Raw genomic sequence first — 284,189 nt, forward strand, 5'->3', positions numbered from 1 at the left:
TGCGAGTCCGGATCGGCCGTAAGACAGGCGGAAGGCCGCGAGGTTGGCGATCGTGAAAAGTTTTGCTCTAACGAAGACAACGCCACGGTGCAGCCGCGGAAGTAGCACTTGGTCAATGGGTGAGCCGACGAGCGCGTACGTCGTTCGCAAGACAGCGGCCGTTCGCGCGCCGAACAATAGACCAGCACGGGCAGCCCCACACTGATTTCACTTGGAGCTCTCTCGCTCTCTCGAACGAGAACATTTCACCGATGTATCGCAACGATCGAACTATCGTGCAGCGCCTCGCGGAGCCGTGCCGTTTCACCTAGCAATTTGATCATCGCGAGCTGCGCACGTAAAGCGCGGCGTACCAGTCGCTCTCTCGTTGAGCGATTCTCGAATGGAAGAAAACGTTGCTGCGCGAGTTGGTGGGAGCGCTTCACGCTCGGAGGCTCCTTCGCTAATTAAAGTGTCGGCCTTGGATGATGCTGCCGCTGCATCCGATTAATTGCGAAATGCGTTTCACTTGTCGGGTCGAGCTGTCCGCTCCTCGACGAGAGCGAGAGTGAGCTCGCACGAGGGGCGACGCTTTTTTGTTTTTTTTTCTTTCGGAGTTATTACACGACGCGCGCTTCACTTTTCCACTGCCTCGGCCAATGTAATTTTCGCCCGCTCAAGGTTGCGATACACCTGCCGTCAAGGACGGACGTTGCACGCGCGTTTTTCCCCGTTTCCTTGGGCCGCAGTGTCTCTCCCCGACCGATCGATCGCGAATGGACTACAATTTCAAAGTTTCGTTTGTAATCATTGCCCGGCTAATGAACGCTCAAAACATCGCGCGCGCAAAACATCACGAACAAAGTATTACAACGCAGGAGATAATTAGTCTCTGAAAATTGCAACTTACCGTTGCTTTTACGATGGACCCGAGCTACATTATACACATAGCTGAACACTTTACGTAAGTTTGATTTTTCGCGTCGCGATCGGCACGAGCACCATTACCGCCACGGAAAGTTCCGAAATTGTAAAATGGTCTCCAGTCGTGATATTATATAGAGAGCATCGGGCGCGAATTACATAAGGCACGGTGCACATTGAGTGCCCAAAAGCGGTATACGGCCTGTATGTACACTCGTAGCGACAGGTGGGCTGGAAGCTGCAACAACTTTGCGAGGCGGAGCAGCGCTTGCCTATTAAATATTATTTCTCGCGACGGCACAATGCCTGAGCGGCAATTTGTCATGATTAATGACGCGGTCTACGTACCAATGCTTGTAGCTGTCAATGCGTCAGCGAATTTTTCTGTATAGAACCTTAACTGGGACTATTGGCTTTTGCACATCCGAGTCGACAGTCTTCCGCATATTTTAATAGATTCTATTTTCGAAACTGAAATCTTCGGCATCGCTGGAAACTATATCATCTTCATCTTCTGTATAGCATTGGCACGATTGTGGATAATGAGCCATAATAACCGAACTTACAAAGACATTGAAATGTAATCAATGAATCATACATCGTCTGGCCAACAACCTCAATTTGCCCATGATCTGCGATCGCAGCGAGCGCAAAAATAAATCAACGGCCTTTCAGCAAGAACAGATCAAAGAGCTCGACTAGCGCATTCCAAACAGATATCACGAGAAAAAGAAACCAATGCTGCTTAGCATATAAGAGTTGAAACGCCTACGTTATTTCGACTGGCGGTGAACGATTCCATAAATACATAGCTTCGACCGCGCACTATTACGCAACGACTATCCGCTATCTCGCGCGCGACTATATTTTGCAGCGATGCGATGGAAATTGGCGGAAAAAATATGGAGCCACCGTTACGCAACGCAGAGTGCAGAGTTCACACGGGACTGAAGTTTTAAAGAGGAAATCATCTTGTCAAGTCGATATGCTGAACTCCCGCGAGATTACCATTGCTATGTGCATGTTTGGCATGTTTAAGAGAGAAAGAGAGAGACTAAGCACATCTTGTGTAATGAGCATGCATCCCGATCGCCAAGTCATGTAAGAGAGCAGCGAACTTCGTGTGTCTCCGTTCTGAAATGAAATCGTCATACACAAGTATCACTCTCTCTCTCTCTCTCTCTAATTACTTTAAGCTCGCAACGATTCGATAAAATGAAATAAAAAAGAATCGCGCAGCGCCATACTTCGTTGCAGAGAAAGTTCTCTTGTTAGCGCGAGATCGGATCTACCTTGTTCAAAATCCGCGTGCACGAGCAGGCAGATAGCAGTCGCGGGATACGTTCATCGCACGCGCGGAGAAAATATTCATAATAGGAGATGCGTTACAAGGCCGTTAAAGCGCAGAGCTGGCTTAAATTGGTCAACGTGAGGATTTCACTTTTTATGATTATCCAGTTGCTATCGCAGGCCACTTTGTAATTACGCGCGCGCGAGCGCAGCCTTATAGATCTGCATCGCAGTGGGTACCTTTTGCACCACTGTAAAAAGCTCAAGTGATTTTCATTTAACGACGATCGCTAATGTATTATCGGCTGTTGACTTGTGCTTAATGACTTAGCCGCCATGTAAAGAGACTTGTACCGATCGAAAGTATTGACATGTGTTTTAATTTTATTGGTTGTCGCTTGTAACTACTACTAACTGCAATTACCGAGGATTATTACTCACGTCGCGTTTGACTTGGACATTAACTACTTAAGCTTGGATTAATTTTTTTTGCTTGTGAATATGCCAAAGTTTGTGTAACTGTCGTCTTAGAAATATTTATTATTCGTTTTAATTAATTCAATCAGGAGTTTTATAAATTTTTGAATGCCGTAGACAGCAGGCAATAGCATAATTATATGCGCCGAGGAAGATTCTCTCGATTGTTTTGTGTACGCACGTTGAGAGGCATCTCGCTGCGTAGGAAGCGACAGTGGGTGGAGGTAAAAAAAAAGAATTTTTTTTTTCTAATGTAACGGGGTCGCCCACTTTTCTGTACCTCTCGCGCGTACACGCGAGTTCGCGTTCGCTTAATTAAACCTAATTATAACCGTGCGGCAGCGGCGGCGGCACAAATGACAAAGGTCAATGCGCACCGAATAACGTGCTGCATTCTTTTTGTTTGCTTTTCTTGTTTTTTGTTTTTTTGTTTTTTTTTTTTATTTCACAAGTATCGAGTTATACGTGATGCGGAAACCCCCGCAAACGAGACTTAGTTGACAAAAAATGTACATCTCGCGCTTGTTCCGTATTTTTTCCCTTGCATTTGCATTACGAGCTGCGGTATATGTGTATATAGATACCGAAACCGGCTTGAGTTGCTAATACAGATCCGCTATGCCAGCTTGTTGCATTATATCGTCACTCGGTCACTGAGAGTAACAGTATTATTACTTTTTTGTTTCTCATTTTCACTATCGAGTTTCTTTGCTCTTCGTTGTGGCGAGAATAAAAGTATTTTAAGCAGTTCAGTGAGTAAACACGTTTTTTATTGCTTTGTTAAATCGGGCTTAGGTATGTTAACCTTGAGAGCCACGGGCGATCAACATGTATGAAGAAAGTATATACGTAATTGAAAAAGGCAAATAGCGAAGATAAACAGTAGATGAAAGTGACATAGCGGCTAAGTAAAGTTTATTGGGAGCAGTCGCTCATGACGTACATTGACCGAGAGCAGAAAGAAAAGATGACGACGAGCTCTCGTTGTCATTTCTACTCAATGTCTCGCACGCGCGAGTCGCAATTAATCAAACGATCTCTCGATCCACGCGGAGCGACGGCGAGTATAAGGTTTGCAGGGCATCCTCGCTCGCAGGAATATCGTTAACGGCCAGATAGACAGGCGTGTAACCAGAGACGAGAAATAGCGCGCACGGAAACCCGTTTTTCCCGCTCGCGCGCGCGACCTGAGAAAGAGATGATGCGCGTACGCGGCCCGTTATACTGCTCGATCACGCGACTGTCTCTAATGAGCGGAGAAAATCGAAACGACTTTGACAATGGCTCATGAATTAAAGAACGAGGAAAAGATGAGAGTGCAGCGGATTATAACGTATAGCCGAGGGCTTCGTTTGAGTATGCGGCACGCGAGCGAATTTTCGGACGTTGCGTCGTTGCGATTTGTGGGCCGCGCGCGCGTTATGGATTTTCGAAACGCGAACAGGAAGTGCGGCCCTTTTCTTCTTCCACCGCGTTGCCAGATGATATGTCAACTCGTTCAGAATGTACGTGTCTCATCGTCGAGCCGTTTGACGCTTGATGCGCTCTTAATTGAGCGTCTGTAAGGATATAAAGCAATAAACTCTTGTTGACCTAATTTTGATTTCTTTCGTTATGTTATTCTGACATAGTTACTCATAAACTTGTCTTACAGACGATTTACAACGCTTTATATTCACGATGGAATCTTTATGAGAGTTTCATGAATCTTTTGTCGCAAAATGGACGAGCCTATTATGAAATTAAAGTGAACTTCAAGTTTTATTTTTCATTTAATTAGGTTATCGTAATTTTGTATACCTTCATTGAGAGTTGAGATGACAAAATCACATATATAGTATAAATTATGCACTTGCGTTTTTTAAATAATGGAAGAGTTCATCGTTTCAAGTTGGCATTTGCTTCAAAATAAATTTCTTCAGTAATTACAGGCTAATACAATTCATCTTCTTGAATATTGAAATTCTTTTTAATATTTATTGTGTATTAAAATACTCGTGTCAGTCTGTTCACAATATTGTACAATCTATACTACCATACTACTAAGTTCTATACCGAATGTTTATCTCAATTTAATATTAACATTTATCATATATATAGTTCATTTTTCCAAATACATTCGATTTTAATACGTAGCAATGTTTACTATTTTTAGTCTTGCTTTCTAACAAATTTTTTAAAGAATATTTGCTAATATAGCAGAGAAATTCATAATTTTGAAACGTAAACATATTCAACAGAAAGTATACATGTATCCTTCACTTTCTAACTGAAGATATGTATGAATGTACGTTTATTCAGAAAAATAAAAGCTGTCGAAAGCTCTAAGAAATTCCGCATCCAGAAAGGAAAGGTGATTTACCTTAGTATATCCTTATAAAATAATGCCTTATAAAATAAATATGCATTTTCACCAATAGAGTTGAAATTGGCAACTTGTATCTTTAAATCAAATGTATGTATACAACCGACTACGTACACATATTAATCCAAAAAAATTGTACCAAACACAGGTATGAATGAAAACTCACATTTAATAGAAACTATGGATCTAACGAAAAATGTTGGATTTCCTTACTCATTAATGAACTTTCTATGAACACTTTGGCAATTCAATAGAAAAATTAAAATAACATATTTCGTGATTATGTAAATACTTACAAACAACTGTCACAAGCGTGGCGAAAACACTACCAATCAAAGTAGCAGCCAATAGTAACTAATAGACAGAAGTCGAGACATTTCCACGTAAAAGGTGCTCCTGCCAGTGTAATCATCGACGAAAACGCGCATTGAAGCACAAAGCCCGCCTATTCTACACACACACGCACGTATACACACACGCGCGCGCGCAAAACCTATGGGAATAGTCTTATAGGGTTCATAATTCACCATTAGCAGCGTCGTCGTCGCGCACATTCACTATCTTCCGATCTATCGCAGATTTATTTATGCGCGAACTTGCGGATTCTCACGCGTCCGTAGAAATCTTTTTTCCGATTATGCAATTTATATATTCTTCTTTCATCCGAGCATATTAATTGCTTTATGTATCTCGAACACGGTGACGGCTTATGATTACATGCGTTTACTGCTTGGCAAAACGTAATTTCACTTACGTAATGGCTGTGTGTGCATGTGTCTGTATGGCGAAAGCTTTCGGCGGTGGTGCCTATAATACATTTTTCGTGTTTCATATCTTTCGAACTTCTTTGAATTTAATCGCACGTGAGTGATTGCGAACCTCGCTGCTGCCGTAAATACTGGGATCGTTTAATTAATGTTATCTTGCTGCCTAGGGACTTCGTGATTTCTCACCGCGGCTAATGTACATACTATACAAAGTTCATTCGCGTTTTATCGTGCTGGCTGATGTAATTTTTGAATGTACATTATAATATATATAAATGTATATTTAACGTAGATTTATAATTCGAGAGCAGAGTCGTAAAATTCAAGTGCGTTATGCATGTATTTGCGGCTAGTTTTTTAAATTGAAATCGAATGAACTTTTAAGTAGACCTATCGAGAGAATTCGTGTCGTAACAAGGAAAAAAAGCGATTATGCAGCGTGTACCTTCATTTCAGCCACGGCCGATATTTTCCATTCTACCTCGTGTCACTGATCTTACCATTTTTCTTACCGATCGCACAGCTATTAGAGATAAATAATAGTTTGGACATAGGTACAGAAACTGATATTTCTCTTGGGACCACGAACTTCACTTGCGAAAGAACCTATAAAAACAGCGTGGAAATCGCGCGAATATATCGATAATCATCGACGTTACGTACGTATCGCATCGTCGTGATTTTTAAATTGCCTAGCAGGGACAATGTGAAATATATCATGTATTCCGTAGAAAACACTTTTAATGGGTTTAGCTGCTATTATCGTCGATTGCTAATGAACTTCCCTCAGTTTTCGCAACATATTGAGTTTCGCATAATACACGAGCAATTTCTCGTGGAAAGTTGAGGAGAAGAGAGGCGGTTTTTTTTCCTTTGCGTGCCAAATTGATACGTTAGCCGGTTAACACGACAATATCGCGTCTGGAAAATTAATTCCCACTCTGAATAGGAAGAAAGTAGTAGATCACGGGAGCGCGCGTGACTCACAATGTAGAATGCAAATGCTGAATTTATCCGAGTCTCGGTGCAGTAGAAAGCTTCGAGAGGCGACAGCGGAGCTATGCGCGGAGAGCGCAGGTGCAGGCGATCGGTCATATACGGCGAAAGGTGTGAGAATTCGCGAGCAACAGGGCAGCGCGAGCTGGGAAACGTCGTTGCCCTTCGATTCTTCTCTGCATCGACAATCCACGGACGCCCGCAGGGGTGAAAGTTGGCGGCGCTCACGCATCTCATTATTCGTGGCCCCGCTCCCATGTTGCGCTCTCGTCGATGCGATTCTTTATATATATATACGTATAATTTTTTTTTTTTTGGCCGCTTAATGACCGGCAATGCGCGCGCCCGCGATTGTGTGTTTGCCCTTGTTTTTCTTCGATATACCGCGGCGCTGCAATTAGTAAGCCAGGCTGGGAATATCTCGCGTGGTGGCATTCGTGCAGACGTCCAACTTTCACGCAGGCGCGCGCCAGCGCTTTTAGTTATTCGAGGGAGCGCTGCGCTGCATCTGGGTTTATTGGGTCGACGCCGCGCGTTGTTGTTTACTTTAATCATGCGTGCGCGCCGATCGCTGATTTATTGTATCCTTGCCAGCTTTATCCTGACGTGCCGATGGCGCGCTTTCGCTTTATAGCAGTGGCACGCAGATATTCGTTAACTATTTCATTAACATTTCCGTTGCGGCGCTGCCGTGTCAATTTCTTGTACGCGTGGTTGTTGGAAATGCCAGCTAAAAATATCTTTCTACTCTTTGCCAATGTAAGAGTGCGGATCGAAGAGGTACTGTACTACCGTTGTTTTTCAAACAAAAAGGGCTGTAACTGTACCAATAATCTTTGTTTGAGAAGAAATTATCACGGGACTGTCGATGGGCGGATGGAACCGCAGCGATGTAGCTCTGTATTCCGAATGAGAAAAAAGAATGTTTGAAAATCCAGGTCGAACTTATTTCAGTTAAAATGAAACAGTAGCGCACTCCGCGCGCATATAGCGTACGATGTGACGGCATGATGTAAAGCATGAGGCTAGAGCAATTCACGGGGGTCTATTAAACGGCGCAAGGCCGCCACCGGAAATAGTACGCATGCAATTGCAACTACGCCTCGCTAAACTCTCTCTCAGCCGTGAACGATGAACTTTCTATGTGACGACTTGTTTTTTCAACGAAGCAAAGCTTCTTTTTTTCGTATCTTCTCGCCACACTCTCGATTTTAATGGCCTCTCTGACAACGATCCTTTGTTTTGTGGCTTAATTACCGTTAGCGTATTGCTTTTCATCTGTCGTTTACGTATCGCCGCGGGTACACCGAAGACGGTTTTTTCTCTTTTAACTCATTACGGATCTCTGTGGGTTGGGTGGACTGATGATTGTAGATTTCGATTCGAGGCGATTTTTATAATTGCGTCTATTGTTTTAGGGTGTATCTGTGTCTGCAAGTGGTTAATCAACCTTCATAATAGTTTATCTTTTTTATTTACGAAAAATAATTTTTTTTCAAGACGACGTATTGTATTTACGCTAATGTGAATGCTAGTAATTTTATTGACCTACGGTGTAGCTTTAATAAAAGTCACTATTCATTAATTTAATAAAACTAATGAAACGTTTTGGGCTTAGTTCTTTAAACCCTGATTCTAATTACCAGTTCATTGCTCGATTCAATAATTCTAAATTATTTATCTCAAAATTACTGATTCGATCTGACAACTGACGTTACTAAAATTTAATCTCTTGATCTACAGAATCTGTGAGTTAACGAAATTCAGATTTGAAGATTATAGCCTCCTACATCAAAAAATTCGTGGATTAATGAAATTAGGGGTCACAGGTTTACGGTTATAAATCTGCTATGTTAAAGAATTCATGGGGTAAAAAAATCATAGGATTTAAAGATCTAGCCTTGCAGATTACAGGGTTCGTAAGCTAAAGATATTTGGGTATAGAGATCCTTTGAAGATAAGAGTCTGCGAGGCTTACGTGAATGCTTTTGTATAGAAAATTTCTTGTAGGACTCAAGAATATTGCATTTGATTCCATAATTGTGATTTCAAAATTTGCTCTTTTTTAAAAGTTTCCAATGAAACATCGTAAAATACTAAATAATAATAAACATCGTATAAACTTCAAATAATGTCATCTCCGTAGCAAAAAAGATTACATATATAAATTCGGAAAATTGATCTTGAAGAGTATAAATGCTAATTTGAAATATTGATGCCTTTTTTTGAAAATAAAAAATTAATTCACGATGTAATTGATCTCGTAATAACTCAGAAAAATACGTATTTTTTGTACTTTAATATTAGGATTACTCAAAATCCTGATGCGATAGAGCGATTCTGAGGCCACATTTGTATTTTATGCAAAAAATTACTTCTTGGATAACTTTCTACTGCTCTAGAACAAAACTTTGCAAGCCTGTGTTATTAATTACTATGAAATTGTTGTCGTCCTTCCCAACAAAGCAGAAAAAAAACAGCTGCTATGATTCACGTCCATTTCATAATTAATTGTACAGTAATTGCAAAACCTAACGTAATACATTTTCTATGTATTGATTTTCAAGTATTTGATACATAATAATTTTATTAGACTTAAGACGCGAAAATTGTTATATATGTGAATACAATTGTCTTTCGGTAGCGTATCACTAACTTTTACGATGTTTGAAATTTTGCTATCACCACTTGAGAATTCAACCCGACGTAACATATCCGAAAGAGATTGGTGAGCTTTTATTTTAAGATATAAATGCGACAAATGAAAATGAATATTCATCGATCTCGAATAAAGGGCCAAATCAAAGGGAAAAAGTATTATGTATATTATCAATGAAGAGAAAGTCATTAAAGCGTTGCTACGAGATCTACAGTTACGGGTTTATTCGCTCATAAAATTCAAAAACGCATGCGGCGATATATATGTGTGTGTGTGTATGTGTACATATATATAACAATAAATAAAAATAGTGCACGACGCATTCTACAGAGATCAATCTCATCTTTGATTGTGGCGCGTCAATCACACGTACACACTCTTGTAACAGATATATATGTAAGCAACTGGAACAAGGCTGTTATACGACGTGCAGGAGGGAGAGAGATCCCGTTTTATACTGTACGTAGAGTCGGGAAAAACGTTTAACAGAAGAGAGATAGATAGGCCATCAAATGGGCGTGTTGCTCTCTTTCTGTCCCGCGCTAATAAGAAACAAGAGCTTCCGTCTGCATGTATGTACACACCGAGAGAATTGATTTTATACAATTTGCCAGAATTCGTGTAAAAATTATTACAACAAGTAATAATCCTAGGATATACTGTGATTGTAATAAATATTGCTATATCTAACATAGTAACATTAATATGTTGGGAATTTTATTACGCAACATATGTGGCAAAATTGACTAGAACCTATTGTAATTCATACAATAAACATAAGGTAGGAGATTAGCTTGGTTTTTAATCTTGAAAATTTTTTTTTAAATGAGCCTATACGATTCAACAATACATTACCGTTATTACCTATTCACACGTATATTGTTTTTCTTATCTATTTATTAGTTCGAAGATTAACCTGTTATACGTAGCTCTCTTGTTATCTGCTTAATCGTATGCATTTTTACAGACTGGCATGTTTTTATAGTAATTAATATATTTATTCTGCTCGTTGCAAGAGCTGAACCGCCATCTACACGTGGCCCCTGCAAGTTTGCACTTATCAATTGTTTCACCAGTTGCTTCCGCAAAATTGCAGTTATTATTGTGCATGCGCTAGGGACATTAACCTGACCTCAGTAATTTTGGCTATGTTCATTGTAAAAATTATTTAAATTGTATTAAATTTTACTAGCTATGCTAACATATATCATTGCATGTAATGATTATAAGATAATATTTTTTATTATTTATTACGATAAACTCTTCGATATCGTCATATAAAAATTATTATGACTATATTTTAAATAAATAAAAGCGTAATAAATTTGATAATGATTCTGGTACGCTATATTTTATAGTAAATTTTAGTGCAACTATAGCTTATTTCATTATAGCGATTTCCTCGGTGTATAATAAAATTGGCTTCCTATGTCGGCAAATAGGCAAAGCACTGTGATTTTATCTCATTTTACACTAACGGATAATTCGATAATACCGGGAGACTGCGTACGTGCAACTTTCCTTCGTTTGTGTGGCGCTTGGCCGTGAAACAATGATAAATTAGATGCAGGTCGTATTATGGCAATGAGACGAAATGACTTTCTCTTGCGCAGCGGTAACTCAGGGGAGAGGGTTTTAAGATTGACCCGAAATATATAAATCGTTGTACATTTTCGCGAAGAACGCGTCCTAGTAAGTTATCTGCTGCGAGATCAAGTTTATCCAATGCACGTCGATTCTCATAATGATAATGAACGAAGTTATATAAATCACTAATCGGAAACTGTAATGGCGCGTCCATTAGAAATCTGTTAGGCGCGCGATAGCACGACTTGCATCGCGCATAAATCCTGCGCGATCGAGCAACTTAATTCGCCCGGGAGGAGAAAAAAATAAAGAGCGGGCTATAGGCGGTGCAACGCGCGCGGAGCGAAAAGGAAAGAGGAGCGGTGCCCAGCGTGCGGGAAAGCAGCGAGTACCCGCCGATAGCGCTCGATCGGCCGGCGACGCCACGGAATCCCGAAACAAGGTTAATGTCCCGCGCGCAAAGCTGCGTTGTTCTGTGCGGGTGCGCGCTAGCGGCGTCGTTACCTGCCATTTTTCACGACCGACCGCGCGTAGCGGCCCCGACGCTGCTTTCCTCGTTCGCGCGCTCAGCACGCGTGCTTTCACGTTGCGCTGCTGGCTTTACGCGAGCGATTCCCGATCGGAATAATGCGCCGATAACGTGCCAATATGTGCAGCGGTGTAGCGCGCGATCGGATTTCTTCTCCTCTTTCTCGCTTGTTTGCCCAATTAATTTATAAGCTCGATACAAATGCCGGCTTTCATGTATCAATGCATTCGTTAACGAGCTATTGTATAAATCATTCATTGTAAAAAGGAGCGCGATCGTGTGGATGGGGTGTTCGATGTGTGTTTTGCATGAAATATTGCGAACCAGTTATTAAATTATTAGCTAACGCGAGAGAGAGAGAGAGAGAGAGAGAGAGAGAGAGAGAGAGCGGACTTGCTTCAAAGCTACTCAATCTTATCGACGACTTTGCCGTTTTTCAAAGTTATTTATGTTGATTTGAATTTCCTCGTGTGGAATAATCTGTAATGTCCGCTGTAAATCCACATTCAAGCAACCAACTATTTACACTGACTTTATATCTACCGTTAATCGTCATTTTTTTTACCGAACTGATTTTCCGTTTCATTTATTTTCATTTTTCATTACTTCGCATATTATTTCTATTTCAATAACTGCCGAAAACAACCAAGAAAGGCGTAAGGAGTGATATTTCTTAGACGATGAGCATATCATTAAATAAACATACGCGAGATTCTTTTCAATGAGATCAACGAAGAGAAATTATTCGTCTTCTTATTAGCTGAAACGAAAGAAGAATCACTTCAGAAATTGAGAATATAGAAGTATCAACTGAACTTTATATTGAAATCGTTCATATAGTTACATTACGTACTTCTCCAAACATAAAAATACACACACATATCGTTTAATGTCAATGTTTGAAACGGTTGCCTACGCTCAACTGGAACACTCACGACGTTCAATGGTATTTCTAATGTAAAATTATATATATTTTTGATAATTTTGTATATTGCGATCAATATAATGACGCTTGTATTTCTACAAAATTGGCTAAACATTTATTATTCTTTGTCTTTCTGGTGCAGGTAAGATTTTTTCTCAAGTTCCCTTTACCGCAACGTAAGTCATGCTCCGAGCATTTCATGAAAGGAAAAAAACGATAGCATCAATTAATTATCATCACTTTCACCGCACGGATTAATGCACTCGGGAAGAAAGACAAAGCTGCAACAAACAGACATAATTAATCCTCGATCGTCTGACTAAACGCGTCACGTGTCTACTTAAAACCAATACACCGCGCATTTTCACTTTTCCCACGGCAAGCGACGGGGAAAAACAACTCTTCGTTTGCGACACTTAAATTTGGTAAAGGCATTGCAACAAAGCAAGCGGAAGGAGCTTTTGACAGCTCTGCAACAAAACAAACATTTATCCGTTATCAGCGAGAGTCGAAGAACGGAAAAAGAAGAAAAAAAAAAAAACAAAAAATACGCAGCGTCATTTGGTCGAGCAGCCGTGAAGCAAGAAGCAAGAAAGGGCAAGGAAGGCGCGTCCGATTATTACGCGCGAGTCGATGGCGACGTCACGGGAGTGCGCGCGCGGAAGCGCAGAGCGATTCCGCGACCAAGAAGCGTCGATCGCTTTATTTAGCCGTCTAACGACGCTGTCTTCCCTGCCGCGATTCACACAGCTCACGCGCGGTGAAAGTGCGCGCCAGTTGTGTAAGGTGGCGTTAATGCCTCTCTTTGCGCGGATCGAAATTCTTTCTTTCTCTAATTCTTCTTTATGTCGCCTTATTTAACGCGTGCGATAACTCCAGCGATCGAGCGATGCACGCGCCGTTTGATTTTGCATTGCGAGAGCGAGGGAGAGAGCCAGATGTTGCTTCGGTGACGGCGTATTTCTCCCCATAAGGTTTCGATCTTCCATCGCATGTATATCGAACCGCTCCGCAGGCCTTATAAACTTCTTCCATGAATGGCTTACAGTTATATCTTTCTAGTCCTTTTGAGTACGCGCTATTTTAATCATCGTTTTAACCATTTCAATGGTTATGCGATTTTTCATGCTTACGCGCGTCTACACTCGCCAGGTGTCGGGGTAATCCATGCTGTCACGTTAAAAATAATACTCAACTTACTATAACGATAAAACGACTTGGTTTATTACGTAAATAATCTGTAAATAAGGCATATAAATAAGGCACAGGCTCACTTGGCTCCGACACTACCGTTTCATTCTCGGCGTTAAAACCGCGCGCAAAGCGGCGCTTTACGCGTAATTGAAGATCATCCGCGCGCAAGCGAGCGAGAAAAAATCGACGCTAACGAGCAGCTGTTAGCGGAAGCCCAAAAATTAGCAGATCCGAGTGAAGCGGGAAAGTTGGCTTACGGGGAGAGACAGCGTCGAAAAGTAGCCGTTTCAAAAGCCTAATTAGGCGACTTATCTTTCTCGCATTGGCGGTCCATTTGTAGCCGAGTTCTGTATATGGAAGGGCCGCGCGATTTACGCGATGTATCGACGATCTAAGCACGTGTCGTTACGCGTGGCTCGCCAAGCGCGACCCCTCTTATCTCGCGACATTTTCGCCGCTTTGCCCGATCTCTGCCGACGAGGCTCTCCCCGCGCATATACATACAGCTTATGCACACGTTGCATCCGCGTCCTCGCATCTTCCTCGTCGCGATATGCCCGCGTACGTCGCACGGGCGCCCAGCGCCGAACTGCCGCTCCGCGCTCTCGATCGCTCGCGCGAGATATTGTCGGCGTGCGCTGTATTGTATGCAAAAACCGAATGATCCTGCTGCCTTTTTTGCCCGCGAGATCGTTGTGGGCGTTGTTCTCGCGCAACGCGCGTTTTTGCGAATTATACACGTACCGGCAGCGCTCGCCGCGCCGTATTCCTTTTCGGCGTATCTAATTTTCGCTCGCGCGCGAAATTGCCAACTTCTATTTTCGCGCGTTTTCTCACGCGCTCGCGCGACGCTGGGGCGCAGCGAGGCTCGGGAAAGCTCATTTGCCGCGAACGCAGTCTCGTATAACGAACTCGCGTCGAAAATTCATCGCTCTTTAAATATTCATGACGATAAACTGCAAGTCGAGCGGCTCGAGCGGGGAGTAGCAAAGTACAATGAACGTGGCGCGCGACCGCGGGCAGAATATTGTTCGCCCGTTGTTTTCTTTTTTCGAATAAGTTGCTGTACAATCAAGGAATGCCTCGTGGGTACACTTTATTAGCATATATGCATCGTGACGTTGCTGGCTGCTGCTGCTCATCGGGACGTAAACTCGAACGATAAGAGAGATTTTCACTGACGAGAGAGCAAAGATAGAGAGAGCTCTCTCTCTCTCTCTCTCCCTCTGCTGACTTTATCTTGGTGTACAATCCCGTTATGGGATTCATTATTTTTGTATCTCTGAATGCTTGCTTTCGTCTCTCTCTCTCTCTCTCACTCTCTCTCTCCCTCTCTCTCTCTTTGGGCGCGCGGAAGCGAGTATGCAAACAGCGTTATTACTTAATATGAAGTACAGGTACATATCCATCCATTCCTTCGGATGCTCTACGCGAGATACGATTCATCATACCACGCGAAACGAAAAAATATGATGAATATATTACGTTTTGCTCTCCTCTTTTACGCAACCACTCGCAAAATCGGCGTGAATTTTTCTCTTTCTTTTTGGCGCTAGCGAAAGTACTTTGCAACGTTTTCGCCTGACGTATACTTGCGTCGTCGACTCTTTCAATTCGTGTTTTCGCGGGGCAGCGATTCGCCATTGCTGCGAATGCATTTCGATGGATTATGCTGGTAAGAGGTGAAAAAAAAATAATTGTCGTTTTCGTGGCACGATGTGCGTGGATTTGCGAAATTCAATCTCGGAGCGGGAAATTCGTTTGAAAGGCAAGAAGCGAGTAACAGTATAAAGAGAACACAAAGAGAATGCAAACGGAGAATCGACGTATGGCGCACACGAAAACCAGATTATAACTCTCATCTCGGTTTTCGTTTCTTTTTTATGTTTTACGTTGTAACAATTAATCAAAGTTTTCTGCAAGCTGCGCGACAGGCTTTTGCACTTCGTGCGTCATTGCAAAAAGGACGGTATACGAGTTTTCTCTTCGTTTTGTTCTTTCCGCGTAGCGGATACAAGGCATGTACGCACAGAATCCTCTCACCCGTATGAAACATCCGTGTATTCGACAGCCATTTAAGCCATTTAAGATAACTATCTGCTACGCACGGATGTATAATTGCTTAATCGCGAAAATACTTCAGTAGTTGAACTTGGAATAACATCGATTTTGCTGATACGCTGATATCTATTAATTTACAGTCATGCTTTTTAATTCGTCAACGACCATCGGCAATGAAACAAGATTTTCTTTAGAAAAAAAATACACCGTTGACCTAAAGAAAACGTTATCATCATTGACGAATTATACGTAGAGCCCATTAAATTCGGTGACCGTTGATAATCGTTTGTTATGGTCAATCAATCTAGAATCACTGCTTATATCTATATCCGAGAAAAAAAGTCGAAATTCATTTCAATGCCTTTCTAATATTACGACTGTCGAATTATGAAGCTTCGTTGCGGATCTATCAATGACCGAATGGTACATGTTTTGGTTGAGTAATCACGCTGATTATCGAGCGACCCGCTTATCCAGTTTATTCGACTCGCCTTTTTTTTTCAACGATCCGATTGCGAAGCTAACGATGGGAACGATGCTAAGAGCAAACTTGGCAGAGTCGCGTCGTTAATAATTATAGGACGAAGAGGTCCATACAATGTTTCCGCTCTTGCTCTTGCAAAGTGTAATGGCGGCCGAGTACTACCGAAAAACCGTGTATATTAGTTTCTTCCTTCAGAGTCCATCATCGCCCCGTGTGAAAGTCTTTCTCTCTGTTTCTCGTTCTAACGATCGATGCGCTGCTGCGCTATGAAAACGGTAAAAATCAAGCAAGCGGATCCTCTCCACGAGCACATCTTTATATAGCTCTGGCAGCGTTGCGGTCGAGAGTTGAAACAATTTTGCCGGTACGAGATAATGTATCCTCCGCAATAGGCAAACAGCTCCCTCGGCGAGAGAAGAGGAGGATCGCAAGCAGTTTAATTCACTTCCGCGTGGCGCGGCTGCTGCCTTCTTTCTTGTCCCGCTGTCGCGCGACGACGTTTACACTGCGTTTTGCGCTTCTTCCTTATTCTCGTCCGGTCAACCCAGTTCGCCCGCGTTTTCTTCTCTCGACTATTCATATATATGAGAACTGCTGCATGCCATCTGTCGTATAATTGAATTAAAGGCTTTACGACGTCTCGCGCGGGAAAGTTAATTGTCAGCGGCGCGGCGACGCTTAGTTCTATGCATTGGTAATGGAGAAAAATCTGATTTTACACGCAATGGCTGTTGCAAGGAAAAATGTTCTGTTTTTTTGCCTTGCAGAATGTAGACGCATTATGAGAGCGTTTTGATGGATTTGTGGCTGCTGCACGTAATGCATATTTATTGGAATTTATCGTGGCGCATTGGAAAGCTTCGGTAATTAAAAAATTGATTTATCCTTCTTTCCCTCGTATGCTTTCTTCGTCTCTTTCTAATCGATTTGCCATCAATGATGCGCACGTAAGATGAAATATCGATCGCGATCTCCAGCATAGAGATTGATAATTTTCAAGAGAATTTCAAGGCGTATGGTTACGGAGCTAATGTACATTGGTTATCATCGACTCTGATTTAATGCGCATTCCGATCGATTTCACTCCAACTCGACGCATATTTTTATTTATTTATTTATTTTTTTCAAGAACATCTCACGTTTTATTGTATAGCCGTCTGACTAATTGAGCTTGTTTTTTTACTGGCATTTGGAATTGGCAATTTTCCGTTTGAAAAGTCACGCTGGCACGCGCGTACCAGATACTTTTGAAGGCTTTGCGGGCATGCGCGCGCCAAAAAGTGAACGAGCCGAAAAGGCGCGAAGTGAATTCGGAAAATGCTCGACGAGCAGGGAATCTTTATCTAGGCATACAGGGCAACGGACGACGACGACGACGACGACGACGACAATGCCAGCACGCGCTCTTATTTGAATGCCTCGCGTCTGAGCCGATTTTTCCCTCTTTCTCGTTGGTTTCATTGACCCGCCGCCAACGTCTCGTCGGGGCTTCTTTCCGCCAGTACACAGACCTCTGACATAGAGAGATGGCAGAACGTCTATATCCATTCGTTGGAGGCTTATCCATCGTTAGTCCCACGACTCGCTTAGCATTGCAAATTTGCAAATCGACGATCTGCCCAGTGTTATGTCACTCTGCTGACTCTGCTGTAAGATTGCTTTCCCGGCTCGAGTCGCGCGATCATTTTTCAAGCGGCTATCGGTACTTTTTCGCACGAGCCACGAATCTCAATTGGCTCGGATAAGTTTGTTCGAAAAATAAAAGCGCATTGTCTCGCGGCATGATTTTTTTCTCACTAAACCCTCCCGCACGTTCCACACACACACACACACACACTGCAAGTGCAAACGATTAGCGCAATTTCGCAGCGCGAATGTAGAGCCACGCGGGCTGCCACTTTCACTACCTCGCGCATACGTGCCCCTATCTTGATTATAAATCAAAGCTGTTTAATGCACGGCTATGGTCGTCGTCGCTAGTTAAGAAGATCATTAATAACGAAAGCCGACGCGCGGCTCGTTCGCACAATCTCTCTCGAGCTGCCACGCGGCTTATTCGTGTGTGAAGTGTGTATAGCAATCGATGATCGTGACAGCGTGTACAGCTTCAATGCACCTTTTCTCTTTCTATTGGTCTATTGGCCGGTGTTTCTTAACGATACGCCTCAAGAGGAGTACTCTGTCGCACGCTCTACGTTGATTCATTGGCTTTTCTCCATTCGTAACTAGATTTTTCTAACTTTATCGTACCAGATGCTTATTCAAAGTACATACTTTTCGCATCCTCGAATATCCTCGAATCCAATATGATTTTCTTTTCGGTAATGCGCCTACGAAAACACGCGACGGCTTTTGGGAAGCTTGCGACACTCTTTTACGTATTGCGATAAATTATTAGAGACTTTTACTAGCAGTTTTCTCAGGCTTTTGCGAGTGTACGTAGCCACGACTTGATTTTTTTTTTGAAACAATGATACCAACATTTTACGAAATGATAGTAGTATCTGGTTAATTGCTTTCCGAGAAATACCAGACTATGCCACGCAGAATTATTTGGGTAATTGCAGGAAACAACCGTTTTACCATTAAAAAAAATCCACGCTCTAATTGTGGATATTAACGTGCTCACAGACAATGATCCCGATTAAAAAACTCTAATCGAATACAAAAAGAAATGCTCTATAAATCTCCACCGAACTACATTGTTTAAACTGATTTTCATGTTTTATGTCGTCGATCAGGTTCTCCACAGAGAGAATTTCAACGACCCAATAATCATTGAATTCGCTGTTTAATAGCGTATAATCAGGTTGTGTCGTGCCATAAGAAATAAAAATATAAATACAAAATCGCATAAAAACCGCGCAATTCATGGTCTTTCGAATCTTTACTGTCAAATATAACCCAATGTAACATTCAATTAAAACTTTCGCTCGACCTAAGCGCTGCCGTATGCTACAACTTTAATGCTCTAACATAAAAGTCCACTCGCTAATATGTGTAATTATTTCAAATGTATGTATGTGCAACGACGACCGAGAATTGTTATTGCTTCCTAAATTGTACTTTTTCGGCTTTACTTCTCATGCGGCGTTAAAAATCACGATGCATCCTCTAAAAATGTTTTCGAGTGCCAATGCCTTACGCAACTATTATGAATTGCTGGATTTGCATAATAACTGACGCGCGAAGCTCGCAAAATTATTGAATTGACGAAAAGAAGGCTCTGATTGCTTTTGGTTATGAATGAATCTTTTGAGCGAGAAGTGTTTGTTTTTTGGGAGACGGCGAACGGAAATTCAGCGCGCGAGAGAGAGAGAGAGAGAGAGAGAGAGAGCGTATTAGAAAGCCCGTTACTTCGGAAACTCGTACGAGCATCCGAGCTCGTTTTCTTGAAAAGCTCGAGTATACCCAATAGTTCGCAACAAGGAGTACCTCGTACGCAAACACTCTTACACGAGAAATCGATTTGCATTGCTCTCGAGCTGGAAACGCGAACACATCTCCCCTCGCATTTACGCTGTACTTTGACAAGATCGCAATGATGATCGTCATACTAATATTGCATTAAAAGATAAAAAAAAATAAGCGGCGAGATCACGGAGCGAGTCAAGCCGTGAGCTTAGGTTGCGCGTACATGACTGATGTCGGTCGATGGCCGCACGTAACTCGCACTCGTTGGCCCTTGGCTCCTCTCGCGAGTCACGCGCTCCGCGATTATTTTGTCTCTTGCAATGCTGTATCGCGCTGCTCGCGGGACGACAATACCTTGACTTGGATCTGTTTCTTCTTCGCTTGGCGCGTGGAAGATAATTTGGATTAGTTATTATGTTATTCTTAACGCGGCTGCTGATTGCGCGTGCAAATTGACAGCTTTCGAATGGGCAGCTGCGCTGTTCGTATTGAATAAACCGAGCGCGCTGCGCTCGAATATTATGGTCTGGAACTTGACAGTAAAATGTGCGAATTCCAGACCACGTGTGCGCGATTGAAAATAGCCTCGCGGGCATCGATTTAAACAGCGCGCTAAGACAGTTTATTATTGCGCAACGCACTGCGTCAGTTGTGGTTTTGCCGTTGTAGCGCTCGCTGTCGTCAACTGAATTTTAATTAGTCGGCTGAGAAAGCGATATTTCAATTGCGTGCATCACAATTGATAAACTCAAATCCGTCTGCATTGAGAATTCGTCGGAAAAGAAGAGTCGACTTGAAAATACTTGGACCGTTCGTCCGCAAGAAAAAGTTGAGTGAGATGCGAAAGAAACGGTATAAACTGCGTCTAGCTGTTTATCTAAATCAACGATTGCACGCGGGCACATAAATGATAGTCTCCGTTTCTTTTTCCAGCCCAAGTCGAAGCACAGAGAGACGCAAAAGTGGCCTGCCTGTAAACAGGCTGGTAATCTATCTGAAATGAGGTAGCATTTGTCAAAGCCCGCATTTAATGAAGCATTCGACCCAAAAGAAAAATTGAAAAAGATCGGTGGTACGCGCGACCGAAGCTCCCGACGATTAATCCAATAATGCGACGCACTCCTCTTTTCAGGTGGAAGTGTGTGCACGAGTAGTCGACCTCAACGGTATCTCCTCTAATTCGTATTTTCAGCGCGCTCCGACCGTTAGCCGATTGTAAGCCGCGGCAGCGTCTCTCAACGGTCCAAAACCCAGCGTCGGTCGTTTTCAGAAAAGAGCATCCACATTCTAGCTTCTCCTCTTCTCCTCGCTCGAACATCCGCGACGAGTGACACGGTCACGGGGTTGCTTATCGAGAAACTTTCCAGTGCGACGGATGCAGTCAAGCGCTTTTATTATCCGTGTAAATCAATGCACAGCTATGACAATTATTGCTTTTACTCTCGAGGCCCGCGATGAAAAACTGCTAATAACCGGCGCACACCTTCGTATCCTTGCTCGCGTTGATGATCGTTAAATTGCCGCGTTTATCCGTGCGATCGAGCCAAACGTTTGTAAATCTTACTAGCTATCTATCGAAACTTGACCTATAAATTCTTCGCGTACGCCGCGGCTATCGGATACATCCATTAAACGAGAGGTCTAACCATTTTTCTCTCTTCAATGTCTGTTACAGGTGAGTTCTAGCGCTTCTCCCAATTCGACATAAAAGTGTCTGGTCGTCGGTAAGTGCTTCAAATCGAACAATTACGTGCGGCTCGAGCCAGAGTCATTTGCATGCGAATTTTCAATTAAAATGTCCTCATCTTCGCTTGGCTTTCTCGTCGCGACAATTACCAAGAAGCTTAGTGGCGCTATTGTAAATATCATTTTGAAATCGTATGGCTTTTGCGGTAGATATTCATGCTATAGAAAGATGCGCGCTCACGACCTCGGCGGAAAGTGTCATGACAATCGCCGCGCATTAGGGCTCCTCGCTCGTGGTCCCTCACACTGAGAAAAATCTCCTGATTTGGACTTACGTTCTCCTTTGCCACGCGACATTTGCCACGTACGTAATTGTCGCCCAATCGACGCGCTATTTTACTCGTACCCCCACTGCGGAGAAAAATCATCTACACGTGACGATTCTATTTGTAGCTAGCAAATATTTACTTTGCTGTTTGAGAGCAAGAGTTCAGAGCTAAATTTGCGTCATAGCATTATGAGCTTGCGGTCAAGATTCTATGAGCATTTTCAGCTAAAAATATTTTGGATACAGTCCAAGGAATAAGACAAGCACGCGAGGCACTTCCTTGGAATGGCTTCTATTAATGTCAGTGCACGCTCGAATTATATTCTCTATTTCGACCGAAAATACTCGGAATTACATAGAATCTTGGTTCTATGTTCGTGAAACAATTTATTGCAGATCACGGCTCTCCCACATTAATCATTATTATAGGATTGACAGCCGGCAGGTGATGTATCTGGCGAACGATGAGTCGGTGAAACAGAGCTATAATCATTCGTCCTTTTCATCTGTCAAAAGCTGATTATTTTGGTGTGCGTATGGTATTGTGTCGTCTGTAGACATCTATTTATCTATCATTATCGTTGCGACGCTAAATCATGCTATGAAAAAAAAACATATCTTTGGATGCATGTCTAGTTAAAATATTTTAGCATTGCTCTGCTAATTTGAAAGAAGCCATTCTGTTCGACATACGCTTATCGATACCGTTTTTCGATTGCAATTCGAAAGTGAAGTAGCACACTTTGTATCTATATGAGCACGTGCAAATGTGTGTTACGTAAGAAATATTCGACGCATTTGAAAGGCGCCAAAGTTGCCATACGATAAGCTGTCGCACACCCCAATTAGCCGCAAGCTCTTCCGTCCCTTCAAAAGCTCCCCGACAGCATATCGCCCTGAAAGCCCAGCCGAGCGCGTCGAGAAGTCCAGAAAGCAAGTGGCGCGTGCATGCAAGTGATAGACGCGGATCAAAGCTTCTCCGGCGCTTTTCAAACAACGCCAGCCGAAAAGACAAAGCTGAGCGGGGATCGTCTTCTAAAAATACGGATAAGAGAACCGGCGCGCGTAGAGCCTCCCCCCTGCCAAGTCGTCGGTGCCGGTGCAGTTTTAGCGGAGAAGTCGGAGCATAGAGTCGTTCGTCCCCTGCCCCCTCCAGCGCCTCGCCGCGCGGCCCGACGAGTCGCAGGTTCACAGTTGCGGCTCGCAGGCATTCCGCTCTCGGCGAGCGCGCCGCGTGCTGCTGCTGCTGCTGCTGCTGCTGCAGTCTGTCCGGTGCAGCGCCTCTCGTTTCCTTTTTCTTTTTTCAACTCTCGCTAGCTCCCGCTAGATTTAACGGGTCGCCATCCGCGGCCTAGGCGGCCTCTCTTTTTTTTCGGAGGCCTTCTCCTCCAAGTGCGACTGCTGCCTCGGAGTGTGCGTATATAGTGACACGCGCGTCGACAATTATTAAGCAAAAAGAAGCCACAGTCGACGGCCTTACGTCGTCGCCGATAAGCTCACGGCTCGGCTCACGGCGACCGTCGCACACTTTCGTGTGCGCGCGAGTGATTCACCTATTCTCCTCTCGATTGGCTCAATTGAAGGTCCGAGGCGAACGCAGCTCGACGCGTGCGGAGTGCGACACGATCTCTCTTACGTAAAAGTGACTCCCGAAGCGAATCCCCAGCTGCACGTGTGCGAGAATGGATGCCCGCAGTCTCGAGCGAGGAAACTGAAAGACGCGCAGCGAGCGAGAACAGGTGCGTGATCAAAAGGTAAACACGCGCGAAGTCAGCTGTGTCGAACTCTTGTCGGCTTTTGTCGGTTGCTTCTTCGAGAGCACTCCTTCCCAAGCGTCCTCCATTGCGAATTGTTTACGACGAGAGCGAGGAGAACAATTTGATATCGTGCGCCTGTCGCCGTAGTTTTTCTCTTCTCTGCGCCGGCGATGCCCGCGACTGCAATGACTCTTATCTCGCGGCACGGCATTCGCGTGGCGTTGTGTAATAACCACTCGGATGACAATTGTCCAATGCGACGTCGTTGGATTTTCAATTACCTCGAGCCGCTTTTTTTCCAAGTGCGCGCGGCATGACCGGCACAACGGAGCTTACACGTTGATAATGCACGATTCCAATGAGGTTTTACTTTCCGTTGGGTTATGAAACTGCAGCGGGTATTATCTCGATTGGATTTGCGCTTCTAAAATTAGGTACACTCGTAAAGCGATCGACGTTCGACTGACGTGCACTCGTGGCTCGCGAAAGCAGCAAAGTACGTCGCCGAGGTGAAAACGAGTTGACCCGACAGTTCTTTTTTTTTTCTCTTGTCACTCGCGAGCTCGCGTTGGCTTTACTACAGAGACAGGCAGACGCACGCGCGATCATCTCGACGGTCCATCGAGCTTCTTTTCCTTTTCCTCGGCCACTGGCAGCCACGACTCGCGCAGGCTCGGTTCGTCCCGAGTGTGATAAGAAAGCGTGAGACACAAAAGCCCATTAGCGGGTCTGCAATCGGCGAGCGATGCCGGCGACTCGCGTTTATGCGGAACAGTAACATTTAGCGATGCTGCTATATATCGTCTTTCGAAACCGCACAGTCACCTACTTTCACGCGCGATATTCGGGGGAAAAAAGTCGCGACGCAAACAATGCATTGATTATCGCGGAAAGACGCGGAAAGAGGGGGGGGGGGGCAACAGGGCCGCGCGACAAACGGGGAAAACGGCCCGAGGAATCGCTCAATTAATTAATCAATCCAAGGGCAACGTACTCCGCTCGTCGTCTAGCGCTACCGCGGTTCGGCTCGCCCGTTAACTGTAACTCTGTTTTGTTTACGCGTGCCTTAAGCTTTCTTGTGGCGCGCGCGCGCCGATTGTTTTGGACGAGTGCTCTCTCCGCGGCGTGTACCCGCGACGATGAAACTTACGAGGCCAATCATTCCACTGCGCCACGCTGATCGCGGACCGAGCGCGTCGGGTAAACACGCTCGACGTTCTTTTTCCTCGCTCTCTTGCTATCCGCGCGATGCTTCGCAGCGCAGCTGCTGCCTATGCCTCGACGAGGTGTTTGTCTTCGAGCCACAATATTGACGAGCCTACGGGTATGCGCTCCGAGTGTCGCGTTTTTATCGCGCTGAACGACCGATGCACTTTATAATCGCACTTTACCATTGGGTCGTCGCATCGCGCTGTTGTTGCGCACGGCAGGAACCGCGCTGCAGGATCAATATCGCGTGCCGCTCCGAGCGCCGGGAGCAAAGCGCGACAGTCGGACGAAAATAATACGAAGCGACGCTTCCGCTGCGAGTAATCAAGCCGACGGCCGCTCGCAGGTGTGATTGGAATGCATATACGAGTGTGCGCGCTTCGCAAGGAGAAGACGACGCCGTTATTTGTCGACCGCTCGATCCGCTATCGTTTTCCCACTTCCTCTTTCGCACGGAAGCAGCTTTGAACGCTCGATTTCACTCCGTTTTCATGGTTTTGCTTTTCATTTTATCTGCCGCGCGAGCGCCGCGTTATAGCCGATACACTCGTGCGGTTCACAATGAAAGTTTGCGCTAGACAAGTGCACGCGGCATTGTTACGTTGAGCCGCGCTTTTTGCTGCCGCGAGGCAACACAAAAATGACCAAATTGAGACTGCCTTATTACGCCGCGCCGCAGTCCGATGCACTCTCCGGGTGTATTTGCCATGCACTTTTTCTTATCGCTTAATTAAAGATCAGCGGAGCGCCCGTTCGATAGAGACAACTCGTTCGGCCCATTCCGCTCGAGAGCAATGCGATATCGAAGCAACCCGAATCGCGCGGCGATCGCAGGGCCACGTCTGCAGCCGTAACGATACGACGTCGTGGCAATTAATTTTCAGTTGGCCCGCTCGGAGCGTGATCGGCAAGATTGTTGTCCCGCAATTCGCGAGCCAATTCGAATCGGCGGCCGCGCGTTTTTCCGCGGAAAAAGAGAGGCCCGACTCACGACACGCGGTTTAATCAGGCCGCAAGACAAGACAAACACTTGCGAAATGTGCGCGAGCCAATCGTGTCTGCGTGCCTCTGTGTGTCCGTGTGTGTGTGTGTGTGTGTGTGTGTGTGTGCGTCGTACTTTCCAAAGCAAAAATGATAATCATCTGTCGCAAGCACATAATCGCGAGCTCAGTCTAATAAAAAGAAGGGAATCGAGGGACAGAGTAATTAGGCGACGCTGTTGCAACGGGACGACGACCGGGAGAGAGAGAGAGAGACTGTCTGTTCCTTCGCAAATAGTACGTCGATCTTCCGCGCGGATAGGCAGCGCGCCTCGTTGCGCAACGCCACCGCATAGAATTCCGCTCGTATCGCGCAGCGCGCAGCCCTGGAAAAGCGCGCCTGTTGTATAATGCGCGTGTGCGAATCGTCGCAGACTTTAAAAACTCGCGAGTTAGAGAAGAGAGAGAGAGAGAGAGAGAGAGAGAGAGAGCGAGTGGCAGGATCCGGACGCGACGCGATGATTATGTACGATTTGGCGCCGCATTCTTTTCGCTCGCTCTCTTGCTCAACGGCTGCGCGCTCTTCTTTCTGCGCTTTCCTCTTTCGGCCGCGCTCGAGACGGCACTCGAGCAGCCGCAGCGAGTGGATGTGCCGCGCGCGACTCGCGCCTATTTCCACGCCCGAGCCTTGCGGAACGACTGCTCGTGCGTGCGCGCTCTCTCTCTCTCTCTCTCGAGAACACAGTGCAATCCGGCCGTCCGAGGAAAGCTCGCGCTCGAGGATCGAATGCCCGGGCCGCGATAATTCACCTCCTCGACACTGGCGTAACGAGCTAACGAGCGAGATAATCGGCGGTCGTTTCATTAGCGCGATGCCGAAACGCCGCTGCGCCGCGGGAGAAAAGTAGCGTCGGGCCAGCGGGAGAGATGCAAATGGCGTAAAAGTTTTCACCGCGTGTAGGCTTGCGAGCGAGCGTCCAGCGAGCGCGAAGGCGAACGAACGCGCAGGATGCGTCGCGCGCGTTGCGTCAGTCCGCGCGCGGCGCTCGCGCGAGCTCTCCGAAATCGTTGGGAGCGCGCGAACAACGCGAGGCTCTTATTATGCAAACGGCGCGCCGTGTCGCGCGTTGCCCAACCTTTAATGGGCCGGCCGAGTCGAAACTCGATTTTTCGGGCCGTTTTCTCGCTCTCGCGCGCCCGCCGCGCCCGGTCTATTCAAATTTCAGCCGAGACGCTCCGTCTCCGTCTCGGGCTCGCTTTCCATTTTGACGAATGCGTTTCGTACGCCCGCCGATGGATTTGGCTATCGAACGTTTGCGTTTAAACGAGGCTTTTCCTTGCGTAGCGAGTATATTCGAGTACGGAGACTCGAAATTTCTGCGAAATATAGATTGGGTTACGCAGTTTAACACAATATTAGAAAGAGCGCTGGAGGTTTTGAAATCCGTGAGAGTCCGATGGAATAAAAGGCAAGTAATCGGCATTCGATAACGACCAAAACAATGCGCTAATTAGCAATCGCGCAGCGAAAAAAATGATGGGTTTCCCGCACAGGGAGCAGAAGAAACGCTCGAAAGCTCGCGTCTGCGCAGCGAAAAATTGACCGCCTATTGTACTTCAAAGGCATCCTCGTTCAGAGCAGCGAGAATGCGTCCTTTCAAGCGCGCGGCCCATTAGCGTCTAATAACGTCGCCGACTCCGTATATAATTGCGCGTCCCGCGCGGCAAAAATCTCGAGTCCGAGAGGTACACTGTGGGAAAATCGGCGCGCGTCTCCTTCTTTGCCCTCGCAATTGATTAATTAAGCCTTGGACATGCACACGCCGGCTCGCTCTTGAACTTGGACGGTGCGCTAAAGGATCGACGGGTATGCCGGCTGCTACTCGCGAAAATCCTCGCAATTACCCCTGTCGCGCCTGCTATTAATGGCCGCCGCCAGACGTATACGTGCGCGTCGGATTGAATTGTCACTGTTGACTCTCGCGCGCGCGAACGGAAAGTCGAAAAAAATAGAAATCTCGCCGTGCCCGCGGCGCTCTCCGGGAATTTCGCGTGTCCCCGTCGTCGCTGCACTTTTATGCGAGCGCCGCGGCTATCTTAGTCGTTAGAAAGCTTGGGATGCGTGCGACTTTTCTAGGTTCTCTTTTTCCTTTTTTTTCTTTAATTGGTGCTTTCAAGCTTACCGCGCGTAATGACGCGTGTAATGGATAATTCGATTATCTTCTCGCAATTTTTCCGAGGCTAACGATAAGAAATGTCAAAAGTCAATTAAATATATAATTTTTCGTTGGCAGGGTTCTCGTCAAAATGATACTTCTGTTCGTTAGCCTCGAAGCATGTTTTGCGCGACTCTCGCGTCTTGGTTAAGCGCCAAGGAAAACAGAGTGGACATCGGACAACGACGATGCCATTGCAATTGTTTCTATTGATATAAGTAAATAGTAGATTTTCAAGTATAGATTCATTGATGCACGAATAGATTTCCGTTATCACGGCAATCGTATGCGAGAAAATGGTAGATTTCACAAAGGCAAATTCAAGTATAGTAGAACACGAAAAGTATAGTACCTATAAAAATTGTTTATGGTAATTGTCAAGAGATTTTCACTTTCGCCGACAGTTCTCACGTGCAGAGAGCAACAAAGACCGGTGCGACGTTAGAATATACACACGTCTCAAAGAAAGAATTGATAACCACGTTGAGATTTTTTCGGAACGTGCATGACACATTTACACAGGCTTGAATACGTATAAGTCGCTCGTCATGTGATTCTCGCACTTGGCAATAGTAATTTACCACCCACGTTCCGACGGAAACGAATTTTCGAGCTTCTTATTTTCCGTATTCCGTTTTCTCGATGTATTGTACTCTATTAAACTTTCTCTTTTCCCATAGCTCTCCAAAGATAATCGATTTTAAGAAATCACATGACAAATCCGTAATGCCGATAAGAGTTCGACGATACATGAAGTGTATACCTTGTAAAAAAAAAACGCTTATCGCGAAATACAAACATTACACAGCACGAAACAACTCTCGCAGCCATCGACTTTCGAGCGTCTCTGTCGCAATCGTTCACACTCTCCTTACGTGTATGAGTAAGTTGCTGAAACTACACAGCTGAATGGCGGAGGCTGAAAACGAAGAAGCATCATCGACGTAGCTGAAACAACATCGTCAGCAATGAACGACACTCGACGCAGTTCGATCCTCGTCTCGGGCAACTCCACCTGGTACGACGTGCCAGCCCCGGTGATCGTTCACAGTCGCTCGTTCAGCATCGAGAAGTACGACGAGTACGGCGGCGGCGGCGGCGGCGGCGGCGACGTCGGCTGCGGCGGTGACGACGACGACGACGACGACGGCGGTGCCAACAACGAGAATCCCAGCGACGAGGACAACGAGCGCGTCGAGGAGATAATCCTGAGCAATCGGTCGAGCAGCAGCAAGTGCGTGAGCGAGGCAGTGGTGGAAGTGCTGTATCAGAATCAAGTGGAGGCGAAGCTGAACAGCCTGAACGCCCAGCAATGCTCGTGCGGCCAGGAGGCAGCGGCGGCGCAGCCGCGGAAGAGGTACAGCACGAGCATCGAGCTAACGGCCGCCACGACCCTGAGCAGCGACTCGGACGGCGTGCCCGTCATCACCTTCAGCTTCGTGCGAGCTGATCAGCAGCCAGTGGACCAGGTCGACGCGGCGCTGTACGACGTCCCGCGCGCGCCGCTGCCCGCGATCGAGGCGATCGAGCCGCCGACCGAGTCGCCGTCCGAGTCGCATCAGCTGTACGAGGTGGTCGGCGCCAGCGAGGCCGGCTCGTCCTCCGCCTCCGAGAGGAGGCTCGGCGGCTTCAAGGCCCGGCGCAGCAGCTCGAGCAAGTCGCTCAAGTGGCGGCGCAGCCTCGGCAAGCTCGAGGACCTGGTGCGCCCGTCGCACGCGGGCTCGCACTCGGACTCGGAGGCCCCGGACGGCTCGGCCGCGCGCAGGCGCAAGCTCGGCAAGGCCTGGGGCAGGATGCGCACCTGGCTGAGCGAGGAGCGCAGTAAGCTGAGCGGGGTGGTGGCCAGGCACGCCAGGCTGCAGGCCGTCGGCGCGCGACTGGACGACGTCGCCGAGGAGTCGGCCGCGCAGGCCTACAACGGGGGAGCGCAGTCGGGCTCGTACGACCTGACCAAGGCGCGGCTGGGCAGCGCGCGGCAGGCTTCCTGCTTGCCCAGAGTCGAGGAGTTCGGGCTGGAGCAGGTGGCCGGCGAGGAGGCTCGCGTTACCGCCAAACTTCACCTCAGCATCAAGAAGACCGCCAGCTCGGATGACATTCTTGGCGAGAGGCGGCAGCCGCGCGCCCTCCTGCCTGCCGCCACTTCCTTTAGCCTCGAGAGGCTGTGCTCCGACGACGGGGCCGCTCTCGAGCTCAGTGGCGGTGACTCCGCCGCTGCCAAGAAGCTGCAGACGAGGAGATATGCCAAGGGTGGACTGATCAAGAAGAGGATGCTCGGCTCGATTAGGGGGCTCATTGCTAATGCTCATTTGCTTCACGACCAAGACGATGAGGTATTTTCTTATTTTTTTAAGGAAAAAAGAACGAAAAAGAAAAAAGAGTTCTTCGATGCGTTTTCCTTAGGGCGTTCAGTCGGAATATCACATAAAAGACGTATATGTTTGTCAAGTCAACTTATCGCCGCATCAATCGCGCACAATAACTTGTCTTATCAGGCACGCTACCTGAGCTCAAAAGACTGTGCGCGAGGTAAGGCGTTGCAAACAGTTGGCTTGACTGATTTCAAACGTAAAAAGTTTACGTCTCGCGCTGTTTCGTTTTATTAGTCGATCGCAATGATTTTATTTGAGCTTAAACAAGCTTCTCGGAGATATAATCGATGGCTGTTACAAACAGGAAATGACTGTAATGAGCCGATACTTATCCTCCTCGGCGTAATGGATTAGTAGAATGGCTCTTTATACACAAACGTTGTCTTGAAGTTGAGAGTTTCGTTGATTGAGTTGATTGGGATATGTAGGTTAATAAACATTAATTCGATTGCGAAAACAATTGATCCAATATCGACAGAAGCTCTCGGAGCGATCGATAAATTCGATGAAGAATTTGGATATATCGATCGCATCGTCGCGTGGCGAGTGATAAACAATGCTCTATAGCAATCGCGTAGAGTAAAAAGCGGAGACAGCGAACCAATGAGCTTTATCAGCCTTCAATTACTCGGGGCTGTCTGCTGATTGATTACTCAGCTTCCGTTTATGTGATGTTAGAGAGAGCGAGAGAGAGTGATTCACATCGCGAAAAATCTATTATTATATCAGAAAACATTCCTTGCGGCGATGACGCGATCCACGCATCTCGCGCAATTTCTCGGATTGGTTTGTCGCGAGAAAATGTATTGGCTAAGCGCGCGCAAAAAAATTCCGTTGCGAAACGTCGCGTTTGACACGACATTCCTGGGATAACGCGGAAAGCAAGAAAAGTTTCTCGAAAGATTTACCGCGATGTCGGGATGCGATTCTCTGGAAAAGGTTTCAAACATACGCGACGCACATGTCCAAGGACGACTGTCTGGTCGGCGTACGTGACAAAAGGCGAACGGAGCGCGGTGCTCGCGATCGATTTCGAATTTTCTCCCGACAAAAGTCACGCGATTGACTGGCTCTCTTACCGTAAACGAAGAATCGAGGAAAGTGTGGGAAAGTCGTGGCATCGTCGCGAAGAATATAGATGGGCGACGCGCGTTAATACCGCGCTTCGATTCTCGATTGACTTGTTCATCGTGACTCAACCGTACATCTGTGCCGCGTTGCTTCGAGCCCGTCTTTTTCTAGTTTTTATTTTTCTCTTTTTCTCTTCGCAACGTTGATTTGTGCGCCCGGTGTCGCGCTAATTTTTCATTGTGAAACGCAGGCGAACTTGAAAATGAGTGAACAAGTGTAAAGAAGGTGATTCAAGCCTGCTTCGAAAATATGCTGATGTACTGCACTGTTTACACCTATCGCGCGTGTTATTTTAATTGCTAATGCACGGCAACGACAGTTTTCTGGAATTCGCCGGTTAAGTTTACGACCAGGCGTGTTTTCGTTAATTAGTCAGTAGGCCGGTATGCATCGAGGAATATTCCATTTCAACAAAAGATCTTTGAAGACTTTCTTGCTTTCATTATCCCCCCCCCCCCGCCCTTTCTTTTTTGGCACAAGTACGAAAACTTTTTTTTTTTTAATTTCATGATTGCCTGGAGTGCGTGCATTGTCACGTAGGAGAAATTGCGCGGCGATTTCACGAAGGTGCGCGCAAAAATTGAGCGAGTCAAGCGAGTTGGACGTGAGCTGAAAAAAATTTGTAATTAGCCTTGTTTTAGACGCTCGTAGATTGCTTTGGTACTCAGGTGTGAAAGCCTGTTTCTGTATGTTTACTGGACATCGTTAACGACTTTGCATAGCTAGTGTTTCTTTCTTTTGCGTTTTTTTCAAATCGTGCATGTGAGGTATGACCACTGATATCACATGTTTTGAAGTTAATTATGTGTGCGAGTGTCTCAAACATGAGTATAAAGACTTAAATTAATGCATATTCATACGACAAAGTTATTCAAGTTTTTAACCAACTTAATGGTTACTAGATGGTAAATTATTAGATTAATAAGATTGTACACATATTCTCAAGTTAAATACTATTAAACTAATATCAATCAATGCATTCACTTAAAATTTAAAATAATCTACAGGACATTTAACCATACTATTATAAAGACAAGAAAAAGTAAAAGTTGGCTGGCTCATCGCCTCCCTTTTTTTTACCTTTCGTAATCAAGCTTATTGATAAACTTGGTTGTGTAACCATGCCGTATAATTGCAGTTGATTCAGAAATAAAATAAAGAAACATTTCTGAAGTGCTGGATCGCTGAAGTAAATAATATTCTATTTGAGGATTCGAAATTTTCCAATTTTTCAAATACGTTTACTTCTTTTCGCGGCGAGTATCAAGAGATGAAATCTATATTACAAGCCATAACAATATATGACTATAATGTTGCGAATCTTCTATAATAGCTGCGCCTTCGGTTTAATCATGAAAATTAACCGAAGACAGAGTTTATATCGTACATACGTCGCTTGGCACATTAATTTTTGCAATAACATAATTCCGGTGTAATAATTACATTTTCAAAAATAGAATAATCCAAGAGCAAATAGAGGACATTACGCTCCTGCCACGACGTCTTTAAAAGTAATCTTGCGCTTATATTAATCGCGAGTAAGCCTCGGTGTCAGAAAGAAAATCAATGCACTTGCTTGGCCTCGCATAAAATCTACACTTACTCTCTGCTGGCACACTTTTCTCGGGCCATTTGCATGCACGTAACTCTTGGGCATTTACGACGCTGAGCTCACGCGAGCCTTCAACTTAACGCGAAAAACTAATTGTTATACGATAAGTTGTAAGCAATAATAATGGTCCGCGATCTTGTCATTTGTCAACTTCAAAAGCTTTTCGATAAAAACGCCGATGATCGTAATGTCGTTGTAGACAAATGACTAAAAGCGCCTTTTTCCGTTTTCAAATCACGAGCTTATGCGTGACGCCGATAACTGTTACTCGCTCGAGTGAGTAACTTTGCAACTTATTTTAGATTATATGGAGGCTCGTAGCAGCGACCTGCGCAACACTATGCAAAATACTTTCGCAATGCACGTCAAATTTTACTAAAATTGAACTTCACAATTATTAAGTATTATAGTTAGTCAATACTCACAAACTACTGTGAATCACATTGCTGATTTACATTGTTCTTGTATGGCTTTGTCATGAAATGGTCGATTCTTTTTTTTCCTTTCTGCCAGAAACTGTGCAACACTTGCTATTGCGGTCCATACATAACAGATACTACTGCAATACTTGTACCAGTGCGTATGTTTACTGGCCTGTGTCTGTCATTCGGTTCGCGCGTCATACAATATATTTTGATACATGCATTAGCTTTCATTCGGTTCATGATTTCTTAAAGATTTATATATTCAAGTACAATGTATATAGCAGTTTGAATAGTAAAATAAAAATGGTCGATAACAATTTTACCAGATGAGTTATTTTGACAACGAGAATAATTTGATTTTCTTAGAGCAAAATTATAATTATATGTCGTTAACTAAATCGATTAAACATATAAAGCTTAAAAATACAATCTCAAAATCAATAATAATTTAAATAACTAGGTTATCTCTTAATTAATCATTTCTCTTTATAAATGTTAATTTAATGTTGAATTTCGATAAGACTCTTAAAAATGGTATGGAATTACCATATGCATAAATGAAAAAAATCGATTATTCCCTTCTAAATTTTATAAAAAAATTTTTATAAAATTTTTATAAAAGAAAATCTATGTTATATGACAATTTTATTGTTTTATAGGACTTTACATTAAATAATAAAAGCATAAATACGTTAAAATTTTTAATAATTTTTATTAATTCGTGGTAACTGTCATTCTTCTCGGGCTTGTCTGCCAGCAGTATTAAGTAGGTACAAACAAGGAAAATAAATAAAAATATGATACTTATCATAGTTGGTTACAAACCTAGTTATAAACATTATTTATTGTTACACAATTTTGAGCTAAATTTCATCTTTCCATGATACATAAATAATTTATAGAAAATGAATATTTATAGATATAATTTTAATACTTAACATAAAATTCAATTAAGTAGTAAGTTAATTTCAGTTATTAAACAAGTATTATTATATGTCTTTTTATATAAATAATATTATAAGCTAGATGAATATGATATTGATAACATACAAATTTAATATAAATTATGAAACATTTGAACGTATAAATAACGCCAAATTGCCATTTAAATTGCTTGATTATGTTTTTATTATTTAATTTAAAGCCATTTAATTTAGTATATGAAAATAACATAGCATCCGTGCTATTTTTACTAGATTTCACTACTTTCACAAGTTTGGATATGATTCCGAAAAAATCATTAAATGAAATTATAACATGTGAGATTATAACTAGAAATAAATATAATATAAATGTACCGTTTATTAATTGTGAAAAAATCAATAATTATTTAATTGTTATAAAAAGCAAAACTCTTAAAAAAGTATTCGTGCCGTCTTTTACTTTGACCAAAGTTTTTATTTTATGGATATCTATACATCTTCGACGTTTTGAGATGAATGAAATGCTACAGATTTTATTCGTATTTTTTTGCTTTAAACTATATCGTAGTGTATTCGTAGTGATGGTAGTTTTTACTGTACTGCTGACAATAAACGACTGCAAAAAATAACGAAAAAAAAGAAGCTAAGATGTCTTTTTCGGAAGAAAATAAGTGCATCTTCATAAAAGTCTTCACAGCAAGCTTTCATTAAACTCCTATTAGATGTAAATATAAAAACTTATCGCGGAACGCGCATTACTATGCAAATTTCACTCTTTTACAATAGAAAGTGTAATGATGATAAATTGACAACGTCATCCGGTTGCAACGTTCAATAAAAAAATATTCGCAGCGGCTTGTATGAGTGGTTAAGATTATTATTAAAATTCGTCACAATTAATTCATTTTTTTTTTTTTTTTATTTATTTATTTATTGTCGCATCCCCCGGAGTGGGTATTAGCGACAGTGATACATAGGTAAAACCGTTACAGGATCTTATATAGTTAACATTTAAGTATACAAAGATATATATTATTGCATGGTTAAATTATATAATGTTCGTTATTTTTGTTCTTTTTAAGAATTTAATTACATTTTGACATTGGTTTACATTATTGAGTAGGGTATCTATGTCACTAGATAACTTATATTTTTGTCTATCATTTTGGTATTCTGGGCAGTGTAGGAGTAAGTGTTCAATATTAAGTCGAGTAAAGCATTTATCGCACATTGGTGGATCTTCTTTGTTCAGAAAATGCTGGTGCGTTAGAGGGGTGTGTCCAATTCTGAGTCTTGTGATAAGGATTTGATTTCTTCTGTTGAACTTGGTGGCCGGGTTGGACTGAAATACATGTTTTTTGATTTTTCGTAGTGAGCAGTGATTCGTTTCTTCTATCCATTGGTTGTTCATTTCTTTATTTATCTCATTTTTCACCATTTTGATACCTATGCTTTGATTTATTTTGCATTCTATGGGATAGTTTAGTTGACAGGCCATTAAAGCTGTATCATGTGTGATCTTATTGCCTTTAGGATCAGCTAGATTTATTTCAACTATCCCTTGGAGGGAAGTTAATTTATTCTGTATGTGTTGGATAATCGTGTTTTGCGGTTGATCCTGTTGCAGTTGGATGATTAAGTCTTCGCAGTATGTGTAAATCGTTGTTCTTCCAGTAAAGGTAGTGTTACATAAAATGTGTAGGATTAATATTTCTTGCGAAGATTGCAGTCCATAATACTTTGGTAGCTTCAAAAGTACTTTTTCTTGTGAAGGAAGGATAGCGGCGGCTCCAATGCTGTTGGCCGACAAACTGATCCTTGTGTATATATGGAGCGGGTTGGAAGAGGAATTGGTTTCTTTACAGACGTTATTTTCACTGTGTTTTATAGTTTCCTCATCTGCTCTTGGTTTAGATGTTTTGTTAGTTGTAGTAGATTCGTAGGTAAGAAAGTCATTGTAACTTATGTTGTAATTGCTGAGATATTTTTTGGCTCTCTGATAAAAAGGTTTTCTTTGTTGTGGTTTGTTTGGATCATAAATGCTGAGATTTTTTGCTAGGAGACAGTGCGCTTGATTATGAGGTGAATGCAAGAGTTTTATAGCGTAGTTCAGAATTAACTTTTTCCGTCTTAAAGCTAGGGGTATCATGTTACTTTCACTGAGAATACTGATTATTGGGCTGGTTCTATAAGCTCCGGTGGCTATTCGCATGCTTTCATGTAGTATGACATTTAGTTTGCTCAGTGTGCTTTCACTGGCTGAATCGTATGCTACGCAACCGTAGTCTAATTTTGATTGGATTAGAGCTTTGTATGTGTTAGTTAGTACTTGTTGACTAGCACCCCAATTTTTTGCGGATAAACACTTTAATGTATTCAGTCGACGTATACATTGATTTTTTAGTTCAGTGATGTGCGCTTTCCACGTTAGTCGTTTATCAAAGATGATGCCCAGAATTTTAACTTGGTCGACTACTTGGATGGTTTCTTTGCCGATGGTCAGTTGAGTGTCTTGATTGTTATTGCTGTAATTCTGAAATAATATGGCTTGGCACTTTGTAGACGGAAATTGGAATCCGGTCGTATTGGTGAATTCAACTAATTTATTTAGTACGTTCTGCATGAGCTTGATACTGGTATTAATGTTTTTCCCTTGTAAAAGTAAGGTAATATCATCGGCGAAGGCTGTACATTTAATCGGAGCTTGTATGAGTTGGAAGATATCGTTTAATGCTATAAGAAATAATGTTACGCTAATCACTGACCCTTGTGGGACACCATTTTCGATTGATATCGCTTCTGATAGTATATTAAATATGCGCACTCTTATAGTTCTGTTGGATAAAAAATTTTTGATGAAATGCAGGATGTGTCCTGTGATTTTGAGTTCAATTAATATTTGTAGAATTCTTCGGCGCCATAGTAAGTCGTAGGCTTTGTTCATGTCCAGACAGACAGCAAGTAGATGTTGTTTAACTGCAAAGGCTTCTCCTATGTTTGACTCAAGTGTGACTAGACAGTCAGTTGTGCTACATTTTTCTCTGAATCCGCTTTGGCAATTGTTCAACATGTGATTGGATTCAAGAACCTGTTTAAGTCTTTTATTAATGATTTTTTCTAGAATTTTGCACATATAACATGTTAGTGCTATTGGTCTGTAACTATTTTTGTCATATTTACTTTTGTTGGGCTTAAGTATTGGTATAACAGTAGCTTGTTGCCATTCGTTGGGAAAAAGATTCCTCGACCATATTAAATTGTAAATATCTAGTAGACATTTAATGCCTTTAGATGGGAGTTGTTTGAGAAATATGTTAGGAATGGAATCTGGCCCTGGGCTCGTATTTTTGCTGTTATTAAGTGCCGATGTTAGTTCATTCATAGAGATTTGCCGGTTTATTGTGTTGCTACTGGTGTCGTCTTGCGGAATTTCTAAAGGGGTTTGAGATTTTTTGTATAGCAGAAATTCTTCTGTGAGATTTTCATCACTTGCGTTATTTGCAAATGATTTTGCTAGTTTATTGGATATTGTGTAAGGATCATTTATTACAGTGTTGTTTTCTTTTAAAATTATTGTTTGATGAGAGTTTTTACCTTCGATCGATTTGATTTTGTTCCAGATTTGGTTTATAGGCTTCTGATAATTCATAGATCTTAAAAATTCCAGCCAAGATTCTTTTTTACTGGTTTTTATAGTTCTTTTTGCTATTGTTTTTAATCGTTTGTGTTCAATTTGGTTTTCTAGTGTTCCTTTCCGTTTCCAAGTGTTAAAAGCTCGTTTAGCATTTTTAACAGCAGTTTCACAGTTTTCATTCCACCATGGAGTGTTGTGTTTAGGAGTTTTCTGAGAGCTAATAGGTATGCTTTCATTGGCTGCGTAAATGATTATCTCTTTGAATTTTTCAATGATGCTATTTATGTCGTTATTGTTGCTGTCGGCGAATATGCTAATTAATAGTTCGAGCTCATTGATTTTGGAATTGATGCTTTCTTCGTATTTTCTCCAGTCAGCTTTATAATACTTCCAGCGCTTGATTTTGATATTTGCTTCGTTTATTTCTGTGTTGAATATAGTCGTCACGAGAGGAAAATGATCGCTTCCGTATAAATAGTCGAGGGCTTCCCAGTTGAGTAGTAGGGCCAGTTCATTGCTGCAGATAGTTAGGTCTATCGAACTTAAGTTGCCGGTAGCCGGGCTGCAGTACGTCGGAGCACCATTGTTAAGTAGTTCGATATTGTTATTTTCAAGAAGTTCTCCTATGATTATCCCTCTATTGTCAATTTTGTTTGAGCCCCATAAGGAGTTATGGCTGTTAAAATCACCGAGAAGTATAAAAGGTGGAGGGAGTTGGTTGATTATGTTTTGTAGCATTTCCTTGTTGATATTGTATTTATCGCTCAGGTACACATTACAGATCGTGATAAGTTTATTGTTAATAACCGTTTGTGCGGCGACTGCTTCAATTTCTGTATTTAGAACTATTTCTTGGCTGTATAACTTTTCATTAATTAAAATGCATACTCCGCCACTGGCTATTAAACAATCTTGTCTATTTTTGTTATAACAATAGAAGTTTTTAACTTTAGCTTTTTCGTTACCTTTTAAATTTGTTTCTTGTAAGCATACGATATCAGCCTATTCCTGGGAAATTAGGGACTGCAGGTATTCGAATTGTTGTGCTAAGCTATTTATATTCCATTGCATGATTCTAGCCATTTTTAGTAAGTTTATTCTACATCTGAGTTGTTTGGTGTTAGGTCTGGTGTAAGATTTGTGTTTGGTAGTTCGATGCATTTTACTAGTCTCGTGCAGCGATTTTTGATGCTAGAGTTACGTACGTTTGGTTTAATTTCTTCTTCAATAAATTGTTTAAACTTTTCTAGATTAGGGCTGTATTGTTTGATAATGTCGATGGGTTGTTTGACTCTACAAGTGTTTTCGAGAAGACTTTTAAATTGATTATAGTTTAGAAGTGTTCCATCTGTGTTCAAGTAACCTCTGATGCTGCGAAGTTTAACGTCTAGATCATCTTCGAATTCGTTATTTTGTTGGGACATTTTGACATTTTCATCGCTTTCGTCTTGTTTGTTAGTCATTACAGTGCCTACTGTTGCTTCTTTTGATGTATCGGCGTCTAATTTACTTAGTTTGCGCACTTGTTTGATTTTATTTTCATTAGGACTAATGCTTGTGTTGGTAGTTTGAGTAGGACTAATCTGTGATTCGTTCGAGCTGATTTCAGAATGTAATCTTTTCTGCGCGAGAGTAGTATTATCCGGTGCTTGTGGTATCGTGGAATCGTTCTGGCTTTGCGAGTCAGCTGTTTCGTCTATCTCCATGTGTCCGATGTTTGCTTTTTCTACGTTAGTACAGTCCTTTGCTAGGTGGCCTTCTATGTTGCAAGCAAAACATTTGATAGTGTCTGTGCTCGAGTAAATAAAGTAGCTAACTTCATCATAATTGATTTTGAAGAGAGTGGGAATTTTCTCGATATCTTCCGGTTTGACATATACTTGTTTGCGCCAACTACCTACGTGTTCATATCCTTCTTGTGTGATTGAAGCTTTCAGAGGTATAACAGGGGACCCTCTGTTTACTAATAGTTGGTCGAGAATGTCTTCAAATATGTAGTTTGGTATACTCGGAGAGACATTTGAGAAGATTACTCTCTTGAATTTACTTACTAGTGGTCTGACAGGTACTGCGTGCTCGCCGATTGTGATGGTCTTATGCTTGTCGGTGAAGTCGTCAGCTAGATTTTTGTTTGATAAGTATATACAGATGCGGTTTTTAGATATTCTTGAAGCGAACAGGACATTGATAGGTTTGACAATTTTTCCTATGACACACGTGTAGTCCGTGAGTGTCAGGTCTCCTACACAGTCCATAAGGATGGCTTGGTCACGTTTGGGAGTTTGGTCTTTTTGAGCGATTAAAGCATAGCTGGTGTAGAAATTGTTGATTGTGAACGTTGGGACTTCTTTTGGGGATTGGGTTGAAGATGTAGGTGTCATGGTTATATTCACTGCACAATTTTCACTTGATTGTGAGGAATAGACAGGCTAGGCCCGTACACGCACAACGTAACAATAACACTCGCGAGGAGCGATTATATCACACGTCTAATCGATACGAATGCTACGCGTGAACTGATTAATTCATTGGTTGTGCTTAGCCAAACCAATATCAATTCAGGTTGGAGTCATAACCGTAAGCGTAATATCGTCAAACATGAGTCCAACTATGGACGAACAACACAATAATATCGGTAGCTGTCGAATTTACAAGAATGTCTTGTATATATACGTGCATATTTGTATTTATGTATTATGTCGACGTAAATTAATTATTTTTTATGCTGGACTTGCAATTATTGTATTCCTTACAAAGTTGAATTATTTGAATAAAATCCTTAAATTTGCGCGTAGGAGAAAAATGAATTGCTTAAGTTATTCAAAATCCAGCGTGTCACTATTAATTACACAGATCTGCATGGTTTTGTTGTTGGCAAACTGAAGGTGATTTCCGAAGTAACTTTTTGCGTAGAATTCGAATCTGGAGTTAGAATTTGTCTATCGCGTCAAGTTTTTTTAGACATCCAAACCTAAAGGGGCAATAAGACGGTTTTTTTGTATATTTGAGGTCCCGTAACATCGTGGAAAAATTATTTTTTCTGAAAACTGGGAGCACCGTTTAATAGATCTACTCTTACCTTTTAAAATATATTTTTAAGATTTGAGATACCTTTTTTACATGGAGATATCGTTGATTGAAATCAAGTATTTTAACAGTTTCGAAACAGCTAATTTCCTGGATACGTACACATGTCATATGCAAGTCTATAACCTTTGACCCTTATACCCTAATTTCCTCAACCCTCGAGTCCTGTAACCTAAGACAGCATAACCCCAGACCAATATACCCTAATTTTATGTTTCGAAACTGCTAAAATACTTAATTTCAATCAACGATATCTCGATGAAAAAAAGGTATCTCAAATCTTAAAAATGAATTTTAAAGAGTAAGGGTTGATCTCTTAGATGGTGCTCCTTATTTTCTGAAAAAAAAAAATTTTTTCGCTATGTCACGGGACCTCCTTTTAGGTTATGATGTCTAAAAACCTAACGTGATAGACAAATTCTAACTCCGGATTTGAATTCTATGCAAAACATCACTTCGGAAATGACCCTCAGTTGGCCAACAACAATCGCAACTTTTTATTTTACAGATCTGTGTTATCGATTAAAGAAATATTGGCATATTACTTTTGAAGTGTATATCCGTGAAAAAGACCGTTTTAAAATGGAACTTGCATAGCATTGAAGCTTAAGATATTTTGCATTGATTGATTCGTCAGCGATTCATTTAGAACAATTAGCAAAGTTTTGGTGGCAATCGGGAAAGGGAAAAAATATAGGATTTCGAACTACTTTAGTCATGGGAAACGTCGGGAAAAAATTCAGTTTATAGTTCAAAATCTTTTTAAAGCAACTGTGGGCGAATTAAGAAGATATATTAATCAGTTGATGTGTAAACGGCAATTTCCGAAAAAAATTATTTCGTCAGTGGCTTGCCCCATTATTTTCGGGTTTGATGCAAAATTGAAAAGCTTTAGAACTTTTCAAATATTTCATACATTTTTAACATATTACTTAAATGTTTAAGTGGCAGCGTATCAAAACTTAGCATTATGTTCACAGAATATTATTTTTCAAAAATACTATTTTGTTTTAGCAACAGGCAACAATAATATATTGTTGGTATCACGCTATACTCAAGCCACCATACATTAAGATTAACTAAAACAAAAACAATGTGGTTTTGTTTGAACTTCTTCATGCTCAATGTTGAAACGCTGCCACTTAAACATTTAAATAATATGTTCACAAAATGAAAAATTATAAATTTTCAAAGCTTTTCAATGTTTATCATGCATCAAATCCGAAAGTAATCGAACAAGTCATTGGTGAGATAAATTTTTTCAGAGTTTTACCGTTGGTAAATAAATTAATTTTTTTAATTCCAGAGTAGTCATTTTAGAAAGACTGTGAATTACAAGTTGAAGTTTTTCCCTAGTTCTTCGAGCTTTTCAAACGAAACGACAGTTATGCAAAATTTCCCGTGTCTGAAATAGCTGGAAAATCTGTGTTTTGTATCCTTTTGATTGCTAATTTAACTCGGCTAATTAATCGAACGAATCAATGCGGAAGATCTGAAGCTTTAACGCTACGTAAGTCTTATTTCCAAGCGATTTTTTTGTCATGAAGATATACGCGTGGAAAGTAAGGTGTCTATCTTTTTTCAACCAATAATTTTATATACTTGTTCCGGGTGATTTAAAGCGGATTTCCACGAGATCTCAATTTCAGAAAAAACTACTTAAATGTATGATTTATCGTATTGCATGAAAAATGGGTATAATGAAAGTAATATCCATTGAAAAATAAACACGAAACATTTGAAATACCTCTTTAAATCTCTGAACGAAAAAAAAATCTGCGCATAAATCGAAGTGTATGGTATCTACAAGTTAGAAAAATGCTTAACGGTACGAGCTTTGAGCGAACGATCGGCTATAACAGCAAAAATTATCCGCAACTATATTTGCAGTAAAACTACACGCGTAATTTGTAACTGACGAAATCTTCTCGAAAAGATTCATTCTAAAGAATTCACTAGGGTCATCATTCTTTAATTACTATAAAAACGTAACATGAGAAAAGAAGTTTTGGTGATAAGTTTGAAGTGTATTCCAGTAACCGAGTATGGTGTATATGCATTGACATTGTTTTGAGCAATAAATATATTTGAATTGCGATCTGAATATATCTAATTATTTGATGGTTCAGGCAAGATGTTCATTAGTTCGTTAAATTACCGAAATCTTTTCTTTGCAAGAAAAGTCGGATCGCACAATTAATGTATTGTAGTAGATTAATTTAAGTATCTAATTAAATTAACTGCAGTTAATTACCGATTTTTCACACAAACTTTGTTTTTTGAATTTCGGTGTAGAAGCTATTTTACTCCCCACACCGCAACAAGTACTAAATTACCTCTTCAGACTCGCAATTAGACGCAAAATCGGTCATGCAGTGTTACATTTTCGCTGAATTTCCTATTCTAGATTCTCATCGAATAAAAGCGACACGGTAAACTCTCTGCTATAATTGCAGCATCTTCAGCTATATGAAAAAAATGTTTGTCGCAGTCGAATGAAAATTGGCAATGGACATTAGCGCGCCCGCGGGACTTAGACCTAGAAAAGATGAAAGTTTGCCATGAATGGTGAAAATGATAAATAAGCGATACGTGACGAGGCGATCGCTGCAAAAATCATAGCGTGCGCATGCGGCCACTCTCCACGAAATGATCTCTCGCCATGTAGCACTACGAGCGCTAAAGGTCGATTCAGCCGCCTCCTATCTTCATTTCCATTGCCATACAGCTTAGTTTCGAAAGCTATTGCCTTACACAACGACGACTATTCACTTTCTGCTCTTTCTTGTTATTCGAGAATCGCATCTTATTTGCCGATGATGTATGAAATTGCTTGCTCTTTCAGAGTGGACCTGGAGGTTTCGAAGAGGTGCGGAAATACGTGAAACAAGGTGGTGATTTCTGCAAGGAGCTCGCGGCTATTCTACACGAAAGGTAGACTGTTCTATTACAGCTGTCGCCGATTGGCAATGTCGAAAAGCAATACGTTTCTCGACGAATGGCTTTTTCAAATTGCATTAATTTTCATTCAACGAAAGTAATTTGTTTTGATAACAGGGCCGAACTGGAAGCAACTTATGCCAAAGGACTTAGTAAATTAAGCGCGAAATTGACGAAAGCTTGCGCAAAAGACCAAGGTAATCTACACTCGCACGATAAGTTATTTCTTAGGTTGATTTTACAGTTAATAACTGCCGGTTAGCAAAGAACACACGTTTTACTAATCCCGACAATTTTAATTGCTGTTTGCATTGTTAACCTCGTTGTCTAATTGCACCCTCGAAAACTTTTTTTCCGCGGATACTTTTGCCGCGCACGAAGAAACGAGCGCACAACGCGCGCACAATGCAATTACGCAGCTGGCGCGTTCTTTCCCCGGAGATTGCACCTGAGCGTTCCCTCGGCCGCGAGCGAAACGGCAAGCTAAAGGGCGACGTTGTTCCGCAGGTGGCAACGGCAGCGGCGGCGTGAGCGAGGCATGGCGCTGCGTCGGCGAGGAGATGGAGACTGCAGCGGAGGCGCATCGCGCCTGGGGAGGCGCCCTCGGCGAGCAGCTCGCCAAGCCGCTCAGAGTACGCCTCGTCGTCGTCTCGACCCTTCGGCCTCGTTTTGAGCTCGTTTCGGCATCGCTCGAATCGTCCCCCCAACCTGGCTGGATCAGTCGTTTTCTTCCGAGTAAAGAGCACTTCCGTTGCAGGTGGGCGTAGCCGAGGTGCAGGGCCGCACTCGCAAGTCCATCGAGAACTCGGTGGACAAGGCGTCCAAGTCGCTGCAGGAATGGCGCACCGTGGCAGCGAAGACGAAGAAGCAGAGCTTCGCGTGCGCCCGCGAGAACGAGCGTCTGCAGGATCTGGCGAGGCTGCAGTCGCTCAGCCAGTCGCACCATCAGCAGCAGCACCAGCACCAGAACAACAAGCTGGCGAGCAACGGGCATCACCACGTCAGCGAGAAGGAGGCGACGAAGCTCGAGTCTCGGCGCCGCAAGGCGGAGGAGGCAGCCAGGCGCGCCGACAATGAGTTTTACACGGTGACCGTGAGGGCCGAGCGCGCGCGCCTCGAGTACGAGTGCACCGTGAGGAAGGCCGCCAAGCAGATGGAATTGCTCGAGGAAGAGAGGCTCAGCGCCTTGAAGGACTTCGCCAATGTCTACCTGGCGCACCTACAGGCTCTCGCGCCGAAACTTCAACAGGTTCGTGGCCGACGCCGAGTGGTCGATGGGCACGCGTTGCTCGTGCGATGCAATGTCAGTGCCGAACGTTATTGTTCCGTAACTCATGCGAACTGGCCGTGTGCGCGAAACAGAACTGTAGCAGTGAGACAAGCTTGCACGGCTGATAATTCCTTCTTTTTTGCAGTGACTACACTAAAGAAATCAACTTTGACAAGGCAATGCCATAGCAATTCGAGCAATAGATCAAACGTACACTTAACTTTGATTGCGGTTGTAAAACAAAGAGAAAACAAGCGGCGGAGAGAGAGAGAGACGCATTTATATTCGTTTTGCTAATAAACGCTCTCTTGCTGTTTTGCCAGCAATAAACTTCGAGCGAGGGAATCACTGTTACCGTTAAGCGCATTTATTTAGGCGAACGATTGAAAATAACTTAACGCTCGGCCTGCATTTTGCCCGATGCCTTGAACTAAAATCCCCGCGACCGTTATACATTTGTTTTTTTTTATTTTTATTCGTGTCTTTTTTTCTTTTTCCTTGGCTCGCTGAACCGCTTCGACGATGCGCCGCGCGTGAATTTCATGATGTAAGACGCGATTCGTCAAACAGACGCGTAAATGCGCTGCCGATCAACCGATCGATTATGACGCGCCGATCGCGCGAGGACGCGTAAACACTTTTGCTCTACTTTCTTTCGATTACAGTGAAATTCATTAAGCGCCGTTAATCGTACGGCTGTTTGTTAAAAGGTGTGCTCGATTAAGGGTCACGCGACGAGTCTAACGCGCCCGTAATTCGAAGCACGGCCTATTCTCCATCGCCGTAAGCGGTGAAATCGAATTATCGAATTTTATGATTAGCGCGACTGTGGTCGATCGGTAATTTTGCATTGGCAGCGTGCGCGCGATGGGAAAGAGCATCGCGCTCAGTGGAATGGCGCGCCGAAGTTCAGGAGAGGCGAGAGCTCGCCAATTGCGATAACTTCGCTTGGTCACACGCGAGAATAGTCAATGTCGCAGGCAAACAATAAAACCGTGCCAACTTTTTCCCAGCAGAGCGTGGACAGGCTATCGCAACCCATCCGCAGCTGCAGCGTATCGCAAGACGTGGAAATCCTGAAGAATCTGATCCGACGAATAGACAGTGGCGACACGTCGAGCACCGAGCAGCTGCTACCCGACTTCTACGCCGAGCACGTCACACTGGCAATGAATCGCGAGAGACGTAAGCAGGCACTCGTGCGCGTCTTGCACCTCATCAGGCAGGATCTCGAACGCGAGAGGCGAGGTCGCGAGGGATTGGAGACTTTGCATCGAGCTTTCATCAAGACCCCAGCCTTCGCCGCCGACGAGAGCACGCAAAATGTCACCGACAAGCTGCTTCACGTTAGTTCGCACGCGCATTTTCATTATTATTTGTCCTCGCAGAAGAGTTCCTCCTTGCAATAAGCTTAGATTCACTCGACGCTTTTCTCGTTCGCATTTCTACGCTCGATAGTGAAATATCGACGAGTTTTGCGCCCGACCTGCAAGATCTCAGCTTCCCTTGCGACTCCTTTCTACCGTGAATTTCTCACTTATCTTTTCAGATGCGTTCGATGCTAACGTATCTGGAAGCCGCGAGGTACAAAGTGAGCGGCGCACTCTCGGAGCTGGAAGGCGGTAAAAAGAGCAAACACCCTCTCGCCGAACACATCCTGGTCTCGCGAGACAAGCAAGGACTGCAACAAAGTGTTCTCAAGGTGATGCTTTCTTCCTTTTGCGTTATATATATATTTTTTTCCAATTCAATTTCTGATGTAATTTCGGGCATGTTTTCGCCCGCGAAAACTGGTGCGATAAAAATACAGCAATTGCTTGACTGTGGCTCGATTACAAATTATTGCGCGTACCATGCTTGCGATTGAGAAACGGCATTCTCATCTGCGGCCATTGGAAATCAAACATCGAGATAATCGACATGCTTGCGATTTTCAGGTCCCGTCGTGGGTAAAGAACGAGTCGTTCGAGTACCAGGACACGTCGGACGGCGAACTGGAAGTGCTTCACTTGTCCAAGTCCAACGAGGCTGAGCATCAACGTGACTGGGCCGACCGGACAGCCGGCGACGGCAATTCCGAGAATCAGCCCGACGAGGAAGACTTCAGTGACTTTGACGAGTTCAGCAGCAACTCCGAAGACAATAACAATCAGGACTGCATCGATGCCACTGAAGTGAGCAGCGGCAAAACCGACGATGGCTTGGAGAAGTGTCGGGCCATTTATCAGTATTCGGCAAACCTCAACGATGAGCTTAGCCTCAGTCCTGGCGATCTTATCACGGTGCACGAGAAGCAAGCCGATGGATGGTGGATCGGCGAGTGTAGAGGTCGCACCGGCATCTTTCCCGCTACTTACGTCCAAGTCATTAATTAGATTATCTTTCGGATTTGGTTTTGCAAAAATCGCATTCAAACAAAACCAGTGTTCACTAATGTCTGAAATGACATTATAAGCGTTTGCTTCGGTCCAATTTCACTTTTGTAAATAATATTATTTCGTAGTATATGTACGAGCGTTACTTGCGATACTTAATTATTCACGTTATTAACGTAAAACTACGTAGAAGGGCGGCTTATGATGCTAAAACTTAGTCACGTGTAAAGTTCTTATGCATAGAGTTAATTATCACTGCGTACGCATTTACTTTATAAGACATTCAAGTATTTTATCGCAAAGTCTTACGCAACTAAACAATACCAGGGTGGGAAAAAATTGTATATTCAAGATATAACCGAAGTCAATGAAGTGTTCTTTGGATGCCTTAAAATTTCAGATATTAGATCGAAGATATACGATTTCAGACATTTATTTAGCGTATTAGCTACTTTTCAAATGTGACAACAAATGCGACTCGCGAAAATTCTTTTCTATTTAAAATATTTAAGAAATTGATTGAATGAATAAAATTCAATAAAGAGCGTGGAAAACGTAAGTTACATTCTGGATTCCTTACAGAATAATCTTTTTGTGTATTAATTTTTGATAGACTGTTTACACGTTTTAATTCTTATAATGATTTGGTATAACGTAATTATACTATTTGCATTTTTTAAATATATTATTCAAAATGTTATCATCTTGAATATGTCATGTATTTTATATACAAGATTTTAGGTATTTTGATACTACTATATCAATTCAAAAGATTGAATTATCAACGCTAACCGCTACGTTTCATGAAAAAAAACAATAATAATAAAGTTGTTTTCTAAACAGAATGTTATATTTAGATAGACTGACAAAAAATTATAGTTCATTGACTTGAACATTATAATGGAATCCTACGTTCGGGTGGTTTTGTATTCCTATATTACAATCGAAAATTTTTTTTTATTCTGTAAAAAGATTCTTTAACTCGTCAGGAATCTAGAAATTTAAAGTTATAATAAGAAAGAAGAAATTATTATTTCAATGGTGATTTGAGAGTTTTAAAACCTTATTTTTTCATTTATTTTTTTTTTAATTTGTGTTTTCAAAGCAGTCTACGTGCATTAGAAATTAACGAGTGAACTAAACAAAGCCTTTCGGAATGAAATGGTTTGCCCACTTTTCAAATTTCATTCAAGATTCATATGTTCACAGGTTTAAATAAAAATATTAGTTTTTCTATATTTCACGAATAAAATGTTTGAATTTTTTTTCAGTATACAATTGACAATTACAAAATCTGATCAAGCCGTTCTTTTATGTTATATTGGTAATAACTCTGAGAATTATTTGGCTAGATTAGATAATCATAATCTGCACATAGGCTATTTTGAACCCCGAAAAAGCATAATATATGATATAATTTTAATAATAATCAATATAACTTGAAAATTAGTAGGTAACTGCACAAAATAAGTATGAATACAAATGTAAATGTTGATTTGATTCAAAGTTTCAAATAAAAGAAAATTAATTTTAAGTACAGACCCACCTTGAACGTTTGTAACTGATTCCAAGAGTTACATTAACTTTTGGGTAAAAATATAATTAATTTTGTTTGCACTCAATATTATTATAGTAGAATCATTTGACACTGTAAATATTGTGAATTTCTGAAGTGATTAAATATTTTGTAAATATAGTATATGTCGGTCATATTGTTTCATCGATTATTTAATTATGATTTATACTAGAATAGTAAAAATTAATAAAATAAATTCTATAATCTATTATGTATCGTTTATTTAATTAGGAAACCTCTATTGCACTTTCACTACTTCATTAGAAAAAAGAAGTTGAATATTTGAAACAACTGAAATTGATAGTAAAATGAGAACTCGATAAATTACGGATTTCCAAGCGGAATAATTTTTTTGGCCAACCGTGCCAACGGATTTTTCGATGAATAAACTTTGAATACCTCCTGTTCATTGTGGGCACCTGTAAAACAAACACGTAGTCGATACATTAATCATTGAAGCTTGCGAATCTATGGTAAGATATAATGGTTTCGTGTTGGCGTACCGCAGAAAGGTGCTTCTTCGCGAGTAGGAACGAAAAAAACACCAGCGTTTTGTGGATAATGCTCTGCAGCGTTAATTCCCATCTCCGTGCAGAAGCCATTGCTACATTTCTCTTTCGAAAATTTGACTACTTCTTTCGACTGCTTGTCCCACTTGAAACCGACAAAAGTACAATTGCCGGCTGCATGATCTACCAATGATTCGATCAAATAATCGTGCGATCTTCCGTGACTGCAGATAGTTTCCTTGATGACTGCGACATTGACGCCACGAATTTGTCAGAGAAACAGATTCGGATCTGGAGTTTCACTTAGTAATTAGTACTTACTGTCACTAGGTAGCAATAAAAACTCCCAGACCGACGGGTCAATTTTGCCGCAGCCTGGCTGAGTTTGACCGCCATTCGGATAGAAATCGGCAAAGCCTGCGGAACAAGAAAAATATCGTTCAAGGCGTACGGAACCGTACTGGTTTGACGTCAATAAGAAAAGATAAAAATCTTATGAATTACCTAATTTTTCTGGAAGGCCGAGTCCAAGGAAAAGTATGTGTCGAGCGTTGGTGTGAATAACATCGACGAAAGGTGCATCATGCTGATCAAGTCTGAGTTTCAAGTCGGCTTCGGAAAAGCAAGGCTGCGCAGGGTCAAGTCCAGTTATCCTTGTTACGAGCCATCTGTCGGAATTATTTTTCTGGCTCTCGGCAATGAGATAAGCAGCATGAGCGCAAATGTGAGAGCCCAAACTGTGACCGATGAAGTATAGCGAGCCCCATTCTTTGATGCCAGGTGTGTTGGGAGATGCTTGCGCCAAGCCGCGTATCTTGGCAAACAATCTGGAATGTGTTGCAGTTGACGCATAGCAATTTACGCGCAATGGAAACTTTTCGATTGGAAAGATTTATCAGACCGTATCTAACGTTCTCAAATCAAATATAAACCTTTACTTACTTAAAAATATTCTATTCCAAGTCCATCGACAAATCGTATAAAAAAAAACTAACTTATTGTATATATTGATGATATTTAAAAATAGCATGGACTTTCAACGGCTTGCATAAGAAAATTTCCCAAACAGATGTATTTTTCATTGTGTGAAGAATTGATACATTAGCATTCAATTGATAGTACTGTGAGTATCGCGTCTAACTTAGCGCGCTTAACTTAAACGTATTTCCATGAGAGTACATACATATTCGCCAACCAACGTGATTTTCGCGCAAAACTTTTACAATAGTCATCTTCAATTTCCATTTTCTGATTTCGTAACCATACAAAATTTTCCAGTTGCTCGTCACCTGGCGAGTTTTTATTTACTCTTAATAAATTGAAAATATTTACCAATGATCAGTTATTTCTGCCGTGTCGGATACTGATCGACTCGTAAATAAAATAATCAACGAACAATTAACTACATTAATGCAATGTTTTAAGCGTCAGCCCTCGAGGATTCCTTCAAAATAGATCAAACAGCCATATTCATCATGCGAATAACGTTTCATCGTCGTGGTTTTCGATCTCCACAGATTCAAGGTACTTGTACAATATCGTTATGTATGAGATAGTATCTAATTATTTTGAAAATTATACAATTTATTGACCGATCAGTCGAGTCATGACATTATCTCATTTTCCATTTTGTTTATCTAGAATACGTTGTTTACGTTGAAAATGTCTATTTTTCAAAACAATTAGTCATTCTTTCATACGTAATGACGTGATACAAGTATACGTATTTAATCTGAGGAGGCCGCGAACCAAGACGGCGAAACGTTGTTTTCATGAACATTGCATCGATGTGGTTAATTTTTCAAAGAATGGAGAGCAAAAAAACGTGTAATAATTAACGAAAAAAAGTCGTACCGCAGCCAATGCAATTTCATACGATGCGATAGATGCATAATTTTTTTTTTTTTCTAAATCAGAATGTTTTGAATAATACATTACTTGGCAATTTGTAGACCGACAATTCGAGTGCTGATTGCTGCAGAGTAATAATTCCACACGTTGCTTCCTTTTTGCCAATCTACAAGCACTACGTTAAGGTCATCCTGAAAATCAATAATATCTCACATTTTTTCTCGAATTTGTTTTATTTGAAAATTTTCTTTTAAAATTTCACCAGTTTCAAGAAAGCGTCTTTCATCTCGGTCAGCCAGTCATCTCGTCCAGTAGCCATAAAACCATGCGAAATCACTACAGTTGGACGTCTTATATCGAAATTAGTATTTTGTAGAGTGAAATTGTCAACTCGAACAGTTGTCAAAGTGTGATTTGTTGGGGTTGCTATGTAAAATCGCACGTCTTCAGCCTTCGTCGATTGGGTAAATATCTTTTCAACCACGTTTGCAAACGCTGCGATTGGTAAACCAAAGCAATTGAGCGACACGTTATTCTTTATGAAAACAGCAGTCGTTGTAATCAATTCGGTAATATTCTTTACTCCGGCAAGAGGATCGGGAATTTGCTCGGAAATTTTATTGAAAGCATCCAAGGGATCTGGTATATTTGGCTGGATTGTTTTACTAATATTTTTCACCGACCCAAATGGGTTTTTGATTTTTGATTTTATAGAATCCGAGGGAGCGACTTTTGGTATTTCCAAACCTTGTGACTCGATCAAGAATATATTCAAAAGTAATGTTGACAAAATCATTCCTTTTTTAAAAAGCATCTTAAAAATCGCAATAACTCACACTAGTCCCCCCAAAAAATATAAAATTTTATTTTTATCAAACTTTTGACAATACTATAACACTACTCTGCTCACTTCTCACAGTCTCCCCAGAAACTGAAGAAAAAATTATACTGGCAAAATAAAGAGCATAGCGAAAAATTGAATGAGAGGGGGAACATATTTTCAAAGTGGCCGACCTTCCTCAATTATAAATCGTGCAACTGGTACACTTGTACTTATAAAACGTTCAATGAATTATTGCTCTTTTGATAATGGAGTCGGTTAATACAGCAATCTAATATGCACAGCTCATTCAAGTTCGAGTTCAAAATACTTTTTTACCACGATATATTTTTAAGTTTTTCAAGGAAAACTTTATTAATAAGTATTTAAATTCATTCAAATATACGATTTTGCAATTTGAAAAGTTACGTGTACATTTTATAAATCTTGTTTAAATATCTGCAAATTCATTGTAATATTTGCTTTCAATTTTTATCCTGTTTTTTATCCTATATTAACATGAATACACAGCATTGTATCTATATTTCTATTTTATTACAATCGAAAGTAACCAACGATTATTTTGTAACAAAACTTTCAAAAATTTATAAAGCGTGATTATACTATTATTATTAAATCAATTGTCCTGTTCCGTCATCGGAGCTGACACAAAATCTATCAAACTCTGCATTGGATAGTTCATGAAATGATCTTTACGAAGTTGTTTGCCTATTGCTGCTATATCTTCCTTGGTAATTTCTAGAAAAAAAAACACGCTTCCGTAAATTAATACGCAACCTTGATCCACATTCCTTGACAACCACAATGATATTGAGATGTAATAAAACATAAGAGAGAAAAAAGAAGACAAACCGCAAAAGTTAGGTTTATCCCCAGTTGGTACGAAATATATTTCATCCTTATTTTGTTTACGATAATTAATGGCATTAATCCCCATTTCCGGGCAAAAGTCATTGCATTTTTCTTTCAGAAGACTCCTTATATTTTCATATTTTTGGTTCCATTTGTGGCCTCGATAAGTGCAAACTCCCGAAAGTTTGACTTCTATCGAGTCAGTAAAAAATTCATGGGATCGACCATGACTGCATATAGTAGTTTTGATAACTGTTGAAACAGAAGAAATGGAAATATTATTCTTACTGGCAGTACTGAGAAATAAAACAAATATCTTTTATTATGTCGGATATTAATTTAATAACATTTATCCTTATTTGTGGAAAATGCCACTCTATTGTTTTATAAATTTAACATTATTTGTCGATAAAAAATTAGGTAAAATAATTAACTCACTATTTACAGGCACCATAAGCGATTGCCAAAATGTAGCATTTATATTATCGCATCCAATTTGGGTTTGCCCGCCATTAGGATAAAAATCATCATTACCTAAATACGAAAAAAAATAAATTGATTGACACACATTGTATCTATTCCCCGAACAAATATTTACCCAATTGACCAGGTAGACCTAAACCCAAAAATATTAGTTGTCGACCATTACTGTGGATTACGTCGACGTATTCTGCATCGTCTTTGTCCAGCCGTAATGATGGATCAGCCGTTTTGAAGCATGGCTGAGCTGGATCAAGCCCAGTGATTCTGAAAACGGTCCATTTTACGGCATCGTCTTTCTCCAATTGTTGAATTTTATACGAAGCATGAGCACATATATGTGCACCTAAACTATGCCCAACGAAGTATAATTTCCCGAAGCTTTTGGACAATGCATTCGTATCCAGACCCTTCCGCTTAATTTTATATAGTAAACTGCAATGGGAGCCAGTTAGATTTTAATTCTGCATAATATCTCTTACCAAACGATAAAAATATGTGTAAGCTAGTAGAGTACATTACTTGGCAATTTCTGAACCGACGAGTCTCGTACTTACAGACGCTTCAAAATAATTCCAAGTATTACTACCTTTCTGCCAATCAACTACGATAACATTAAAATCGTCCTATAAAAAATAAAATTTTCTGGAATACTACTCAATCAGTTGACCATATCTTCTACTGATTGTTACTGTGTATTTGAATATCAAAAAGTATATTGTTGATTCTCTACAATTATGCGATATAAGATGTCAAAAAACAAATACAAAATATAGAATACGTACTAATTGCAAAAAGGCACGTGTCATATTACGTATCCACTCTTCTTTTCCGCTAGACATGAAGCCATGCGAAATAATTATAGTTTGACGCTTGGTAGAAAAATTGATGTCCGACAAATCAAAATATCTAGACTTGGCCAGCACCGTTACTGGGATTACACGGTTCCGTGAGTAAAAGTAGAAACGGACGTCTTCCGCCGTCGTAGTTTGCGTGAATATCTTTTCAAAAATTTGATCGAATAATCGGACAGGAAGTCCAAAGCAATTTAGAGTAACGTTATTGCTAACGAATTCAAGTATAGAATTATTAGTTAATTTATCTTTCAAGCCAGCAACCAGTTCGTTATCTTCGATGGTAGAAATTATCGGTTTATTTTTTAATGTACTGAATATGGCATCCGATTGAACGTTGGTCACAGTCAAATATACGATGAACAAGTAAAATATATTTTTACACATTATACTTAAATTGCTTATAATCGATTACAATCTATTATTCGTAATTAGATATTGAATGAAGGTTTTGAATTGCAGTTAATACTTTAACATAGAATTACCGTTCGCAGAACTTAACGAACGTGACACTACACTCGAGAGCTCTCGCTATTTTATAGTTATTCCTTATCTCTTTTGTTTAAATAAATTTGAAATGTGTATTGTGATGTATTCAAGAGTGCACGAATTGGTGAATCTATGGTCAATTGTAGTACGTACATATAAACTCAAATCAAAAAAGTTATAATTTATTATTTATTTTGTCGATATTGTCATTGAGTTTAAATTTAATTTCAGAAAAAAATCAAGTTAATAAAGTGCATTCGGATGGAAATAAAACATTAATCATATCATTCGGCTTTGCATATCGAAGTTTAATTATAAATTTCTATGCACCATTAAATAGATTAAAACGTAATTGGAAAGTACAATCTACTAACATAAATGAATTTACGATTAGTTAACTTAAAAATTCAATTGACGTATCTATAATTCAATGTTGTAAGAACGCTTTATATATATATATATATAAAGGGTATAAATACATATAAACATTAATATATATATATATATATATATATATATATATATACCAATGAGAATAAGTAATAAAAATATGCGATTACTTGATCAACTATGTTTAATTATTATTGTTCCAATTAATTAATCCTTTGTTTATACATCGCTAAAAGTAATCGAGAACTGTTTGTAAAAATAACTTTTACGATGCCGAACACAGGATGTTGAACAACTCAGTCGCAGCAACTTTAGCAAATGTATCGCTAAATCGATATGTCACGTGCAGGCCATTATGAAAAAGTCAAATAAAGTATTCACCTATTAAATAACGTTAAGAGTTATAATTTACTGTAATAACGAAATAAAGTATTTATTTATTAAATAACGTTGAGAGTTATAATTTACCATATTGATGAAAAAACAACGAAAACAAGTATCATCAAACTTTGAAAAATTACTTTTTTATTGAAAAGATACTAGAAAGTAGCGAAAGTGTGATTCGTTTACAACAACGAGAAGTATACATGTTATTATACATATTATAATATGCACAAGCGTTTAACTAAAATGTTTATATGTATGTTAATATTTTATACAGCATCTATAATTATCAAGGGGAAGTTTTTAAATCAAGCGTCCAAAGAATATAAGTGTTATATTCTTCCAAATATGCTGCACAATATTTATAATTGCTTCAATAATCAGCACATCTCTCACATAAAAAGAGCCTTTAAGTTTTAGCTATAAATTGGCAGATGATTTTCAAAAATTTTAAATACTAAAGCATAATTAACAATGCACTACATATTATATTCCGAAGCATTAGCACATACAGAATCATTGAATGGGGCAATCCACGTAGAAATCAGATAACAACGAGTATCCGGTAACCATTGAACAATAAACTACTTATTTGAAGCTGTGGTGATAAATTATGATAAATTTTCGTCTGACTGCAAGCAATCAATTATTAATAAAAACAGCAAGAAATAAATTCACTCGGCTAAGTATTAACAAAACATTTAAACTAAATATCATGAAATCATTGCACTAAATACTTTCAATAAATTAAATTATATTATAAAAACACTGAACACAAAAAATAAACATTCAAGGAAAAACTAAGAAAATAAATTTAGAAATACAGAATAATATTAAACCGCTAAAAGATTTGAACATAATGTATGATACTTATAATATTTCTCACATTATCAATAAATTTATTATTATTATCATTATTATTATTATTATTATTATTATTATTATTATTATTATTATTATTATTATTACTAGTTGGCAGTGTAAAAAAAAAATTAAGCTGTGAATTGGTCACGAAATGATATACCATTATTAAAGTTACAGCTACCACGAAAATAAATCACAGTTAGTAATATGTCGTTACGATAAAAAAAACATGATAAAGAAAATAGGTCAAACAAAAATTTACAATAAATTTAATTGATGAAGTACTTTTAACGTGAAAAGAACAATTTTTGAGTTTTTTCACGATTGGCCAATGTATAAAACTGTTAAAATAATTGCACTTTTGACTTGTGGATTTCTTCATTGTTGAAGAACATGATCGGATATAAATAGAAGTAATTTGCATAATTTCCATTTGATATTATATACTACTTTAAAAATATCTCTTCTTTGCAACATTTGCAACCATAAAAATAGTAACTCAATCATTTGAAGCTGCTTAAATTTTAATATTGTGTCTTATGGCATATGTACGAAAAATGCATTTAGTCACATAATTTTATAATATTGAACAATAATAGCGCATTATTTGTTTTCTTAGATGATACATTTTAGATAAATGTAGTAATGTTTATAAGATATTTCATCGAAATCGATAACGAAGGCTTAACTCATCATTTATATGCTATGAAATTAAAAATATTAAAGTATTCTTCTTAATGCAAAAAGCAGCGTTATACAAATATAAGTTAATATATATTAACTTATATTTGTAATATAAAACTACATCTTTAATTCAAGTTGTTCGCGTATTTTAGACATCGACATTTTTAAGCACTGCTCATTACGAGTTGACACGTGTAACATTCATGAACGTACATACAAATGATTTGTCGTCAATGCAGTTTATATCTCCGTGAACAAAAAAAACTACTTTTATGCAAGCTCACGAAAATTTTAGACAAAATATTCAAAATAAGAAAATTATCGTTCAACATATAAAAATAAAAAATGTTTAATATTTTCTCCAATTGATAAAATAGAATTTATGATAGTCGTATAGGAACTACTCATAATTATTTAGTATTGAACATTGCGCTTTAGTCTATAAGTAATAACTACTTGTAATCACAAGTTTTATCTGTCGATCAAAGAAATTTTTCTTAAAAACATCGAAATTTATTTATAAAAACTTATGGAGTTTCATCCCAATGATGGTTACTATTCTGAATATTCACCGCTGATAATATGTTGTCTCAAGTTACCACATGCAACACACACACCCACGCGCGCGCCAGCGCGCGCGCAATTAAATATACTTTTACATATACTATACTCGTAATTTTAACGCAATACAACGGCAGCTTGAAAAAAGGCAATTTGAAAAACATGGATTTGGTCAGTTTGAAAGTTGATCATGCGAAGAATCATGTGAATATGTATTTGTAAATGTATATTTCAAATGAATGTTATTATTGTCAGTGAATCAAAAACAATGAAAAATCAATGTAAACAACAAGGTACTTCGTATAATTAAACAAATAATTAAAACAAAAATGATTTGCAAACGAAAAATCTGCAGACATTTGATGTTTTCAAAACGTTTGCGAAACATTGTTACCAAAATCTTCTAACGTTTGAAAGCTTGCCAGCAAGTGTTTTCAGAATGTTTGCAAATTGTTTGTGTACGAAATCAGGAACGTGTGGAAAGCACACGTTATGTATCCGTGTGGGCGGAAAGTATGATTTTTATTTGCCGCATGCCGGCGAAAAACATGCGCTCACACATTCACGTTTTCAACACTTTAATTTGAAAAAAACTGTATCTGTTGTGTTCGGGAAAGAAAGGAGAGTCCACTTTCCCATATTGCCATATTTTATATTAACTTTTTTGTAATTTGTTTATAACGTCTGTAAGAAATGTACGTTTAAATAAAAATATTTAAAAGAAAAATAAATGTTATCGAATTTTGAAAATAAGCTATAGACATACAGCATCAAGGAAAATCATTACTTGTAGGTGTAAAATATATTCCATTTTTTCTGAAAAAGTATTGAGAGCATCGACATCTGTATAGCTTTCAAGCATGAATCCATCTACTTTATATTATAATATTGTCGATTTCATGGGTGATTAATGAAGGAATATTTCCCATGGAGCGACTTAAGAATATAGTTGGTAAAACGTACGCTTAACCATGGCTATAAATAGTAGCATTTTTCACTAAAATACAATCGAGATATTAGTAAAGTTCATTCAATGATTTAAATAGATGTCTTGATTTAAAGTTTATACGATTGTTAAGTTTCGATATTATATTCGTCGTAGCATTTTGAGTATTTAACACGAAATTGTAGATAAATATAAACACTTAATTATACAATTCAATTAAACAAGTATTTATGCAAAAAAATTGGAAATGATAAATTCCAATATTTTTATAGTAATTTATAGTATATTAATGATATAAATTTTATAGTTTATAAATGTAAATTGCATAAGCAATTAATAATTTAGACTGTATAAAGTAATAAATTAAAGTAATATTGTAACATAATTAAGTCCCGATATAAGTATAATAGTTAATTGTTCGTAAAATCAAACTCGTAAAATCGAAATCGTAAAATCGATAAAGAAAAAAAATGATTACGTCTCAGGGCATAATACTATCCTATAGTTATGGAAATGCAAGACCAGATGGAATCTTCATAAATGGCGTATTCTGGTTGTATTGTCCCCCGTGAGGATAAAAATGAAGATGACCTGGAATAATTCATTGATTTATCAAAACATGGAACTTAAGAATTTTATATAATACAATAGATATATACGATAACAACTGTAGTATTTTGACTTGTATCATTTTCAACTTAATGAAATTTTTGTACTGAAAATACATTTTTTTCTTCTTATTTATGATTAGTAGTGGCCAAAAATATTTGTGAGCGTTGGAAAAACTTGTAGAAACTATTTTTTCGGTATTTTTAAATTATCGAGCATTAAGTGCAAATTATCAGGAGATCAAGTTTGATTTCTTTCGCTGATAGCATGGGCTGATAAATACTTACAGCAGTTATAGTGCAACATTAGTAATACAGATACTAGAAGTCAAGAACTTAAATTTGATACTTTAAATGACCAAACATAGCAAGTTTCACACGATTGCCGTTGATTTAAAAGGTCAGTTAAAAATGACTAAAAATAATATTATTTGCAAATTAAAGTGTCCTTACATATCCAACTTATATGGTTTATAACCGATATTATCGAATTTAATAAATGGATTATGTGTAACTTCAAATGATAATTATTTAACGTACACGGTATCAAATGAAAACGCTTGCCTACTTCTATACTCTCTATGCACCTTTTCAGACTTGTTCAAAATAATTGTCACCATAAGCTATGAAGAAAAGTTAGCCGTAATTTTTACAATAGTTTCTATATGAATTGTATTATTCATGAGCATTTTCGATCGCTATATACCATCAATAAAAAAAATGAAACAATGTCCAGATAATTTAGCGAAAATAATTTTTTCCATTTTAGATACTACAAAAGTGCATTTTTTATAGGATTCGGTTATACCTATTCGTCGAAGCAAGCTATACCAAGTATACGAGCTCGTGCATTGATGCGTAAAATATATCTACGATTTCCGCGTCTTTCGTAGTGATGCTACTAGTGTTCTTCATTCCGAGGGAAGCAAAGTTGAGATGGATTCAGTTCCGTTATTCTTTTAACCAACATTGATCCTCTGTTATCTTATTAGCAGTGAAGGCGAAAATGCGCGCACCCTAACTGTATACCGCAAAATAAAGTTTTCCCAGAAGATCTATAGATCTAGATTTATTGCTATTGCATCGGTGTATATAAGATCGAAAAGTCTGTATCAAATATTTAATTGATTATGTTATTTATATGATATTTTCTAAATAAAAGCAATATGTGTGTGCGTGCGTGTGTGTGGGTACGCGCGCGTGTGTATATGTATGTATATCTTACTTATAGCTAATTCTTCTCCAATGACTTTAGTAGTGGATGCAGCTATTATAATATGTCATTCCATATGTATTAAGGTCTTATATTCAATCCGATCTCCAAGTAGTTCACGTCACCCTGATGTATTAGAGAATTGATAATTAATAATGAGGAATAACAGCTAGAAAATAATCAGAATAATATTTAAAAAAATACGCATTCAATGGGTTGAACCAGAAAATTAGTTATATACAGTATACCGATCGAGATCAAAATCGGTATTGCTCAATTATACGCACCATCATAAACGGTCACAGTTGCACAATCCTGTAGTCTAATTTAATTTGTACAGCATTCTTTTTGAATAGCAGTAACTTGAATATTACACATAGATTATGACGTGTTGTAGTAAAAATTAGTATGCGAAACACGCATATTTCAAAATACAAAAAAAAGAAGTTCTGAATGTCTTCTTCAAAATTCGTTACCATCTGATAACTGCGTACTCTAAATAATATATACAACTTCGCATAACAATATGTATGTACATACGTACTCAAAAATATGAGTAAAAAATATATTGTTTTCAAGAAAAATTTTCATTGCTTGAAGTATCAGAATCGTATGATATTTATATCTATATATACTCAGAAATTTAAAGTACTTTTATTTGGTTACGATAATTATCATAATAATTATGATTTTCAATAATGAACGAAAAACTGGGATTATATTTAAATAATTTATTTTAACGTACCTTATTACTTATTCATACTGATTATTCTATATGTAGAATTAAATTTTTTACCAAAGCTACAATCTCGATTAATTTATAATTTACCTTGATATTCCAATAGTGTGACGCATGCGTAAGCAGATCGTAACAGCTGGATCTGGAAATGAGCAACGCACACGTCGAAAAAATTTGTCATGTCTACATTGCAATAAAATAGATTTATTATGTATGTAATAATACACGTGACCTTTGAGAAATTTAAGATGTATATCGATAAGTTTTTGTAATTTTTCAATTGTTATCCATTTGTTGCACCATTTTGTTATAACTCAACTAACATATATAAGGTTATGTTTTTAATTGGTTTAATGCATAGGTGTTTTGGCAATGAAATAATTATCATTATTTGCCGTTACAATGTTTATTTACAAACCCAGATATTTTTTAAACTTCTCGCTTATTGAATTTTTGTTGACATATAAATTTACCGACATTAATCATCAATTTGTATGAGTAAACTAATCCATTTTTATTTCAGATATTGTTTTCAATTTTATATAGGCTCAAACAAAATCTCACCTAATGGATGCGTCATGGCAATACAAACGTTTGGTACAGAAGTATAAAATTCGCACTTGTAATTCTTTAGCTCAAGAAGAGGCCCACAAGGAACCTCTTAATCATGTAGGAAGAAGAGCACGCCCTGTTTGGCTGCATCTTATTACAATATTTTTTTCAAAGAAAATGTTTTTTTCCGCAGTGAAGATTGGTATTGCCGGAGGAATTATGTTCCAGTATCATGCACGTCTAGGTTTATATTTATTACTTTTAGCTGCTTGTTTGGATTTTATGTGATCATATAGACAAATTTTTTTTAAACTTTTTTCTTTGATAATATTAATATTTGAGTTTGTATGTGCATTTCTGTGTAAAAAAGTGAAATTATAGGTTCATAAGAGTTAATATAAAAATGTCCATTGTTAAAATTAGTAACATCGCTAAGCGCATAGCTACCAGCAAGTTTAGAATAAAGTCATGTGCAATTTCTTACCGCTCATTTACAAAAGTACATAACATTCATCAAGTGCAATTGAAAACTCAAGTTAAAGTTCTTCACTATTTTGAAAAACAAAGATGCAGCTTTCACACTACACAGAGAAGAGATATTCCTCCCTTCTTAGCACTTGTAGTGCGGCCCTTAATTAGAATTGCTGCTTTACTATTTGGAAGAAAATTTAAAAAATGGTATGCAAGTAAAAGTCCTGAAGAAAAAGAAGAATTTCTCAAATGGCTTCGAGCTAAAAGAAAATACATATTTAGTAAACAATTGACTAATATCAATATTTGAACAAAAATTGAGATTTGTTAATTTTATATATTTATTTCTTGTACTTTTTAGGTGGCTTAGGTCTATATTTTGTTTGTTTGTTTCTATATTATGCAACTCATTTAGAATATGATAATCTGACAGGAAGATTTCAGTTTATTCTATTAAATGAACAGCAAAAAGAAAAACTTTCTAAATTAACTTTTGATACAGTAAGTATACATTGACTTTTCCTCATAGAAAAAATAATTAATTGGTTTATCTAAATATGATTTTGTGCATAGCATCTTCAAGAATTTCAGTCCATACTGCTTCCAAAAACACATCCAATATATTCAAAGCTATTGAGAATTACTGCAAAATTGATTAATGCCAATAGAGATCTCCCAAATTTCAAAAATAAAAAATGGACTTTGACAGTCATTGATTCACCGTTAAAAAATGCATACGTTTTGCCTGTTGGTTTCTTAAGCAATTTTGAAAAGATAACAAGAAAACAAATATTATTTTAAATAATTTTTTTATTTCAGGGAGGAAATATTTTTGTTTTTTTAGGAACTTTGCAAATGGTGGAAAATGAGGATCAACTGGCTGTGGTCTTAGCTCATGAAATGGCTCATGCTGTATTAAATCATTCAGTAAGAATACATTTCTTTATTAGACTTTATTATTTATGGTGTAATTGATCTTTATGATGGATTATTGGTGTATTCTCACAGTATGAACAAGTCTCTCGAGGAATTATTATTGAGCTTTTGCTTGCATTACCAATAGCAGCTATATGGGCCATATTTCCAGACCTGCTGGCAGGCTTCTTATTATTACTAGGTCAATCTATTGTTGACGTTTTTCACACGTTGCCCTATAGTAGAGCTCTTGAAACTGAAGCAGATACAGTCGGGTTACTTATTGCTGCCAAAGTGAGTAGACATAAGCTATTTATCAATTCTTCAAAGATATCATCAGTTGAGTTTTTAAATTAGTTGACAAATTTGTTTTAGGCTTGTGTAGATGTCAGAGAAGCTGTTGTTTTTTGGGGTACAATGCGAACCTTGACTGATCTGAAAGTAGAACCTAATCAAATCCCGTGGCTATCAACTCATCCAGACCATGGTGACAGAGAAAAAAGAATTGATAGAATATTAGAAGAAGTTTTGAGTTTTCGAAGTAAAGCAGGAGTGAGTATATTGATAGAATATTTGAAAAACTAAGGTCTTTTTCGTTTAATATTAAAACTTTAATTTTAATTGTAATTGATTTCAGTGTCCAGCATTGAGTGGCGTAGATCCTCGAAAATTATTTTATCGACGTTCACTCGAAGAGCATGCTGCACGTCTCAAACAACGAGGAATTATTCATACTTAAAAAGTCCATCGTGAAAGATTCTTTTATAAAATATGAGCTTAGTAATTAAGTTTTTTGATTCAGCAAACAGATAAGAAAAAGTATTTTGAAAGTCGTCTGAATTAAGTAGTGTTTTGAATTAACAAATCACATAAATTTATTGTAAAAAGTTTGTATCAAATATTAGATGTCACTCAATCTGCAATCTTTATAATGATAAGAGTATAATAAACCGATGTTTGAGTATGGAAAAAACTAATTAAAAAACAAACAGCATGACACTTCTGTCAGATAATTTTATCATTTGTTCCATCCTGTTTCTCACATCTTCGCGTTGTCCCTATTTACTCTTATGCAGTGTATCAATTGTTATGGTTTGAATTACAATGATCCTGTTCTTTGTTTTCATCATTTCTTTGTTAAATGTGTTTTCTTATAATTTAGACGACAAATATCCACTTATTTACTTCGAGTCTTCACAAAACCAAGGCAGTTACTTCGGTTTTAGTGTTTTACTTATTCCAGAATGGAATTCATATGAACCTACGTATGTATAACGCAAATATTTAAACAAAATCGACTAGTAAAAATTCGCTAAAAGTTTTAATCAATAGATTAATTGTTGGAGCGCCAAAAGCCAAAATTACAGAATTAAGCAAATCTGGTAACAAACCTGGAGTTATTTATCAATGCCCTTTATTTGGAGAATGTCACGTTACAAGCGCTACTTCAGATTCTCCTCCGGATATAGCGCTGAAATTCGGAATGTACGCGAAAGTGATCCAAGATAATGGCTGGTTTGGCATGTCGATCGCCGCTCTTCATCCAACTTTGTTAAAAGTAAAGAAATAGTACAATTTTTTAAATCATATTTACCGAATTAGAATCTATAAATTTATATAAAGATACTTATGGCTCTAAATTTTTAGATTTGCGCTCCACGTACGGAAGTTAATTTATTTAAGCCTTTCACCAATCAATACATTTCGACAATGCAAGGAATGTGCTATTTTTATTATAGCTATAACAATACTTCATTCTTACAAATAGAAACTGAAAGTTTAACTAAATACAGTAAAAATTATCCAATTATATCACAAATATAATTTTTTAGTGTTGAAAATTAATTTTATCTTTATTTAGATTTTAGTTCGCATCATTGGTATCATCCTATGCATGGCTTTTCGCAAAATGTTGCGCGTCCAATTCAAGTAATGCTACTATTTATATAAATTTAAACTGTGACCAATTCAGAGTTATTTAACTTAATAACAACATTTTCTTTGTTTTGCGTAGTCGAATATCAAATTTAATGATATAGAAAAAAGTGAATCAGTTATAAGATCTCTGCTTAACAACACTTCAACAATTGTTGGAAACCCGAGTGGTTCAATCAACATCATCCAAGCAAACAATCGGAAAACTTTGGTTATATCCAACTATATCCATGAACAGGCGGAATTTGGTATAACAGATGTGATAACGACGACTGATACGAAAACATTCATGTAAAGTAAACTTTTCGAGTGAATTGTCATTACAGGGTATTCCGTGACGTCCGGCCGGTTCTTCAGCAAGCAAGAAATTTTATTCGCAAGCGGAGCCCCCGTTTGGAAATTATTTGGCAAGGTTGAACGACAATAGCTATGTCTTGTCTCACACATCGAAAAATAACATTAGATACATGTGCGAGAAAGCGATTTCAGCCTGGCTTCACTCGGCCGCAAACGTCCGCACGAGCCTGAAATCACTTTGTCGATAGTATCGAAACGTAGTATCGCAAGACCTTATATGAATTTAACTGAATTTTTATTTGTAAAATAAAGGTCGCAATAATCAACAGCAGTACAGACGAGCCGACAGTCCTGAAATATCTTTACGGTAACCAATTGGGCGAATACTTTGGCGCAAGCTTGACTACCGGTGATCTGAACAATGATGGATTTGACGATCTTATTGTCGGCGCTCCGCATTTCGGCGATGACGTTGGCAAAGTTTACATTTATTTAGGCACCCAGGATGTACACCTTTTACAACGACATAAATTTACAATTTTTTTCTAAAAAATTACGACTACAAATCCCGCTGTTCATTCTAGGGATTCATAGATGATAATCCTACGATTGAAGGCTCCGTTACCGAAGCGCAATTCGGATATTCTTTGTCTTCTGGTGACTTAGATGGAGATGGGTTTGACGGTAACGAAATCAATTATTTAACAGTATTATTCCAGAGTAATATATTAACTTACGTGTTAAACCGCCTTTCTCAAGATTTGATTATTGGAGCTCCATGGGAACAAGCTGGAGTAATATATATTTATAACGGATTTTCCATTCTCGGCGAGGTAAATAATTTACAAGTGTCACAGAGAATTGCAGCTATCGGCATTTCGACGATTCTTCGTGGATTCGGATTTTCCGTTTCCAATTTAGTTGACATGGATGGAAATGGGTGGGTTCTGTCTATTCGAGGCAACTGCCAATTTCAATTGCAATTGTTTTTAAAACCTTCAGGTTCGTAGATGTGGGTGTTGGAGCTTACAAATCTGGACACGCTGTGATACTTCGCGCGATACCGGTCGAAAAATGTCAAATTAACTTGAAAGTTCAGCCCACAGCCATCAAAATTGGTGTCACCACGAGAGTTTCACCGGAATTTTGCATGGGAAATTACAAAAATACCAATCCGCAAGTAGTTAAAAGTAGGTTGCTTTTTGATTTGTCGTCTTATTTTTAAATCGAAGTAAACGAAGCATTTTCCATTTTATTTTTTCACAGATTATACGGTAAAGCTTGTAGTAGATTCGAAGCACAAAAGATTCATGTACGATTATATTGTCTGGCACGTACCGATCTCGGAGAAAAATCAAGTTTTTTATTACCGTTATTCGCGACAAAGTAAGATGACAAGAGTCGCTAATACTAACTGGAATGGGTGTACCACTTCGCACTTTTCAATGAAAGTAAGCTGAAATAAGTAGCTACAAATTAATTACAACTGAAACGAAATTCACAATTTCAGCCAGAAATACATAACATGGCTGATCCTGTAGACATCGTTCTTACGTACGAATTCAACACTTATCAAATAGATGCAACTAAAAGTCATTCCAATGGTAAGTTCGAGCCTTTTTTCGCCAATATTTTGTCATTGTTTTATTTAACGACACGATTTGTAGACAGTTTTTGCAAGTTTTGTCCAATGGAATATAAAGGACGCGAATTGAAAACTATCAAATTGTTAGTTCCTTTTGAAACTTATTGTGGAAAAGGTAAAATTTGCAATTCTGACATTTCTGTTACAACGACGATGTTCGGTGTCGTAGGGTAAATCGTAACTTTTAAATAGCTATTAATAACCAAAGTTCATTGCAATCCATTTTTACGAAAACGTCACTCTTTAGAGAAAACAACACTTTGGAAATCGGATCAGGCGATTTGAGCGTTGAAGCGAAATTTCAAAATCACGGCGAACCCGCTTATCAAGTTGTTGCCGTCTTTTTCATTCCAAAGAGTATTCACTTGCGAAGTATTTTAGCCTCCTGCCAAGAATCAATCGTAGAAGACCTACTGGTCGTCACCTGCAACGTAGCAAATCCGTTCAATAAACAAACGCAGGTAGGTATGAAACTATTCCGCTTATCATACACCTCTTTTAATTGGGATGTTGTACAACTTAGAAAACAATCAGATTAGATTTGGATATGCGACACTTTGAAACTCATAATTTAACCGGCATAGAGTCATGTACACTGTATATAAATATGACCATTAAAAGTATTACCAATAACGTAGGCGTGAAAAAAATTTCGATGCCAATAACGTTCAAGAGCAATATTTCCACTTCTATATCAGGGTAAAAGTTATTGCCGTTAATTCCTAAAAAATTTCAGAGTTTCGAAATTTCCTTAGTACATCCTTTCTATTTTCAGTAAAACTGCCGAGGATAGTTATTATTTAACCGAGCACCGAGACAGTAACAATATGTCCTTTCAACATATTTATGATATTTTTAAAAATGGACCTACTCCAATAAATGATGGGAAAATAATTATTGACGTTCCAACAAGTATTAGCCACGGGGAGCCGTTTATTTTTATAAAAATGCCACAGGTATTCAGAATTGAATTCTCAAACTTCATAAACAGTCTTCGTAAATATTCAAGTGATTTGTTTTGGCGCTATGTAAAAACTCTTTTATTCCTTTGAAGCTTCAAATCCTTGGATCATTGTATAATTGTATCATGAACGGTATACCAATGAAATCGTCTATGAACTTGACATTAGATAGTCTCAAAGATAGCCATTATCAATTCAAAAATATTTATAAAATAGAAAAAAGAAATACACCGTTGACACATCTGGAGACAGAAAAATTTATAAAGACAGTAGAATCCAATGAAAAAAATTCAAGTGATATTGTTTTAATTGATTGCTTCAATGACAAAGTGCAGTGTGGAACTGTAACTTGCGATCTGACAGCTTTAAAAGCGCTTCAAGGTGCTACAATAGTTTTGTCTTTCACATTGAATATGAAATCTTTGCAGAAGCTTTTGCCTATTGGGTCAATTCTTCAGTATAGCACGAGAGCGCGGGCGCAGATATTAAAACCGTTGAAAGATGAATCGAAAATACTTAAACTAACAACGAAGTTTTATAATGTGAGAAATAAGAAAAGATCAGTCGATGTATGGATAATAGTGATCTCGGTGATCGTTGGTTTAGTTATTTTATCAATTATTACAGCAATATTACACCAAGTATGCGCAAATTTTTGTGTATATTAATAATCAATGCGTACTAAAGACATGCTCTGAATTATAAACCTTATTTCAGGTGGGATTTTTTCGAAAAAAACAAAATTCAAACTCTAATATTCTCAACATTAATGAACGAGAGCACGACCAGCAATACTTTCTAGGATTCCAGGAACAAGATGAATCGTTAGAAAATGATAGTTTTTCATTGAATTCGGGATGAAGCCAACGATAAGTTAAATATTCAATTTATAAAAAACTTTATTTTTCATCTTTTTATTCATTATTTACACTTACTTAACAAACGTGTCTCATAAGTAGACAACTGTTGGATCAACGTTTCAGTCGTTGTGCGGGTTGAAATATTTACACGATTGGCAAATTATTACAATTACAGAATGAAAAAAAATGCTGTTTTATCATTTTCATTCATAATTATGGTCGGAAATTAGCCATTTATCGAAAGTACAAAGCAATATTCAACTAATAAATTAATTATTCATGTATGAAAATAGACTTGTTGATGTTTATTTTTCATTTATAACGATGGTACGCATCGCAAATAAAATTAGAATTCAATGCTACTCGATCACAAGCATTATACGCGAATTTAAATAAACTTATTGAATGATCTTGATACTATACATATATCAAGAGATGACAGTAGTAAAGATTTATGCCATTTTAATGACAAAGATTGACGACTCAATAAAAAACTAGTTTTGTCAAAGTACCTTACACACGATGAAATAATAAAAAAATTTCAAGCGCGGCCGTTTATCTATGAACAAGAAAAATTTTCTTAAAAGGGTCTTATTAAGCTACAGAAACCAGCACAGCCCTTAAAAGTATTATAAAATCATTATTAGCAATTATTCATAGTTTTTCCAACATTTTTATCATTCGCTCCAAAATCAAACATAAAATATAGTAATCTTAGAGAACAACCTGCATTCAGGCTTGCAAACAATTTCTTTACGTATTTTACATTACACTTTACTCTAGAAATTACACATAAGTTGTTTTTCGTGTGTACAAAAAATCTAGCTTAAAATTAATAAACTTATTGTATAAAAGCATTGGGAGGAATTTTGTTCAATGATAATGCTTCTCGGAATGCTAATTGAGCATTGTCATAATTCCACTGAACTTCTTCCAAACACTTATAACTCCATTCTGGCATCATTTTTGTGTGTTGACTGAGTTGAATCGCCATATGTTGTTTCATCTCTTCCGTCAATGCAGCTGCATTGGCTATAGGTGCTGGTGCTGTGGATGGTCCAGGAGTTGGTTGTTCAGGAACCAAAGTATCAGCTTTCTTTTTTTGTGCTGGTGTCGCATTGCTGACTGATAAGTGTTCTTCGTGTACACAGAAACCTGCTCCTTCTGGAGCAATAATGAATTGTCGATCGAAGTACCTTAATAACTCTTTGTTATCTTTGCTATTTAGTTCTTTGAACAGACCAGTTAGTGAGATGAATATCATTCCTTCCTGTAACAAAAAATAGTATCTTTTATAAAAGCTTTTATTTGAAAATAATTTGAAAATAACTGAAAACTCCTACAGTAGCTATACACAAATCCATCGTAAAACTGTTCAAATCATGCTTTGTGCGAGGCATTTCTGATATAAATGACACAATAGGCAATTTTCCATATTTCTTCAATTTGTGTCTACGACTAGCTTCAGTCACTCTGAGAATATTACAGTTTTCATTATGGTATGGACTAAATCTTGGAAGGACATTAACTGTCATAGAGAACAAAGCATTTTCGTGATATGCATCCAGAAGTGGTTGACGACTTTCACTGTCGAACACAAGAAAATATTGTTGGAAAAACTGCGATGCAATTGCATAGGCTTTGGTATTTGATTGAGCAATAAATATTTTCTGTGTTGGTGGTAGTCTGATTACTGGATCTTCTACGTCAAACAAAATAGGTGGTGGCAAGTCAACACCATCTAGTTTCAAAAGCTTAGGAAAGCTTTTTCTTATATCACTGAAAATGATAACATTACATTACAGTTAATATTGAATTTTCTTGAATTTACATTTATTTTAGAAAATTTGAAATTGATAATTCGTACTTGATATATTCTTCTTTTTTATTTTTGTATTTACTACAAAGAGGATTTCCCTCTAGGTATAACTCTTCTAGTTGTAAGTTTCTAAGAGCATTCAGGTGGGAGACTTCCTTTATCTAAACAAATTTAAGTTAATAAAGAAGACTAATAAAGTAAAAACATAATCTTGTAGAGAAAAAACTAACCTTGTTATCTCCTATATAAAGGATTTTCAAATTCTCAAACTTGTCAGCAAGTGTTCCAAGTCTATCTATGTTTTGTAATTTATTTGAGTCCAGTTTCAATGCCAACAAGCCAGGTATATGTTCATGTACTATATTTAAAACAACCTGGAGTATGTTTGATCGATCCAGAGGACAAAAATATTCTGATGCCAGATCTGGAATAAAAAAAAAACACTTAAGAATAACAGCTCGATACACAGTTAAACTTTCTGTTTTTTTATAAGAGAATTGAGAATTTGTCACAAGTAACAAGTAATTTTGAATGAGTTTCTAAGTCATTTGCGCAAAATTAAACTTTTCTTTACCTGAATCTTGATGAAACTTAGACAAGTCCAAGGCGCAAGTTTCTTGATTATATCTTTTGGCCATGGCTAGTTTCAATCTTTCCTTGAGAGCATCATCAATTTGGATTCGAGGTTGTCCTGGAAACACTCTCAGTCCTAATTTAGAGCCATCAGTACAAGAAATTCTTTTGTCACAATTATTCAATTTATTTGCAACATTAAAGCCCTCAACATAGAACACTGCATCATTATCACGAATTTTATACTGTAGAATAAATACGGGTCAAAAAATTTCTCTTCCATGTTAATTATGTATAAATTATACACGAAAATTATACTAACCGCTATTGGCGTAAATGTACATGGTGCCATCATACTTAGCAAGTTGCTAAGAACAAATTCTTTTGTATATTTGTTTCCTTGTTGAATCTGAAGAATAATTTAAAGTATTTTAGTCTTGAAAAATAATTATAATTTCTTAATACCATATCTTTACAAGTCTAGAAATTTGGTTATATATTTTTTGTTTAAAAATCTTTTCATGAAAATTATATTCAAGATTTATAAATTGTATATAATATAGTAAATTCACATATTTTTTTAGAGTAAATCGCAATAAATTTTTCTGATAAATAATTGCCTAATAAATATTATTAGGATGACACTTTATATGGTTAGCAGTTTACAATAACATTTTTATTGCAAAAACGAATAATTTAAGTACATAAAACAAATAACTTACAATTATTTTATACCAATTGGAATCACTCATATTCACTATCCATCTACCATCCATTCTCGAGTGACTACGAGGTAGAGGACTGTTTCTTCCTCGAGAAAAGTTTTTGCCTCTTCCCATAATGTTAACAACAGGTCGGCTATTATTATTGGAGCCAGTTGACATCAAAATGTCATCATCTAGTTTTATGAAACGATTTTTTTTAGCTGGATCGGGCTTGTAGTTGGGTTTTTTGAACGTAACTCGCTGTCGATTTTGTAGATGCCTTTGCCCTTCGTTTGGTCGGCCCATTCTGTCGTCGTGACCTAAAAAACAGTTTATTTTGATAAACTTTAGAAAAAAGTAATTAAGTATGACGACTTTTCAGAACTTTTCAGATACGGAGGTGAAAAAAACTAAGAAAAACAACTAAATTAAAAGCTTTTCATGGACGTCCTCTCGGACGGTAAAGGTTATACGAGCTAAACAATTGACTTGAAAATAACGAAAGTTGAAAATATCCATACCAAAATACTCTCTTCTCGATCTATCCTCAAAGTTGTTCGCTGGAAAACCTCGTCCTCCGGATCCACCCCAGAAGGGTTTATTTGTTGGTTTCCTTGGCATTTTGTGCTGAAGCGCTGTAGTGGCACCACAAGAGAGAAAGACGTAGTCACGACTCACACACGAGGAGTACCAAGTATAAAAACAGCAAGGTTTTTACGGCAGAGCGTACCTTCAACAGCACGTAAACTGCCCGGGTGCCCCCTTGACTAATCGCTTAATATTCACGAAAATGTTCACAAAAATTATTCTCTTTAGAGGTTAATAATCTTTACGAACACACGATTCTTACACAAGGCGCGGATCAGTACAACCTACAACGACTGCGACGATTGTACAGACTACAGTGTACTTGTACCTGCTGATATCTGTGTGCATGGAGATCTATATATATAACTATGTAACAGTAAAATGGGTATTCCAATATGGCGTTGATTGCGCCAAGTTGCGAACGCATGCGCATAACCCTATCGTAATATTCTTACCGTGGCTGTCAATTACGATCACACACACTACGCATAATTTCATTTTCAATTAAGTTTATGATAGTGTGCGATTTCATAATGCTTCATTATTATTATTACACAATCACAATGAAAATTGAATTATTAAAAAAAAAAGAATAAATAATAATTTTTTTACTAAATTGTTCATAGACACTTTTTATTGTTCCATTCATAACGTTTATCATTAAAATCTTATTGACCTGTATTTTAATTGAATAATGTTTACAATACTATGATTTGAGAAGGCTGCTGCACTGCTGGACAATCATGTATAGTATATAGTATAGCGTAAAATAAGGTGTTCCACTAGTCGACCATTCGTATGTCACGACTCACGAGTCATGAGGATCCCGTGACAGCAAAATTAGCTGTACAATATTGATTGTGGAAAATTGTCATATTTACATATATTATTTTAAAAGTATTGTTAAAAATCCTTCAATATGGACGAGGTAACATTAATATATATATTATTTACATATCAATCTCATCTTGTTTAAATAACTTATTGAAATATAAAGTTGTGCTTACCAAACATAACCTAACAATTTCACATAAAACTCATTCCAAAAATATTTATTGTTGAACTAATTTCTTCTTTTACAGAATCTAAAAAATAAAATCGATTTAGCTTGTAGAACAGCAGAGGAATTCACTAAATTGTATTATGATAGTTTAGATAAGCAGAAATATGTAAGTGATAGTATAATTACATTGCATTTGGATTATTTTCATGCAAACTAAATTGATTATTATGCTTATAGCTAATGTCAAAGTTATATATGGACAATGCTATTCTAATATGGAATGGGAATGGTATAGAAGGAAAAGACCAAATCCAAAACTTTTGGACAGATCTTCCCCCATCGGTGCATACAATTAACTCATTAGATGCTCTACCTATTACTGGTAAATGATTAGCTTATAGTTTAATATTTAAATTTATGTGAATTACTGATTCTATTATTTGGAATATTATGCTACATAAATGAAGTTTTCATTTATCCATTAAAAATATAGCAGAGGTACAATTTGATTACAGCTTATTGTTCTAGTGTAAAGTTTGATGTTTTTCCATTAGCTTAGACGCTACTTGAAAATACAAATAGAAAACAAGTTTTATGTTATAATTGATTTTAAAAATTTTTTTAGTGCCTGCAGTAGCTAATCAGCATACTTTCTTAATTAAAGTCAGTGGTCAAGTGAAATACCAAAATAAGAAAATTGGGAAAAGTTTTAATCAAAACTTCACAATCACTGCACTAGATAATAAATGGAAAATTGTGAGTGACTGCTTCAGAACACAAGAGTCTTTAGACAGCTGAAAAATTGACTTTTTAAATAAAATTGTATGATTGTATTCCATCTATAGTGGCAGTTATTAAAGAAGTAGTTTGTGATAATAATATTTAATAAGAAATCTTCATCACTTTTGTACCATGTCTGTATAAACATAATTTCCAATTCAAAATGTGATTATCATTTATATTTTTAGAATTAACATTTATAACTGTAATGTCATAATATTTTGATACCTGAAATGTACTTTATTTTAGAAATATTAACTAATACTGATGTTATTGAAATTTATGTAAATAAGATTATTTATTTAAAATCTTTATTTCACAATATTTTATTGTAAAAGTTGATATTTTAATAATTGTATATAAATGTTTTATATATAATCTATTTTAATGTTATATACAAAGGTGCTGGACGATAAAAATTTTACAATTTACAAATATAAAAATTTAGAACATGTAACATGAAAAATTAATTCGTTAAAAATTGAGCCAAGCTTTCGATGTCAATTAACTGCCCATTATACAAGTCTACAAGATATAAAGTGATTGTTATGAAAATATTAAGTTATTTTCAAAGTAATTTTTTATGTAAAAATCGAATTCGGGCTCAGAATCACTCCATCAAGTTAGGTTTTTGAATAATCCTAACCTAAAAGTGCAAAAAACAATTTTTTACTTTATTTGAGCATCAATAACTTAGCAAATTTCTATTATTTTTTAAAATCCGATAAAACCATCAAAAAGTAACACTTGACCTATCTACTTCACTATTTACATTTATGATTAAATTTTTCTAACCGGAGATATTGCAAGTTGAAAAAAAAATTGCAAGTTTCTCAATAACCGATGTAATAAATAAAGGGAAAAACAATAGGACGTAAAATTTGTTTTTAATACTCCGTGCGGAAAGTGCGTTTTTTCCGCACGCTCGGCAAAAAACGTGCATTGAAAATCGCACTTTCCACACGTCGTATAAAAAAATACGGTACGGCACATGTTCGGGAAAGAGTTTCTCGTCTCGTGTACCTTTCTACCCTCGCTTCGCTCGGGTGTAAACGCCACGCGAGACAAGACTACTTTTCCGCACTATTTCATTGATATTTCTGATGAACAAGGAATTATATGAACGAAAGATCATTGACCGCAGATACGGCTCTGCTGTTCTATACTTTTATTATGCCATATAACACATCAAACCCATGAAAAGTAAAGAGCTCTATTCATAAACCCAAGTAGGGTTTATGAATAGAGCTCTTTAACCTCAAAGACAATAACATCAAACTCCTAACAGATTGAGTGTATGGTCATATAAACTAGACATTTTTTGCAAGAATCAATACATGACCTAGTTACTAAAGGAACGACTTACTAGCGACCCAGTCATCTTAAGGCTATATAGGTCAATCTTCAGCCTCGTATTTTTTTTCCATTGACGATATCTCTGCTTAGAATATAATTCAAATCATAACTATAAATAGTGAAATAAAAAGCTAAGAAGTGGTTCCTTTTGATGGTTTCATAAAATTGTTAAAAATTATAAAAATTTGTAAAGTTATTAATGCTCAAATAAAGAGAAAAACTAGGTTTTTCGCATTTTTAGGTTAAACTTACTTAAAAACCTGACGTGATGGAGCAATTAATTATGAGCCCGATTTCAGTTTCTACGCCAAAAATTACTTCGAAAGTAATCCTCAGTTATTCCATAAAAAAACCATGCAAACCTCTATGTTATCATAGATATAATATCTATGTTATCATAGATATAATATCTATGTTATCATAGATAGACAATTAATACACTATATATACAACTGCCATGTAGTTACAATCGAAAAAATTCTTATTATATCGAATATAGAATTGCTCAAAATAGTTGGCTTTGTTTATCGGAAGAGGTCATTTGGTGAGTGTCACTAGTTCGACAGAGTGATTCAGTGTATAGTTCTGTTGCGCGTACATTGAATTGAAATTAAACACCGAGCGATGTCAGTCAGTGTAATTCGAACATTCAAACAATCATGTGGTGCTACGGTGTTGTCTTTATCTTTTTATTGAGACAGTATGTTCAGGGTAAGACAATTAGTTGTAGTTTTGTATATAACCTTAAAAGAAAGCTGCGTAGAAAGCTTGCGAGCTTGACAATATTCTATGTGGATTTAACTTAAGTTTTAAATAAACTAAGTAGTCTATTAGTGAAAGCAAAATATTTATTACATAATCAATTTAACAAAGCTCAAAATTACGTGCACGCTCAAAACTGCTATTCTCTCTATTCTATCAAATTCTTTCGAACTGTTCTACAATAAAATGGCTGTTAGACTTGTAAAATTTTAATCTAATTTCCATTGTAAATCGTAGATGACTCGTTCAAATAAAGAGTAATTTTCCGTTAGTTCTTTTATTGAATTCTCTAAATAATCAGTCACTTGCTGTAATCATAACATTTTCTTTGGAAATTGGATATAGCACCTTTTATGCTTAATCATACAAATTTAAGACAGTTTTTGTGTAATAAACGAATTTCCTTATTGTGTCAAGTAATTGCAGTATTATTAGATATCTTTTATCGTCCATTTTCCACGAAATGTATATTAGAAAGTATAATGAATTATTATATTTGGTAGCGAAAAGTCCAATCTCGCAGTAATAAAAAGCTAATGTAATAATTGTAATATTCAGCAACATCTGCTTTGGGGACGGAAGTAGGGAAACTATCAGTGGCAGGTCCGAACGACTGTTTAGGTTTAGGATCTACTGTCGCGGGTATGCTCGAGTCATATCTTCGAAAGGCTGTTCATGGTTCATCAGCGCAACGAGCTCGGTTCTTCTTCACTTCCCGCAAAATGCCACATAGAAACGAAGTTATGCTTGATGATCAATTTGGTCTCGAATGGACTGACTTTGAGCCGCGGCGTAATACCGTTGTTATCGTGCATGGATTTTTATCCAACAGCAATGGAAGCTGGATTCATAAAATGAACGAAGCTTTTTTAAAATATGTAGGTTTATTTGGTGTCTTTAAAATTAATAATTATTTAATTAAAGTTTTACCAAAATCAGCCATTATCCGAAGATATCTCATTAAAGATGCTTTTACAATTGTAATTTACGTCATTCGTTAATTACTGTAAAGAAAATCAACACAGGGCATTGGAATAAAAATCATAACAAAATTTATTTTAAAGAAAATGTTCGAGCACAACTATTGATTTTAATTTTTAGGGGGATGTTAACGTTATTGCAGTGGATTGGAGTGATGGTGGAAATACCTGGAATTATTACAAAGCTGTTTTCAACACCCAAACTACTGGCAGCCAAATTGCGGCGTAATTAATTTAACATTAATAAAAAAATTATTGCTACGAGCGAATAAAAGTGAATTGATGAACTAGGTATTTTAAACATCTACATCGTCCATTTAAGTTTCTATCAAATAAGTCATACTGTTCGGTAAGACCCACTCTAAAAGTTTCCTTTGTGCAAACAAAGTACGTTTCTTCATACACTCGGATACATGCTCATACGATTAAATTCGCACCTGTTATAATTGCTACACGAGATTTATTACAGTCACTAGTTTATGATAGATATAGAAAAATCCTTCATATACAGGCTGTTCGAGCACATAGCGAATTACACTATGATGCACGATGGTCCAAGTGCAGAGCATTGGGGTCGCATTCATTGCGTGGGTCATAGTTTGGGTGCACACATCTGCGGCTACGCTGCAAATGCAATTAATCAAAGCTTGTCTGGATGGTCCATTCAGCGCATAACCGGGCTTGATCCTGCTCAACCATGTTTCACGGCCGTCGACTTATTGCTGAGACTCGATAAGTCAGACGCGCCTTTCGTCGATGTTATTCACACGAATGGGGTATTCCTATCGAGGCTTGGACTTGGATTGCCACAGTCTATAGGTTCTTACTATCATATACTGCTTTTGCGTTGTCTGAATTTGTGTATCGGAAACATAATTATATTGCAAGTGAATTGAACCAAGTATTTATTTGTTTTCATGGTCTTTTCGTAGGTCATCTTGATTTTTTTCCCAACGGCGGAAAAATACAGCCTGGCTGCGAATTGTCCAAATACACGATACCTGTCATAACAGCGCCTAAAGAAGGTAAGTTTCCGTGTTTCTGAAAAAAAAAACGAATTTCATGCTTTAAACTGTAGCACAAAAAGTAACAGATTTCATTAAAAAAAATTCATTATCAACAAAAATTAGTATTATTATGAGTGAAGTGAAATTTCAAAAATCATTTTCCACGTTGGAAAGTAATGTGATTATCGATATTGTATTGCAGTTATTCAAAATGCGATTTGCAGTCACGGACGTTCTTACTCGTACTTCATGGAATCGATCAACATTGCGGTTATGAAAAACTGCTCGTTTTGGGCTCAACCATGGGATCGAACTTACAGAAATGCTGAACAAATTTTAAGAACGGACTGTAAAACGTCGAAAACATGTATAGAAATGGGTATCAATAGTGAAAATTACAAATACCGAGGAACTTTTTTTGTTCTAACTTCGTCAAGCGAGCCTTATTGCAGTAAGTATTGATGAGTAAATTCTAATCAAATTCTGGAAAATTCGATAAAATCGGCTTTTGATTTTATTTTCAGATAATGGATATCGGGATGTAGAAGAAGTGAAAGATATTTTGAAAAGTTTAGATAAAGATAATCTTGATTGAAGCGTGTGATAATCCATTTGATTGAATTAATCATCACTGAAATTACTTAAATACATTAGTACCGCCTATTCAAAGAGTCGAATTGACATTCTATACAAATTTCGGGAAGATTCACGATTACAAATTATTTATTGTGATACAACTTTTTTAGAAAGAATGTTAGTGTAGTTTTAAATTCTTGACAAAAAAAATTAGACTGAAACTACAGAATACTCATAGAATACAAGATCTGCCGAAATTCCAGCGATATTTCCACTTCACGAAACAGTTCTGGAACTCAATTGTAGGGTGCTCGTCGTATTATTTTCAACTGTCGTTTTGTCATCGAATCGCTGTCTTTTGAGTGGTTTTTGGAGTTTTGGAAACAGCCAAAAGCTACAAAGGGCTATGCCGGGACTATACGGAAGTTGTCGAAGCATTTGGATACTGTATTTACTTAGAAACTACTGAACAAGATTCTATAAATGCGATGGGGTATTATCGTGATGGAGAAGCCAATAACCCAATAACCCAAAGTGTGGATGTTCTTTTCGCACTGTTTCTCGCAAACGTTTCAAAATTTGAACGTAATAGTTTTTATTGATTGTCTGTCTATGCATATTCATGGTGTATAATATCTTCACAATCGAAAAAAAACAATTAACATTGACTTAATATTGCTCTGATTTTGACGTGCTTTTTTTGGTCTTGGCGATCCAGAGTACTTTCACTGTGAAGAATGTTGTTTTGTTTAGTATTATAATCATAAACCCATGATTCATCTTTAGTAATAACCTTTTAAGGATTAAGTATAATATCATTGTTATTGACAATTACTAAGTTGTCCTGACCGATTTCTAAGCGAAGCTTTTTTTACTCTGCGCTGTGCAATTTCGGAATGAACTTCGTACACACACACGTGTCATTTGTAAATTTGAGATTCATATATAAAATGATCTAAATCGACCGCAAATCGTACCCGTTCAATATTAATGAGTGTTTTTGTCGTCGAAGGTTGGCCAGAACAAAAATCACACCAATAGAAAGTCCTGTCTCCTTTGAAACGATTATACTATTCTTTTATTCGTGTTTTGCTCATACATTCATTCCCGAAAGCCTTATTTGCATCATCTGAAAGCAAAATTTGATGCAAATTCGTTGATTTTGTTTTTCAATCACTTATAACAATCACAAAATTCGCCGATTTTAAAAATAGCTTTGTAATCAAAAACATGCTACGCATGAACTATACATCCGTCTTTTTCTAGTTTTAGAGAAAAAAATTTTCGATAAACTCGACCGACATAAATACTTTTCAACTTTTCGAGCATTATTTATTAAGATATAAAATGTAATTAAAAATATATTATGGTGCGAGAATTATCTTGTCACTAAGTAAGACTAAATAGCTATTAATTAATATGCATAATATGAAGGAGTATGTTGAATTATGAGGCTCGAAAGTGGATAACACGTAGCTAATTTTTTTTGTATTTATCACAAATATTTTGTACACTGAAAACAATTTTTGTCAGATGTTAGTTTATTTTATTGGGTAATTTTAATATAAATCGTTAATATAAACATAAAGTAGTCTAGAAATAAAAACACGAAATGTTTTTTCATAATTAAGCTTCAGCAATTGTTATTTTGTTTAAATGAAAGATACTGCTCTTTTACTTTCATTTCAATATATTTTATAATTGTATATTCAATATAATTTACATATTCGCTTTAAAAAAATATAAGTAATTCGTAAATTGTTTCTGAAAGATCGTGAAATTGTATTAACTTTAAAAGTATTTTACTCTCTTAAAGCAGTTGATAATAACATAAAGTTTAAACTGTGGCATTTAAAAGATGCATTTTTCTTCAAACTTATAAAAGTAACCTATCGTTTTGATTTTATTAGTGAAATATTTTGCATTTCCGTTTTTTTTAATAAAAATTGATTTCTAACTGAATACTATCGTCAGTGTCCCTGTCGTCGGCACCTATCATAATTTAATGTATTAAAACAGGTTTCATTAAATGAAATTATAAAATTTATTTACGTGACAATAGAGTAATAGAACATTTATCCTATGCCCCATTGGAGGAATAATAAATGAATTTTTTTATTTTTCACGTAAATATAAGAAGTGCAGCGAAACAAACCTTGGACTGGATTAAAATATGACGTATTAATCGTTTTTTCAGTGTGATGTAAAAAATAAACTTAATTAAAGGTGGGATTAGTGTACCTACTAAAAATATTCTTTTGAGTTCTGTAAATGAATTAGTATAGTCAATTACTCGTTTAAATCTGATACCAATACAATAGGAATATCATTTTCGCCAACATTACACATTTTTACTATTAAAATTAAGGTTAGATTTTCTGTATTCTCGCCTAACCAGGGTCATCGCTGACCAGAGTAGATAATACATGGTTACTTGCATGTGAAATGCAGCGTATAATTAAATAAATGTAAAAGTTGTAGCAAAATGTAACAAATTTTTAATTTTGCAAGGGAAGATAAATATCGTAAAGGCCAAAACAAAAATGGCTACAGAGGATAATATCGTGACGGTCGAGGATTCGAAGTTCGATGATTTCATTCAGGTATGTTTTGATATGTTCTTTTAAGTCGAATTAATTGAATATTTTATCATCTTGAAATTTATTTTTGTCTATTTTTATTATGGAATTTTTACGATGATTAATATATTTTCAGAAATCATTTACTGTTATTAGAAATGGACTCAAGGCTGCTAATAGTTTGCCAAATGCTGAAAACTTTAATTATTACACGTGTTTTCCTACATTTAACGAGATTCGAAATATACAAATTAAAAAAATTGTTGATTCTATGCAAAATGTTGTTGAGAAAGCAGGAATTGCAGGCAATATTAAACAAAGAGATGTGGAAGAAAAATTTGACCTTTTGCTAGAGTCAAATGATATTTTCTTGGATCGAGCTGTAAGTACTACGTCTTTTATATTATATCCTAATATAGATTCTACAACTATATTTTTAATTTAGGGAGTGTGTATGGATGAAGAAGTTGGTATAAGTAAAAATCCCAGTGTTGAATTGATTGTCACACAAACAAGAACTCCGAGCAACCTCAATGGAAGTTGGAATACTTCATCGTACATAAATAAGCAGGCTAAGCCAAGTTCAAGTCCAGTTCAAGCAGTGAGATTATTGGCAGGAAAAAATATTCAACGACCACAATTAACTTTCAAAGATAAAATAGACAACAGCCACAAACCATGGCAACCTACTATCAAAGAAAAGCCAAATTCTATAAAGCCTCTAGCTATTTATGTTGAATGTGGAGAAGAAGGAGAAGAAGTATTTTGTCATCCTTATGAATGCGAACTTGATAAATTTACACCTCCAGAAAAGCAGTTACTCAAAAAACCACCTATCAAATTTAAACCTGTAGACGAAACACCATTAATAATGATTGAAAAGGTTCAAGACCTCAAAATTATGTTGCAGGACCTAATGAAGTATAGTGAACTAGGTGTTGATTTAGAACATCATTCTTATAGAAGTTATCAAGGTATTACTTGTCTTATGCAAATTTCAACAAGAGATACAGATTATTTAGTTGACACTTTGTCACTCAGATCTGATTTACACATTCTGAATGAAGTATTTACAAAGCCATCCATTCTCAAAGTATTTCATGGAGCTGAATCTGACATTTTATGGTTGCAAAGAGATTTGTCACTTTATATTGTAAATATGTTTGACACCCATCAAGCTGCAAAGCATTTGGAGCTACCATTTTTAAGTTTGGCTTATCTTCTGAAAACACACTGCCACATTGATCCAAACAAGCATTTTCAATTAGCTGATTGGCGAATAAGACCTCTACCAGAAGAACTCATGAAATATGCACGAGATGATACACATTATTTGTTGTATTTGAAAGATGTTTTGACAAATCAATTAATTGATGTTGCAAATGGTCAAACTAATGTTCTTAAAGCAGTGTATGGCCGCAGCACAGATATATGTAAAAAAACATATATAAAACCAATTTGGACTGAGGATAGTTATTTAAGCATGTACAGAAAAAGTCAAAAGATGTTCAATAACAGACAAGTGCATGCTCTAAAAGAATTGCACAAATGGAGAGATGAAACAGCTAGAATGGAAGATGATAGTACAAATTATGTTTTACCAAACCATATGTTACTTAACATAGCAGAAACTCTTCCAAGAGAAATGCAGGGTATTCTTGCCTGCTGCAATCCTATTCCTCCATTAGTTAGACAAAATCTTTTGAAAATTCATAAAATGATACTCAAAGCCAGAGAACAGCCATTGATAAAGCCTGTATTGGAAGAAGATATGAGACAAAGGTTGACTCAAAGGAGTCAAGTATTGAACTCTGAATCTTGGATTTTTCAGCCGCACGATTTACCAAGTGATATGGAAGCCAGGGCGAATCTTCCTTGTTTGCTTAATTCTAAAGAATTAAAAAATAAAGTAGATCAGCCACGACTGAAACCATCTATTTCAGTGTTTGATTGTTCGTCTTCCGAGGTAGTATATAATTTTACCAATAAAATAATAGGTAAATTGCGTAAATTAAAAATTTTTAATCTAATTCGTAGGATGAAATAGTAGAGATGCAAGTAAATAACGTAAAAAAGAAGAAACTTATATTTATAAGTCCTTTTGAAAGATACAAGAGAGTACAGCCTATGGTAGCCGAAGAAGAGAAACTAGAAAGAGAAAAACAAGAGAAAGAAGAAGCTGAAAGGTTGAAGCAGTTACAAAAAACTCAAGAAGAAACTTCGGCGAGTATCAGCAGAGTTCATGATCATTTCCTCAAAGTAGTTCAACAGCCACCAATATTGAATCCTATTAAAGCCGAACCAACAGATCCTATTCAAGAGAGTCGAGAAGAAGAATTTATAATGGCAAGCGAGCCGTCAAATTCGAAGATGAACACTTCCCGTAAAAATAAAAACTCACCTCGACAAAAGAAAATGCAAACATTAGGACAGTTGTATGGAAAGAAAAGGAAACGGCAATTGAGTCCAGAAGTAACGCGACCATTCAAGAAAAATTTTCGTAAAAACAATTTAGCAGAAGAAAAACAGTTTAAAAGACGTAGGTAAATGTTACTGAAGAAATTTTTATACAAAAAGATTTAATAATATTTTATTACCTCTTCCTACTCAAAAATCTGGACTAGATAACTATACTGAGGGTAATAAATATTCGTTTATTAAGTGTACTTACGAAATTTATCAGTGATCTTTGTGAAGAATTCATCTTATATTTGTTATTCATGAATTAACTATAAAGTATAAAAATGTACTCTAATGGATATGATCTACATATGTGTATTTTGTAAATTTCATATGAAGTCTTCTCATATCTAATTAAAGTCAATTTATACATATTGTGAAAATGTAAATTTCTTTGGTTCAAGTTTCAGAAAGTTTGTAAAAAAAGTTATTTGAGTTTGAATACTGTAAAAACAAAGTCAACTCTGTAAATAAATTTCGTTTTTGACGTAATGTACAGCAGTCTTCAGAAAATACATGATATACTACCTAATAATTAAATAATTTATTCAATCACTAATTTGTATAAATTATTTTATTGTTTTGTTCGTGTTTAAACCACTTAATGAACTAACAATTTTTTTTAATAAATGACGGTCTACATTACCAAGGAAATGTTTTGATGCATCGTATTAATTAAATTAATTAAATTTCGTACGTTCATAACTTATAGTAACGTGAAGTTTTTACTAAAGTACTTTAGCAAACTAAAGTATAAAATTTGTCTAAACATATGGCTAATAGTAACGTACTTGACACTTTATTAAAAATTTAGTGGTGTGGTTTTAATATTATTATAAATGTTACAAATGTAAAATGTAGATTAAAAACTCGAAAATTGCATGACCGCGCTAGTTCACAGTCCTGCATTCCTACTGTCCATATACGAGAGACGCGTGTCGCGCCCCCGGTAGGCAAGGCAAGTAGCACTGTAGCAGGAGTAAGCGGTCTGAGGTGTCGCTATCAAGAATCAGTTGTCCGGGCGGCGTGGATACTGCTCGTGTGTCGTGTCTTTCTCGTGTTTGTGGGTGCGCATGTGTGCGTGTATCTCGTCCGCTGCAGCAGCTCTTCCAAAATAAGTAAATAGATCCGAAGATGGTGCCCGTTTGGCAAGCTTGAGAGTGTGAGATGCCGCGCAAGACGAGGCGTAAAATCAAGCGGCCCCAAGCCGCCCAGGCGACGACGTAATTATTCAGGCTGCACGTCGTCGTCGCCCACCACCAGCTATCTACCTAGCAAATACTTTGCACCTATACCTACCTCCGGCGCACGGTAAGCTCATACCTTGCTTTTTACAAGTTGATCAAAGTTTAGATCCTTGATTGCTGCTCATTGCTGTTTAGACGTGTACAGGCCCTGTCGGTCGAGTACTGGTCGCGTATCAGGACGCTATTTTCGGCCCCGGAAACCTACATACCGCGAGAGCGAGAGAGCGAACAAGCGAGAGTAAAAGCGAGACGAGGATCGAGGATTTCCCCAGAGCGTTTGGCTCTCTATTTATAAATGCGACTGTCTGTGCCTGCAGCCCGACCACGATAAGACTCATCCTGCTCTTCTTCACTTTCACCTATTAGCAATGACTCGCATGGTCTTCAAACCCCTCGTTTTAATAACGCACGCACGTGCGAAGAGCCGGCTCCTTGCGAGCTGCATGAGCAATCGCCAGTAGGCATATAAGCAGGCAGGGATGTAACGGGATACCGGTGGCACGGTAGAATTCTGCTTTTTTTCGCAAGTATCAAAGCATACGGACTATGCCTGTCTTTCTCCCCGTGCTGTCTCTCGCGTGACCGCGCGACGCTAATAGCCTACGCGGAAATAACTTTTAATAATATCCCGTGATTCAGGGGACGCTACAGCCAGAGAAACACAGAGAGAGAGAGAGAGAGAGAGAGAGAGAGAGAGAGAGAGAGAGAGAGAGAGAGAATTTATTCAAAATTTTGCTTAGACTCGTCGCCCGCACGCGAATTTTCTGATGACGTTTGACGTTTATTTATAGCTCGGTTCGTCGTCAGCACAAAGGTGTCGATGAACCAAGCCATCTCTTGAATCCGATCAGGACTTGTTTAAAAAAATTGTCGACTCTTAATTTTGACTTGAGCTTCCCTCAACTGTCTCTCTTACTCACACTGTTCTTGTGTGTATCGTGATCGCAAAGAAGAATGGCTAACGTATGGATACGTATCGTCGCACGCAACTCTGCGCTACACTAAAAGCACAGGGCAGCGAGTTTTTCTATAAATAGGACGTCTCATCGAAAAACGCCGATCGTGCGTGCGTTGTCGTCGTCGTCGTAGTCGTCGACGGCGCTCGATATAATATAAGCTGTCCTTATACTACGTTCAATGTTGCTCGTGCGCTTTTAGACCAAAAATAGAGAAAGAGTGTGAGAGAGGGAGAAGGAGCGTGCGCTGTTTACATGCGACGACTCGAAAGAAGCCTTTTTTTGGCAGCCGACGGTTCGCTACTGACGTTTTTCTCGGGGGATTTGCGCGTCACCAGCGGCTTTCTCTCGGAACCGGTGGATTTGACCTTTTCGCCCGAGATAGCTGCTAACGAGATAAAAACGAGGAAGAAAGCCTCGAAATACACGGAATTTTCGGCACGCAACACGAGCATCGCAATTAAAAAAAAAAAAGATCCTTGGCACTCGCAGTGATGTTCATGGAAAAGAACGAGCGCCGAGGTGCGCGGTATGCAGACGAGCGAGAATTGACTGCAATAAGATCAAACTCACTCACTCGAGCACTAATGCGACCATGTACGCGCGTTTTACGATCGCCGTTGCATGCGGGATGACTGCGCCCACGCGCCTTTGAAATTCTTTGGTGTCCGCTCGCCTTTTCTCTCGACGCTTATATGATCTGCATGATTATGCACCTACGTGCGCAACCATCTTGTAATCGTTCGAAAGTAACTGGCGTATACCGTGCGGAATACCACTTTTCATTAGTCACTAATACTTGATATTTATCGCTCGCTTAGCATTGCTGTACGGTCATCGTTATTTTTTAAATCATTTGCTGCATCTAACATTGATAAGTTCCAATTCAGAAATACAGTCATTTTATTCTTAGAAAGTTTTACGGGAATTATGAAAGTGCTTTTGCTTCATATTGTATTACTTGAAGCAAAAATAATTAGTAACTTCTAGAAAGATTCACAATTGTTGAAAAACTAGTATAATGTGTATTAAATGGTTATACCTACATTGGACTATAAACTTATACTTTTTTCATTTGTAAAAACTAAATGAAACCTATGAAAGCTAAAGTGAATGCAAAACAATTTTATGCACTCCGAAATTATGGTATATAATTGAAAAGTATTTCGCTTCGTTAGAGGAAAGTACTTTGACGAGGAAATCGCGTGAAAATATTTCGTATTTGTCCGTTACGGCAAAAAAGAAACTGCCAAGTAATAAAAAAGGAGGAACGTGGCGCGGCGTTGCACGCAGGTCGACCGAACAGCGACAGCGCAATGTGTCGGAAAAACGAAGCGTGCTCCCCTCGTATAAAACACAAAAGCCACGTACGCGGCAGCAGCCCCTTTCTGCAATTAGCCATACTTTTTGCGACTTTCGTGAATGGCGCGGGCGCGCGCGCGACGCGCCTTGCGAGCACCCCACTGTTATTGTCTCTGATGCGCGCACCCCCGCGCCCGCTCCTCGTGCGCGTCCGGGATTCGCAGCTGCTTTCAACCCCTTGTGACTCTTCGCTCGCTTCCTATCTTTTCGTTTCGTCGCGGCGCACGACTGAGCGCTGCGCTTCCGGAGAACGAACGACGCGCTCGTCTAACAGATTCGATTATTTACTACTTGCTCACTTTGCGGAACGTACGGTTCGCCACTGGAATCTACAATTGCAATTTCTTATCCGGCTACTAGCTTTTTTGTTGTTAATAAGATAAGGTGAATAAAAAGAAGCCTGTAATTGCTTATTGTTGCTTCGATAAAATATTGTCGACAGGATATTATAACGTTTAATTGCTCAATAAGAACAATAAGTTACACGCAACAATAGTTTCTTTAATATGTTTTCACTCGTCGGCCAAAGAACGATTCATTTTGACCATTATCCAAAAGCATTTTCCGTACCAACAATAAAAAAAACAAGATGTCGGCAAACAGCATCTTATCGTGCGAATCGAAGGATGCTCATATAAGGCATTCAGTATTACGCCACATACGTTTGCTACGCTTGCGTTGTGAATCGCTCTATTCCTACGTGGGCGCGTACGCCTATCGTTCGCTTTGCTGCCAAGAAGTTTGTCGGAAGTTGTAAGCCGACCCGCGGTAATTCCTCGTGTACGAACAATGAAACCAAACCCGAATGAATCGAGATTTGCCAATAAATAAGAAAATAAAGAAAAACAAGAAAGAAAATGAGCCAGCGGCGGACTTGTTGTCCAGTCTCGGATTTACGCGCAGCGTGATCTCCTGAAAACGAGGGAGAAAAATCAAAGTGTGTGCGACTACGCGCGATCGAACATATTGCAGAAGCGACAGCGGAAGCGAGCGGCGTCGTTTCCTCTGAATGACAAATATATAGAGAGCTGAAAACGTGCGGGCGGTATATATTACAGGCACATTCATAGGACGACGATCGCGTCTAGTGAAGTATGTACAAGCGAGACGGAGGTGAACGAAACGTCTGTTATATAGGCGCAGCTTCTCGACCTGCGACTCGCTCAGCGCGAGAGACTCGGCCAATAAAATTTGCCCAACGCGCACGCGCCATTCAAACTTTCGAGTCTGATTGCAACTCTTGCGTTTATTAGCGTTGCTCACCTGTTGCTGCTGAATGCTCACCGTTTGTGGAATACGAAAGCTGCATTTGAGTATTTATAGGCGTTCCGAATGAGTATACGTTGACAAACTGGGCGCGCGTGCACCAGAAAAAAAGCAAATTTATGCCTTCCCGGCACCATCGCTCGAGTCCATTTCTGTGATTTTTTTATTCGGGTGCCTTTAAAGACCAAATCAAGTAAGTGCATTCTATGCATAAACGATCTTTGCTCAATATCAATTTCTTAAAAGTGACGTATCGATCTCGCACGTGTTTCATTTAATCGTCTGAAACGCGTGATTCGAAATCACGAAATATGTTGGAAGGCCACGGGATATGAGTTAAAAAAAAAAATCGAATCGTTGTGCCGCGAAGAAATAAATCTCGTTATTTACATCTTGCAAGGTGTTTCGCGAAATTTAAAAGCTAAAGTGACGCGCTTTATTTGAATTAAATTTGATAGTAATTCTTCGATATTTTCGTACGTCATGATTCAAAACGGCCCTTTGCATACCTCGAACTACGGCAACAATGTAAGACGAAACAAAGTCGAAACAAGATATATTCGCAGACCTTGGGGGTCAGGTATCGATCAGCGCCGGAAAATGTATGTGGAATCATGAAAGAACGCGCGTCTTAATATGCTACCCAACAACAACAAACGTACGATGATCGCGCGTCGAGAACTATATAAAACAAGATTGTCCAACGAGACCATTGAAAGGCCACGTCGCACTGTACGCGAACGATAGATGGAAACAATAATTACTCGGTTCTAGTTGAGCTAAGGTTGCGCCTCTCTCTGTATATTATTCCCGAAAATCTCGACAGAAGATCGTCGTTTGTGTGCCAGACGCCTCAACTGTCTCTCTCTCTCTCTGCCTCTCGGGAAACGCGGCAAGATTGCACGCAGGCCAAATTGCCTTGGCTGTTTCTAGTCGGCGCCCATTGTCATCGTTATATCGATGACGAATCCACACCTTGTTGACGGGTATATTTCGGTCAACGTCATCTGTCTCGTTTAGCAATTTGAATCAGCATATCGCTCGTCTTCACGGAGTTTTATTTTCAGAATACCCCCGAGCGTCGGCCGAGGCAGCAAGACTTTCGCCTGCACGGAAGATCGATTCTCTGTTTTCATCCGTGACGTACGAAGCTTATCGAATACGCGTGCTCCTGGCGAAAGATCTGCCCGATTACGGAGAACCGTTATTCGCTGCAAGTTTCACGTATCGCTGGATAAATATGATCAGGTGTGAACTTTGATATGCGACAGCTTTACCGTAGGCGGCTGTGGAACTCTTTTTGCAATGAATATTTATTTCGATTACCGAATCAAGTGATCTACGATGTTAGTCTTAAACTCTATTAAAAATTGCATTAAGTTTCGTTGATTCGGAGTGCAGCTAGTTAATACTTCGATTTATGTACAGCGTATAAGCTATTTTAAGCTTTGTTTCTCTGGAAATCATTCGGAATTGCAGTCTATCCATAAAAATGCCAATACGAGCTTTCATGAAAATCGATTTTCAAAGAGCCACGAGATCGTCGGTGACGAGCGAAAAGAAACTTTGACGAGCGGTGAAGCCAAAACGCTGCCGAACGAGTAAACCTGCCACAAGTAACAATCGAAGTTTGAAATTCGTACGCGTGTGAGCACGTGCTGCTCCTCTCTGTCTCTCTTCTTGGTGGAGCTTTGCGCGTCGTAGCTGGCGCGCTGGCGACTAGACGGAAATAAACTTGCGGCGCCTTTACTCGCGCTCGCGCCCTGCTTCCCCCCTTCTGAGCAGCTATTAACGACGAGCCTCATCTCCACCCGACTTTTACATGCATACGCGCAACGTAATCCGACCAATTTTTTTTTTTTTCATTTTTCGATTGCGCGATTCGTCGTGGCGCAGAACTCGTGTTCGTGTGTGTGCGCGCGCGTGGCGCGTATGTGTGTGTGTGTGTGTGTGTGTGTGTGTGTGTGTGTGTGTGTGTGTGTGTGTGTGTGTGTGTGTGTGTGTGTGTGTGTGTGTGTGTGTGTGTGTGTGTGTGTGTGTGTGTGTGTGTGTGTGTGTGTGTGTGTGGCGGGGACAAAAATAGACGCAAAGGAGGATCGATAAATCAGCAAGGAGGGAAAATGTGAAAAAATATTGTTTCGCGTGGCTCCGTAAAAATAAATTGCCTTTCGTTTTTGTATTTTGCGTCTTGGGGCGTGTTCGCGTGCTGTGCGCGAGGAACGCGTACGTGCACGCGGACACATTCATAAATGTGGACACGATCCAAGATTCGAACTTTTAGATTTCGCCTGTGAATGTTCAACATATTCACGCAATGTTATCTGTTCGCTTTGATCGTGTTTCATTCGTAATTGGATGATACGACGAGGAAGAGAAAAAAAAAACAGAGATGCTTTTGATTACTGAAGAAATACACGTATATACTTGTATTTTATTGATTATGCGTGGGTGTTGTAATCACGATGCAAGAATGCTTTTTTCCTGCTTTGTGATAAAAAATAAACAAAAAACAAGCAACACGTTACGATGAAAGCTATTTTTGCGTTTATGTTGCAGATAAGAAAAAATCGCCAAAATGGTCGTCGGCGAGGCGAGCATCCATAACATTATGGGTGGCATGGAGAGCACCGGCGGTGTGCGTCTCCATAACCACAGACGCAAATTAAAGCAAAGGTATAACTAATAAAGAGATGGTGCACTCTGACCGCAGCCCCGTTGATTATTTTCCAATTTCAAGAAAGAGCGCGTCGCTCAATTGGTGTTATTGGATTCGAATTGAAGACGAGCGTTTTAGAAATTTCGGGATTACGATTTGCGTTTGCCCGAAGAAGGCGCTTGTTACTTATTACAAATGGCAGATAGATGCGCGACAGTGAAAAAAGACGCCGTCAAAAATTATAGTTTGTGTACTTTCAAAGGGAAACAAATCGTAGAAACACGCTCGAGTAGTTTTCATTCGGGCGTTTTCACAGAAATACCAAGTTAACTATTCAAATTGAAATCGAGAGAAACAGATACGTTACACAACATTTTCGGGAGAGTAATTTTAGCCTTTCGATTTCTAGCGCGAATTTCAGCCAGTAGCCCGCAGAGCTTGAGTGACATAAAAAAAAGAAATACCTCGTTAGGCAGTTTTTGCAACGCGCAAAAGTTGGCCAGATGTCTGCCAAGAAGCCACTGCAGTTAATCGGGTGACTTTATTACTGGCAGCAAGTTAAATGCATGCGCCTGGCAAATACGGTGATGTCGCGTTGAGCGGGGGGGGGGGGGGGGTGCACTTGCACTGGGCGCCCTGAGCGCATATCGATTAGCAGTTGATTTCGTTTGTCAAGGTTCGACATTATCAAAAAATTGGGCCAAGGCACTTATGGCAAAGTACAGCTGGGAATCAACAAAGAGACCGGCCAAGAAGTTGCGATCAAAACCATCAAGAAGTGCAAGATCGAGACCGAGGCTGACCTCATTAGGATACGCAGGGAGATTCAAATCATGTCCAGCGTTCAGCACCCGAACATCATTCACATTTACGAAGGTCAGCTTTTATTGTCACGCCCCGCTGCTAAATATTAAGAGGCGAAGAACCTGCTGGATTTATGACTGTGACAAGTAATCGTTAAGTGTCGCGATTACTCGCGAATGTTTATTATACAAAATAACAAATCGGTGTGATCATACAAAAGCAATTCAGTTGTATCAGAAATAGCGTTCAAGAAATTTTTTTAATATAAATTCTGGCTGCTTTTACAATTTACTTCTTGTTAATCACGATATATTCCAGTCGCCCTTGCAAAAAATGCATTTTTATTCAAATACCCTCGTACTGGCATAGTAAATGGATTGAACTACTTATTATTCCAATAGACAGTTATTATCCTGTATAGTCTATTACTCGCTTACGTTAGTCATCCCAAGTTATCATCACTACTGTACGCATTATTCAGCAGCTCCTTGAGTGAAAATGACACTTCTCGTTTGCAAAATAACATTGAACAAGCGGTAGGAATCTAAATCAAGCAATTAATCGTTGCAGTGTTCGAGAATCGGGAGAAGATGGTGCTAGTGATGGAATACGCAGCCGGTGGCGAGCTTTACGATTACTTGAGCGAGCGTAAAGTGCTGACGGAGGAAGAAGCGCGACGAATATTCCGCCAGATAGCCACGGCGGTGTTCTACTGCCACAAGCATAAGATCTGCCATCGTGACCTCAAACTCGAAAACATCTTGCTCGATCAGAATCGCAACGCCAAGATTGCCGATTTTGGTTTGTCGAATGTCTTCGACGAGCGACGATTACTCAGCACATTCTGCGGTAGTCCACTTTACGCCAGTCCGGAGATCGTTAAAGGTACTCCGTATCATGGACCTGAGGTGGATTGCTGGAGTCTTGGTGTATTGCTTTATACTCTTGTCTATGGTGCCATGCCCTTCGATGGATCCAATTTCAAAAGACTAGTCAAACAGATATCCTCGTCGGACTATTTCGAACCTAAGAAAAAGTCGCGTGAGTTCTGTAGGCTAAGTCTATTTTACACTATTAATTTTTGTTTTAAAAACACGTGAGTAACTGTGTTAAATTTATATCCATTTAAGTAAATTCGTAAAATCTATAAAAAAGGAACTGAGATGCGTCATGCATTCGAATGAAAAAAAAACCGAGATGTCGCACGATGACTAATTTGAAATTTTCAGCTGGAAAAATAATGTTTACGAATTAACAAATGAATTTCTTTTACTTTGAGCTCAATATTATAAAAATTATGTTTAACAATTTACTCACTTTTACAGCCGCATCACCGCTTATAAAAGAAATCCTGACGGTATGCCCGAGACGGCGAGCGGACATCGAGAAGATCTGCACGCACTGGTGGGTAAACGAGGGCTACGAGCAGAATTGTCTCGACATAGCAGAAGATCTCGCGGCTGAAACTCCTGTGCGTCTTGATCTATTACTTTCTCTCGTACCTCCATCGGCGAGTGCAGAAAAACTGGTGGTAGGTGATCAATCATCTCAACCAGCACCCTCTGACATCACCAATAGCCTTTCCAGTGAGACGCTTGTACCGACAAGATCACAGTCGGTCGGTAGTCTTATGGAACTCGAACAGAATGACAGACGAATTAGAGAGATGATCGAAGAAGAGGCTGTTGCTGTCGCTGCTGCACTGATTCCTCCACCGAGTGGAAGCGAAGCCAAGAGGAAGCTTGAGACAACGCCGTCTATGGATGAGACGAATGCGGCGGGTGCTAAAAAGAAGGAGCGTACCAGGAGAAAAGAGGGAACTGATGATAGAGATCCCAGAGCATACAGATCTGCCTCTAAGTGAGTTTTTTTTTATACAGTTTGTAAACTTTAACCAACAATGAATTTCTATTTTAACTTTCAGTTAACATTTAAGTAGATACTTAGTAATGACATTAGAGCAGTTATTTTTATATTAACACACGATTTAAAAGTATTGCTTTTTAGCATTGATTAGTCGTTGCGATACTTTTCACGAGACTGTTAATTGGATTGTATTTGCAAATATTCAAATATATGTTATTATTTTTAGGCATCATTCTGCGCCGCTGCCGAACTCTATACTCGAGGAGGCAATGGAAGTAGATCCTGCTGTGATCGTATCAGTTCCTACAAGTAAGACTGTCGATATAAAAAAAGTAGAAGACTCTGCGTCTTGTCTAGAAGTAAAAGAAGAGGAAGAACAGGAGGCGTTAAGGAAGAAAGTACCATGCAAAGAACAAAGTAAAACCGTTATTTCACAGCCACATCAAAGTATGACAACCGAGGACACAGTGATTGCAAATAATAAAAACGAAAGCGTCGCAGAGAAGTCAAACGAAGTCGTATCATCGCCGTTTATTGAAAAGATCAACGAAATCGAAGGTAAACCAGAAGCGCAAGCTCTAATCGTCGAGGAAACAAAGTCTGATGTGCCAAAGCAGAAGAGCTCAGCAAAGCAAATTCCTGAACCAAAAGTAGAAGACATAACACAAGTACAACCTAAAGAAACGAAAAAACTAAGGAATAAAGCTCTCTCCCTCGACTCGGAAATAATCTCAGCCGAAGCGATACCCAAAGTATCGACCGAACGCCGAAGATCAAAAATTTTCGAGACTGCCGAGAAATTCAATCAATTATTGTCACCAACGACTACCGAACCCGAGAAACCTAAAAAGATCTTTATCCCTGGTGTAAACGTTGGTGGTGCAAAAGCTGCTTTTGAAAGAAAAGCTAGTTTGTCCTCGGCGACTTCGGTACCTCAAATTATTAAATCTCCTCCGGTATCCAAAGTTATTATTGACGTGCCAAGTTTCGAGAAAAAACCAGAAAATGAGAAAAAAGATACTTCAGAACCTGACAAAGAGCGAGATAAGAAACGCGAAGAAGAGAAAAAGCGCGCTGTGGATATAATCACAGGAGCTCTTGGCAAACCACCTATGCAGAGAAGAATGAGCGGATCACCACCAGTATCGCCACAAAGTATCGATCCCAAGAAACAACTTGGACTTAAGATACCTCTTGGCCCGAATGACTTGAGGAATGCCACGGTAACCGTGACAACGCCGACGGAAACTAAATTTGAGTTCGAAGCAACAAAACCAGAGTTGCAAGCTAAAGCCGTAAGTATCGAGTTATAGTTTTATCACTGTTCATCGTAGCGGAACAACCGAAAATTGATCACAATGTCTATTTTCACAGGTATCAGTAAGCTCAGAAGTAACAAACCATGACGCTTTTAATCCCATAATTGATGAACCAAAGAAATGCAGCAAGTTGGAAATCACGCTGAAGAGTGCGACGTTGCCGCGGCCACGCAAGACAAGCAAAGCCGAAATAACCCTGTCGAACGTGCGACCAGTAGATGGCGGCTTTCGCTCTGAGGTCGAAGCCAAGATTGATGCGTTCGAGCCGCAAAAATTACGCACCCAACGCTCTGAAGTGGCCTTTCCCGTGGCGGCTGTTGTACCACAAACTCATCGAAGCTCCAGTCTCGAACCCGAAAGTAGTCGTAACAATTCCTTCAAAGAACGCATTATACCGATCCAAGTCGAGCCGATTCCACAAACAGCTACTGTACACTCGACGACACCACCACCCAAGCCACCATTAGCTCAGCGATCCTTGTCCCAGCGTTCGAGTTCATTATCGAGACAATCGACCAATGACTCTGATACGGACAGCGCGCTAGGATCCGCGATGGGTCCAGAGCCTATTAGAAAAAGTCCGAGGGAATATATTATACCAATAGCCGTCGAAGGCGGTGGTTATGTCACACCGAGATCAGGTAGCGTCGAACCTGAGAACAAGAACAGTACGCCCACCAGTATAAATCCTCCGAGGTCAAGATTTGTGAGACCCAGACGAATGGGATCACTACTATCGGATGCTAGCGAAGACGAGTCACCGTTCTCTTCGCTTCACAGGTATGCACTCTGCCGATTGGTAATTTAAATATTAAAATAATGCATTCATTAACTATATTTTTTTTATTCTACAGAGATAATGACGATCTCCTTCAGAGACATATGCACCGTCTGAGAAGTTCGCGACCATCAAGACAGCCACCTGAGCACGCCGACAGTTTATCGTCCGGTGAAGACGACGATGACGACGGCTTCGAGTTGTTGACAGCTGAGAATTTATTTTCTACACTTCTGTCACGAGTGAGGAGTTTGACGCAAAGACTTAATGTAGATGATAATAGGGGCGCTGGCTTCCCGAATAGCAGGCTACTTGGTAGAATGGGATCGAATTCACCTCAAAGTTTCTGGAACATGCACGAGCCGTTATCGAGGTATCTGTAATTAAATCTTATTTACGATTACATTACACTAATGATTCAGGTTTTCGGATATTAATTTTATAAGATACCAAATTAACCTAGAATCAAACTCGCGATGGATGAATATGTATGATTCTGTCGCAAATTAATTTATCTTTTAGTGATCAATCATTGCATCAAAAACAAAAAAAAACTAACACGAGCATTTTTTGTGTGCAAGCTACGAGAGCCAGTTTCACAGTGAAACTATAATAGAGTGAGTTTTTTTAACAGAAGTCATTGTTCTGAATGCTTATTTCATACATCTCACATATTTCAAAGTTAATAATAGCTTTTTCATTTATTATAAATATTTTTGCTACATATGTTGTTATGTGCATAAATTCAATTGCATCATTGTAAGCTTTTCTATGCACAAACAGAAGTCGTTGTATATGCCCGCTAAAGTTGTTAGATTGAAAAGAAAGGAAGAACTCGATCAGCAAGTATAGCAAAAATAAGTCAGCTCGAAATATCTGCAGTTAGCTAGCACTATTCCATACATTCTAAATCGAATCGCACACACGCACACATAGGCCGCTCTGCTAGATCGCACTTTGTTCATGCGCTGTCACGACCCCCTTTTTTTCTCGCCAAGATTGAGCTTGCAAGCACATTCCTTTGAGCACTATGTTACTAAAAGGCTTACTAAGCGTATTAGATCAGATACAGAGAACTAAAGTCTATAACATAAAACTTCTGATGTTTGTTAAAAAGTAAACCTTTTAAAACTAACAAATACATGCTTATATTTTCAATAAAAATTGCATATTTTTTTATTGAACCATCACTGCATAATTGCATTTGTTAATGAAATATCACACAATAATTATGATGTATAAGAAAAAAATATCAAATGCCAACAAAGGTGATTTATCCAATACGTTATTATCGAACAGACGGATATCAGACTCGCAATTTAGGCGCTCAATGAGCCGAGAGAACAACGACCGTTTCAGTCGCAAGGACTCGAGCGGATCAATGAGTTCTCAACAAAATAGTTCCGGAGCACGCACGCCTTCACGCGATAGTCTCTTCGAAATGGGCAACAATACCTTGCCGAGAGGTGAGTTTTATTTTTGATTGAATCAGCTCTACCGAACGCAACAGATTGCTTTGGAGTGTCTCTACATCTTGCGTGACTACTGATCACGAGCTCTAATTTATAGACGCGATCGTTTGTTTAATTAACGACAATTCTAAATTTGTAAAAGCGAGCGAGTTATTTCATTTCAGCGCGTTAATGGGGATACTTTTATATAGAAATTCATGCTCTTCGAAGCAATCTGTTTGCTTGAAAAAATATAAATTATTTAATATTCACGGCACGCCTCTTAGTAGAAGTCTCAAATTGTATCATGAGAAAATCCTTTTTCTTTTTCTAAGAATAACCGAACTATTTCACTTTGTATATTGTAAATTGTATAAAATGTAACGTGTATAACTGACTCTTGCCAAGTGGCAGTGCACGAGCAATGTAAAAAAACTATACCATATATATATAACAGAATACAGAGTTCTGTCTGCATCTTCTAAAACCTAGCTATTGTCGAGTCGTTGATAGACAGAGCACATAAATAAAAAAATATATATATTTCTTATTATTCGTTTAGCTGACTTTTTTTCTTTTAATTGAGTTACCTATCATATTTTTGTTTGTCTTTCAACAATTGTAATATCCTCTCTCTCTGACTTGATTGCCTGACGATGTTTTTTGCAATTACTTTTTTTTTAATACTAACACACGTAAATTTAGGTAGTCCGGTTTGTGTTTGGCACAGGTGGGTAGATCGCAATTCTGTTGTATTCACACAATGATTCCAACGTTTTTCGTAGGTCTATTTACAATGTTTTGATATGACTGCTTCTTAAAAGCAGCTTATTTAGCTTTATTGCATTGAATGTTTCGCCTACATTATTTTATATTTTTAATTATTAAAGGGTTATGAAATATTTACGGAGTACGTCATTGAATGTAACTAACGTAATAAAATTTTGTAACTTACTTTCCCTTCCTACATAGTAAAATTTTGTAATTACTAGTATTTAAATTACAAAATTGTTAGCTTAAAATATTATAATTAATTAAATTATAATAATATACATTAATTTCAATAAAATATCTGCAGCTAAAACAGTAGATTTTGTTAATTAATCATTTTTATTAATATATATAAAAACATGATAAAAGCTTGCCTTTGCCCAACATGAAACCTATTTAGTGAGCAGTAGATTTGTAATTGTTGTTGCTGAATTTTGTCACTTTTTTTTCTATCATCAATTTCTCCATTAACATTACATCTCATAATTGGTTTTGCGCGACACCTTATATTACGTACTATGAGTGTTCAAAACTATATCTGAAGCATGAAACTACACCATCAACTTCAACACTTGACATATACTACTACATTTGCATATAAAACGAATATTAAATGTTATCGCTTATGTGCAGGACGTCAGTTTTGAGAATATTCATTACGAATAAGAAAAATCTTAATTTTGATTAGCTTTATTTTTTTGTGATAAAATTACTTACAATGAGTAAATATCAATTTTATTTAACAAAAAATAATTGTAACCAAAAAATGTTTTGCTTTGAAAAACTTTGTTTAAAAGTATATTTCTAATTTTCATAGCAACGCTATTTTTAATACTTCTAGTTAATTTCAGGCTTCCGGTTCTCTATAAACTAAAGTCTTGCACGTCTATTTATTCAGGCACATTTTTTATTTATGTTTTTGGTCACCCAAGAGATAAGTATAACAGAAATACGTGTTAAATTATTACAAGTCTATCGTCGACTCTTCAATCAGTTATCAAAGAATAAGCAGCTTTTGCTGTAGCCAACTGACTTTTTTCAAATAAATTCTCAATTTAAACAACTCAATAAAGTAAATATTACCATCGGACTAAATTTTACAATGGGAGCTTAACTGTTTATGTTTAGTGGTGATTTCGAAAGAGATTAAAAATGACTAATACGAGTATTATGTAAAAAAAGTCAGTTGCACTAATGCTCTCTGTGGTATACGTTTTCTTTTTTGTATTGACGGTCTTTTTTTATGACGGTTGTTGCAGCGACCGTGCGAGTCACTCTTCGTAGGCGGGCCGACGGTAATCCCCAATAGTGAAATCAAGTTAGATACAACTTACTTACTCTATCTCTCTCTCTCTCTCTCTCTCTCTCTCTCCTCTCTCTCTCTCTCTCTCTCTCTCTCTCTCTCTCTCTCTCTCTCCTCTTCTCTCTCTCTTCTCTCTCTCTCTTCTCTCTCTCTTCTCTCTCTCTCTCTCTCTCTCTCTCTCTCTCTCTCTCTCTTTCTTTCTCTCTCTCTCTCTGCCTAATCTCAACAACACGATACAGTGGTCGCGTTTCTTCGTTCAACAATAAAACAAACAAAAATAAGTAGCAACAGCTTAAAGGAGTCAATAAAATTATAACAAAAAATATTGTAGCAAACAAAAAACAAACCAATTTGTTTTTATCATACATTATTGCAGTTCTTACTAATCTCGGTTGTTATAACTGATGTCACGTGTGAGAAAATGCTTGACTCGCGCACTATTATTCAAGAAGCAACACCGCAACCTCAATATATATCTCAATACCATATTGAAACAGCACAGAGAAAAGAAAATTTTTTTTTATAAATATACTTATTACAACGAGCCATGAAACACTTGTGGTGACACATTTTACTATCGCGCATCAATTCTCTTTTTTTATCATATGTATATCGCAGAACATGACACTTTGGCTCTCTAGAAGTATGATGTATTCTATAGCGATATTCTATAGAATATGAATATCGTCAGTCATGGTAGACTTGTTAGTGAGTGACAACTACTTTGATAGAAAAAAATAGTGTGATTTCAGCCATATAAAGCAATGATAATCTTATATCACCATGAGTAGAATAAATCATACTGAGCCTTTCTAATGAACAAGAAAATTAGAAAATAACAAAAAAAAGTACAAGCCAATTTACACTTAGGATGATTGTTGCGTTACCACAGAAGCAATTATATATATATATATATATATATATATATATATATATAACTTCAATTTTTCTTCTAACTATATTTTCAATAATCTATATATATATATATATATATATATATATATATATATATATATATATATATATATATGTACATGTATACGTATATGTATAAAGAACACGATAAATTTTTGTATATGACAATGTTGAGAGGAGAATGAAGAAATGTTTCATAATCTTAACGCCAGCAAGAACTAACACTTTTATAATGGTGGCTGCGATTTGTTATGTTTTCAAGAGTTTATAAATAACAGCGTTTTATTATTTCATATTTGCCTTAAATAGCATGTTGCGACTTATAACATGTATATGCTGCTCTGTCCATTGTATCGTAATGGATGTACATTGCGCAGAGTACAATTAGATAGGAATAAAGGTTTACTCATTTTGATTGACCTGAATTAATATAAAACATGCCGGTAATTCAATGAATAGCAAATCAATAGGCATGATTTTTATTTCATACTATATTTTTATTGAAAGAGGCAAGCATAGTTTTCTTTTTTTTTTTTGATGGATCGACAGGTCTCATTGAATGAGCATTCCTTTTTCCTAATCACATAGTTTTCTTTCTTTCCGTGAACTTACACAGTTACCTCTCCGTAATGATGTAGCACGTTCCGAGTGATATTGTGTCAATGCAATTTGATACTGTACTTTTTAATTGATTCGATCGAAACATGGATCAAAGAATTGTTCAAGCTCAATAGTTCTGAGCTTTTAAAATGTGTAGCTTTTTCATCGCGCTGATTTGACTTTGGTTTGATGGATATTTTCTTTTGAAACGTAAACCTATGTTACCTCTAAGCGCCTGTTTGTCACCTGTTTTATGTGAATCCAATCCTATAAATTATCAAATTACCATAACTTCAATTTTTCTTCTAACTATATTTTCAATAATCTTTTTATAACAATAATACTCTTATTACGACTGCTACAAAGTTTCGTAGAGGTGTACGTATAATTTCGATTTACGAAATGTTGATCTTCTAATATTTCATCAATAAAAAAAATTACTTTTTTCCGTTTTATTTTCATTCATTCGTAGTTTTTATAAACTTTTCATTTGTGGTAGAATATAACGGTCTACCGTATAAATCTAAGTCACACAGCAGTCAAAAGGAAGTATGCAGCTTACAATGATAACATATAATTTTTTACATCGCGATATATCTGCTATAAGTCAATAATTTATAAGAAAATAAAAATATATAGAGAGAAAGATTAGCTATCGAGTAATTTGCAAATAACAGTCTTTATTTATTATTACTTTTTCGACGAATTTTATAAAAACAATATCTGTATGTAGAAATAAAGAAATGTACATATTGAAAAAACGAAAGATTCAGTTTTATTGTACCTCTGTCTATGATCAATGATTTCGGTAAAATTGTTAGATTAGTCGAATTAGATTATTTTTAGAAATGATTGTAATGCTTTCAAATGAAAACTTTTTGAAACATCTTAGACAGTCAATAGTAATATTGAAATGTATATAATGTAGATTGAATGTTTATTTATCATGCACACCAATATCTAATTCTGATTTTGTTGACTTTAACCATTAATTGACAAAGGTATGTATATTAATGTTAATATAAGGTATATTAATATTAATATTACCTTTATAATTAATAAAGGTATGTATGTTATCTTCAACCACTTTCACCACTTGAAAAAAATATTGTCACTGAGTCCAAAAGCATTACAATTATTGCCAATGAAAATAGTAAAATCCACCATATTTCTGCACGAAGCAAACATAGAGGCACCACCAACCGAAACTGCCCTAACAGAGGTAAGCAAGCGAGCTTTTGCTTTCACATTTTTTGCAGTGAAATCCCATCAACGAAGTTCGGAGCCAACGTCAATGCCATCAACAACATCTTTATCGCCATCGTCCATACCACCGCTAAATGATCCAAAGAGTCCGGAATCTCTCGACCAAACACTCGCACGTCGGCTGAGTCGTCAGTTCATCGAGCAAACTCGTCAAACCCTACCACGTTCGCCTTCACTACCACGCGAACGAGCTTTCCGAGTAAACGACGACGCACTAGAACGCTACCGTAGTCGCTCGCACGACCGCGCTTACGTAGGTATGCGCCGAGCCAACAGTTTGCTCGAGACAGGCTCTGGACACGAGAGGCGATCGCCAAGAAGGAGTATTAGTTTGTTCGACGATGAGGATAAATATCTGCCACCTTTGCCTCGTCGCAAGCTCACCACCACCGTTGCCCCGATCGTCGTCGAGAAAATACAAGAGGAACAGCCCGACGAGGTGATCCAACCTGTTCAGCATCAAATACCTAGGATCGTGAAGAACGATGACTTCGACGACACCTCGCTGTCTGAGGCACCGTCGTTTTCAGTGTCCAATTGTTTCGAGACGACTTCCAGTCGATCGGCCATTTCAGGCGAAACTTCACCAACTGAATCCACCTCCAACGTTTTGGACTACAGCTCGTCTTACAAGAGTGCCTCCACCAAGGATCTGCACAATCGATTATTGGCCGTTGAGAATCTGATAAAAGAGTCGAAGATGAAGAATCTCGGCCTTTCCAAGTACAATCCCAATCTCAGCTCGAACTACAAGGATCTGGACAAGTGCGACAAGGAGTCGTTAAGTGCCATCTCTGACACCGCCAGTGCTGCAATTGCCAAGCGTCGCAGCTGCATTCCGAGTCTTCGCTTTCGCTCGGGATCACTCACTCGTGATAGCTCGCTCAGTCGTGAAAGGAGCAGCAAACCCGAGGACACTTTGAGCATGCATGCACTCACGCCCGAACGCTCCTTATTGAGCAAGTTCTTCCGCAGTAGCAGCAGCCGAGACGTCGAAATCAAGGACAAAGATAAGGACAAGGACAAGAGCGAAAAGCCCAAACCACGTAGAATTTCCAGGTTCTTGAGGCCTGACTTCTTCGATACGCCACGCGAGGAAAGCCAGTACGTAAAGGAGAAGGAAGCGCAGAAAGCCGCGGAAAACGAGCGACGCAAATCGAGGTTTATGAGGAGGAAAGCTCAATTGGCTGGTAAGCCTTCCGAGGATAAATCGATTGAAGATGAACAGTTGGAAAAGCAATTGAAGAACGAAGTGAATTTGCTCACGAAAGGTAAAGCTGAGACGTCGAGCAAGGAGCCGGACGAGACTTCGCACGAGAAGCCCAGTATCAAGAGCAGCTTCTTGCAGACTCTCGAGAGAAAGCTTGAAAAGTTCAGATCCGGCGACGATTCTGCGTTCAAAGCAAACAGCGCTAAGCCGCCGATTGCACTAGATAATAAAGCCCAGACCAAGCATAATGTGGAGAGTAATGTCCAGGTGGTCAAAGACAGAGAAAATTCTGTGCAACCAGCCGAGAATTCGAGGTCGCCAGTCGAACCTACAGAATCGACAAAGAAAACTACGAGCGTGGAAGATCTATCAACGAGTAGCAGCGCGTCCGCGCCACTTCCAAAGAGCAAAGTCAACTCGGTCCTAGGCCTCTTCAAGAATAACGAACAAAGCGGAACACCACGCAGCCAAGGACAAACGATTTTGAGTAGACTCAGAAAGAATGCTTACAAGGGCTCGCGATCGGACACAGTTTTGAGTCCCGATGCAAATGGCACTGCTACCAGTAAAATTCCCACCAAGTTTGCTAGTAAGAAAATCGCCGAGGCCAAGAAATCACCGGAAAAGTCAACGCTTGGCTTCAAACGATCGCCATCGAAAGACAAAGAAACCACTCCGCCAAAGAGAGTCAGTCCCGAGACGAAGAAACCCACAATGGAAAGATTGTCCAAATCGCTGAAGAAGAGTCCTGAGAAACTGCTTAAAGGTAAGACAGAGAAGTCGCCGGAAAAAAGCTTTGTCAAAAAAAACAGTTCGCCGGAGAAGGCTAAATCGCCAGAGAGGATCATCGACAACAAGCAAAGCGAGGAAACGAATGGAGACAATGGATCTAAGCTCAAGAAGAAGATTGTCACCTCGACGACAACTTCGTCAGAGAATAGCTCGAAGTCTGATAAAGTCGAAACGGGAAAGAAAGTTAAGAAAGTCGTCAAGACTAAAGAGGCTATTGGCAAGGACAAGGAGAAAGATGGATCGGATAATACGAAGAAGAAGAAGATAGTAAGAGTCGTTAGGAAAGTTGTTAAGAAGTCGTCCGATACGTCGGACAGCAAGTCGGATGATAAAGAGAAGCTTGCAAAGACTGTGGTTAAGAAGACAGTTGTCGCAAAAAAAGATAAAACTCCAGAGACGATTATATCAGCGAATAATCTCCAGAAAAACGGTCCTGATCGTCAAGCTGCTGTTCAAAACGAGATGGTTCCTGAATCGAAAGTTGAAAAAGACTTTGTCGAAAGCCACACTAATAAGAGCACTGATAAATGCAAAGACATGGAAGCTGAAAATTCTGAGCCAAAAACGTCCAAGTTACTCAATAATATTGCCCCCGCGAAAATAGTTATAGATCAAAAACCAAACAGAGAAAAATTGAAACTCGAGCTTTCGCGGATTCCACAACATACCTTCCGAAACATAACGCCACCTAGAAGAGAATCGCCAAAGAGCGAAACACCGAAAAGCGAAATAGGAGGAGAAATACCGAAACTAGTATGGAGAAGTCAATCGGACGATACTTCAAGTAAATTGTCGGACAATCTATCGAAGATGACCCATCGGGCGACGATCGCCAGAAACAAGATTGTTATTGACAAACCACTTCGACAAAGAGATATTGCGGATTTAAAAATCGAAAGTCACACCAGCGATTCGGAAATGAAATTATATGAAGAAAACCACGTAGAAATACCCAAAAGCTCCCCAAGTGAAATTCCCAAAGAGACCGAGCCAGCGGAAAGTTTGAAAGAGGACAAGAACAATGTAGAAGACATGAAAGATGCACCATCTTCTAAAGATCTCGCGAGCACTGACGACCTGTTATCTCCTACAGAAGATACCGAAAGCTTTGACTCATGGTCGATCTGTTCAGCCGACATAAATCACACGAGAAACGATCTGCACTCGCCAACGTCGCCTTCTTACTCGTCATTATACCGTCGAGATTCAGCCGAACCCAGTCCTACCAATGAATCAGTTCTCGAGCGCATTCGACGCAAGAGCTTTTACTGCAGGTTCAATGACAGAAAGCGAAAAACTTCTCTAAACGCATCGCCGGCCGGTGTTAACATATCGTCAAGTTTGACACTGCCGAGAAAATTTAGCTTCCAAAATCCAAGGGAATCTGGGACAAAACAGGAACAGAGCAGTAATAAGTCTAAGTCGAATAACTTTACGCTAGCAGAAAGGAGAAATTCAGAAAAGAAGTCGTATAGCTTGTATAATGACGAACTACCGCCGATAAGTCATCGAAAGTCGCCAATTGAGTTAACACCGATGAGTCATCGAAAGTCTCCCATCGAGCTACCACCGATAATTCATCGAAAGTCACCGATTGACTTACCAGCCATGAGTCATCACAAGTCGCCAATCGAGAGGGACAGGTACTCCGACGGCGGCAGTACTGTATCTTCGTACTCGAACGAGCACAAGTCACCCAGTCAATCGTACAGTCAAATTTCCTCGCCCTCGTACGATCCACTCCGGAAGTATCTGTCGCCCACGTTTGACTCGAGTCCCGCTCGCCGAAAGTATCACAGTACTGAGTTCAGCACCAACAGCGATTTGGTACCTTACAAAAACTCATCGCTGAGCGATGCTCGGCTGGAACCTAGGACAATCAGCAGCACACTTCCGAGAAGATTCGGCTCCAGCATGTCGGGACCAAAGACTGTCGAGTACTTCGAGGAGCTTTTAGCGCCAAACAATACCGATTACCTCGGTGGACGCAGGTTTTCGCCGCTTCCGCATGAGCACTATACCACTGGCAAGTACGAGAATGGTTATTATAATGGCAGCATCGACTTATCGCAGTTCAGCGCCGAGAAATGGAAGAGTCAAGCGACAAGACCTGATCTCATCGATGGCTTGCAAGCTGAAAGTCGTGTTAGGTATAATATTCATCCAATGTACCGCTTTTTCATTCAATTTGTACAATTATTTTTTTATATTTAATTATTTCAGGAAAGTTAGTCAATGCATCAGTGAACCCGATGATCTATCGACGTCTTTGGATCTTCGAGCAACAACGTCCACTGCCCAGTGATATGCGTTTAAATCATCTTTTGAACTATCTTAAGCTAGGAAATTTCTATAAAAGTGTACCACAGTCACATAGATTATTGTACTGCAGTTCTTAATCCGACTAGTCACTCTCAGAGATTAATATTCGTACGACGCCGTGGTACAATAATCCAATCAAAATAACGGTGTACTTACAAATGGAACAATCATATTTTTTAACACAAAGTCAATAGGTGCCAAAGAGCTGTATAAGAATTATAAGCAATTCAGCGAGCAGTAGACAATTTAACGGATCATAAGTATATAATATATAGGGTTTTTATAATATCGACGAAACGGAGCATATACACAACGAAATGTTTAATAAGATTTGTAATAACTGTGAGGACAATGTAAATGAAACTTTGTAAAAATATATATGAAGATAGTATGAATGAAAGCTATTGCCAGATCTTTTGAGTGTTCTTCATGTTTTATTCGAACGATTTTTTTAAAGCAATTTACTTCATTACTGTGTTTCAAATATGTCTTATTTGCTTGATTTTTTTTATGGTACCAACTGCCACACTTAGTTTTTGTATAAATGCAAAGGCCTATTCAATTTTATTCTATTTGTGAATATATAACAAGATTCTGGCATGTAGAACAATATTTATAAAATATAGGCTTACGTATTTCTAATATTAAAGAAAATTCAAAATTTGTAATGAAAGGTTTTTTGGCTCCAGAAATTATAGAAATATAATAAACTTGGTAGTCAATTTATTATTGATAAATAATACATTTCTGAGCTATATTAAGAGCTTCTTAATACAAGTTCAAATGGTTTATTCTACAAAATTTTTAGAAAAAGAAAAAATACTTCCAGTTCCTGTTATGGGTATTGCCTTGTAGTTACACGCTTTTGTGAAAAATAGAATTGGAAGTAAAAGTTTATTTACTGTTCTAATTCTTGTTAATATTTAAGTGATCTTCCGCATGTTAAGTACTGTGTTTTCTATTGATATACAAATTTTAAAATAAATATTTCTAAAAATAATTATACTGTTATATCTACTGCCTAATTAACTACTAAAAAATGAAGGTTGACATATTTTTTCATGTTATTTTAATGAAGTTGAATCTCTAAAAATTTACATAAAAAATATCTATAAATTACTTACTCATAAGATACTTAATTGCTCTTTCTTACTAATTGCTATTAGTCTAATAATGAAACTTGATAATTGCCAAAAAAAATTAAAAGATTCAATTATGATCATCTTTGATTGAATAATCAACAATTCTATTTAATAATTATGAGAATTTACTAGATTTTGTAGAATTTGTTAATTTTAATAATGTGAATAGTTTGATTGTGGAGTAGCTGCCATTCTATAATTTGATGAGTTTGTACTTGTAGAAGAAGCAGTAAAGTATCCAACTGACCTTGGTGCTCTTGAAACTGATGGAACACGGAAAACTTCATTTTTTCTTTGAGCCGAATCTGTAATCTTATCAGTACAATATCGGTGTTGACTGCACTTTGGATTATTCGCTTGATTTGGTGGTGTCCGAAAACTCGACCTGTTTGGATACATAAAATTTATTCAAATAAGTACGTTGATTTAAAATAAATCCATAAATTATATCAGTCAAAACACTTACGGAGCGTACATTCCATTAGGTACAGATTTATGCTTTTCTTTTTCCATTAAGTTGATAGTCATTTTTAATTTATTGTATTTTTGTACAACCTTTTTAAGGTTTTCAGCACTTACCCAATAAGCTTCTTTTAACGATTGATACTTTGTATCCTAGTGGATAGAAATTATTAGAAATAAGGATCTACATAATTTATATAAATTAAGAGAAAATTTGATAGCTTACACTTGCATCAGCTCGTTTTAAACAAAGTGCCAATTGTGATTCTTGAAATTGCTCAGCTTGTATGACTTTTTCCAGCAAATCTGTTGGTCTTGTAAAATAATGAGCTATTTGGGGACTTAAAGGTTCATTCAAAGGTAATGAGATTTTACCCACTGAACCACATTGGAAACATTTTTCTTCAGCTGTAATATTCAAAAAGATGATTATAAAATTTACACTGTTTATCCGTAAATAATATTACAAAATTAACAGCACCTTTCATAATACATTTATCACAATACACGTGACCACATTGTGTCAAATGAAATAAAGATTGTTTTTCTTCAACTTTAAGCCAACAGGAATTACAGCGCATCCACTCCATTTCTATTCTAGATAGCTAAAGGGTGCTGGATACCTACTGATTATTTTTGTGATAATTACTATCTATAATCTAAATCAATGAAGTAAAACTACACTAAATTCTTTGATTTAGAAAAAAAAACAAAACCGCAAAAGCTCGACACAGAGCAAAGAAACGTTAGCGGCGCGAGCTATAGACCACCTTGGTGTCGAATTCGTATTCGCTTTTATTTTGCCAATGTTACCAACATTTTTGTGTTTTTTCTCAACACAGCTTTGCCGCTCGAAAAATTTTTCTCAGGATCCCTAGCTCCTAGAAATTATTACATTATGTTAAATCAGATAATTGTTAGGGACCCTGAAAAAACATTTTCCAGCGGCAACGTTGTTTCAACATTTGCAAAAGTTGACAACTTGATTTCGTAAAATTGCTGTAAAATTTTTAACAATTAATCATGTTAAATCCGAAGAAACTAAAATTTTTAACTGAAAAGTATGAGAAGGAAAATAGCAATTTAAAACTTCAAGAAGAATTTATTGCTTTACCAGGACTGAACCCCATATCAGGAAAATTTTACGCGAAACACGAAGCCCTTTCATCTGATGATGACCCACCTGTTGATTACGTCAATCTCGTCAAGCGTAGTGCCTCGTCTATTCCGAAAGATCACTATCAATTTCCGCCGCCTTGTGTTAATATGCAGTAAATATAGCCTTCAATTCCCAAATGTTGACATTTGAGAAGTGTAATAAAACCGATTGCGGACTGTTCCATTGATTTTTTAATATGAAATAGATACGGTTGGTTCAACGAACCCTTGATTGCTCGTTCCATGGACAAAAGACTTTACTTTCCTATCACACAATGTGATTTCATAAAACAAGAGATTTACATACGAGAGATGCAAAAAACGTTGCCTGAAAACAAGTTCGAAGGCGTGCCATTTCGTCTTTAAATTTATTTATATAGACAGATAATGTATTTTCATTCATCTAAATTTGTGAATAAAATATAAAATATGATCATGAATCAAATATAAACTAATGAATCAGTTCACTATTTTCTGAAGATCTGAATTTCATCAAAATTGTCTGTTATGAATCAACTGATTTCGTTGTTGATTTGGAAAGCAACTCCTACATGTATGCATGACTAAGCTTCGGTTGCCTAGCAACTGGAAACACAAACAACTTTCTACCATTATGATGACGTAGGTTAAATATAGAATACACCAAAAACTTGTCAAAAATAATTTTTTTTAAGTTCCAGGCCATGGATCAATTTATATATTTTTGATCCATATTAAAATTAAACAGTGACATAGCAATGTTTTCGTAAAGTGAAGTAAAATATAATAGTGTTTTCTACTATAGATTTTTATTAAATTTGCGAAGTATGGTTGGAAGAGCATTTTCTGTGAAAGTAGACTTGGATCTACATGCTGTAAGTTTTTTTTATTTTTATTACTTCTGCTCAAAATAAATTAGATGCGTTTTATATCTTGATTCTAATTACTTGTTTTTTCAGGTCACCTGCCCAGGTGTTTGGCTTTGTCCTAGTGGTAAAGTTGCATTAAAGATCAGTATTTTTAATTCCTGTGTCTCCACGCATCGCTTGACACCAATATTTCCTCTTCTATACCATAATAAATTTACATTTAAAAAAATATTTATTGGAGTAACAACACTTGTGGAACTAGAAAAAAAGTTGTCTACAGAATATATCTTTGCTGAATTGATTCAGTGGTCTTCCACAGCAAACAGGAATGTAACATTAGCTGTATTTGAAACCAATTTGGTGGAATTGTTATATCCTGTTCCTTGTTACAAAGGCTTATTGGCAGGAGTTGATGTTGATTTACTCATGGAACCAGCAAAGTGTTTCCCAGTATGAAAATGCATTTTATATCTTACTAAAATGACCTTTTACTAACTTTTGCTTTTAAATAGGGTATTTTATCTCCAAAAATTGAGGTATCAACAAGAACAACTATAGAAGAGGTGATTGATTTTGATATTTGTCCAACAAAAGCTCGTTTAATCAATCCTAAAAATATAACAACATTGGTAAGCAGTTTTAAAGAGTTTGTTAGATATTTATGAAATATTTTTAAATTAATATATGATTAATACTTTAGAATCAACCATGCAGTCATAAAAAAAAAGATTTATTAGCAAGCAAACCTGTTATAAGACAAAAAAAAGTATGTCATTCAAGACAGAGAAAATCAAACTCTTACATATGTCGAAGGTAATTTGAGCTAGATAAATTTTTAAATCAACTGAAATAGTTTTATTTCAAGTATAAACTTGTTTTAGTTGTCGACGTCGACCAAATAATGTTGAAGTTCTTCATAACTGTGATTGCTCTGACAAGCATACATTATTGCATAGAGACAATTGCTACTTATCAAAGTCACATAAAAAATCAACATGTGAATGTTCATCAGTTGCTTCAAGAAAAAGTTGTGAAAATTTTAGTATCTGCAATGATGCTCATATATTTGATAGCTGTCCTATTTGCCTTAAGTACAAATGTTATTTTCCGAGTCATAAATCAGAATCCAACAACTTAGAAAAATGTTATGATAGAAAAAAATATCTTAGTTTAGATAGTGAATGTTCAGATAATAGAACAAAACTCTTATATAATAAAGATTCAAATATTCATGATGATTACAAACACAAAGTTTCAAGGTTGTCAAGTGCAATAAACTCCATTGATTTAAAAAATAATAAAAAAATGGATTGTGCCTCAGAGCAAGTACAAACTGAAGAGAAGTCTTCAAAACATTCTTGTTTAGAAAAATTGAATAGTGATTTAATTTGTAAGTCAACCAGTGCACCATCTCTAAAAGACGACCCAACTACGTCAATGTAAGTAATTGCTTATAAATATAAAAAAATTAATTTATTAATTAATTTGTACTTGCTAACTTATCTTAAAATTGGAAAATTTTATTTACAGTTTACGCGCAAAAATGAAACAATTAGAAAGAACAAAAGAGAGATTAAATTATGCCAGATGTAAAGAAAGGTATTGTTCTATACTTTTGTTTTTATAAACAAAATTTCATAGATTCAATGTATTCATAATCGATTTATTTTTTAGAGAATTGGATCACATTTCATCTTGTAATAATCTTCACAATAGTCAGACAAGAAGGGGATTTTATAAAAATTTAGGAAAATTTTACAAAAGAATGTATAAACAAGCTAAGCAACGCGCATACGATTTAGATGAATTATGATTATAATTGAGATTCAAAGTCTTTCAACCCATTAACTAATTTTTCAGGCGTTTGTCGTTGACAAAGGTATCGACTCATTTTGTTTCCTTATTTTACGTTTTTTTTACAATGTTATGAAAATATTTATTGGGAAATCTTTTATAATGCCATTTATACAATAATGTATGGTACAAGTTCGATAAAAAAGTGAAAGAGAATATTTTTTATGTCAGCCTACGTTTACCAACTTCGTGCTTTCTAGTCATTGTTAACATTGTTTAATTGTGTACAATTTAGCGTATAAAATATCTTTTTAATGCGTCAAAATATAGGTTTTATGTGTTATTTAGGTAAAGCAGTTGAATTTTCATGGAAAAATTTCTTTATTTTACAAAATTCATCTTTATTTTATATTGAGTAAAGCGCACCCTAAATGCTTACTTTTTCTATACAAATAAATTATAAATTAATAATATAAGCATTTTTAATTACTATGATTTACAAGACAATTAAGGATATTCTTTTGAAAATTACTATTCCTTAGATTTTCTTGAACTTCTAAAAATAATTTTATTTTGTTATACAGCGGAATAAAATTAATCACAAATTGAGTATCGGTAATGGTATTCAAAATTGAGATCTTCATCTTCAAAGTTTGCTTTTTTAACACATATTAGATATGTTTAAATAATTTTCGCGGTAGATTCCATCTGATTATAATGTAAATTTTTTTTTCGCTCGGGCGTAAACGCCACACGAGACAAGAATCTATCCCGCACTTGTATCGTAATGTACTATTATTTTGCTTTTTCACTATTTCCATGTAGTTTCATCGTATTCTAATAAGTATGTGTAATCTTCTAAAGGTTTTTGATAGATTTCTGATAGACAATGTTAGTAATAGAATATTTTCATAAAAATAAATACTTTCTAGCATGGCTGACATAAGAGAACGTCCTTAAGTAAAATGTGAACCATTACATTTTAACTTCCAACTAAAGTCGTCCAATTTCCGATTTGAGAGGTTTGGACGATCATGTTCAGGCAACAATTCAGTCTTATTTAGCTCTTCTAAATGGCAAGATTTTTGCAAGACAACGACTGGACGGTAAAAATAGATTTCAGCCAGGCATATTTTCATGTTCCAATAACGGAATCTCATTGCAACCTTCTTTGTCTCATCTACAAAAATGAATTACTTGAGATGACAAGCTTGCCCTTCAACCTCTCATCTGCACCTTACATGTTTGCGATGATAACGTATTAGATCGCAAAGATCTATCGTTCGCAAAGTGAGTGATTCTGTACTTGGACGTCTTTCTTTTGGCCCTTCAGAACAAAGCTAAATTAACTGCCCAAGTCCCCGAGGTCTTCAAATTTTCTAGATGAATGGCTTGAGAAAAGAGCTGTACTCTTGAAACACTTCAAAGTTTATTGGACGATCTCAATTTTATGCGCTGTCCCATCTCCTATAATGATCAAGTTCTGTTGGTGGAAAAATACTGTATTTTCCACAGTTCAACTTCACATGAGTTCATTTAAACAACAACTAGCTATCGGGCTCATGGACAACATAGATATCTTGGCATTCGATCATGAAAGAATTGTTTGAAGTTTATGTAGCTATTCGAGGATTTTCGCGCAATTTCCAGTACGCACATGTCCTCGTTTAATCAGACAACCGAACTCTCACTGCGTGCATCAACAAGGAGGGTGGCACTCGTTTAATACATCTTCTGAACTTAGACCTATTGTTTTTTCGAAATAGTCGATTTTCTACACGTTACTATGGAAGTTTATCTACCGGGGAGGTACAACGGCATCGCGGATCGCCTATCCAGAAAAAAGCTGTTGTCCGAACGGCGTCTGTTATCCGAAGCAAGTACAAAGACTTTTAAATAGTGGGGCACTCCGGAGGTCGATTTTTTTGCGTCGACGAGATCAGCGGTGGTGGACCGTTATGTAACAATCGACTCAACGGACAGTCAAGCCTTTTTCAACGACACTTTCAGCAATACTTAGCAGTTTAAGTTGGTTTGGGTTTGGGTTTGTCACATCGATATTTTCAGTATCAAAAACTTTTAAGGTTTTTAGAGAATAAAGCAAAAATATATCCGAACCAATTTTTTTTTAAAGAACGGCATACGTGGGAATTATATACATGCTTAGAAACGTTAATAAGCGCTAATAACAACTTGCAATATTTTATTAATCAAATTGTCTTAACAATATTATAATATAAATTACAAATCACAGTTAAAAATAGCATAAATAAATAGAAAATAATGCAATGACAAAGAACGCATTTGTGTACGCCGCAAAATCGTTTTTCACATTGAAAATTTCCGAGCCTTTAAAACATAGGACCATTTCGAATTTTACCAAGAATTTGTACATATTATAAAATTATGAAAATATTATTCAGAGCCAGTAATATGATGAATTAAGTAAAGCCATCGGAGAGCCGTGCGCCGCTCTAAGCGTTGTCGATGTAGCCGCATTCCACTCTCGTACTAATTTTGCTGTATCTTGGGATTGAAATTGAATTGAATTGAATTGAATTGAAGACAAAAATATTATTATCGTATTTGATAGCCTAATTAAAAAGAAAAAATTATATGTATGTCAATGATTTGCTTAACGAAAAATTACAATTTTGTTAATGTCGTAGACTTAATTGCATTCAAATTATACTATTTCTTCAAAAAAAATATTTCGAATGATTGCTACCGAAAGAAATAAGTTACTGTTGGTATCACGTTGCTCTCCAACTTATTTTTTATTTATATTATAACACCTGAAACTTACAAAACACGGCTTCTATTAAAATTATTTACAAACTTTAACAATTTAGCATTTAAAAGTTTAAAAAATGTATTCAGAAAATCATTGAAAATTATGATGTTTAATCATTACTTAATAATTTGCACCAAGTCCGACGTCAATCGAATAAGTCATTAAAGAGATAATTTTTTTTTTGAAGAATGCACTTTATAAATAAACTAATTAATTTTTTTCAAAAGCCTACCGCAATTGCATTGAGGCAGCTTCGAAGTAGACGCTGAATTTATTTTGCGATGTTCTATTCATTTTTAATAAAATGGCAGGTTACTGCCCTCGTAAAAAGTAGCTTAAAATTCCGTGTTTTTTTTCCTTGTTATCGCTATTACAATTTTACTAATTAAACTAGATCGACCGCCGACAAACTAATTGATGCGTAAAACAAAAAGCTTTAACGCTATTTTTTCTATATCATTGTGCGATTTGTTTTCGCAGAGCTACACGCTCGGAAAGTAAGAGTCCTATAATTTTTTAACCGATAGTAGAAGCCTTACTATATAGATATGCACGCTCCGGACATACATCAGAAGTAGTCAGGGCGCCGGGATAACTTTTTATGCAATGAGAACACTTGAGTGAGAGATATTGTTTTGGACGTGAATTAAAATCAAGTATAGATTATATCAGACTCATAATAGCATTCAAATAATGAAAATCTGTTTCAGAGGAAAGATTGGGTTAATACGGTCTACTCGAGTAACTGGCTGATCTTCACAAAATCCCAAAGAAAAAGTGCGCGTATCACCATGTTATTATCATAATCTGGCTTTACGTTTTATATCATTGTCAAAGTGCCAACAAGTTTTAAATACATTTATACATATGTAAACCTCGTTTATTTTTTTTAAGGTTATATCTCCGTCAATATAATATTTATACATTTACTAAAAAATCATTTGCATATGCAACGCTCAGTGCGCTGCAGAAGCATCAAATTCAGCAAAATTTCAAAAATACAGTCTGATAGAATTACTTCAGTGGCTCATAATATTTTACAATCTTCGCTTATTTTATTTCACTTACAATTTTTTAAATTACATTACCTCGGTTACGTTTTATTTTTCTTTCGTTTACTCTTCTGTAAAAATAAATACGCTTAAAAATAAAAAGCTTGTTTTATTTGAAATGTTTTTAATTATTTTATAATTATATTAATATGGCATCTATTCATCAATCGTCATCTGTTGGGCTCGATATCAATAAAATATATTCTATTTATCGTTTTCAGTGGTTCATCTATATTTTTTAATGTTATACCAGTTTTATATTAATTTTTACGATTTGCTTGAAATATGCTACCTAAAATACCAAAACAACATGGAACGTGTAAATATAGAAGCCGTTTTATGTACACCAATGTCCGATACAATAAAACCTGTTATTCGATGTTTTCCCATCAATTATCGCTTTTACCCGACGCATTCTGAAAATTTTCAATGTGGCTTAAAATATTATAATTAACATAGATAGAAAATAAGATTTTCGGTGTTACAAAAAAAAACTAACCAATATAAGAAGCTTCAATTTTGTTTTTAACGATATTTCTTAATGTATAGAAGAATATAAAAGAACACGCGAACTCGTCGAAAGGAATTCGATTATACTATATAAAATTCAAAGTATTTCCTCTAATCTATAACTGGTGAGACCCGTTTGGTCGCCGTCCACAGCCCGTCGGCCTCGAGAGACAAGCCTCCAGTATGATAATCCAGCACTTTACCGGACGATCGACAGAGTCAGATTATCTAGGCTTACACGTTCAGACGTCGTAGCTTTCTGTGAAAATGAAGTCCTTTATCGAATATTCTCCGGAATGTGAGTTTCCCATTCAGAATTTGCCATACGGTATTTTCTCTACTGCTAATGATGTAAGTCTATATTGTGCCGAAGAATTTTATACTGATAAGTACTGGTTTTTTTCAAATTTTTTAATAAACGGTATAGGTTACGTTAGAATTGAAAAAATTATGATTTTTTTGCATCATTAACGTTCAGTCTTCATCGCGTATAAGTTTGGAACATGAAAGCATTGTTATCGTCTGATTTTTCTTGATTCTACAAGGTTTCAGACGAACTAATAATTTATTATCAATCTGCAATTTATCATAATATAAATACCGGTTAAGCAACTTCTTACAAGCACTTTTAATCGTATAATTTCTGCCCTCTCGTGACATCTAAGGTTTAAGAACGTAAAGTACTGTGCGTTCAAACGGCTCGGTATAACAGGTTTCTGTGATACACTGACGTACCTTGTACTACTATAACTATACCGTTGACTATACTGAATCAACGTACCATGGCGTACACTATATTGTCGTTATTTAAAAACTTGAATAGATGACTATATTGAATCAAGTTCAAATACATAAGATAAATATTGTCGTTATTGATAAAAAGTATATATGAATTTGTCTAACGCTGATTTTTCGGATGCGTTTTTATAGCCGAAGAAAAGAATAGGCGTCGCAATTGGAGATAAAATTTTGGATTTATCAGCGATATCGGATTTTTTTACTGGTCCGTTATTGGCAAGTAAGCAGCATGTTTTCCACCAAGACAGCCTCAATGAGTTCATGTCACTTGGTAGGCCATCGTGGATCGAGGCCAGGCAAACCTTGCAAAGCTTGCTCTCCATTGAAAATGGCACTCTGCAACAAGCCGATATTCGATCGAAGTAAAAAATAATTCGCGCTATTTCATCGTAAGCTAGTCGTAATTTTAATTTGCTTCGTTTGCTTCGCGATTGATGTTTCCAGAGCGTTCGTGTCTCAAGAAAAAGCGACGATGCACTTGCCGGCTAGAATAGGCGATTACACGGACTTCTACTCGTCCATTCACCACGCGACAAATGTTGGGATAATGTTCCGCGATAAAGACAATGCCCTCATGCCGAACTGGTGAGATGTTTTAACGTTAAAGTATAATTTCGAAAGAACTTGGGAAAGTAAAAGTAAGACCATGGCTCTGACTAAAGGAAGTACCTGCCGGTGGGCTACCACGGCAGAGCCAGCTCGGTGGTTGTGTCGGGTACGAGCATACGGCGTCCCCGTGGTCAGACGTTGCCGGTGGAGGGCGCGACGCCGGTCTACGGGCCCTGCCGCCTCATGGACTTCGAGCTCGAGGTGGCCTTCTTCGTCGGGGGCCCGCCCACGGACCTCGGCGACACGCTCAGCGCGTCGCGCGCCCGCGACCACATCTTCGGACTGGTCACCATGAACGATTGGAGCGGTGAGCCGGATCGCCCTCGCTTCGACTCGCCACGCGCAACTCACCACTGATCGATTGCAGCCAGGGACATCCAAAAGTGGGAGTACGTGCCGCTAGGCCCGTTTACGGCCAAAAATTTAGGCACCACTATCAGCCCGTGGGTGGTCACTCTGGAAGCTTTGGAGCCATTTGCGGTTCCTAATATGACTCAAGATCCTCAGCCGTTCCCCTATCTGAGGCATCGCGATTCCTGCAGCTACGACATCAAATTGGAGGTCGATATAAAAGGTAAGCATCGATTTCACTGTTTTTTTTTTTTGCGATCGACGCGTAGGATACAATTGTCCTATGTACTTTGTCATTTTCTAGGCCCCACCGGAGTTGTCACAACAGTCACGCGCAGCAATTACAAGTACATGTACTGGACAATGCAACAGCAGTTAGCTCACCACACTGTGACCGGCTGCAATATCAATCCCGGCGACTTAATGGCCTCTGGAACTATTAGTGGAGAGGTAAGTAATTTTTTAATAGAGATGACAGTTAGTTTTTCTGTAAGTATCATACTTTGTGTGTTTTATTCTTTTATATCTTAGACTTCTGATTCCTACGGTTCATTGCTCGAACTTTGCTGGAAGGGTACTCAACCCGTACCTATGAATGATGGAAGTACCAGAAAATTTTTACAAGACGGAGACGAAGTTTGTATTCGAGGTAAATCAGTAGTAGCGTTGTTTCATTCAATTTACTAAATATATAAGCAATTGATCAATGGTTTTTTTTATTTTCCGATCAGGTTTTTGCGAGGGTGATGGATACAGAATTGGTTTTGGACAATGCACTGGAAAGTTACTGCCTGTGAAACCAGAATAAGACATTGTAACAAGGCACCCGTACCTTACATACTTTCGGGACGACGGAGAGCAATATCAAGGCATTAAAATTGCTAGTAAGTAGTTGAATGAGGGAAAAAAGATATAGTATCATAATTATGAAGATACCAATCAGGAATGCAGACAATTAGGAAAGCAGGGAGATGGCAATGAAATGTATCGTGTGAGACTCGCCGTGAGGAGCATCCTTTTCCTCCCCGTGAAAGCCTAGAAAAAAACTACTAGTTTCGATTTAATTTACGGTTTGCTGCTTCGCATTAAAATGTATATTTATTTCGTTATTGACATACATAAAACTTTGATGGATTGAATAGTAACATTAAACTCAATTCATGTTACTTAACCTGACCACCAATATCTAATATTCTACTATGCTGATAAAAATAAATATATGCCTAAGACCACACTAAAGATCTGCTATTCAATCAGAACTGAATTCATTTGTTAAAAAAAAAAAAAAAAAAAATCAGGCAGATACGTTCAATGTTGAAGAACGCATAGCCGTGTTTATTTTCTGAAAAATTTATAAATAACGTTAAAAAAGCTGTAAAAGGTCAATTTTAAAAATGAAAAGTCATACAGTAGTAAAACATATATTCCCATAAATTATCAGTGTTAAATTTTTATCACATTATAGCTGAAATGTTTTTTAATACTTTTTTATATAACATGTTATTACATCAGATTATGTTTTATAATTCTTAAAATATATTCTAATATATTTCGACAGAACAAACGCATCCATGGAATTAGTTTAGTAATTTTTAATATATTCTCATAAATTGTTAGTGTTGAAATTTTAATCACATTTTAACTTACATCAATATTTTCTTATAACATATTATTCAATCAGATTCAATTGAATAGATTGAAAATTATTCGAATAAATTTTCAATAAATGGTCAATTCAGGCAAATGCTATTTAATAGTTTTCAATATATTCCAATGCCTTACATATCCGAAAGCAAATATTTTCAAATAAAAATGTTGAATTTGAGTGCTATTTAAAAATACAGTTTATCTATGCTAATATGCATCTTGTGACTTATAAGTCACAAAGAAAACGACAAAACAGTCATAAAATCATCGGTCGTTTAGTAGTTCAAGTGTTAGATTAAGACGCAGGAAGTCAGGAGTTCGAGTCTCAGACATCTTCCAAAGATGCAAATTGAAGAAAAGAGATCGGAAGCCATTTCAGTTTATTCTTTTTGCTCTGCTACAGTCTATTGAAAATTAATTATATTGTTAGAAATTTTTTATACTGTCTTTTGGTAATTTTGTTGGCGACAATCCAATAGAATTTAAATGTTTAAAATCTAAATTTCAATAGCATTACTTTCTAATCTAATTCCAATTATTTTTATATGAGATTTAAGAAATTCAGATTCACGATTAAGAATTATTACTGAATTTTTAATATTTGTTGTGCCTTTTGGACTGTAAAGAAGCTGAAAAACGAGCCAAAGTCATGGACCTTCCATGGAGACTTCCATGGCCTGGCGGCGCGTAAGCGACTTCAATACGGATTGAGCATCCTCTGCGTGTAAAAACCCGAGTGCGGGTGCCTATAGGCTTAAGACCACATATAGGGTTTCTTACAACTTATGTTACAATGTTTACAACTTGGACGCTCATTTAGATTAAGAGAGATAATATAACAGAGCTGCTCATATTATCAAAATTTGGTCCACATGTGTTTGGCGAGAGCGATCAGCGTTTGGGAAAATATCATGAAAAAAAGGGAGAAGAGTGAGGCCGTCTGCAAAAGGGCAGAATGCATTAATAAATTGTCGGAGCGTCTGTATATAATGCACATGCATGCTTTCGCCGTTGTTACTTTGACGTTTGTACTTCAGTTTACCAAACTTTACTTATCATTATTAATTATTTAACATATTACATCACCAATTCCAACTCCAATTCCGCAATATTCTCATTTAAGTCGTAAATTTGTCATACCTATTGTTTATTATGACTTCATTTTTATAATCGAATTTGTGTACAAAATATGAACCAATAAGACAATTAACATTCAATTATCTATAATTACAGCATTCGATATAATTAAATTGATTTGATACAATATTTTATGCGATTTTCATTTTATGACTAATCTAAACCTTGAAAAGCTCGTTATGAGGTTTTTGAAAGACGTAATTATTTGCTATCCATCGTTGCAAATAAAATTCTAGAACTCTCTAACATTTTAATTTCACTCTGTTTCAAAGATAAAAGGTAAAGCATGTTGTAAAGGAAGAAACTCAGTGGGAACGGTAAGAAACAGGAATGAGATTGCAGTTCAGTGGCCCTCACCTTATCGGCTTGTTAACGCTTTCCAGCCGTGCTGGAGATAGAGCTGTAGGTTTCTCGTAGTGCGTGCGAGTTAGAGAGAAGAGGAAATAAAGAAAAACTGCACATAGTGCGGAGAAACGCAGGCCCAAATCATGAATGCTAGTTTTGTTTTTAATGAGGTAACATTTTTTAATATCAAAAGTGGAAAGTGCTGTATAATTAATTTCGTGGCGTCATTCAAGGTCTGGTGGTATACCACAGCAAAAGGAATTCATATCCATTGCTTAAGCATCGTAATACAACAAAAGTCTTATATTCTCTAAGGATAAAGCATTGCAAGCCGTATAAATCATTGCAGTCATGAACACTCGCACCATGCTTGATAAGTAAACCTGCAATTGCGGACGTTGGTTGACGAGCTGCTCACCACAACGGCAGATTACCATCCCTGCGTTTCATTCGCGGATTAACGCCCGATTCCAAAAGTATTTTAACTTGAAAATTCATAGAAATTATATATATAATTGCAAGCCTGCAAAACATACTTGTTCAAACTGTGAAGCATATGGAAATAAGAAAAACCATCGTTATCGTTGTAGAATTCGTAAAATGGAAATTTTTCAAAACCAGCCTCAAAACAACACCTAATGTAGAGGATCCATAGACAGACGACGATCCGCCTCAATGCTTTGGAACGACATAGACAAGCAATTTATTTCTCAAATGGACGACATTGCCATTTATGGCTCAAGCCAACAGGAACAAAAGGACGACTATTGAATTTTCTAGTAGACACCAGAGCAGGACTTTCAATAATCAAACATTTTGTACTTTATAGAAAAACATGTAGTTCAATCAAATAGTCCATGAACTAGAGAAAGAAAATTTAAATGGCAAACGGCCCATATACAATGTATAGGCAATGCAAACTCAACACTTTCGGAAAAGATAATCTACAATGTAGCCGCAGACTCATTTCCACTCGATGTTATTGGATATTTAGGGACAGATTGGCTTAAGAATTATCAAGCTTTATAGTTACCGCAACAGAAACAATAGAAAATAGAGATGAACATAAAAACAGTTTATTCAAGTTTAATGGAAAAAACTTACTCCAATGCAGCCAAGAATTAATGATCGTACGACGTACCTCAAGATACATTATTTTTATTTAACATTGAATAAAATTAATCGAATAAACGCAATGGTCGCATGCACGCAATTTTACAATGAAAATGAGTGGTCTCTTCGAATGTCCAAACTGAACTGAGCTCATACAAGAAAAATAAAGGTCTTAAAATAAGGAGAGAACGCCGCTACAAAAACTTTTTCTTCCCCACTCCAGGCCCAAGGTTCGGGGCGCAGTTTCCGCGCGATGTTCATTAGGCGCCGCCTACTACCCGACTCCTCTCTCAATCCACCGTGACTCAGCGTCGGCGGTGGCTGTTCTCGAGAAGTTTCGTCCCTCCTCCATGAGAAAATTCTTTTTTTACTTTCCATTGTTATTCGTATGTGACTCATCTTAGTCCTTCGACTACGTGCTCAAACGCTGCTTCGAGAGCGGTGATAGTGACATCGCCTGCGTTTTTCCGCATTACATTTCATCAACCGGTCGGTGAGGCGGAAATACTCTTTTTCGCTTTTTTCATACCATGGCAAGACGCCTCCACGCTTAACATTTCTTTCGCCGCTTGGACGTTTACATTTCTAGCACCATCGCATACAATCTCAACGCGTAATTCACGTCATGCCGAAATAAACCGCAATGCCTTCACCTATCGGTGACACAACATTCGGGCGCAGACAATGCACACGTATTACTCGGCGCGCCTCTAATCCTCTGCAAATGTTAGGTGCATAATACGTTTAGTAATCGTGTCAACGCTTCAAACTTTCTTTTTTTTTTTTTTTATTTTTATCGCTTTGCGCTGGCTGATCATCTGTACGATGCAGAATATTACAATCATGAAATAGAAAAACTATACAACTACGCAGAAAAAGCCTTGATGGCCGTGAGAAAGAAAAAGTGAGATGGCCGATGAGTTTTCGAAGGAATTTCATACGTTGAAAAGAAACTAAGAGGAGTTACTAAAATGGAGTAGAAGTATGAGATTCATGGACTATCAAGCTAACGCAATAATACATATGTCGCTTGAAGAAATTAATGTCTCCATGGAAGAATATGATAAATACATATCAGAATTATTTACAGTTGTAAACATTGCACGAAACGACATTATCACCAGCGCTTTTAAAGCCGGAAACGCTCATACAAGAAGCATATCAGCAGAACTTATATATTGATATACTCCTGCCACCTCATATCTTGAGCGCAATACCATATTCCTATGTGAAGTTTGACGCTGAATAAAACGTCCGGTCTTAACAAAAATATAGCACTCAAATTGGACAAAATATTTTGAAACTTTGGAAAATTTTTAGGAGCATCACAAGTTTCAGTCGCCGTATTGAGTTTGCCATTTTTAATTTTTACAAAAGGTCACATGATGCTGTAAACTAGAGGAAAAAGGAAAATTTCAAGCTGTCGCGTGATTTTTTTGGACATCACTAATTTTGGAAAGGGTGGGGGGTCCGATTCACAAAGAATGACCTATATACATATGATCTTTTTCAAGGTTTATCTTATAGTTAGAAAATTGATGCTTTATAGTCTTAAATATTGAAGTTCGATTTTAAATTCCAGTTTCAGACAAAACAAATAATTTTTTAAGCAAAACCCCGAGTCTGACTTCGTTTTTTTTTCAATTACTCACAAATTAATTCTTAGATTTATATCGCAGATCAAATATTCGATTTCGATAAGGATATCGAATTAAAATTTCGATTTTGATAAACTTATTAATAATTTATTTATAAATAAATTGAAAATCAACAGGCACGCGTGATGCGTCTTTTTTCTAGAGAAAACCGAGTGCATAATAATTGAAAAAGAAAAACATAATTTTACCAATGAAGGAATTGAATAGCAGGTTAGAAAAAACGATGGCATAAATAATCAAGTAACAAATAGGCTACTAATGGAAGCTTTTTAAATTTAACTTTATTGTTAAAAGCTCGTCAATTGCCGAAAATAACAATGAAAATAAATCATCAAAATAACACATAAATTCCATCATAACGTGCAATCTAATTATTATGCTATTAATGCGTAATACACGCAAGGCTTAGCGATCTCAGTATAACAGTTTTCAAGGAGACACATTTTACATTTAAATATAGGATTTAAGAAGATAATCCGCTCTGCCGACAAGGCTTATACTTCCAAAACCTTTTAGCAGTCAATCATCTCTAAAGTTGACAATGGCACAGCCACGCCACGCTCTTCCCGTAATTAGCCACCCTGCGAAATCTGTCTATATCCGCATAGGAACCGTAATAAACGTAGGAACGCACCAGCAACGCTAACATACGAGCGAATAATGGTGTACAGTCGACAAGAGAGACATCGCGTAGTTCTGCTCCAGACGTCGTGTTACATGGGTGATAATTAGTATCGTTTGTGCATTCATTTTGATTTTGTGGAAGTAGAGAAGTTGATCCAAAATGGCAAAGGAAATCCTAACCAAGGAAATTGACGCGTTCCTGATAAGTCCAATCGTGACATGGGTGAGTATATAATGTTTAAACACATTACATTCACTAGCGTTGTATAAAAAATGTACAGACCGAAGAAATCTTTACAAAGATTTACTTAATATTCATCAATCGATTCATCTACAGTTCTCCAGTTGCTTGAATGGAAGAAGCGGCAATGTTCAGCTCACTTACGAAGAGCTAGTCGATGGAGTTTTTATCTACGACGTAATCTTACAAATGTAAGTATACGGATATGTTTGTATCGTTGGGTTATTATTGCGCATCCCTCAAATACTGTTGTCAACACATTGAGCTTGATTTGAAATTTGATTTCCACAGGGATATCGACGGCCAAAGTAACGACGTCACGCCCGCGCACAACAACCCCGGGAAACGTCTCGCCAACCTCGAAAGCGTGCTGCATCTTATCCGTCATTTCTACGAGGATCATCTTGGGCAAGTGATTTTGCGTTTGCCCCGAATTCATCTCATCGCTCAGGAGCCACGATCGAATATCTGTCAAGTTGAATTACTTCTCCTACTTCTTCTTGGCTGTGCTGTGAAATGTCGAAATAATGAATATTTCGTCCACAAGATTACGCTGCTCGACGAGGACACGCAAGCGGCTCTCGCTGCGGCTATCAGCAAGGTAGACTGTAATTTCCCCTTTGTGGTGTAATTTTTTATGACACAGTGAATTATTGTACAATTCTTTGTTTGCGTGCAGACTTTATGCCAGTCTCGCTTTAACTTTCCAAATCAAACTATATTTCCGATAGCGTCATTGATTTTCGATTGATGGGCCCGAAAAAAATTAATGCATTGACCGAAGATTAATCCGCATGGATTAAATAGGCTGCAAGTTAGTCGCTGGAAAATTGGAGTTCCTTATTCAGTAAACTCTAGCAAACACGATTATGAAAATAAAATCAATTGACTCTTCGTGAATTCGCTAATATAGTCGAATCTATAAAAATAGTAGAAAAAATTTATCTGATGTTGAAGATTAAAACTAGGTTATATTAAAGTCTTTATGTAGACTTCTCCTGCAAAATTTAATATATCGAATTTAATGTTAACACTTAATGAATGTTGAGCACTGTAAAAGTTGGTAGTTTTCCTAATTAAAAAAATCTATTTATCAGATATTACACGTGCCTGACATAGTACTCAGCAAGGAAATGTTGTTGATCGATTCTGCCGAAGAAGAGCAACTTTTCAATCACAAGCAGAAGGTTCAGCAAGCTATTGAGGGCTTCAGTCGGATGAGCAAAGAAAGGAATGAGCTGCTCGCGCAATTATACTCAGCATCGTCGCAAAATGTTGTACAAAGTTGCAAGAAGGAGCTGTACGAGTGGGAAGCTGAGGTCATAGTGTTGACTGATCAAGTGGATCATTACAAACGTAATGTCGCCTCACTCGAGAGCGAGAATAAACGATTACGTGAGTTTCTACATTTTTTTAATCGTCTGTTGAGAAATTCTTCTTGGTGATGGTTTTATTTTGGCTTTGCAGTTTCCGAAGTGGAATGTCACCGCGAAACACTGGAAGACATCTCGGAGCTAATGCAACAGCAAGAACAATCTAGTCAGGAGCTTGGTAATTATAAAGAAAAACTGAAGAAAATGTCATCCTACAAAACACTCTTCGAAAAGTCGGAGCTAAAGAATCGATTGCTAATCGAGGAAATAGATAAAATTGATACCCAATTGAAATCCGACAAAGCGGAGTTTGCGAAGAGAATGCGAGAAATGAAGCGGGAGATCCGTGTACTACAGCGAAAGAATCACGACTTGGAGACTGAAAACCAAGCGAACTGCACGCGGAACTTCCAAATTTGCGAAGAGAATGCCGATTTGAGTAATTAAGAGTGGCATATAAACGGGTTTACCGCTGAAATTTCAGCACAGACTTGGGGGGAAAGAAATTGCAAATTGACCAAATAATTTTTAACCGGAAATCTCGGAAATTGACGGTGGAGAAATTTTTTTCGTGCAAAAACAGCATCTCTACAAAAGATGCTTCAAGAAAGCGATCCTTGTCTTGTGCCCCTTTCCACCGTCGCGTTATTCGGCCGTAAATGTCACACGAAACAAAAACCTATTTTTTTTTCCCACACAAGTATAATGTATGAATTGTTTCTAATTCGTGCGCAAAGCTGTTTATCACCACGCAAAGTATAGCTAACATAAATATTACAGTGCAATTTTCATTCTCACTTATATCATTACTTGGCGTGCAATGGCGTTGTACGATCGTGGCGGCAAAGATAGAATAAACTAGGGTTGACATTTCGATGGCTGCTTCGCCAACCTCTTCAGAACTTTATTAAACCAAACAACAATTAAGCCGTTTATTTTAAAAGTAACCTAACTCCGTTTTTTAATTTTCTACCGTTTACAATGGTTACATGTACAACTTCATGTTATTTATCAGTGACGCACTTCAGATTGCTTATGTTCAGAGAATATACAATACATTTTTTACACATAAGTTTTCCGAATTAATTGAATAACTGAGCCGTGTAGTTTGAAAATAGCCTAAACTTTCAATATCTCGATTTTAAGATGAATGGAGTTAGGCCACTTTCAAAATAAGCGGCTCAATTTGCACTTATTAATCTAACCATAATTTTTGTCGGCGGCACCTTGTCTTTTTCTCATTTCAAATGCAATTTGAATTTCAAAGGGATTGAATGATGGAACGAGTGAACGACCAGTCGAGTTCGTAACACATTTAGGCTGCTAACTATGTAGCTTCTGCGGAAAGCGTGAATATTCTGATTAGAAACATGACGTAATCTTCGTACAACTTCCCATTTATTAATGCTATTGTGTTCGCTTTTGGTATAAATCATTTCAGAAATGAGACGCTCATTTCACAGTGATTTAAAGTCAAGGGTCTATGCATCGTCCTAGTCAAATTGATAAGTACGTATCATCATGTGTGCACTTATTACCGCATTCTTATTTTTATTTTTCTGATGTTCGTCAATTCTTAATTTTAACAGTCGCTCCATTTGACCTACGCATAGGACGTCACAGAGTTTACATATTAATTTATAAACCATGCTAGTACTGTCCATTTTTGGCGTTACGCAACTTTAACTGAGCAATATAGTTCAGTTGTTATATTGTCTAAGACTCAATGCCATAACACTGAAGTAACTGTTATTCAAAATATACCCGTCAGATACAGATCGTATCAAATCATCCGTTTTACTTGAAGACAAATGTTGTGTAAAATTTTTTGTTAACTATGCTTTTCTAATGATCTAGTAAGTGTTTAATCACAATAATAGAAAGGAGATTACGAAAATTCTACGTAATATCGCGTATCAGTTTGATTTCACTTTCTTTTTATATACGATTGCGAATAACTTTGGAAGAGCTTGACCAATATCGATAATGGGAGAAAGTTCATTGAAAAGGGTACGGTACCGTAATGATCCCATTTCATTATTGATTTAATTGAAGCATAACTTAACGAGTAATCGTAACAAAAATTAAATTGAAGTCGAGATCGTTTTTTTATGGAGAGGGGGAAGGATAAGGGTAAGTTCTGAAGAGTTTGGTACATGGGCCAGCCCTCATTTTCTCTGTTTTTGCCTTCATGATCGAGTACAACACGATTACACATAAAATAAATAACATGAAAAAATTGTTCAACCATTAAAGATTCCTTTAAGAGTAAGTTAAAATTTCACCGGTATTCCCATACTCTGTAATCTAATGAAAAATTTTGTATGAAACGGAGATAATTAACTGATAATATTGTTTTCTTTTTCAGAACGTCGCGTTAAATTTTCAAATTCAATGAACGTCTATCTTGACGACAGTTTCGATGTCGAGGCCGATGAGACGTTCAACCAGCGCAACAACAATAGTCTTTCCGAGGAGCTTTCTCAAAGCGTCCACTCACAAGTGCTCAAACTCGACCTGGAAAGTCGTCGGTTGAAGATTCTCGAAGAGAATTCTGTTCTGGAGAATTCACTTCAACTTCATGATTTAGAAAAGGAGAAGAATCGGCTTGAATCTATTGTTAAAGATCTAAACGCTAAGGTAGGTAAGCTCGAAGAAAAGTTGACGTCGGCGAATATAGAAAATATGCAATTGAGAGATTCGGTGCGCAGTGCTGAGAATATTGCAAAAGAATTGGAAAATACGGTATTTAAACTCGAGTGTGAAAAAAATAGGGAAGAGAAATCGATCGATGCAATGCAAATAAACTTAGACGAAGATAGCGAAGATTACAGTAGTGACGAAAATTTGATCATGAGTGTACCAGAGAGATCAACGATGCACCCGGTTCAGTTAAATCTATATTCGAACAGTGATGATCGGATGGAGCTGCAGGAGAGAAATTCGAATGAGGTAAATTTCAATTTGATACAATACAGTGAAGATGACTCGTCGGATGAAGTTAGCATTGAATACGTAAATCTGAAGCACGATTTTACTCTTCTGATGAAGGAATACCGCAAAGAAAAATTAAAGGTCGACGAGTTGACGGAACGTCATAAAGATTATGAAAAACAGTCGCAGAAGAAGACATTCCAGTTCAACAACGAGAATCGTCTGCTTCGCGTGGAGGTAGAGAATTTAACGGATGAGAAAGCGCGACTGCAAAATGACATTGCAAAGTTGCAAAAGATGATGTCGAAGATGTATGAATACAATGATGAATTGATAGCGAAAACATTTGAGACGCAGGAGCAATATCACAAGGAAGATAAGAAGAAAGACCAGACTTTGCACAATCTGGCTCGTGCCAAAGCGAAACTCGAGGAAAAGCTCATGTGTCAATTTCGCGAGATGGAAAACCGGCGAGAGACGAAGAAACGCAGCGCGGCGATTAGCGCTGTGAAGAATACGATTACAAAAGTCCAAAGAGCTGGCTCGGAATTGTTCAGCAAGGCCAAACGCTCGATCGCGGACGACATCAACGCGGAACGCAACAAGCCTCTGGATGACGAGGCGAACGCAAGTAGATTCGAGAACTTTGCCATGCCGAGAAAAGACAGGTCTAGCGATTCTTCGCGGAGCTCCAGTCCGGAAAGGTTCTCACTGAGCTATAAGGATAATCGATGGTGAGGTGATTGCGCAAGTTGCGCACGGGACGTAAATAAATTAGCGTGTGAATGACTTATTCCGTAAATAAGCCAATGGAATGTTCAAAGTGTCATATTGTACATAAAGTATGTATATAGTAATGTGATGAATGGAGAGCAACGTGTCCATTAGGCCATTAGGGTATTGTAAATTTAAGAACAAAAATTGTAAATTAGGAACAAGAATTTGTTCTTGTATTTTAAGCTATGAAACTAGTAGCGTAAACATTTTCTAAAAACGTAATGGAGCTGTGTGAAGGTGTCTAGTGTCCAGTAAGGTTTTGATTTAGACAATTTTATCAAAGTTTGTTTTGAAGTATTTTGACTCGCTAATCATGAAGTTCGAGGGCGGTTTGCGATTCGACAGATTAAGCTGAAATCATGAATAATTCTGTTAATTCAAGTCACCGGGAATGTATTTGAAAATCATTTTAACACGTATTGAGGATGTTTTGACAAAACAATTGTAATTAATAAGTATTTACTGTACGTTACATGTGACATGCAAAATTTGATGCAAAAAATACTAGCTCGCATATCATAATGTCGATCGAAAGTACAATAAAAAATCTAAATGGTAAGTGATAATATTTTTGTAAAAATATTGTTTATTATTAAAATGAAATTTCTGCATCCATTAAAGCTATTGATTCTAATTATTTTTAAATATTCGTAAAATTCTGAACTATCAAACTACCGATGCAAACATATCTTTTCAACAATATTCAAAAAGTTATTAATTTTTATTAATAGTGAATATATCTCGAAAAGTTAATTTTTTATTTATTATAAAGTCGACTGATCGATACCTATTACTCAGTATGAATCACAATTGCACATTTTATGACTGACCAAAATTTGCTACCTGCCTTGTTAGACAGGTGATGTCAAATATGTACTTAGCATTTATTCCAATGAGATTAACTACGCTAATAAATTATCTGCAGGAAATGTACATTTTCCGCACATGTAGAGAAAAATGCTAAATTGATTAGCCTGCTTAGATTTTCGATGAGCATTCAAAATTGTATTATTCGAAAAATTTATGCGAAATTTTATGCGAAAAGTTACTTGAATTTTTATTTATTTTTATTAGCATTTTACAGTAACAAATTGAACTCTCACAAAAATGCTATAGAAGTTTTCTTCATAATTTTTCCCGTAGAATCGATTAATGAAATTCGTTTTTCAAAATAATAAACCTCAAGGTTAATAATTTTTTATAGACAATTATAAATGACGAAAGAAAAAACACGGTTATTTTTATTTTTTATTATGCTATAAATAACATGGTCATCTTAGTTTTAATAATACAAATGGAATAGTAATTTTAAGTGAGTAATGTTAAGCAGAGTAATTTTTTAATATTATACTGTAAGTTTGAAGTAATTTACCTGCCAGGAAAACATTGATTTCAGAATATTATATATTTTACTGTAGTATTAACAATAACTATTGAATGCGAGAAATGTACTTGACTGTAGAAAATTTATTCTACGATTTTCTCTAGTTTACTAGGAAAATCTAGATAGATCATTATTTTTCAAGTTTTCTATCAGTACTGTTCGATTTAATCAATAAGTTGTATATTAAAAAATATCGTCGCCAATATGAAATAAATAAATTAATGGTTCTATGTTATGTTGAACAATATGTACATATTACTGCAATTAGAGTGTCTGGTTCCTAGGTTTTTACTTATAGTGAAAGGTTGCATGGAAAGAGAGAATTGTTTTATTCTAGTTTTCTATCGAAACATTTAAATATGGCGCATTTTGCAGAAAGGAGTCGAGCTAACCAATCACGCGCGGAACGAGAGAGGCTCATATATGGCTTTCCCAATGGTCGATGACGGTCACGGTTCCGGACTTTTTTATAAGCGTGTATATATATATACGTTGGTATCATAGTCAATATCAGTCAATCAGTGTTGTATGGTTGCGCGTTACTTCGTATTGTTTGTTTCTTTTCGTCAAGCTTACGACACGATTTTATAAATTAAAAGAGCAAAGGTAATCTCTGTTTTTCGTACACAGCTAAGTTTCAGTATAAAAAATGTTTATACTGGTGCATATTTGAAAGAATCCGTTGTAATAAATGTGAAATTAACGTTACGTTCGACGTGAATGTGTGCGATGATAAATTTTAGGTTATGCTACAGCTTATGATATTTGTTGCAAATCCAAATTTTCGTTCTATAAAAACTTGCATTTCCTTGGAACGTTAATGTCTGCTGATTTTGTAGATTCTTATTTACTTTCAGGATAGTTTCAGGTAATATTTTTCCAACTTATAAAAAACATTTCTACACGTGAATGATATATCTGATATAAATTTTTTTATTATCCACAGACTACGGACTGTGTCCAATAAATAATGTTTAAGACATCAAAGTTTATAAGCCAATAAAGAAATAAGAAAATTATCGTAAAAATTATGTTATCAAAAAGAAAGTCATTAAAAGGTTTGCTTAATTCGTCAGGCATACCGAGTAAACTATTGGAAGCCAAAATTAAAAGTTTTAAAAGAAACTCATTATTGGATTTGTCACAATTATCCAATAAAAATGTCAGTTTTCAAAGAAAAATTAAAAGGACTCAAAAAATATTATCAAGTGATTCGTCATCGGACTCATCGGACTTGTCGGAAACAATCGCAGATTATTTCAGAACAACATCCAAAAATATTAAAAACAAAACGTTGTCAAGTGATTCGTCGATAGCGTCGATAAAAAATGAAGCTTTTATCGAAAATAATTCTTGTATGTTAGAAGAAATTTGTACTCCTAATAGCAAAATTAAATTGAAAAGGAGAAGATTATTGGAAAATGCATCGAGTTCGTCAGCAGAAAGCGATACAAATATAAGCGTGTTGAATAATTTATTAAAAGTAAACAATGTTTTTGTAAGAAAAACAAAAAAATCAAAAAGTTTAAGATTTTTGAGAGATACGTATGATTCATCAAATGAATCGCAGCGATTGGACGTCTCTGATCTACTCAAATACAAGCTCAAAAAGTTACGTTTTGCAGTCTGTTTCAACAATGCAAAACAAGTGCGCGCCATAATCGCCGAAAATTACGTGAAGCTAGATTCAGACGAATTTAGTAACTTACTGTGGCAAGCATTGGAGAACAAAAACATGAAAATCATGGGTATGTTGATACGCGCAGGAGTCAACGTAAACGTCCGCGGAGCTGGTGACGATCGAGACAACACTTTGTTGCACGCGGTCGTGCGTAAAGCTACAACTAAAAAATTTGAGCAATTGGCACTGTTACTGTTAGAGTACGGAGCTGACATTGAAGTAGTCGACGTTAATGGAAACACCGTTCTTCATTGCGCGATGGAAAGTGGCTCATTCGTAATTATCGAGAAATTACTTGATCTTGGAGCCAACATCGATGCTGTCAATAATCTTAATCAAAATGTTCTCTACGTGGCTGCTAAAAGTCCTAGAGCTAAAAAACTTTTACCACATCTAGTGCAATACAATGTTCCCGACTTAGAAACTAGGAATCGTCGAGCAATGAAAGCTCTTGGTTATCTTGTTCTAATTGGCAGAGACTTGGCTGCAATGAAAGCATTGTTGGATCTCAAAGTACCTATCAACGAAAAGAATGATTGCGACTCAACGCTTCTTGATTATGCCATTGCTGACCAAAAGTCATTCGAAATAGTATGTTCCGTATTTATGCTTATTCTTTTTCTTTATTTTTTAAGGAAATAAAAGAATACTTTTTCAAATTTTTCTTTATGTTAAAAAGAAAACAATCTAAATTTTATTGTACACTACTGTACACAAAATCAAATTATAAAAACATGACCATTTCAAGTGATATTTAAAAAGAATTTTAGTGCAGAAATTAGTAAAGTAAAAAAATATATGACATTAATATTAAAATAAAGTTTATAAGCACTAATAACAGAAAAAGTTATATGTAATAAATGTTATGAGCTCTCTTTAATACGATATTTATTTTATAGGTCAAATTACTTTTAGAACATGGTGCTGATCCAAATAAAAAACGAAGCGATGGTAACTTCTATCTATGTTTAGCTTGTAGTATTAAGAGCTGCTCCACGACTGCATTGCTCATTAAGAATGGCGCAAAAATACACGTATGTAACGATGATGGTCAGTATCCCATACACGAGGCATGCAAATGTAGATCATCACAAAACATAGCACTCCTACTATTTCTGGGTGCTAATGTCAACAATCTCGATAATAGAGGGTGTACTCCGTTCTCTCTTATGTCTACTTACTATCTTCATGATGCTAGTAAAATCATGATTAAGCATTTTGCAATTTTAACTTCCAAAAATATTAAGGTTAATAAAAATGACTTATTACAAATATACACGCATCCACCGATGAGTGAATTTTACAATAAGTGTTTATATGAATTAAGAAATATGAAGATTATGAAAATTCATAATAACGTTACAGCATATTGCATTCTCACACAAAGCTTACTAAAGTTGACGCGACGCATGAGAAGCAAAGAATTCGATAAAAATTATTATAAAAATCTGATCAATATTTTAAACATGTTTCCGCTATATTCACAGTCAATTCTAAAATTATTTAATGTTGCTTTGAAAGTCAGAATAACTATGATCAGTTTAACAGATGCGATTGACGAAGCTACAAGTTTCATTTTACCTAAGGAAATACTGGAACTAGTCACTTTTTACACTTCTTGTCATCGTTTAGTGGATTTTTATCCAAAATATACGTAAACATACATTACATATTTATTAAATTTTTCAACGTTATCAACGATATACGTAATACATTGAAAAATGTATCCTGAACATTCAAAAATTGTTTATTGCAAAAGGTAAAAGTGAACAAAATTATAATAGAAAAGTATTGATAAATTGCAATTGAAAAAAACTACTAGATGGTTTTTTAACAAGTACGTGAAAAATAAGTTATTTTTTAACATTTAATAAATTTATTAAATATTAAATTATATATTAATAATTAAAAAAGTAAGTAAACGCGTACATATATGACGTTATTCTTACTATTTTACAAAAGTTAGCTTTCATTATCACAATTAGTAAAGTATATTTATTTATTGTTGAATTTTGAATAATTTATAGATTATCAAATAATTTGCATGGTTATTAATGTAAAAAAGCTATATTTACATTAAGTATTTTGATTTAAAAATGAGATTATAATTACAAAAAGTAAGCAATTTAATTTGATTCTGAAGAATTTCCTGTTTCAATAACATTCTGTTAAAAAACAACAAATATAAGAAATTTTATTTACTACGTAAATAAAACCGCTTTCACATTTATGTATCTTCTTAAATATACTGTTTTATTCGTTTAACCCTTTTCCTCCCAAATAACACAAATTTTTTCTTAACTTTCATCCTCATATCTTTTAATGAAAAAATCATATGAAAAATTTATCAAGCATCACATCTTGTAGATTTTGACCTCCTCTTTCGAATGCCGTTGACAAAATTTACCTAAATTGTAAGCCGGAAACGTTATAGGCCGGTTTTCCGGAAAATTCACAAATTTTTTGCGTTTTTTTTTTCTAAAAAAAGTATATTTTGAAATGGAAAAAGTTTGCACACACCATTGGAAACACTTTTGGCTACATGCGCGTCGTTCGCGCATGCTTGAATGCGTTCGAGGAGTCTCGAGGAAAGGTTGGTCGCAGTGTGAGCTAGCCAGGCTCACACTCGGGCGGTCGGTAAGGAAGAAAGCGTTTCGTCCCGATGCTACCGGCTGGACTCGTCAGTGAGGCTTGACGGCCGGTAACATCTGCCTCATACGCTCGAAGTGCGCGAGTCGCTATGCGGACTTATATGTTCAGCGAGCGTATTTCTTGCCGCTCGTGGCTAGCCGATGCCATCTCGATGGGGATGGTCGAACCGTGGGGACGCCACACACTGTTATCGGTGTTATAGATGTCTTTTCTTTCAAATGCCGTTGGATTTTTTCCGAAATTCAAAATGGCGAACACAAAATGGCGTTTGAAAGGAAAAATTTTTTTTTTAAACTTGACGAACTTTTTTCTCCAAAACTATCAAGTTTAGTGAAAAATTTCTAAGAACAAAAATGTCTTAAAATTAGTCAAGAAATACTCTCAAATTTTTTCAGATTTTTTTACAGCGAATTTGGAACTTTCGATTTTCCGATTTTCCACGAATTCGAAAATTAACTCTCGCCTAAAGTCCTATCGCTTCGCGATCAGGAAAATCGACTTTTAGCGAGGGTAGTAAAAAAAAATAATTGTTAGACTTGAAATTTTTTAAAATTTTGTGAAACCAATTTGAAAAAAATGTATACTAGGAATAAAATTGATTAATTTTTTCTCAAAAACTATTGACTCAATAAAAAAATTCATAATAACAAAAGAATCTTAAAATTTACCAAGGAGTACTCTCAATTTTTTTCAAAATTTTCCGAGTTAATTTTCGAATTCGTGGAAAATCGGAAAATCGAAATTTCCAAATTCGCTTTGAAAAAATCTGAAAAAATTTGAGAGTATTTCTTGACTAATTTTAAGATATTTTTGTTCTTAGAAATTTTTCACTAAACTTGATAGTTTTGGAGGAAAAAATTCGTCAAATTTAAAAAAAAAAATTTTTTCTTTCGAACGCTATTTTTTGTTCGCCATTTTGAATTTTGGAAAAAATCCAACGGCATTTTAAAGAAAAGACATCTATAACACCGATAACAGTGTTTCCAATGGTGTGTGCAAACTTTTTCCATTTCAAAATATACTTTTTTTAGAAAAAAAAAACGCGAAAAATTTGTGAATTTTCCGGAAAACCGGCCTATAACGTTTCCGGCTTACAATTTAGGTAAATTTTATCAACGGCATTCGAAAGAGGAGGTCAAAATCTACAAGATATGATGCTTGATAAATTTTTCATACGATTTTTTCATTAAAAGATATGAGGATGAAAGTTAAGAAAAAATTTGTGTTATTTGGGAGGAAAAGGGTTAAAAAATGTTTGTAATTTTTCTGATGTGAAAAATTGTATAAAATTGAAAAAGCAATCGTTGACAGAATAAAACAATTTTATAATTTATAAATTTGGGTTATAATTTCAAATTCTGCTAATAGGGCATTTAAATAACTATTTTTAAACAATTTCTTTTACCATTGCATTTACATTTTATTTATTTTTCGCTGTTATATTTTTGTCGATTGACATGGAAAAATTTGGAATTATCTGGTACCAAAATATTAATAATAAAATTATATTGTTACAGTGTAATATAGTTGTGAAAATATAAAGTAAAGTACTGAAATTCGAAATAACAAACAGTATAAAACATTCGGACAAAGTACATAGGTGTGTATAGGTATGTACGGAAGTAGGTAGACATTTGATAAAGGTGAAATACTTGCGATAGGCTGCATCATACTGTGACATAAAGATGCAATGCCACATCGCCGGAACAGCTCCGGCCTACTGATTATAAATAATTTTTCTAAACAATTTCCATCGGTCTAGATGAAAATTATGAAGTTGGCGAGGTTCATCAAGATGTGGTCTGTCTAGATCAATTATGACCCCTCGTTTGGCTCGGACGCAAATGTCTACATGAGGCTTAAATCACTTTTTCGCACCAGTATCGAAATTTAATAAATTAATTTTGTTTTAATTCCACCGTAGTTGCTTCAGGAAGACTGATTTAGAACGGGTTTTTGATCAGCGCATTATGTTCGTGTCTGAAATAGCTCGAAAAATCTGTTTCTTTTCCTTCCGATTACCGCCACCACTTTGACAATTGATCTAGATGAACCGCTGATGAATTAATCAATGCTATTTCAATGCGACTTTTTCCAGACACACGCTTTGAAAGTTAGGTAACTATCATTTTCAAACCGATCGTAGAGTGCAATTATATGAATGTCCTGCTGTATTAAATGCGTAGGCTTTGTAGATGTTCACTAAAGTTCTACAATCATTTTTACAGATTTGCAGCAGATAAGTTGATGACTGGTTCACTTCAGAGGAGGAACATAATCTCACAGATAATTACAGAATTGTCTTAAACATTTGCTCGACCCTGTTTTAAGAGGCATTTGGTCAGTCGCTCTGCTGAATAAATAGTACATTACGACACTAGGCCAGAAAGTTGTATTTCCGGGGCGTGCGTAAGTGACGGGCGAGCCGAAGGCGAGGGTATCCAACTATCTGGCCGTGTGTCGTATACTATTTTTCCTTATCCCTGGCCGAAAGTGCCGTGTACACGGAGAGAATAAAAATTATGGTGATCTTTCTGTAAAGTTGAAATACCTAAACTTTTAGAGGCTAACCGAGTGTGCGGGAATGACAGCTGCGCATGCGCGTCGCGCGTCTAATGCCGCTGCTCTATAGCGTACAGAAAAAACATTTGGGGAAAATCCGGGGAAACCCCAAGTCGTCATACTTTATGATTGAAAATTTTACTGGGCGTCACTGAAATTTTTACTAAGCTATCTTAGTCATTTCAACATGAAATTCTTTCCATGTAGCTGCGCGTGCTTTTTACTTTCCGCTTAAATCATGTTAAGCTGGTCTAGCTGCAGTACGGTTAGGTGTCTCCAAGCCCGCCTGACTTTTGTAAAAACGAGGCGAAGCCGAGGTTTTACTGGTCAGGGCGGGCATGAAAAACAAAGGTCACTTGCACAACACTATGTACGGAGATCAAACTCTACGTCTTTACCGGCGTACAGTAGCAAAAGCTTTGGTTTGACTGGCAAGAAAATCTTTCAGCCAACCCCCGCATTTTTACAGACGCCGTAAAAAGCGCTCTTTTCTTAGCCTTTCGGTCAAAAGATAAAAAAAAAACTCTAATTTTGCCTATCAGGGGTCTACATTTTTTAAAAACGCCGCAAAGGACACTCTTTCCGAAGCCTTTCCGCGCCTGGATAGAAAAAAGCATTTCAGCCAATCAGCGCCGCGTTTCCCAAACAGCCAATCAGCGCCGCTTTTCCCAAACAGGCCGCAAAAGTCCCTCTTCCCGGAGCGAAATCAGGCCGGGAAATAGGCACTTTCGGCCAAGGGATAAGGAAAAAAACTTTTACTGTAAATCATATTTTTCTCCTTATAAAAAGTGATGGATGCCATGCTGAAGAATTTTATTCGTGGTCTGATTGGTTGAGATATAGTTACGTGATATACTCTTATGCGGTGGCAAATAAGCGCGGCGATGTGGTTTCGAGTTAATATTTTAGTAATAAAAATTCAATTTATTATAACTGATACGGATAATTTTAAATGTAATGAAAGTAGATAGCCAGCAGTGTTATTGTTGTTACATTCATTTTATAAAACTAGCAGCGAATAAGTCATTTCGTAAAAACAAACTGTTGACATTGCTCTAAATATTTTTTATTCCTAATTAATAATCTGATTTTTGAATGTGTAAGATTAAAATAAAGGTTGTAAGGTTGTAATCTTCATTCAAAAAGTTTACTAATAATTTAATCCGTTAAGAAAAAACAAAAGGATTATTTATTGCAGTTTTCGATATGATAAATCGAATTTGCCAATGTATTTCATCAATAATACACATTTTTCCGCTGCGATATATGTTTTGTAAAAAAATTGAAAACAGTAATTTATCTTAAATATTTTAATTAATATAACAATAAGAAGTGAAAAAGAAGATAAGAGTGGGGAAAGTGTATCTGATCCTATATATTTTTTCTTTCCTATACGAAAAAATAATACTGAGTGAAGTAATTTTATTCGTGGTGTGATTGACTGAATTTGATCGAACATATAAATTTATAGAATATCTTAATTCGGATAAATATCATCAATAATGAAAAAATTGTTAATTGACATTTCATATGAAATTGTGTGTATTGATTTCGGTGCATTCGGCACCGTTAATTTATTTTTAAAAACTTGAAATTGAATTTATAAATGTAAACAAATTCTTCAAATAGTCACAGATGAACAATAAAAAAGTAGTTGAAAAATAGTTAAATTAAAATGATTTATTTATTAATATGGAGACATTCTACGGAAAACGTGATATCACGTCCAACAGATTAAAATATAAACAAAATTAAATTGTTAAGCGTAGCTAACGCGGTTCTATCCTCTCCTCTATTTTTTTATTATTTTTTTTTATTTATTTTTTTTTATATCTTAAAAAAATAACGAATCGCATACATTCAGCGTTGTGATTGATTGATACTAGATAAAAGCGCTAAATTTCGCATTTTCATATACTTTGAAATATTTTTATTTACAATTGTTAATAATTAACGGTCAATTTTACTAATCATAAAAAAATTACCATTGAAGTTCATTAAAAATAGTACATTTTTCTTATTACCAAAAAAATTAAACCATTTCATTGACTACGTTAGTATATCTTTAGATAGATATACTAACTTTCTCAATACGATCACCTGTTAGAATGTTAGTATCAGACTTAATACATATTTTACTTTTGTGGTGTACAAAAATAAAATATGTACAATTAATTTTTATTTGGATAACATTGAACTAAACTGTACATAAACATGAAGTTTTTATATGTTTAATTATTCAAATTAAAAAATACTATATTTATTGAATATTCGTTTATAGCAGTCCTTCATAATTTATAAATTGCCATTTAAAGTGATTGAAGAGGGCAAAAGGTGTGATTTTTCAAAAAGAATACCTTGGTGCACATTTATTTATGTAACATTTAGATAGTTACATTGCTTACTTCATCTAGCATAATAATTGGAATACAGAAGAAAAAATGTTTTCTATAGTTATTAAAATTCAAAATTTTCAATCATTCGACATCCAATTAACAGTATAGAAAAAGTATTCATTTTAGCATAAATAGTAATTCCACTGATTTATAACGACTGTAATATACGTTTTATATATACATTTTTTTAATTTCTTATAAAAATATAACTGATGACAATTGAAAGTACAATTTAATAAACAACATTATACAAAATCACATTAATTGACAAAAAACTGGAAATTTTTGTTTGTTAGACAGACTTTTTAACATGCCGTGGTACGACTTTTCTTGCACTCTCGACGAAAAACGTGCGCTTAAATGGATGCTTTCCACATGTTTTGAAAAAAAATTGAACCTAACATGTTCAGAAAACAGATTTTCGTCTCGTCTACCTTTTTATCCTTGCTTTACTTCAATAAACCTCACACAAGATAAGAATCTATTGTCCCGCACTAGTACTATTACTATTATCTAATTAAAATCTCTTTTTCGAACATGTTACATAGGTACCGTATTTTTCAAAACAACGTGAGGAAAACGGAGAAAAAAGTTCTTTTTATTATTTTTTTAAATTTCTAGTACCTATTTGATGTATATACTCGTCGACCTAATCTGTACGCAGGACTATTAATTCTACGCATCCCACGTAAATTTACAGAATATGGCAATAACGCTGGAGTTCGTAAATAGATTCCTCGACCTTCTGGTGTCCAACCCCTCATAGTGACTTTTTCATCTGATTTTGCCGTGATCGCTATCCAACCTTTAAATTATATTTACTTATTATGTATCCTAATTTAAATTTAAAATTTTTTAAATTTATATAATTATTTACCAGCACTAGATAACACCACATCAGACACAGATTCTTTATCACCAATTCCAACTGTTTCCATATCTTTTGATTTTAATTCTGGCCACATTTTTAATCGATTTGGATTGTTCACTGGAACAATAAATGCTTCCGATTCAAGTAATCTTCTATAAATAAAGTCAGCATTCTCCACTCGACATATTGTAATTGGTAAAACTAAATTTGCAAATACTGTACACCTGTAGTTCAATACAGTTAATTAATACTTCCTACTACATGAATTTTACAATGTTATATTTGAATGAATACAAATTAGTTACCTTATGAAAGTAGGAACATCTAAAATATCTAATCTTCCTAATCCAGCTATAAATATTGATTGGCCAGGCCAAATACAAAATGTTCTTGGAGAAATCACTTTCTTTGGAAGAGTTTTTAATAATTCATCTGTGGTTAAAAGGTGTAAAATTTGGTCGGGTTGAATGGTACCTGGTGTATCATAAAACCATTTACTATACTTGTATTCATTAGCTGTTTCATCTAAACCAAATTTTTTTATTTCTCTAAGTTCGATAAAATTTTGATTTGGTGATTTCGTAATGGCCTGCTTGATTTCATAGTCTTTTTTGAATGAGTGCGTGATGCGACCTAAGTAAATAAGAATAACTTATTTAGCAATTAAAATTCTTTATATTTTTAAATGATAAAAATGTAATAACTTACTTTGTAGAGTTGTCAGCTCGATGTTTCGAGTTTTTCTATATTGCCTTAACTGATCGCGATCCTCTTCAACTTTCAATTTCCGATCTTCTTGCAGTCTTTTCACTCTAACATACAATCTCCAAGGAGTAGGTCTTAAAATAGGAAATTTCAGTAGGTTTAAGGTTGTTCCTGGCCATTGAGATGTTGTTGCTCTTTGTACAAGATCAACAGCTTGTGATTTACATAAATCTGATTGTAATAAATGATTAAAAAGTGTTGATTTTCCTGTATTAGTGCAGCCCACTAAATAAATGTCACCTAACAAATAAAGTTAATTTTTATTAGCTTTGATTATAGAAAAACTAACTGTGGAAACTGATGGAATATCAATATAAAATGAAATTATTGTTATATAATCTAACATACTCTTGTAATTCCATGTTGCATGCAATTTATTTATCACTTCTTCTATTCCAAATCCAGTTTTGGCTGAAACAAGACCAATATGTTTAATTTTTGACTTCACTATGCCCATTTGGATTAAAGATTCAGTCAAACAATCTTTAACGTGATTTTTAAATTCTGGTCCATCCACTGGTAAGAGATCTATTTTATTTCCTATTACAATTACGTTTCTTTTAGGTCCAATGAGTGATGGCAACTCTGGCCATATACTACATGGAAAATCAGTAAGATCTACTAATAATATGACCAAAGCTTTTGGGTTATCATTTATTTGTTCTAATAACTTTGGATATTCTTTTGGTGAAACTCGTACATCTAAGCAAGTATCATAATTTTTCATAAAATGACATCTTTGACATATAATTGACTTCAAATCAATGTCACAGATGTCTGTAAACAACTCTGATGGTAAATATCCAGGAATAGCAGGATCTTGACAATGTAAAAGTGCTCCACAGCCCCCGCAAGGTATAGAACTAACTGCAATATTTGGATCTGGTGTTCCATATTTCACTTCCTCATCATTCACTATATTTTGTTGCCTTTCATCGTTATATACTTCATAATCTGTCATCCAACTTGAGGGAATTTTTGAACAATCATCTCCTAATCTTAATTTAAATTCCTTAATACTTGCTGCAGTTGGATTTTGAGGTGAATATGATGTAATTTCCAAATATTTTTCATATAGCTTTTTAAATTTTTCATCTAATAAATGTAATTCATTTTCATCTATATTTTTAGAAGTATTTATAATTTTCTTTTCAAATTTATCAGTTTGAGCATAAGGCATGTAAATTGGTTTCTCTTTATCTAATTCTTCTGTATCAGTTTTATGGTCATTGATTTCTTTAATCTGTGATTTTATAAATAAATTTGAACTTTCATTATCTAGATATTTTAAAGCAATACTTAAGGTAAAACTACTCCGATCTAATTCTTGTTTTTCTTTGTCAAATTTATATCGAAGTTTATTTTTTATCCTTATATTTTGTTTATAGCCATATTTCAATTGATTATTTTCTAAATAATCACTGTACAACAGTTTATCTTTTATATTTTTTACTTTTGGATCTATGATATCATTGAAGTCAGTTGTGCTTTTTGAAATCAACTTATTATAAACTTCTTGATTATGATATTTCAATGAAGTGTACAAGTATATTTTCTGTGCTCTTTTGAATTTATATAGTTTTAGAATATTTAGCTGCATTTTTCAAAAATATTTTAAATTAGCATATGAGCAATATGATTACTTGATACAATTTTTGCATATTTTATGAGTACCTGTAATACAAAAATAATGTTCAATGAGCACATTGTAAAATTGTACTTTCAGCATTGGTAATGATTTAACGATCTAACTTGAAAGAAATAAAATAATTTGAAAATTTTACAGCGAAAAATGCTTACAATGTTTATAATTTGTAGAATACTTTGAATCATCTACCCTTTGACATGCATTTTCATGAAAAAATTAATAGTAGAAATTGATTACATTTATGGTAAGTATAGATGTGAGTTGTCGTAACAAAACAATTATTATGATTCAAACGTATAAATATTGTGAATAGCGACGAATATAGACGCTTCTACATTCGTGTTAATACAATCGAGTTTAACGTTTTACATCTGGAAAAGTAAGGTTATATTATGAAAGTGCCGAACACGTGTGTTTCTTAGAATGGCGCGACAATAAAAAATTCAAAAGTGCGTTCCTGAAACGGAAATGATAGTTATTGTAGAGTTATAAAAGTAATAAACTATATATTAATAGTTTGGAGACAAAGCCAAATTCTTTACAGCTATTCTTTTTATACATTTGAAATTGTTACTTATGTATTTATCAACCTATTGTGTAAAATACTAGTGTAGTAACAATTATAGTAGAAGTTTTTCAAATTGGAAAAATCCACGGGCAAAAACTACCAAAAGTCGAAAGAATGGGAAATGTGAAATTTTGCCTCTTTTTGCACTATCTATACATTTTTCGAAATACTATTAATTATTCCATGCAAAATACGTTCACATGCTATCTCAAAATAAAGGAAATAAATCGTACCAATACACACACACGAAAGGATAATTAACTATTAAATAGTGTGCACGACACTTTGGAACTGAAGTAGTTCATTGGTTTACCGAAGGATTATTTCGCTCTTTAACGCTCCATCACTAATATCACGCCGTGCATAATAAGCTACTTCAGTCCTACGTACGTACCGTAATATACTATTTTGATTAATTGAAAGCTAATTTAAATGTGTTAAGGTAGAATATCATATACTGTATAGTATATACATAGCTACGAGAAGATAAAAATAAAAAAATGTAATTATAAGAGACTTTGTAATGATTATTACAACTGTAATTCATTATAATAATTGATCAATAAGTCAGCAACAGAAATATAAACTTTCATAGTTAACGATAAACGACATGTACTGAATCGTACAATCGCCAAAAGTGTAACATTCTAATAGCTATTGCGCCGGAACTGAATGGTCAAACTTTATGATATCTAGCATCGTTTAGTTTGTCAAAAAAGTGGCCTAGTTATTAAAAATGTTATGACAAAAAACCTTCCATGTTCACGCCTTGCCTTATGCCTGAGAACACCAGATAATCAATCGATTTGATACTCTGCACAGGTATGGATTTATTTATGAACTTGGAGTCCTGAAAGTTTAAAGTAACTTGGATGGATTTTGAATTACGATAAAATTATCTGAAACGCATAGAAGGCTGCATGTACATATGACAATTATCAATCGTCACAGGGTATAGTAGAACGACAATTCACTAAAAAACAACGTGCATACAATCAACTTGAGTCAGAAAGAAGAGCCTTGATCAGTATATAGGGAAACAGCTGCACATCTCAAGGCCTTCCGTTGTCAAACGGTCGTGAAAGTGCATCGTAAGAAAAGTAAGGCTTATGAGTCAGTTGGCGTAAACAAAAAGACCTCTCTGGTTTGATCGTGTACGTACACAACGTATATTTTCGGCAAGGACATTGGCATCGAGGCAGCGAGGAGTTGGGTGCGAGTGATGTGTCGTCAATTTACGGCGCATCAACCATCGTCACACGCTAAACGGCGTAGTTTTATTTTTGCGACAACGTCACGGAATACATTAATTCATTAAAAATAATACAATTACAAGCCGTTGATGGTCAGCTTATTTTGTATAGTTTCAATTTTTATTACAACAATAGTGATCTTTATGATTCATAAGTAATTTCGCGCCTTGATATTTAGACGAATCCCAGTGTGGGCATGCTTGCCGATACCGGTGTCTGTAGGGATGAGACTATGAGAGCGACGAAGACAGAATGAACTCGCTGCGTACATGCCCGAGTGCCGCGTCATTTCAGTGTAAGGTTAGAAGTGTTTTGGGATGTGTGTAATTTTCCGCGCTCACGTGAATTTCCGGCGTCATGGAGGATACGGAGAAAGTAAGTTTATGTTGTTTACGATCAATTACACTTGATCTGCTATAAAGAATTGATTGATGACATTCGACAATTTTCTGTCATATTAATGCAAAAGCGCCGTACATATTTACACGTTTAATGTAGTAGTCACCATCTTCGATTACTATGTTTGTTTTGATTTGACATGTGCTTTCTTGGGACAGGTATTTGACATTGTAGTGATATTATTTCCAAATTTCTATAAAGTTGTCGGTCAAGCACATTTTTTGTTTGGCATCTTTAATGTTTAAATGTCATAAGTACATGTCTACTTGGTATAATTTTCATTCTCTTATAAACTTGCAACAAATATTTTGACTTTTTTCAATTTGTCGATTCTGAAAACGCAATGTTCGAAGTTATAATAGTTGCGATGGGTGAAGATATTTCTAGAAGGCATATTTTCGAAACAAATAGTTTTTTTGTCAATAAGACGCGATGTTTTGCATTCATGTCACAGAGCACTATTCAGCGACATGCTTTAATGCGTCGTCATCACACGAGTGAAAAATATCACGTTTATGCGATCATTCGTGCTTGATATTTTCAAAAATGTAGTCGAAGTTCGTCAGTTACCGATTGACGATACACATTGTTTTGTTGGCATTGAAATGGACATCCGCGTCTTGTCACTATAAAATAGATTCTTTATTTGAAACCGAGTAAAAACAGGATATGTTTACTTAGACATGACCCGTTGGTTATATGCATAATTCTCATTATACGTATCCTACACGCAAACAAAATTTTACTGATACTTATTGCTTTAAAGATTCAATTTAAAATCATTTAATAATAGTACATGCTCGATAAATTATCCATCATCTTTGATATTCCGATAGCTCCGCTTTTTTTTAACAGAACGCCAGTTATTCCTATCGTATAATAACGCATATTATGCCTCGACGTATTTTTAAACACCAATGTTTGCGCCAATGAGGCACACTGAAGATAACAAATTGACTTGCCAAGTTCTAATAAATAAAAGAAACCCATGCACCGAAGCAGAGCTTTAAAAGCGTAACTCTGAAATGAGCACACGAGAATCTCATTAAATAACATTGAATTTCAAATAATTGTTATTCAGCAGACCAACAACAAAAATTCTAATATGAATTACATTTGCAGTAGAACTCGTGCAGAGCGAAATTTCACTTGTACCGCAAGCGCTTGCATGCTGCATTTACAAGGAATTTAATAAAAGCGGAATTGCGCACATTCGTATTATTTAAAATTCCTCGCGCGCGCTCTCTCTGAAAAGCTCGCGCGGCAAGGAAAGAGTTTAATTAAAATCTTCGTCAAATAGTAGCATAGTTCCGGAGCCGCAACGTACGCCGAAATGTGGACTGAGTATTTTTTTCATTTTTCCTTTCGCATTGTTCGCTGTGAAGCATCGATACGCACTGACCTCGCTAAAGAGAGAGAGAGAGAGAGCCGTGTTATTGTGGGTACACGCAGCTCCGTGTTCGCTCAGGCGCGAGATGCACCAGGCTTGCGCGCACACAGAGACGTTATTCGGTCTCACCGTTGCACTCGAGGAGTCAAGATAAGGACCAGTGCCCAACGACGGTGCTCTCCTTCGTTTTTCCTACACCTCGCTGCCAATTGTAAGAAGCTGATAAACAGTTCGACGAATTCTCTTTTTGCAAAATAAACTGTTTTTTTTTCTTTTTTTTTTCTTTTTTACAAATAGTCGCTGTACCGTTAGACTTGGGATGTTATCGAGCAAACCGGTAATTTGAGAGAATTACGTTTAATGGATTTGCGCTTGCGATAACGCTCTTAAAATGTCAATTTGTTTTTCGATTCCATTATTTATTACGTTCTTTACACGTATTTTTCTGATTCATACTAGATTCAATCCGATCGACTATATGGTTTAACGTCCACGACTCACGCTTTAATCAAGTTAGTATATTAGCAGTTTTAATTCGATTATCTGAATCGAAAATCAAAGTACGCGTATAGCTTCCATAAAAAAAAATCTGATAATTGATGGTTGTTGTTTCGTACAGTGGATCGGAAACGGAAGTGCGTGTTGTTGTTTTTCTTTTCTTCTCCGCTGAGTAGACAACAAAGCTACACCCTCAGGAAAAACGCAAGCCCTGGCGGCTCGTAACAATTCGTTACGCTTTGCGCCAAGACCGCGAACAGTTGCAGTAAAGGGGCCCTTCATCTCTGCCGCTCTCCAATCGCTCGGGGAATTCCTTACAGTGTCGGCGTACACACTTTACGCGGAGTGCATACACTCGGTTATAGTTGCAGCTTCAGTCGTGCACTGGATGTTTCTACTCTTGAACGAATCAATAACCGGCGAGCAAAAAATCTCGCGTTGTAGTGATTTTTAATGATAACGGCTTTGGGAGGCTTCGCATTTTATCGTTTCATTTGAGTAACGGATAACCAATTAAATTGCAAGTTGTATTGTTTTACTCGTTGCAAATGTCCGCGAATTTCACGTTCTAAGTAGACGCCTTCAATTACCTGTCGTCTACTTTCATATATATATATGTATCCTTATAACGAATGAAACGTTAACCCAATGTATGATTAGCTTTCTATCTTAAAAGTATGGGCATTAGTTTATAGGCTGTCGGAAACAAAATTTGAATGGAATATCTGTTTTATGTAAATGGATGGTTATAGACTCGTGGGCTACTTTGATCACTTAGTCAGCAGGCCTTAATAGCATATGTCAATCTGATTATAATAAAATTAACTTTCGCGTTAGAATGAATGCCAATGCATTAATGATCACATCAACTTTCGCATTCGATAACATTTCATATCTTCAATCTTTGATTTGTCTAGTAGAAAAGAACAACTTTAATTACCTGTTATTAAATAAATTTTAAGTGAAAACAAATATTTTTTTTCATGATAGTTTGTGAGACTTTGTCGTAATCATTTTCAAATATACGATACGGATAATTATGAAATTGTTAATTAATAAAAAGTATCAATCGACAAGAGACTATAGTTATAATGGAACTTAATTTTAGTATAGAAAGTATTTTTATATGAGACATTCAAGTGGGAAGTTAGTAGCAGCTCTGATAGTTTGTCTAACGTGAAGTAGGTATGTGCTTATAATGTGATGAAAACATTGTGAGAAAATCATACTCAACATTGTACACTCATTTGAAATTAATGGATATGTCGGACATTAAAAAGTTTGAAAAAGTATTTATAAAAATTGTAACTTCATCAAAGAGAGTATAACTTTTCGAAAGGAAATTGCTGGAAACTAAACCCTCGGATGTTTTTTTATTTAACATATAGATTAAAATATTACAAAATTACATACACCATTGGTAAAGGTAATTGATTTAGCATAAAATCCATGAAATATTACATTAATCTAATGTATGCGTATTTATTAATAGCTCACGTGCTAACAAAACTTATTGTATGACTTTTTCACAAGGCCCACAAGAGAAAAAAAACAAACGATTTGATTAAAGGCGCTATTTTTCTGTTGGACAGTGGCGCAATCTATAAAGGCGATGCGTCATGCGATGGATAAGGTGGCGCGTAATTTAAAATTAGCATACATTGCAAGTACGCGCAAAACACTTTGCGCTCGGACAAACAAGACCAAAATAACTGAGTTAAAAGCACGCCTCGATAACAACAGCTAATTAAAAGCAAGCACATACTCGCGTGATTCCACGCGACTGAACTTAGATAGAAATAGCATGTTTTCACTCGTCCACAGAAAAGAAGAAGGAGAAGAAAAACAGAGAGAGAATTAGAAGACTGCGTAGCAGCTATTGTCGTGTACGTATAGTAAGTATACTGTTTCCCGGCATAAATAGCTCAATTCCATTCCCGGCGACGATCGACATCTACGTTCCAGATGAGCGCTCTCATAATGAAAATCGAACCGCCCGCCACGGAAGTACTGCGCACTTGTCACACGGATACATCGCCAGGGGCAAGTGTGCGTGACCGAATCTATAAAGGAAGTCACTTTCGCGTAGCGCGTGCTGTAATAATGCACGTGTACGGGGGCAAAGAGGAGCGGCTGTTTTTCGGCTGCGGCCAGGCCGCGCGAAAGCTAACTGCGCAATTACGCCGCAGGTAGCCGGGGCCAATGGAGCGCGCCAGCCTGCCGGCCGGCGTTTCACGGAGCGCTCGACTCCTCGTCGGGCCGCGCTCTCTCTCCCTCGTTCGCTGCTTCTCTGCGCCAGTGCGTCCCTCTGGATTCGCACGCACACACACACACGTGCGTGAACGCCCACCCGCGCGCGCACGTGCCGCATCGAGTCGTCTGGCTGCTGAATTTCCTCGAAAGACGAACGCGATATATTTTTGTTGTCTTTCTGCCGCGCGCACGTCTCGACGCGAACTCGGTCGCGCGCACGCGCAAAATTTATCCCATCGTCGCACTGGCCTACAGCTTCGAGCGAGTACACTCGAGCCAGCGCGTCACCAGATCAAAAGGTCGTCCGACTTATGGTGCGCTTTTCGCGCTGGTTGTCAGGCCGTTGATAATAATCATTGCTTTTTTTCATTAAGGATAGAGTTATTTGAACGAATGGGAGAGTTTGACGTTAATGAAGCCGTGAATTCGTACGAATTCTGCTTGTTCATTTTTTACTGCCACAGAAATAGACCTGTCTCGACGTTATATAATCCGAGTTGCTGTTCTTCGCTGATTAATATTTCTTTTTTTTACACTAAACGATTGGTTGGAAAGAGAATATTAATGGTTGCAGCGTCGGCAATAAAAAGCAACTCTACAACTGCAACAAAAAGAAAGTTTTTTTTCGTAACGATATAGAATCGCACGAAGATGTCAGTCTTGGTGACAGTTAACACTCACATAATCGATTGATTGTTCGTCTGACGGTAGACACGTCAGTCGATCTACAAGTCGAGCGACATTGGAAAAAAGGCAATAGAAAATGTTGTTCAAGAATCCATTCGACAATGAGTTTTTATCTCGCTCGCAGCCGTATACTTGGAATTAACCTTGCGAACAATAGCACTTACCTACATCAACATTCCACTTCAATTCAGTCAAAGCAAGGCTTTCCGTGAAATCACATGTGCAGACAGGTCGCCGAGCTTTTTCAAAATAGCGTACTTTGCATAACGCCATTAAAATCTTCGCAATCGAATTTCCTTCGAGAGGCTACTCGGAATAATGGAGTCGATATAGCTTTGAATAGCGGGGCGCATTATCCGGATAGCCGCGGAGAATGCATAATGCAGGGCGCGCGAGTTCTCGGGCTACCCGGGAACGAACGGCAATATTATGGAAGCAATGACGAGAGAGCATTTGCAATTGGATGCGTCGCCGACGCGTCCGCGGAGCACGGTATACGAGCGCCCCGGGTGTAACTAGAAGCGGTCCGCTTATATATTTGGGTCAAGGTCAGTCCGACGGGAAGTTTGCGCCTTTTCGCACGTAATCTTCGTACTCGTTGTTCTCCACATTCGCGCCGATCGCTCGTCCACTTACGGCGCTCTATTTCCGGATGCGTACTTTGAGAGATAGAGCTCGCGCAATTGCCCGATCGACCCGCGTGAGCAAACGTTTATTTTAATTATATATGGACGATGGAAATTAAAGAGCTTTCGCGACTCGCTGATCGGTTGTACGAGGAAGTTTATGTCGTAATTTTTTTTTTTCGGCTGCGTGCGTGGCGGTGCATTTTTTCCCCGTTTTTTTTCTTGTTTTTTTTTTACAGCAAGCAACATTTTTACCGATGCCGCAATTAACTTTCGTACCTAAATGAAAAACCTTGCTTTTTTTATCGCGCCGCACGCAGCAAGGACGCCTGCTGTGGATTTTCAATCTCTTGACTCATTTTCATCGTTTATTTCTCATTCCATCGAGGTGCCGTACGTATGATGCACGCAGCCAATTTGTTCGGTGTGAAAATAAGAAGCTTTTTTTCATTTCTTGGGTGCGATCGCATTGTCGTTCTACGCAGCTGCGCAATTTTATTTAACATTGAGAATTTCAGGCGATTGAAAACGTCAAGTAACCTTGCAAATGTCATTCACCGTAGCGGATACCTATTTTTCTTCTTTAGGCTAAGAAGCTGTAGAGGTCGCAGGATGCGCGTCGTGACGAACGAAAGTGGGAAAGAAACGTTGCTCGTTACGAAATCGCCCGGGCAATCCAATCGTCAATTCCGTGATAGTTCGACGCCGCGACACCGCCCCGAAGCACCTGTCTCTGTCCTTTTCCGCGGGTCGTCTCTCTTCGTTCTCCGTCGACGCTTGCGCAAATCGCTTAGTGCGTCGTAACAACCACCCCGAGCATCACTGTACTCGCTCTCTGCCCGGCTAGATAGGAGGAGACTCCGTGTCGTCGGTTTCTCACTCTCTTCTTTTTTTTTTTTCTTCTTTACAAAACATGCCACTCGCGGTATTCGTATGGATGTTATCGAGAATGTGGGCGCGCTAGCAGAGTCAATATGATTTCAGCAGGCGAATCACGGTATAGAGGACCGAGCCGTGCAGCGCGTGTGGAACGACAACGCTTTTCGTTTTTTTTTTTTTTTTTTTCTTTTTTTATACACGTATACTCGATTAACGCGAGAACGAGCTGTGTTTTGCCTTTGTAATGCTTTTGTTTTTTTTTTTTTTTTTTTTCAGTTCATTCTCTTCCGGTCGCTCTTTCTTTTTGCGGAGATAAGCTCGTTCTGTGGGTGGCTGTGCAATTGCGAAACGTTCGAAAAAGTAATTGAACTTTGCGCAAAAGCGTTTTCGCACAGATAAAGAAAAAAACACCCACACGCGCGCGCACGATTCTCTGATATTTGCTCGTTAAATTGAATTGCAGCGTTTTGAAGCTGTGAGATAACAATTTTTGATGAGAAGCCAATGAATACATAGCTCTATAAAAAGATGACGGGAATAAGAAGAAGCTGCTCCAGATGAAACTGTTTGGCACATAAATTGTATTTTTATCTCAACGGTGTTGCGAAAAAAAGGAATAAGAAAAAAGAGAACTGCATTTCAAGTTGAAAGACCACACGAAGCCACTCACGTTTGTTACCATTTCTTCGAGAATCACCTTAGTTTTTGAACGCTACAGGACACTTTTACGCCATTTTTTCCCATCCGAACACAATTCGCAAATATTCGCCCTTGTGTTGTCAGTCAAAGGAATGCAAAGGAGAGATTTTGGCACGATGCTCGAGCTAAACTTTTAGCTAACATGGCGTCTTGTCCAGATAACGAACACTACGTACGCGACTCATTAAACTCGGAAAACTTCGGGCACTTGAGCTATGCTACCGAAGTCGTGGTATATAGGTATACAGAGGGAGGGAGAGAGAGAGAGAGAGCGCTACGCTTCTGCTGATCTCGCGGGGCGACAGTCCAGGAGAGAGTGTGCTGAAGAGCACGTAGACAGCAAGCGCGAACCTTCGAACTTGTTTACTAGCGCGCAGCTCAGGCCCGTAAGCACGGAACGCCAGAAAAAAAAAACAAGGGACGCTTCTTAACAAAATCAGGGAAACAGATTGCGTCCGACTGGCGTGTGTTATAATGACTGTCTGTGAGAATGGCTCCGAGCGATTTTCTCAGTGCGCAAGGAAGGAGATGGCTCAAGGCCGCGCTGAGAGAAGCCATTCTTCGGGCGACCGTCGCCTCGTTCTTCTACACGCGGATCCACTGACTTGACCGGCTTAGGGACGCGTATACGACCTTACACGTTCGGACGCCTAATCGAATAGGGTTACGCGAGCCTCCGCTTCTTCCTCGCGAAGCTCACCTGCCAATTTTTCAATTGGATGCTCGACTTACTCGACGCGAGGTCGTGAACGAGCTGTCGCGTCCCTCGCGCATTTAGCTTTGCGTTTCGTCGTCCGGCCTCCCTGTGATCGTGCGAAAAGTCAAGTGGCCAAAAATCACTTGGCCAGCTGCGTTCGCGTTCGATCGCCGCCGCTCGATCGTCTGAATTTTGCGCGGGTGGCAGCAGGAGTATTCGAATGCCACGCCGCGCCGAGTTTTTTTGGCCGCGCGTTGTAGGCTTTCGTGCAAAGCTGGTCGGACCGCTGCTCCGAAACAGCTCGTCGCGGCTCGCGAGCGCATTTTCCAACCAATTGCCCCTCTGGTCGTTTGCTCGACCACGAGCTCGCGACTCGGCCGAGCCCAGATCGCAAGCAGCGGCGACAATGTTCGAGCGCGAGTTCTGTTTCGCCGGGCGTCGTCCGCAGCCCGGCTGAAAATAAGCGCGGCGCGCCGTCGATCGACCGATCGCTCCACGCCCGGCGGCACAGCGTCGCTTCGCGAATATTCTGCCTGCGGCGTGCGTCGCGCGAAGGCCGTAGGCGAACAGTCGACGGCCGAGCACGCGACATCTGCCGGCGCTCTTGAACGAACGAGTGCGCGCCCGCGTCGTCGCCGCACACGTGCGTCGTGCGCATCAGCGCGAGAACCGAGTCGACCAGAGCTGCCGCCTGCTCTCTTCCCTCGACTCGGCTCTGATCCTCGATTTTCTCCGTCCGTGGTGTGGATTAAGGCAGACGGAAGCAGCGAGCTTTAAATACTCGTTTTCAACCCTCGCCGGCATCACTTGCATTATTGTTAACGAGCGCCGAGTGTGCGGCTCGTCCACCACCTCGGTACGGTTTCGATGAGCGACGTAGTCGATGCATCTTTTTTTTTTGGCTGTCCGCGCAACATTATCGTCGCGAGTGTCTCGCTCCACTAAACGTCCGCCCGATTTTACGTCCAATCGAAGCGTAACATCGACAGCCCGCGCGTCTATTTCCGTCGTCGTGAGATTGCGAGCTGTTCGTCCGCGTGAAGTCGAAATGCAGCGAAAAATAATAATAATAAAAATGAGACGGCGAGCCAGAATATGGAGAAAGGCGCGCGCATCGTTAGAAAAGGAAGTCGCCGACGACGAGAGAGTTTGCGCATGGAGGAAGTCGCGGACGGATTGCGCCTCGAGCTACTCCGCGCGGGTTTCTTTTTATTGCTAGCGCAAATCACCTGTGCACTGCCTATCTTGATTATTCGGTTGTAAAAACCTATACATACGAAACAGGAGTCCTCGCTGATTTTCCCAGCGAAGATTTACGTTAGAAAGCTGCGTCGCTACTAATTGAACGAAAATGCCGCGGGAGGGGCTTTCTAGCAATGATTTTTATAATTTCTTTCGCGATTCGCTTACGTAAGCCGGCAACTAGCGCGATTCCACGTGCTGAATTGAACGGGCGTGGAAGAAAAATTTTTCCTCTGCCGCCGCATTATGCATTCATATTTTAACGATCGGCTAAGCTGGTCGAATCAATATTCAGGAGAGAAAAAACGGAGATCTCGATGCCGATGAATAATTCACGAGTGTCTTTGCTGTATAAGTACATCTAATTGGTTGTTCGTTTCGCACTGAAAGTCAAAATTACGCCGACTTTCCCGTTCAGAAGTGGAACCGCAGTTCTAGCGAAATGCAGAGCTGTTGCATTTCCCACGCGTTAATTTGTACAGCATCACGCGAACTTTACGAGGAATCAACTCGGCAAACGGTAGACTGGCATTACTCGCACGAGCGTACGATTGACGTGTCGTTGACTCGCCGTTAACCGCTTCTCGGTTTATCCGCGCGAGCGAAGCTCTCGACGGCAGCTTGCAAGCGCGAAGCTCGCTGCAGTCCGCGCGCGGTGTTATCGTTGGGCTTGCAAGCGAGGTAATAAAATAGCGAGCCTCCGAGCTTATCGCGCGTCGCGCTGCGGATTCTGACGTCGCGTTCACACGGCCTTCGGCTCGCGCCGCGCAAATGCGCGCGAAGGACCGTAGGGGCTTACGCTCTCGTGCCCCGGATTCCTCGCTCCTACGCGTATCGTTTGATCGGCGGCGTGGCGCGCCGGCCCTTCCTCGGTTCTCCGACGGCCCACTTGTCGTTTTTAACGCGCGCCTTTTCGTCGAGCCACTTCGATGCTGCTAGCGCTGCTCGTCAACGTGTACGCGTGTCGAGAGTATCGATTTCGCTGCCTTAAAAATAGACGCGGCGAGAATGCACATTTCGTTGATAATGCCGCTGCCGTTGGTTCGGTAAATCTGATGGGATCGTGCGCGCGAGCACGTCGTTCAATTAACAGCCATGTTTATTCGATCGATATGACTGTTTGCACCAGAGATTAGCAGCTTTGTTTGAAACATTCTAGTTATAAGTATTCCTTTTTTTATGATTTTCACACGGGGTGCAGTGTCGTTATAAAAATTAAAAAAGAAATGAGCCAGCTGTAGCTGCAAGTCACGCGGAGCCCTTCTTCACTCGATTAAGTTTACGTAAAGGTCTTTTACACGCGACTTTCAAGTTACATCTCAGTCGCATTGCATCACAGCCAGTCAGATATATAATCTCTTCCTCTCGCGACTCGTTTTCGCAATCAGTCCAGCTGCTGCAGTCGCTCGGTGCTCTCTTTTTTAAAATTAAATTAAGTGTAACTTGTCTAATCATCGCTAACATTACACGTTTTGCCCTTGTCTACGTAACGCATTACTCCGTGATACCGTCTTGCTGCTAAAGTTTAAGTATCAATTTCAATAAGAAATACAATGAAAGATATCGATGTTCTTAGAGTTCATGCATTGCGACTTAATTTGAAAACCTCTCTCGCCGCCGGGTGATTTAAGATGCCCTTGTTGAACCTGTACAATGCTGTCAAAATGTCGGGGCGAGGGGAGGGGGGGGGGGGGCAGCGAAGAGGTAAGCTTGGAGTGACGCGCCCGCGCGAACATAAAGACGCGTGGTTTGTTTGCGTCGTCGTCGCGCTGTCGATTCCAAGCGAGTTTTGTTGTGTATTTTTGGGCGCGCCAAGGCGCACTTCCGGCAAAGGAAACAGATCGATGCGCATTTGCCCGTCACGGCCGACTGCGCGCTTCGCCACGCGTGCGCCTCCCGTCGGCCAAAAAAAAAAGGCGACTTCGTATATTTAACGAGCCGCTTAATTAGTCGTCCGCTCTTGCCAGCCACCACTTATCGCTCGAGCGCATTATGTGCAAGCGCTAGACTTCGGATTTATGTTTCTCCGTTCCCATTCGCAGCGAAACGTCAAATGGAAATCTGTTCGGCACGATTCAAAATTAATCCTCCTCGGCACGTCCGTCGTTAAAAATAGGCGAAAGCTCGCGCGAGCAGACTTCAGACTCTAGAACTCGTTTGCAAATCCTTCAATTTTCTAGCAGCAAGCAACTATGCATACGTAGATACGATAATTTGGATAGCGAACTTAGCTGCATTCTTGGCAACTTCAGAATTGGTGCTTCATACTTGAATACTTGATACTCCCCACACATAAATACTTGATTATTGCTAGAAAATTTTAGATACGAAAAAAGTCTCTAGTTTCTATAGCCTACACTCGCATGTGGTTTCACTCTTTTTAAAAGCTGTGTAGAGAAAAAAGGGAGATGTTACTACTGCATTAAGATCATAAAAAACGATTACTCGCAAACAAATAATCGATGGTAAATATACAAATGTGTTATTACTGCTGATATTATTATTATTATTATGATTATTGTTATTATACAAAATGGTTTCGGGTTATGAAACCTACAAAATCACTTGCAGCGATACATGCAAAATCTATACGCAAATTAGCTTAACTAATTACATAAAACTTACAATAATTCTAAACTATAACTAATAGTAATGAGAAACCATGAGAACAGTAACATAAGACAATAACTTTTTTTTTTCACTTGAGTTAATTTCTTGAATGGTAATACTGTGCATATACGCTATTTTATGCTTCTCCTATCAGCAGAGTGAGAATTTTTCTGTAATATTACTAGAATGAACTTTGAATGAAAAATGTTTGTGTAAATATTTTAGTTTGTTGGAAATTTACGTTATTCACAACTTGCGGGATTTTGAATTTGAAAAATCCTTTTTTAATCCATTTAAACGTGATTGCTGTCACCATTAATCATTTGATTACAAGTTATTGCATCTGCACAAAGATGTATATTTTCATCCATTTACACAATTTTATATCAGTGGAAAGTTGGAGTCTTGACAGCTGAAATGAAATAAAATAAAAGCAGATACCATTGAACATGTATGTGATTTTGTTACAGAAGTCAATCAAACCAGCCAAAAATAGTTGATATCATAAACTCAATTTGCTTCTATTATGAAAGATCATATTGACATTATCTCAGTTGAAACTGGCTGTTCTCTCCAAGCAGCGTGAGCTCTTTTCTATTTTTAACCGATCAGAGTATTTCAGTGAAACCAAAATGGTTCATTCGCAATCCAAATGGAAAAGTTGGCTCGCGGCAAAGGAGAATATAAATCTACAAAACGTACACGACGGGCATCAAGACTTGACTGACATCCGCAGACGGAAGAACGCTTGATTAGTGGCAGTTAATGCGTGGAGACCGGCCATTGTATGGAGGATCTCGCAGCCGACACGCTCATGTCGCGAAAGTCATCGGTTAGAACGATTGTCACGACTGTCTGGCCTGTGAATATGCAAGCGGCGCGACGGACGAAAGTGTCGGACAATGCGCGCGAGGCAATTAACGCTCGTACACATCGACATTGTCAACAATGGATAAGGGGCAGCGGCAATGTTTTAATGTGTTTATTCCATCGCTAATTGACAGCTGTTGCACCGGGCGCGCAGTGGGCTTGGCCATCGAAGATATCCGCTGGGTCTTGCGGAGTAGCGCTGATCGCTCGTGGATTGTGCGCACACGGCCGGCCCGCTCGCCTTCGGTCGAGTCGAAAAGCGAGGAAGCTTTCTCGCTGCACCGCGAGCTGCGCGCGGAGCCCCCAAGGAAATCAGTCGGAAAGGCAAAAAAACAGAAAAAGCGGACGAGCACGAAACTATTAACCGACTGACCCACATGTGCGACGTGCAGGCGGCGCGCATCAATTTGCGGCCGAAACCAGTTTGCCAAGGGCCATTCCGAAAGTCCCTGCCGCACAAGGCGATCGCGATCACGCGTACGAGGGCGCATCTGGCCCTGCTGGGCCGTCCCCTCGTGTGCTCGCCCTCAAGGTCGCGCGGCTCTCCGGAGGAGACGGACCACAAATTCGGACCCGATTCCGAGCGCTGCCCCTCCTATTGTGACGCTCGAGGCTCACCTGTTATTGCTGCCTTCGCGTCGACCGCCAAACATCCTTGCGTTTCTTCTTTGTTTCGGCGTCGTCGCGCACTGCTTTAAATGGCGACGATTCTCCGATCGATATATATTTCGTTTGCTCGCAAGCGACCGGTTCTCGCCAAGCTAGTACTCGTCGCTCGAGGCACGCAACTGTTTGTCGGTTAGCGCGTATCAAGGCTCGCCGCCGAGTCAGCTTTCGGAAAGCTGCGCAAAATAGGTGTTCAATGGCTTGCGGCGTAATTTTTCGATCCTCGACTCGCTTGCGCTTGCGCGAATTATGCGAATCCCGTAAGCGTCGCAAGGCTCACTGCGCGAGGCGATTTGATTTTTCTGGGCACGCGCCAACTGCACATAAAGCTTCTAATAAAAGGATGTTCATTTGAGCGGCTAAGCTTACGTCTGCGAAAGGATATACCGTGTGTTTGTTTCGAGCTTGCGAAATCTTTCGCTCGACACTTGTTTTTGGTGGTTGCCCGCATAAAAATCAAAAATAACAAATTGAAATCCGTGAGAGAAAAAAAGAGATTAGAGAGAATGATATTATTCAGGCAATCGCTGAATCCATAAGAGTTGCTGGACGTGGTCTGACGCTGCAGTTTCCAGACGATATAATACATTCACGTAACCCGAATAGCTCGTCTATTTATACATCTGCGATGGAAATTGACGCGCGTTGCTTCGTCAAGCATTAATCGACAATTGGATTCCATTTAGATATGCAAATTATTCTTGCTCGTTATACGTGGAATCGCACGTGGAAATGAACGAAAGCAGGCGCAACGAGCGTTCTCCTGGTCGACTAAATGCCAATCGAAACTTGCGCAAGCGAAAAAGGCTCTGCAAAGCGCGGGCACGCACTGCTCGTTGGGACAGGAGAGCTTTTATCGCGAGAGAGAAAACAAAAGAAAACAAAACAATAAATTTATCCTCGCCTAGTATCAGCGGATTAATCGCGCTCGAGCAGACGGCGCAAAAACACCGGCCGGCCGGCCGGCCGGCTTTCGGCATTTTTCTCGGCACGTGTTGGCTTTTGCGCAGCAGCGAATAGCGCGCGTGGCCACTTATCTCCGAAAGTCAGTCCGCCAAGATCGCGTGTGCGCCGAGAGCGAGCGAGGGAGTGGCGCGCCTCGGCCGAGCAAAGGCGATGAGCTTGTGCTTCTTACGTAACAGCCCTCTGCTGCTCTGCCAATTTTGCCGAATGCTTACGAAACCGTTCCTTTTGCTCTAATGTACATTTTTTTCTCTTTCTCTCTTATCGTGCTCTTTCGTTTTGGGCTATTGGGCAGAATACAATTCGACGTGTATTTTCAGACGCGTGCCTTCGTCGGCATAAAGTGCTTGTGCACAAAAACGCATTAACTGCAGCAGAGCATGCGAACAAGTTGATCGGCAGATCGGCAGATCGGCAGAGCAAAAAACTGATATGCTTGGTTTCTACACGCAAGGCGAAGAAACTAATTCTTTTAGCGTGCGAAAGTAGCTAAGCTGCGTATCTTTCCAGTGTCACCGTTTATATTCACATTCTTTTATTTAACTATTATTTGTTAAAGATATGACTTCTAAAATAAAACTGATTTATTGTCATAGGATAAACTCCTTATGAATCAAGTAAGGGATCTTATTTTTATGAGGATTCTTACTTATTATTGCTATAAATGTGTCGTCGATCGCTGTTTACTAATAAGACGTACGACATTATCTGCGTAACTAATTTCGCGAGTCAACCTTGTAAAAAAATCATTCGATGATTAAAAATAACAGCGTCTCTGCCGAGTATCAACGTCATTTAAGAGATAAAAGCTTTTCAAAGCACCGATAACGCGCAACGTTTTTGATTGCAAAACATGCATTGTTTTGAAAATATGCAGACACTATTTGCTCCAATTTTTCTGTTTCCGCGCAAAAACTAAACGTATTTTTTACCGGTGCTAGTGTTTCATCAATTCCTTCGCTATCTAGTATTATTTTAGAAATGTATTGTTATTCGCCAACAAAGTGCGCAAAACAGATATAACCCAAAAGAATTTCAACTAAAGCAGGAAAATTGCTATTTGAACGATTATTTATCAAAGAAATATTTAAGAAAGAAATATTGTCGAAAAGAAAGTGTCGCAACTAATTACTTCTTTGAATACTTTTCAAACTAAAATAAGTATGCATCAATCACGTTCTTGATACGATACACGATTTGCAATTCTACGTTATTTGTCTTGATCACCATATATGCAAATGACAAGCACAAATAACGATTTTTATGACAATAAACGAAAGTTTTTATTACTTTTTTTTTTATTCTGAACGGACATATAAATAAGCGTCGGTGGTTCTCTCCTTATTACAAGCAGAACAAAAAAAACATCTTTCCTCCGGATCGACACGCATACAAATTTCTATGTCCAACACACGATAGCCAAACAAAACTGGTTTAGTCGCTCTCGAGTAGATAGAAATGAAGAATAGCAAAAGAAAAAACAAAAAGAAGGTAGTTAGCATGGCCGCGCGGGACGTGTGTGTATAAACCGTAAGCGTCGAGATTAACTTGCACGTGTGATAAGTGTAGGAAGTTTGAATATATACATACGGCAATGATCGATCTGCTTTCCTAACTTAAGCGTTAGACTTGTTTGAGAGTGACGAGCCGGAAAGGAAAAAAAGCTGAAATAAGCTCTGCACGATTATTAACTTTCTTGCGCCTCTCTCGATGCACTTTCACCGCGCGAAACTCTCGCAGCTGCAATAAATAGCTATTACAATCGGCTATAGCTTCCCACACTCTTTATATGTCATGTCGTGTTATGTCGGCTCGCACCTCTTTGATATTCGATGCTCGGCTGAGCTTTATAACTTACGTAAAAGCTACGAGATCGTATAGATCTTCCTAGCCTAATTGATTTCTATGGTCAAGCCTTACACCTCGAACTTGGTCGATGATCGTGACGAGAAATCGTCGTTTTGCAATTCACCAGCTGAATACATCAAATTTCAAAGTGACGCTGTGCACGTTCAATTGTATAAGCTGCGCCAGTTCACAACACATTATTAGAGATTTTGTCTGTACTAGATGGACGATAATAAATTAATTTACGATATCGCGCGAGAGCAGGCAGAAAGTGTCCATTGTTTTTCAAGTATACATTTTGCGATTGACACGTAATTTAGAACGCATTACGCCCGCGGCTCCCTTCCTCGTACGCGATGTGTGTTGGATTATCAAATAGAAAAGAAAGTACAAGTAAATGAAATTTCACTATTCCCATATTAAGAATAGGGCTATAACGACGCCATGATTCAATTCTAAATCAATTATCCGCCATCGCGATAAGCTGCTCATAGACAATGGTTAGGTTCAGGAAATTTCCAAACAGATTTTTGGATCTGCACAGAAAGAAGTAGGAGGCATTGTAGTTGCAAAAGTCTAAAAGAGCTATTATAAATATTGGAATTGTATAACTGTTCGTGGAAAATACTAACGATCGGCTCTCTGGCTCTCCCCTTGTCTCGGAGATTTATCTGGCTAGTTGCGAATAAATTTTCGCAGCAAAAGAGCTGAAGCTGTACTAGCGCGAATTGAAACAATATGCATTCCGCAAAGTGCAAAGTAAAGCCCGTCACATTTATCTCGCTAGAATCAAATCGTGATAAATTAGCGATACACGCAGTATGCAGCCGTCATTTCTATACATCTGCATAATACATCCTTTCGTTCTCTCATATTTCACACGCATTTTTCCACACTCCGTGGCAATTTACGTTATCTCTAGTTTTTCTAGCATGTTCGATAAACTCGAAAATAAATTAATAACGCGTATATTGCCATTTGAATACTGGCGAGTCTCATTAATTTTACGATTGCCGATAGTACTATTCTTTTTAGCACTGTCGTAGATAATGGCTAGAGTCTGAGATATAGACAGTATAGCGTTGTTTGCAGATAATAGAGTACTCGTTGCGGACACAAAACACATTGAAGGTCGAATAACATTCGTAAACTTGTTGAAAAAATTTCGTCAGGTGCTGTCATTCTTTATCTTTCTTGTTAACATGTTTCATAGTTGACGGTTTCAATAGGCTCGTAATGTGTTTGCCCGCAGTGTTTTCAACTTGGTAGGTAAATAACCCACGTGACCGTGCGAGGAACTTGGGGAAAATTAAAGCAGTAAGTAATTTTCGAAGGCGTTGCTTTACATTTTTCTTGCTCGAATAGCTGGCGGCGAATCTTTGCCTGTTTTTCAACGGTGTAATAAGCGAGAAATAAACCGAATTTGCGAAGACTAAGTCTCTTCAATTCGAGGGCAAATGCTCAAACTTTCGAGCTTTAAGCTTTATTTTTGCCAGCTGCTCTACAAATTTTCACAAGTTATGCCGACTTTTGCTTCCTTCAGGGGCAACCTTCGTCTCGGCGATATTCAAAAAATATGTATTTGTAACCTCTTTGCTCTTATAGTCAGCTGTACAGTTTTTCTCTCCTTCAGATATATTTCCACTTGTTACATGTAACAGACTATAATTTTATGTGTCACATTTCTCGAATGAATGAGAAGCTTACAAGCATTTGTTTAAGTAGTCCCTTCTATCTCCGTATTTTCTGGACAGACTAGATCGCTTCCTCAAATTCACCATGGGTCATAATCATCATAATACGAAAAGATGGCTTTCTATGATGTGTGTTCGCACCTCGAATTTTTTCAATTTTATGGTTAGCTTGATCAAGTCTATAACGCGCAAATCACCGCATTAACGAGAGTGCGGATATTTATTCATAGAATTATTAGGTTCAAAATAACAAATCTCTTAAATTTTTAACAAAGTGCATATTTAAACCTTTGTCACGGGTTTCAGTTGTATGTTAACACCTGGCATTTTTGGCTCGTATTTGATGTATGTGATTATTATAACGAGTTCAGTATAGTTTTTTATTTCCAGATTTGTTGATTTCAAATTCATAAATTTATTGATATTTTTGTTAAATGTTAAAAATTCTTTTTTTTTGCGTATTATTAGCACGATATCTTACTTAAAGTTTCAATACGATTGATTCAATAATATTTGTTGAACTGCTTCTGTGCGATAATGTTTAATTTATTATCACAGAGTGATGTCGTGTGAAAGAATTTTTCGTTGCATAAACCTTCAATGAAACAATCCTCTAATACAATCAAGTATTGTATTGGTGCTTAAGTTTTGTTGATGGTTCGAGTATTTAAATGCGTTTGATTTAGTCTTTTGAAATATTGGGCCGCAATATGAATTGAAAAAAAATTTTTTTGAATTGTCTTTTGATTTAAAGTTTTGAAAAAATTTGGGCTGTTGATTTGGTTCAAATATTAATCTGTAGAATGAAGAAATTTTCAAATTTGAAAACAGCAATTTATAAGATTGTTGTGTAGACCAATAGATGAAAGTTGAAATATTTTATTGGTTTTATTTTTACATACACGTCATATCAAGTTTCTCATCCAGCTGAAGCTTAGCTTCCTAAAAGTTCGCATATTCCAGCCACCTCGAAACTTAATCTACATTGACTATTTGAAACTTAAACTCGAGTTTTTCGACGATTTGAAATGGAGTTAGCACGTTCGTCAAACGAAATATTACGCTTGTTTACTCATATTCGACATGCGCACTCCAGCCCAGAGCGGATAATGAATACTTCCAAGGTAGCATTCAAATAAAAAAGGTCGGCTGCGAACGGTGAATGTCGGTTGTCACATAGCTCGTACCTTAAAATTAGCCTAAATTCGCATTGATAAGTTTGGGCGAATAAATAAACCAGTTATAATTTGCGCAGCGTGAAATACGACAATTTACACGGTTGAACACACGTGTGCACACTGACTAAGCAGCGGTCAAGGTCAATGATGGAGTAAGCTATTTCTGTGTGCGTGTGTGTGTCATTCGCTTTGCTACGTCTTATTTTCCCGTCCAAAAGCGAGCTCTTCCCCGGATCATACGACGCGGTCGTTACAATGTTTACGTTTTGCTTCGTATACCGATTGTCGTTATTTCAATATCGTTAATGTATCTATTTACCGGGGTACTTACTTGCGATGATAATAATATCGGTAGTAAATACGTAAATATTTCTAATTTTATACGGTTAATTTTAAATGTTGACGGTAACAATTTGTACTACGCGGAAACTTCTAATTTTACTCCAGTTTGGAACTTTCACATATTTGAAAGTTTCAACACGGTCTTTTCTTACCCTTGTTGAAAAAGAGTTTTGCTGCGAGTGAACGTTATTGTCAATTTTATTAAATCTGAAGCGTATTGGCGTAGTGTGAGTCATCCATTCGTTATACCTATATTGATTTTGAAGGTTGCTTCAATCGAGATTAATCACAAAATAAGCGCTAGCCGATCCAATGGATAAGCATTTGAAACATAAAGAAATTAGAAATACCATATGTGATGGCAATTGTTTGAAGATTTTTTTACCCAAACCATGCAGACTCTATTTTTGTAAATTCAAGTATAACAATGAACGTTCGTCTATTAAAAGTTAACTAGAGGTAATTAAGAGCGTAATTGCACTCTCGTTAACAAATTATTAAACGCTTCGGCTTTTGCGCAATCAGCTTAGCACTTGTCTTGACATGATTTTCAGCTCGCGTATATACGACCGACGTAATATCGGCTTCGCCCTAGGTATTTTCCAAATTTCACGAAAAATTTATTCGTCATCGAGGATCACTCATTAGCTGTAAGCACAGCGAGAAAAGTTGCGCGTTGCCGAAATAAAAGCATCCCGCAGCTGTGCGTATGGCCGTTTTTTCTCTCCCAGCATTGCGCGTATGTGGGAATTCCTTGGTGACTTTAATTTCGAAGAACTCTCTGTGTGCGTATTTGTGTAGGTTTTACAGCTTTCACTTTTGCTGCTGTCTACTTGCAAGAACAAACAATAGTTGAAAGTTATTGTGCATATCTCCAAGTGAATTGCAAAAACACAATTACAGTTCGTCATAGGCAATACACGCAGTCAAATGTATTGCTTGCGAACGTTGAAAAGCGACAGTATAGACGAATAACAGCTGTGCGTATAAATGAATAAATTCTTTGGAAATTGTTCTGAGAACAGCTCGTGCTGAATCGAACGGACGGCTGCAGGGACACGACAAGTCAATTTAATATCCCCAATAATTTTTACAGCTCGTATCGATCGTTGCGAAAGGAAAAAAAAAAAAAAGAAAATAAATAAATAGAGCAGGCGTCTCGACACGATAGATTTTTTCCACTCGCTGCAGATGCATCACTCACGCGAGAGTTTTTTTGCCCCATAAACCAGCAGCGGCGAGTGTCGCAAATGCCGATCAGCGCTAATCAGCCCGCGAGCCGCCGCTCTATGAAATTCCAAAACATTCCCACGCTGATTTTTTTGCACAGGTCGCGTGAAGCGGCGCGCCGCAATTTGCGTGCGCGCGCAGGCAGCTGGGCATCGAGCGGCGCCGTCTCAGCGATCGCCGGGGAAGAAGAGCGAGCGGAGGCATAGACGCGGGGACGCGCGTGCGAAAAGCGAAAGGACAGAGCGGCTGCGAGAAATGCCATCGCACCGCAATAAAGTCAAGGCTTTCCGCTGGCGCAAGAGTGCGACGTACCTGCCCCGCGCCGACCTGCGCCGAGTGCTCGCGGCCGAATAGGAGAGCCGCGCGACGAACCGTATACCTGTAGCACCTTTCGGGAGTCGCGCGACCGGCGTCGCTTTGGCCCTCGCTGCAAAATTATCTCGCGCGGTTCGTTTATTTATAGAATCACATCGGCCAGCTGCTTGACGCGCGAATAGCAGCACCTGCTCGCGAGTCTTCGTCGCCGTCGTTTCCACTGCGAAGCTCCTGCTACCGAGAGCTATCCGTTAACTTTGTTATTGCTACTTCAAACTCTGCCAATTGATTGTACTATTGGTGCGGCTGTTGTGGCTCGGCAATGTTGATTATTCCGATTGCGAATCCGCGAAATGTACGCTAACAGTGCTCCACTGTTTTGGTTAACGTTCATTTACATAAATACATTTCTCCACTTGCTCATGAAAATTCAGTAGTTCAGGCCGTCAAATAAATACTTGCCGCACAAATATCTCGCTCCTCGTATCGGCACCCGTAATCTTATGTTTACTGTTCAATCTTGAATAACGAATGTTTGCTCGGCGATGCTGTAAAATTAGCAGTCGTCGACGTTTACTCCTGCTTTTACGACTGTATAGCGGTCATATCTTTCGATACACAACAGCTTCTTATCATTCGCGCGAAAACGGAAAATCGATTAGAGCGCATATAGAAGTAAAGCGCTATCGTCGGCAAATGCTATTGAGGACGCAACTTATAAGTTCACTCTTTATCTATTTGACGCTCCTATAAACATTGCCGCTCTATAAATATACTACTTGGAAATGCAAATATTTACGCGCGTAAACGCAAAGTGCCGAGCGAAAGATTGTCCAATAGTTCGGCTATTTCGAAATATTTTCCGCGCTGGCTGCGCAAACATCCCCGGAATAGCTTTCTCTACTTTTGTTTCGCGTAATTGCCTCGTTTTGCATTTGACCAAAAATTGCAGCTCCGAGAGCCGCCCACTCTCCCCGTTTCCACGGCGCGTCTCTGAGTTTGCGGCGCACCGGCCGTGAGTTCCGTCTGCGAGAGCTCGCCTAAGGTTTCCAATCGGATTGCAACGTGCAATGGGTTAACGAGATGAAAATAAAGCACGTAGGCGATTAACCGTAGGTGAGATTAATTATTTAACGGCCGGCAGAGCGAGCCGGCGTGCGAAAGAAAAGAGCGAGAAAAAAAAAATGAAAAAGAAGAAAAAAGGACGGGCTTAATTAACCGACTAATCGACTTCGCGCTGCGAAGGAAGTTTCGGTGCACGCGCGTGGCACAAGCGGACCAGCTCGGCGCGGGGAGCCTAGCCGAGCTGCGGATCGTGTGAGCGCGCACCTTTCAGGTCACTCAAGTTCATTGGCTCTTTTTCGCGCTAGCCTAGCGCTATATGCTAGTCGCAGCCGCTGCAGTCGACGCCGGCGTTCTAGATGCTCTCTACCAACGCGCGTCTTGCGCAATAATCTCCGACGTTCTTTATTTTCTTCTCGGCCGTACACTCTTTCTTTTCTCATTCACGGAGAGAGAGAGAGAGAGAGAGAGAGAGAGAGAGAGGCGCACAGTGCAACGTAGGATCACGATTGTTTTCTTTCCGTTTCAGCGAGTATTTTCGCGGAGGAGAACGAGCGCGCTTCAATTTAAAAATAGCCGCCGGTTACCAAGGTGCGTAATGCGGCTCTCCGGCGTTTGATATTCGAAAATGCGAGAGACCACTCGGTCGTGCGCGAACATACTGCGCTCGATTTTCGCGGCTGGTTTTATCGATTATACCAGATTCAGTTATGAAATGGGTCGATCGTTCAATTATTGGCGCTGTAAGATTTTACCGAGAATCAATTAACGAACGAAAGCATCGACACCGACGACGTATGGAAGGGATTAACTAGGCGCCGCTGGCCTATTATTAGCGAGGGCGCATCAATCGGCTTTTTAATTTTTATTCGCGCCAGTCGTCCAGTCAGCTCTGTTTCCTCGTCGATCGGCGCACTTTTTCAAACGGCCGTGTAAAATCGTCGCGCAGCCAAGCCAAGTTGTAGCGCTCGGTAAGCGGAGAGCGAATTTTCTCGAATCGAATTGCCAATGCACCGCGCTCTCGTGCGAGCGTTATCGCGGCACGCGTGTTTTTTTTTTTTCTTTTATCGTCTATTCCGTTTGCGCAACAAACATCTCTTATTGTTCTCGCAGCCCGATGCGTGCGCCGACGATTTCGATTCGACGCTCGCTGCTGTCACGCGATTATATACATTTAACGAAGTCGCGCTCGATCGAAAATATATAGACGCCTCGGCGTCGAGTGGAGACCCCGACGGCTTAATTAAAGTGAAAAAAGACGCGAGAGAGAGGGGGAGAGAGAGAGAGAGAGAGAGCTCGGCGGCTAGTCAGTCATAAACGCGAATTGGACGGGGAACGCCGTATAAGTGTCACGTGAATTTCCTGGCTATTATAATGAGGTCGGCAGTAGCACAATGAGACGTCAAAGATTTGGCGATTCGTTAGTTAACGAAACTCATTGTTTCTTCGCAGAGTCGCCTTCAAAGCGTAAGTTCTCACGATGGGGAATAGCAGCTTGCGGACTTTCCCTCCACCCTGTCCCTAATTGAATAGTCATTCCGCCTGTTCCCTAATAACCTTGAACGCTTGTAATCGGCTTAATTTGCGAAGAAAGTCATTAATTACGCTACAATTTTCGCATATCTTATCTTGGTCTTTATGCGCCTTCGTCGATCCGCTAACAGCTTAGAAAGTGGCTGCGTGTTAGTCATTTTTTTTTCGATTAAAATAAAATTTTGTAAAAACTGTTGGTTTTGCATTGCGTTCATGGTGGCTGGCTTGCCTAGTATTTTTTATTTTCCATTTTTGTTTTACAGTCTTTCAAACAATCAAATGAAATTTTCACGTGGCCGTTGGTTATTAAAACTTTCTTGCGGGCCTTCAAGTACAGAAATTCACGAATAACTCGCGTCACGTGCGGAAGTTGCACACACCGCATTGATTTATCATGTTATCAACCGGGAAACTCGATTTCTTCCGCGTAGCCGGCGCGATGACGCGCGGAAGTCCGCGATAGAGGCCGCGAAGATGCCGCCTGTCTCGTTGTTACGTTTCATTAGAGTGCGAACGCGATGAATCACGAAATGAAAAAGAAAAAAGCAAATGCTCTCTGGCGTTTTAATAATATGACTGCGATGGAAGATTTTCGCCGATTAAATCCCTCGCAAGCGATAAAACGAAGGTTACTCAAAAATTGTTCAATAAGGATTACGTAAAAGACGAGAAAAAGATTAGAGCGTAGACGCATCGCAGATACGGCACGCGGTTCGCTAAAATTCAGCGGAGCGCAAATGAAATAACAACGATTTCGCAATCCGGGCCGGCAATCAAAAATCACGGGTTTTCCCAAATGTCTCGTACGCGTGCGATAAGAGTTTTATCGAAAAGCTGGTTGGACAAAGCCGCGCCGCCAGGACGATACAATCGTCCAACGAAAGCGCCGAGAGAACGAAAGCCAGCAGCGATGACATCGCGAATGAGATAAGACGCTGCGGACGAAATTCGGCTGGGCCGAAACAAACGACCGACGCGTGCAGTGCAGCTTTCTCCCGTGGCGAGCACGAGAGGAGAAAGAAGGGGGTCGGACAGGTCCGAGGTGGGCCTCGCGATCCGAGTCCAGGAAGCGGGCCGCTCGGGTCGTCGTCCTCGTCTCTGCGGCTGCACCGGCGCGATACATAATCCCCACGCGCGCGGACCGATTATTTTGAGAGAAAGGGCGCTTTCTAGGAGAGCTGCGTGGGTCTGCCAAGATTACACGAGCGAACGTTCCCGAGATCCGCCGTCGTGGGTGTACGTATCTATTTATCGAGCAGCGGAGAGTCTTCCTGTGCGAATGCGCTTGATTTATGTATCGAGCTGCGTATCGTGCGCGTCGACGTAATTATTTTTCGATCGCTCGCAGCACGCGATGCCATTTGTTATGGCGCGGAGCGGAGAGAAGGCAACGCCGATGCGCGTATACCTGGTTCGCGTATCGCGAAGGCTTCGTCAAGGAAAGAGAGCAACAACAACTTGCCCGACATTTCTCACGTGAATCCGGAGCTGTCCATGCCACTATTGACGTTTCCTTTCTGTGTACACACACGATGAATCATCGATTTGCTCGTTCGTTACATTCGCCTTTTTTCACCTAATATACTTGATCAATCGAGAATGAAATCATTGTAATATTAGTTCAATTACAATACGTCATTTTATATATGTAACGACTCTTTCAAACAAATACTTAACCGATTGTATTTTTCATTTTATACGGGATTTTGCATTGTTCAAACTAGCTTATCGCGACACGAAATACATGATTAGTCTCCTTTAGAAAACTACTCGGTAAGTCCCATTTGTATGTCAATCAATATCTACGTTGAAGTCTTACAATTTTGTAACTGCTACTGTCGAGCAGTGCAGGTTTTTCACAATTCCACCTCCAAAACAAACAAATCCAGTTTTATTCCAACTCGCACGCGTCTTCAAACTCTACTCCATCACTCTCGAGCAAACATCGTGGCAATGTATAAATTTATTGAACACACAGACACGCTTTAGCGACCGAAAAAAGAAACAAAAAAAAAAAGAGAGAGAGAGAGAACCGGCACGTGTAATAGCCTTCCCCCCTCGGAAGGAACGGAAAAAAAGAGAAAAGAAACGGCAACAATCGCGTTACCCCCTTCTTCGAAGAGCACGGGGCGTTCGCTTGATTTTTGGGCTCAGCACGTGCGGTGGGCAACAACTTTGGCCGGGCGGACCGCACATCTGTCGAGCGTGGAATTTCCCCGGGTGTGTACAAGTGCGCGTGCACGCGCTCGCTTAGCCCTTGCTACGTGGTTGCCGGCCTACTGGGTAGGTGGGGGAGATTACCCGTCGCGCGAAATGACCGTTTCCAGCAACGACTCCCTCTCTCTCTCTCATTTTTCGTTGAACCAGCTGCGTACCTCGGCGTTGCATATGCGGCTGAAGTAATAATTTCGACGTTTGCGTTGACAAGAAATTGACTCGATCGCGGGCGCTAACGCGGCCGCCGGGAGCGAGCAGGAGGAGCGAGGCGGCGTCAAGATTCACGCGCAGCGGCTGAAAAACGACGCACGTCCATTTGGAGGATCGAGAAAGAGATGTACGTGCTCGCTGGGAGATGACGAAACCCTATACTCGCCACGGCATCCAAGCGAGGATGTGGCAGTTGCGCGAATTGCACGATAAACGCTCGTTTAATCGGCGATCGATAAGGAGAGAGCGAGCGAGCGGCCGCCGCCGGGAGAGATCCGCTCTTATCGCAGGCGACGGGCGCTCCCATGCGAGCTCGCGCGCGGCTCTCGTTTCTTTTGCGACTAATGGCTGCGCGCAGTCTTGCTAATTGAATCCTATTTTCCGATTGGCGCCGCGAAGTATACACGCGCGCGCGCGCGTACTTTTCAACGTTCGACGCGGCAAATTCTCGCGCTCGCGATCGTTACACTGGTTCTATCGACCCGCGGCGAACGCACGCTTCGTTATAACAAGAAGAAAAATGTTGGCATTACGTTCACAGGCGCGAATAGAATGCGAAGCCTGAATTTCGCCATGTCGCGATTGTTCGGCTAAATTTTCCCGTGGGTTGCTCAACTTTAGATATTCAATGGATATTCATCGGACGCTCTCGCGTCTCGGGGTATCTTAAAATCTGGAGCTCGGCGAGCGAAACGTCGTGGTCGCGCGTCAGGTCCATCGGATCGAGGCCACGACTAAGATAGCAAGAGGAAAATTTTTCACGGTCTGATAGCTGCAGTGGATCTGTACGGAGACATCGTAATTTGTCATCAAAGAGAGAGGTAGAGAGAGAGAGAGAGCTTCAATTAGGCCATCGCGCTCGGAAGATCCGCGCTCGCGATCGAAAATTATTACGCGAATTAGTGACCTATCCGCAGCGCGATAAGAGATGGCAGAGCCGCATTTAATAACGGTTGCGCTAGTCCGCCGTCCGTTCGCCGTCGTAGATTGCGCGCGGCCATTATCGCGGAGCACGCGCATCGTTAAGCAACGAAAAGTGGTTTTCGTCGTCGCGAGATTATTAACGGCCGATTATCATCGCGCGCGACACACTTGCCGATCCGCCGGCCGAGCGGCTCTCCTTCGTCGGAAATTGAGTTGCGAGCGAGGCGACCGGAGCGCCATAATAATCCAGGAGCTAGTTTATCGCGGTAGCATCAGCCTTGCGCTCGAAGAGCGAGAGCGCATGCGTGCATCGGCGTGCAAAGCTGTCCTTGGCTGCGACTGCACCCGCGGAACGCGACCGATTCGGCGAGCGTTCGTCGACGCGCCGACGTTCTCTCGCCGTCGAGCGTAGCGCTAAACTGCCGCGCACACGTACACCCGCTTGCGTGCTCCGTCGCGAGCGACGGCGAGTCCCGGTTGCGAATTTCGCTGCGATCGCGCTCGTCAAATAAGTATTTGCAAGCTATTGTTTGGCGCCGATGAAAGCTCCCCTTGACCTTGGATCCTTGGACCGCGCGCGAACAAGTATCGTATGCGAGTCCGTCTTGGGTGAGAGGATAATGAAATTAGCCGCGGTGGCGGCGCTGCTGCAAATGCGTCGTACGAGCAAATCGGGAATCGAGAGAATAGGCAATTAGAGAAGCAAGGCATGGCAGGAAACTTTGGAAAGCGCCATCGACGACGATCAGTTGCCCAATGCACGTCTGAGCGCAAACACAGCGAAACGTAAGTCTTCCGAATTGCGCTGTCGAGGATACTTGGGATAGCAATAGCCAAGGGACAAGTTCGGTCGCAGACAAGTAGATGAGAGCGGAAACATTGGACGAGCTTTGGAGAAGATGGAGCACACGCCGAGTATCGTCGATGCCCAACGCCAATGTGATGCTGGTGTTCGAGTTTTACAATGGCGGGCGTAGAAACCGGCTATCCGAGTACGTATGCCGGACCTCGTGAAGCTCAAGGTGCTGGATCAGCCCCTCGGGCACACGGAGATTCTGGCTCAGTGGCACACCCATCGAACTTTAAGACCCACTCTTCCGGGCAGCACGTAGATCTGCATCGAGGACATCTCCATAGCCGTGGCGTTCGCCTTCATCGTCGTCGCCAGTGGTCCGCCTCGTTGGCTACTGCGAACGCTTCTTTCGGGAGGCACTCGTCCGCAAAGCTCAGCTCGGATCAGAGCTGCATCGGCACACGGACGATCAAGAGCGACGGGAAAAATCGGAACTGGAATGAAACTTACCAGGGTCTTTGGCTGCCAGAGCTGCCTGGACTGTTCTACCTGTGCACGAAGTCTCGCTAGGCTCCAAATAAGGCCCAAGCTTTTAACCGACGTACTTTTACCGAGTAGCGTAACCTCTTTCGAATTTCATTACATGCGGAGTCGACGATTACAAAGTCTGGTAACTTTTTGGCAGGGAAGCGCCTTGCCATGCGCGACTTTCAACGATGATTTCAGCCTGCAATTCACACATCCGTTTGTATATGGAGAATAAAGCGCAGTAAACTTCTTATTAAAATGGATTTCTTTGTTTTCCGTTTTGTATCTGTTTTCGCAATTGGATTAATATTTACGTTTATAGATAACCGTAAACGATCCACGTTCACTTATAGGCGTTGAATAACGCGAAATGTGAAATAAGGCAGGCACGGCAAAACTGAAATCGAGTCGGAACGCCCTGCGCGGAGAAGGCGATGCCGCGTCAGCGCCTGCACAGCAATGACGAAAGAGAGAGAGAGAGCCCCTTCGCTCCTCGGCGATGCTTTAATGCGTCTCGACGCAGCAGAAATGTTTTTTCGCCGAGTCAACCCTACCAGCGCGGACCCGCAGCGCGGAACTTGCTTTATTCGTTCACTTCTCAACGAGCGCGCGCCAGGCGCCGGGCGCCGGGCAGATAAGCACTAGAGATTCAAGTTCAAGGAGGCAAGCGTGCGACGCGTCGTTCCGCCTTTTTCTTGTTTTTCCTAGCACGCGTTATGTCACCGAGTCTGCAGTCCGATGCGATCGAGCGCGCGCTCGCTAATAATCGTTGCTGCGTATAGGTACGTCTCGTGGAATGCGCGATCGTCGAGTGGAGATAATCGATCGAGCGTCGTCGATTTATTGGACATTTAATGCCGCGGTACGAAGACATCGTACGCGCCTGTGTACGGCGCGCCCCAACATCGCTGTTATCGAACATCTCGAGCACCACCGCTGCTCGACAGACTTTCTTCTAATCTAATTACTTATTGGGTCGCGGCACGGCGACGAGACGCCACGCTATCTGGATCGATGTTTTTTAACATCGCCGTTTGCTACGGGAGTCGGATTCGCCTTGGGACGACTGCATTACGGATGAATTCGACGAGCTGCACTGTAGCTTAATTAGCGATGACAAATCATGGCTTTTACAGGGGGACGATGAAGCAGCGGTGGCCGTGGATCGCAGCCTGTCGGAGCGGGCGAGTAACGAGCCGGAAAGCGGCGATTCCGGATACGCCGAGCCCCTCGAGCTGTCGTCAAGGAGCTTAGGTAAGCTAGCAGTAAGAGTGAGTTTTTTCAATTCATCGAAAGCGGCCGGTGGCAGTTTGCGAAACAGCGTCGTTTCTGCGCGCCTCGAGCGAGTAGCTGTGTCCAAATTTTCCGACGGCAACAGAGAGACAAAGAGAGAGAGAGAGAGAGAGAGAGAGAGAGAGCAACGCGCCATCGTTGATTAGTAGGTTACGCGTGCTTTCTGCGGAGTGATCCAGGGACCCTGACCTCAAATTTTCTATAATCAACCGCGAGTTTTTTGGCTCCGCCGAGCCATCCACGTGCGCAAACTTTCGACGACGAGCTTGCCTATACGACATCTGCATATTGATCGTTTCGTGGACATTGCTCGTGTGCCAGTTCGTCGCTCGGTCGTTTGGCCGCACGACAGTGAATGAAAAAATACAGCGAAGCTGTTTCGGTGATGCGAAATTAGAAAGCCCGTTGGCGACGTTGAGCGACGCTGTGCATCAAAGCTGAGTCTTTACTCGTGCTCGTGGCAAAGACTTGTCAAAAAAAAAAGAAAAAAAAAACCAAGAAAGAAGAAAACGGTAACTAGGAGCACGAGTCCGCAGATTCGTTAAGCCGTGAAACGCGAGGTATCCCGAGTGGCGATCGATCGCAAAGGCACTTGTGCGATCCATCGGCTATTGTTTTGGAAGGGAGAAAAAGGAGGCGAGCGCCCGATAGTCATCGCGCAGACGGCGTCTGCGTTACGTATATAGGCTCGCGCGCGCGGACTGTCGGTGTCATTGTGCTTGACTGGCGCTGCTGCTGGCATTCTCTGTTGGTTCGAGCGCGCCGGCTGCCGTTGCGTAAGCCTCTCCAACGGGACGTTTCCCAATCGAATTTCAGCGAGCCGAGCCGAGCGCGTTGCACCGAAAATAAAAGAAAAAAGGAGACCGCAACGTGCCAAAAGCTAGAGGAGCTTTATTGGATCGAAGAGAGGTCGGCGGAATGTCGAGCGACACGTGTATTTTTGAGGCGACGCGCGCGCGCGCGGGGATCGTTTTCCTAGTGCGTGTCGGAACAGAGCGATCTACTCGCGGAAAGGGAGTGGCTCTCGCGTGCTCTCGTGCATCCGTTTGTTTTCTTCGTCGCTGCGATTTATCGAGAACGCGATTTCAATTACAAGCCAATCCCGAAAGTTGTCGTAGCCGGCGTGGCGCGTCAATGTGCATCGACGTTCTTTTTTTCTCTTCCTCTTTGCTTCATTATCGCCGGAAATAGAACGAGCGAAGCCGAGCGCGCGAGCTCAATTATCCCCCGGGCATTGTTTCGATTCAGCCGTGATTTATTACGGAGCCGCCGGTGCAAGTTCCTTTCTCGCGAAACGCGCGATGGCGAGCTTTGGCAACGCGCGTTCGCTGACTCACCTGTTATATCGCCGACGAAGATTCTACGACTCGGCGAAAAAGCTTCTATTTGCTCGCGCCAACACCACGCTTATCGCCAATGGCTGGCCCCGTTCCCTTCGATTCTTCGCGATTCTCACGTTGGTACGCGAAGTTGACGCGTGGACTATTAATAGTTTAGAGGATCCTTAAACAATTCGATTGACCTCGTGCGCTCGAGTAAAGGATGAAGCTTCGCATGGCAATTATTCGCGCAAGTTTGTCGCCAAGCCAGTGTCTCTAGCGGAAAGACTGGTTTCTAGTCTAGACGCCAGGGGCCTTTCCGGAGAGGAGCAAAGGTGGCCGCCTTCGGTTTCGCGAATGAAGTTTTTCCTCGGCGTCGCCGATGAGCCGAGACCCATCGCCGAGAGACGAACGCGCCGAGTGAACGACAAAATACAATCGAGCGTCGCGTCGCCTCGCCTCGCTTTCTCGCGCCGCGCAATTAGCGGCCGACTTGTCGGCACTGACTCACTCGAGAGGTGGCGCGCGCCGGTTCAGCGCTCTCCGCGATTGTCTCGATGCCGCGAGAGCTTGACTTCGCGCAAGGAGGAAGCTCGCGAGTTCGGCGAGTCCGTCGAAAAGAAAAGAAACCGGTTCGATAATGCCAACCTTGAACGGGTGGCCCCCGGGCGCGTTTCGTTTGATTTTTACATATCACGGCGTGTCGCTGAATATGCGCGCGAGGTAATTGCTGATTCAGGCCAACGCTATTCGACAAGCCGCGAGAGATGCATGACAACAAAAAAAGAAAAAAGAAAAAAAAAACAGAAAACAACAAAAGCTCGGGCGTTTCGCGCGTGCCTGAGTCAGCCGCGCGCAGAAATAAACTCTCCGGCTTTATCAATTTCGTGCGCTCGCATTAGCGACGCCCGACGGGGAATGGCTTTCGGGACGCCAACGTCGAAGCTTATTACTCTGTCGCCCCCCGCCCCTCCCCCGCCACCGGATAAAAATGCGGGTTCACCTCGGCTGCACCGAGCAATATCGCTTTGATCGATCAGATTTTCTCGCGCGCGCCGTGCGACTTGCATGATCATAATCTTTGCTGGCCCACTTATATTTTTCCCAACGACGACGACGGCGAATAAAAGAAAATGCTTTGGAACGACTGTCCCGAGTGCATCGACAGCCAGTGGCTTCTCTCGAAAATCGCGAGCCTCGCGTTTCGATCTCCTTCCGTCAACGCATAAAAGATTAGAAGACGAAAAATAAGCGCACGTGTCCTTCCGAAATCATCGTCTATCTCTGCGACGCTAACCACGCATTTGCGTATTTTTGGCTTTTACGCTTTTTTTCGCGTTTCCGAAGTTAAAGGCTTTCTCTCTCTCTCTCTCTCGCCGAGTCGCCTACTCGGCTTTCTGCATGCGATCACGCCATCGCGAAACCGGTTTTTCTCGCTCTCGGGCCGTCTATGTGTGCGCGCGCGCGCGCGCGCGCGCGCGAGCAAGAGAAGAGGAAGAAAAATACGACGGAGGTGAGGGAGAGGCAATAAAGCTTCAAACGATTATACTGTAGAGCCTCTCCCGCAGTGGAGCACTGTAGCCACGCAGAAACTCGCGCTGCAGCGAAAAAAGTCCGTTGCTGCGGCTTTTTTTCTCTCTCTTTTTTACGGGGTGTCCTTGACGGGCCTCCAAGCTGCGCGCGAGCAGAGGAGCGAGATTTTTGGTCGTTTCGTCGGGGTTCCTGGTGTTCCTGGCGCGCCGATACCAATGCAGAACCTGTTACACTTTGGTCGACAATGGTCATTAGTCCTAGTAATGAGTTTGCTCCTGCGCGGCCTTGATTTCAGATTAGTGAGGTTGAGTTGAGCTTTGGGTCACCGAAATGGTAGCGTTTCGTTGATCACCGCGTCCTCAAAAGTACTCGCAGAAAACTCATTCGGACCAACCCCATTGACGCGTTTCAATAAAAACAAACGTAAACTTGTTTACGCCTTGGTTCGCGATGTAAGAAACGTAATTGCAGCGATCGAAACTTGGATAACGAGAGACCCGGGGATATTATTGCGTAATTCTTAATAAGCAGGTAGCGAAAACATACACGGACACACACACACAGGATATAAATCAGCCGCCGTAGAGCAGCGAGGAAGAGTGCGCACGCGGAGCAGTCGAAAGTAAAACAATAATGGATTTACGTGCGCGACGATACGATAAACCGCTATTCATTTTTAGCGCGCATGCACGAATTGCAATACATCGCTCGCCGTGGAAAAAAGGTTAAAAAAGAAAAAGGAAAGAAAAGCAGAGTTGCTTCTAACGGACACAGCGAAGCCAAGAGCTGCAGTCTTTCGATTCGATGCGCGCGCGCGAGAATCGAAAACGGTACAGCGACTTTCTTGCGAGCCACGATGACTAATCCTGGTAATGATCGTGGCGAGCAGCAGCAAAATGGAAAGTACGTTATTTCCATCGGCTAATTTCTGAGATTAGCGCTTTGCGAAAATTATAAATTGTCGGATAATACACCGTCACGGGACGGACGGGCATGACGTAACGCCAAGCGATGTAAATGCGGCTATTGATTTAGCCGTTTACATCGCTAATCTGCCAACTTACTATTGTCATGGTAATTTCGGCCTCTTATTTATCCACGTTATCACTGCAGGAATGAGTCACCGCGCCACGGCTCGCTATTAATTAACACGTCTTCGTCCTCTTAGCTTTGCGCTATCTCTCGCACCTTGCGATGTTTAACTTTAACTCACGCGTCTCGCTCGTGCCTCGCTTGCGCGCTCGTGGATTTCCGCTCGATCGTCGATTCCCCCCTCGAGCGCCACGGCAACGAATGGAAAACGAGAAATTCATTTAAATCCCGATGAACGAGCAGCGTTCACTCGAGAACATTCGGCTGGCGTAGGATTTTGAAGGAAAACCGGCCACGTAGGTCGATCCTCTCGATTTCACTCGTTAAGCGTTGTCAACGTATTATTAGCTCGCGTCTCCGAGTTGCGGTGCAAACAGTCACATCTACGCACGCACACGCGCAACCAGTCGCGGCACGTTCGCGAAGGTGACATCTTCAATTATTGCGCTGCTCGCGCGGATCGTTTTTTTTTTTCGGCGTCGGCTTCGACTGGCTAGCTAACTCTTCCATTTTAATCAGCGCAGAGCAATATTGACCGCGAAAAGCGACGGATTCCCAAAATAAAAACAGCCGAGCGTGAATCGCCGACAAATCGATGCAGAGAATATTGCTCTCTATCTGTGTTTTCAGCGGCGGCGCCACGAGCCATCGCGAGTATTTCGCCGGAGACTCGATCTCGATAAAGCGACGAGCCGGGAATCCTCTCGACGCGAGTTTTCGTGCATCGCCGCGCAGTTGTCTCGCACTTGACCGTCCTCTTGGTTTTTTTCTCTCTTCGCTCGTCTCGCCGTCCGTGAATTGCGTCGCGTGTCGCGCGCGCGCGCAGTCGACCATTGGCGAGCGCTCGGCCGACGACCGAGAGGGGGATTTAAGAAAAACGAACGTGCAATTCTCATCTTCCACCCGCGGGCTTTGGGAAGTTCGCCGATGCGCGATCCCGCGAGGCACTTTTGTATCTGCGTCTCATCGTCCGCGCGACGTGGCGGTCAGCGCGAATCTCCAGCGGCGATTGTACTTGGTTACGAGCGCTGTCTCTTGATCTCGCTCCCTCCCGAGCGCACCGAGATCCGGTCGATTCATCGGAGGCTCGCGAAAAGAAAAGCCAAGAGCGCGCCGCGCGTCGGCAAGCGCTGGAGCGACGGGCGCGACCGATACCCGCTGCCGACTAGACACACACACACACACACATACACGCGCGCGCGCCGTCGGAGATACGGAGAGTGGGAACGGGAGACACGGCGAGAGGGAGGGCAGCCTCGGACGATGTTTACCGCGTTTATAGTGGTGCGGAGATCGCGCGACTCTCGATGCACGCGGTACACTATCGCTTGGCTATCGAGTGCTGTTGCGCGATCGATTATGCCACCGAGCATTTTACTACTCCGCCGTCAATAATAATGCTGTCTGATATTCCAGCTCCGCTGGATTTTCTACGTTCTAGAGCTCTCCTTCGTTTGGTATTCTCTCTCTCTCTCTCTCTCTCTCTCTCTCTCTCTCTCTCTGATTCCCTCTGATCAGATGTGCTCGAAAGCTTATTATCGAAATCCATCCCTTCCCCGCAAGTCCCGATGTTTTATTCTACCTTTGCAAAGCTAATTCTATCGCACGAGCTACTGGTTTTAATAAAAGCCTCTAGCGTCATAAAACTTGTTTAGAATACATAGAGAGAGAGAGAGAGAGAGAGAGAGAGAGAGAGAGAGAGAGAGAGAGAGAGAGAGAGAGAGAGAGAGAGAGAGAAACGAAAATGAATCGTAGGGAATAAAGAAAATGTAGGCGTTCGTAAGTATTTTTAGACGTGCGTGCGGTGTAAATTAAACATTTCGCGCGACAGAGACTCATAGTCTGCCGCACATTGTACGCCTGTGTTTGTGCGTGCGTTTGTCGAGCGATGACTCGACTCGCGCAATAATTTGTCAATTAAACGCTGGCGGTAATTTTCGACAAAGTTATCTGGGCTATCAGGCAGATCAGAAAACACCAATACGCCGATAGCGCCCGATGGCTTCGCATAATATTTATAGTCGGAAATTTCTCTCCTCGTTCCCGATGGAATCGAGAGACGACAGCGCGTAATAGAAGCTCCGAATTAATTTTACGTAACTATTGCGCTGCTTTTGCGCGCGCTCTCGCTTGTTTTTCGCGCGATTCGCGAAGAGACGCTGATAGTGCAGTAATTAAATACGGCCTTTATTTTCCTCGTGCGCACTTTGCATTCCTTCATGTTTTCTTTCTATTCGCAAAGTCTCGCTAAGCGCGATAATTCAATTTCGTTTACGCAGAGCTTCTTGTTCTTTTGTACTTTGATTGCTCGGAATTCCATGCATAAAACTTTCAGCAAACGCGACAGAACAACATAATTAAATGATCCAAGTTCGTTGCAAATTTAACAATGTTATTCTACCTCCCGCGCTCATGCTCGCGAATGAAAAGCGCGACTGCGACGTACAATACGTTTCGGTGTCGCGTGATGTTTTCGCGTGCTGCTTTGCTTCCGAAAACAATATACGCACCAAGCGACACTTCCTCGCGTGTCTGCGATGCAGTCGCGCGCGTTCATTTCTTCCTTTTTTTTATTTTTCTGTTACTTTGTTGTTTTTGTATGTTGTTCACCAAAGAGCTCTATGCCGGATGCAAAGTCGACTGGTTCTACTGTCTAGCTGAATCAGATGTATCCGTCGTTGAAAAATAACGATTGCGTGGTCAAAGCTTGCAAGCCGACGATTTAAAGGCTGTTCCGACTGTGAAACGACGCCGAGGAAGCGAGGAAGCTGCTGGTCGACAACAATATCACTTTCGTCGTGGCCTCGCTGATAATAATGCGAGAAGACTTTTTACGATGGTCTTTATTGAGGAAACACTTGTTGGTATTTTTTTTTCTTTTACTACCGAAACTATGGACAATTTGGCATTATATAAAGAAAAAGAATCAGGAAATCCGACATTACGATGCATAAATCTCTCTTGGCGGCGTAGAGAATTCCTACGTAGATATAAAAAAGGGTAAACACAGTGTCGGTACACCGTGGAGAGTAAAAGCTTACGTGCATCGCAATTAGAAAATCGGGCGCCGCAGTAATCGTCGCATTGTAAAACGAGCCTGCCGCGGCCTCTCGCAAGTGTCCAATTAATAATTTTGCCGAATGCGAAGGCGGCCGGCCTGGGCTCCGCCGCCTGTCTCTCGAGAGCCCGTTCGCGCCGAGGTTCTCATTCGCGAGCCCGGCCACGCTCGGCCCCCGCCGATCTCCCGTTGCCGCGCCGTCACCTGTGCGCCTCGGCTGTTCGCTTTTCTTTTCTCACGGCGCGTGCGTACGCGATCGATAATTATAGCCCCGAATAACGCGTCCGCGGGTGTGCTCGTTGACTCGCCGAAGATCGCGCGACGCGAGCAATTTGGCTTCTGTATCTGCCGCTCGCCGATGCAGCCAGCCGGAGAAATCCTGCTTTGTCTTTCTCCCGCGGACAGCAGCGCTAAAAACTTTGCCGGGAACCGCTCGCGACGCTAAAATCACAGGCCGAGAGAGAGAGAGAGAGAGAGAGAGAGAGAGAAAAGTCTGGCCTGGTTCCTTGACTCTAGATTTGTTTATGACCTGCTCTCGTTGCTTTTCCTCTCAATCTCGGGCCGAAAATGAGGCTCTAATATTAGAGCTCGTGCACCGCTTTTCACGTAACGTGAAACGGCAAACGCCACCAAAGAAATGCATTGTTCGGCGCGGTTTTTTCCAAATTTTCATAACCGGTACACGCTCTTAATTTTTCACACATTTTTCAATACACGTTGGTCTGCCATTGGTTGCTCGTTTTCTTGTCTACGGTATACGTAATTCCTTGCAATTCGAAAAGAAAAAATGCGTAATGATAGCGTTGAGTTGGAATTCTACGGGATGAATCCCGTCGAAAAGTATATTTTGTTTTATCCTTGAAAAATTCTAGCACCACGATGAAATTCACTCGGTCGAGCGAAACTTGAGTTCTGAAAGGTCTGCAAACGAGCGTAGAGCGATGAAACGGAGCAACGAATAGCGCGCAGCCAAAAACGGAGCCGGCCGGCCGTACGCGCATTCGTGTACAGGAAATGCAGCCCGACGGTGATCTTGCCAGAGAGAAGGTGGGTGCAGCGCATTAATTTCATCCACACAAAGACGCGCTTGCGGCGGAGAGCGCGGCGTCCATTCCAGCGTGACTAACGATCGGCGCATAGACGCCGCTCGAGGAAGTGCAACGCGCTCGTGTGCCCCTCGACGGCCGATATCATTTGACGGCCCGTTATCGAGCCGCTGCTCTGCCGCTCGGTCGGAAGAAAGTTTCTCGCACGGGCAGCGATCTCGCGCGCATCGGAAAACTTTGGGCTGCTCCGCGAAGGGAACGTCCGCGCGCGGAGAAAGCAGCTGCCGGCTGCCTTTCGTTTTCCTTGCTTTGTGCCTTCGACTCTGATTAGCGCGCCGCTGGGGAAACTGGGAAACTGGCCAACCGGGGGGGAGGCGGAAAAAAGAGGCGATTTTTCGCCTCTCGGATTTTACGAGAGGAAAACTGGATTAATCAGGGTGCAGCAATTTTGATGCGCTCGAAAGTCGGATTGTGGGTCGAGCGAGCGTTTCGTGCCGTGATGCCGCGTACGTCGCGCTCGTTTCTGCACGGAAGCCGAGTCCTACGCGAGATCGTGCGGCAAGCGCGGGCAAAGTGATCGGTGCCGGCTCCGAATTTACATCAGCCGCGCCGTCTCACGCGAGCACCTTGGAGACTTTCGTCAGCCGATTGGTCGCGCGACAAACACACGCGTGCAGCCACGCACACGCCGGCGGACAGTGTCGTCTGCGGCGGGACACGTGGAAGCGAGCGAGCGACGTCCGGAGATTCACCAACGACCTCGCACTAGAAAAACACGCACGTACAGCATATACATACTCGTGCTGGCTGGGCAGCCAAATCGGCCGACCTGATAAGAGCGACGACGCGCGTCGCTCGTAGTCTCGCCGAATCTATTCTACTTCTCAACCCGATCGACGGTTCAATTTTAAACAGTCTTGTTTTTTCTTCAATGTCAAATACCGAACTTGTTTTCGAATACGATTTCAAATGCTTATTTTTGGACTAAAATTTGTGCGATCGTCTGCGGCTTTTGGTTTTTCTATAGTGCATATTAATCTTGCAAAAATGTTCAAACGACACCAAGAAAAATCTCAAATCAAATATCGTTATTGCGCGGAAAATACCTTTCATTTTAAACAATTTTATTTCGATATTATATTTGAAATTTTCCTTGTGCATCCATGTCAATTGTAATATTCACAAAATACCTTTCCCCGATAATCCATAACAGGGTGCCGAATTATCATTCATTACTTATATATTCTGATTGAACATTTCCGCAAATTCAGACAATGGAGATTTCGATTATTTTATAATAAAGCATTGAAAAGGGAAGGTCGGTCTTAAAAATTATTTATAATGCTGATGGCGTCAAACCGATGTTTTTTCAAGCTTTTCGTTCATAATTTGCGTCATAATATTAGTATTTGTAGACTGTTTCTAGAAGTCCATTTCATGGTGAATTTATCACTATAAGAAATAAATTATTATTACTGATATTTACAATCAGCTATATTTTATTGTATCGTAATAAGTGAAAAATGGACTGAAATAATTGGATATTTAATTAAACATCAACTTGCATGTTATCCAAAAGTGTTTGCATTCTATATAATGTTTAACTTATCAAATATTACAAATTGAATGAAAATTCGATATTAACCGTAATCGTTTTAATAATGTGAAATATTAATTTGCTTTTCTTAAATCAGCAACGTGAAAGTTACATTACGTTGTCATTATATCGACAGTACACGAAAATTTTAGTGCAAATTGAATTCTAATTGTTTTAATAATTACGATAATGCTAGATTAATTCAATGTTTCAAAGAATTTGTAAGTGTCAAGTTCTACGATAATATTTCATCAGTTGTCGAAACTATATTTATCATATACGATATAAACTAGATCTAACTGGGTTTCTTTCTGACAACACGGAATTTAAGATTTTTTTAATTACAAGTAATTTTTGCGACAGTTTACACCTTTGGGTTACTGTACTCACTACTCAGCTTTATGACTTTATATCTATTTTTGAAGAAATTTATTATTATCATTCATCGAAATAAACCAATGATGAAATAACGCTCTCGAATGCGTCTGTAAAATGTTGCGTCAAGCTTAAATATTGGCAATGCGAATGCACATACGCACATATTTCAAAGCCGAATATTCTAATCAGCAATCCGACGATTTCGTCACAATAATCATTTCACCGAACAAACAATTTAATCTTCGCAACGGCATGTCTCAGCGAATTTTCTAAATGAGCACGCATATAAAAAAGTTCAAAATGTCAACTGCCTTCACTTTGTTTAAATATTGCGTCTTTTGATGGTTAATCAGCATTTGTGGTCGCGTGTACGCTTTTTATAATCTGAGTCTTTAAATGTAAGATCTTGTAAAACCCCGCTAACGAATATTCATTCCCGATCGAAAAAGAGACTTTGCAAAAAAACCGCTCCGAAAAAAATTTAAAGCGTTTTCCTGGACGTTTAGGACGATTACACATGAAAACGTCCTACCGGCGAAGGAGATTGATCGAAGCTGCTTTAAATATAGAACATGTGGGTGCATACACACATAGATATACGTACGTAATCTGTACGTATGTGTGCGCGCAGGCTGAATGAAAATTGCGCGAACATGTGTGATATTCCTCGAAAAGTTGTTGGCAAAAAGTTACTTTATGTGTCTGTGGTGGATACACTGTACACACACACACTCTCTCTCTCTCGCGCACACACACACACACACACACACACACACACACACACACCCTAACACGACACTCGAGGGGCGTCCGTGCGGTCGATGTAAATTTTCGGAGCACGTAGGTTCCAACAGGCTGATGCAAGGAACCAACGGCCAGCGTGCGTTCCAGACCGTGGCGGCTTTCGCCGAGAATCGAAGAGTCCAGTAGGCAGGGCTATGCCTATTCAGAAACGTTCTCTCGAATGTACGTTCGTACGATACGAGTAGCGTGTGTGGGCTATGCACAAAGGGAAAAGGAAGCTTCGAGTCTCGGAGCTCGGGCTCTATCTCTTTGGATTGGGTATCCGTGAAATGAGCTCCACTATGTGCATGCTACAGGTATATTGGAGCAGCGGCAGCAGCAGGCTGAAGCGGTGGCGTACGTGACGGGTCGCGGGTCTACATCAACAGGGCAGCAGCAGTCGCGATGCGGAGACGTGGCAACTGCGCAGAAGAGAGCCGCGAGCTGGCGAATAGCCTGATCGGCGCGCTGACGAGTGGTAGGGGGAGAGCGAGCCGACGCGCGAATAACTTGGGCCGACTGCGCCGTGGGGAGCTCAGTCGGAAACCAACTGCCGAGCAGTGAGGGACGGTGAACGTAAAAGCGGACCGATGTGTTGATCCGGGGATATTTTGATGCGCTTCCGAGCCCTTAGAACGCTGCAGCGTGTGAGAGGCAACGAGCGTCGTCCAGGAAGAGCTGCTACGAAGAGCTACGTTGTTGAGCTGACCAGGAGACAGTAGGAAGATTCGTCGCGTATCGCCCTCGCATCAGCATTGGCGATCAGACGTCTCTTCGACCAGCAGAAGAGTCGCTCGACGAGTAGTTAGTCGTCGTAGGTTGAGAGGCGGAGAGCACTGACAGGCCACAATAACAACGACTGCCTGCACCGGAGACACGCAAACGAGAGAGGAGAGTTGCTGAACAAGAGGGCTTGTTCGAATACAACTTGCAACGAGCTGCTCTGACGGAGTGGGTTATTGCGTTGTCCACAGTCTGTGATAGTAGAACGTCGAGAGAAAGGAGAGGAGAGGAGCAGAGAGCTTTGGAAGAGTGAGCGTTTGTTCGTCCGTTTTTATTTCGGAGTGTGACATCCACCGGCGATCTTTTTGGTGTTGTGTGAGCCCGTGTGTCACCAGCAGCAGCACTGAATCCCACACGAATAAAAAAACGACCACGACCGACGACTAGATAGGCTTTATATTATTTATTTCGATCTGTGATATACACCTACATTACTGATATTAAGGGCTAAGTCGCCGGTGACGAAGAGAAAAAAGTCCATCGTCCCATCGAGGTTGGAAAAGAGCAAATCACTTATCATCGATTATCATCATCTTGATGTCAGTATCTAGTGCTTAGACGTTTTTGTATATACGACTGACTCTTTTTTACGATTATTACGATTTAAAAAAAAACAAACCGGTGCGATTGAGAAGCGAGATTGTACGAGTGAGAAAGAATCAAGCGAAATCCAGATTATATTGTATATTAAGAGAGAGAAAGAGAGAGAGCGAGTTTCGAGTGATTGAGGGAACAGTGATACACTTAGATTATAGACCAAGAAAAAAGAAGTCAAAGGCTCGGCAATTCTGCGATAGCGTGTACACAGAAGAGAGAAAAGTTCACCGCTTATTACATTAGCTACAGTCATCTATAAATATATATTATTTATCAACGCGAGAGGGAGAGAACAAAAATGGTCGAGAAAATCCTAGAAGAGCGCGAGGATGAGCGCACCCAAGAGTCAACCAGAGGTGAGATGCACTGTCTATTTGTACGCACATTTGTTTGTTTCCTTTTTGCCATCCTAACCCATATTACGTAGCACACCCCAGCAAGCATTTCGGGAGGTTAGCTGTGAGAAGCTTCCAGACGCCGCGCGGAAGGATCGATATTATAGGCACTGCTTGCACTTACTTACAGAATATCTGTACAGCGCTGTTTTGCCTTTAAAAAATTTGTTATAAATTATCTTTCGCCACCAGGATACCTTAGTAACCAACAAAAATACCGCATTTGCCGCGAAGTATTCGCGGATATCGATTTTGAGCAAGCGAGAGAGAAAAGCCGGTATATTTTGTAAAAGCCGAAACGCCACGTCAACGCGCACTTTATATATACATATATATATAGTGTGCGATATATATATATATATATATATATATATATATATATACATATACATACACACACCCGTTCTTCCTCGTTGCAGCTCTTTCTCCCCCTTTCACTCGTTGCCATGGTCTCCCCGGCAAAAGCTATATAGCGGGTGCTTCTCTCCTTTTTTTTCTTCCATCTCTTTGTTCGTCAAGCGCGTATAGGCAAATTGCTCTTCATTTTCGTTGGTTTTGAGAAGACTTGGTGCATCGCACTCTCTCCCTGCATTTTGTATTTTTTGTTTTCAGTCGGTCGCTTGCGACCCTTTGTCATTGATAAGCTTCCATCGGAACACACGCATACAAACACGCTATTGTTTCGAAGATAAATGAAAACTCAATTTTATCTCTCCACGCGATTATTTTTGCACTCGATCGTTTGCGTATCAACATTATGGTTTTGTGTGCGCGATTGCTTTTTCGCGGAAAAAGGGGAGAGGGAGCAAAGTTGAAGTGGGTTAGTAGTAGAAGCTTTGTCGACTCTATTACGCGTTTTCGATGGGAAAGAAGAGAGAGGGAGAGAGAGAAACAATAAAAAGGGCCCCAGCAGTTACATACGTGCGAAGAGGAGGAGAAACCGAACGGACAAAGAACAAGGGGGGAGCCCATAGCATCTTTTAAAGGGACACAGCGAGAGAGAGAAAGAGAGAGAGAGAGAGCCCGCATGTGTGTGTGTGTGTGTGTTTATGTGTGTGTGCACACGTACGCATTTCGGAGTTGGGTGCTTCTTTGTTCGTGCGGCTCTCGCGCTTGGGTATGAGGTAATCGAAGCGTGTCCCGACTTTTCGCCGCTTCAAACGCATTATTATTCCTTGTACGAAACGCACTGTTTTTGCATAGAAATCAAGGTTGAGCAAACATACAAGTATATTTATGTATTGACTAATGCAGCACAAATTGGTGCTGATTCATCGGAATAATTTGTGGATAAAAAGAAACAATTAGCGAATGGGAAACGTCGACGAGTGTTGGAGACTCGCGCCGTCCGTGGAATCAACCGCGCGGAGAATAATTCGCCACAGACGTCCGCGCTTATCGCTGAAGCTCGCCGAGAGAAAAAAAAAAAAAACGTTCGAGAAAGGCCCTCGGCAGTTCGCCATCTGGTATGCAGGCAAATGCGCACGTAGAGATAGAGGCGGCAGTATCGATCGGTTCCGGCGCTCGATGTATACATGCACACACGTACGCGCACCCCGTCGAGAGCCTTATCCCAAGGTCACGAGCGGCGCGCGCAACCATCCCCTGCGCGCACGCCGGGCTGGCGCGATGCACGCCCGGCTCGCGAATCGCGGAAAGCAGAATCGATTAGCCTCGCCGCGGCGGTCCGTCCCGAAGCCGCGAGAGAAGCGAGCCGCGCCGGAGCGAGCGCGCTCCTTTTTCTGTGTCAGTCAATGAACTCCGGGCAGCTCGCGCGTCCGCGAGAAGCTCGGCGGCCGTCGCGAAAATACGTTCGCGCGCGCCGCGGCGGCGGCCCGCCTCGATTCGCTTGCGCTTGCGTCGAGCGAGCACCGGGACGGGCGACGATCGTCGGGACTGGCGCCTCCGCGTTGCCGCCCCCGCGCGTCCTCGGCAGGCGTGTCGCGGCCCGCGACTCTGCTCGAGTTCGCATACGTCTCGCCCTTATTTCTCGCCGCGAAGGGGGTGGGGGGAGCGGAGAGAAGCGAGCGCCGCTGGCGTGCCAAGGCCCTGCTCTCGGCTTACGTAAAGGTTGGTTCGCTCCGGGAGGCCTCGCCGTCGGCCGTATCTCTCCGCGGCGAGCTCGGCCCACTCTCGATTCGCGAGTCGACCGACGATCGCTCGTCTCGACGACTGGCCGACGCGCAATCGTCGCGGCGATAGACGGCTCGCTATCGGCAGTCGCGCGGCCGAGAGAAAGCCGCGCAGCCTCGTACGCGCGCGCGCGAGAGAGAGAGGATATGGGCACGGCTGGAAAAATCTGGCGCGCGCGCGTTTTAATTGAGCGGCGCCGCGCGTGGGTGCCCCTGATTTACGAGCATCTCCGCCGCGAGCTAGAGACAATGGCGGCTCACCTGGATCTACATTCGACTCGCATTCAAATCCGCGGAGCGAGACTTCTCTAACCACTGGTTCTCCGTCTCTCGGCTGCCGGTCCGTTACGAAGCTGCCGTCAACCTCCTCTCTCTCCTTCTTCCTCGTACTCTCGAGGAATATATGTACGCGTACGCGCCTCTCGGCCGACGGCGATGTTTTATTCAGGCTGCGGCCTTTGTGCGCGTGCGGCTACGCGATGAAAAAGCAAACAACCAGCGGCGGTAATGCATATCGATCTGCCGCGGCGTACTTTTTTTACCTCGCGCCGAGCGAGCGGAAATTAGAGGCAAGAGCAGCAGCCTCCCTCGAGCTCGTAATCACCGAGGACAGTTATAACGGACGCGCAATAAGTAGCTCTCGAGAGGAGGAAAACTACTCGCCGACCCTTTCTGCCGGCGATCGACGACGCGGCCGTCGGCCGATCGATCTCTCGGCCGGTGCGCACCGGCCGAGAGTAATGCCCCGTCGAGCGCCGCGCTCATTCCGGCTTCTTCGCTTCCCTCTTCGCTCCTCGTGGCTGTGCAGGCGCCGAGCCCCGCGCATCCCCGTTCGCGGCGGAATCACCCGAGAGACCGTTGCTCGAGCCGCGCTCCTACGTGGAAGAAAGGGGGGCCCCGAGGATGAAAAAGGAAAGAAAAAAGAAGGAGAAACGAGCGGCGCGCCCGACAAGTCGAGACGCGTTGCGCCTGCTCTGCTCGATCGATCGGAATGCTGCAGCTGCCGCGTGTGAATGGGAGACCGGACCACCGCCTCGTGCCTGGCGCCGTAAAAATTTGCCCTGCGACATCTCGCCTGCTCTCTCTCTCTCTCTCTCTCTCTCGCTCTCTCTCTCTCTCTCACACACACACACACACACACATGGAGATTTTCACCGGCGTCGCTGTGCGCCAGCTATCGCGTCCTCGTATCCGGAGGACTGCGCGGCGACGGGCGAAGCTAACGGCACTCGCAGCCCGCTCGAGCGCGCGCAAGCTGTGCCGATCGGCGAGCGTGTCTGTGCGCGGATGCGGCGCCACTGCTGTCGCTCCGCGCTCCTCGCGCAACGCGACGCGACGACGAAATAAAAAGGAAAGAGCGCGGTCACCGAGCGCTGAGCTTCATCTTGGGTTTGCTTGTGATTGCAGGCGACGGAGTGAGCTCCACGGGGGAGTCGATGACGGCGGTGCAGGCACGCCAGGAGGAGGCCAGGCGCAAGCGCCGCAAGAAGAAGCGCTCGTCCGGCTCGTCCCTCGTCTCGTCTTGCTTCCAAGGTACGTCACCGCACGCATCGCTCCTCCTTATGCCGGCAACGCACGGGCTCGCGTCGGCCAGAGATGCGTCTGCTCCCGGCCGCTGCTGATCTTCGCTGCGCCTCGGCGAGAGCGCGCGTTTCCTTGTCCCTCCGACGCCGAACGAACAGCTCGAGATCGAGCAGGAGGTCGCGGCCGCCCATCGGAAATGCAATTACAGCGGCGTGCCCGGCTGAGCCGGCGCTCGCTTTCGATCACTAATAACGAAGCCTATGTTTTCCTTTTTGTTTGACGAAAAAAGAAAAAGAGAGAAACGCCCACGCGTTCGCGAGCCTCGCCCACTGGTGATGAAAGTGCATCGCGTGCAGCGTTGCCAGCTTTCGCGAAAGTCGCGATAGAAAGTTGCCTTTTTTCTTCTTCGTTTTTAGCATCGCGTCACGTATGAAAAGGGTCAACGAGAGAGAGAGAGAGGACCTTCAAGAGTCTTGAGGTCGGTTGTCTTTTTAACATTCGTTTATTACCCGTTTCGCGGCCGTGAAACGATCAAATTGACAAGCGGCTGCGATACGTATTGCACTCTCTCTCTCTCTCTCTCTCTCTCTTCAATGAGCGGGCAGACGACGACAAACCGATGAGTTTCTCCTTCGAAGGAAAAATGAAAGAATCGGAAAGGAAGCGAGCTAAGTTTAGCAGGCGCGTAATGGAGTACGCCTGGTGCTGACGGGAGCATGGGAAGTCATGGGGGAGAGAGTAGAGCGGCGCTTAACCTTGACACTGAGCGCGGCCAGACGGAACGACGAGCAGACGCAGTCAGCTGCTGCTTGTTTCCCGTCTCTCGAAAGGAAGCGCAAAAAGGCGCGGATTTTCGAACAACCGATCGTGGCCGGGCACAGCTTACGTAAAAGCGGTTTCAACCGACTCGCAGCTGGGGGATTTCTCTTCCGATAGAAATCGCGGCGGCGCGGCAGGATGCATTCGACTTTTTCCGCGCCGCCAAAACGATAACGATCCCCGCGAGTCGGCTCGTGCCGTGTCATTATCGCCGCGTGATGTATGCGCAACGGGTAAAATTAGAAACGGCTGCGCGGCATGTGAGAGCTTTGTGCCGGGCGAAAAATCGTGAGCGATAAACGCGCTTGCTCGCCGCCCCCTCGAGAGAGAGAGAGAGAGAGAGAGAGAGAGAGAGAGGGACAATTTGTTAGAGAGCTGCCGGCGCCGCTTCGCATTATTTTAGAAGCCGCGCTCCGTCCACTTTCTCGCGTGCAAGTACACGACTTTCCATTCGCTTTGAGGCTTACGCGGCGAGCGGAGAAGATGAACGTGGGATCGGTTTGCTGCGCTCAGCCAAATGAAATTTTCCGTGTTCGCAGAGCTGTACAAGCTGACGGGCGAGGTACTGGGAGAAGGGGCGTACGCTTCGGTGCAGACGTGCGCCTCGCTCTACACGGACCTCGAGTACGCGGTCAAGATCATCGACAAGATACCCGGACACGCGCGCGAGCGCGTGTTCAAGGAGGTGGAGACGTTCCACAACTGCGCCGGCCACCCGAACATCATACAGCTGATCGAGTTCTTCGAGGACGACGAGCGCTTCTACCTCGTCTTCGAGAAAGTCAACGGCGGCCAGCTGCTCAATCGCATCCAGGAGCGCGTGCACTTCAGCGAACGCGAGGCCAGCCAGATCATCAAGGAGATCGCCAGCGCGCTCACCTTCCTCCATAAGAAGGGTGAGTCGACAGCTTTTCTTTCACTCGTAGCGCCACGACTTCGCTCCGTAGGCGCCGCTCTTATCGCGCGGAATCGTGGATTTCAGGCATCGCTCACCGCGACCTCAAGCCCGAGAACATCCTGTGCGTGCACCCCGACAAGCTCACACCAGTCAAGATCTGCGATTTCGACCTGGGCTCGGGCATAAGGTTCAACAATAGCGTGGCCTCGCCCATCGCCACACCGCAACTCCTGACGCCGGTCGGCAGTGCTGAGTTCATGGCGCCCGAAGTGGTCGAAGCCTTCATCGGCGACGGCAACTTCTACGACAAGCGTTGCGATCTCTGGAGTCTTGGCGTCATCATGTACATTCTGCTCTGTGGCTACCCGCCGTTTTATGGCAACTGCGGTACTAACTGCGGCTGGGAACGCGGTGAAAATTGTTGTGCCTGCCAGCAGCTGCTCTTCACCAGCATCCAAGACGGCAAGTACGAGTTTCCGGATTCCGAGTGGGCCGACATCTCCGAGGAGGCGAAAGATCTGATCTCGAGTCTCTTGATCAAACAAGCCCAGAAGCGTCTCAGCGCCGAGAGCGTTCTCAACCATCCGTGGATCAATCCGGGTCCCGCCTGTCGCCAAACTGCTGATCGCCCGCTGGCAACTCCTCATACCATCAGGTTCGTTCACTCAACGAAAACCTTTCATTACCGTCGTCTGCAATCGTTACGATATGATCTCGACTGACCAATGTTTCGGCGTATTTTTCAGGAGAAACAACTCGGCACGGGAGCTGTCGGTGTTTGCTGATTCGGCGATGGCTGTAAACCGTGTATTTCTGCAGCACTTCTCCGTTAACCTGGAGGACTTGCAGGAGTACCGCGAGTTTCGACTGTCAACTTCATCGACCGACGACGACAACCATCCTTACGGCCACATGTCGGACTCGAGCAGCGAACTGTCCGAGAGTCAATCCTCGGGCGAATTTGACCACGGCACCAGGCGCAAGTCATCGGGCACCGACTCGTCCGGTAACATAGGCATCTTGAGCAAACAGCGTCTCTTTGATAAGGATCCTATCAGCTTGTTCGGATTGTCACCACCAAGCGAAAGCAGACTCATGCAGCGTCGCCTCAAAGCTCGCTCCGACCTGCTCATTCGCCATAACAATAAGTTGTCCATCGTTGCATCACCAAGTGGCTGAGTTACAGTTGGAGTTACGTCCCAGCGACGACCAACATCATCAAGTCGTCTTCATCGTCCAACACCTCATCTCCCCATTGGGTTCGAGCTCCTTCATGTGATTCGATCCGCTCATGAAATCGCGTTTAACTTATTTTCTCTACTTGGTAAACCTTATACTTTTCGGCAGTCTAATTTTGCATACCTTGGACGAGCATTCGGTTGCGTAGCCCTCTTTTAACGCATTGTATACAGTTATGGACTTTTTCTTTTTTTTTCCTTTTTTTTTGAGTTGGCGGATAGCACTAAAAACGTACTCACACATGTACACTTTACTGAATGCGAGGACACTGCTCATCCTACGAAATATGCATTGACAGTTGATTGGATAATTGTATTATTTTGTTCATTTGTTTTGATATAGAATGGTAAACAGTTTGATGTGGCTTGTTTTATTGCGGCCACCTTGTGCCATGCATAGTATTTCTTGTTGTCAAAGAAAAAAGGTGTATGATTGGATTTCTTATGATTGGTATTTTCGATAACTGTCGAAGCACCATCCGTAACTTCAATACTTTTAATTCAAGTTCATAGATTCTATTCATTTTGTTGTTAATTCTATTTAATTTTGTGCGTACTTTATGCACTTCAATGTGAAGTAAGTAACGTTGATCAGCAAGATATGCTAAGGAATTATTCCAAGTAATTTTTGGTATTACCTATCTTATAAGCTGTTCAGTTACTTACATTTTTAAGTAGACACTTATATAATTTTTCAGATTCTCAATTATAATTCAAATTCGAAATTTGAAAATCGAATTTTCTATCCAAATTCAAATTAATAGCCAAGCAGTGTCCTTTCAGATGCATCAGTGTAGTGTACAGTTTTTGCTCAGTAGGATTGTAAGGTATAGCTATAGACTATAAGAATCTTGATAAAGTTAATACATTTTTAATGAGCGGCAAAAATAATTATAGAATGGAGTTATGTCGCAGAAAGACGGATTTATCAGACCATATTCTTTACAAGTGCTTAAAGAGTTTAATAAATCACAAAAAAAAAAAATAATAATTAGCACGTAGTGAGCAAAGGAATAGTCACTTTGTGTGAAGTCCTTTCAAATTTGTACCTGTGTTGTAAGTGAATTAGGCGGGAGGAAGAAGATATTTAAAAAATTAGAGATTCAAATTTAAAAAAATTTTATGCTTTATAAAAATATATTTACTATTATTAGATCTACTTAAATATTACCAAAACGACTTGGATTTAATCTTATTTGTTTATTTTCTCTGTACTTTAAGTCTCTTTAAATACCAAAAATTACATCATGTATCATTTAAAAAGATTGGTGCGCTTTTCAGTCAACATTTCTTTCGTTACATCTTTTTCGAACGAATATTTATGATTGTACATGTTACGTTCAATTATGAGTTATTATTTAAAGTTCTTTTTTCGTACATTTGGTACTAGTTTGCAATTGTTTTTAAATGTTTTCTTTTTAATGGTTATACTTAATGTTTTTTTATTATTTTATTGATATTTTCATACAAATCCTATGGGTTGTTGATGAACATAAAAAAGTTGCGCCAATCTTAAAGTGATTCGCAAAAAATCAATTACTTTCAAAAACATTACTTTGAACTATTTCAAAAAAACAATTTACGCGATTGTAAAGTGGCTGTTCACCGACTACGTCTCATGAACGTGCTGAGGTGGATTCGAAGCCTTTCCCTGGTCTAATAGTTTATAAGAAAAAGCGAATTTTCTCAAGATTCTCAACAAATCAGATTTACATGGTAAAATTAACTGCAGATTTCCTATTGCAACCATATTTGAGATATCTTGGGAAGAAAATCATAAGCAAACAAGTGTATATAAAATTTAACAACTCTATAGAAGAGATGTGCTGAGGAAATATTATGTCACGGACCGATCAAATACAGAAAACAAAAAAAAAGAAAAAAAAAACAAAAAAATATGGCCATTCATGGCTCCCAGTGGTCTTTTAAAAAATCTTTGATTCACGCCAAATTACTATTGTAACGGTGTTTCTCTGTGCCAGTATTTTATTTCATATTCTAATTTTTTCACCGTACAGTATAAAATAAAAAACTGTTGAAGATTCACGGAGAAACATCGCTGGTACGCGAAAGATACTAACATAGAAGAACCGTATATTATATTATGTAAGCGTACCGATAACATCGCCTCAAACAGAATATAATGATAATGTTATTTCGTCCAGACGCTGGCGCGGATGAAAGACTTTGAGTAGCTTTTTAAAACTTTATTTCTTCTTCCTCTAACTCTTTATTTTCTCTGTATTTAAAGTCATTTTAGACTTACACAAAGATGAGCACGAGTGTGAATGCTATTGTGAGAGTGATTGCGAGTAACCACTGTAAATAAATTTTTGGGATTGCAGATAATTAGGGGAACGTACTGTAAAGATTGTAGAAGTTTGAGCGAATGAACGTAAAGTTGAACTGTAATAACTTGATACGAGAGGTGAATTTTTTTAAAAGCAATGGCCATAATAGTGATCGACGCACGCGGGGCGCGGCGAGTGTATGATGACGAATACGAAAATAACGCAAGCGACAAATGTTGAAAAGAAAAATCTAACTATTAGTTGGTAAGAAAGAAATTTGCAGCAGACGTGTCGATTGACGGCCGCTGAAATGATGAGTAAGCGTGTGATAATACAAATATACTAGTGTGTGAATGAGAATACATTTTTTGCGCTATTAAAATGATAACGAGAGAATGTAATCCTTTTTGGTCATTTTTTTCTCAGCGTGCCGCTGCAATCGTTTAAGCGATTGTTGAACGATAACAACATCAAACAAAATAAATATGAACACTTTTGACTGTAAAATGGTTGAACAACGCTCTCAGAATCTGATTTTGAAAGGCCAATCACGTTCTGAACTATTGACACTCATTGTGATCGAAGCGCAAGCGAAAAGAATTGAACGGTATTATTATATCTCGTTATATATCGGCGCTAATAAAAAAAACAGTGAGAAAAATAATACGAAAAAAAATATAGCGCAGCGGCAACTTTATACACATATACGCGTAGAGCATCGCTGTTTCTCTCTTCGACTCGCGAAGCTTACAAATATTAGTCAAGACACGCGAGTTGATTGCTTCCGTCTTTGAGCCAGCTGCCAAAGTCATTGTACGCGGGTTTCACTCGAAGAGACAAGCAGCGAGATTTTCGTTACTTTTTTAAAAAGCAATCTAAAAAAATGTCAAAAAAAATCATAATAAAAACACACAGAATCTTTTCAATTGATTACATGACTTTTTTTTTTAAAACAATTATCCTGTGCTTGTTTAACGTAAATCAAAATTTCGACATTTAACAACTACACAGAGAACAAAAATCATCTAGTCCCGTTTGGTATTTGATATTGAGAATCATCGTCGAATTCTTGTTATGCTCATATACATTAGTACGGCGTCGCATTCATCGAAATTCATAAAAATTTAATTCTGTACATGACGTCGACTAAAACATTTTGTCTTATATAGAAAAAACAAAAAAAACAATGTTCACGATAGATGGCTCGTGAAGAACAAAAGCCACGTAAAGATGCTCTTGTAAGCAACTAGCGACGAAAAGTTGAAAAAGAAAATCACAAAAAAAAAACATAAAATGCAACAAAAAAGGAAAAGAAAATCAATTGTTAGAATTATGAATAGTGCCTAGATTAGGACTAGGCGCAATAAGTAGTTGAACCGGTCCTCGAACGACCAAAATTCCCTGTCCCCCTTTATTCACGTCATTACTCATTTTTTGTATCTCAAGGAATTAATCCTTCCCATTAAAACGAGAATCGTTCGAGCGATTAGTCGGCAAAAGAGAAATTTGCTGCGAAAGGAAAACAGAGAGAGGAAAATGACGAAACGAAACTATTTTTTATCATTTACATCCGGCAATGCGTAGGCGAAGCGAGCGGCGTTTGTCGTCCACTCTTCGTTACCACTCGACGCTTTCTATGCGAGGCTTTTTACAATGCTGCGTCTTGCATTTTTTTATTTCGCTTCCAACCTTTGTTGCGTATTACGAGTCAGAGACTACGACGACGGCGGCAACATGCAAGTTGCACACGTATAGAGAGAGAATGTTGAGACAGAGGCGAGAACAGTGATGAGATAACGATGCGACTTTTCTCGTTCCAACGACGAAAGGCGTTTTATTTTTGTATATCGACGATTGATTGAACGGAGGGAGCGAACAGCGTATCTGTATAAAGAAGATATATAATGTACATAATTTCGTTTTTCAAATCGACGTATCTGTTATATTTTTACAAAATTGCAATTTATCCCGGAGGAAGAGGGAAAAAGAACAGTACTGAGCGTCGGCTTTCCGAGTGTTCTTGATTTTGAAGAGAAATCACGCGGCAATATAATTGTCTCTTAGACATGCTCACACACTTATCAGTATTTCCGAACTGCATTTATTATTGATCCAAGTTTTAGCGCTCGTGCCAACGATATTTACGTCTCTCTTCTACACTATTTGTTTTCCACGATAATTGAGACATAATGTGCACGGAAAGCTGATGCGGCATCGAAAAATATCTAAAAAAAATAATACATTGCTATCAGAGTATCCAGAGAGACAGAGAGGAGTGAAATAATATTTAAAGCTTTAACGTGGGAAGCTCCCATGTGTGATGCGTGAAAACAATTAGCCTGTAGTGAAACATATGAAAAAATGTTGAGACTGGATTGTGAACGTACAAAACTTTATTATAAAAATGTAGCGAGTCAAGATCAAGTTTAAGCGAAATTTCATTCTTAAAGATTATCTAAATTTGAGCAAACCTTCTGATGCGCGCGTCTGAATTGGCGAAATTGGTGTTTTTTCATGTGAATTTTTACCGCACGTTGTGCATGCATAAAAGAAATGACCTAATAAGTTGGCTCAAGCTTAGAAAGTTTTTATCAATAATGTAATCAGAGCGAGAGAATATATTTACGTTAAAATATCGCGGGATGATTGAGAACGTATGGAAAATAAGTGGAAAATGCCGATCACGCAAGCGATGGAAGTTCTTCTGGGAACTTAAATTCTTAGTTTGTTCTTTGTGATTTTACCATGACATTTATTCTCGTGAAAAACAAAACAATATTGCAATATCTATACTACATACCATATAGTACGTGAAAATTTGGTCTTTCATTTGAAACAATTTGCTTGCTCGATCCCTCCAAAAAGATTATTAAAACATGACAATTCGTGGAACGAGTGACCATATGTATGAACACTGAATATCAAACATACAGAGCGATATGTGAACGAACGAACGAAAGAAAAGCAAGGCAAAGAGGAGAACAGTAATTTTACCTCCTGTAGCTTATCATTTTTATACATACGATTGAGTACAAGCGGAATGGTTTTTTCGCGTATGACAAAAGCATCGCGTTTATCGTTTCATCGAAACAAAGTTTTCGCGTATATCTTTGCGGGACGCGCGACGGAGCGAAAGTGCAGACAACACAACGAGAGAGAGAGTGAGAGAGAGAGAGAGAGAGAGAGAGAGAGAGAGAGAGAGAGAGAGAGAGAGAGAGAGAGAGAGAGAGAGAGAGAGAGAGAGAGGGACATTTTTAAGCGAGGCAGGCGAACATTGTGATTGCTTTTTTTTAATGCGATGTTAGAAAGCAATGATCTTGAATTCAATGGCAAAGCTGCGTCGAAATTGTCAGAGTTTATTTTTTTCCAAAGAAATTCATATGTATTTCATCGTTTTCCATTCGAACCTCATTATAGTAATGGTATTTCACAGTTTTTCCTTGATAAAAATGCAGCTATAATACCCAATCAAATGTGTATGAAACCATTGATTGATCGTAAGAATCGATAAAGTTTATTTGGGACAAAATCTCGCTCGTGCATTTTTGTAAAATCACAAAACAATTGTATTTACATCGCGCTGAGTTCCGTCACAGTCGCGCAAGCGCGACGACAGTATTATACTACATTAGTATACAAATATAAACTCAGGAAATGAGGAAAGATAAAAAAAATGAAGAAAAAAAACCAAAAAATATGACTCACCAGTAAACTCCCTTAAAGAAACTGTTACGAGTGATCATCTCGAATCGTCGTTGACTCAGTGACATTTATGTGAAAAAAATAAATAATTAAGTCTGCGCTCTTCTCTATACTTTGGTATTATACTTTCTTTACATTCGCAAATACGCCTAATTTTGCAACTTTTTGTGCTTATATTATTTAAGGAGATTTGCACAAACCATCTATCCAACATATTGTAAAAGACTACTTGTTTGCCGACTTAATCTCTCAAGCTATAAGATGTCAATTGTATCATCAAAATAGAATTTAAAATGCATTTGTATTACGAGTGTCGTTTTAATTTTTGGTAAAATATGACTGAGTACTTGAATTTTAATAATTCCACTATTAACGATACAAGAAAAAAAGCAACCAGCCATTATAATTACTAACTTTTAGCAAGAGACTGTAATATTTCAGAAATGATATTTTGTTGTATGAAGAGCCAGACATCAATTATATTTCAATACAAAAACACATTTTGTAATGTTACTGCGCCGGACTAACCATTATTAATGATATACTTTATTTGAATGTAAGCATTATTAATGGGAAACATCAATAAATCAATCAAAAAGTTTCAAACAGTCTTCTTCATTACAAAACCTTTAACATAATCTTTTAACTTTTAAAATAAAAATTGGAGGTAGGGGAATAAAAGGATGAAATTCACAGCAATGATAAATATTTTTAATTTTTTAATATTTATTGTCGATCTGGACTAAAACCAAGTCCTCTGTACAAAGACGATTTTAATATATATATAATATTTTAAATAAACTCGGGAGCTTGGGAAAGCTCGCTTTGTTTGTTGCTCGCTCACTTTGTTACCAGATGCAATCTGTTTTATCAACCAGCGTGCACCTGACAACCTTGCGCGCTGCAGAAAATCAATCGCCTTCTGACCATCCCTGATAACAGAACAATAATTTTACGCTTATCGTGGAAAAACGACTTGGCTAATTGCGTATTCAGCACGCAGAAGACGATCGAGATTCGGCGATTTTCACATTCTCTCTTGCGATTTAAAGCGTCAAATAATATACGGCGATAGTGGGGCTGTGATATAAAATATAAATAAACCTTTAGATATCTATATGGTTACTTGAATATATGTTTAACTACAGTAAAGCAATAGCTAATTGAAGTTTTAAATCGCAAAAGATATTCTTTCCTTATTTAAAAACAAAAAAAAACAGTCCTTACAACATATAAGTTGACTCTTTACATTTATAAATCATTATTTTCTTTTTCTTTCTTTATCGTTGAATATTCAAAAAGTCTTTGATATTTACGCTTTTAGTAATCTCATATCCTTTGATGAATGCATTTGTACAGTGGTAATATCTCAGCTACAATGATGCTCGTAACAATTTACAGATGACCATTTCCTTCGTTCTAGATTCATCATTACAACAAACAAAAGATACATCTTAGCACCAAAGCTCTTCCAGTCTCGGAAATATTCAATTGGTGTTTGAATACTTTTCTTAATCCTGCAACATTTCTAACGATTTGTATTTTTAAAGCTAAACTATATAACGATTGATTAAGAATAAAGTAACATCACGAGATTAAATAATGACGCCGTAAACGAACGAGAGCAAACAAAGCGACGTCGTACGTCGTAAGTAACCATTCGGTCGGGCAGTTTTCGTTCTCAGTTCTCTTCTCTCTCGCGTACGGCTCGGCTTTGACTTGGCCAAGATTGAAGGTAGGGGGAGAGGGGGTGCAACGACCCGCATGCACACTCGCTCGTGCATGCCTGCAGTCGATGCAAACTTAAAAAATAATAAGGCATCGAAACCGATAATATTATCTGAACAAAAGCGCGCCCCTATGTATGAATAACAGTCGCCATGGACATGACATGCATAAATTATTTATTGGTTACACGGTTCGATCGCATCGTAAAGTGCAACTTGCTTTTCGTCGTTACTTTCGCAAATAAAGCCAGCGAACGAGCGGGCGACGCCTCCATTTTCTCGCCTGGACGCCAATTTGAATAAATAAACAAATAGTCATTGTTTTCCGCAACTGGCGTTTAACCACTTTAGAGCCTCTGCGCGCCAAAACTTCCCGCTAGACACCTCGCCGAGGCATTCACAATTCTCGCATACCAGTGTGTCATTAACGTACGGCTTCTACAATCATCGTTTCATTTGGAGTTGACGTGCGTTAGGAACTTACTCGATCAATCTCCGAGAGATCAAGAGATATAGAGAAGGCAATTTCGGAAAATGTTTCTGAAATCTGTCATCCGCAAAAGCTCCTTCGCGAGGAAATCGACGTAATTCTAAGAATAAACGCGGATCGAAGAAAAAAAAAGCAGCAGCTCCCGCGCGCATACGTCGTGCCGGAATTACATGTCGGGAAGGTTATTTGCCTGCATTTCATCTAGTGCTGATTCGACTAGTGCGCTCTATCTCTCTCACTCTTTCCGGGTGGAGAGAACCGTGTCGCCTTGCGCCGTAAATTTCGGCCGCTGGATATTCTGCCGAGCAAGCAAGTCTTTATACGTACGTGCGGCGACCTCCTCGTCCCGTTTGTTTTCGTTTGTTTTCGTTTCTTCCCTTATCCTTTCTCGCCTCTCGCGAAATCGCCTTTCCGCTGAATATATTAGATGGGTTGGCTCGCCCGTCTCTCTTTCGTGCAGCCGTACACATGCTATATTGGAAAGCTCGGCCGCGCAGGCAAAAAAGCCACGGTGAAAACTTGATTTTTACGAGGCGCCGCCGTTACGCCCGGCAAGTTTGTTTGAAAAGTGCCGGCCGCTTGCGGAGGGCAAAACATTTTGCAAGTTCCTTTGTTTTTACCGAAGGCAAATAGAGGCGTTTCGCTCGCTCGCTCGCTTGCTCCGTTGGATTCGCTTTTAATACTTACGCTACACGGATTTGCAAGACTAATAAGATAGTCGTTTTCTTTGACATTGCTTGTTGAAATGTAATTATTGCACGACGATCGATGAACGATCCTTCGAAATCATATCCCGTTTTAGGAAAAAAAAATAGCAGTCTATTATTACCCTGCAAGTTCCTGCGACAATATTTTGCGTCTGTAAAATAAATGGATAGTTTTGTTTATTTACAAGAAGATTTACGAGATGACCGTAGGGCAATAAAAAATTTGAAACGGCACTGCGAGACAATAAAAAGCAAACGACAGTCGTATAGAGCTTATAGCGCTTGACAAGTAAGTTGGAATTGGATTGTGGATATGCCGGAATCGATCTCTTGCTCTTTAGGGCTTTAGCTTAGCTGAACTGAATAAAAGCAAAAGGAAAAAAAGAGTTCACGTGCACCCTTACATTCACGCGCAAAGACACACATATACTATGGCTTATAGAGAGAAGTGTACATTTATGAGCCGAGATGACATGCAATAACGTAACAGCTCCTTCCCAACGCCTAATGAATAATGTATGGATCTTTTTCACTTATACCTGCGAAAATACCTTTTCTTTTTTACATTGCATTTTACTGGCTAATTTAATTATCAAGAGAAATACGTTAAGACACGGTAAAGAGCAAAGTCTTTTTTGTTTTTCTTTTTTTTTTAGTACAAGAGAAAACGAGTTCCATCGACATACAGCGTAATCTATTTGTGTATATCCATAGACTGTTTTTAAAAAATATGTACATCATAAAAAATGGAGAGAAGGTACCTTCGAAACAGAATCGCGACTTCTTGCTTATTCGTAGCAGTACTATATATATACGCGATCTCGTTTATAATTCCTCCCCTAAAGCGATTAACATGTATACGTATATTCGTAAGTTAGATAGCTAATTAGACGTTTCTTAAGTGGTAAAAACACGTAGCACAGCCAAAAAAGAAAATGTCGAGCCCGACATCATCGTCGTCATCGGAATAATCACGCACGCAAGCCTACATCCTAGGTACAGACGAAATCAAGCTTTGCCGTGTCGTCTCGAGCGACGGAACAGCAGTGTAGTGGTGACGAGCAGTCAGTAGTCGAGTCGCTGGCTGTCGTTGAGCAGCGGTCGCCGATCGACGGGCTAGCTGTTGGGGCCGAAAAACCCAAGCGTCTTGAGAGTGGACGTGACTCGCGAGACGAGCTTGTCTTTGTAACGCCAAATGGTAGTGTCGAGTAGACTGTTCTCGCGGTACTCCACGCAAGTCTTCTTCAGCGATTTCACGCAGTCAGCCCTGTAGTGCTGCAGCTGGGCGTCCTCGGTGTCGATCGGGTAACTGGTGCAACCGGCGCCAAGGCACGCCAGCGGAAAGTGATTGTGAAGGGTCACCACGCGCTCCGGATTGTGGAAGCACTTGATGTACTGGTTCGGTTTCGTGAAGTTCTTCGAGCGGTACACGTGCTGCAGCATGTGCATGTACCTGTTCCGCATTGCAAATCAGACACAATTCATATAAATTATTCGTCGAAATTTGGAATAGCCATTAAATTATATAGGATTTCATCATGGTTCGTCAAACGTATGAACAAAGTCGCCGAACGCGTCTCTCAACTGGAAATACAATTATCGACAAATGTAATTCGATTCTACAAAAAGATCAATATAAATGCAACAGTCCGTACAGTGCACCAAGTGAATTTCGTTTCAAAGATCTTCGTTTGATTGTCGAATGCTACCCTGTTACTATAATTCATTACTGATATTAAAAAAAAAAAAAAAAAAAAAATCAGTGACATCGATTAGCCCGCATCATTGATTTTTTTCATTTAACATCTCTAGCAGCGCGCAACAAATCTGAATTATTCAGTTATTGGATAATCACTTGGCGCACCGGCGGAACGAAGGAGAGGCAAGGAAAATTGAATTTATCGATCGAATAAAAAATGCTCAATTATCGAGACATCAGCAGCCGTAAAAATGAAATATGCTAAGCGAGATAGCAGTCGCGAGAGCAAATCCCCGTTGATTTCGCATACTTCAGCGTGGCTTCTCTGAATCCAGTGAATCCAGCGAATCCAGATCAAACCTAAAAGCCGCGGTCGCTTGTCGTTGGCTTCGCCTCGACGGCGAGCTGGCGAGGAATAAAAGGAGCGTACTTTGGAATGTCCTTGAAAGATCCGTGCGCGTGCAGGAAGTCGTCGAGGAAGTAGACGTTCCTGACGTTGTACGACGCCCTGGTCTCATTCCTGAGCTTGAGCGCTTTGGGCATGACGCGCGCCATGAGCTGCTGCCAGGTGGCGTCCTGCTTGGGCATAATCACCTCGTCGACGTCGAGAAGAGCGATGTACTCGTACTCGTACATGTGCTTGTACAGGCAGTCGTTGTAGGGTATGAGTTCGTTTTGCCTCTTGTGATTGGTCTTCTTGGTGAGGTACATGTGCTGGAACGCTGGGACGTTGGGTTGTCCTCCGGGCAGGGTCAGCGGAGTGACGTGCACCTTGCCGAGTGTCTGATAGTGCTCGAGCACTTTGGTCACGTTGGGATGAACCTGCAGCTGGTAAAAGAATATCTTGTCGGCGCCGAGCAGCATGATGAGCTCGATCCACTCGACCAGGCGCACCGAGAGGTCCTCGTGCAAAAAGTCCAGGCCCTTGACGCACACGGCAAAGTCCTTCTTGAGCGCTGGCTTGTTGTAGGTTACGCGGAGATTGTTGGTCGCGGTGTCGCACCTCTTCTCCGCGAGGCTCACCGAGGCGGGCGGCCCGCGGCGCCAGTGCGACTGGGGCACTTTGCAGGCGATCACGTACGGCTGATAGATGCCCTGCTTGTAGTTGCCCCACTTGGAGTACCAGATGTACTTGTACTCGAGGACGTCGACGATCTTTGGCTCCTTCTCGCCCTCGAACCACATCTGGCAGTAGGTTTTCACGGTCGGCTCGATTCGGTCGATCATGCCGACGATTCGGATGGCAGGCCCGATCCGCGAGAGCTTGCGATCGTCGTAGAAGGCGCCGAACAGCTGGAAGGTGCCGTTGCTCGAGCGCAGCGTCTGCCAGTACACGTTGTTGAACTCCAGCTCGAAGATGCTGGGGTACTTGGGCTGACAGCCGCCGCCAGCGGACGTCTCGCTGGCCTTGGCCGTCTGGCTGACTTTGCTGTTCCTCGTCCAGTAGGCCAGCGGCAGGCTAGGCAGTCGCTCCTCGATCTCCTGTATCAGCTCGTCCTCGCTCTTGGCTGGCCTCTTGTCCAGCAGAGGCTCCAGGTCAAGCGGACTCGCCGAGGCTGTCGTGCCGGGCGTCGTGGGCTCTTGCCGCGCCGGCGCCTGTCGCTGCAGGAGAAACCTCGAGGCGGCGAGACTCTGAAGGTTCGGGTGCACTGCCGCCGCTGCCACCGGCTCCACCGGCAGTTGCTGCTGCTGCTGCTGCTGCTGCTCGTCGGAGCCCAGCGAGTTGAGCACGATGTTGGCTTGATTCGAGTGCCTGAACTGCACGGTCGCGATCATCAGCAGACCCCAGGCCAACAGGATGACGAGGGCGCGACGCGCGCACCTCGAGCCAACGGTCGCGCAGCTGTGAAGCATGGCAGCCGCTTGCGCTTTTTCGGGCCCGCTTGCGCGTTCACGCCGATGTTGCTTGTGCACCGGGCTCACTGCTGCCGCTCGCTAGCTGCGCCTGAAATCCAAGCGACGCGTCCGCCGTTAGTATCCTGCGACTTTCGTCGGTTCTTCGCGGATTCTACGCAATGTAATTTTTCTTAATATTTTTTTTCATTTTTCATGGTCACTGCGAGGCTGAATATCGCCAGGTGAATTTATAACTCGATCGATTGGGGGATAATCTACGATAAATGGGGCTTTCGGCCAAGCATTGGCAACGTAGTTGGGCTCGCAAGTCTGTTTTCGCTGATGGTTATCCGGGAAAAGAGCGCACTAATCCACTACGAAATTCCACCGTGAGATCCCGTTTGGCACGCTCTTCTCGCAGTTCAATTAAAACGCTTGAATTCGACGTAATAACGAATTGGGATTGCGATTTCGAGCAAAGGATGAACCGATTGAAGACTGACAGGCGCGCGTAATGCGTCTCGCAGTTGATACGACGGTGAATTTTTAATGTAGATTTCGTCGCTTAAGAATAATCGTGGAGTTTCGTACGTTTGAGATCGGAGCAAAATAAAAATCAATGACAACAAGATTTGGCACTACTTCAGCCAAAGATTAATTGACAAATGACATCACTCGTTGTCGATTATGGAATTGGAGCTTAAACACAAACCCCGTACGTATAAAGTCGATGAGGCAAGATAATAATATAATTACGTTAGCCACTGCTACATTTCACAACAGCGGAATTACAGCGGATCTGGTAAAAGTTAATCGATGTCCCAAATGAAACAAGATTGCGCGAAACAATGGCATCGACAAGAGCGATAAGATATAGGTTCGAGTGCCATCAGCAAAAAGAAATAGATCGCGACACGCGACATATCTGCAATAACCGGAAACGATTGTCAAAGTTTGAAGAGATAGCGGGTCAAGGCGGCGAGAAGGAGTATTCGGCAATGCCTCTCTCTCTCGCTCTTGCGACACCACTGACGCGCGGGTGCCAAAAGCGCGATCGCCCTGCCCGCGTCCACCGTCGTCGCGTCGTTATTCGCAAGCGTCGCTGCTGGCCGAGCGTCAAGGGCCGCGGCGCGCGAGCTTCTTTTTTCGCCAATCGATCCGCGCCACGGGCTTAACCTTGGCCCGCTGCAACGCTCGTCCCGCCCTGACGTTTTCTTTTCTCGCCCGCGCGATAGGGTTATATTCGGCAGCCGGGCGGAGCTGCCGTGATTAGCCTAACGACCCCCTGAATATTCAGATCTTTGCTCGCGTGCTGGTTTACACGAGCGATCGTCGGGGGGCCGATGAATTTGCAAAATGCCGGGGGGGCAAACGCACGCACCGCGAGGCGGAGCGCGTGCCAATGGGGCCGAGACTGCCGTGCTTCGCGGCGTCTTTTCGCGAGGTCGAGCTTTCGGGGGAGCGGCGCAAGTCCGAGCGGTCGGACGTCAAATCGGAACGATAGTTTATCGACGCCTCGGACTCGCGCGGGCGCGTGCGCGCTTCGTAGCCGTCGTGCCGCGAGTGGAAGGCCGAAGAAAAGCAGAGAAAACACGCGCCGAATTTACGATGCAGTTAATAAGAAGCAAAACTTTCCACTGGGAGCAAGTAGCGAGAAGGAGAAGAACAAGAAGAAGACGAAGAAGAAGGGAGAGAGGAGCGGAAAAAAAAGCGCGAAAGGAGTAATAGCTGCAGTGCTAGTAAATAGCCCCCCGGCAGTATAATACGAGAGCAAAAGAAACGCCAGGGAGCGAGAATAAGAAGGAAGGAGTTCGAAAAAAAAAAGTATTCCGAGAGAAGCTTTCGCGACGCGTACGGATGGAAGCTTCTTTTTCCAGTTGAATCCCGCTGCGGCTGAAGGAAATCGCACGATCGTTTCATTTTTCCAAGGACTCTTTCAAGCCGCGCGAGGCGAACAAGAGAAAACACAGCTATCGCTGCGCATTACGTGGCACAACGCCACGAGTCCGTCGCCGTGCTGCGCGCCAAGTGGTTTAACGATTGAAAACCCATCGAAATACCCGCGCACACACGCACGGAAAGCCATCCGTGCGCGCGAGCGACAACGCGGCTCTGTATGTATAACCGGCGCGAGCTGCTGTCATTTTATCCGTCTATCAGCTTCGATTCGCTTCTCTCTTTCTTCGGTGCATGCAACAATTTTCGAAATTAAATTTTTCGAGTGCAACGAAAAAAAAGAAGAGGGAAAAGAAAAAGAGAAAAAAGAGAGAAAAAAAAACAAAACACAAAACGTTCTCTTTCCGCGCGGCACGAGATACGATTCGATGCCTGCACTTGATCTATAGTAACCATACATTTCTCTCTGGCGAGCTTTTATTGCAGTATCCATAAAAGTGAAATATGAAAACATCGGAATTACGTATCCCCCGGACATAAGAGCCTGACGTTGTTTTTGATTATTTACTTTGCGTTTCGCAAGATGAGCGTTCGCGGGCGGGCCTCTCGCTCGGCAAATTGGAAGAGTCGCGGTCGATTGTCCGACGAGCGGCCGAAAGCTGAGGATCGCGCGAGCGGCTATTTCGCGTTGCCTCCGGTTTTTAACGCGCGCGCGCGCGCGGCCGGATTTATAGGCGTCGGCGCTGGCGAGGCGCAAGGGCGCGCGAACGATTTACGACTCTATTAAGAAACCAGAGCCAAGAAGTCTTTTTCGATAAGCGCTAATGACGATTTTTTTTTCCTTTTCGTTCCTCGCGCGAATGCCGTTTTCCGACCTCGTCGAGTACGTTCCGGTTGGTTGATTATAGCCGTTTTTTTTTCTTTCTTTTTTCTTTTGATTTTGCGTAATTATTCGTCAAGGACTGGTAAATAGATCGTTTCCTAGCCAGCGGCAAGGATTGAGAAAGAGTAAGACAGCACGGCGCACGGTAGCCTTCAAGATCCTGATTAGTTTAAGGAAGATTTGATTGCCATTCCGTGATATTTCGTGGCCAAAACGAGAAAGTCCAAAGGGGGCGGACTGATCGGAGGATCGGCGATCCATTGTCGCTCGGTCGAATTCACTCGGCAGCGGGCAGTCAATCGGGCGCGTCGCGTTCTGATTAATCGACTCCATAATTTGGCAAATGATTTCCGAGCGCGCAGACACACACAAAGCGAGGCTCCGAGCAAACATCCGCGTCGCTCACGGCGATTGTCACACGGCCCGCGTAGCTGCCGCTGCTGCTGCTGCTGCTGCTGTTTATTTGGCTTTCGAAATTTCGTCTCGGATAAAACGCTCCATTATAGGCGCATGTCACGCCAGTATTAAATCACCAGAGAGAGTGTGCGTGCGCGTGGCTGTGCTATTGTGCGTGCGGGAGCGCGATAAAAGGGTTCTACTGCGCTGTCCATTCTCGCTGCGTTCGCTCTGTCTATTTTCTCAATTAACTGCGCGCGTATACCGCGAACAACAGGCTTTACCGTGCACCCGTTCGCAGAGAAGACCAAAGTATTCGACGTACACGCTGGACTCCTTCGTTCTCTCGTTTTTTCGATAGTTGCTGCCGTCCCCCTTTTTTTAGAACATTACATCACATCCGCGCGCGCGTGTGCCCGATTGCGAGTGGCCGATGGAACTAATCAATCGCTTCGAAGCGGCGGCCGTGATAACACCTGAAGTACTGTCATTGAATGGCGAAGCTCGTGAATGATGAAACCAAATCGAACGCTCGCGCGCATCGAACTTTGACATCCTTCGCGAACGGCTTCGACTGCTATTCGGTGCGATGGAGTGGCGCGATATAATGCATCTGCGCGCATCGACAACTCGAACGCATCGAAACCGAGCGTCCGCACTTAATTGAGCCCGGAACGTCCCTCGCGCGAAAGGGGCGCTATCCAATTTTCCCGCCAATCACGTCTTTCCGAAAGGAAGGGCCCAAATTAATAAAGCTCACTCGAAACACGACGCGGCTAATTAAAAATACTTTGGGAAAGCCGAACGGAAAAAAGCTCGGCGTTCTCTCCGGCTATTCCGGCCGATAAATTTCCAGCGGCGGCGCCAGCACTTTAGACGGAGGCTCGCGATAAAAGTGCCTTTCGCGCGGCGGCGGCGGCGGCGGCGGCGGCGCAGCTGCGGATCCCCGATAAATTCCACGCGCCGGCATTCGAATTATCCCCGCGTTTCCGGCATTTTTCTCCCAAGCACGCACGCGCGCAGCACTGATACGGAAATTCCCGAGAGTCGCGTTTTCCAGCCGCGATTCCCGGGGCAGGCTTCGGCCGCGCGCTGCGAGCGGCCCCGTCGCCACGGACCGAGAAAGCTCTTCATCGCCGGTCCGCCGAATATGCCGGCGCCGCTCGAGATCATTCAAACAAGTCCGCGCCCGACCCTTTCCTGTTTGCTCGGCGCGCGCGGGATTCGCGCACTTTTACGGCGCACAGCGGGTCGTCGCTTTGAGGAGGGGAGGGGGGGGGCGTCCTCCGTAAAAACGACCACGACGACGACCCACCAGAACGGAAAGGAGCCTCGTGGCTTCGACTTTCATCGCGAGCGCGCGCGCGAACGATATTGACCTCGAAAGACACAGCCCGCGCGCGCACGCGTGTGAGAACCTCTCCGCTACGGGCAATTGCAGCATCAACGACGGCAAGATAAAAATGAAATAAACAACGATTTGCGGGGGAATGGCTTCGGACGCGCGCGTAACGGTAACCGTCGCAGTCCCCGAATTCGGGTCGACGAACGTACGCGCGCCACGGCGATACTCCTCGGCGCGACGTAATAACTCATCAGTCGCGCGCGCCGCAAAAGTAATCCAGCGGCAATATTGAAAGGCTAGGCCGCGCGCGAACTTGACTACCCCGCTGGGCTTGCAACAGCTGCCGCGGAGATGGCCGAAACCGGTTATGCTGATCGTATAGCGTTTTTCACCTTTTGCACCGCTCTTTCTCTCTCTCTCTCTCTCTCTCTCTCACGAGCAGCGCGGACAAGGAGGAAGCCAGCCGACCGGTTGGTCGCTGCCTCTCCTCGCGCGAAGCCGAGCTCTCGCTGCCGAAACCGACTGCGCCTTTAAACGCCGTGTCAACGTCGCCAGCCGCCGAGTGCGTTTTCGCGCACTCGCTGTAGTCTCTCGTGAGAGCGCCGCGTCCGCGCAATCGAGTTTCTTTTCCTGTTTGTTTTCCGCTCGTGTCGATCCCCCCACCCCTCACTCTTGTAAGCGCGAGCTTATATTATAACGATTCGTGCAGTCGCTTGTATTTTGTACTTTGCCCTACGGCAAATAAAGTAACACGTATCTATCTATCTATTTATTTATACGCGAACGCATCTTGTTTATCAAGGCACACGTTCGATTTCGTTGCGCGCTCGGAAGCCTCCATTGCTCGTCCCCTTTGTTCCCTGACGCGCAAAACTAACGACGGAGTCGTTGATTCCGCCAAGGCCGAAGGACGGAATATGGCTCGGGGGTGGCGTGCCTGAACGCGTCCTGAACGTGAAATCGCGCACGCCGAACTTTTCGGCTCGGCCGCCGCGATTTCGCTCCTTCCCTTCGTCTTCTCGCCGAGCACCAAACGAACAATTGATTTTCGCCAATTTCGCGTCGTTTCCTTCTCTCTCACCCTCCGACACCTGCTCCTCTGCCGCCGCTATCGAGCATCGCGTTTATTACGCGAAGCTATGAACATGGCTTGTCGTTCGCACTGTTGTGCTCGCATACCTCAACGTTATTAAGCCTTAGTCACGTTTGAATGTGTATAAATTCAATATCTCGCGAAGGCGCGCGATATTACGTCATTGCATAATAAACACTAGACTGAGAGACGTCAAGAAACTCCTGCTACCTGAAAAAAAAAACAATCGCAAAGAGAGTCGAGACTAGAATGCTTAAGTAAAGTGTTCATTTGCATCCGTTTCTAGTCTAATTAAAGACACTTCCTGCTGTCTCGTGCTTTTTATATGGGCGTTCGTGCCGCGGAATTGATCGGTTGATTAAACTCACATCTAGCTGGTGTAAATGAATAACTGCAATTGGAGTATTTAGAGAAGGAATTTTCTTCAGGAAATGTATGATGGTACTCTTCTTTTTGTAAACAAAATCGACATTGCACTTCGAATAAAATTTAGCGTAAGAAGTAACGATCACAGAACTTTTGCCAACCCTTTGATAGAATTGAGAATCAAGAGCTTCGGTAAGCGGAATAACTTGGCCATAAACCACGCACACGAACGGTCTGTTTGTTGTAATTACGAAGACACACGTCACTTAGTCTCAATAAAGCAATTAACTGTCTAAGAATTTCCCTTTCCGTCTGAATGGTTATAATACGCGCGGATTGACATTCTTCGCGTCGATCGCGCGCCTTTTACGTAGCTCTGCTCTGCCGGCAGTACAACAGAAGGAAGCGAAACATAACTCTCCTCTGCCGCTGTGTGCCTCGCGCGTTACCCTCGAGATACCCCCCCCCCCCTTCCCGTTCTTTTGTTCTCGACGGACAAATGGCTCGTCGCGCTCATCGGCGGCGCGACACATCTCTGGCTGTCGATTTAACGACGCCGGTAACGCGCGCGGATCTCGAGTTTCCGCGCTTCTCCGGCGAGCGGCAAACGGCACTTGGCGATCGCGCCCACGCCGAGCTTCGGCGACGCGAACAGTCGTCTTGGCCTGGCGCAGGAATGGCTTCCGACGAACGTCGAACGCACGCTGAAATCGCGATTAGTCCTCGCTGCGGATCGACGCGACTTGTCCGGTTCTCGGCTGCGAGACGCACTCGCGGCTCGACTAAGCCAATGACACGTGCGATTCTCTCTCTCTCTCTCTCTCTCTCTCTCCCTCTGGCCGTGTGTAACAGCTGGCGAGTGGCTTCCGGCAATCTCGTAGACAGCGAATTAATTCGTAATTATCGTAGCGCTCGGCAGACGGCAAATGTCTGCTCGTCGGAAAGTATCCTCGCAACTTCAAAAGAGCAGAAGCCGAATAATCTATGCGTGCGAGCCAGACGCAAGGAAAGATGGTGTTGTTCTGATTCAAACTTCCGACGATCTAATTGAGAGGCTAACAAAAGCTCTTGCTCGAATTGTATATGCAATTAGTACCGCGACTCGGCGTTTTCAATTTACGTTTTACATGCCGGTTTGTGCTTCTCTCTCTCTCACACACACACACGCATACACTCACATACCTGGATGTCGGCCGACAACTGTACGTACGTATTTTTAAATATATACTCGCTCGAATTGCCAATGACGTACGAAGTGGTGTGTTTGTTTGTCGGTGGCTAACCGAAAGCTTATCTCGCCTCGGTATGGTATCATGCCCCGAAAAAAGAGGCGATACGATGAATTAAAAGTGAGCCTTATCTCAGTGGAGATAAACAAAAGGGAGAAGCGTCCGTTTGTCTTGAATTGACCGGTACGGTAGCGACTTTGGAAAGAAAAAAAAAATTCTTCGTTCGTTCCATCGAATCATTCGCAATACCGTTACATTTCTTAATGTTCACCGCTGGGGCATCGTAAATTCCACAATCCCTCGTCAATTTTCATTAACGCTGGGAGGGAAAAGTAAGAACTTTTGATCGATCGGTATCTCACTTGAATTCTACAGCGATGCACAGTACCGCGTTCAAAAAAGAAAAGAGGAACCCTCCTGATTTTCATCGCGTTTTTTAGTGTTCTCGAGGTCCGCATTGGCCCAAGAATAGAAACAGCCAAGCGTAAAAGAAAATCCATCAAACGAAAAAAACGACGACGAAAGTCAGAGTCGTTATAGACGAGCAAGTCCAAGTCCATGGGAATCAACGACGTCTGTTGTTCGAAAAAGCGAGAAGAATCCCGTGGTGCCTTATCGCATAATGAGACGGGAGCAAGAGCAAGAAGAAAAAAAAAACGAAGAAGCGAAATTAATCAATCAGGCGGCTGAGCTCGCTGCGGCGTAATGACTCGAGGTGAGCAATTATCCGCTTCTCATTGTGCGCACGGATGTGAAATCTCGGAGGAGACGCAATCCATTTTTAATCTCGGCGCGATATCGAATTCTTTTTTTTCCTTTTTATCTCTCCGTCTGCTGCTTGGTAGCCGACGCGTAAATAAAAAAAAAAAAAAAAAAATTCCCCGCCTCGTTCCTTTCATTCGAAAATCTCTAAATTGCCCGAGTGAAATACGAGGATTCTCGGTCGCGCGAAATATTCTCGCTCGCTGTTGTTCCTTGAATTTTCCTAAACGTCAATCAAGGCAGCGGAGGAAAAAGGGAAAGGAAGAAGAAGGAAAATCGAAAAAAAAAAAAAAAAGGAAAGAAAAACGAGAGCGGAACAAAAGTTACGCTTGGCAAGCGTCAACTTTAATGAAATTTAAAATTACAGCGCGCGCGGGCGCTCGCTCGCCGGCGCCAGGCATTGCACAACTTATTTTAGCTTGCATTAGTCGAGAACGGCGCGCAGAGCAGAAGCTTCGAGCGCGCCTGTTAACTATCCTCGTAGGAGGAAAAAAAAAAAGTGCATATACATGTGCGCGTCCGCGTCGCCTCGTAAAACGCGCGAATCATTGGACGCGCGCGGCGGATGCAGCGATGGCGAGCGTTCGAAAGGCTCGGGGAATTGTTTCGAATCCGATGAAAAGCGCCTGCTGTCCGCGTGGCACCTTCGAGATTGCCTCTAGTCGCGGGAAAAAAAACAACGACTCTCCGGCGTGCGCTGTGTGTGCGTGTGCTTTTCTGGGTCAAAATAGAACGACGTCCGCGAGAGAGAAAGAGAGAGACAGCGCCGCGCGCGCTTTTCTCTTTACCCTCGACTGCTGCGACTACTATAGCTGCTTGTTGAAAGCGTCCGTGGCTTTTCGCAAATTAAAGCACCGACGTGCTCTCGGGCATCGAGCGCCGATCCTTTGGCTTCGCTCGGTGGTCGAATACCTACAACCCAACCGAATATTTCAACAAAAGATTAATTACCAAGAATTCGCGCGCTTGCCGTTCTTAAATTTCGAATATTTCGAATGGGGTTGCGAGCTAAAACTTTGCAGAATGGGGGGGGGGGGGGGGGAGGGGGAGAGTCAGGTAAAACACTGCTCGCTCGCACGAAATTAAAGCGCTCCGCAGCGTCTTCCGAGAGCACAGCCACCGAGCTTAACCTTCGGCTGCGAATGATGTCTTTCGCGTCTCGATGGGATCGGAATGTCCACGTTGCCAGCGATAAAAGTCTAAAATGCCAGATAAAGTGTTGCCGCGCGACGGCGACGGACATTCGAACGTCGCGTTTTCACTTTCTAACGATAAACAAGCGTCAGAATTTGGGACGACGCGTCGCGAAGCACGGCGCGCTCCAATTGCGTTAACGCGCGCTTAATTAATACGCGCGCGCTAGAACGAGACTCTCTCGCTGATTTCACCGACCGCCTCCTGCCTCTTTTTCCTCTTCTTTGGCTCGCGGTCGCGTGTGCAATCTGCCGGGGTACCGGCGCGTTTCCATTTCTTTTTTTGTTTAGTAAATTGTTATTCTCGCTCGGCGACCTGGCAGAGAGCGAGAGAGAGACCCGACAGTAGTCGCATTTGCCTGGCTTCGTCAGCTTAAATGCTTTTCTCAAAAGTCTCGTTTTCTCCCCTCCGGCCGATCATATACAAACCGAAACGCTCGGTCGCTCTTTCGGTTAGATAATGCGCGTCGCTCTGTGTTTTTTCGCGCGGAATCGCTGACGTTCAATTTCCAGCTACCGTCTGGCTACAATTAAATCGATACGACGAACTGCCCTCTCGCTCCCTTTTCAATCTATTGTTCATTAATCGAGCGATAGCTCGGCACAATCAGTGAACATTAATTGCTCGTCGATTGTCCTTCATAAACTTCGGAAACACTAATATGTACATCGATATCGGCGTTGCCTCGTAGCGTCATAGATATTTTGTGAAACTGAAGGGAAAAGCAACAGTCGACGGATTATCAATGTACCCGCGGAAGTATCTTGCGTCGATTCGAAGTTTAGCAAGCTGTGGAGCGCAACGCGCCCGTGGGAGGGGCAAGGCTTCAATTCGGTCGACTCAGCTGCCGTACGTATACCCATCGCGCGGCACATTTGCGTTTTAGCGAGCCGCGATCGCGCGGCCGGCTGGTCCTTTGATCGGGCGGCGCGGCTTCGCACCCCCGGACGAAAAAGTTTGGCTTCGTCGGGCCAAATGATATCAGCGCAGTCGCGCAAAGCGGCTCCGCGAACCGGCGCTTTGGGACGACGGTTGCAGGGAGAGCCGCCGATCAGGCTCTGCCGCTGCAGCACGAGCCATTTACTTTGTCTAGCGCGCACTCTCTCGCCGCTCGTTTATGCGCGCGCCGAACGAGAGGCTGCCCGACGACGCCGCGGACTTCCTCCCTCTCCTCGTCCTTGTTTTCAAATTCAACGCCTGGCTCTCGTAGTTGCACGCTTGCACGTCCGACTTTCGTCGAACTTCATCGTTCGAATTAAACCAGCTGGTGCGTCGCTCCATCTTCGAACGAATCCCGTCGTAAGTTGATGAAAACGACGCGTCATTTATAAAAATAACAATTAATTTTGAGGTTTGCAAAACAACCAGATGAGCGACAAGATGACGGCAATATCGGTATTGTATTAATTTTAAAAATAGCGCCTGCAATAAAAATGAAATAGCGCCTATTAGCGTGATCGCCGTAACCGCAAACCCAATCGTTATAATTAGCGCGCAGCCATAAATCCATCAAACCAAGCGCTTAGTTAAAAACACGTTGATGGAGAAAGAACCGGCGCGGTATGTTTCCCTCGAAAGACGGCCCGAACGAGCATCGGTCGCATCAAAGACGAGACGGAACGAAAAATTGGCGAGTCGACATTTGTTCGTCGTTAAGATCGGCTGCTCGGCGGGGTCGCGACAGGCAGAAGTAGGCTCAGCGACATGGGGAACAATCGCGCCCGCGCCGCCTCTGGTGCGTGCCACATGTGCCGCAGCCTCGAACGCAGCCGCGCGCGCGCGCCGATAGCACGGCTTAACGGTTTCTCGCCTCCGTCCCAAGACGATGATTGTGAAGTTTGCAACGTTCATCGTGAACGAAAAAATCGAAAATTTAAATATGAGGATTTGACTTCATATATTGCTATAAATATCAAACTAACAATATAAAATACTATAGTCAGTAGTTTATTCGATTCCCAACGCCTAAAAACCACCCTTAAGACAGTTTACACACGAGCAAAGGCGAAGCTGGCTTCTATAAATTTGTGTATTAAAAAACACCACAAAATTCAGCGCTTAAAAGAATTTTAAGAAGAAGAGAATAATACTCCCTACATGCGTAAAAAGTTTCCGGGGTCGGAACGCACCCTACTCACCCTGACACCCTTGCAAATCTTGGCATCCCATGCGCGCAAAGGCATAATCAGCGCGTTTTAATTTATTTATTCCCAAACACCCAAAAATAATTTTATCAAAAGTTTTTATCATAGAAAGCATACAATTATCTATCCATGAGCCAAGTTTCGTGGGTCGGAACGCACCCTGTACACTCTGACACCCTTGCAAAGCATGGTATCCCATGCCCGCAAAGGCAACAAAATAGCGCGTTTTAATTTATTTATTCTCAAACACCCAAAAATAATTTTATCAAAAGTATTTTATCATAGAAAGCATACAATTATCTATCCGTGAGCGAAGTTTCGTGCGTCGGAACGCATCCTGTACACTCTGACACCCTTGCAAAGCATGGCGTCTCATGCGCGCAAAGGTGAAATCAGCTCGATTTAATTTATTTTTTCCAAAACACCCAAAAAAAATTTTATCAAAATTATTTCATCATAGAAAGCATACAATTATCTATCCGTGAGCGAAGTTTCGTGCGTCGGAACGCACCCTACTCACCCTGACACCCTTGCAAATCTTGGCATCCCATGCGCGCAAAGGCAAAATCAGCGCGTTTTAATTTGATTTTTCCAAAACACCCAAAAATAATTTTATCAAAAGTATTTTATCATAGAAAGCATACAATGATCTATCCATGAGCCAAGTTTCGTGCGTCGGAACGCACCCTACTCACCCTGACACCCTTGCAAATCTTGGCATCCCATGCGCGCAAAGGCATAATCAGCTCGATTTAATTTATTTTTTCCAAAACACCCAAAAAAAATTTTATCAAAATTATTTCATCATAGAAAGCATACAATTATCAACCCGTGAGCAAAGTTTCGTGCGTCGGAACGCACCCTGTACACTCTGACACCCTTGCAAAGACTGGCGTCTCATGCGCGCAAAGGCAAAATCAGCGCGTTTTAATTTATTTATTCCCAAACACTCAAAAATAATTTTATCAAAAGTATTTTATCATAGAAAGCATACAATGATCTATCCATGAGCCAAGTTTCGTGCGTCGGAACGCACCCTACTCACCCTGACACCCTTGCAAATCTTGGCATCCCATGCGCGCAAAGGCATAATCAGCTCGATTTAATTTATTTTTTCCAAAACACCCAAAAAAAATTTTATCAAAATTATTTCATCATAGAAAGCATAACATTATCAACCCGTGAGCGAAGTTTCGTGCGTCGGAACGCACCCTGTACACTCTGACACCCTTGCAAAGACTGGCGTCTCATGCGCGCAAAGGCAAAATCAGCGCGTTTTAATTTGATTTTTCCAAAACACCCAAAAATAATTTTATCAAAATTATTTCATCATAGAAAGCATACAATTATCTACCCGTGAGCGAAGTTTCGTGCGTCGGAACGCACCCTGTACACTCTGACACCCTTGCAAAGACTGGCGTCTCATGCGCGCAAAGGCAAAATCAGCGCGTTTTAATTTGATTTTTCCAAAACACCCAAAAAAAATTTTATCAAAATTATTTCATCATAGAAAGCATACAATTATCTATCCGTGAGCGAAGTTTCGTGCGTCGGAACGCACCCTACTCACCCTGACACCCTTGCAAATCTTGGCATCCCATGCGCGCAAAGGTGAAATCAGCTCGATTTAATTTATTTTTTCCAAAACACCCAAAAAAAATTTTATCAAAATTATTTCATCATAGAAAGCATACAATTATCTATCCGTGAGCGAAGTTTCGTGCGTCGGAACGCACCCTACTCACCCTGACACCCTTGCAAATCTTGGCATCCCATGCGCGCAAAGGCAAAATCAGCGCGTTTTAATTTATTTTTTCCAAAACACCCAAAAAAAATTTTATCAAAATTATTTCATCATAGAAAGCATACAATTATCAACCCGTGAGCGAAGTTTCGTGCGTCGGAACGCACCCTGTACACTCTGACACCCTTGCAAAGACTGGCGTCTCATGCGCGCAAAGGCAAAATCAGCGCGTTTTAATTTGATTTTTCCAAAACACCCAAAAATAATTTTATCAAAATTATTTCATCATAGAAAGCATACAATTATCTATCCGTGAGCGAAGTTTCGTGCGTCGGAACGCACCCTGTACACTCTGACACCCTTGCAAAGCATGGCGTCTCATGCGCGCAAAGGCAAAATCAGCGCGTTTTAATTTGATTTTTCCAAAACACCCAAAAATAATTTTATCAAAATTATTTCATCATAGAAAGCATACAATTATCTATCCGTGAGCGAAGTTTCGTGCGTCGGAACGCACCCTACTCACCCTGACATCCTTGCAAATCTTGGCATCCCATGCGCGCAAAGGCAAAATCAGCGCGTTTTAATTTGATTTTTCCAAAACACCCAAAAATAATTTTATCAAAATTATTTCATCATAGAAAGCATACAATTATCTATCCGTGAGCGAAGTTTCGTGCGTCGGAACGCACCCTACTCACCCTGACACCCTTGCAAATCTTGGCATCCCATGCGCGCAAAGGCAAAATCAGCGCGTTTTAATTTGATTTTTCCAAAACACCCAAAAAAAATTTTATCAAAATTATTTCATCATAGAAAGCATACAATTATCAACCCGTGAGCGAAGTTTCGTGCGTCGGAACGCACCCTGTACACTCTGACACCCTTGCAAAGACTGGCGTCTCATGCGCGCAAAGGCAAAATCAGCGCGTTTTAATTTGATTTTTCCAAAACACCCAAAAATAATTTTATCAAAATTATTTCATCATAGAAAGCATACAATTATCTATCCGTGAGCGAAGTTTCGTGCGTCGGAACGCACCCTGTACACTCTGACACCCTTGCAAAGCATGGCGTCTCATGCGCGCAAAGGTGAAATCAGCTCGATTTAATTTATTTTTTCCAAAACACCCAAAAAAAATTTTATCAAAATTATTTCATCATAGAAAGCAGACAATTATCTATCCGTGAGCGAAGTTTCGTGCGTCGGAACGCACCCTACTCACCCTGACACCCTTGCAAATCTTGGCATCCCATGCGCGCAAAGGCAAAATCAGCGCGTTTTAATTTGATTTTTCCAAAACACCCAAAAATAATTTTATCAAAATTATTTCATCATAGAAAGCATACAATTATCTATCCGTGAGCGAAGTTTCGTGCGTCGGAACGCACCCTGTACACTCTGACACCCTTGCAAAGCATGGCGTCTCATGCGCGCAAAGGTGAAATCAGCTCGATTTAATTTATTTTTTCCAAAACACCCAAAAATGAAGGACTCAAAAGCATTTTATCATGGAGAGGATACAACTAGCTATCCGTGAGCGAAGTTTCATGCGTCGGAACGCACCCCGTACACTCTGACACCCTTGCAAATCTTGGCATCCCATGCGCGCAAAGGTGAAATCAGCTCGATTTAATTTATTTTTTCCAAAACACCCAAAAAAAATTTTATCAAAATTATTTCATCATAGAAAGCATACAATTATCTATCCGTGAGCGAAGTTTCGTGCGTCGGAACGCACCCTACTCACCCTGACACCCTTGCAAATCTTGGCATCCCATGCGCGCAAAGGCAAAATCAGCGCGTTTTAATTTATTTTTTCCAAAACACCCAAAAAAAATTTTATCAAAATTATTTCATCATAGAAAGCATACAATTATCAACCCGTGAGCGAAGTTTCGTGCGTCGGAACGCACCCTGTACACTCTGACACCCTTGCAAAGACTGGCGTCTCATGCGCGCAAAGGCAAAATCAGCGCGTTTTAATTTGATTTTTCCAAAACACCCAAAAATAATTTTATCAAAATTATTTCATCATAGAAAGCATACAATTATCTATCCGTGAGCGAAGTTTCGTGCGTCGGAACGCACCCTGTACACTCTGACACCCTTGCAAAGCATGGCGTCTCATGCGCGCAAAGGCAAAATCAGCGCGTTTTAATTTGATTTTTCCAAAACACCCAAAAATAATTTTATCAAAATTATTTCATCATAGAAAGCATACAATTATCTATCCGTGAGCGAAGTTTCGTGCGTCGGAACGCACCCTACTCACCCTGACATCCTTGCAAATCTTGGCATCCCATGCGCGCAAAGGCAAAATCAGCGCGTTTTAATTTGATTTTTCCAAAACACCCAAAAATAATTTTATCAAAATTATTTCATCATAGAAAGCATACAATTATCTATCCGTGAGCGAAGTTTCGTGCGTCGGAACGCACCCTACTCACCCTGACACCCTTGCAAATCTTGGCATCCCATGCGCGCAAAGGCAAAATCAGCGCGTTTTAATTTGATTTTTCCAAAACACCCAAAAAAAATTTTATCAAAATTATTTCATCATAGAAAGCATACAATTATCAACCCGTGAGCGAAGTTTCGTGCGTCGGAACGCACCCTGTACACTCTGACACCCTTGCAAAGACTGGCGTCTCATGCGCGCAAAGGCAAAATCAGCGCGTTTTAATTTAATTTTTCCAAAACACCCAAAAATAATTTTATCAAAATTATTTCATCATAGAAAGCATACAATTATCTATCCGTGAGCGAAGTTTCGTGCGTCGGAACGCACCCTGTACACTCTGACACCCTTGCAAAGCATGGCGTCTCATGCGCGCAAAGGTGAAATCAGCTCGATTTAATTTATTTTTTCCAAAACACCCAAAAAAAATTTTATCAAAATTATTTCATCATAGAAAGCAGACAATTATCTATCCGTGAGCGAAGTTTCGTGCGTCGGAACGCACCCTACTCACCCTGACACCCTTGCAAATCTTGGCATCCCATGCGCGCAAAGGCAAAATCAGCGCGTTTTAATTTGATTTTTCCAAAACACCCAAAAATAATTTTATCAAAATTATTTCATCATAGAAAGCATACAATTATCTATCCGTGAGCGAAGTTTCGTGCGTCGGAACGCACCCTGTACACTCTGACACCCTTGCAAAGCATGGCGTCTCATGCGCGCAAAGGTGAAATCAGCTCGATTTAATTTATTTTTTCCAAAACACCCAAAAATGAAGGACTCAAAAGCATTTTATCATGGAGAGGATACAACTAGCTATCCGTGAGCGAAGTTTCATGCGTCGGAACGCACCCCGTACACTCTGACACCCTTGCAAAGCATGGCGTCTCATGCGCGCAAAGGTGAAATCAGCCTTGTTTTAACCTCCGAGTGTATCTGTGACGTACACAAAGTCAGTCAGTTCGGTACTTTATTACTCGAAACATAGACATGGGATATGCTGTAATATAGAATTTTAAGCTGAGATGAATAAAAATATTGGTTAAAGTTATTAAATAATATAAAATAATTCAAAGAAAAGTAAAATTTAAAAAAATTATCGCATCTTGTTCGATAACTTTATTTCTAAATTAATAACAATTTTTTCAAGCAGTTTTTTCATACAACATGAAAATGACAACTAAGTAGTTTTTAATACTGCAATAGTTTGAATCTTTGCGAGGTAATGTTGTTCTTGTTTGATTTGTCACGCAAATTAAGGCAATTAAGTTTTTTAAAAAGAGCAACTCCCTTTCTCTCTCTCTCTCTATCTATCTATCTATCTTTCTTTCTAATGTGTCGCTGAGATTTGATTTACAGAATGTTATATGTATTAATCTGTATCAAGTATAGTTTGATGAAATGTTTGGGATTTCGTGCCGCCTAAACTGTAGTAGTAATGTGACCTATACAAATCATAACATTGGCCGCCGTCGCGTATCTTATATTTCTCGATTTTCGTGGATTGATCAGCCGGTTGGAATCCTTTTATAGGCCAACCAATGAAGCCAAAAATGAAGTATTTTGTGACATTAATACTAACAGCAAACCGATTATGCAAATTTGTTTATTACTATGGGTAGATGAAAACGTATATGTTTCCAACTCGCAACTTTCATTTAATAACTTTTTACAGCCGTTTGAAATTTGCAAAAACATGTTTTTCACGTATAAAACCAAAACTATTGAAGTTAGGTATGTACCTCAATGGAATAAGTTATAGATAATAGAATTATCTATAAAATGAGCTATCGCTCATCTCAATCGAATAATTAATAATCAATATAATTACAAAAAACATCAAAAATGATCAATAAAGGTTACATTTCAAAAATTCATATCTCCACATAGAATGATGTTGAAAGAATTAGCTTATGATATTTTGTAGATTGCATTGTCTTCTTCATGTATGCTAAATCTGAGCTATATATAGTTATTACTTTCGGCACTATAGTCATGAGAATCAAACCTTTTTTTTATTTAGTACATCTTGCATAATTCCCTGTGGCTCAGCCGTTAGAGTTATACATTATTTGAAAAAAGTTTTTTAAATCTCAATCATCAAACTACAACTTTGTCATTTGGACTTTTGCTCTAAAATCAGTTTAAAAGGGTGAAATTTGTCGTTGAATATCGGGCAAAATGTGCCCGAGCGTGAAAGAAAGCGAGCGGCGGGAGATACAGATCCCGCGGAGGGGAAGTATATATAGTAATAGAAAAGCCAGGCGCTCGGCGTTTGACTGTAATATTACTTATTTTGATATTATTTACGCTATTTTACTGAAATTTTTTTTCGTTTTCAAGTTAATTAAGTACGCATTCGATATTTGTTAAATAAATAATACGAAACATATCAATATATGTGTATATTTTATTATAATGTAGGCAAATAGTAATTTATATTTATTTTTAATACATTTATCATTTAAGTATAATGAAACAAATTAAAATTTATTGTAAATAACATTATAAATATAATTATTATAAATAATATCTCCAACTGTTAATTAAATTTCAGTAAAATATACATATATCAAAATAAGTAATAATACAGTCAACAACCGAGCGCCTGGCTTTTCTATTACTATATATACTTTACCTCCGCGGGATCTGTATCTCCCACCGCTCGCTTTCTTTCACGCTCGGGCACATTTTGCCCGATATTCAACGACAAATTTCACCCTTTTAAACTGATTTTAGAGCAAAAGTCCAAATGACAAAGTTGTAGTTTGATGATTGAGATTTAAAAAACTTTTTTCAAATAATGTATAACTCTAACGGCTGAGCCACAGGGCATTATGCAAGATGTACTAAATCAAAAAAAGGTTTGATTCTCATGACTATAGTGCCGAAAGTAATAACTATATATAGCTCAGATTTAGTATACATGAAGAAGACAATGCAATCTACAAAATATCATAAGCTAATTCTTTCAACATCATTCTATGTGGAGATATGAATTTTTGAAATGTAACCTTTATTGATCATTTTTGATGTTTTTTGTAATTATATTGATTATTAATTATTCGATTGAGATGAGCGATAGCTCAATTTTATAGATAATTCTATTATCTATAACTTATTCCATTGAGGTACATACCTAACTTTAATAGTTTTGGTTTTATACGTGAAAAACATGTTTCTGCAAATTTCAAACGGCTGTAAAAAGTTATTAAATGAAAGTTACGAGTTGGAAACATATACGTTTTCATCTACGCATAGTAATAAACAAATTTGCATAATCGGTTTGCTGTTAGTATTAATGTCACAAAATACTTCATTTTTGGCTTCATTGGTTGGCCTATAAAAGGATTCCAACCGGCTGATCACTCCACGAAAATCGAGAAATATAAGATACGCGACGGCGGCCAATGTTATGATTTGTATAGGTCACATTACTACTACAGTTTAGGCGGCACGAAATCCCAAACATTTCATCAAACTATACTTGATACAGATTAATACATATAACATTCTGTAAATCAAATCTCAGCGACACATTAGAAAGAAAGATAGATAGATAGATAGAGAGAGAGAGAGAAAGGGAGTTGCTCTTTTTAAAAAACTTAATTGCCTTAATTTGCGTGACAAATCAAACAAGAACAACATTACCTCGCAAAGATTCAAACTATTGCAGTATTAAAAACTACTTAGTTGTCATTTTCATGTTGTATGAAAAAACTGCTTGAAAAAATTGTTATTAATTTAGAAATAAAGTTATCGAACAAGATGCGATAATTTTTTTAATTTTTACTTTTTTTTGAATTATTTTATATTATTTAATAACTTTAACCAATATTTTTATTCATCTCAGCTTAAAATTCTATATTACAGCATATCCCATGTCTATGTTTCGAGTAATAAAGTACCGAACTGATTGACTTTGTGTACGTCACAGATACACTCGGAGGTTAAAACAAGACTGATTTCACCTTTGCGCGCATGAGACGCCATGCTTTGCAAGGGTGTCAGAGTGTACGGGGTGCGTTCCGACGCATGAAACTTCGCTCACGGATAGCTAGTTGTATCCTCTCCATGGTAAAATGCTTTCGAGTCCTTCGTTTTTGGGTGTTTTGGAAAAAATAAATTAAAACGCGCTGATTTTACCTTAGCGCGCATGAGACGCCATGATTATGCTTTGCAAGGGTGTCAGAGTGTACAGGGTGCGTTCCGACGCACGAAACTTCGCTCACGGATAGATAATTGTCTGCTTTCTATGATGAAATAATTTTGATAAAATTATTTTTGGGTGTTTGAGAATAAATAAATTAAAACGCGCTATTTTCGCCTTTGCGCGCATGAGACGCCAGTCTTTGCAAGGGTGTCAGAGTGTACAGGGTGCGTTCCGACGCACGAAACTTCGCTCACGGGTTGATAATTGTATGCTTTCTATGACGAAATAATTTTGATAAAATTATTTTTGGGTGTTTTGGAAAAATCAAATTAAAACGCGCTGATTTGCCTTTGCGCGCATGAGACGCCAGTCTTTGCAAGGGTGTCAGAGTGTACAGGGTGCGTTCCGACGCACGAAACTTCGCTCATGGATAGATAATTGTATGCTTTCTATGATAAAATACTTTTGATAAAATTATTTTTGGGTGTTTGGGAATAAATAAATTAAAACGCGTTGATTATGCCTTTGCGCGCATGGGATGCCAAGATTTGCAAGGGTGTCAGGGTGAGTAGGGTGCGTTCCGACCCCGGAAACTTTTTACGCATGTAGGGAGTATTATTCTCTCCTTCATAAAATGTTTTTAAGCGCTGAATTTGGTGGTGTTTTTTAATACACAAATTTATAGAAGCCTAATAAATAAACTGTCTTAAGGGTGGTTTTTAGGCGTTGGGAATCGAATAAACTACTGACTATAGTATTTTATATTGTTAGTTTGATATTTATAGCAATATATGGAGTCAAATCCTCATATTTAAATTTTCGATTTTTTCGTTCACGATGAACGTTGCAAACTTCACAATCATCCAAGACGAGTCTTCTGTGCTCGCGGAACCGAGCGCGACGAGCCGGTCCGCGGACGGGGGAGAAATCAGTGCTCGGAGAAGCCAGCCGCTCTACCCTCGTCGTGAATCGTGCGACGGGATGGCGCGAGGGCCATCGATGTCGAGCGAATCGCGGTAGCGGCGACTCGTCCACGGCGCCGCGGCGAGTCTAACCCAGTGACCCGAGAAAGCCGACGACGGACCGTTACCGATTGCTTCTCTCGCGCTCTCTCTCTCTCTCTCTCTCTCTCTCTCTCTCTCTCTCTCTCGCATAGGAGACGTCTGCGTTTTTTGCCGTTCCGCTCGGCTTCTGCGGCAACGACGCATCCTGGTCGCTCTCCCGCGGCACCATTTCTCCCCGAAGCCGGACAGCACGCGAGCCGCCGCGCCGCCCGATAATCGCATTTTCGGGAGGGGTCAACGTGTGGCCTTAACTACTTCGCGATCTCTCGCGATAGTCGCGACGGTCGAAAAGTTCATTTGCAAGCCTCTAAATGGGATCTCGCGACGTACCTGCGCCGCTTCGAGCAACGCCGTCGCTTGTAAAAGCGCGAATAACTGCTCTCGGCCCGCGACGTCGAGGGAGAAAATTTATCGCCTTTTGCAAGAGAAAGAGACAGAGTGAGGGAGCCTGATAAGTGCAATCTCCGCGCCCGCGCGAGTTACAGTAACAGAGATTCGCAAAAATCTTAAATGCAACGGCAGTGAGGGAGAGAGAGAGAGAGGTCACGCGACGACGCGCTTTCAAATGGCATTTTCTTTTTTTTTAGCCTGCCCGCGCCTTTCACCCGAATAATGCGGGCTTCTACCCAGGCTAAATGGATATTTCAATATCAAATTTCCCTACGAAGAGTTCCTTCTTCTTTCGCGAGGGCATCCAGGGTTATTTGAAAAGTCTTAATTTTAAACTGCAATTTCTGTTCTGCTCTCCCGCTCTCGTGGAAAATGCGTGTTTCATAACTGTTCGGTTCGCAGTGAAAATGAAAAATGCAAATGCCGAATGTAAAGTTGGCGTCGTCGTGGTGATAAACTCCAACGAGTCATCGGAGTCGGGCGGACGCGCGTCGCCGCGATGATCTCGGGCTAGCGAGCGCGGGCATCGTCCGACGCTCGCGTATTGCGCGCACGCTCGGCCCGGCCGACGGAAAAAGAAAGCGAAAAGGGTCAAGAACGAATGGCCGCGCGAACAATTTCGCTCGTCCTTCGTCCTCGCGTCGTCCACTTGTTCTGCTTCCTTTACGCAACCTCGAGCTCTCGGCAAATACGTTGTGCGTGAAAAGTTCTCGAATTTCTTTTCCCCCTTCTTTTTTCGAGTCGCGGCCCCCGCAAACGGCGATCGATTCGCAATAATTTTCCGTCCAGCCCTTCCGCGAGAGCGCGCGCGGTCGGATTTAATTAGTCAGTTAGCGCAGCGAGCATTGTAACGCGAACAATGAATTTCGATGAGGGCAGGCCGCGGAAAATGTTTGTCAACCCGGATACGATTTATTTGCGGTCCGTGTATTATAATTTCGCGCTCGATCGCTTCGGAAATTCAATGATCGACGCGCGCGCGCTTCGTTCTTCGTTTGCCCCTTTCTTTCCGGCGCTAATTAGATCGCGCGCGCGCAGCGAACAGTCTATTTTTGATGGCTTCGCCGCTGGCCGCTTTTACAGACCGCGCCGACGTGTGTAATTTCGCTGCGGCAAAAATTGAAAGATTTTGCTCGCAAAAGTTGTCGACTTTCACTGTGCACGTATAGGCGAGTGCTCGTTTCGGAAAATTAAAACTTGGCGGGAGGGGAAGGGCAGACTTCGCGGCAAAAAGTTTCAAAGTGCGGCATCGCGCCGCCTCTTTATATTAGCTTCCCATGTAATATTTACGTAAAAATTGACTGCGCAGAGAGAGAGAGAGAGAGAGTTAACGGCCTCTTCATCGTCGTCTAGTCGCGAAAAATGCTTTTTTTTTCCTCTTTCGACGAAATTTCTCGCGCTCGTGCATGTTTATTTATAGCCTGTGAGATCGTAAAGTTGTTGGCGTTTTAAAATTTATCTCTATATATATAGTTTTTGTTCGGTAAATTTACGAGCGATTTTATTTACTTTAGCAAAGTTAGGCGTGCGCGAAAGCTTACGAGACTGAAAGTATAAGCTTCGCGTTGAAAATCATAATTGGAGCAATTGCCGGATAAAAAAAAAACCAGAACATAATGATGGTATGTTTTAATCATGACTTAATATTAACTTCCTCGTACGTGCCCCCCTCCGCCGTATCAGCGGGTTAATAGCGAAGAAAATGAAAATAAGCATCCGTTGCCGGCTCGATCTCAATTACAACGACAAACCCACGACGCCAAGTTTCAGCGCTGGATAATTGCGATAGGAAATGCACGTAAATACGCTGCACGGCCGATCATCTGATCGCGACAGCGTCGTCACGAGCGTTGCGCAATCGTTGGCTTTTAGATTCGCCTCGTCACCCTTCCGCTCTCTATCGTGGAAATGAAGAGGAGAGAAAAAAAAAGGCGACGAATTAGCGTCGGCTGCGGCTCTCCGTCTCATTTGAATAGCCGACGCGCGAGTGGCCCTGATGCGCATCCCTCTGGGATAATACGAATGACCGAAACCGGCATTTCCGAGTGGAACTCGGTTTTTTCTTTTTTTTTTTCTTTTTTTTTTTCTTTTTTTTTTCTTTTTTTTTTCTTTTTTTTTTCTTTCACGGATGATTTTGCCATTTACGTCAGATTAGCGCGCTGCCTTTCGGACTATGTCATCGTTTGAAATTGCCTCGCTTTATCATCTATCCATGCGGGAACGAGTGAAAATTTCATCGTCCGCTTGTTTGCTTGTTTGCTTTTTTTCACTTTTAGGGGGAAAAGAGAAATTTTCAGCCGCACGCTTACGGCCAATTTTCACTTTTCACATGTGGGCTTTGCAAACGAGGCGCGCAACATCATTCCGCTTATCAATCATCGTAAATATTATCGGTCTACTTAAAAACGCAAAGATAAACATTAACTGTCGATTAGGCTAATAAATACACTCGAGATAGCAAAGTCCTGCGATTCGAACACTGCGATTCATCGTAATAACGTATTTCTTTGATCGATAAAGTACGATGCACGCGAGCGATAAAACTCGCGGCGAAAAAAAAGAGGAAAAAACGTAAAAGAAAAAAAATAAATAAATAAAAAGAGAGCATCGATGCACATCACGCCGCATTGACTAATTGGCATGGCGACTTTAATATCGTTCGAATTTGTCAAACGATCGCTTATCGGCCGCGCGATTTCCACGAACCGCCAGATCTCCTTTGCAAACGCGCGAATCGCCAGCGGAAGAATGCCCAATTGACCAAATTCTTCAATCAGCACGCGGGTCCCGATCGTAAGCGCGCCACTCCCACTCGCTTCGCGATGCGTCGAGAGATACGCATTCCATCTATTTTTCACTTAGTCGCGGGTCCGCGTTTGGACGTCATTTCGCTCGCCGCGCGCGGGCGCGCAGATTGCTTTTTCTCGTCCCCTTTTTATCGGGAATGCCGGGGAAATTATTTCGTCGCTGCAGTTTGCCCGTGTGCGTGCGGACAACCAACGATTTATCATGCAAAAAACGAATTTATTAATCTTTTTTTTTATTATTATTGTCGTTCCCCTCCGCCGCATTTCAGCCCTTTGTGCGCGATAAAGCTTTTTTGCTCTTAGTTTACCGGGAAAAAGTTTGCTTCGATAAAGCAAATTTTTTTTTGTCGTTTATGCTCGCGACGCGAAGGGTTTTTTGTTATTCGTCGAGCTTATTATTATCCACTTAGTATCCAGAATGTTATGACGAACTGCAAACTCGGAATGAAAAACTTCTCGTGCAACGTTATAGCCGCTTTGCCTATAATTTCCGTACGGCAACGAAAAGCTTCGATCCACAACCAAACAAGGAACGTAATCAATTTGACATGGCTTATTTTTATGCATATAAGTCTGCGAAATCGAGAAAATAGCCTCTCGCGCAATGCCTCGCTGTTGTAATTGAAAACGTCAGCGTCAGGTTGGACAGATAAAAAAAAACAAAAAAAAGGAAAAAAAAAACGCGGAGAGCGAGCATCGACGTATAACTCGATTAAAGCGTGGAACGAGCGTAAGAGCGAAAAAAAAAGGGCAATAGGTCGCCGGTGTGAAGATCGCAAAGGGAATTGGCAACAGAAAGAGGAGGAAGGCGGCGTGGACGGTGAACGCGGAGCTAACGAGCCTAAAGTGGTCGCACTGCGCTGCGATAAGTATCGTATCATCGGAAGCGCGCTACTTGGCTGACCCCGATACTCGCCAATTAAAAATCCGCTGAACCCGCTTGAAAAATATATATCGCGCTATTCAATTGTTATCGACGCCGCTGGCCGCCCGGCCGATTCGACGATTCTCTCTCTTTTATTTTTCGCTTCGCCGAGCCTCTTTCTCTCGATGTGTGCGGCGACGAAATGACCGTGTTTACGCTAATTGCGCTTGTTTGATTTCGACTCTCTCATTATACCAGTCGGCTGCTGAAACTTGTGATTAGACGGCCAGTCATTTTTGCTTTCTCCTATTTTTTTTTCCGCGAAGGTTTTACTTTTAATGTGTTGATTGCGGTGTTGATAATGGCCTGCCATTAGCCGTCGCCAAGGTGAAAATACTCGGCTTTCCGATGAATCACGCCCATCGTAGCAACAATAGCCGGGCAACAACGAACAAGTATAGCTTTGGAAGCCCGTAGATCGAGAAATTACAGTAGAGGCGTCACACTGCGGCGGCGGCCCTTCCGACTCGCCATTGACTTTTTGCGTACAAAAACTGTTCGCGAATAGCCGAGGAGGCCTCCAAATGCATTGCGCAACCAATGAAAGTTTCGGCCGCTTCTCCCCCAACTGACTGCCAAGTAGCGGATGATCCGCCCGAGTCGAACATTTTTCCGCGCGTCGCCGTCCAATTCGTCGATCGACCGACCGCCAATACGACGCCCGTTCGCTCGTGCCCCCGTGAAAAGAAAATAAAAACCGCACGCAAAGAGAGAGAGAGAGAAGCCATTACGCACTGCCGCGCTTCTTCATTTAGCGCGTCTACGTTACTGTTGCGACACGGCGTTATATACCTCGATCCTTGAAATTCAACAATGCCGCAATGGTGTTTAAACAGCGCCGTAAAAAACGAAATCGCTCTCGCACCGAGAAAACCATAACAAGGATCGTTTAAAATAAAAATAAAGTCAAGGTTCGCATTGGCCGCGGCGAGGCGAAAGGAGTTTCTTTCTTTTCATTTTTATTATTTTTTTTTTTTTTTTTTTTCGAGGGCACTTCCACATCCAACTCTATTATTACGCGCGCACGACTTGCAAGCTCTCCGTCTGTCGAGCGCGCGCGTATCAAAAATAGAAAGCACCGCGCGTTTTCAAAATATTCGGCACCGGCGTGGATTCGTTACAAAACGAGACGCGCGGTGGGGTGTAACAGCGCATTCGGCATTTCTCTTGCGTTACGTCAAAGAACTCGCGTTCGCTAAGTGACTCCTTTTCTCCCTCTCTCTCTCTCTCGAAGCCGGACGCGCGAAATCGGTGTCGTGCTTTATCGACGGTAAACAAACGCAATTAAACTTAATGTTATTTTCTTCCTAGACATCTTTTCGCCTTACGTAAGAGCCTTTGGCTGCTCATCCTTAGACGCGCACGAGCTTCCAGCACATTGCTGGCTTCGATGACGCAAATAAATACATATCGGACTAATTTTGCAGGCATGCTTCCCTCCTTTTATTGACGCGAGAGCCAACGGCGAGTTTGCATCGCCTACTTTGGCCGCGTTATTGAGAGCTACTGAAAACGCTGGCTGCAATTATTGACCAGACGTTCAATCATACGCCAACAAATTATCATTAAGCGTCAGTGTCTAGCACCGCCTACTTCGAAACGGCTTTTTTTTTCGTTCAGAAAGTTGTCGCTTTTAAAATATATCTATCGGAATAATATCGATACGTATCTACAGATAAATATTATTGCAAACGATTCCAGGGAAAACATGTCGCAATCCAACATCTATCTCATCATTTTACCGGTTAGAATTATTAATAAAGACTTGATTAGACTTCCTGTAATAACCGCATACAAATAAAATTCAATGAATTTCCTTTTCCAACGATTCATACTCATCGATTGCATCAGCAGTGTGATTCTATCTAATTTTTTTCAGCAGTTGGTTGTTTAGTTGTGCAAATAAAAAAAAAGAAAATAGTTTCAACATTGCGCGATGGCGTATCCTCTTTCGTTACCTAATTCAATACGGCGAACAACAAACAAGTGCAAGAAAGAAAAATGCTAGTCCGTGTGGTGGAGAAAACAATAAAGGCTATGTAGGAAGTATCGATCAGACGAGTCTATACTGAAATAAATGTACTGAATGGTCGTTACGTTGGTGTAGGGAGGATACATCTCATTCATTCATGTATGAGCTCTCATTCGTCTTGACACTTGAAAAATACTATCTGGTTTTTTTTTTCACAATAGCTAATCATAAATAAGGAAGATTAGATGAAAAGCTTTGGTAAGGCAAACGTAAAGTCGTTAACATCAGGATTGGAGAAGTACGTACACGCGTCGCTTTATTTGTTTGTTGGATCGATAATTCGAATCGTTGAAGCTCAAGGTTCCCGCGAAGAAAGTCATAATTTGAGGCTCGTTTCCGAGACGTCGATTCGAAACTGGCTTCGCGTTCGGTGCCGTTCAGCCGAAGCCTGCTGCAGTTACGTTTATAACGTACGTTTGGCCAGCGTGTAAATAGTTGGCGCGCGAACAGAGAACTGACTAGAACACGTTTCAATAGCGTAACGAGTTTGGGTTAACCAGTTTTCTCGCGCGCCGCACTTCGTTATTTTACACTCGGGCTCCGTGATAATGGGATTCGCGTTTTTGACATTACACCGGTGTGCCGTGGCAAAACTCGGCGAGCGTTTCGCGCGATAAACCGCGCCGGGCTCGCGTCTTTTGTTCGCGAGCGACTCTCGGCGGCTAAGAGTTTTGCCAGCTGGTTTATCGGGGATACCCGAACTGAGCTCACGGAAAGTCGGCGCGGGAAGAAAAAAAACAAAAGGGAGAGAAGCCAAACTTCTCGAGGGGGAGTCGAGCTCGTTATAAACTGCAGTTTTCAGAGCAAACAATTATTATCGAGAGATGAATATGCCGTTAGTGCTTTCAAAGCCGCTAATTATTCGGGCAAACAGCGTCCCCGAAGTTTTCTAACCAAATTTTCAGCGGCTGTTGCAGCCTTCGCGCTAACTTCAAAGGGTTCCACAATTTTTTTAAAGCTTTATCTTTAACCTATATTACGGGTACGCACAGATTTCATAGGGGATAAAACGCACACAGAACGGAGAAAAAAGAAGAAGCTCCAACAAAATATCCCGGGCCATTGATATGCGTGTATACGTATCACGGGGCGGACGATTTTTCGTACTAAAACGCGTCGTGCCGTAAAAATATCAAGCCGCGGACACGCAACGAGAGACTACATCAAGCGGCTTTTCCTATTAAAAATGCAGAGTCAACAGCGTAGCGCGCGCACAACAGTGTCGGCATTTGGCATTCAAACGGAGAGGGGGGTCCCTTAGGTGAGCTATTCTCGTCCCTCTTTCCGGCCTGCGTGGGTCGCAAAGGAGAGAGAAAAAATTATGAAAAAGTTGAAGTACTCGATAGTCGCGATGCACGGCTCGGTCCGATTCGCGTAAAAGCCGCCACTTCCCGGAAACTCGCGTCTTCTGTACTCGAATCGGCAATAACCGTTACGGCAAATACGTCGTCCGTCGAGTCCGTCTGGGAGGCTCAGTGCGTCCGAGCACGTGTTTCGAGGAGGTACGTGAGGTCGTCGGCGTTCCGCACAAAGAGAGAGAGAAAGAGAAAGAGAGAGCGAGCGTCCTTGTCTGGCTGCGCGCGCGGCTGCGGCGCTGAGAAAGGGTCAACGATCAAGGTTGGCAAAGAGCGGCGGTAACTTACGCGCGACTCCTGAGCAGCTTGGGCGGCTTTGCGGCCGACGTCGATCCACTGTCCATTCAGCGTGCTCGCTGTCCGTGGGCGACCTTGAGCGGCCAGCTCATCTTCCCGTGTGGCGCTCTTCTGTCCCCCTCGGCTCTGCAGGAAAGGGAACCAGTTTTTCCCCTCCTGCCCTGCGCGTGCACTCCTCCGAAAGCCGCTGCTGCTCCGCCCGTTACACTTGCCCCGGCGGCCAGTCCGAGAATTGGCCAGCGATCGCGATCGCTTCCAGCGACCGCGGACAACTGAACCACGCCACTACGCGACACTCGTGCAGCTGTGGCCACGATTTCGGGACTCGATCGGTTTGCGCACGCGCGCGACTCGTCCGTACACTCGGGCGTCCGTATCCCGCGGCGTCTCGCCACCGACTGACTCGCTCGCTCGAGCGAAGGAGCCCGCTCGGCTGCCTGCCTCCGTCCACCGGCGCAGCGCCCGACCAGCCGACCGTCCCGTGGCGCGCGGAGTCATTGGTCGATTCCGATCGCGCGCGCGTGTGTGTGTTGCATGTACCTAGCCGACGCTGACCCTTCGTCCGCACTTGGTTCTCTTCCCGATGCCGCGCCGACTCGTGTGTGCTCCTCCGGCTGTGCTCGCTCGCGCGCGAGGCTACTGCTGCTGCTGCTGCTGCTGCTGCTACTGCCGACGCTGCTTCACGCACGCAGAATTTTTGAGCTCGCCGTATACGTCGTTCTGTGCGTATACGCGTGCGTGCACTCTGCACGGTCGTTCAACCTCGCCGTTTTACCCGAAATTTTTACCTTCCTTTTCGAAAATTCGAGAATCACGCGCGAAAGCGGCCAGGAATTTTTGCGAGTGACACTAATTTAAATTTGGCCCGCGGTGTGCCAGCACGCTAGTTACATTCCGGAGCGCGCAAGCGGCCGTCGCGAACAATCGCAGGGACTGCGTTAGAAACGTTGCGCAGCAGTGCTCGCGGACGACAAGGGTCCGCACCACTCGGCAAATTCGACGTGTCTCTCGCCGTGAAGTGCGCGATCGACAGTACGGCCTTTGACGATCGAGGCCTTTCGCGCTGTCGCTCACTCGAGCCAGCGTTCAAAAAGAAATGGTACTATAGCTACATAATACGCGCGTTCGCTTTGTCGAGGGCGTTACGTGATACACGCACGCACGGCGCTGGCGCGGTGCAGTGGATGTGGAGTCGCTGCACGCTGCGACGGTGACACGCGAGTAAGAGCGAAGTGACTAGGAAAATATTTTATTAGACAGGCGGAAGTGTAGTGCAGTGCGCGGCGCGCTCGTAGATTTCCCCTATGTATTCGTCGGCCCTCGAGCCGCTCGCTCGGGCAGGTGCCACGTTACCAACAAAGCAAAAAAAGCCGCGCGACTGAACGGCTAAAAAAGAAACGGCCATGTGGGCAGCGACACTCCGATATTATTACCCCTTCGTCGAATCAGCTGGTTTCGCTCTGCAATTTTCAACGGGAAATTTCGAATGCGAGCCACAGTTAGGAGTTTCATTTTCTTTATGAACGTGGCGCATTTTGTTGACTCGGCAAATCGGGCGCGCCGTTAAATCCAGTAATTTATTGCACATTCTTTCCAGCCGATGATTCAGGCAGCCTTAGTAATACGGCGTTCAATGCGAGAGGTAAATTTATGCTGATTAATTTTCCACGAAGCGCGACCTGCAATACAATATTAATAACGTGCGCGGGACGCTTCGCGAATAATAATAATAATAATAAAACAAGCCATTCTAATTAGCGATTTACATCGCTCGGCTTTATGCGGACTAATAGCGCGCGATTTGATTTCCGCCCGCGTTTAATTGTGACCTCAAGCGCTCGCAATCAACGTTTAGCGAATTGCGAATCGAACGAAAACGAAGGGAGGAGGCTGCAAATCGGATTGTCCCGTTGAAGAACGGCGCATTTTGATGCGCGCAGCCGGCTCGGACGATTTCATCGTGGCGCGACACGTCGTTAAGCGCCGCTCGCGAATTAAGAGATCGCCCGTCCCGTTCGGTGCTCGTTCACGCGGCTCGCGGGCTCTCGGCAATTTTCCGGCTTGGCCGCGCGCGCTTCTTACCTGCCGTCCCCCGGGACGCCTCCCACCCGCTCGTCGCGCCTGGCGCCGCGGTGAAACAGCCCGGCCGCGCGAATCAGCGCCCACGTAGCGCAGTGCTCTGGCGGTGGGCTTTGCCTCCGACTTTCGCGGGCACGCGCTCGTCGTCGTTCAATTTCCCTCGCGACCATTAGAAAACTATTAGGGCGTTTTCCGAGACGAGGGCGCCGGAGAGGAGCCGAGCTGCCCGTTATATTTGAAACCGAAGTGCAGACGCCAATTTTTCACTGTCTTCGGGCACTTTCGGCGAAAGCGCTTGATCCCTCGTTCGGCGAACTGCGAATAATTGCCGTGGGGCGCGATCGGTGGGCGTCTTCGGCAAGATTCGCAGGAACGGAATATACATTTTTCGCAGCTGTAGCGCGATGAAGCAACGGCCCACGGAAATATCGAACGCCAGCTCGCGACAAAACTGCACGGCTGTTGACGCGAAACTCGATTGCCCATTTGTTTTGCGCAGCTTACGATCGTCAGCGCCTATGGGAATTCATAAATAATCTTTATCCGTGAAATTTCAGGAGAGACGCATATCAGAAAATCACTATCGACTATCGGACGGTCTTTCAGTATCGCGAAGCCAATTGATTGTAATTGGGCGTTGGCAGTAAATTTAACTCTCGAGCGACAATCAAGATCTTCAACTCTTCATCGAGCTCTGGATATTCGAGTCGAAGCGTCGCAAAAAAAAGAGCATCGTTAACGGGCAACTCGACTTGCGCCGCTCTTAAAAGGTTCGCGGCTGCGGCTGGAGTTCGCAGAAAGGAGAGAACCGGCGAGAGCCGTGGAGCTGCTCGTCGAAGAATGCATAATTTGTAGGCTGACGAGAGAGCGAAACCGTTGAGAGTAGCCATCCGACGAGCGGCGCCTGCGGAGCCGCAGAGAGCATGTAAAAGAATCGCGAGTGGCGCGTACGGCGTTTAGGCGAGAGATGTGCCCATTGTCTGGTTTTTGTCGTGGAGACGAGCGCATCGTCGCCGCGGGCGGCCCGTCAAAATGTCGCGCGCTCGCCTTGCGCCGCCATTGTCCCGTCGCGCCAATTATGCTGATTCGGCGACGCGCGCGCGCCGATCGAGGGCTCTTCCGTTCGTTCCGGCGAGGTCGACAATGGCCGCGCGCGCCTCGTTTCCTCGTTATCGTTGTTACTTCTCGCGCGCGCATCCCCGATCGCTCGGGACAATTATCCGGACGCGCGAGCGCAAGCGTCGCCTCGCGAGCCTCGGGGAAAACTGAGATCCGCTTTAGGGCAAAGCGACCGAGTCGGCCGTGCTCCTGGGAACTCCCAGGCGCGTGCGTTCGATTGGGATTTCATTAGGATCGTCCAGTGGCGCCGCGCGCGCGATGGTTAATCGCTCTCGCACCGCCGACCGTTTGTCATTGCGCGCAATGAAAGCGCCGGCAGCCAGTCACGGGGCGCCCGGCTTTTACGCGTCTGAGAGCATGAGAAATAACAAAAAGAAAATGGCGAAAATCCAATAGCCATCGATATCTGCCAATAGATATTGGCTTCATTGAATAGCAGCATCCAGCGTCGAGAAAACATAGAGATAATGGAACGTAACGTTCCTATAAAAATACCGTTCTAATACCAAGCCACTTCTTGCACGCCCGTAAAAAAGAAATGAAAAAAAAAAAAAAAAAGAAGAACGAAGGTTTTCAAAGAGAAAGAGGAAGAGAGACGGGGCTCCGTTACATCCTCGCGCGCGCCGAGGAAAAAGCTACGCATTGACGCGCGCCTCATTATTGGCCATTTAACGCAAGCGCATCATTTAGAACATCATCGTGTGCTAGATAAGCGATCGCGCGCCGCGCTGCTTTCAATGGATGCAACATCGCGCCAGTTGCTCGCAGCTTACGTAAATACACTCTTTTCAGTCTATATCTGACTACACGCTCGACCGGCTCCATTTTAGCAGGCCTCGCACGCGTCGTCCGTTTTTTACGGCCGCGGTGATGGGTGGCGCGCGCGACATTTTTTTTTTTTTCTTCTTCTCTCCGCCCTCGCTTGGGCGCACAATGGCTCGAGCGGGCCGCGCGTACACCTCGGCCGAGGATTGAAAATTACGGTGGCACTGTTTACGAGTGCAGGTTGTGTAGCGCGCGAAAGCGACGAGCGACGCTTTGCGAGTTTGCGTATTTCTCATTCGCCGCTCGCTAATTCGCGAGAGATCGATCGGAACGAGGGTGCGCGCGAAAAATTCGCAAATCCTCGTGTCGAGCCGAGGAACGTTCTCGCGATTCGATAACGATGGATCCGCGTGTCGACGGCTTGATCGCCCCAGTCGCCATAATCGTCCTATATCAACAGCAGCGGGCCGAGCTGAAACGATCGCTCTCGATCCCAAGGAATTCCCGATGTGCCGTCCCAATAATACGAGTACAGCCTCGGAACGCACTATAGGAAATATCATTGCGACACGAGGAAGCGAAGCAGACGGACCGATCGATGAATATCGGCCGCATTTTAGAATTGTCGTCGGTGGCGATCGCATGTGGGTAGTACGTGTAATTGAACGTGGCGGCGGCCGACACTGGCGGACCACGCTGAAAATTGCGAGTGACCTTAATCGCCGCGATCATGCGCGTTCGCGTTGGCGTTGGTCTGATTTCGTAACGGCGAGAAACGTTTTCGTTGCTGTGCCCCTCTTTTCTTTCCTTCTTTTTTTCTTCTTTCTTTCGATACTTTCTTTTCGCATTGCTGTTCCTCGCCGCAACAACAACGCTCGCCAACTCTTCGGATTTCTAATGAGATCTGAATAATAATGCGGAGGTGTGTGTGTGTGTGTGTGTGTGTGCCACTGCGCGAGGAACTAGATTGGAAATTCGAAATGGGAAGTCAATTAAAGCGGAGACCGCGCGCGCGAATCGAGTGAAATGCTTGGCGCAAAGGAAGCTAAAAATAATCCGTTCGCGTTGGCGCTGTCGGGCGGCATCTTCGCGCCGCACACGATTCGTTTACAGCCCGCGAAATTTATTTGCCAATTTGCAGTAAAATTAGCGCAAGCGAGCAGTATACAATGAAGCTGTTTGCGCGCGATAAAAAGCGCACGGAATGCATCGTGGCTCAATGATTGCTAATTTGATTGTACACATGTTTGCTTGGCGCGCAACGACTGGGACGCTGATAATTGTGCTTGCGCGGAGAAAGAGAACAGCCGCGCAGAGAAGGCAGCGATAAGTGGAAGAGATGAGCGCGCGGCGGGTAAGGGAAACGTAAGAATACGCGCTTAAACGTACTTCGTCGGTCACTGTCTCGTCGTATTGTGGCCGTTCCGGGCCGATCATCGGCGACGACTTGCAGCGCGGACAGAAGCCGCCGTGCCAGCTTGTCGTCGGCCGTCCCCCGTTGCGATGTGCCGCGCTGCGCTCGTGTAATGAGGCCGATTAGCGAGCGATTATGTTAGTCCATCGGACGATGCCGGTGCTTTTCCTTGCCCGCGCGACGAGGCTCGCGATAATGGGCCCGTGGAACCGACTGAGGCTACGGCCGATACGACGAGCACGAAGAAGCAATAATAGCCGAGAAAACGAAAATTAGTCCAACAAAATTTAAAAACCGATCGTTAACCGCTACTTTCGTCGGATGCTTATTGCCGTCCTTGTACGTTGATTAGCGTTTGCGCCGGTGCCGACCGTCGTCACGAGGTTGTACGTGCGTCGATGCAGCGCACAACTCTTATGTAATTCGTATGTATATCTCTCGTTCACAATCGAATTGGCCCATTGATCATCGATCACGCCGCGAACGACTAATTTCCCTTACACAAGTTGCGCCTACCTGCTCCACTCTTGACATTCGTCCTTTTATCAGCGTGACATCAGAGTTTCGCGATCCATACGAGTCCGACAACGCGCCTTGCGAGCCTTATGCAACCCTTGGCTATAGTATCAATCTGTCATTACGCATTATAACGACGCGCTACTTTGTACGTTCTGTTTTTTCTCAAGCTTGCCGCTGCGCTTTTCAGGTACGCGTGCCACTGTCCTCCATCGACGCAGCTGTTGTGCGACTGCTCTTTTTTTTTGTCCTTACGTACAATTACGTAAAAGAAAAACAACAATCTTGCACGCTAAGGAAAAAAAATTGATGCTTTGCGGACACACACACGCGAGCGCGCACGCGCGCGTATTGTATCGTCGAGACGCGCTGAAATGGAATTTGAACGCCCAGTCACATTATGGACTATGAGGCAATCACGAATTTGCCAATTACAATGGTCGATTCATTAATTGCTTGGTTGCACGAAGAGAAGAAATATATATATATATATTTTTTTTTCGCGAAATGGCACAATTGCAAGTTCCGATGAAGTACACATGCGTGCGTACGTCTTGGAGACATAATTCATCATTGTTCTAGATTTCACCTGGAACGCTTTGAAAAATGATCGGCCGTAAATCATTTGAAACGGCGAGTTCGCCTGAAACGAGCGCGCTTCGACGTACATTCGTACGACTTTTTACATGCTCGCGCGTTCGTTCGAGATATCATTTTCAAATCATTGTTATTGCCGTATTTCTCGAATGTATAGTAGCAATCTTACGCTAGATTTCTAGTCGTCGAATTGTACACGCTCGAGTAGAATAGATCCGGACAACATTATTATACTTCAATTGATTACGTATTATACCAACTTATGTATTATTGGATTGAAATCGACCTCTTAACTGAATAATTGTCCGTTGCTCGCCCCGCGTTCCAATTCATCAAGCTCTAAATACCGTAAGCTTCAAATTCATCAGAGTTTCTTTCCTTTTTACCGTGAAACGGCGCAATCGAAAGATCGCTTCTATCATTACTGCTGCGTTTTCTTAACACGCTGCCTTAGTCACAATGCCCGCACACGATGAAACAATGCATCAAGGTCTGGGAAACGAGTTTGAGACGCGCGATGCCGTAAGGTTTCCCTCGATCTAGCCAGCAGCATACATAATAAAATACGCACTTAATTTAACGAAAGGTAACGCGCGCAAGCCGATCGCGCGAACAAATCGCCGATCGTCGTACGTACGAATCCAGTGCCGTTCACAATGCAGTCGACAAGCGACTGCGCCGCTGTCCATCCACGCACCACCCGTGCGCAAATCCGTCCAAAAGTGGAATATTCAGGTTGTGAAAGCGTAGGTAGCCAGCGGCAAAACATATATCGATTTCATTTGTCAAACGGGCTCCCGCGAGGCACACTGACGAGCGAACGCATCGCGACGCGTATGCGGGATTTATGAAACGCGCGGCGCCGAGCCAACTTTTCAGCGCGCGCCTACGCGAAGAGTCTCTCTCTCTCTCTCTCTCTCTCTCTCTCTCTCTCTTTCTCTTTCGATACGACATATTGCTTTGCATTAGCTACCGGCCGCGCGGCCAAAGCGCAGTTACGTGACTTCCTTCGCGGTGCGAGGCGTCCGATCATCTTTTTTCATAGCTCCGCAGGCACGCGATTAAGCTGAATCTTTCTCCGGAGCGTCTCGCCAGCGGTACAATGGACGATACTCGTTAAATCAATCAAAAGACAGCAACGAAAAAGGAAACAAGGGCGGCAAGGGGGGGCTCGGCGTGAAACACGCCGGCAATCAGTTCCGCGTCATTAGACGCCGTGTGGACGCTGTTATTACATTAATGGCAATAACGGTGCTCGACGCATGAGTCTCCTCAAAAGCCGCCGAGACACCACGCTTATGTACTTTTATCCATCGCCCGACCATTCCACAAGCGTGATGCACTTTTATTTATAATTATCCACGACCTATCTGCCGGGCATACACACACACACACACACACACACAGCTGCTTTTTTTCATTTTCTTCCTCTTGTTCGCTTTGCGGCGCCGAGCGACCGGTTATATCCCGAGAGAGGAAAGCAAGGCGCGCGCGCTCGCAGCTGCCCGATGATTAATGTTATTAGTGCAATTTCGCGTTATTACGGGCGACTTTATTTTCTCATCTTCAATACTATCAATAAACTGGTGTGAATTCATGTCTTACGAGATAATGCCGTGATTTTTCCTTTCCCAGTCGACCCATATCCAATCGTGGATGATGCTCTTCTAATTGAGTTGCGCGATGAGGCATTTTCGCATTTTTTTTTTGCCGTTGAACAACTACAGACGTACTGGCCAAAAATACTGTAGGTTTTCGATCGAATAAACGGATATAAAAACGAACGCAACGCTTGATTTTGAGAATATTTCAGTTAACGCGGGATGCTGCGCGAATGTAATGCAAGCCAATAATCGATAGATTGTCGTGTCATGCCGAGTACATTTAGCCGTTTCGATCCACTTCATATTTCGCATTGCATACTTCGTGAACATTTTTTCATTTTCAATTAGATATCATCGTTTATCCATTTTGATATAATACGTATGCTCGATATTCTTTTATCAAAAAGACGTCTGAAAATAGCAGTTTAATTTTCTGTTTGCGCACTTCGTGTACAGTAAAGATAGGAACAAAAGCGATACTTGACAAACAATCAGAGAAAAGAGTCAGCGACTAAGAATCGAGTTATTTAGTTGAGCACAATCGCAGCAGTTGTCCGTAATCAGTAAATGCATTAGCCGTCAGCACCATCTAAGGAATAGCCAAGAACATTGAGAAAATCGCAGCCATTCTCTTTCTTCGTTTTTCTTATTCAAAAGGAGACTCCTCGCAGCGAGAGCAAGGCTGCTGCTCGTAGCAAGTGGATTGGCAAAAATGAAGAGCAGTCGCAAAAGAAAAGCGAAAACACAGAAGAAGAAAAGGAAAGAAGGCTAACTCTCTTCTGGCAATTGGAAGGCGCTACCTTGCGCGACGGTGGCTTACGTGAGATCGCAACGAGAGCGTTAAATCAATTTCGACGCAGCGACGGCGAGCAGGGCGATCTCCGGCCGCGGTGATTGCCAGATTACACTCGCGCGGCGCGAAGAGAGGAGCAGCGGTGAAAGCGTCTATTGAAAGGCCGCCGCGTCGCCGCGAACGTCTCGGCCTCTAATTGCCTCCATTTCCAACGATTAATCGGCGCGCGTCGCAGCGTTCGATTCTTCAACGCGCCTCCCTTTGTTATACCTCGCTGAAAGGCAGGAGCGCGCGCGTCCCCGCGAGCCGGCCAACGGCGAGGCTCCGGCCGATCAATTTTTCTCCGGCGGAGGCAATTAAGCGCGCCGTGGAGCATTGGAAGGTGGCCGCGACGCCTTGCCTCGTCAAAGTTATCCGCGCTGTCCGCCGTGATATGACGGCTGATTAAAAGTCGCGGCATCGCGCGTCGCGAGCGAGCCGGAGCGGAGCCGAGCGACGACCGGTTACGCCAGCGACGACATTGCGAAAGGAATTCATCCGGCAGGTTGACAATTGCAGGTTTTGATCATGCGAATCGACGAAGCGAGCGGGGGATGATGACAATCGCGAGCGGCGGCGCGGCAGAGATTGCAAGCTGATAATCATCGTGAGTCGGCGACGGCTCTCTGTACTTTTGATCGCCTTTCTTCGTTTCTCTTTCGGAGCTGCACTTTGCGTCTCTTGCACATCGGCAAAACACCGGAGTCGCTGCGTTTTTTCTTCTTCTTCGCGTCGTAATTTCCTCCTCCCTACCCGCGGCCGCTCGCTGATGAAACTTTTCGTAAAGCAATTCCAGATTTTCAGCTCGTTTTTTCATCGTAGCTATTCGATATTGGACATCGAGTCACATTGTTATTATGTTGTTTGTTTAGCGATTCTGCCAATAATGGAAAAGATTTAAACATTATACTTCAGCTTTTTTTTCATTACCATGCTGGATTTTATTGTTAGGTTAACCAACTAATATTTAATCGATGAAAATCAAATATACGATTCATATATCAACTCCGCCAGCTTCAATATTCCATTGGTAACCGAATTATTAATAAATAAAATATGCTCCAAGTATGATATTGAATTACTTACATTTATCGTTAACGACTCATCTGGTAGTCAACTGAAATCGAATTCAGCTTCAATGAATAATTCGCAAAATGTCGGTTTCACAAAATACAAAGGAATATTTAGAAAAAATTGCAATATATCACCGCGTGCGTTTGACATGGCTTGCGTCAATCTTTCCTGTCTCATTCAGTTTGCAAGTCACCGCTGCTATACTTATTCTCAACGATTATTAGAATAAACAGCTCGATCGTTCTCTTTTACTGATTAATGACCCAAAAATATTAAAAAAAGTAATAAACCTCAGGTAGTCGAAGAAAATAATTCATTAAAAGTTGCGCGAAACGCAACCGATAGGCAGCAAAATAAGAAAAAAAGTAGTGACTGTTGTAGCAGAAAAACGAAGAAAGCATAAATCCCTAGGTCTGCGCGACTTCCAGTGAGTGCGTTCGAATATAAAAAGGATAAGTAATTGAAGTGCGCACTCAGAAATATCCACGCCAATTGCTGTCTACTCCCATCTCGACTGCAAAATAAAAAGAAAAGAAAAAGAAAAATCGCGATACAAAACTGTATGCACACGAGTGGAAGACAAGTACGTAGTGCTGCACGAGACAGTAGAAATAAGCGGATAAAACATTTACAACACCTCGCGAACAGCAACTGGCGGTCCATGTCTTGTCGAAGGAAGTAATCTGGATTCGATCGAGAGCAAACAAACCCAGGTGCGCTCGTAACGTCTATTGGCGATAATCGCTCCCGACGGAACGAAGACGCCGTCGTCACCGGTCCAGTTTCGTTTTTTTTCCTCGCACCTGCCAGCTGCTCGCGTAAATGACTAATCGTCGAGAAATTGGAGCTTCGTCCCATAGACTACACGCAAAAGGGAAAAGAGGAGAGGACGTCCGGCAAAAACCTCGCGCCCGATCTCCTTTTTTTTCTCTCCGTTTTACTCGTCGCTTCCACCGGAATAAGCGTGCCGCCCTCGAATATTTCACGCACGGCAACTTTCGCAAAAGGACGACCCCCCCTCCCCCTCCCTCGACTGCTTTCGCTTCTTTGTTATACACTTCTCGGCCGTTTGCCCGTGTGCTTTGTGTACACGCTAACCGTGCGCCAAAGGCTCCGTTTTCAAAGTAATTTTGTTTCCCTTCATTCTTTTTTTTTTTTAATATACCGAGGTGCGTTTGTTTTACATAATCGTATCCTTCTCGTTTATCGAGAATCTCAACTGGTTTGTTGTTGCTTACAAGAAAAATAACGATGATGCAAAGTATCCGATACATAAATTTATATCAATTTGACGTATACGGAGAATATTATATAATTTGACGTATTCAAGGACGGATGCTCAAGTTTTTTTCTCAAGTAACGACTTTACGTTCTATTGTGTAGTACTATTGTGTAGAATCTTTTTTTGACGCTACTACTTTCAACAAACAAGCAAAATAATAATAATAATAATAATAATAATAATAATAATAATTGTAGTCATTAGACATTTTTTGTCTTACGCGCGTCTTTTTCTCGTAGTTTGCGCATTGATTGTAGCTGACGTAACATTTTTTAAGGAGAAACAAAGTCAACGAATACTCGCGAGCGAAAGAAAGTGAAGCCGGAAGGCAAATGTTAACAAGTGGCGCAGTGACAGATGAATAAGCGATATTCAACGCGCGCTCGCGTTCAAAAATATTCAAGTACAAGGCAAGTGGTGAGGGAAGGAGGTATGTTGGAGCTGGTCCGAGCCGAGAAATCGTGTCGAAATGAGCTCGATACAAAGGGAGCCTGCGCGCTCGGCATACTTGTAATTCCGCATTGAACAACTGATTGGCTTCAGCAAGTGGTAGCCGCTCGGTAGTAGGCAGTCACTCATTTAACCGCAGCAACTTGAAACGGAGAGTGCACGCCACTGACAAAGAGCGATCAATCAACCTTAAACGAATTTCCTGTACGTATCTTTGGCTGCTTCGCTGCTTTATTTAGCGATTTGACCATTCAGCCGACTGTCGCCAATTTCAATATAAATAGCCCGAGAGAGAGAGAGAGAGAGAGAGAGAGAGAGCGTCAATCGTCCCAAACGACTCGCAGAAAAGCCTTTGCCTTTTACCGTTATCTATTCACCTTTGTGCCCCTTTACTCCCAGCGATTCTTTCAGTGGAAATACCTCTCTATTGTACGTATTTTGCCGTCGATATTGCTTCCCCTCCGATTGTCCGATGTCTAAAATGTTAACTCGGCTGCTGTCGCTGTAACGATACATTTTCTTTAGCGCGCACCGAGGCAGAATAAACGATACATTTTTCAGATACTGCAACCAGCTTAAGCTGCGTAATTATTGATAACGATGCAGCGACTAGCCAGCTGTTCTCTGCGTTATCTTCGTTTCGTACAATCCGTCAGTTATTACTTTGGCCAATTATAGAAATTGGCAAGATGTGTAATACGAAGCCACGCTCAAAGGTAAACGTCTGCTTCGAGCGCATTGCAAACATCACAATTAGCAGGCTGGACGAGTAGCTCTTTCGAAAGTGCAGAGAAAAAAGGCCGCGCGAAATTCGCAACGGAAAGTAGCAGCGTGCGCGAGGAAAAAGAAAACCCGATCGCATCCCCGAAATTCCAAGCGTCGCGCGGGCGCTCATCAATATTCAAGCCAGTTGCATCGGGATTTGACGTCGCGAGCAGTAATTACAACACGCGCGGCACGAGGTACAAGCGCGAACCCGTCCGATCGAATTCGGTCAGATCGTCGAGTCGCTTACCCCGGCGATCGACTATTGACGCTGCGTCGCGAATGACAGATTTCCTTGTTCAGAGCGCCCGTGTCAAATTTGCGCGGTTCCGGCTTGGAATTCGCCCGTGCAAAGGGAACAGCTGCCGAGCTATGCCTAGATCCTTGGTAAGCTCGAATTCGCACGCCGACGGCGAGTGAGAACAGCTTAAGCGGCTTGTGCGAGAGACACGGATGCCACGCGAGCTTGGCGCGTTACATCTCGGCCCTTTGTCAAATAAATTCCCCCGTCAAGCACTTTCCCAAATGCATTTCTGCCCCGGTCAACGTTTTGGACGGATCAAGGATTCATTTGGGTAATTATACGTTCGCGCGCGTGTATCACGTCTGGCCGAAAATCAGATAGACGATGATATAATTTTACGCGACGGCAGGCTGAGCTGCTCTGCAAAACTACGCGACGTACACCCAAAAGAAACGTTGAATTTGTGACAACATCTGACCGAAAGCACATTTGGTAGCTCAGCTTCCTCGACGATCATCGGATGAAAACGCAAAGGGCTGACTTGCAGCTTTTGTGAAATAGACGCGTGCGGCGCGTAAAAAATGTATTGCGAACTCGCATTGCAGTCGCGGGTTCGCAAGCTGCAGCGCTAGACGGCAAATGCCAACGTTGCCACCGGAGCTGTCGCACTTTAGCGCGTAGCGCTGGAGAAAGGGGCAAAACTTGAGCAATGACAAAGGGACGGCGAGCAAATCTCTCGCGAGCTTCGAAAAATCCAATGCGCGCGCGGCTTACGTGCGCGAGAGCAGCGTGCAGAGGATTATCGCGTGCGGCGCGCGCGCGCGCGCGACGTCGTCGTCGCTCCGCGGCTCAAGTTTTGAGCACTTCCCCCGGGGCTGCGCGACAAGCTCGCCCCGTGTGTGGAAAAAGAAAAAACGTGACCGCGCGGCTGCCGACAAGTCGAGTGCCGCGCGGGAAGTCGGCGTGTCGGAAAATCATACGTCGCCGCGTGCCAGACAATCGGGAGGGGGCCCGGCGAACTTGTCTCCCATTCCACTCGCCACCACTCGCCGCGACAATTTCAACGTTCTTTCGTTTCGGCAATCAGCTTCCCATTGCGAAACCGACTGCGATCGCCGTCCGCTTTGCGTGCCTCTCGTTTTCAGCCGACGACATTGATGCCGACGTGTGTTCGCCAATCAGATTTTCGTCGCGCAATCAGCACTCGTACTCTCGCAACACTTGCGACGCAAGAGCGAAAATTATTACGGCGAAACGCGGAACCGGGGAAGGCGGCGCGCGCGAGGCGTCAAACTGTTACGAGCTGCTGGATGATTCTTTTATGACTCGATCATCGTTCATTGGGACGCGATAAAAACGACATCAACTCCGCGTCTCGAGCGCGACAAAACTTTGACCTCTCGCCCGCTAATTCATCGAAGCATCGTGAATTGAGCTGTCCCGCAAGGATGTCAGTTCCTAATCTAAAGCACTAATTTTCAAGGCACTCTGCTCGGAACGAAACGCGGATGCGAGAGAAGGGTCACGCGTCGCACTGCGCTCAGCGTTATGATTTTGTTATCAAAGACCGTCGCGAAGGAATAACAATGACAGTCGCGTGCGGAATATTACATTCGGAAAGGCACGGAGTCACGATCGATTTGAGTACGTTTTGTTGCGCGCAACACAGCGTCGTGTGTTTAGCGCTGCTACGTGACTCCGCGAGGCGTCTGCGGCTTGCGCAATCGCTCGTCCGCCGACGCCGAACGCTAACTGCCCGCAACTACAAATCATGGACGTGCGTCCGGGCGTCAAACTTTTCATCGGACGCGCGCGCGCGCTCGCGCGAACGCAGCTCCGGCAGATCGGGGGCAACGGCCGCGAGCGAGTGCATCGCGGCCGGGGGAGCGCTCAATTGGATCGGTCGAAGGCGCGCGCGACTCGCGCAGTCCGAGGAATACAGCGGCGATAAGTAGCTTGGCCCGCGTGGCCTCGTTAAGCGCCGGCCTTGAGGGGACATTGCAAAGCTCGGAGAGAGAGAGAGAGAGCGTCGGATGCAGCGTATCGGCTTCGTTCGTTCACGATGACCCCTCGCCTGTCCTGCTCGGCTCTCCCTCTTTTGCTGCGACAGTGCGCTTCGATGACTCTCAAAGGGACTCGAACGCAGTCTGATGAGCTCTGACTCTCGTCTTCTTTCGAAGAATACGCGCTGGGCGCGTTCTCTCTCTCTCTCTCTCTCTCTCTCGTTTTCTTCCTCCTTGCGCCGCTCTGCTCGTAATAAGAGAGTCGCTCATTCACTTTGCTCGCTGAACCGTGCCCGCAAATCCCTTTTATCTTATGCGGAGTATACGATAAATTTTTGATCGATGCTGCAGTAACAGCTTATTAGTTATTTTCTCGGTGTTATCGAGAACTCGCGCTACGTCTGTCGGCTCGCGCTCACGTACGACATTGACGGATACAACGGGGTCGACCAATCTGCTGCACCAACCGTTCGAAATCAATTGCCGATTGCGTTCGCTCGAAGAAACTAAACCGCAAAAGTTGGGCGTTTTCGACTCCCGACTCGTATCCCATCGCAAGAACAGCCGCGCGCGAAAGATGCGCACGCCACGCATTTATAAAATGCACGTCTCGCGGTCGAAAGACACGAGCATCCTCATCTTTTCTCGTGTCCACTTGTCTCCAATGAAGATAGCGCCAGGATCAATTAATTGGCGTAGTGAGCCGAGCGAGAGTGTTGTGGCGACTTTCTCGCCGCCGTCGCCCCGGCAAAAGTCGAGAGAGAGAGAGAGAGAAACGCCTTTTGTATTGAAATTTATGGGGCAGCGGCTCCGCTTCCACTTTCCATCGCTCGTCGACAGGCACAGGCGAGAGAACGCCTACCAAAAGTAGTTCGACGTCTCGCGGTCGCGCGAGAAACCGGCCTTGGAATATATTTATCTCTCTCTGGAACGCCACGGACTGTACGCCGATCGCTCGTGTCGCGGGAGCTTTCGTGAAAAACGCGTAACGCCGCGTTTTAGAAAGCTAATAATGCGGGACGGCGATTCTCCTGCGATAGGCGCGCGGCAATTTCGAGTGGGTCAAGTTCGGCTTCTTACGCGAAAGGAAGGCGACGTTGAAAAGAAAAAAAGGCATCTCGCAAAGTGGGCTCGCCGAGCGTGCGCCGTCAGCTGACGCAAGCGTCTCTCGGTTGCTCGGTCCGCGCTCGAACATGCGTACACCGGCCGCCGCGTTTCCCAATCGTCGCGCGCGAGGTCACGACGCGCTCCGTTATCGCGGCTCGGGGAGGGCGGCGCGCGAAAATCATCGCCAGGAGCGAAGAAGCAAATACGAACTAAGAGCGCAATCCTCGTAAAAGCCAAAATCAGCGGTTAGCAGCGGCAAGTCCGAAGTGGCGCAGTTTGCGGTACGCCGGCTGCTCGGAGCAAACGGCGCTCGCGTGATTAACCATCTAAAGGGAGAGAGAGAAAGAAAGAAGCGAAAGAAGTAGAGTGCCGCGAACGGAAAGAAAAACTGGGCGAGAGTAGGCGGTCGCGTGATCGCGTATTATTCGCCGTCAACTGGCAAGGGACGGCTCGCATAATAAAGATCCTGGGCGTGCGCGCGCGCGCGCGCGCACGAACATACGGCGGGTAATAGGTCCACTTAGGTGCGCGCGCGCGGGCCAGCGGGATCGATCGACGCGCCTGCGACGCCATAAAGTATACCGCGCCGGCCCTGCATACCGAATTGACTGTGAAATTAGCCGGACGATCAATCTATCATCGTTTGGACGGAGCCGTCCTCCTTTGTAGCAAGCCAGCGTCGATTTTTGCCGCGAATTATTCACATAGAACGCAGCGAGAGGGAGACGTTGGCGTCGGTGGCTCCGAGCTTTCCACGCTCTGGATGCTCCCGCTGGAAATGTGATCTCGCTCGCTACGACGCGCCGCACCTGCAGCTAGGGTATTACGCATCGTCGAGGCTCTGAAAATGCCCCGAATGTGTATAAACTGCAGCAGCTTAGTTAGCGCCTGGCGTAATGTGGCGCAAACGCAGCCTGCGCGAGCACCGCTGGCACGTAACGCGAGTAGAAATCGTTTGAACGTCACTGTGCGTCGGGTTCCGTTGCTGATAAGCTCGCGCGCTCTCGTTATGTTCCCACTGGACGGCAACTTTCCCCGCCCGAGCGGCCCTGGCGCCTTCCACCCCGGGATCACGCGAGCGCCTTTTCGCCCGACGACAAGCGTTTCCGAAGCTCTCCGAAGACGCGCCGCGGCCGTGATTTCCTCGTCGATTTCGCGAGTCCAGTGGCGTTAATTGCGCTTCTCCCCTTTCGGCAGCTGCTCCTGCCGGCCAGTCGCGGCCTAATGCAGCCGATGGCAAATGCATAAGCTCGGCCTCGCGAGTCGGAAGGGACGATGAAAAGGAACTCGGCGGAAGTGCGCGCGCGCGTGCAAAAAGCCAAGCGGCGCTCTCTATATATCCCGGCCGAGCTCAATGGCGATGGAGATCCTTTTCAAGCGAGCGCCAGTCCGAAAGTCTTTTATGCGAGATCCCTCGGCGACGGGCCTTTAACAAGGCTATCGCGCGCTCGGCTAATGTTAATCTTTTCGCTTTGAGCGCGTTCGCCTTGGAGCCCTTGGGGCGCCTTTGCGACTCGCTGCCAGCGCGCGCTGCGGCATCTCGCAGGCTCAGCAATTCTCTTTAACGATCGGATGAAAATGTGGAAGCACGGCGTCGCGAGCGACGATCGTAGGCCAACGCTTTTACGTTGGGTCGACGTACGTGCGCGCTCGAGAAGCTTGTCCCTCGCGATAGCCACCTGGCAAGCGGTATCAATCGGCGCGTCGACGCCCGTCTCGCGCGCACCGAATCCGACGACGATTGCCGGCCGCGTGCCAAGCCGACGGCAGGCGAGCGCGCGGCTCGCATATACGTATTTTTATAATGCCCGAAACGCGTACGCGGCCTCTCGCGCGAAGGCAGACGCGCGGCCTAGACATCCTTCTTACGAATTCGGTGCGTTGCATCGCGCGCGCGCCTACACTTTCGTCACTGCCTATAGCGGCCTTGCCCGCCTATTTTCATTCGACACCACGCGCGTCATCCGCGTCATTTTCACGAGAGGAAGCTCCCGCAATTAATTAACTGGCAGACACAATTAATCGATGAATTAGACATCACGAGTCGCTTCGCACGATACGCGCATTCATATAGCGCGCCAGGAAAAAGGAGAGAGACTCGGCGCGAATAAAGTAGCACGCGATGATGACAATGGAACAATCGGGCAGCTAATAATGCAAGAATGCTCATTATCGCTTATACGAGCTCACTCATATTACAGCCGAGGCTATTGATTTTAATTAGGCCTACTTTGGGGAAAACCATCGCAGTAATTGTCCTAAATTTCAGCTGAGTCACGCTGCACTCGCGAGTAACAATTGACGACGACGAGGATCGCCGCTACGGGAAGCATCTTGGCCAAGCTGTCCCGGCAGTTTCACTGGGAGATACAGCCGTGGATAAAGCCAAAGGAGAGCGCGCGAAGCCGAAGGCGCGACACACCTAAAAACTGTGGCGCAGCGCGTGCGTGTGTGTGTCGATTACGATAATGCCGCGCGCTCCCAATTGCAAATCAAGTCGAGCGTGGCGCGCGTAGCTGCACTTGACTTTCGCGAGGCGCCGCGTGCCCGTATTCGTTTCCCTTGCCTCCCGCCCGATTATCGCTGCGCGCCCGCAGAGGAGAAAGGCAGCGAGCCGCGCGCGCCCGCAGGAGAAAGGGGTTGCGCGCGCCCATTTTCGATTTTCCGTTCGAGCCGCCGTCTCCGTGTCCCTCTCCCCCTCTCTCTCCTCTCTCTCTCTCTCTCTCTCTCTCTCTCTCTCTCTCTCTCTCTCTCTCTCTCTCTCTCTCGGTGAACACAGGTGTGCCGGAACAAGACGAGCGCGCGACCAATGAAAGTGTGACAGCAGTACGCATCCGATGCAGCGGCTTACACGGTCTAGAAATGCTTTGCAGCCGGAAGTGCCGTTAACTAAGGCGATATGGCGTACGCCGTGGCCAAACTCTCATTCGAAAAGTACGGCGATCGGCGAAGCGCGCAGGTATGGCCCTCGCCAAGTTATCCCCGCAGCAAAAGCCTTTCAGCCCAGCTCCGATTCAACTTGACATTCGTAAAGATTTCAACAGGGTTTAAGTGGATTACAATGACAACGCGCGATTTCGAATGGCTTTTATGACGAGAGAGACTTTTAATGAGAATTGTCGTATGAAAGCCGAGCGTTCAACTGCGAACGTGGATTATTTGAAAATATACGAGAGTATCGTTTGCATTTTGCCGACAATCGGTTCAACAATTGTTGTAGCTGTGCGAATTATTTGGAGAAGACGTGCATTTCATTCAGTTGTGTGACGGCCAGCCGTAACTTAGTTCTTTTTCAATATTAATTAATAGAAATAAATATGAAGAACGGAGCGGGAATCTTCCTGATTTCCCACGATGAAAACGCATTCGAGATAAAGAGTTTATATAAAAATTGATAGTGGCCCGAGCCTGCGACGCTCTATCCTGCTTTGTCCCACGCGGATGTGTTGACAGGAGCCTACGATCATCGCGTATACACCGTGAAGCGTTATCGCGCCGATAATGGAAGGAGGCCATAAAAATGCAATTTATCTTTTTTTCCAACCGAATTTTAAGAAAATATCCGTAATATTTAATGGATTTTAATCAATTTCGTAAGTTATCATTGTACCATAATGCGCATCTTTTAGTCACCAAATAACTAATAAATAATTTTATATTAGAACAATAATGCATTTTATAATAAATCGTAGAAGTTTTGGATTTTTCTAAATATTTATAATAATTGAATTATTGTAATAATCACTATGTATCGTTAAAATTAACTAAGTTTAGTACGATTTTGTATAAGTAATTATAAACTATAGCGTCACTCTTGCTCTTAAGATACGATTAGAAAATTTCCCACCAATACAAAATTTGGCCGTTATCGCTTCATGGGCCTGAGGAAAGGGATTTCCACCCAACCACCCACTGCTTATAAAAAGCTCTGTACAAGACTGGAAGAGTGGAGTGAGTACCAGGAAGTGCCTAACAAGAAGTGACTACCAGTGAGTGAGTGCTGGAGGAAGCATCAGAGAAGAAAATTTTGAAGAAGTCAGCCAAAATACAATCAAGAAGTCACCCAACTACATCCAGAATAGAGAGAAAGAGAGAGAAAGAGGTCAAAGAGTTGAGAGAGCGCAGTCTTAATAACAAATAATTAAATAAAATAAAAGTAAGTAAAACCTTATATCTGGCTATCCTTTTCTTTCTTTAAGCAATCCGTTTTTTTGGAAATTCATTAAGCGCGAGTCTGGTGAATTTTCATTAAAGTCCCTTAAGAACTCATTAAGCGTGAGTCTGGTGTGTTCGTAATAACATTTGGTTATTACATACCGCGCTAGCATACAGTTTTCTCCACGCAACAATATTGCTCGTCCCGGCTTATGTGTTACACGATAGCCAAATCAGAGCAACCCTGAGTTTACGCTTACTCCAAGCGTACCTGAGAGTGACCCCGACGTCACAGTTACTTTATCGGATAAACTCAATTGCGCAATTGTATTATTAAAACATGTTCTTCTCTGAAATTTTTACGATTAGCGGTACAGTCGATTTACACGTATTTGATTCGTACACACCGATCTACTTTTCGAAAGTCACGAAATCGAACGACGACAGGTCAGCTTTCTCGAGTATCGGAAACCCGAGGAACGACATATTTTAGGAAAAAGCGTCAAACGCGATCCACTATAGTTATTGCGCATACATTATTTCCTTTTCCAGCGTTAGATCTCACTTAATTTACATCCACACGAGCATAAGTTGGAATTCCAAACGTCTAGAAAGTAAATGCGAGACTTAGGTGAAAATGCATTAGCGTCGCGTTCGATATAAATCATAGCTGACCTCGCCTCGATAAATAACTTTGAAACAAAGCGAAGCTTGATGGTGAGAACGACCAGCGCTAACCCAAATCACCCCGATAAATAACAATGCCATCGAGAAAAGTCGGAAACCTCGCGCACATTTCCGAGACAAATGACTTCCCGGTTGCAGTCGAAGCCGCTGCGCACGTCTGCAACCGCGAGTATCGGCGCGATGCATGCAACTCATCGCGTAGGACGTTTTGAGTAGCCGCGAGATATATATGCGCGAGCGCATCCGGCTGACGCTGCGCCGTCGACGGATTTTTCCTCTTTCCACGCTCGAGTCTCGTCTCTTCGCGGCGCCGTGTGACCTTTGACCCCGCGCGGGCCGCGACACGCGGGAACAACCGGATATTCGCCCGGCACGCTCGCGCGCCGAGAGTCAAAGGCGGCCGCGCTTCCGAACGACTGCACACTTCATCTCGCTGGACTCGACGCGCCTCTTCCTCTTTTTCCCACTCGGCTGGCGGCGCCGCAACGGGATTTGCGCCTGAATTTAATTAAACGTTGCTGCACCGGCTACGCGCACCCTGCCGGAGTAGAACGAAAAAATAACAAACGAAGGGAAAGGAGCACATTCGCGCGCGCGCGCGCGCGCCTTACTTTTAGCGTATCTAAAAACTTTTACAGCGCTTCATTGAACTGAGCCGCGCGCCCGGAAGAAGCGTAGAAAAGCGTCGCCTCGTTGTCTACGCGGAAGCTGCTTCGATTGTTTTGCGATGAAAAGCGTTTTTTTGTTTTTATCTTTTTTCCGCAGCCTTCCTCGACGTCCGTAGCAACGAGCGACGTCCAAACGCTCGTGCTGATGGCGAGGCGTGTTCCGTGACGCCGCGCGCGACGTCGGTCTTATTAGCGCGAAGATACGCGGCCTGACGAGCCCCTCGGTCGGAAAAAGCGATGCGTGGGAAGTGGGACTGGCGTGTCGAGTGTCCTCGCGTGTCTGCCTCTCGAGCGAAGGCGCCTGGAAAGCCAAAAAAACTCTTGATTGCCCAGCAAAAGTTGCAAACGCGAGCTGTGCTATGAGCGAAGACTCGTCGTTCGTCCAGCGAGTGTTGCCGTCGATGCCTTCGTATACCGCTTTGTATGCAGTGCCAAGTGCGTGAATGGATATAATTGCACATACGATATCATTACGGCGCGCCAAAGTTCGTTAACGAATACACTTGAGCCGTTTGCAGCAGCGCACAATGTCGGCGCGTAAGCTCGTAAGTTTGGCAAAGGCCAAACGCTCGTTGCGTTACAAAGCGAGGCGACGCTCGCGCGCGCACAATGATCGCTCCTCGGAGCGCGAGACTCGCTTGAAATTATGAATCGTCGCCGTGAACGCGGCAGACGCGCATAAATTGTCAATGGCCGCGCGCACACGCAGGCTGTTGCGAGAGAAGCCGCGAATCTTTAATGACATTCCCGGTAGGCATTTGCGCAACTGTCGCGCCACCGTCGTCGTCGTCGTCGTCGTCGCCTGGCTTGCTACATTTCCCTCTTTCTCTCTCCCTCTCTCTCCGGGGATTTACTTACGCGCAACTTCTCCGGGCCGTATGGATTTTCAGGCGATTGCCGCGCGGCAGAACGATGCTTCGTCCCCGGATATCGGTTTGTCACGCTTTGACACAGCGGGCCTGTCCCATTTGCCGAGTAATCGCTGCGCCAGAGGCCAGCCAGAGCGAATTGAATTTTCGCCGATCGGCGCGCGCGCGAGCTGCCCGCGCGTAAAGCTTCTGGTTTACGCGAGCGCTCATTTTGAAACTGTGTGCAGATGCCATGAATAATAAACGAGCGAGAGCGCGCGTGGGCACTGCGCCTTCTTTTTCTTTCTTTTTTTTCTTTTTTTCTCGCCCGCGTGCATTTTCAAGCCTAATTGCGCCAATAGACTCGCTCGATTGCCAATCGCGTTGTATTTCAAATCCTGTATATAATATTTTTCCATGGAAAATGTGAAATTATACTGAAAACCACAGTCTGGCGCGAGCGCACTTGCTTTCAACTAGTTGATGGGAATTACGGTACATGACGTTGCGCGATTCCACGCGCAATGACACGTGACCGGAGGGAGAGAGAGAGAGAGAGAGCTTGTAATTTGCAACAAAATACATACACGTAGTTGCGTTGCCGTTGAAGCCGCTGTCCGAAAATAATTGATCGACGAGCGAAGAGAGTTCGAAAAAGTCCGAACGCCTTCTCTCGCGCGGTATAGTAAATCAAAACGTCTGATATCCGTCGGGTGTGGCAATCCCGCAGCTGTCGCTACGTTTCAGCGCGATATTTGTCTCTTGCGCTTGGAAGAGCGCGCGAGCGATAATATACGTCGGGATTTACTCGAGATACAGCAAGGACGTTCGACGCTTGCCGGAGAGATGCGCCGCGCCTGATATGTTTCGCAGCGGCATTCGCGTCACGCACTTTACGCCGGGGCGCATTCGCGCTAGCCCGAGCGCAAGATGCCAATCGGCTCTCCGCTGAATTCTTTATACATTCGCGAAATTCAAAACTGCAATCGTAAAGTTTATACGCGAGCTGCTGCGTGACGCTCGTACCGTAGACGGCGAGCTTCTTCTTTCGGGAAAAGCTTCGCGTAGTTTTATGGGGATTTGTTTGTTACGATTATACCATTTGTTTTCGTGGGCCGCAATTCGAGCGCGTTGCAATTTTTTAATGACACATCACCGATACGAGCTTGGCACGTGTATCCTCATAAAGCCGACGAGTTTCGAAGTTGCAGGAAACACAGTCATTCGATTGCTGCTCTTTAACGTCGGCTCCGTGACTCGATCAGTCGCGTTATCATAAGTTTGTACACCTCCGATTGCTTAAAGAAGCATTTGAAATGAGCTAACCTTATTGTAATATAGTACAATATTACATCAGTTATTAGTTCGAACGTTTGGATATAGTTTTTCCCAGAGATTCATAACTTTTTTTATAACATCCGCTCGTTGGTCGATGCTTACGATGGCAATGACGAAATGGCCAAGATTTTTATCCGACAAACTTTCATCATTCGAAAGGTATAAAGATCCGTTGCCTCGTGCCTCTTACACTACTGGTTTTCTCTTATCGCGTTTCGTCAAGTGGCTTCCTCTCGCTCGTATTTACAATAAACAGAGTATAATCGAGCAAGCAGACGTTAATTAGCGCGATGCTCGTTATTTACTCGACGCTAATTATGAAATCATAGGGAGGCGCGCGCCAGGCAGCTCGCATTTCTCCTCGGAATTCGCTCGCTCGGCGGTCATTCAATTTGCCAAGGCACATCTCGCGCGGCCTAAAATTCCGCGACTCTTTGACCGCGCAGCTATAAAATCATGAATATTCAAGGGTCGCGTGGCCCGCCGCGCACACGCGCGCGCGCTAATGAAGCTAATAAGGGCGGGGCGCAGGTGGTAGCAGCGCGACGATGTGCCCGCCGAGGCACGCAATTAACAATTGCCAACTTCCGCCGGCTGACGAACTATGCGCTAACTCAGCCGAATCATGGCTCACTTATACTTTTGGGAATGCGAAACATCTGGGCTGAGCTGCGAGCTCGATAAATGCCGGGCGCCCCTCTCCCGGGGGCCTGATTAAAGGCTAACAAGCGATCCTTTGTAGAGAAAAAGTCGGCTGGTTCCCCGAAAGACAAATAAAGCCGTGCGAGGCTGCGAGCATTCATCGCTTGGAATTCAAGACTCGGTTAGCGAGAGGCAGAAATAGGAGGAAGGGAAGAAAAGCAAGTAAGTGATGAGAAAGGGTGGGATGAGTGCGCGCTGGCCCATTTAAATTCGACAAATGGCGTATCGAAGAGTGCGCGGTTAACGTTCGAAAAGGGATAAAGCGGCGCTCCACAGGGGAGAGAGAAGGACGGACCGAGGCGAGCTCGTAGCTCATCTGCAAGTCAAAGCGAAAACGAGCCGTGCTCTCCAATTAGAAGCGAATGGCCTCTTCGCCGGGGCTGCCGCTGCTATGCTTCGCGGTTTCGCTGCCGAGCAAACAAAAAGAAACACAGTCCGTCGGCAGGGACCCGCGCGCCGTTCGATCCAAGGCTCTTCGCCCTCGGAAAATCATTCGAGCTCGTCAGCCGCGCGCAGCTTGCTCGCGTTTTCGCCGAACCTCGGAGATTCTCAGAGAGAGAGAGAGAGAGAGAGAGAGAGATAGAACATCTGGCCCGTTTTCTCCGACGGGCCGCGGCCATTCGTTCGAGTTTTCGCGCTCGCGGCCTTGCCCGGGGATTCGCGGTCTGCGCCTCGAAATATCCGGAGAGTGTACCTCGAAATGGAAGCTGACGGGCTTGGCGTACAGCTGGAGCAGCGGGGATCCTTGGCGACGCGAAGCAAAAAGCCACCTGAAAACGCATCGGGCGATAAAACAAAACCAGCGCGCGAGTATCTCGACGCATTAGCGGCAACTAGTTTTTCGCCCGATCTTTCATTTTTTTTTGTCCTTTTGCGCGGCGCGCTGCTGCGCTATTTCTCCGCGCGTCTGCTTTCCAAACTTTTTCGTTGCTACAATGCAAACACGCGCTGGCAAAAGAAAAATTTCCTTTGCGTTGCGATACAGCGTTCAATCATCCAGAAATAGAAAACAGTTAATGCCAAAAGCCGATTACGTGCGAGTGCACAAAGGATTATGGAACGAGAGAAAAGTTATTATACGGACATGCTTTCCACGCTGATTTTTCGAGTGCCCACGTATTATGTCGTGTAATACTCTCGAAATGCATTCATTAACAGCGCTACATCCCGACGCGGGCTAATGATTATAGAGCACGTTTGGAGGGCCTTTAATCCGCGCGGATATAATGAACTTTCGTCCGTTGAAAAATCGGCCGACCGGTAACGTATTGGTTCGCTGCGAGCGACATCTAGAAGCAGAACAAAAAATACATTGAATCATCCGTTCGGTTTGCTTTGCGTCCCGGCGACTGAATCGACACTATGTCAGCGGAAAGACCGTCGGTCGCAATTGCGGCTTGTATAAAACAGAAGCCGGCAAGAGCGAGCGTGGGGACCTCGATCGTCTGTTTTTTTGCCCGTACAACCGCAGCGGAGTAAACATGGACGTTGTCCGACCGCAGAACTAATTCGACTTAAGAAAATCGGCGCGAGGAAAGAAAAAAGATGACGAGAGGAAAGCGCCCGTCGCATCCTTCGTGCGAGCACGGCATTGGCGGCGGCTATCGAAGAAAACCAGTTTTCTTCATTGGCGCATAACGGACTTGGAGCTGCAGCTTTCCCGATGGCATTCCCGGTCGTCGGATAACTTTTAGACCTCGCATCGATCTTGGCGCGGACGCGCGCGCGTATTACGGCGCCCGAGGTCGCGCCGGCGAGGTTCGCCTAATGAGATGCGCTCCGGCAGTTGGCTCGTACGCGAACGCGTACGCGATAACACGTCGCGATATGTAAAGCGCGCGCGGCGCAGGCGTACCTCGTTAGAAATTCACTCGCTTTCCCTCTCAATTCGCGCATCTGCGTGTCACTCTGGCATTCGATTTCCTCTGACACAATGTCGTATGTGTACGTGCGCGCCGACTGCCACCGCGCTCGCTGCGAACTGTCACACCCACCGCACGAATCAGTAGCTTGGCACGGCGGACCTCTTTTTATTTTCGTTTTTTTTTTTTTTTCTTTCTTTTTGTTTTTATCGTTTCCGCTGCGGTGCCGTGAGACCGATCTCCTGCGTGCGATGCTGCGCGTGTCACATATGGCGTATGTCACGCGTTCTACGCTTATTTGGACCGCTGGTCTCCCCCCTCCCCCCTTCTTGCTTTGGTCGGCGATAATTATTCGGATTAATTGCTTTTATTTCGATGAACTTTTCGAGTAGTGTGCGAGAATTGAGCGTCGACATTGTTATACTAGAAAAACGATATTACGAGTGCGCAAAGAGCCGAGGAAAGAACAGCTGGCAAACCGGCTGGGAGTGCAGCGCCGAAAAAGAACGTCGATATTTCACTCAAATAAAGCAAAAGCAATCGATATCGACTTGGGCGAGGGAAGTTTCGGCTTTGATATCCAGTATCGTTCTCGAGCTGCGCTTGAGGCCATAATACACCCGAGCCGGAGTACACGCGTAATCTACTTTCCCCTTGCAAAACTTTTATACTAAAAATCCTTTTGAGCTACGTCGCAACCGAGAATAACTTACTTCTTTAACAAATGTTCGAGAAACTATCCGCTGGAGAAACGTCGATTGTGAATGTATCCACATATAAGTTTTCTAGATTCTACGATGCATATAATTTTCTATATTGGCGCCCATCCAGTTCTTTTGTCCGACTGGCTGTAATTATTCGGGATCGACGAAATGAAAATAGCGTTCCTTTTTTATGATTAAAATGTTGTAAAACGTAGTTATGGCACAAACTCATACTCCTTTGGAAAGTCAAAGCGAAGATAATCTTGCAACTTGTAGCCTGCGTACGAGGCGCGTACAAATTATTTCTTGTCGGAATTTTCGAACCGACGCCCTTTCGCTTGACATCTGGAAATCCGAGCATTAAAAAAATACTCTCATCGTGTTTCAGTCATTCGCTTGACATATCACGCGACGATTGAGCCTATTTGAGATACGGGATTTTCAATAAACGCATTTACTGTCTGTCAGTTCTATCGGTCGGTTATTATTTTATTTAAACGGTTTTTCACGTCTAACTATGAGTAAGTGTAAGATCTGGTTAATTGTCGTGTCACATTAAAATGTTGAGCTTTATTTCCTATTTCAACAGACATAATGTATGGAATCATTTATCAAGTGACTGTCCCTCGTTCCCCGAACGCGAAATCTACCCACGTTTTCGCACATTCAAGAACTTACTCCGAAACTTTTCGCGTATATTAGTTTATTGTACATTCTCCGTGGTTTGAATTTCATCTTGGGTCCAGTCATGATGCATGTTAAAATTCTCTTCCCACACCATTCCGAAAGCGGCGGGAGAAGCTGGCTGCATGCCTCTCGTGACTATGTAGAGAACCAAGACAAATGCGTACCGATATACCTAAGTAGCGTACCTCCTACAGCGTTCAAAGTGAACATAGTTATTGAAATAATTATAGCAATTACAAGAACAATATATTAACTAGTTTAGCTCCAAGTTTTACCAAATTTTCATTATTAAGATCTCGCTACTACTCATTACGTGTAATGAGTCTCTGCAGCTCGTTTTCAATACATATCAAAAACTGCCACAAATCTTATGAATAAGTGATTCTAATAATTTGTAAGTTATAGTTTACATGCATTTAGTCCCTATACCCTCCTCGAGCTTTTAGGATATCTCACTGATCGGTATAGTGTGAGACTATATGAGTATTCCCTTCCACTTTTAGTACCCCTTTTTGCTCTGTGCACCCTCCCTTGAACCATCGAGATGCATCAGACTACCTCATTCCAAAGCAATCATTATTCATATCTATTTAGTTCCTGTTATAAGCTCTCCTATAAATAACAGGGGACGGCAATCCCCCCAATTACTGGTCTTGGTTCCGAATGACCATAGGTACCTCCCATACTTATATATTATTTAAATAATCCGAAAGTAGATAGATAATCATAAAAAGTTGAATAAAGAGATTAAAAGCGCTACCAACGGCTTTGGTTAAATGTTTCCTCGATGTACGTGAGCAATATTTACGAATAGTAGACAAATAACTATAAAAATATTATTACTATCGGATGGAACAAACAAGTTTTTTCGCATTTACCTATTATTAGAAACTCGGAAACAATTTTGTAAGAAACATTTTTTTGAAATACAATATTTTGTAAAATTTTAAAATATTGTTATAAAGTAATTCAAAGGCAAGCTTTGACAGCTTGCTTATTCAGTCGTACGCGTCGAGTGAAATTCGCCGAAGGTCTAAACAAATATCCAATGCGTTATGTTAATCTTTGATAACGTTTTATAGAAAATCATTCAAAAGTCAATGCGTGTTTAAAATCTTAGAAATCTTGTTATTTAAATACAACGAGAGAGAAAGCAGAGTTTGCTTCACGAAAACAATCAGCACATTTATTTATCCAACTCTACACATCATTTTATCGTAAACTGATATTCTTAAGAAAGATAAGACGATGTAACACTTGAGGAAAAGAGTACTATAATAACCGACTTATTAATGGTTTTACTTAAAATTCTCTACTAACAAGCAATCTTTATTTTGAAAAAAAATCATCCAGATTTTTATATTGGTGATTAGAGAAGCCAATTTGGTAACATCCGAACAATTATTTCGACAAGTTATTCGTCGTATTCGAGAAATAACTGTTGATGAAATCAGACTTTTTGATTTGATGGGAAAGAAATATTTGTTGTTCAAGACATAATTCAAGATTTCTATTGAGAAAGAACATTCATTCTCCTGAAATGAAAATATTTGACAGAAGAAAGGCAGAGCACAGATTGGTTAACAAAATCTGCAACTATAGTTGAATCATACTTTACTAATTAATTTTACCGTTAGATTACTATTACGCGAACAGATATGAGTTGTATCTTTCTGCAAATATACGACTGATTTATAGCTTTCATAAATGTCAGTGAAAATAAATGTTCATCACTTGAAGAAGCAACATAAAAACTGCGTATATCTAGCAAATTAATTATTACCTTCGCTTTTTGGCGTAACTAATTATCTTTCACTTCGCAGTGTTGTTCAAAGGCATAATTACGTAATAAACCTTCGACCTACTTTGAAACTTTAAAACATCAAAGCCAGCGATATCTCAAGAAACGGAAAACTTGATCGAGTTAATTGAGTAAAATTAATGAACAGACAGAAAAGAAAACTGAAGACGTGGCGTTGAATGTCGATGCGCCGACGGTAAATGAACGAGAAAACAATAGCTTCCTTTTTCCTTCCTAATCGTTCATTAAGCGCGATTATGAACGGGGATATTTATAAAACTCGGCCATTAGCCGCGCAGCGCGCGATCGCTACATAAACGCTGACAAGCAGTAAAATTAAAAGGAAGTGCAGCATTTATAAAAGAGGGCCTCGTCGCACTCGTTTTTGCAACACGGACGTGCAACAATGGGGCAGCTGTGCGCCGTGATTCAGCGCCGGTGTCGCTTGTATGACGGTTAGCGAGATGAAAAAATAATTAATGATTCCCGCGGATAGAGGGAGAGAGAGAGAGAGAGAGAGAGAGAGACAGAGATCCGCGGTGTATAAGTGCATGCGCAAACTCCCGCTGCGCGTACGCGAACCGTTACGAGGATGCCGCGTACATTCGTCGGCTGTGACGTCATCGTTATATTACCAACAACGGCGACACGGAGTGTCTTTCCGTCGAGAAAAATCTTGACTTTTCAAAAGAAGCCATTATGCGCGCGTCGTTGTCGCTGAAAATCTTCCTTTGTCTTTGATTTCTCGCCGTGTCGGCGAACCGTTGCTAACGCCACGCGATGCGCTTCATCGAACGCAAATTGCATCTCGGCCGTCCTAAAAACGTTGATGAATTTATCGGCCAGTGCAGCTTCACGAGCATTCGTCGCAACGGCGGGAAGCGCAAAGGCTTCCTTTACGTTTACGTAAGAATTTGCACTGCGGGCCAATCGCCGTACAATTAATTCGAACGCAAACACACACGGCATGCAACATTTTCGCGAGGCTTTCTAAAGAGAATAAAAAAGCCGGATATATTCGCGCGCCTCGATATCTTCGCACTCGACTCGATAAAGCGGCGGGTGGCATCGCGAACAGTTGACCAGCAGGTGGGAGCAGCCTTAATTTGCCGATGGCAGTGACTCGTGCGTCATTACATTTTCGGCTGATTTTATGTCAAAGTCGCGTGTACCGCTTTCCGTCGCAATTTCTTGCGTAGACCGTTAACTATGGGCGGTTAAGCATTGGCAACAACTTTGAGCGAGTCAAATACGGCGACAAGGTGCGGAGCCCACGAGATTTTTATCTGTAGCAAGAGATACGAAAGCAATGTATTCTGCGGTTAAATTCAATTATTCTACTTTCATCGCATTGCAAAAATGTTATTCTTACGACGTGTAAAACCCGAAAAAAGAAACCGCAGAGTGCATTACTTTCGCGACATTTTCTTTGGCCATAGAGTGCGCGTACTTCGCATCGCGACACGGCATTTGCTGACGTTTGCAAAGACGATTGGCCCGATAAATAAATTGCTGTGTGTGAACAAGTATGACATGAATATTGAGAATAAAATACGCATCCGTAAACCAATCAATTATATTGCTTTGGCGTTTTTTCCGTCGGACGAGAGGGTCGCGTTTCCCTCATTTTGCCGACAAGTTTGACCGGCGAAATATGTCTGCCACGCGGTGTTTAACCGGCCTGTACGGTTGTAGTCCGAGCAACGAATCGCGATAAAGGAAAGCAGCGCGTGACTTTGACATTGATTGACCTACATTCCTGGATTTTTTCATGATGCATTGATTTGATGTGCACTTTTTGGAGCCAGCTCGTGAACCAGTGGAAAAGCAGGCAACACGCGAGTCAGCTGCGTTGAAATGTCAATCAAAATTATCAATTAACGTCGCGTATCTATTATCTAGGTGTACATTTACGAGCGGAGCCGTAAGAAAAGCGCCGCGCCTGTTAATTAGACGAGAAAAATACGAGCTACTGTATTTGTAGAATTCACAAACAGTCCCGTGCGTGTGCCGTAAGGCAGTTTGAGCGAAAAATTTATGTGAGTCACGCGCGTAACTCGCGGAAGACGCGTGTGACAGAAAAGCAAGTCGCGTGCTCGATCTCTCTCTCGCTCTTTTTTTACTTTTTTTTTTCTTTTTTTTCTTTTTTTTCATTTTTAGAACTAATAAAGCACGATAGGATATATTTCATCGCGGAAATTACTTAGGAGAGCGAACGAACTACCGCGGGGACATGTTTACGAACGATTTTACGACTGCGCGAGCTGTCGATTTGACAGCGATATTTTTTATTTATTTTTTTTTTTTTTTTTTTTTTTACGCGCGCGCAAGCTTCGCTCGATATCGAAGCCTGGAAAGAAAGGAAGCCCGAGGAGAGTGGGAGGCCCATTAGATCGCTGTAACAGTTAGGCGCTTGCATAGCCTTGTAAATGACGCCTGTTCGGAAGCCATACATACTGGCGCATCCTTTCCCATGGCGCTCGCTCGCTCGGTCGCGCGCTAGGCAGATAACTAACGAGCACTGGACACGCCAAAGAAATAAAACGAGGATGAGAAAAAGCAGCGGCGCTGCTCCGCGCCGATATAGGCTGCGCCGTAATAAGACGCAGCTTGCTAATTAGCCCGTGCGCTCTCTCTCTCTCTCTCTCTCTCTCTCTCTCTCTCTCTCTCTCCCACGTGAGCCCTTTGTTTGCGGAAGAAACAACGGCGATGAGGCTTTTCATTTATCGCGCTACTTCTCTCCTGCGAGCCGTCCTCATCGCCGAGTCGTTATGCATTTGCGGCCACGATTTATCTGAAAAATCCGCCTGGGATTGCTGCCAGCCGCGCGCCAAATTTATCGCGTACGCGGCTTCGATTGCGCCGGCATTAGCCTTGCGAGCGGCTCTTCCGCGGCGCTATTGCGAGTCCAATCTTATTCGGGCTCTTTCGGCTCGAGCGAACGTGCGCCTGTCAATGCGCCGCATTTTATCCAGTTTACGCGTACGTGCTCGCGTTTAACGCCTCTACTGGGAATCTGTGACAGAACGAATGAAAGATCGCTGCGCCTCCGACCCAAGATTATTTTCACGAGTAACAAACGGTCGAAGCTTCAAGCGACGAATGGTCGAGTCGTAAACCATCAATTTGTTTCATCGATTGGGTTATTGCTAACCGATAGGCAAGCGCTACGACAGCAAATAATTTACGCGGACGTCAAGCAGAACATTGATCGCTCGCAGCGCGCAATAAAGAGGAGGTCTAATTGCAGACGCGCAAGCAAATTGACAGCTCTCGCCCATTAAAAAGACAAATAGACAAATATAATAAAATAAAATAAGCGGAGCAGCACGACGCAAAAGGAAATACGCGACTGGCGGCGAGTAAACATTGGATTTCCGAGCGTCTCCTTAATCGAACGCGCCGTCGAGGCAGTTCTGTGGCGAGCGCCGCGGCGACTCGCGTGTCCCTGCAGCGAGATGGAACGAGGCGCTCGTTCTCGCGCCGATCCCCGGGTACGGCGGCTAAGCCGGAAGCGTTCGCCTCTGCTCGCGAAAAGTTGCTTCGCGCGGACGTCGCCGGCGTTAATTGGGAATGCCCGAGCGTTATGCAACGGAGGCCAATTAGAGCGGAAAGCCCGATCGGCTAATTTCCACTCTGGCGATCCGCTGGCGATTAGGAAAGGCCGTCGGATATCGGCGCGGCGTTACGAGCGTTTGCTTTCTCGCGCCAGAACCACTTTCGACCAGCTTTGCATATAGTTATGGACGATGCAGCTCTTCGGGTCTTGTTTTTCTTTTCTTTCTTTCCTTCCTCTCCAGCCGCCGTCCCTCTCTCGCTCGTTTCTTCTTTGATTTATATTCGCCGTTCCGCTGAAATGGGCATAGTGAAAGTCCGGCGGGGAGCGTTCGATATCGAGCGACGCGCGGCGCCGTTAGAAATTGGCGCATCGCGGCACCGCGCGTCGCTTTCGATAATCGCGCCTCTTGTCTTTATCGCTCCTCGTCTCCTCGGCGTCGCTGGCAGTAACGCGCGCGCGCTCCGATCAATGCAGCTTCATTTAGCTCGAGCGCGCCGACGGACCGAACACCCACGTATATATTTGCGCGCGCGTATCTATTCGGTCATCGGTCGGAAAGTTGCGCGCCACGGTGAGCTCCGGATGCGGAAAATCGCGCGGGCGCTCGCAACGGCGGCAGCTCCGTCTGCGCGCGCTCTCCGCTGCAGTGCGCATAAGGTTATTATACGGCACGGCCATTCGCTCCGCGGTTGTTTTATCAATTGCCACCGCAGCCTCACTGCAGCTGCGCGCGAGCGAGCGACGCGTTCAAAGGGAACAATGGGGCGTACGGCGTGCCCCCGTTCCGCGAGTGACGCGCGTCGGCAAAGCAAGAAAGCCAAGAAAGTGCCAAGTCTCGACAACGTTTCCCCGATTAGCTTTCCATTTGCGCGCGGGCGAGTTCGACGTCTCCCTCGGCGACGGCAGGAAAACGATTCGGAATATCCGGCGCGAGGACAGCATTGCAGAACGGAAATAATTGCGACCCTTGCGAGAACCGGAAGGGCGAACGGGGCCCCTTTGCCTCGTGTACGAGCGACGACGGCAACGACGACGACGAAAAAACCTCCTCGCGGTCGTGCGCTTCTCGTTGCGCGGCCGAAAACAGAGAGAGGAAAGAGAAGCCAAGCCGCGATCAAGCGACGATCGTCGCACGATCAATCAGCTCGATGCTATTCTCTTTAAGCTCGTTGTGATTCGGTTCGCGCTTCGTTTATTCTCTCGTTCGTACAGTTTGCAATCCATCGATTTCACATTTTGCTTTTACTTTATATCGTTTATTATTCGAATATTTTGTATCAACTAATTAGCATTTCGCTGCATCGCTTCGTAAGCTCTTTAACAAACGGTCCGTCCGCGCAAAAGTAACGATGCCGTTGAGAATTACACGCGCAATAACAATGTGAGGCGAGCTCTCATCGCGGTAATAGGTTCTTCTAATTAATAGCACTGTATAGATATTCCGAAATGGTCGTTCGCACAAAACTAGCAAAGGCACGCGCGAGCGCGAGTAAACGCGTTCGTCTGTCGCGCGCGCAAATGCCGGAAAGTCGGGTATCGCGTGGGAGCTCGGCGTTCCCGAGGAACTTTTGCAAAGTGAAATTCCGAAAGAGGAAGGAAAAAGAAGGCGGGGGAAAGTTTTCAATCAATTCGACGGTACACAGCGCGTGGCGCACGCCCGTGTACGCGTACAGCCGGAGGAGCGAGGGGTTGGGTCATATCTAAGGGTTTTATCGACAAAACTTGGCGGAACGCTGCCGGCGGGTGTCGGCCGCAACCTGATCGGAAAAGGACCAACGGGCTCGCGCCTAACGTTGTATACGCGATCGACGCCCTCAACCGCGACGCCAGCCGATCGCGACCATTTCGATTGTCAAAGGCTGCGAGGTTCTCGATCTCCCCCCCCCCCCCCCTGTCGGCGACATCGCGCGCGCACCCCCGCCGCCGAAACGACGCAGCTGAAAAGCGTAACAAAGCGTATTCTTACGCGCTCGGCTGGCGCGCGAAGGTATTACGGCGCACACGGGTGGAATTCCGCATGTAAAAGCAATCTCGCGTCGCGCGCGACTCAGCGAGGAGACGACGCCCCCCCCCCCCGGTACCACTGTCACTGCGTCGTTCGCGCGCGAAATTCAAAAGGAAGCTCGCGGCGAAGGGGTGCAGCAAAATAAATCGCGCGTCGACGCCGCAGAGGGAAGGGAGCAAAAGTGGATTTGCTCAATTAATTTGGGAAGTTCGCTTTTTAGTGCTCGTTCGCGCACGAAATGACGACGCGGAGGCAAAAGTCTGCGGGACGGTAGAGTGGGGCTCGGTCTTACCGCTGCCTACCCACCTTGGCGTCGACTTTCAGCTCAATTAGATGTCTGCCGCGCGAGAGGCCGGGAGAAAAGCCGGCTTTTGAAGTTTTTCCTCGGGGCGGATGAAAGGGCGCGTCGCGCTCGCTCGCTTTCCGCTCGGATCCATTAAAACCGTCTTCTCGAATGGTCTCGCGCGCGCCACCCCATTATTTCCCACTCGATGCCAAATTAATTAATTGCCAACTTTCGGACGCGGCGGCCGCGGAACTTTGCCCTCCACTTCTCGGTTCTCGCGCGAGCCGCAATTGTTTTCTCCTTACGCCGCTACGTCGACCTTACAGCCGCGCCGATTCGTTTGACGGACGAGAATGATCGAACGAGAAATCATAGCTCTCGCTCGACTGCGGATCCGCGGATTCGCAAAAAAAAGGGAATCGCCACATGTATTCTATTCAATCGTTAACGCGTCGATTTATTTGATCCCCTCCCAACCAGCGCGAACGTCGGCCCGCGTGGAAGTCAGCGTCGGCTTTCTTTACCGAGATCGAACCAGTAAAATTAGCAGAGCATAGCCCAGGCGCGCGGTGGCTATTCCCTCTCGCAAGTTTAATAATTCCCTTCAAAATAGTTCCATTTTTTTTTTCTCGTGGATATAAATTCTAACGGAAATTCCCATCGTGCAACCAGCATTGTGTTTTAATAGTAAACAGTTATTTTGCAAAAAGGTACATTTGACAATAACGGCTTCATAATTCTTTCGGCGAGTATCTGACTTTTACAAGCTCCTCATTAAGCCATATATCCCGCCACGACTACGCTCGCGTCGACGTAATTTTTACTCCAAGCGTAATCCAGCAATTTTTTTACGAGAAACTTTTCTCCCCACGCGCACGCGTATCCGAGGCAGCAAGATAGAAAAAAGGAGCTTTCTCCAACGAGTGGCTCAATACGCTCTTTACCGATGAATTAGCGCGAGCGGTGCATTAATTACACTGCGCGCTAATGCGTTGGACGGCGAGCGAGCATCGTAAAAGCATATATCAGCGCTCGCGAGCGTCTCTGCGGGTTAACGACGCGAGCGCGTTTAACGGGGGATCTCATTTTGCACGCGTAAAGAAAGGAGCAGCTGCGTGCGACGCGGCGCCCGACTCGATTTTTCAAAGGCCGCGCGCGCGCGCGCGCGAGAAGGTCGACCGCTGCTGGAATACAAACGAAAGACGCGCGCGCGCGCATGGCGCCACGGCGGACGGAACTGACGAGCGCGCAACGAGCCGCCGGAGGTCACCGGCTACGACCGCACGTTCCGATTCTAATTTTGCCCCGCGTCCCTCTTGCCGGGGGCGGGTGGAGGAGGGGGGCGATCGATCGCGCGGACATGCCCGCGCGAGTAGCAAAGAATGGCGCGTGCCGAGGGGTTTCGCGCGAGGGAGGCCGGAGACGCGGGCGCTCGTCGCCCTCCCCCAGCCAGAGCGGAATGCCGGCCTCGAGGAGGGAACAAGAAGCGGCTTGACTGACGGGCCGTCGCGTCCCGCGCTGTTCGTCGACGAGGGCGCAAGAGAGGCAATACCATTGCGACGACGATTTGCGAACTCGCGAGCGCGGCCGGACCAATGACAATGACAACTGCGTCTTCGCGGACTTGTCACGGTCAATTTCGACTTGGCCGTCTCGTTCCGGGCCGTAAAGCTTGCCGTCGAATCAATTGCCGCTCGCATCTGTCTGTCCGCATGCGGCGCGGGATTTCATATCGGAGAAACGCGCATCTCCGCGTTTCGCGTCTGGCGCGAGAAGCCGCAGTCGAGGAGGACGGCGACGAATCGCTTTTGCACGTCCAACGCGATACTTCATTGCTCGCGTCATCCCTTCTTCTTGCGCCGCGTAAGTTCTTTTCTCCGTCTCTCTCTCTCTCTCTCTCTCTCTCTCTCTCTCTCTCTCTCTCTCTCTCTCTCTCTCTCTCTCTCTCTCTCTTCTCCCAGTCTGCTGTTTTGACAACTACACTTTTCACTCTCCAACTCAGATGCGTACATTGTCGACGTTTACACGATAGCACGAATGCAAGCTGGCTGCTCTTCTACATTCATATGTTTAATATTCCCTTGTACCGGTTTTCTCTTTCACATGTTATGCCGGCCAATTTACAGTTAAATAAACAGGCGAATATTCAGGATAGTTGAGGCAAATGTTTCAATGTACATACATCTGACGTTATCTAGCGGCGCTTCTCTAGAATCGACTTCGTGCTATTTAGATTTGATGTTTATTTGCAGCGACTCGTATTGGATATCAATTAAAACTTCTATCGTGTTGATAAAAGCAATTACCGCCTGCTTCTAAAGACAATATCATGTTTACTCGATGCTTAACAATAAACGACCAATATAAAATTATATATACGAAGCAAAAAGTGGTTCCATTTTTTAAATTATAGAATGATGTTACTCGTGCTGTCTATCGTCCATTATAGACTTATTTTCAAAAACACGTGTATTGAATTAAATACAACTGGTATATCCGGTGAACACTTGAATACATCCAGAGACTGACAAATTTCGCTGTTCATTATACGGTGACCATATTTAACGAAAGTATGTTTTATCGCTATATTTTATTAGCGACATTAGTTATGATTTAGAGTGAAAATTATCTGAACACATTACCATGATCGCTTGAAAAAGTACGAGTTATTAATATTATATATATGATATTAACATAAGCCAATAGTCGGTAATACTTATTTTTCTTGTTCATGTAATTATCAATAACTAAAACACTATTGCCAAATATCGTTTGACTTCATATAAACCGTAATTTCTTTAATGAAAGAATTGATTATTATGTCGTTTACATTGCAATGTGTTAGATAGTGGTTTTATTGACTTGTAAAAAATACATTACCAGATTACTTATAATGTTTCGTAATAGCTGCAGTAATGACATCTGTGAATCGTCTCGTCAAAGACGAAAAAAAATAAAATCTTTTTTACCGACACCCGAAACGATTCGAAAATCAAAAAACTTTTGCTTGTCGAACGTAAACTCTAGAGATCGCTGAGTCAATCCTGCAATACAATGTCATCATGAACGTGCAGGAATTATAAACAGGTTGCGAGGCTAAAAAAAGTTTGAAAATCGTCGAATCGTCGGGAAGAGGCGAAGGCGAACGCTTCAGCGTACACTGATGCGTCGGAAATCTCCGCCCGTGTTATTTCCGAATTTCCATGTCATCCTTGAGATGTTGCATGTCGCTGACTTTGCGGCTGGCTAGCCGGCCGCGCATCGTCGTCGGGCGTCTAGCGCTGCGCTTATAGTTTAATTCTTCTCCGGCGCAGAGCAAATGGACTGCCGATTCTCGGTCAATCTGTCGTGTCAGTAGGGTGTAGAGAGCGAAATTCTTTCGATATTCCGTGTCCTAGACGACGCATACTCCCGCTGTCGCACCTACGATGCTCTACTCACCAGGCAGCAATGAGAGTTAAACGGTTAGTATAGTTATGTGACACATATACCTGTATTATGAAATTTATAATACATAATTCATTTATAATGCATTGATTTATCATTATTTTAGAAAAACACCTACATACGGCTATATTTGCATGTTGAAATGAATTCATGTTATAATTTCATCAGATTTTCAGTATATTGTATATCAACACGTGTTATTTGTTAATTCCTCTCACTAGTGGACGATTTTTATATTTTCAATCGCTTACTCGGGCCTTTAGAACTATTAGATGGACTATAGAATTCAACTTGTACCTCCGTCAAGGTAACAACACCTTTGATTGAGCATGTGCTCGCGCACTTTTCGGAATAACAAGCGTTTCTATATCTCGTATCGCATGTGCATGAAAGTGCAATTACAGGGGTACAGTGGATTGTATCTCAAAAAATACCTTGTCAAAGGCCACGGCGTTTCTGGTATATTGCAGTGGAAATATGTCGCAAAGTTTAGTGAAAAACATATGAAACAAATCAGTACAATGATCTTAGATTTCTGTTTTGAATACCACAACTTTGTCATTAACAAGTCTACTTACAGTGTCAATTTTGTTAGTTCTCGTTCATATGTTTGCAATCATTTATTGTCTATCTATTATCGGTTTGAGAAAAGATCAGTAATTCATTTTCGAAGCAAATGCCTTTGCGAAAAAAACATAAAACATGTAAAGAGAAACGTAAAGCAGCGGAATCTCTTTATTGCTTTTGTTAGCTAAAGCCGATAATTAAAACAGAATTTTTATTAAATAATGTCAATAAAGCAATACAAATTATGGTAATGTTTATCGAATCCAGCGAAATACATAGATAACAACAATATAAATAGAAAATTGGATAAAAAAATCAATAAATGTTATCAAGGTGCGAAACCGCGACTTCCAACTTGTAAGTCAAATACCTTAGCCATGTAATTAATCATCAAGTACGCGTGCAGACTGTGCACGGTTTTATTGTACACGCAAATTATTGTGCACAATAACATAACGTGAGAAGTGATATACGCTGATTCACGCCATATTACTGTGCATAATAGTCTGTGTGTATAATAAAACCGTGCACAACTGTCCGTGCGCCATCAAGCATGCATCAGTTTCATAAGTGAAATATCTATTAAAGTTTGATTTCTTCGAAAAGTTCGTCTCCATTAATATCTTGGTTTGACTATTTATAATATTTATACGATCAAAAATTATTATCTATATACCAATGTAGTTGTAATTTAATTTAATAAATGTAATATACATTTTGTTCTAGTTCAATTATAAATTTTCAATTAAAAATGATTTTTTGATCTGGGTTTGGCGTAAGGAGAGATAATGGATGATAGGTGCGATCGTTGAAAATAAGTATTAAAACACACTGTTGGAATATTACAACGACATGCACACTTCTACATCAATGAGGAAAGGAAAGCTATGTTTATGGCTTTGTAGGAGGCCCTTATTTTATGGCCCTGTCTCCTTCCTCTCAAGGAGTCCCGAAGGATGCACTCTCTCTAGTGCAAGGCAAGCGGTCAGTCCGGAAGTAGCCGACGCGACAGCCAGTCGCACTTTTCTATAGACAGTTTTCACATACATTATTAATTACAGTGCTTATTAATGAACTAAAGACTATTTCAATTATTGTGTGTGTTATCACGTACTGCGTTACGTGCTACTTTTATATTGTATTATATACTGTCATTTTTTTATTCTATGTATTATTAATAAAGTTTCTCATAATAATACTTCATATTTGAATAAATAAACAACACACACTGGTACGGTATAAATATTACTGTATTGTTGAGTTGGAAGTGAGTGTGCTATGCGCAGGCGAGTACTACAGGATATCGCGAGATATGCGCGCGCGTACAGAGTGAGTGTAGCGAGGCAAGAAGTTGGCGATACTCACTCGTCGAGACGTCGCGTCCTTCTGGTCATTCGCGGGGGTGCATGGATGCACCACCTAGCCAGGCTTTCTCTTCTCACTCTCTTCGAGAACACTCAATGCTTTTACTCGTCGGAGAGGGAAAAGAGAAAGCGGAAATCTGGTACAAAAAAGGCCTAGCCGAAAAGGTTCGGCTGTTTGCACTACGTGCTCCATGAACTGATCGCTTGCCGGACATCATAAAAAATAAATCTTAAATCAACTGAGATATTGATTTACGATTTATCGGAAAAACTAAGAGAAGGGTTGAGGAACATGTGCGGTGCAGATTTTGGAAAAGTCTGCGACCCCACAGATTAAATTTGATTCTTAGTTCAGCAAATTATTTCAAACAAAAAAAAAACAAATATTCAATCATGAAGGAATCCATGGTTAACCGTAAGACAAGTTCCAAGTAACTTTATAGCTTTGCAACTGTTTAAAACAAATTTAAAACAAATTTAATACATTAACATATAAAGGTATATTGCCATTAATGAGACTCATTTGCTATACATAATTTAAAAAACTACTATTCTGATTATCAGCTTCAGCTACCGGAAGCAATATAAAGACTCAAGTGGTATCACATTTCACTTGAGATGTTTAATGTTTTGAAAAAATATTTACGTGCTGTTTTTCAAACAGTAAATTCAAACATTTCTTCAAACAATAAAAGAAGCTTATATCCTCACTGATAGAATAGATAACAAGTATAAAATATTGACACGTAGCGTCCACTTTAGCTGGTGTACGATTCAAAAGCGTCGGTAATATAAAACTTTAACATTAAGACGTGAAGACATTTGGAAAATTCATCCTCCATCGATCTACTGTTTTCCTGATGATGATTCATTACCAAACGTCAAACGAGACAAGAATCTACTTTTCGACACTCCGTAAGCAAAGTGCGTCTTTCCCGCTTTCCCGTCTTTCTCATTTCGCTCAAGCGTAAACGCCACACGAGACAAGAATCTATTTTCCCACACTTGGATAGTAAAGTACTATTTCACGATTTTACGATTTAGTACATTACGATACAAGTGCGAGAATAGTACATTACGATACAAGTGCGAGAAAGTCGATTCTTGTCTCGTGTGGCGTTTACGCCCGAGCGAAGCGAGCGTATTTTTTGATATGACGTGTGGAAAGTGCGATTTTCAACGCACGTTTCCGACCGAGTGTGCGGGAAAGACGCACTTTGCGCACGGAGTATCGAAGCGTAGACTCTTGTCTCGTGTGGCGTTTGATAATGAAGATCATCAGGAAAACAGTAGAACGATGGAGGATGAATTACCAAATCGTCTTCACGTCTTAATGTTAAAGTTCTATATTACCGACGCTCTTGAAAAGAATCACTCGTATACTAGTGAATGTGTACGCTACGTGTCTATATTTTATACTTGTTATCTATTCTATCAGTGAGGATATAAGACTGAAATCGTACATTACGATACAAGTGCGGGAAAGTAGATTCTTGTCTCGTGTGGCGTTTACGCCCGATCGAAGCGAACATGTGCCGTACCGTATTTTTTGATACGACGTGTGGAAAGTGCGTTTTTCAACGCACGTTTTTTGCCGAGCGTGCGAGAAAAACGCACTTTCCGCACGGAGTGTCGAAAAATAAAAATTTGCTTAAAATTTTCTAGATTTTGCTTTAAGAAATAGAATAATTTTTTTAGATCGCACTTTATATAAATAAATTAATTGTTTAGGATCTGGGTTTGGCGTAAGGAGAGATAATGAATGTTAGGTGCGATCGTTGAAAATAAGTATTAAAACACACTGATACTGTATAAATATTACTGTATTGTTGAGTTGGAAGTGAGTGTGCTATGCGCAGGCGAGCACTACCGGATATCGCGAGATATGCGCGCGTGTACAGAATGTTTGTAGCGAGGCGAGGAGTTGGCAATGCTCACTCGTCGAGACGTCGCGTTCTTCTGGTCATTCGCGGGGGTGCCTGGATGCACCACCTAGCCAGGCTTTTGCTTCTCCTTCTCCCCGAGAACACTCAATGCTTTTACTCGTCGGAGAGGGAAAAGAAAAAAGCGGAAATCTGGTGGAAAAAAGTGCACGCGCGGGCCTGCTACAAAAAAGGCCCAGACGAAAAGGTTCGGCTGTTTGCACTACGTGCTCCATGAACTGATCGCTTGTCGGACATCATAAAAAATAAATCGTAAATCAACTGAGATATTGATTTACGATTTATCGGAAAAACTAAGAGAAGGGTTGAGGAACATGTGCGGTGCAGATTTTGGAAAAGTCTGCGACCCCACAATTGTATTTTAGAAAAGTTCTACCGCAGTTGTTTCGGGAAAACTTTGAACGATAAGCTGAATTTTGTTCCCGACGTTTCAAGCTTCTTTGACGAAATGGCAGCCGTTCGATTTCGAAGTTACCCGTGTCTGCAATAGCTCGTAATTCCGTGTTTATTTCTTTCTAGTTAACACCACATGTAAGTCCTAATTTAATGAAATTTATTTTTTCAAAGATAAGCACTTCGAAAGCAAGATATCTATTTCTTTTTTTGTTTATAGGGTGAATATTAAATAATTAAAGATGGAATTATATTTTAAATGTAAGTTCTTTATTTAAAGTGCACTAGGAAAGGCACGACTACATGGTAGAACGGCAGTACAATACATACTAGACTGTTCTTGTTACACTACAGTTTTCTCGAATTTTCGTTAAGACGTAATAGAGATTGATTTTTGTTCTCATGTATGACTCAATGACTCATACATATACATTCCAACACTTTTAATCGAGAGTAATTCTTCACTCGACTGGCAGTATGTAGATACATATATAATAATGAACATGAATCAAAAATAAAAGGCGTCGATGATGGTCCGATTCGAGTTGGAGATAAGAGCTCAATATATTACATCTTAGCATTTGACGTTTGGTGTATTAGTTATTTATGTACCTTGAGCCTAGACAAGCGCAAGTATGATCGATGATTATAATTTGCAGTATGAAAACACCGATTTGTATTTTACTTTATTTATGAATAGAAATGTTTTATAATTTATAATTTCCAATATTTCCATGCGATATAATTTCCACTTTACGTATGTGCGCAATACGCGCATAATCGAAAGAATGAATTGATTTGCTTGGAAATAGTGAATAAAAGAATTTGATGATGGCACGTCATTTCTATTAGACAAATAAAAATATATCAATCATATTTTTTTACATTTTTGTATAAATTATGCATGATGGAATGGGAAGTCTCTCATTCGCTCTCTTCCTTATGGGATGCATAAATCTACAATCTATATATATATAAGCTTGGTACGATCTATACCTTGCGCTTTCTTTTCATATTACAGAGATTAGGGGGCATAGTCATATAGATGCCAACTTTTTAATTTTCATTCTTAATTGCTTTTAACAGTCATATGTTTATAAGTTACTCGTATCATATCATCCGCTATTTATCATATGGAAAGATCATCTTCGTTATGCATTCTAAGCATTTAAAAGATAATTATTCGAATTTGTTAATGGAACAATTAAGAAACAAGAATTAAGAGGCAAATTAAGAACGATGTGCAACCCGTAAGGATTTCAAGGATTAAGAAACAGCTTATATGTAAATACACCTTTATTCGGCCACGTCGACAGTGCCGCCGCTACGGTCGTCTGCCAGTGTCCCTGTAGCCTGAATATGCTGTTAGCCGCAAGGAGCAAGGAGTGCTGTACTAGCTGTTGTTTAGTGTGTGACGTTCTTATTTCTAAAGATAAAATACGCGACGAAATCGCTCGCTTAACGCTCCAATCGACCGTGCACTCATTGAATGATTTCTTCACCGTAACTCGTAAATTTTAATTCATCACCATCATCATCATGGGTAGTAAGTATATATCAGTACAATTCAAATACTATTACATTCGAGTAAGTTATAATAAATTACATACATAATATGTTTGTACAATGGAGACGCTGCCAATGTTATTTTACGGATTTTATGTGTGCTTTCAGTCAAGTTCCTCGAGGTTATTAAGCCGTTTTGCAGCATTCTGCCGGAGATTGAGAAGCCGCAGCGTAAGGCACGTATAAACACATACACACCCTTATTTTTCGCCCCGCTCTGACATGTGACATTCTGTTTCACTTGTGTTTTTGTCTCTTGCAATTTAACTATTGACCGACCGTTAATCTATTCGTTCTCTGCACAAGTGTACGAATGTACGTTTGATAATGATGAAAATCATGTTTGCACTTTTAACATCTGGTCGGCAAAATAATTTGGAACAGGATATTGACTGTTGACACACTTATCTTCATTTATCTATCTCTTATTTTTTTTTATTGCAGATTCAATTTAGAGAAAAAGTACTATGGACGGCAATTACACTGTTCATTTTCTTAGTATGCTGCCAAGTAAGTACAAGCCAAATATTTTACTCAATTTTATTTAACATGCATTACAATGATTTTTAATTATTTGTAGATTCCTCTTTTTGGAATCATGTCTTCCGACAGTGCGGATCCATTTTACTGGATTCGTGTTATTTTGGCTTCCAACAGGGGAACCTTGATGGAACTTGGTATTTCACCAATTGTAACATCTGGCCTCATCATGCAACTTTTGGCTGGAGTCAAGTTCATTGAGGTTGGCGATACTCCAAAGGATAGAGCTCTATTCAATGGAGCTCAGAAGCGTAAGTTCCAGTTTCATATATCACTTATAAACAGCAATAAGCTCAAACATTTATTTAAAAATTATTCTTGTTTACAGTCTTTGGTATGGTCATCACTGTTGGACAAGCCATTGTCTATGTCATGACCGGCATGTATGGAGATCCAGCTGAAATTGGAGCTGGAGTTTGTCTCTTGATTATCGTTCAGTTATTTGTTGCTGGATTGATTGTATTGCTACTCGATGAGTTGCTCCAAAAAGGATATGGTCTTGGCAGTGGTATTTCTCTCTTCATTGCCACCAACATTTGTGAAACTATTGTATGGAAAGCTTTCTCTCCTGCCACTGTCAATACTGGACGTGGTACTGAATTTGAGGGTGCAGTTATTGCTCTATTCCATCTTATGGCTACTAGACAAGATAAAGTTAGAGCACTACGTGAAGCTTTTTACAGACAAAACCTTCCTAACTTAATGAATTTGTTGGCCACGGTTTTGGTCTTTGCTATAGTCATATATTTCCAGGTAAATTGAATTATATATTTTTATTTGTTTTGCAATCTCACTTCTTCCTACTCTTACCATTCCATGGTTTTTTTATAAATGGAATTGGCTGCTTGATGGAAGTAAATCAAGTTCTAAATATATGTCAGTAAGATGCATCTCAATGGGTATCTTATAATATATATTTGCAACATTCACTTCTCATAAAACAAAATAATAAGATTCAATAAATAATATGTTTTTTATGGTTTTCTGTGATTTTCAGGGCTTCAGAGTAGATCTTCCCATAAAATCTGCGCGGTATCGTGGACAGCACAGTAGCTACCCTATCAAACTTTTCTACACCAGCAATATTCCTATTATATTGCAATCGGCGTTGGTTTCGAATTTGTATGTCATCTCTCAGATGTTGGCCGTCAAATTCCATGGAAACATTGTTGTGAATTTACTCGGAGTTTGGTCTGACATCGGTGGTGGTGGTCCAGCTAGATCCTATCCAGTTGGAGGGCTATGTTACTATCTCTCGCCACCTGAATCTGTTGGACATATTGTTCAAGACCCTGTTCACGCTGTTCTTTACATAATTTTCATGTTAGGGTCTTGTGCATTCTTCTCAAAGAGCTGGATTGAAATTTCTGGAAGCTCTGCTAAAGACGTAAATACAATAATACGACTATGCTTATAAAAATTTTAGTTAAGTTAGTATATTTTCTTCTAATCGTTTCTTTCTGTAACCTTTAGGTTGCAAAACAACTGAAAGAATCACAAATGGTAATGCAAGGTCATCGCGAGAAATCGTTGATTCATGAACTGAATCGATACATCCCAACTGCAGCTGCTTTCGGTGGCTTGTGTATTGGAGCTCTTTCCGTATTGGCTGATTTTCTTGGTGCTATCGGTTCCGGAACTGGTATTCTGTTGGCCGTCACTATTATCTATCAATACTTTGAAATTTTTGTTAAGGAACAAAGTGAAATGGGTGGTATGAGTACACTGCTATTTTAAAGACTTTGATATTCAAAATACTACCCACAACTTTCAATGGAGTGAGGTTGTATATTATAGATTTTTTTAAATAGTTCATTGTGAGAAATTAATGTTTGGCGTCATTACAAATGATACGCTAAGCTGGGTATTACATTACGCGAGAACAGGACTCAATAGACTCGCGTCACGACTGTAATACCGAATTTTAGGTATTATGAATTCTTAATGTTGTTACTTTATTTCGAGTTGATTATTCGCGTAACTTCATTAATGATGATCTCGTTATAAATAATATAGTAATATAATAACTAAGTAGGTATTTGCATTACTGCAAGACATCAAACAACTATCTCATGACAACTGTACATAGTTTCTTTAGAAATATGAAAAGTATTTTGTATTTAATTTTATTGATTTAATAATATTAAAAATTGTGTAATTATTTCTATATTGATAGAATGCAATCTGATTAGTTATTTACACATAATGCTCGCAATGAATTAGTAATGAGTATTTTTAAATTTTTATATTTTCTGGATTTTGTAAAGCAATAAGACTTTTTGAAGAAAAACTTTACTGACTTTTTAATTTACAACCTTTTGTATTTTAAGTCACACTTACAGATGATCCAAGATGTATTGAATGTGAGATAATAAGCTTTTAATACATCAGGGTATGAAAATGAAATAAAAGTAATTAATTTTTCAAAGTCATTAATAATTTTGTGCAATTTTATTTTGGATAAGTATAAAAGATGATCTAATACAATTTGTTAGTGCACGTTTTGAAAAAATTTGATTATCGCGGAAACCTCATGGCATAAATTAGCAATGAAAAATGAAGTAATACATTGTCAATGAGTCTGGTTACACGAATTTTATTATATTTCCACCAACTATAACGCACACAATTTACGCACAGTATCTTTGATAATTAATCAGAAATAAAAAGTTACAATAAATTAAATGCACTGGGATGAATAACGTTATTAGCATCTGCGTCAATTTTAATAAAATTTACGTTTACAGCATTTTTAAATATAGAAAAAACAATAGTAGCCAAGAAAGTAGTCTCCATTAGCCAATTAGGAACATTGCTGCAGAGAAACACTTTGGAAAGAATTTGCAGAAAGAACGGCGTCCACAATGCCACGGCAAGCAATGCGTTGACTTTAAAAATTTTGAATAGACTGCGCATCTTATCCGTTTCATTTCTCAATTCACAAGTTATCTTCTCAAGCGCAGCCCTTGTCGCAGTTGATCGGCTCCGATCTGTTTCCTCGGCTACTTCTTGTCCTATGTCTTCTTTCGCGTATTCTGAAAACCAACCGAGCTTTAAAGCATTGGATTGCTGTCGAGTATTTGTATCAGTTGCTGTT

The 284,189-nt window shown here is 41.6% G+C and overlaps 19 protein-coding genes and 1 long non-coding RNA gene across 39 annotated transcripts; 14 read left to right on the forward strand and 6 right to left on the reverse strand.

The window, feature by feature from the left end:
- The first annotated feature begins 22,867 nt into the window (after nt 1-22,867).
- Nucleotides 22,868-47,599, forward strand: LOC131666527 (uncharacterized). Of its 5 annotated transcripts, none has more exons than XM_058939309.1 (9): nt 22,868-23,419; nt 28,733-30,157; nt 43,854-43,942; nt 44,066-44,145; nt 44,456-44,580; nt 44,706-45,197; nt 46,232-46,564; nt 46,768-46,920; nt 47,156-47,599. In XM_058939309.1, the coding sequence occupies exons 2-9, from the start codon at nt 28,796-28,798 to the stop codon at nt 47,591-47,593; spliced, it is 3,072 nt and encodes a 1,023-aa protein (XP_058795292.1). In that variant the 5' UTR covers nt 22,868-23,419; nt 28,733-28,795; the 3' UTR covers nt 47,594-47,599. The 5 variants fall into 5 exon arrangements, with proteins under 5 accessions (XP_058795292.1, XP_058795283.1, XP_058795274.1 ...); XM_058939300.1 differs by having other exon boundaries at nt 22,868-23,404; XM_058939291.1 differs by having other exon boundaries at nt 22,869-23,419; nt 28,636-30,157.
- A 1,850-nt stretch (nt 47,600-49,449) lies between these two features.
- Nucleotides 49,450-55,043, reverse strand: LOC131666051 (uncharacterized). The gene is made up of 13 exons (XM_058938397.1): nt 54,488-55,043; nt 54,225-54,328; nt 53,821-54,137; nt 53,661-53,756; nt 53,223-53,474; nt 53,034-53,108; nt 52,408-52,460; nt 51,792-52,343; nt 51,617-51,720; nt 50,183-50,505; nt 50,000-50,095; nt 49,673-49,924; nt 49,450-49,588 (listed from the first exon to the last, which is right to left on the reverse strand). The coding sequence occupies exons 1-13, from the start codon at nt 54,941-54,943 to the stop codon at nt 49,494-49,496; spliced, it is 2,775 nt and encodes a 924-aa protein (XP_058794380.1). The 5' UTR covers nt 54,944-55,043; the 3' UTR covers nt 49,450-49,493.
- A 6,514-nt stretch (nt 55,044-61,557) lies between these two features.
- On the forward strand, nt 61,558-64,371 carry LOC131664931 (metalloendopeptidase OMA1, mitochondrial-like). Of its 5 annotated transcripts, none has more exons than XM_058936438.1 (9): nt 61,558-61,645; nt 61,958-62,103; nt 62,180-62,738; nt 62,819-62,958; nt 63,031-63,204; nt 63,277-63,384; nt 63,466-63,666; nt 63,748-63,924; nt 64,010-64,371. In XM_058936438.1, the coding sequence occupies exons 3-9, from the start codon at nt 62,390-62,392 to the stop codon at nt 64,109-64,111; spliced, it is 1,251 nt and encodes a 416-aa protein (XP_058792421.1). In that variant the 5' UTR covers nt 61,558-61,645; nt 61,958-62,103; nt 62,180-62,389; the 3' UTR covers nt 64,112-64,371. The 5 variants fall into 5 exon arrangements, with proteins under 5 accessions (XP_058792421.1, XP_058792428.1, XP_058792407.1 ...); XM_058936424.1 differs by lacking the exon at nt 61,958-62,103 and having other exon boundaries at nt 61,611-61,684; nt 62,180-62,230; nt 62,410-62,738; XM_058936445.1 differs by having other exon boundaries at nt 61,958-62,731; nt 62,812-62,958.
- A 484-nt stretch (nt 64,372-64,855) lies between these two features.
- Nucleotides 64,856-69,072, forward strand: LOC131666056 (integrin alpha-9-like). The gene is made up of 17 exons (XM_058938410.1): nt 64,856-64,930; nt 65,020-65,164; nt 65,234-65,301; nt 65,387-65,555; nt 65,634-65,719; nt 65,917-66,111; nt 66,189-66,288; nt 66,364-66,544; nt 66,607-66,794; nt 66,871-67,055; nt 67,115-67,208; nt 67,272-67,419; nt 67,497-67,710; nt 67,773-67,948; nt 68,025-68,205; nt 68,304-68,852; nt 68,929-69,072. The coding sequence occupies exons 1-17, from the start codon at nt 64,856-64,858 to the stop codon at nt 69,070-69,072; spliced, it is 2,898 nt and encodes a 965-aa protein (XP_058794393.1).
- Nucleotides 69,073-69,115: 43 nt separating this feature from the next.
- LOC131664921 (nuclear RNA export factor 1-like) lies at nt 69,116-73,837 on the reverse strand. Of its 2 annotated transcripts, none has more exons than XM_058936410.1 (9): nt 72,898-73,058; nt 72,689-72,802; nt 72,186-72,487; nt 71,786-71,872; nt 71,465-71,708; nt 71,121-71,314; nt 70,939-71,051; nt 70,415-70,850; nt 69,116-70,341 (listed from the first exon to the last, which is right to left on the reverse strand). In XM_058936410.1, the coding sequence occupies exons 2-9, from the start codon at nt 72,786-72,788 to the stop codon at nt 69,913-69,915; spliced, it is 1,905 nt and encodes a 634-aa protein (XP_058792393.1). In that variant the 5' UTR covers nt 72,789-72,802; nt 72,898-73,058; the 3' UTR covers nt 69,116-69,912. The 2 variants fall into 2 exon arrangements, with proteins under 2 accessions (XP_058792393.1, XP_058792384.1); XM_058936401.1 differs by adding an exon at nt 73,763-73,837 and having other exon boundaries at nt 69,117-70,341; nt 72,689-72,941.
- LOC131664959 (NTF2-related export protein-like) lies at nt 73,528-74,822 on the forward strand. Its single transcript, XM_058936467.1, has 4 exons — nt 73,528-73,683; nt 73,838-73,924; nt 73,996-74,140; nt 74,384-74,822. Exons 1-4 carry the CDS (start codon nt 73,675-73,677, stop codon nt 74,554-74,556), a joined length of 414 nt encoding a protein of 137 aa, XP_058792450.1. The 5' UTR covers nt 73,528-73,674; the 3' UTR covers nt 74,557-74,822.
- Nucleotides 74,823-74,958: 136 nt separating this feature from the next.
- Nucleotides 74,959-79,304, forward strand: LOC131665554 (pancreatic lipase-related protein 2-like). 2 transcript variants are annotated; one of them, XM_058937496.1, is made up of 7 exons: nt 74,959-76,605; nt 77,215-77,534; nt 77,758-77,861; nt 78,148-78,455; nt 78,569-78,661; nt 78,846-79,094; nt 79,168-79,304. In XM_058937496.1, exons 1-7 carry the CDS (start codon nt 76,554-76,556, stop codon nt 79,236-79,238), a joined length of 1,197 nt encoding a protein of 398 aa, XP_058793479.1. In that variant the 5' UTR covers nt 74,959-76,553; the 3' UTR covers nt 79,239-79,304. The 2 variants fall into 2 exon arrangements, with proteins under 2 accessions (XP_058793479.1, XP_058793490.1); XM_058937507.1 differs by lacking the exon at nt 77,215-77,534.
- A 367-nt stretch (nt 79,305-79,671) lies between these two features.
- On the forward strand, nt 79,672-84,766 carry LOC131665542 (exosome component 10). 2 transcript variants are annotated; one of them, XM_058937477.1, is made up of 5 exons: nt 79,672-79,804; nt 81,731-81,822; nt 81,935-82,180; nt 82,244-83,764; nt 83,836-84,766. In XM_058937477.1, the coding sequence occupies exons 1-5, from the start codon at nt 79,708-79,710 to the stop codon at nt 84,343-84,345; spliced, it is 2,466 nt and encodes an 821-aa protein (XP_058793460.1). In that variant the 5' UTR covers nt 79,672-79,707; the 3' UTR covers nt 84,346-84,766. The 2 variants fall into 2 exon arrangements, with proteins under 2 accessions (XP_058793460.1, XP_058793468.1); XM_058937485.1 differs by lacking the exon at nt 79,672-79,804 and having other exon boundaries at nt 81,543-81,822.
- Nucleotides 84,767-85,246: 480 nt separating this feature from the next.
- Nucleotides 85,247-108,117, forward strand: LOC131665529 (serine/arginine repetitive matrix protein 2). Of its 2 annotated transcripts, XM_058937455.1 has the most exons (12): nt 85,247-85,569; nt 91,646-91,762; nt 92,422-92,621; nt 93,120-93,590; nt 93,875-94,409; nt 94,642-95,710; nt 95,790-96,514; nt 96,589-96,885; nt 97,094-97,129; nt 97,812-97,978; nt 102,812-106,970; nt 107,044-108,117. In XM_058937455.1, exons 2-12 carry the CDS (start codon nt 91,665-91,667, stop codon nt 107,123-107,125), a joined length of 7,839 nt encoding a protein of 2,612 aa, XP_058793438.1. In that variant the 5' UTR covers nt 85,247-85,569; nt 91,646-91,664; the 3' UTR covers nt 107,126-108,117. The 2 variants fall into 2 exon arrangements, with proteins under 2 accessions (XP_058793438.1, XP_058793447.1); XM_058937464.1 differs by lacking the exon at nt 97,094-97,129 and having other exon boundaries at nt 107,044-108,115.
- Nucleotides 108,118-108,269: 152 nt separating this feature from the next.
- On the reverse strand, nt 108,270-110,138 carry LOC131665562 (RING finger protein 212B-like). Of its 3 annotated transcripts, none has more exons than XM_058937521.1 (5): nt 109,930-110,138; nt 109,228-109,372; nt 108,973-109,154; nt 108,751-108,899; nt 108,270-108,669 (listed from the first exon to the last, which is right to left on the reverse strand). In XM_058937521.1, exons 2-5 carry the CDS (start codon nt 109,334-109,336, stop codon nt 108,438-108,440), a joined length of 672 nt encoding a protein of 223 aa, XP_058793504.1. In that variant the 5' UTR covers nt 109,337-109,372; nt 109,930-110,138; the 3' UTR covers nt 108,270-108,437. The 3 variants fall into 3 exon arrangements, with proteins under 3 accessions (XP_058793504.1, XP_058793513.1, XP_058793522.1); XM_058937530.1 differs by having other exon boundaries at nt 109,861-109,952; XM_058937539.1 differs by lacking the exon at nt 109,930-110,138 and having other exon boundaries at nt 108,308-108,589; nt 108,623-108,669; nt 109,228-109,572.
- On the forward strand, nt 109,770-110,388 carry LOC131666064 (uncharacterized). The gene is made up of 2 exons (XM_058938424.1): nt 109,770-110,017; nt 110,111-110,388. The coding sequence occupies exons 1-2, from the start codon at nt 109,770-109,772 to the stop codon at nt 110,268-110,270; spliced, it is 408 nt and encodes a 135-aa protein (XP_058794407.1). The 3' UTR covers nt 110,271-110,388.
- Nucleotides 110,389-110,546: 158 nt separating this feature from the next.
- Nucleotides 110,547-112,984, forward strand: LOC131665192 (uncharacterized). Its single transcript, XM_058936910.1, has 7 exons — nt 110,547-110,758; nt 110,843-111,202; nt 111,265-111,381; nt 111,453-111,565; nt 111,634-112,191; nt 112,283-112,351; nt 112,427-112,984. The coding sequence occupies exons 1-7, from the start codon at nt 110,711-110,713 to the stop codon at nt 112,563-112,565; spliced, it is 1,404 nt and encodes a 467-aa protein (XP_058792893.1). The 5' UTR covers nt 110,547-110,710; the 3' UTR covers nt 112,566-112,984.
- A 4,128-nt stretch (nt 112,985-117,112) lies between these two features.
- Nucleotides 117,113-120,215, forward strand: LOC131664887 (fumarylacetoacetase). The gene is made up of 8 exons (XM_058936332.1): nt 117,113-117,253; nt 117,833-118,062; nt 118,145-118,285; nt 118,363-118,616; nt 118,677-118,883; nt 118,965-119,110; nt 119,192-119,309; nt 119,392-120,215. Exons 1-8 carry the CDS (start codon nt 117,170-117,172, stop codon nt 119,466-119,468), a joined length of 1,257 nt encoding a protein of 418 aa, XP_058792315.1. The 5' UTR covers nt 117,113-117,169; the 3' UTR covers nt 119,469-120,215.
- A 4,895-nt stretch (nt 120,216-125,110) lies between these two features.
- LOC131664118 (girdin-like) lies at nt 125,111-131,624 on the forward strand. 2 transcript variants are annotated; one of them, XM_058935001.1, is made up of 7 exons: nt 125,111-125,407; nt 125,522-125,616; nt 125,717-126,026; nt 126,523-126,820; nt 126,893-127,237; nt 129,167-129,750; nt 129,850-131,624. In XM_058935001.1, the coding sequence occupies exons 1-7, from the start codon at nt 125,345-125,347 to the stop codon at nt 130,468-130,470; spliced, it is 2,316 nt and encodes a 771-aa protein (XP_058790984.1). In that variant the 5' UTR covers nt 125,111-125,344; the 3' UTR covers nt 130,471-131,624. The 2 variants fall into 2 exon arrangements, with proteins under 2 accessions (XP_058790984.1, XP_058790975.1); XM_058934992.1 differs by having other exon boundaries at nt 129,167-131,623.
- An 807-nt stretch (nt 131,625-132,431) lies between these two features.
- LOC131664653 (ankyrin-2-like) lies at nt 132,432-135,548 on the forward strand. The gene is made up of 3 exons (XM_058935942.1): nt 132,432-132,761; nt 132,840-134,165; nt 134,474-135,548. Exons 2-3 carry the CDS (start codon nt 132,924-132,926, stop codon nt 135,230-135,232), a joined length of 2,001 nt encoding a protein of 666 aa, XP_058791925.1. The 5' UTR covers nt 132,432-132,761; nt 132,840-132,923; the 3' UTR covers nt 135,233-135,548.
- Nucleotides 135,549-141,066: 5,518 nt separating this feature from the next.
- Nucleotides 141,067-158,319, reverse strand: LOC131666160 (nitric oxide-associated protein 1). 3 transcript variants are annotated; one of them, XM_058938588.1, is made up of 6 exons: nt 158,285-158,319; nt 143,169-144,494; nt 142,764-143,060; nt 142,361-142,688; nt 142,062-142,279; nt 141,067-141,989 (listed from the first exon to the last, which is right to left on the reverse strand). In XM_058938588.1, exons 2-6 carry the CDS (start codon nt 144,418-144,420, stop codon nt 141,802-141,804), a joined length of 2,283 nt encoding a protein of 760 aa, XP_058794571.1. In that variant the 5' UTR covers nt 144,421-144,494; nt 158,285-158,319; the 3' UTR covers nt 141,067-141,801. The 3 variants fall into 3 exon arrangements, with proteins under 3 accessions (XP_058794571.1, XP_058794563.1, XP_058794555.1); XM_058938580.1 differs by lacking the exon at nt 158,285-158,319 and adding an exon at nt 144,706-144,830; XM_058938572.1 differs by lacking the exon at nt 158,285-158,319 and adding an exon at nt 144,621-144,829.
- Nucleotides 146,507-200,452, forward strand: LOC131666179 (MAP kinase-interacting serine/threonine-protein kinase 1). Its single transcript, XM_058938601.1, has 6 exons — nt 146,507-146,664; nt 175,779-175,896; nt 192,056-192,181; nt 193,531-193,887; nt 193,974-194,544; nt 194,636-200,452. Exons 1-6 carry the CDS (start codon nt 146,647-146,649, stop codon nt 195,066-195,068), a joined length of 1,623 nt encoding a protein of 540 aa, XP_058794584.1. The 5' UTR covers nt 146,507-146,646; the 3' UTR covers nt 195,069-200,452.
- Nucleotides 158,329-159,947, reverse strand: LOC131666184 (uncharacterized). The gene is made up of 3 exons (XR_009302079.1): nt 159,758-159,947; nt 158,511-158,681; nt 158,329-158,439 (listed from the first exon to the last, which is right to left on the reverse strand). It is a non-coding gene; the product is annotated as an uncharacterized LOC131666184 (long non-coding RNA).
- A 1,404-nt stretch (nt 200,453-201,856) lies between the features above and the next one.
- On the reverse strand, nt 201,857-236,499 carry LOC131665179 (uncharacterized). Of its 2 annotated transcripts, none has more exons than XM_058936897.1 (3): nt 236,111-236,499; nt 206,174-207,688; nt 201,857-205,497 (listed from the first exon to the last, which is right to left on the reverse strand). In XM_058936897.1, exons 2-3 carry the CDS (start codon nt 207,595-207,597, stop codon nt 205,161-205,163), a joined length of 1,761 nt encoding a protein of 586 aa, XP_058792880.1. In that variant the 5' UTR covers nt 207,598-207,688; nt 236,111-236,499; the 3' UTR covers nt 201,857-205,160. The 2 variants fall into 2 exon arrangements, with proteins under 2 accessions (XP_058792880.1, XP_058792872.1); XM_058936889.1 differs by lacking the exon at nt 236,111-236,499 and adding an exon at nt 213,561-213,965.
- Nucleotides 236,500-280,344: 43,845 nt separating this feature from the next.
- Nucleotides 280,345-283,354, forward strand: LOC131664062 (protein transport protein Sec61 subunit alpha-like). 2 transcript variants are annotated; one of them, XM_058934923.1, is made up of 7 exons: nt 280,345-280,532; nt 280,661-280,728; nt 280,997-281,062; nt 281,133-281,343; nt 281,421-281,845; nt 282,090-282,479; nt 282,566-283,354. In XM_058934923.1, the coding sequence occupies exons 1-7, from the start codon at nt 280,526-280,528 to the stop codon at nt 282,827-282,829; spliced, it is 1,431 nt and encodes a 476-aa protein (XP_058790906.1). In that variant the 5' UTR covers nt 280,345-280,525; the 3' UTR covers nt 282,830-283,354. The 2 variants fall into 2 exon arrangements, with proteins under 2 accessions (XP_058790906.1, XP_058790914.1); XM_058934931.1 differs by lacking the exon at nt 280,345-280,532 and adding an exon at nt 280,555-280,573.
- The last annotated feature ends 835 nt before the right edge of the window (nt 283,355-284,189 follow it).

This window comes from Phymastichus coffea, unplaced genomic scaffold, assembly GCF_024137745.1.
Source record: "Phymastichus coffea isolate CEN01 unplaced genomic scaffold, Cenicafe_Pcof_1.1 PCOF00003, whole genome shotgun sequence".
NCBI classification, from domain to species: domain Eukaryota; kingdom Metazoa; phylum Arthropoda; class Insecta; order Hymenoptera; family Eulophidae; genus Phymastichus; species Phymastichus coffea.

What these genes read in the sequence shown, in the direction of transcription:
- LOC131664118 (XM_058934992.1), top strand. Translation starts at nt 125,345, where the DNA reads ATGGCAAAGGAAATCCTAACCAAGGAAATTGACGCGTTCCTGATAAGT. An exon ending in TACGACGTAATCTTACAAAT is followed by an intron (nt 125,617 to 125,716) that starts GTAAGTATACGG and finishes TGATTTCCACAG; the next exon opens with GGATATCGACGGCCAAAGTA. An exon ending in TCGCTGCGGCTATCAGCAAG is followed by an intron (nt 126,027 to 126,522) that starts GTAGACTGTAAT and finishes TCTATTTATCAG; the next exon opens with ATATTACACGTGCCTGACAT.
- LOC131665192 (XM_058936910.1), top strand. Translation starts at nt 110,711, where the DNA reads ATGGTTGGAAGAGCATTTTCTGTGAAAGTAGACTTGGATCTACATGCT. An exon ending in AACTCTTACATATGTCGAAG is followed by an intron (nt 111,566 to 111,633) that starts GTAATTTGAGCT and finishes AACTTGTTTTAG; the next exon opens with TTGTCGACGTCGACCAAATA. An exon ending in GACGACCCAACTACGTCAAT is followed by an intron (nt 112,192 to 112,282) that starts GTAAGTAATTGC and finishes TTTTATTTACAG; the next exon opens with TTTACGCGCAAAAATGAAAC.
- LOC131664931 (XM_058936424.1), top strand. Translation starts at nt 61,644, where the DNA reads ATGTATGTAATAATACACGTGACCTTTGAGAAATTTAAGAT. An exon ending in CCAGTATCATGCACGTCTAG is followed by an intron (nt 62,231 to 62,409) that starts GTTTATATTTAT and finishes TGTTAAAATTAG; the next exon opens with TAACATCGCTAAGCGCATAG. An exon ending in AAAATGCATACGTTTTGCCT is followed by an intron (nt 63,205 to 63,276) that starts GTTGGTTTCTTA and finishes TTTTTATTTCAG; the next exon opens with GGAGGAAATATTTTTGTTTT.
- LOC131666179 (XM_058938601.1), top strand. An exon ending in GCTGTCGTCAAGGAGCTTAG is followed by an intron (nt 175,897 to 192,055) that starts GTAAGCTAGCAG and finishes TTGTGATTGCAG; the next exon opens with GCGACGGAGTGAGCTCCACG. An exon ending in GCAACTCCTCATACCATCAG is followed by an intron (nt 194,545 to 194,635) that starts GTTCGTTCACTC and finishes CGTATTTTTCAG; the next exon opens with GAGAAACAACTCGGCACGGG.
- LOC131664921 (XM_058936410.1), bottom strand. Translation starts at nt 72,788, where the DNA reads ATGCCAAGGAAACCAACAAATAAACCCTTCTGGGGTGGATCCGGAGGA. An exon ending in ATCGAGAAGAGAGTATTTTG is followed by an intron (nt 72,488 to 72,688) that starts GTATGGATATTT and finishes ACTGTTTTTTAG; the next exon opens with GTCACGACGACAGAATGGGC. An exon ending in AAAAAAGAAGAATATATCAA is followed by an intron (nt 70,851 to 70,938) that starts GTACGAATTATC and finishes TATCATTTTCAG; the next exon opens with TGATATAAGAAAAAGCTTTC.
- LOC131665529 (XM_058937455.1), top strand. Translation starts at nt 91,665, where the DNA reads ATGGTCGTCGGCGAGGCGAGCATCCATAACATTATGGGTGGCATGGAG. An exon ending in CATCATTCACATTTACGAAG is followed by an intron (nt 92,622 to 93,119) that starts GTCAGCTTTTAT and finishes TAATCGTTGCAG; the next exon opens with TGTTCGAGAATCGGGAGAAG. An exon ending in ATGCACGAGCCGTTATCGAG is followed by an intron (nt 96,886 to 97,093) that starts GTATCTGTAATT and finishes TTTGTGTGCAAG; the next exon opens with CTACGAGAGCCAGTTTCACA.
- LOC131665554 (XM_058937496.1), top strand. Translation starts at nt 76,554, where the DNA reads ATGTGGTGCTACGGTGTTGTCTTTATCTTTTTATTGAGACAGTATGTT. An exon ending in ACTGGCAGCCAAATTGCGGC is followed by an intron (nt 77,862 to 78,147) that starts GTAATTAATTTA and finishes CTTCATATACAG; the next exon opens with GCTGTTCGAGCACATAGCGA. An exon ending in CATAACAGCGCCTAAAGAAG is followed by an intron (nt 78,662 to 78,845) that starts GTAAGTTTCCGT and finishes ATTGTATTGCAG; the next exon opens with TTATTCAAAATGCGATTTGC.
- LOC131665542 (XM_058937477.1), top strand. Translation starts at nt 79,708, where the DNA reads ATGGGGTATTATCGTGATGGAGAAGCCAATAACCCAATAACCCAAAGT. An exon ending in AAACGTTTCAAAATTTGAAC is followed by an intron (nt 79,805 to 81,730) that starts GTAATAGTTTTT and finishes TAATTTTGCAAG; the next exon opens with GGAAGATAAATATCGTAAAG. An exon ending in ATATTTTCTTGGATCGAGCT is followed by an intron (nt 82,181 to 82,243) that starts GTAAGTACTACG and finishes TTTTTAATTTAG; the next exon opens with GGAGTGTGTATGGATGAAGA.
- LOC131665179 (XM_058936897.1), bottom strand. Translation starts at nt 207,597, where the DNA reads ATGCTTCACAGCTGCGCGACCGTTGGCTCGAGGTGCGCGCGTCGCGCC. An exon ending in TCTTTCAAGGACATTCCAAA is followed by an intron (nt 205,498 to 206,173) that starts GTACGCTCCTTT and finishes AATGCGGAACAG; the next exon opens with GTACATGCACATGCTGCAGC.
- LOC131664653 (XM_058935942.1), top strand. Translation starts at nt 132,924, where the DNA reads ATGTTATCAAAAAGAAAGTCATTAAAAGGTTTGCTTAATTCGTCAGGC. An exon ending in ACCAAAAGTCATTCGAAATA is followed by an intron (nt 134,166 to 134,473) that starts GTATGTTCCGTA and finishes TTTATTTTATAG; the next exon opens with GTCAAATTACTTTTAGAACA.
- LOC131666064 (XM_058938424.1), top strand. Translation starts at nt 109,770, where the DNA reads ATGTTAAATCCGAAGAAACTAAAATTTTTAACTGAAAAGTATGAGAAG. An exon ending in CCGCCTTGTGTTAATATGCA is followed by an intron (nt 110,018 to 110,110) that starts GTAAATATAGCC and finishes AATATGAAATAG; the next exon opens with ATACGGTTGGTTCAACGAAC.
- LOC131666160 (XM_058938588.1), bottom strand. Translation starts at nt 144,420, where the DNA reads ATGCAGCTAAATATTCTAAAACTATATAAATTCAAAAGAGCACAGAAA. An exon ending in TGCAACATGGAATTACAAGA is followed by an intron (nt 143,061 to 143,168) that starts GTATGTTAGATT and finishes TTTATTTGTTAG; the next exon opens with GTGACATTTATTTAGTGGGC. An exon ending in GATGTTCCTACTTTCATAAG is followed by an intron (nt 142,280 to 142,360) that starts GTAACTAATTTG and finishes ATTGAACTACAG; the next exon opens with GTGTACAGTATTTGCAAATT.
- LOC131664959 (XM_058936467.1), top strand. An exon ending in GTTTAGATAAGCAGAAATAT is followed by an intron (nt 73,925 to 73,995) that starts GTAAGTGATAGT and finishes TTATGCTTATAG; the next exon opens with CTAATGTCAAAGTTATATAT. An exon ending in AGATGCTCTACCTATTACTG is followed by an intron (nt 74,141 to 74,383) that starts GTAAATGATTAG and finishes AAATTTTTTTAG; the next exon opens with TGCCTGCAGTAGCTAATCAG.
- LOC131664887 (XM_058936332.1), top strand. Translation starts at nt 117,170, where the DNA reads ATGAAGTCCTTTATCGAATATTCTCCGGAATGTGAGTTTCCCATTCAG. An exon ending in TTTTCTCTACTGCTAATGAT is followed by an intron (nt 117,254 to 117,832) that starts GTAAGTCTATAT and finishes GCGTTTTTATAG; the next exon opens with CCGAAGAAAAGAATAGGCGT. An exon ending in AGACGAAGTTTGTATTCGAG is followed by an intron (nt 119,310 to 119,391) that starts GTAAATCAGTAG and finishes TTTTCCGATCAG; the next exon opens with GTTTTTGCGAGGGTGATGGA.
- LOC131666051 (XM_058938397.1), bottom strand. Translation starts at nt 54,943, where the DNA reads ATGTGTAAAAATATATTTTACTTGTTCATCGTATATTTGACTGTGACC. An exon ending in GGATAAACCTAACTTTTGCG is followed by an intron (nt 53,109 to 53,222) that starts GTTTGTCTTCTT and finishes TTTTTTTTCTAG; the next exon opens with AAATTACCAAGGAAGATATA. An exon ending in CGGCCTTCCAGAAAAATTAG is followed by an intron (nt 50,096 to 50,182) that starts GTAATTCATAAG and finishes CTTGTTCCGCAG; the next exon opens with GCTTTGCCGATTTCTATCCG.
- LOC131666056 (XM_058938410.1), top strand. Translation starts at nt 64,856, where the DNA reads ATGTACGCGAAAGTGATCCAAGATAATGGCTGGTTTGGCATGTCGATC. An exon ending in TGAAAGTTTAACTAAATACA is followed by an intron (nt 65,165 to 65,233) that starts GTAAAAATTATC and finishes ATCTTTATTTAG; the next exon opens with ATTTTAGTTCGCATCATTGG. An exon ending in AGATGGAGATGGGTTTGACG is followed by an intron (nt 66,289 to 66,363) that starts GTAACGAAATCA and finishes GCCTTTCTCAAG; the next exon opens with ATTTGATTATTGGAGCTCCA.
- LOC131664062 (XM_058934923.1), top strand. An exon ending in ATTCAATGGAGCTCAGAAGC is followed by an intron (nt 281,344 to 281,420) that starts GTAAGTTCCAGT and finishes TCTTGTTTACAG; the next exon opens with TCTTTGGTATGGTCATCACT. An exon ending in CTGGAAGCTCTGCTAAAGAC is followed by an intron (nt 282,480 to 282,565) that starts GTAAATACAATA and finishes TGTAACCTTTAG; the next exon opens with GTTGCAAAACAACTGAAAGA.
- LOC131665562 (XM_058937521.1), bottom strand. Translation starts at nt 109,336, where the DNA reads ATGGAGTGGATGCGCTGTAATTCCTGTTGGCTTAAAGTTGAAGAAAAA. An exon ending in TGATAAATGTATTATGAAAG is followed by an intron (nt 109,155 to 109,227) that starts GTGCTGTTAATT and finishes TGAATATTACAG; the next exon opens with CTGAAGAAAAATGTTTCCAA. An exon ending in CCTAATGGAATGTACGCTCC is followed by an intron (nt 108,670 to 108,750) that starts GTAAGTGTTTTG and finishes GTATCCAAACAG; the next exon opens with GTCGAGTTTTCGGACACCAC.
- LOC131666527 (XM_058939309.1), top strand. Translation starts at nt 28,796, where the DNA reads ATGAACGACACTCGACGCAGTTCGATCCTCGTCTCGGGCAACTCCACC. An exon ending in TTCACGACCAAGACGATGAG is followed by an intron (nt 30,158 to 43,853) that starts GTATTTTCTTAT and finishes TTGCTCTTTCAG; the next exon opens with AGTGGACCTGGAGGTTTCGA. An exon ending in GCGGCTATTCTACACGAAAG is followed by an intron (nt 43,943 to 44,065) that starts GTAGACTGTTCT and finishes TTTTGATAACAG; the next exon opens with GGCCGAACTGGAAGCAACTT.